Genomic DNA, 251,593 nt, shown 5'->3' with positions numbered 1-251,593 from the left:
GAAAGAAGGTTCTTCAGATTCTAAAAAGGTAAGAAAGAAATGGTTCTTTAAGAACCTTTGACTGAATAGTTCTTTGTGGAACCAAAAACAGTTCTTCTATGGCACTTCTGTGAAGAACATTTTAAAGCACCTTTATTTTTAGTTATTTTGGTTAAGTTATCAAAACATTGCACACCTCAGAATTTCCCTGCAAGAGTCGTGAGATTGCGACATGTTTGTCTGACCAACGGGAATCATTTTTATAATTCATTAGGGCTGAAATGACACACTTCACCTTAAAATCGTACTCTCACATCATGCTGGCAGATAGCTTTCAAGCCAAGAAAGCTGCAGGAGCAGAGCTTGAAATCTGTTCGGTTCTGGCACACTCTTGTCCTGCTGTCAGAAACTCTGGACTCCTCCAGCTGGTGCGGTTTGCTGCTCATAATGCTCTCCTGATAGAGTCTCCAGAGATAATTGATGGAACTTTTTCAGTACATGAGCTTGTAAATCTCTGAAACAGCTTTAAATTTAATAAAACGCTTCCACATAAAATTAAAGCAGCGCTCCAGTGGGGATTACCAAAGAAACCTGCTCTTTAAAATCAGTGTCTGCTTTCAGAGCGACCCGAAAGAGCAGGGAAGACAGTCTTGTACTCATCTCTTTGAGCTTTTATCATGTTTTTTTTTTAAAGTCACTCCTAATGGAGAAGTATTTAATGACTTCCTTTCAGCCAACCCCATGTTATGCAAAATCCTTGCATGTACCCCCTCACAAGATTATAACAAGTACCCTTAGTAGTGGCAAATGCACACTCAGAAGAAAGATTACTATTTGCACTGTCAGACTAAAATAAAAAGAGCACTCAGTAGAGTTAACAGTAGTGTTAACCTATTCAATCATGCTTGTATAATGAGTACAAGTTTCATTTTCTGTGTCTAATGTGATGGAATAATAGTTCTGCGCAATGTCACGTCAAGACAAATGCCACATGAACAGATCCTGAAGTGTTTCTGATTTTGCATAATAATAGTGTCTGAGGATGAGACAAAAATGAGAACAGCCTGAAATTAAAACTGCCATTTAGACATATCACTCTTATTACAATGTCATAACAATGTAATACACAATTTAATTTTAAGTTATTTTTTGTTGTTGTTCCATCTGGTGAGCAAAGAGTTAAAGTGACTCATTCGCTTTATGACTTATACAATGTCAATCACTCCATTTCCATCCAGCACCTTCTCAATTTAGCTCCATCAAGACGTCTGCGAAAGCCGGAAATCAGCTGTCAGCTCACCCTCAAGACCTCGACAAAAGACTATAAGAAACAGCCTGGTGAAAGCACTCAAGCACCGAGTCATTATGAATATGACATTTCCCAAGAGTGGAATGAAAAGGAGTGAAGCAATATCACATGGCGCGGCCTAAATGGCCATTGTGTTGCGTTACTGCATTATGCTGATAAATTGCACGTTGAAACATCTTTATCTAATAGTTTCGGAAATCTCACGCTGAGCCATTGTATGCAATTGAAAATGGAAATGAAGTGAGAAGGTTCATATTTTTTGCTAGTGTTTTTGCTTGTCACCATACTGCTGGAAGAGCATACATCATCATCAAAACAAATATAATTTGTGCATATGTTTGCTTTTCCATATTGGTGCATGCATGTTCATAAACATACATTTACTGTCTACACTCCTGTAAATGTGACGCTGGACCACAAAACCAGTCGTAAGTAGCACAGGGGATATTTGTAGCAATAGCAACAATACATTGTATGGGTCAAAATTATCAATTTTACTTTTAGGCAAAAAAAAAATCATTAGGATATTAAATAAAGATCATGTTCCATGAAGATATTTTACCAATTTCCTACAATAATATATCAAAACTTCATTTTTGATTAGTAATATGCATTGCTAAGGACTTCATTTAGACAACTTTAAAGACAATTTTCTCAATATTTAGAATTTTTTGCACCCTCAGATTCCAGATTTTTCTACATTGATGATCAATGGAAAGCTTATTTATTCAGCCTTCAGATGATGTATAAATCTCAAAATAATTGACCCTTATGACTGGTTTTGTGGTCCAGGGTCACAAATGTTAAAGCTTCTTTATGCAACTATAGATTCCAATAAAGAACTGCATTTGGCAAATGCTTGCATTGCATTCAAGCTACATATTTTATCAGTTCATGCTTTTCCTGGTAATCGAACTCTTGGCCTTAGTATGCCACGCTCTATTGTTTGAGCTACTGGAAGCAATCCACAGTGAAATGACCAGGCAAACATGCCTGAGACGGCTGACCCAGCAGCTCAGTCCATAAGGAAAACTAACCAATCATGGAGTTACATAAGAGCTAATGATTCATTAGGGCTCATTTAGGAAAAGTGCACCCTAATTATGGGACTAATTTGATCATTTTCTGAGCAGACGCTGAATCAGAGATGTTCAGGACAAGGGAATGAGGCCATATAGAGACCAGAATATTATACAAACTCTCTGACCTTTTTGACCACCCAGACAACCCTAGAAACCGCATAAACCCAAAAACCACCTTCAATTCCTCAGCATCAACAAAAGAAGATATGTTGGAGATTGTTGGTAACGCAACAGTTTTGGTTGGCATTGACTTCTATTGCATGTACAAAGACAACTCTGGCTCTGTTTACAGAGGACCACAACACCAGTCATAAGGGTCAATTAAAAAAAAAGAAAAAGCTTTCCATTGATGTATGGTTTGTTAGGATAGGACAGTATTTGGCTGAGATACAACTTGAAAATCTGGAATCTGAGTGTGCCAAAAAATCTAAATATTGAGAAAACCGCTTTTTGGTTTTGTGGTCCAGGGTCACATACTGTATTAAGATGCCTTTTAGGTCAATCTGTTCACAAGTGGATAATCCTACATACAGGTGTGAACAACCTCTGAAATGTTACACTATCCTAGCTGAGGAATAAGGGTCTTATCTAGTGAAACTAGTCATTTTCTAAAAAAAAAATATATATATATATATATATACACTTGCACTAGCACTAGGCCTGCAACGCATGTCTGCAACTTCATGCATTACATAATCACGATGGTTAGTTCTTCACCTGTGTACGCCGGTTCGAATAGGTAGGGTAAAAAAACATCTTATTTCTCCAACTTCAAAATCAATCCCAATCAGCCTGATGGGGTGTTACAATGGTCAAAAGTAGGAATTGCTTATAACTCCTAAACTGTTCATCGCACACTGAAGTATCTTATGTTGCTGGATTTTTGTATTCGTCCATAACCATGGAAAAATTTTCAGGTATTTTTGCAAACTAGTCCTAGGTTTTTTTGCATGATCAGAACCAAGCCAGTGCAGTAATTATAATTAATAATCAATAATTATCCACAAAAAGTTTTGATGTTTTTTGACTTTTGGCTCTTTGTCACAAAGGGAGTGCCAAAATGTTCGAAAGGGGCACTGGTCCTAGGTTTTTCGCAGACTGCAGTGCAATTTTCTGCATTCTCTAGATCAATAATTACCAAAAAAAGGTCAAATTTATCCTATTTGTAAAGCTATAATGGGGTTGTTTAGAAAAGGGGCCTGTCCAAATATACCCTAAAGGCCTTTCCACACTGTGCATCAAAAGCGAAACAAATATCGCACTCGCTGACACGCTGGAATAAAACAACAGATTCTTTGGATGCTTCCACATAGACCACAAACATTTGTGCGAATGTTTTTTTAACAACCAGTCTGCCAAATCTTTTTAGTTTCACAAAGCGAAAACACGGCCATCCAATAAGATTTGAGCATTACATCACGTGCCCGGAGCAGCTGCTGTTGCACAAAAGGAGGAGAATGGTGATGCTGTTTTCGAAAACCAGTCTGAACGAACACAGAAGAAGAGTATTCCTAGAGAGAAGATGATGCACTCTTGTTATAACTGCATCTGAAAGCAGATGGTTATTCTCACATGTTCTTAATATAATTTCTATTAATTCTCCACTCAATTCATGTGGAGAACACTGTCTGTTTTCTTCCACATGAGTGAGTGTTATATGAGTCAGAGCGCGTTTACTCTCTAGATCTTCCGTGTAAAAAAATGTCTGAAACATTTCCAACTGTTCTACACATGAAATATGAAAGCAAACAGACATATGATTATGTTATTATATTATATATATATATATATATATATATATATATATATATATATATATATATGATACATTTTCTGTACTAAATGTGACCCTTATTTCTTAGCTGGGATCGTGTAGAGCAGTGGTTCTCAATCCTGGTCCTGGGGGACCCCTGCTCTGCACATTTTGCATGTCTCCCTTATTTAACACACCTGACTGAGATCATTAGCTGATTAGTTCAGTTCATGGATCTCTCTCCTCATGAGCTGATGATCTCAATCAGGTGTTAAATAAAGGAAACATGCAAAATGTGCAGAGAAGGGGTCCCCCAGGACCAGGATTGAGAACCACTGGTGTAGAGCCCTTTGAAGCTGCATTAAAATTGCAATTTAGACCTTTAACCCGTTGATCCCCATTGAATTCCACTATATGGAGAAAAATTCTGGAATGTTTTCCTCAAAAACCTTAATTTCTTTCGACTGATAAAACAGACATGGACATCTTGGATAACATGGGGGGTGAATAAATTATCAGGATTTTTTTTTTTATTCTGGAAGTGAACTAATCCTTTAATACTAAGTGTAAACAGAGCCACTGAGACATTTCTCAAAATATCTTCTTTTACATTGCACATAAACGTCAGGTTTGGAACAACATAAGTAAATGATGACATAATTTTTGATAAATTATCCCTTTAATGAAAGCATCATTTATGAGTACACAAGCAAGGAGTTTGAGCAGAAGAGATGTTATTTTGACCTTCCTGATGAATCCAAGGTTAAAGTTGTTCAGATACAAAGCAGACAAGTCTATAACCTTGCAATCTGCATCCCACTCACATGTCTGAAGCTGTATATGTGCTGGATTGATGGTTTTGTACAGGAACTGCACTGTGGCCACTAACTATAAAGGTCGCCTACGTCGCTGGCTCTCCATTTGTCAGTCCTCTTGATGCGAGGCAAAGCAACTGACATTAATTGCAGTACACAAGCATCAGAGTACTTGATAAAGATTCTCAATGTTTGTACCCATTCCTTCAAATAAATCTGAGGTTATTTGAGTGGACTCGTTCCGCTGAAGTAAACATCAAACACAGAGACGCTTAATGTATAAATGCAAATAGAGTGCTGTTATTTGGAAAATAAGACTGTCAGATCTTTCACACAGAGTTCTTCTAAATTAGTGGAGGTCAGTTTGCTCTGTCGGTTCAGACTGTGTTCTGAGGGATGAAGACTACGTCCTGCACACACACACACGCATAGGAACTGGAGATTTTTGTGTTTCAGTGTCGATATTCACTGCAGGTTCTCTGGGGTTGACACACAAATGAGACGATAAGCTCGTTATAGCTGAAGTTCCCTTCACTTCATAATCAGTTCAGCGCTGTGACAGGATTTTGAGAGTTTTGCCTGCATAGAGAGACAGACTGACAATTAAACAGCTAGACATTCACAGTTGGGTTAAACAAAATGACAAGCAAAACATTAAAAACTATATGATTAAAACTGCAAAAATATGCTGTACATTTCTTATTATTATGCATTGATGCTCAGCATAATAATGCTGTATATTGACAAAGGAATTAAATGTAAATGACATAAACATCTACAATAATTGGTCTCATGCAATTAAAAACACAAAGCTGAAATACCACGCAATTTATTCACATCCACTTCTTTTTTATGTGAAACATTTAGTGACAGTGAGGTTATAGTTTCTATTAGTTAATTATGAAATATACTGATAACAACCTTACAGACCATTGACAGTGGTGTGAAAAAGTGTTGGCCCCCTTCCTGGTTTTTAATTTTTTTGCATGTTTGTCACACTTTAATGTTTCAGATCATCAAACTAATTTAAATATTAATCAAAGTAATCAAGTAAACACAACATGCAGTTTTTAAATAAAGTTTTTTTTATTATGAAGGGAAAACAAAATCCAAACCCACATGGCCCTGTGTGAAAACGTGTTCACCCCCTAAACTTAATAACTGGTTGGGCCACCCTTAGCAGCAACAACTGCAATCAAGTGTTTGCTATAACTTGCAATGAGTCTGTTACAGCGCTGTGCAGGAATTTTGGCCCCTCATCTTGGCAGAATTGTTGTAATTCAGCCACATTGGAGGGTTTTCAAGCATGAACCGCCTTTTTAAGGTCATGCCACAGCATCTCAATAGGATTCAGATCAGGGGCCTCATGTACAAAGACTTGCGTTGAATTATTACTAAAACATTGCGTACGGACAAAGCTGTAAATGTGCGTACGCAGTAAAAAATCAGATGTATGAAACACTGCGTACGCGGAATTCCACGCATATCTCTTTGTACATCCGAATTAACGTGAAATTGAGCGCACATGCACGAGCGCAAAACCCCTCCCTGCCTCCTCCCCCGTATTAATATGGTAATGACTCCACTTTGGCAAAACCAAACGAAAAAGCAAGCAAGAGAAACTTAACAGAATGTGATTTGAAGGTGCTCCTCACCGGTAGACCGGAGAAAAACTGTTATTTGCAAGTTTGTAAAAAAAAAAAAAAAATAGAGTGGGAGAGTTTAGCTGACGCGGTTAACGCAGTGGGGTGTGAACATCGCACTATGAACGAATTAAAAAAAGAAATGGTCTACATTTCAGCGCATCAGTCAGAGTCATAGAGCGCAAGCAGATGAACATCGTTGTCTTGTAACGGTAAAATATCTTGTTTGAATAAGTGCAACGTTGTCTTTATGAAATAAACAATAGTAGGCCTATGTCTATAAAGGTTCATATAATGCCTCACCACACGGTGTGATGTTGACATAATGTGATTTAGTTTGACACAAAGCAACCGAGTGATCCTTGTCAGCTAGGTAAAATATTTTATAAGAAATTTCTATTTTGATTTTATGGTTATCTGCTGAATTTGCTGATGCGTGTAAATTACATGATGTAATTTATTAACATTTCATCATATTATATAGCCTATATAGCCATTGAGAGGGACATCCCAGTGGATCGCAGTGTTGTTTGAATTAGTTTACATAAGATATATATATATATATATATATATATATATATATATATATATATATATATATATATATATATACACACATAAGATATTTACATACCCTCTATATGTATATTATCTGTATAAAAGTTATTAATACTAATTAAATATAAAATAAGAATATTATTGTGTGTTTTTTTTTGGTGGTGGAGGGGTTGGGGGGGGGGTGCCCTTTTTTCAGTTTCAGCACATGCCCCTCAAAAGGTCTGTGCACGGCTCTGGTGCCACCGGCATTTCAGTTGCCCAATCGCCCGCTCTACAAGTGCGAGAATGGGCATCATTGTATCTGCGCTCTTGGTCAGTTTGTGGGTTGTTGAGGGGGGTTAACAGCCACGTCTTTAATGGATAACCGCGGTCTCCTGATATGCAGTTAAATAATTACGCTCAATAAAATAAAATAAAGTAAAACTTAGCTGTTTCCGATTCCAAATTGTTCTTCAGATGGCGCCTTTATAGCAATGTCCGTGCAGTCGATCGCTTGCGCTTACATTAGGATAACCGGTGATCGCTGCAATTTGCGCTTTGTTTGGCTGGTCAACTGCATGGTATGGAAATCTTATATACCTGCTAGACATGCGGATGATCCCGTCCCATACAGCTGGCATTGCACGGCTCAAAGACGACTGGCTTAACCCCGAGCGATCTGCCAGTTCCCTTTGGAAAGAACAATTTGCCAGGAAACCAAGCGTTATCAGCACCTGTAAGGGAACGGGTAATGCGTGGCTCCTCGCTGTCTCCAAATTTGGACCCAACTCAGCAAAGAGCTCCAAGAGGATAGCTCTTGGAAATCTGAAACAGCTTATAAGCCAGTCATCATCGTGGGCCAGAAAATCACTGTGATCCCTAAAAACGCGTTCCCTTCGGATTTGGCCATTGACAATGTCCTCCAATAAGGCCAACACTGCCATTGCCATAGACTGAGGGATGTATACATTTGCAAATGCTTTTATATGTTCTAAATCACATAATTGGTAGAAAAATATTGTCTCAATTAACCCATTTTATCAATTATAAATTAATAGCAATGTTTTCCACATGTGTTGGTGCGATACTTTGTAGTGTGCAATTTAAAATAATTGCCTCTAGGAGTCGCCAAGGGAAATAAAACAAACACACGCACAAAAAATACACGTATGCCAGACATGGAGTTGGCGTGGATCAACGCACATTCTCACGTTAATTTCATCGTTAGTAAATCCAAACGTGAGCGTGAAATCTGGCGTACGCAAAGTTTTTGTGCGTACGCAGCGTTGATACATGAGGCCCCAGGACTTTGACTAGGCCACTCCAAAGTCTTCATTTTTTTTTTCTTCAGTTATTCAGAGGTGGATTTGCTTGTGTTTTTTGGATCATTGTCCTGCTGCAGAACCCAAGTTCGCTTCAGTTAGAGGTCACGAACAGATGGCTAGACATTGTCCTTGAGGATTTTTTGGTAGCCAGCAGAATTCATGGCTCCATTTATCACAGCAAGTCTTCCAGGTCCAGAAGCAGCAAAACAGCCCCAGACCATCACACTACCACCACCATAATTTACTGTTGGTATGATTTTCTTTTTCTGAAATGCTGAGTTACTTTTAGGCCAGATGTAATGGGACACACACCTTCCAAAAAGTTTAACTTTTGTCTCATCAGTCCACAGAGTATTTTCCCAAAAGTCTTGGGGATCATCAAGATTTGTTCTGGCAAAACTGAGACGAGCCTTTATGTTCTTTTTACTCAGCAGCGGTTTTCATCTTGGAACTCTGCCATGCAGGCCTTTTTTGCCCAGTCTCTTTCTTATGGTGGAGTCATGAACACTGACCTTAACTGAGGCAAGAGAGGCCTGCAGTTTTTTAGATGTTGTTGTGGGGTCTTTTGTGACCTCTTTGATGAGTTGTCGCTGCGCTCTTGGGGTAATTTCGTTCGGGCGGCCACTCCTGGGAAGGTTCACCACTGTTCCATGTTTTAGCCATTTGTGGATAATGGCTCTCACTGTGGTTCGCTGGAGTCCCAAAGCTTTAGAAATGGCTTGATAGATCTCAATTACTTTCTTTCTCATTTGTTCCTTTCTTTGGATCTCAACATGATGTGTAGCTTTTGAGGATCTTTTGGTCTACTTCACTTTGTCAGGCAGGTCCTATTTAAGTGATTTGTTGATTGCAAACAGGTGTGGCAGTAATCAGGCCTGGGTGTGGTTAGAGAAACTGAACTGTGTGATAAACCACAGTTATGTTTTAACAGGGGAGGGGGAGGGGGGGCAAACATTTTTATAAAAAAAAACCTTCAAAACTGCATGTTGTATTTACTGGTGTTATCTTTGATTAATATTTAAATTTGATGATCTGAAACATTAAAGTGTGACAAACATGCAAAAAAAAAAAAAAAAAAAAAATCAGGAAGGGGGCCAACACATTTTCACACCACTGTAGATAAATGTAATTATGAGATAAACCTATACATAATATATAGCTAAACTTGAACTATTTTGTATCTGTGTGACTCTCCAGTACAAGATCGACGCAAACATTTGCGTGTGTGTTTTTTATTAGGGACAGTCTTGTTGATTCAAAGCGTTCATGTTGCTTCTGTGTGTCCAGTGAAGGATAAAATGGTCTGTGTGGCTCACAGCGAGGGTTCAGACGACACTGCTATGCCACCGCAGAAAAAACATTTGACAAGCTGAGAGCAACTTAACAAGCACAGGCGATGCTGTACTGCACATTAAAACTGCACGACACCCGTAACCAATGGTGGGGCGTTGTGATCAGACCACGAAGCACATGACAGCATTATGACAAAACACACTTCATCAGCTCCTCCGCAGCTTCTCGCCCACTTACAGGACAGCACACTACATTAAACTAACCACAGGCTCATCACAACTTGACTTTTCATTATGTGGATGAAATTTTAATGGCTAAAGAGCAAACTCCAAGAAAGAGAAATTTTTCTCCTAAATAATATCAGTTTGGATGTTCCACTTCAGAGATTCCTATGGAAGCCTGTTTCTGCCACTGAATGAAAAATTAAAAAGGTCATTGCAACATTTTATCTCACAATTATGACCTTTTTTCTCGCAATTGTGAGCTTCTATTTCACAATTATGACTTTTTCACAATTGCAAATTTTTACTCTCTTCCCTGACAAGTTTTACTTTCTTCCCACAATTACAAATTTGTGTCTCACAATTTTGACTTTTTTTCTCACAAGTTTCTATCTCACAAATCTGACATTTTTCTCTTTTTGTCTTGCAATTCTGACTTTTTTTGTTGCAATTTTGAGTTTATATCTCACAATTCAGATTTGTTTAGTTGATGTCTTGCAATTCTGACTTTATTTCGCAATATCTATTCTATCTTTTTTCTATCTTACTATTCAGGCTTTTTTTTCTCAAAATTGCAAGTTTATATCTCCTTTTTCACACAATTGTGAATTTCTCTTGCAATTCTGACTTTTTTGTTGCAGTTTCTGCAATTTCTGTTTAAGTTTATATCTCTCAATTCTGTCTTTATCTCGTAATTGCGAATTTCTATCTCACTATTCAGACTTTTTTTCTTGCAATTTTACATCTCTTTTTTTCTCACAATTGAATTTCTATCTTGCAATTGAGTTTTTTTTCTCACAATAGCGAATTTCCCTGGCAATTCTTACTCTTTTGTTGCAAATGTAAATTTGTTGGCATTTTGAGTTTATATCTCGCAATTATGACTTTTTTTTCTCACAACAGCGGATTTCTCTAACAATTCAGATTTTTTTGACTCACAATTGTGAATTTTTGTCTCGCAATTCTGACTTTTTTGTTGCAATTTTGAGTTTATATCTCACAATTCAGACTTTTCACAATTTCAAGTTTATATCTCGCTATTCAGCCTTTTTTCTTGTAATTGCAAATTTATATCTCGCAATTATGACTTTTTTCTCACAACAGCGGATTTCTCTAACAATTCAGATTTTTTTTACTCACAATTGTGAATTTCTGATTTTTTTTGTTGCAATTTTGAGTTTATATTTCGCAATTCAGACTTTGCAAATATGACTTTTTTCTCACAATAGCGAATTTCTCACATAAGTCTCACAATTATGACTTTTTTGTTGAAACTTTAAGTTTATATTTTACAATTTTGATTTTTCTGACTTTTTTTCACAAATGCCAATTTTTTTATAATTTCTCGCAATTCAGATTTTTTTGTTGCAATTTGAAGTTTTTCCACCATAAATAATAAAAATATTAATAAACATAAATAATAATTGCACTCACAACATTAATAGCAACAATGAGGGGAAAAATCTCAGCGTTGATATTTTTACATTTCTCTTATTTATATATTACAATTCTTACAACTTACTTTTTTCTTTTTTTTTTTTTTGCAATCGTAAGTACATATCTTGAAGTATTAGTAGACTGTCTGCTTAATATCTGTTAACACTTTATTTTAATGGTCACCAACATTCATCACACTCATCTCTATTGTTCATGTGACGTTTTTGCATCATTTAAATGTGTTTTTGTTAAGCATTGTGGTTTTAAACCATTCAAGTACAATAAGTAGAAATGTTGACAGATGTGCACAGCCTGAGAGACAGTTTAAGTTAACATATCTGTCATTCAAGAAGATGTTCATCCAAGATGGTCATGTCTTTCTGTCTTCAGTCACAAAGAAATGAGTGTTTCTGAAGAAAACATTCCAGAATTTTTCTCTATATAGTGGACTTTAATGGTGGCCAAAGGGTTAAAGGTCGATATTGCAGTTTTACTGCAGCTTCAAAGGGCTCTACACGATCCCAGCCGAGGAATAAGGGTCATTTTCTTAAAAAAAAGTTATAAGTGTATGTACTTTTTAACCACAAATGCTTGTCTTGCACTAGCTCTGCGAAGCGCGTCTTTATGCATTACGTAATCATGTAGGAAAGGTCATGCGCGATTAGTTCTTCATCTGTGGATTTTGGTTTAAAAAGATAGGGCATGGCGAAAAACTCCATTTCATTTTCATTTCCAGCTTCAAAATCGTGTGACATTTTACATTGACTTTTTGTGCAAGTTCACTTTGTAAACACTGGGTCTGTTCTTCCGCCTATATCACGTGACCTTTCCAACGTAATTATTTAATGTGTAAGGTCGGGCGGGTGCAAGACAAGCATTTGTGGTTAAAGTAAATACTTTTTTAATGTTTTAGGAAGATTACTTGTTTTGCTAGATAAGACCCTTATTCTGGTATCACTGGGATAGTGTAGAGCCCTTTGAAGCTGCATTGAAACTGCAATTTGGACCTTCAATCCGTTGATACACATTTAAGTCCACTATATGGAGAAAAATCCTGGAATGTTTTCCTCAAAAACCTTATTTTTTTTGACTGGGGGTGAGTAAATTATCATATTATTACTATTAACTAACAAGAAGAATCAGAAAGTAATAGAACTACTGTGAACTATATACAGATTCATAATTAATGAGAAAAATGCAAAATGTAGAATTAATTTTAAAGAGAAGATCATGGTAACCCACTAGTATTGACTGAGGAATTTCCAAATCTGACTGAAGGAATTACTAACTATTTGGATCAGTATTCTAAAGTGGAGATCATGATAACTCCCTAGTAATGACTAAAGTCATCAAAAACTTTTGTGGTTTTTGTAAGGTTCTGGATGGAAATACTTCCGATGGATTTGGTAACATTTGAGTCATTACTAGTGGGTTACCTTGATCTTCTTCACTTTAGAATACAGATCCAAATAATTAATAATCCCTTCTGAAGGATTTGGTAATTCTTTAATCATTACTATGTGGGTTACCATCATCTTTACTTTAGAATTAATTATACATTTTGCATTATTCACATTAATTATGAACCTGTATATAGTAGTTCACGAACATCCAACAACGTCAAACAATATCAGACCGACAGAAACTGAAAACACAGACAAACTTATAAAGGGTGGCTGATTAATCAGCGACAGGTGAAGGGGATTACACTAATGAGGGAAAAACCAAAGCTAACAGATCAACAGGGGGAGACAATGGGAGAAGCCAAAAACACACTGACTGAAAACTGCAGTCTTTTTGACGCCATAAACCCGAGTTCGAATCTGCCTTTTGCTGAACTCGTTTTTCCCCTTTTCACGTCTCATATCACACTGGAAAAGGAATTAATTAAAAGGTTGAAAATAAAGCATTAGTGTAAATAGCATTGACTGCAAATAGCTTCTGCGGAAAAAATAAACCATTGTAACCACAATTGAACTAAACCTAGTTTAACCTAGTTTGTGCTTAAGTAACCACAGTTTAACCATGGTGTTTGTAGTAAAATTGTGGTTATACAAATGGTAGTCAATATGCCAAAAAGCACAGTTACTACACTTTTCCTATAGTAAACCATGGTTAATTTTTGCAGAGCTCTATGTGCATTCATTTTAACTGTTAATGAGGCCTGTTCCACTTATACTATTGTTACCACACCTAAAGACGTTGTTCAGGTGTATTTCAAGCATAGGAGTAATTTACAGGTGGGACATGTCAGAAATTTGTGGCCAAAACATGGAAATATTTATTTCATTTTTGGGTTTTGGGTCTTTTGCCATTGAAGGCCGTAAGGACCTTTGAAATAACTAAATTAAATCGTTTGGCGAAGTGATATGGTCATGCAATAGAGTCAAGACCTGCCTGGAACTACTTTTGCCATGGGTGCGTTTCTCGAAAATAATTGCACACTTTAGAACATACGTCAGCCAATCAGATTTAAGCATTCTGTAGTATCTACCTTATTTTTCCCATAAGGCGCAGCCATTTGTACATTTTATGGTCTGGCTTCCAGTGTCATCCACGTCCAGCTATTTTTAGCTATACAAAACAGCTTGTTTTGCTGCTTGATACTGCAAATTGGTGTGTCTCACTATGTTATTTTCATGTATTATCTTAATTATGAACACATTGTTTTGTAGTGGAAACAGTTTTACCATTTATTGCACTTTGTTATTCTTCTTGTTATTTCCCTATGGCTTATGAACCGTACAGTAAGTCTCACACATTACCAGTAAGCTTACATCCACATAAGATGGATAAACAAATTTATGTGTCAAAATCCCTGTCTTTACAGGTGTCCTCGTAAATTGTTGTGAGCCTATTTTTCTGCCGGAGGTCCTGGACATCTTGGTTAGATAGATGGCATCATGGTTTCTATCAAATACCAGCAGACAAAAAATCAAAACCTGACTGCCTCCGTTAGAAATCTTATAATGGGCCATGGTTGGATCATCCATCAAGACAATGATCCAAAACAAGCACCAAAATCGACAAAAAATGGGTCACTGAGCACAAAATGAAAGTTCTGCAATGGCCATCCCAGTCCTGTGACCTGAACACCCTATTGAAAATGAGTGTGGTGAACTGAAGAACAGAAGCACCAACATGGACCTCGACATTTGAAGGAGTTTCTAGATGAAAGATGGTCTCTGATTTTCCTTATCAAGCATTGCAGAAAAAGCTGATTTCTTGGCAAATGGAGGTTACAAAAAATATAGAATATTCAAGATATTCATGTCTTTCATTCTTCAGTCGAAAAGAAATTAAGATTTTTGAGGAAACCATTCCAGGATTTTTCTTCATATTGTGGACTTCACTGGGAGCCAATGAGTTGAAGGCCCAAATTGCAGTTTTAATACAGCTTTAAAGGGCTCTACATGATTCCAGCCGAGGAATAAGGGTCTTATCTAGCAAAACGATTGGTCATTTTCTTAAAAATGTTTCAAATGTATATACTTTTTAACCACAAATGCTTGTCTTACCAAAACTTGTAGGTGGAAGTATCAGTGTTTACAAAGTGAATGTGCAAATAAAGTCAAACGCCCTTAAAAAAAATAATAAAACAATAATGGCGGGTGTATTGAAATTGGAGGAGGAGATGATATGGAGTGTTTTGAACTGTTGAGTGTTTTAAACTGAAGTGCACAAAGATCTAACTAATTAAAAAAAAAACAATCGTAACACCAGATAAGACCCTTATTTCTCGGCTGTGATCATTTACAGCCCTTTGAAGCTGCATTGAAACTGCAATTTGGACCTTCAACCTGCTGGCCACCATTACAGTCTACTATATGGAGAAAAATCCTGAAATTTTTTCCTCAAAAAACGTAATTTCTTCGACCGCAGAAAGAAAGACATAAACATTTTGGATGACATGGGGGAGAGTAAATGATAGGAAAATGTTTATTCTGGAAGTGAACTAATTCTTTAATTGTGGCCACAACCAAATGCAAATTTAATTTGCCCATATTTCTTTTTGAAGATAAGGTAAAAATATGCAACATTTGGGTAGGCTATAATCTAAATCTTTAGGCAATAATAATCTTTAAGCTGCCAATATGTACAATTTAGGTACTATTATGTTGACTTTCAGTATTGATGAATACTAATTGGTATGCTTTAATTATGTACACTTATGTAATATGCAACCTATATGGGTAAAGGTAGTGCATGTAAACATTTTAATGACAGATTTATTTTAAAATTGTAGCATTAAGTACTGTTAAGCTAAATATATTAAAATGTGAAAATCTACATTGATTTTAAGGGATAGTTCACCCAAAAATGAAAATTGGATGTTTATCTGCTTACTAGGGCATCCCAGATGTAGGTGACTTTGTTTCTTCAGCAGAACACAAACAAAGATTTTTAACTCAAACCATTGCAGTCTTTCAGTCATATAATGGCAGTCAATGGGCACCAAATTTTTAAAGAGTAAAAAAATCATACACAGACAAAACCAAATTAAACCCTGCGGCACGTGACGATACATTGAGGTCTTAAGACACAACAATCGGTCTGTGCAAGAAACTGAACAGTATTTATGTCATTATTTACCTTTTATCCACCGAAATGTTCAGCTGTATGGAGCGCGTTCACAGCCAGCGCATGATGAGTCAACGTGACCTGGCAATGTAGTTGGTGAAAAGTCAACACTCCCAGATGAGTTCTCACAAGAAAATGTAATCTTTTAGTTTTTAATCGGTTGCCAGAATCAGGAAAAGCACAAGTAATTACCATTTTGAGAGGATAAACAATGACAGACTGCTTCTGTGTGTGCATCTACTATGGCGGATCACTTTGACACGTCAAAGACCAGCTGTTGTGAACATCCTCAGGACAGCAGAACGTTGCAGTGGATCAAAGGTAAATAATGATAGAAATACTGCTCAGTTTTTTGCACAGACTGATCGTTTTGTGTCTTAAGACCTCAATGTATCGCCACGAGCCGCAGGGTTTAATTTGGTTTTGTCTGTTTATGATTTTTTTACTCTTAAAGATTTGGTAACCATTAACTGCCATTATATGACTGACAGATTGCAACGGTTTGAGTTAAAAATCTTTTTTTTGTGTTCTACAGAAAAAACAAAGTCACCTACATCTTGGATGCCCTGAGGGTAAGCAAATAAAGATCAAATTTAATTTTTTGTTTGAACTATCTTTATAACTGTGCTTCTAACTTGAGACTTAAATGGGGGTCAGTGCTAACCAGCTAAACCTTCACTACTAGAGTACCTACACAATACCAATGTGCCAAATCCAGGCTTATATAGTCTATGGAAATGTAATGTTTCCGCCATGAAACCTGCAAAGCTGAGGAATGAGAAACGAGTTCTGCTGTGTGGCTTTAAAACCTTTTTCATTCAGCTGCAATACAGAAATGCCACGGTGCTGTGCTTACAGGTAACAGACGCAGAGACACGAAGCTTACACACGAACGCCATTCAGCAGCTAGTGGCGAAGTTGATGATCAAAACGTTCTCTCTGCAGAAGCGTTACTGTGTGTAATCATGTGCATAATCACATTTATTGGAATACACGGCTGTCTAAACATCACATGTGGCACACTGTGTTTATCTGTTTCACAGGCATGACCGTACACCATTATCGTCTCTGCAAGGATCTTTAGACAGCTATACGCCAGCGCGGTATGCCTCCAGTAGTCTCTTGATTGAGGATATATGTTTGGACATAGCACTTGCTTTCTCCGTGTGTCATTAGCTTGTGTATCTGACATGAGTGAAGCCCTCCTACCCACAGCATCGCTCCTCATTATGACACTGTCAGCTGGAACCACCGCCGCCGGGACTTCAGGAGCAACACTCGGGAGAAAATACTGCATTTGCGTCACTTGTGTTTGTGTGGGCAAGTGCAGTACAGCTTCCAAACAACACTTCAGCTGGGCCTCTACTGTACATGTGTTACTGCAAGGCTTACAAGACAGCTTCTACTTAATCCATTTCAATCGTTTTCTGTTGCAAACACCATAAATGCTGTCAGTGTGGATTAAAGGAGTAGTTTGCCTAAAATAAACATTTGCTGGAAATGCACTCACCTTCAGACCATCCCAGATGAGTTGGTTTCTTCATCAGATTTGGAGAAATTTAGCATTTCATCATTTGCTCACCAGTGGATCCTCTGCAGTGAATGGGTGCCGTCAGAATAAGAGTCCAAACAGCTGATAAAAACACAATATTCCACAAGTAAAAAATGCTTTCTTTCTTAGATTTTTTGTTTTGTTTCCAGCCAAAATATCATAAAAAAATTATTTTCCAGTTTTCAGAAAAAAACAAGCAAAATAATCTGCCAATGCAGTAAGAAAAATACTCTTGTTTTTTGTTTTAAATAATTTTTTTTTTTTTTTTTTTTTTTTGCTAACCCCATTGGCATTATTTTGCTTGTTCTAAGCAAAAACTCAATTAATTTTGACTTGATTTTTCTGAAAACAAGAAAGTAATTTTTACTTGTCTAGAAAATCCTCTTGGAGTAAACTGTGTTTGATCTGTGCATATTTCTGACTTTTTCATTGGAGAAAGTAAGATTATGGACATATATTTTAGCCTGGAAGCAGTGGTTTAAAGTCAAAAAGATCTTAATGATGAATTAATTTACTTCACAAGACATTAACTGATGGACTGGAGTGGTTTGGATTACTTGTGGATTCTTGTGATGTTTTTATCAGCTGTTTGGACTCTCATTCTGACGGCACCCATTCACTGCAGGGGATCCATTGCACTGTAAAAAACAACCTATAGAATCTACTCAATAAAATGGGGTAAACTGATGTAACAATTTGCACTCAGTTTGTTTGGGTAGATTCTATCCTATATATCTGAGTAAAGAATACCTGAATTTAAGAATCTACTCAATAAAATGGGGTAAACTGAGGAAACAATTTACACAGTTTGTTTGGGTAGATTCTGTCCTATATATCTGAGTAAAGAATACCTGAATTTATCAGCTAAGAAAAAAAGAAAAGAAAAAAAAAGTAGGTAAAGTCTACACAGCAAAAAGCGCAGTATTAAATGAACTCTCCCGGGAGTTTATTTGAGTCCATACTCAGAGTGTTAAAATCAACACTGAAGCAGTGTCAAAGCTAATCAGGTAATTAAGTGATTCATTGAGTGATGATTGAAAATGATTGAAGACACCAAAATTTTTATGTCACCATTATAGTGGTCAGTGTTAGCATTAGTTGGGCTCTTGACCTATAGCTTTTTAGCATCAAGTTTTGTTTAGCTGTTTAACTAAACCAGCCAGACAAGCTAAAGAGCAAAAGTCATGCAGTGGTGATAATTCTGATTTAAAATAAGCTTAATTTGAGCCACTGAAATCGTTTAGAGTGTAGTATTTCAGTTCTATATCCTTTATTTATTATAACTGCATTGGGGTTTCACAGCAGCAAAAAATAATAAAGTTTTTTTTTTTTATTGGCCTTTTTACAAGCTCCTCTGATCCAAAAATTTTAAAAAGTTGCTCTTTTTAGGCACACACAGACATCAGGAATCAGCATATGAATCTCAACAATGGTGACAAACAGCATATTCAGAAACAGATCAACTCTAAACATCACGGAAATCATCAGCTCATAATTTATTCATGCCGCAATGCATGATGGGAGACACGAATGAGTTTTGATTGGCTACAACATACGTTTTTGATGGTCACCATTGTTGTGATTCTCATGCTGATTGGTGATGTCTGTGTGTCTATATCTAAAAAATGTGTATATTTTTGTCAAAATAAGTTTCAAAAACACCTCTCTCCTTAATCCAGCGTGATTAATAAATAAAATATAACCTCAGTAATTCAGGTCACTACATTGTGACTTTGTCAAAGCATGTTCAACACCACATAATCTAATTTCTTCTGGTTTGTCTGACCGTTGCAACTCAATTATAACACCCAAACAAAACCTAATGTTAAGAAGTTAATGATAAAGAGCTAAACTAATGCTAACACTGACCTCTATAATGGTGACTTACAAAATTAGATTTTCTCCTTTTGGTGATTCTGCTTTTTAACATCAGGTCTTTAATAATGGTCAATCACCACTCAATGAATCACTTAATTACCTCAATAACTCTAACACTGCTTGAGTGTTCATTTTAATACTCTTGAGTATGGACTCAAACTATTGGGAGAGTTCATTTAATACTGGGCTTTTTGCTGTGTAGACTTTACCTACTTTTTTTAGTTTGTCTTAGCTGATCAATTCAGGTATTCTTTACTCAGATATATAGGATAAAATCTACCCAAACAAACTGTGCAAATTGTTACATCAGTTTACCCCATTTTATTGAGTAGATTCTATAGGTTGTTTTTTACAGTGTGGTGAGCAAGTGATGTACTTTGTGATACTTTTCTCCAAACCTGATGAAGAAACAAACTTCATCTTGGATGACCTGAGGTTGAGCAAATTTTAATTTTGCGGTGAATTATTCCTTTAAATTATGCTAGTTTGTCACTGTTTACTCATAAAATGGTTAGATAGTCTGAACAAACAACAGACTTTATTTCTGTACAAAAAAAGTATTAATAGAGTTACTGCTGAGTCACTTTTAAGACTTTAAACTTGCATACAAAACGATGAAATTTTTATAGGCCATCCAAACCTCATCAAAAATTTGTATAGTCACATAACATCCTCTCAAGAAAACACAGAGAACATTCTTCCTCACAAGTCAAACACACAACCAGTTCGCTCTCATTAAACTCTGATGATTTACATAACGTTCAGTGTTTGTTTGGCATGCAGAAAACAATAATGAGCAGTGTGATGCTGAGCATCTGACATGCAGAAGTTTCTCCACACATCAGCTTTCAGCCTTTAATTACAAAGCTCTCTTGATACATAGTTAATTTTGATTTCTCTCAGAGCAAAGCAACATGATTGCAAACAAGAAACAAGCAGTCCATTCAGAGCAGATCATGGGAATCATTATTTCATTTCTTCAATGCATTGCAGAGGCCAAATATGTATTAACCATGCCTAAGTGTCTGTCATCAAGAGTGCTGTTCAACTGCACTTCGAATACAAACTGACAGACATTCTCAGGTGATTTTTAGATAGACTTTTTTTTCTTCGTAAAATTGGGTGTGGCCATTTGTTAATTTTATAGGTCTGGCTTTCAGTCTCATCTCCATCTAGCTATTTTTAGCTGTGCAAAACAGCTTGTTTTGCTGCTTGATATTACAAATTGGCATGTTTTACCATATTATTTTAATGTGTTATAAACGGTGCAACCTGTTTTATCATTTACTGCACCTTGTTATTCTTCTCACTATTTCCCTGGTGTGGCCGGAAGTCTCACCTATAGGCTTGAACTGAATGGACATTACAGTTGAGGTCAAAAGTTTACACCCCCCTTTCAGAATCTCCAAAATGTTAATTATTTTACCAAGATAAGAGGGATCATACAAAATTCATGTTATTGTTTATTTAGTACTGACCTGAGTAAGACATTTCACATAAAAGGTGTTTACATATAGTCCACAAGAGACAATAATAGTTGAATTTATAAAAATGACCCTTTTCAAATGTTTACATACACTTGTTTCTCAATACTGTTTTGTTACCTGAATGATCCACAGCTGTGTTTTTTTGTTTAGTGATAGTGATAGTTTTGTCCACATCAGTAAAACTGCTGTTCTTTAGAAAAATCCTTCAGGTCCCACAAATTCTTTGTTTTGTTTTTTTTTTCTAGCATTTTTGTGTATTTTAACCCTTTCCAACAATGACTGTATAATTTTAAGATCCATCTTTTCACACTGAGGACAACTGCGGGACTCATATTCAACTATTACAGAAGGTTCAAACACTCACTGATGCTTCAAGAAGGACACATTATGTATTAAGAGCCGGGGGTGAAAACTTTTGAACAGAATAGAGATGTGTAAATTTTTCTTATTTTGCCTAAATATCATGTTTTTTTGTTTTTTATTTAGTACTGCTCTTCAGAGGCTATAGAAGGCAGTTACATGTTTTACCAGTAGACAAAATAAGTTAAATTTACTCTGATCTTCAAATTCAAAAAGTTTCCACCCCCCAGCTTAATGCATTGTTTTTCCTTCTGGAGCATCAGTGAGTGTTTGAACCTTCTGTAATAGTTGCATATGAGTCCCTCAGTTGTCCTAAGTGTGAAAAGATGGATCTCAAAATCATACAGTCATGGTTGGAAAGGGTACAAATACACAAAAAAGGTGTAAAACCAAAGAATTTGTGGGAACTAAAGGATTTTTCTGAAGAACAGCGGTCAGTTTAACTGTTCAGGACAAACAAGGGACTCATAAACAACTATCACTAAACAAAAAAACACAGCTGTGGATCATTGAGGTAACAACACAGTGTTAAGAATCAAGTGTCACAACTATTGAATTTGTGGACTATATGTAAAAATCTTTTATGTGAAATATCTTATTCAGGTCAGTACTAAATAAACAATAACATGCATTTTGTACAGTATGAGCCCTATTATTTTAGTAAAATAATGAATCATTTTGCAGATTCCTGACCTCAACTGTACATGCTATTGACACTCACTGTGATAAAAGAGTGGACTTCTCTGTCTCCCCTCAGTGGCCAGACTGTGTCAGATCTGACTCACACAAATATATCAGAGAAACTTGGATTTTGTATGTTATTATATCCATGTTTTATAATATATGCAACTAATTCATTTAATTTTTCACATATATTTTAAAAAACATGTTCCAGTCTAGCTAAACTGCTCAATCAAGTGTTTACAGTATTTACAAACAATATTTCAAAGTATTTCATATTTTATTACTAGCTTATAAGTATGAAATTGTATTATTGCTACGAATATTTTTATTTTTAAATGTTGTTATTATAAAATATAAAATAATTAAGTATAGCTGTTTTATTGTTGAATTATGGATGCCCAAATGCATGCTATATTTACACTAATGACCCTGTTGAAAAAAACAGCATATGCTGATTAGGTAGGTTTTGATGCTGGTTTAAGCTGGTCCTTAACTGGTTTATGCCGGTCCTTAGCTGGTTTATGCCGGTCCTTAGCTGGTTTATGCTGGTCCTTAGCTGGTTTATGCTGGCCCTTTGCTGGTTTATGCTGGTCCTTTGCTGGTTTATGCCGGTCCTTAGCTGGTTTATGCCGTTCCTTAGCTGGTTTATGCTGTTCCTTAGCTGGTTTATGCTGGTCCTTAGCTGGTTTATGCTGGTCCTTTGCTGGTTTATGCTGGTCCTTTTGCTGGTTTATGCTGTTCCTTAGCTGGTTTATGCCGGTCCTTAGCTGGTTTATGCTGTTCCTTAGCTGGTTTATGCCGGTCCTTAACTGGTTTATGCTGTTCCTTAGCTGGTTTATGCTGGTCCTTAGCTGGTTTATGCTGGTCCTTTGCTGGTTTATGCTGGTCCTTAGCTGGTTTATGCCGGTCCTTAGCTGGTTTATGCCGTTCCTTAGCTGGTTTATGCTGTTCCTTAGCTGGTTTATGCTGTTCCTTAGCTGGTTTATGCTGTTCCTTAGCTGGTTTATGCTGTTCCTTAGCTGGTTTATGCTGTTCCTTAGCTGGTTTATGCCGGTCCTTAGCTGGTTTATGCCGGTCCTTAGCTGGTTTATGCCGGTCCTTAGCTGGTTTATGCTGGTCCTTAGCTGGTTTATGCTGGCCCTTTGCTGGTTTATGCTGGTCCTTTGCTGGTTTATGCCGGTCCTTAGCTGGTTTATGCCGTTCCTTAGCTGGTTTATGCTGTTCCTTAGCTGGTTTATGCTGGTCCTTAGCTGGTTTATGCTGGTCCTTTGCTGGTTTATGCTGGTCCTTTTGCTGGTTTATGCTGTTCCTTAGCTGGTTTATGCCGGTCCTTAGCTGGTTTATGCTGTTCCTTAGCTGGTTTATGCCGGTCCTTAACTGGTTTATGCTGTTCCTTAGCTGGTTTATGCTGGTCCTTAGCTGGTTTATGCTGGTCCTTTGCTGGTTTATGCTGGTCCTTAGCTGGTTTATGCCGGTCCTTAGCTGGTTTATGCCGTTCCTTAGCTGGTTTATGCTGTTCCTTAGCTGGTTTATGCTGTTCCTTAGCTGGTTTATGCTGTTCCTTAGCTGGTTTATGCTGTTCCTTAGCTGGTTTATGCTGTTCCTTAGCTGGTTTATGCCGGTCCTTAGCTGGTTTATGCCGTTCCTTAGCTGGTTTATGCTGTTCCTTAGCTGGTTTATACTGGTCCTTAGCTGGTTTATGCCGTTCCTTAGCTGGTTTATGCTGTTCCTTAGCTGGTTTATGCTGTTCCTTAGCTGGTTTATGCTGTTCCTTAGCTGGTTTATGCTGTTCCTTAGCTGGTTTATGCTGTTCCTTAGCTGGTTTATGCCGGTCCTTAGCTGGTTTATGCCGTTCCTTAGCTGGTTTATGCTGTTCCTTAGCTGGTTTATGCCGTTCCTTAGCTGGTTTATGCTGTTCCTTAGCTGGTTTATGCTGGTCGCAGCTGGTCCTTTCCTTAGCTGGTTTATGCTGGTCCTTTGCTGGTTTATGCTGGTCCTTTTGCTGGTTTATGCTGGTCCTTTTGCTGGTTTATGCTGTTCCTTAGCTGGTTTATGCTGGTCGCAGCTGGTCCTTTCCTTAGCTGGTTTATGCTGGTCCTTTGCTGGTTTATGCTGGTCCTTTTGCTGGTTTATGCTGGTCCTTTGCTGGTTTATGCTGGTCCTTTGCTGGTTTATGCTGTTCCTTAACTGGTTTATGCTGGTCCTTAACTGGTTTATGCTGGTCCTTTGCTGGTTTATGCTGGTCCTTTGCTGGTTTATGCTGTTCCTTAACTGGTTTATGCTGGTCCTTTGCTGGTTTATGCTGTTCCTTAGCTGGTTAATGCTGGTCCTTTGCTGGTTTATGCTGTTCCTTAACTGGTTTATGCTGGTCCTTAACTGGTTTATGCTGGTCCTTTGCTGGTTTATGCTGGTCCTTTGCTGGTTTATGCTGGTCCTTAGCTGGTTTATGCTGGTCCTTAGCTGGTTTATGCTGGTCCTTTTGCTGGTTTATGCCGGTCCTTAGCTGGTTTATGCCGTTCCTTAGCTGGTTTATGCTGTTCCTTAGCTGGTTTATGCCGGTCCTTAGCTGGTTTATGCCGTTCCTTAGCTGGTTTATGCTGTTCCTTAGCTGGTTTATGCTGGTCGCAGCTGGTCCTTTCCTTAGCTGGTTTATGCTGGTCCTTTGCTGGTTTATGCTGGTCCTTTTACTGGTTTATGCTGGTCCTTTTGCTGGTTTATGCTGTTCCTTAGCTGGTTTATGCTGGTCGCAGCTGGTCCTTTCCTTAGCTGGTTTATGCTGGTCCTTTGCTGGTTTATGCTGGTCCTTTTGCTGGTTTATGCTGGTCCTTTGCTGGTTTATGCTGGTCCTTTGCTGGTTTATGCTGTTCCTTAACTGGTTTATGCTGGTCCTTAACTGGTTTATGCTGGTCCTTTGCTGGTTTATGCTGGTCCTTTGCTGGTTTATGCTGTTCCTTAGCTGGTTTATGCTGGTCCTTTGCTGGTTTATGCTGGTCCTTTGCTGGTTTATGCTGGTCCTTTGCTGGTTTATGCTGGTCCTTTTGCTGGTTTATGCTGGTCCTTTGCTGGTTTTTGCTGGTCCTTTGCTGGTTTATGCTGTTCCTTAACTGGTTTATGCTGGTCCTTAACTGGTTTATGCTGGTCCTTTGCTGGTTTATGCTGGTCCTTTGCTGGTTTATGCTGTTCCTTAGCTGGTTTATGCTGGTCCTTTGCTGGTTTATGCTGGTCCTTTGCTGGTTTATGCTGTTCCTTAGCTGGTTTATGCTGGTCCTTTGCTGGTTTATGCTGGTCCTTTGATGGTTTATGCTGGTCCTTTTGCTGGTTTATGCTGTTCCTTAGCTGGTTTATGCTGTTCCTTAGCTGGTTTATGCTGGTCGCAGCTGGTCCTTTCCTTAGCTGGTTTATGCTGGTCCTTTGCTGGTTTATGCCGTTCCTTAGCTGGTTTATGCTGGTCCTTAGCTGGTTTATGCTGGTCCTTAGCTGGTTTATGCTGGTCCTTTTGCTGGTTTATGCTGGTCCTTAGCTGGTTTATGCCGGTCCTTAGCTGGTTTATGCCGGTCCTTTTGCTGGTTTATGCTGGTCCTTTTGCTGGTTTATGCTGGTCCTTTTGCTGGTTTATGCTGGTCCTTTGCTGGTTTATGCTGGTCCTTTTGCTGGTTTATGCTGGTCCTTTTGCTGGTTTATGCTGGTCCTTAGCTGGTTTATGCCGGTCCTTAGCTGGTTTATGCCGGTCCTTTTGCTGGTTTATGCTGGTCCTTTTGCTGGTTTATGCTGGTCCTTTTGCTGGTTTATGCTGGTCTTTAGCTGGTTTATGCCGGTCCTTAGCTGGTTTATGCCGGTCCTTTTGCTGGTTTATGCTGGTCCTTTTGCTGGTTTATGCTGGTCCTTTTGCTGGTTTATGCTGGTCCTTTGCTGGTTTATGCTGGTCCTTAGCTGGTTTATGCTGGTCCTTTTGCTGGTTTATGCTGGTCCTTTTGCTGGTTTATGCTGGTCCTTTTGCTGGTTTATGCTGGTCCTTTTGCTGGTTTATGCTGGTCCTTAGCTGGTTTATGCTGGTCCTTAGCTGGTTTATGCTGGTCCTTTTGCTGGTTTATGCTGGTCCTTTGCTGGTTTATGCTGGTCCTTAGCTGGTTTATGCTGGTCCTTTTGCTGGTTTATGCTGGTCCTTTTGCTGGTTTATGCTGGTCCTTTTGCTGGTTTATGCTGGTCCTTAGCTGGTTTATGCTGGTCCTTTTGCTGGTTTATGCTGGTCCTTAGCTGGTTTATGCTGGTCCTTTTGCTGGTTTATGCTGGTCCTACTCTGATCTTCAAATTCAAAAAGTTTTCACCCCCCAGCTTAATGCATTGGAGCATCAGTGAGCATTCGAACCTTCTCTAATAGTTGCATATGAGTCCCTCAGTTGTCCTAAGTGCATGGGCGTCTGAAGCAAAATAAATGAGGGTGGGTAGTTTTGTTTACTTAGTTAAACTGATTGCAAATATTATCAATAGCAGTCCGTTTGCTGAAAAATTAACAAAATGGCATAACTTGTAAAGAGTAGGAACTTAGCAGACAAATATTCACATTGTTTTATAACACGTTTAGAGGGAGCTAAGGCTAACAACAATACAACCCTTACAAAAATGAACCATGTTTTCACTAAAAACCCAAAAACATTGCTACAGTTAACATTACTATAGTTAAACTATGGTAACCACAAATTAACAAAGGTTTTGCTACACTTGTATTTGTAGTAAATGGTTTTTGTAGTAAAACTCTGGTTATACAAATTGTAATCAAAATGCCAAAAAAACAAAAAACAAAAAAACAAAAAAACACGGTTACTACTATACTTTTACCATAGGCCTAATTAAACCATGGTTAATTTTCCAAAGGACAAAACATGACCCTTGATAATGCAAAAAAAAAAAAAAATCAGTATTAGGATTTTACTAAAGATATATTCAAGATGTAGTTATTATTGTAGGCCAACAGTTTTGACATTTAGGCAAGATAAAACAATAGCACATTGTCCTAATGTAATACTTACATTTTTATAATAAAAAGGTAAATGGAAGTTCAAGAGATAAGCTTTAATTATTTTGCGTGGCACCAGCCAGTGGATTATACTTTTTTATTTTTATTATCCAATATCATTGGTCTTCAAAAGTGGGTGGGTCCTGTCCCACCCAAGTACAATGGTTCCGACGCCCATGCCTAAGTGTGAAAAGATGGATCTCAAAATCATAGAGTCATGGTTGGAAAGGGTACAAATACACAAAAAAGGTGTAAAACCAAAGAATTTGTGGGACCTAAAGGATTTTTCTGAAGAACAGCGGTCAGTTTAACTGTTCAGGACAAACAAGGGACTCATGAACAACTATCACTAAACAAAAAAACATAGCTGTGGATCATTGAGGTAACAACACAGTGTTAAGAATCAAGTGTCACAACTATTGTCCTTAGCTGGTTCGTTCTGGAGCATCGGTGAGCGTTTGAACATGACCAGCATAAACCAGCATCAAAACATACCTAACCAGCATATGCAGTTTTTTTCACCAGGGGAAACTCGACGTTTGTAAAACTAGCGACAAAAAAGTTTACAAAATAAACATATTTAATGTTTTGAAACTCGCTCTAAAGAGCTCGTCCACATGTATTCATTCTCTCAAATATAGGCTGTTCAGCAGCATGGTTACACATAATGAGCATAATTTAATTAGCAAAGCCGTGAAATCCGAGAGAGAGAGGTGTTTTAATGTATTTCTGCATGGTAATGCGCTGTTATTACTAAGCAAACGGGCTCGGGGTGAGACGGGGACTCGAGTGTGCGCGGGAGAGCAGCAGTAACACCCATCAACAGATCCGGATCTGACACGATGACTGAGGAACTTCAGCAGTTGTGGAGGAGCTGTGAGCTGGAGTCAGTCTGATGCTGGAATAAAATCACCCGGCAATGCGGAGAAAGGGATTAAAAAAGTAACTGTGCGACCGCATCACAGCACAACTCACATGTGCCCAAGCTGAAAATGAACAGGGAAGCGTAAAACCAGCGCTCTTGAAACGGGTAAGTCGAGTGTTCATTGTAATTTTTTGAGTTTGGGCTTGTTTTGAATGAGTCTGGTTATATCCGCAGCTCTTTTAGCTTTGTTTCTGTGTGGAAAAAATCGCAATAGTAACCGCAGCAGGCAATGGGTGCGAATCCGAACTGAGTTCCAAAACGCGCTGGATTTTAATACAAAGCGTTTGTTTCATAACTACTGCGTTTTATTATTGATACATTCTTCTGTTTCTCCGTAGCTGGAATTATAGATAAGTGTGATTTCTGGCAAATCAAATTGTTAATCGAGATAGAAAACTGTGAAGTTACATAATTAAATATGAATTTTAATTTAAAACCTAAAAACATGGCTTGGTTTTACCACCATACTGAATACACCATAATGAATTCATATCGTGTTAGCCATGAGAAAACAAAATAGTTACGACCTGATCGTTTTTAAAGCATGAGTTGTACGGCCACTTTATAATATTTTAGTATCATTGTGTTATATAATCCCTACCAGATATTTTTATGTACACTCAGGTAGTTAGGATGGACATAATTGTAAATATTTTCATATATATTCATGTTTGCTACATTATAAATTACTGTTAAAAGTTAATATATGTAGATTAGTACAAAAACAAAACCTTATGTGTTGGTTAATTAATTGATCAAAGTGTAGAAAAGGTCAAAAAGTCAAAAGCAAATGTGTGTTTGATACAGAAGAGAGTAAGGTGATATGAAAATCTGCTGAGATATGTGAAAAGACCACTGACCTCCTATTGCAACCTATTAAAGTGACATAATAGCCAATTAACATGTTTATTTTAGTGGATTGGATAGTACCAGTCCCTTGAACATTAGATGACATCTGGGTCTGTTTAAATGGCATGTTTGTCATTAGGATGAGAAAGCACATTTGTAACCCTGAACCACAAAACCTTAAGTGTCTTACGTGGCATGGGTATATTTGTAGCAATAGCCAAAAATACTTTGTATGGGTCAAAATAATCGATTTTTCTTTTATGCCAAAAATCAGTAGGATATTATGTAAAGATCATGTTCCATGAAGATATTTTGTAAATTTCCTACTGTAAATATATTAAAACTTAATTTTTGATTAGTAATATGCATTGCTAAGAACTTCATTTGGACAACTTTAAAGGTGATTTTCTCAATATTTAGATTTTTTTGCATCCGCAGATTTTCAAATATTGTCTTATTAATTACAAAAATTGCCCCTTATGACTGGTTTTGTGGACCAGGGTCACATTTGGTGCAACAGTCTCTCTTAACGATCCAAAACTTCAAACTAATGCTATGTTTGATGTTTAAAAAAAAAAAAAATTCAAAGCCTATTAGAGCTTACTGAATGGTACTTGTTTACTTCTGACTGTTGATCTGTGACTGACATAACATGTTCAAATGAGATTTCTATAGATTTACCACTGTATGTGAATCCCACCTGCTGTGTGTTAATGTGTTAAAAAATAATAACACAAAAGATAAACTTCTCGACACTCCCTTGGTTTTTCTGTCCAACTGCATTTATCAAATCCATTCATAAATAATCCTGAGGAACTGACAGTTTTGTCTGTATTACGGCTGCCGAGAGAAATTACCCCTTAATTAGAAACGAAACAGACCTCAAACCTGTCACACTTACCCAGCAGAGATTTATTTTAAATTAATCAATTTGTAGTGTCTAAATTGACATTTTAATCTGAGAGTGATGTGCAAGTTTCTTCTCTGAATTATGCATATTACATATTCTGGCTCTGTTGCTTGCAACACCTTGGCAATGGGTTCGATTCCAATGCCAGTGAATGCAATGTGAAACGATTTGGATAAAAGCATATGCATATACATTTTAAATAGTAATTTAATTGACACTTATGTGTAACAATAATAAATTTAAGTATATTACATTTTATTTCTACATCAACATTTATATATGGGCTATTCTACAGAATTGGTCCAACATCAGAAAAATTTTCCAAAATTTAAAAAAAAATGTGTATGTATGCAAATTGTATAAAATCCAAGGTACACATTTCTAGTAATTGTGCAGTTAATTCTCATATTGTATTTTCAGAAAGTTTTGGAATATTTGTGCTCTTCCCAAATTTGTCAGTACCGAAGCACAGTAATATATAATTTAATTTTAATTAAGATTTAACTTACATCTACATTGTAAATATATTTTTGTGCTATTTTATAATTTTTTTTCAGAGGTAAATCTATAACAGTTAAATTTTTTAACAATATTTCAAGTGTAATTTATGACATTTGTTGTATTTTGAATCTAATTTTTCTTTGTAAAAGTCAAAAAGTTGATCATACTGATTTCAAACTTAAGTATTTATTAGTTTGAATATAAAACTATCATAACATTTTAGTTGATAATTCAGTATACTATTTTTGACAAAACATCCCATGTTTTGGTAGTGACAGCACTTTTTTAGTAGTGACAGTAATGCTTTGGTAGTGACCACATCACATTACAGAATTTTAAACCACAGACTAAAACACTACAAAAAAATACAAAAAAATGCATAACTGTACTAAAATTGTGTTTATTTCCCCCAAATATAAGGATTATGTATTCCCTTTTTTCACTACCGAAACAATACGTTTCTGTTTTGTGACAACAACAACAACAACAACAAAATAATGTCACCAAATGTTTCGGTAGTGAAAATTTTATATACTTTTGAAGCTAGCTCAAATATGCTACTCAGTACATGGTGCACTAGCACAGTTCTGAACAGTTGTACACATATTACAACTAAATGTTATGGAAAAACTCCCAAAAATGTGCTTAATTGCAGAAAAAAGGTGTTCAGTAGTGACGTTCCTTAAAGTTCCACGCAGATTTTTCATACTTTTAAACACATTTAACTCAAAATGATGGGGCCTATCTACTCACCATGTAGCTATAAGAGAGAGGGACACATGATTATTTTATGATCATAAATGTAGGGCTGTAGTTAAAATCAGTCCCAGCCAATGGACTAAAACATACACTGTTTCGGTAGTGGCATGAAAATGCAGGACACATTTTTTTAACGTAAAGTTTCATAATTTACAAAGAAAATATAAAATAAATATGTTTTTGAACTTCACTTTTTAAAAGAATCAAAAAGATACTTTTAAAAACAACAAAGGGAAAAAAATACACACAAAAAAATTTAGGGGTTAGGGTTCGGGACAGTCAACTCCCAATTGAAAGTACCCACTAAATAATGATTTTTAAATATATTAAAGGAGTAGTTCACTTTCAGAACAAAAATGTACAGATAATGTACTCACCCCCTTGTCATCCAAGATGTTCATGTCTTTCTTTCTTCAGTCGTAAAGAAATGGTGTTTTTGGAGGAAGACGTTTCAGGATTTCTCTCCATATAATGGACTTCTATGGTGCACCCGAACTTCCAAAATGCAGTTTAAATGCAGCTTCAAAGGGCTCTAAATGATCCCAGCCGAGGAAAAAGGCTCTTATCCAGCAAAACGATTGGTTATTTTCTGTAAAACATTTACAACTTATATACTTTTTAATCTCAAGCGCTCGTCTTGCCTAGCTAGACAAGACAAGCATTTTAGGTTAAAAAGTAGGCTACATAATTTTGTATTTTTTTTTGCTAGATAATATTTTTTTCGGCTGTGATCATTTAGAGCCCTTTGAAGCTGCATTTTGGAAGAGAAATTCATTATATAGAGAGAAATCCTGAAATGTTTTCCTCAAAAAACATAATTTCCTTACAACTGAAGAAAGAAAGACATGAACATATTGGATGACAAGGGGGTGAGTACATTATCTGTACATTTTTGTTCTGAAAGTGAACTACTCCTTTAAGGCGAGACACTGCAGGTGAATATGGTAAAAAAAACCTACAGAATAGTTATCACCTTACTTACTCAGTTGATTGATTACTTTGTTAATTGCAAACATTTTTTTGTATTACAAGTTTTCTAGAATGTTCTCATTTGGTCAGTCCATAATTTAGAAAATACTTAGAACAGGCAAAAAACGATAGATTTTTTTAGTTTTTTGGGGGAATAAAATGTATAAAATCAAGCAAATTATATATAAAACAAATCCCTCTGTTAAAACCTTCAGGATATAGACAAGAATGAAAAAGTAAAGTTTTGTGTGTGCAAGTGCTACTGAAGTGGAGATTTATGGCTCAGTGTAGGAGGAAAAACCTCATTTTGAGAAAACGGCCTTTAAAAAAATATGGATTGTAATCGAAATCTATTGACACAAACAGATAAAGTGCTATAAAAGAAACACTTAACAGTGTCTTTTGGATGTTTTCTTTCCACTAGTCTGAAAAAACACTATGAAAAACCAAAAAGCTCAAAATCTCAAATTTGACAGGTGCATGAAAAACAGTTTTTGCCTGCAGTGTTTGCCCCTAAATGCTAAATGCACAGCAGTTTGGACCAATTCTGTACAATGACCTATATATATATATATATATATATATATTTTTTTTTTTTTTTTTTTTTTTTGAGTTTTGTGTGTGCTTTTGTTGTGTTAAAACTTTTTTTGAGGGCAACTCATCACTGTAGACATAAAACAAAAAACTGAGTGACAGAAAAACAATGCACTTGTCTTCCCATCCGTTTTGCAGCGCAGTGGCGTGAATAGCGTCGGCATCTATTAAGAGCAAGCACAAATAGCTCATATTGATTCATGAGTGCCTTTATAAGTCTCTAACTCAAAGTGCCATTGCAGAAATCTCCCCATCAGCACTATTGAATTTCATCTTCCCCGGGAGACGCACAGCACCGCCGCGCTCATCATCAGCACCATCACTCATACGGGCTCCTGTACGACAGCCCAACGTCTACCTTTTCATCTCTCGCCGCTCCACGGGACCTGTCTGTCTCTCTGTGCTGGAGAGTTTGTGTGGCTTGTGCTTTAATATGTATGTACGGAGACCTCCAGCCTCCTGTATACTGTTATGAAGTCAATCTTGGAACTGATCTGTGCTGATTGCTAATAGTGATGACAGTCTCCAGGGTCTTTTGCAATCGCATCTATAGATCTCAATACAGACCCACAGGAGTAAAAGAATAGACCTGATTCTTAGTGATTATGAGCGTAATTAATTGATCAGATAGTTGTGGGAAAGAAAAAGCAAGGAAGAGCTAGCAGACAGATCTGCCCACACTGTCTTTTACAATCTTCGCCTTTAGGGAAATTCATTTAAATGTTTTCACTTCACTTTTGTGTCTTTACGGTATGCATGCAGGTTTTCATTATACATGGCTGTGCAATTAATCGAAATTCAGTTTCGATTTCAAATGATTATGAAAATACAACGAAAAAATAAAAAACGATTATTGCTCCTGATTTCGCCCTGTTTGTGTGCCTTCGTTCCTCTATAAAAGCCCACATGCAAATCAGTAAAATCATGTAACATGACTTGCATAAAATGGGACGTGCTTGATTTATTAATGTTTATTTGGTTTTGTGTTTTCAAAAGCATGAAAGAGAATTTGCGCTGTATGTGTAACAGGTATGTGTTCATAGACGGGACAGAATACGGACAAGTAAAGTGAACGTTTAGCTTAAGATGTGTACCTGAACTGCAAATGTGGCGTTTGGTGATTATTCGTGTAAACCTTCGTCAGTTATGTCTCAAATTAACGTAAACAGTTGAGAATGACAATACGTGTGTAGCAGTATATTGGATCCGTGCAGCTCTTAAAGCGGACACAAATAATATTCCTTCTGCCGTCTCTGTGTTTAATGTTAATCAAATCAAAGATAATTTTTTATTGGATTGCTATCTTTAATTTAATCACTAATATAAAGTTTTGGACCCAGTCATAATCGTATTAAATAATCATGATTATAATATTGACCAAAATAATTGTGATTATGATTTTTGCCTAAATCGAGCAGCCCTAATGAGAATACATCTGTATACTGTTTAAATGTCAGTAAGCTTAATATATATAAAATCAACAGTTAGTGGGTGCTTGCAATTGGGAGGTGGCTGTCCCAAACCCTAAACCCTAAATTTCAACTTATGAAAATGATATTGAAATATTTTTTGCATTTTATCTATTGTTGATTTTTTTTTTAAAAAGTGACATTAAAAAAAAAAAAAAATTCTTTGTAGATTATGAAATTTTATGTAAAATGTGTCCTGCATTTTCATGTCACTACCGAAACAGTGTATGTTTTAGTCTGTTGGCTGAGACTGATTTTAACTACACCTCTACATTTATGATCAGGAGTGAGATATTCATGTGTTCCTTCCTCTCATAGCTATATAGTGAGTAGATAGGTAAATCATTTTGAGGTAAATGTGTTGAAAAGTATGAAAACTTTAATGAATGTCACTACCTTTTTTTCTGCAATTAAGCACACTTTGATAGTTATTCCATAACAGTTACATTTTATATGTGTACCACTGTTCTGTGCTAGCTAACCATGTGCTGATTAGCATCTTTGAGCTAGATAATAAATATCTAAAATTGTAACTACTGAAACAGTCACGGCCGATAAGTGTCATCAGTGACAAAAGGGAACACATAATCTTTTATTTAGAGAAAATAAACAAGTTTTGGTACAGTCATGCAAATGTTTTATATTTTAGTATGTTTTAGTAGTGTTTTAGTTTGTGAGTTAAAATTATGTAATGTGGTGTAGTCACTACCAAAACATTACTGTCACATACCAAAAATACTGAATTATCAACTAAGATGTTATGATTGGTTCAATGTATATTCAAACTAATGAATCTTTAAGTTTGAAATCAGTACTATCAACTTTATAACTTTTACAAAGAAAAAATGTTTAAAATACAAGATATCTGTAAGCCCTCCATGGACTGAGTCGGAGGCAGAGGATCCATGTGCAAACAACTTTATTAGCGTAGTCAAACAAGCAAGGTCTATCACCAGTAAACAGAGCAATGCAGATAATCCAATAGCGTAGTCAAATCCAGGCGGGGGGTCGAGGGAAACAAGCAAGCAATCACAGGGAGAATAAACAGTCCAGTCGGCAACAAGAATCAATGCAATGGAATAACGCTTAGGATTGTAGTGAGACTAGCAAAACTTCGCGAGGAACACCCCGCGAAGCGAGTCTATAAATGGCCGCCAAAAGGAAGTGAACCGGTGAACCGGAAACACAGGCGTGAGTCTCAGGTACGGGGTCATGGGAAATGTAGTTTAATATTCCGGGGAGGGTTCCCGCTGGCGGCGGTCAGAGGGAGCCACAGAGACCGCGTTGGTGACAGAGCCCCCTCCCTGCGAGCTACTCCTGGAGCGAGGAGGCGGCCGACGCCGGGGTCTACCTCTTCTGCGGGGTGCTGGTCGATCTGGGTGGCTGTTGTGGAAGTCGGTGGTAAGTGATGGATCCAGGATATCTCCTGCGGAGACCCAGGATCTCTCCTCGGGACCATAGCCTTCCCAGTCGACCAGATATTGGAGTTGACCCCTCCGGCGTCGGGAGTCCAAGATGGTGTTAACCCGATACACCTCCTCGCCCTCGATGATGGGAGGGGGTCCCTGGTTTGCGGTCTCGTCTAGGTTCTCCACTCCTTCCGGAGCGCCAGCGGGCTTTAACAGAGAGACATGAAAGGTGGGTGAGATACGATATTGAGCAGGTAAGTCTAGACGAAATGAAACTGGTGTGATTTGTCTAATGATTTTGAATGGACCCACGTACCTGGGACTGAGTTTCTTGCTAGGTAGACGGAGTCGTATGTCCCGGGTGGAAAGCCAGACCCACTGGCCTGGCTCATACGGCGGGTTTGGACGACGTCTCCTATTGGCCTGGATCTGTGTACGACGAACAGCCCCCTGAAGATGTACGTGAGCCTGATTCCATGTCTCCTCGCTCTGCTGAAACCAGGAATTGATTGCTGGGAGATCAGAGGGTTCTCCGGTCCAGGGGAACAAGGGAGGTTGGTGTCCTAGGGTGCATTGGAAGGGGGTGAGGTTGGTGGTAGGTTTGCGGAGGGAGTTCTGGGCATATTCGGCCCAGAATAGATAGTTGCTCCAGTTCTCCTGATGGTTGTGACAGTATGAGCGGAGGAAGCGAATCAGTTCCTGATTCAAACGTTCGGCCTGCCCGTTGGATTCTGGGTGGTAGCCTGAGGTGAGACTCACGTTGATGTTGAGGAGACGACAGAAGCTGGCCCAGAGACGTGAGGTGAATTGGGGACCACGATCGGTGACTATGTCCTCTGGAAGACCGTAGATCCTGAATACCCAGTTGCAGAGGAGGTCAGCAGTTTCCATGGCCGAAGGGAGTTTCTGAAGGGGAATAAAGCGACATCCCTTGGAGAAGCGGTCGATGATGGTCAGAATGGTTGTGAAGCCCTTGGAGGGAGGTAAGTCTGTGATGAAGTCCATGGCTATGTGAGACCATGGACGTTGGGGAACGGGCAGAGGTTGAAGCAAACCAGCTGGCAAGCGGCGTGGTACCTTGGTGATATTGCAAGTGGTACATTTCTGGATGAATTGAATGGTGTCCTGACGTATGGTTGACCACCAAAACTTATTGTTGAGAAGGTTTAGAGTACCCTCGATGCCTGGGTGACCTGAGCTGGGAGTGGAGTGGACCTGGGCGAGGACACGAGATCGAAGGGTGAGAGGAACGTACGTAAGGTTGGCTGGGCAGTCAGGGGGTGCAGGGTCCTGGGACTGGGCTTCCGAGATCTCAGTCATGATGTCCCATGATACTGGTGCCACCATAACCATGGTGGGTAGAATGGGTTCAGTGGTAGTATGATGTTGAAATTGTTCGTGAATTCGTGATAGAGCATCTGCCTTTGTGTTCTGGGTGCCTGGGCGATATGAAACTTGGAATTGGAAGCGGGTGAAGAATAAGGCCCATCGAGCCTGACGATGATTTAGAACCTTGGCTGTACGTAGGTATTCTAGGTTCTTGTGGTCCGTGAGCACTGTGAATGGATGTTTAGCGCCCTCCAGCCAGTGGCGCCACTCCTCCAAAGCTAGTTTGATGGCTAACAGTTCACGGTTACCCACGTCGTAGTTCCTCTCGGGGGGTGTGAGTTTGTGTGAGTAGTAGGCGCAGGGGAACATTTTGGGTGGTTCTCCCTGCCGTTGGGATAGCACTGCTCCGACCCCCGAGCTAGAGGCATCCACCTCTACTATGAAGGGCTTGTCAGGATCTGGGTGGTGAAGAATAGGAGCCGTGGTGAATCTCTGACGGAGATCTTCAAAAGCCTGTAGAGCAGAGCTGGACCAGGAGAGACGTGTGGTCCCTTTCTTTACCATGGCAGTGAGGGGACCTGCCACGGTGCTGAAGAGCCGAATGAATCGGCGGTAGAAGTTTGCAAATCCGAGGAAACGTTGGAGTTCCTTCAAAGTGTTGGGGCGTGGCCATTCAAGTACTGCGCTCACCTTCCTCTCATCCATAGCAACTCCCTCCGAGCTGATGATGTACCCAAGGAAGGAGATCTTGCTCACGTGGAATTCACATTTCTCCTCCTTGGCGTACAGCTGATGTGAGATGAGCCGTTGCAGTACTGCCCGAACGTGTTGAACATGTTGAGTGAGGGAATCTGAATAAATGAGTATATCGTCAATGTAGACGATGACCCACCGGTTTAACATATCCCTGAAAACCTCGTTGATGAAGGCTTGGAAACACGAGGGACTGTTGGCCAGGCCGAAGGGCATAACCCGGTATTCATAGTGCCCCGATGTCGTGGAGAAGGCCGTCTTCCACTCGTCACCCGCTCTGATTCTGATGAGGTTGTAGGCCGAACGTAAGTCCAGTTTTGTGAAAACCTTAGCAGAGCGTAGTTGTTCTAGAGCGGATGGGACAAGTGGGAGTGGGTAGCGGAATTTAATGGTCACCTCATTGAGTCCACGATAATCGATACAGGGACGCAAGCCCCCATCCTTCTTTTTGACGAAGAAGAAGCCTGCTGAAGCTGGTGACGTGGATGGTACAATGAAGCCTTTGGCCAACTCCTCCTGGATGTAGATGTTCATGGCCTGAGACTCAGCTTGTGACAGGGGGAAGACTCGACCCCGAGGAGGAGAAGCTCCAGGAATGAGGTCGACAGCACAGTCTCCTGGGCGATGGGGAGGTAACTGGGTAGCCTGGATGTGACTGAAGGCCTTCAGCAGGTCCTGATATTCGGATGGGATGGATGAGAGTCTTGGTTGATTATCCTGGTTGGTAGCTGGCTGGGTTGGGACTTGGAGACAGCGACGCTGGCAGTGAGGTGACCAGCTTGTGATGGTGCGTTCGGCCCAGGCGACGGTAGGCCCGTGTTGGTTCAGCCAGGGATATCCGAGAATGACGGGTGACTGAGGTGATGCAATGAGGAAGAAGCGGATAGTCTCCTGGTGTCCTGGTTCAATGGATAGAGTGATGTCCTTGGTGGTGTGCAGTATCTTTCCAGATCCTAATGGTCGCCCGTCGACGGCGGCCACTGATACATGTGAAGCACAAGAAAGAGTGGGTAGGTGATTGGCGGTAACAAATTCAGAGTCTATGAAGTTACCAGCTGCACCAGAGTCAATCAAAGCAGTAGTTTCAAGGACACAGTTCAAATAACTCAGTCTAACGGGAATGTGACAGCAACTGGTAGAGGTAGCTGAGTTACTCACCGAGGTGAATTGGTGTGGTGGACGAGTGGGACAGTTAGCCCGAATGTGTCCAGACAGTCCACAGTATAGACAAAGATTCCCCCTGAATCGTCTCTCCCTTTCCTCCAAAGTCAGTTTGGTGGCCCCAAGTTGCATGGGTTCGGGGGCGGCCTCAGTGGGGTGCGTCGTAAGAGGTGTGGAGGTGGATGAACGGGCTGGCTTACGTGCTCTCATGATGTTGTCCACCCGGATGGAGAGTTCAATGTACTGTTCCAAGTTGATATTCTCATCCCGACAGGCTAGTTCCACTTGAAGATCAGACTGAAGACCTCGACGGTAGTGGAGTTTAAGCGGTCCTTCATCCCATCCGCTCTGAGCTGCAAGAGTGCGGAAAGTCAAAGCATAATCCGCCGCGGTTCTCTTTCCCTGACGAAGCACCATGATCTGTTCTCCAGCATCGCCACTCTCCTGACTGGGCTGAAACACTTCCTTAAACCTCTGCAAAAAGTTGGTGAAAGAGGGAAAGGTAGGTCGATCCAACCGCCATACCGCCGTGGCCCAGTCCAAGGCCCTTCCTGAGAGTAGTGAACAAACAAATGCGATCCTTCCTTCATCAGTGGGATACAGATGCGGTTGTTGGCTGGTAAACAACGAGCATTGTAGAAGGAAGCCCTTGCATTTAGACGGGTTGCCATCAAACTTCTCAGGAAATGCCAGTCGCGGGCTGGCTGAGACAGGTGGTACAACAGGCGGTGGTTGAACATGAGGAGGTGTGGCGGGCGGCGCCGTCAATTGAAGCCCTTGAAGAGCTCTTACCAGCTGGCTGGTGACCTCCGTTAGGCGATCCAGTTGTTGCTGCTGGTTACGGAGAGCCGTGGCTTGAGCTGATAACTCAGTGGTGAGCTGTTGCCTCGTGGCCGCCTCGGCTGTAGCGCCATCGAGAGCCGAAGTTGTTGCTGGATCCAAAGGCGGCGAAGTTTTCTGTAAGCCCTCCATGGACTGAGTCGGAGGCAGAGGATCCATGTGCAAACAACTTTATTAGCGTAGTCAAACAAGCAAGGTCTATCACCAGTAAACAGAGCAATGCAGATAATCCAATAGCGTAGTCAAATCCAGGCGGGGGGTCGAGGGAAACAAGCAAGCAATCACAGGGAGAATAAACAGTCCAGTCGGCAACAAGAATCAATGCAATGGAATAACGCTTAGGATTGTAGTGAGACTAGCAAAACTTCGCGAGGAACACCCCGCGAAGCGAGTCTATAAATGGCCGCCAAAAGGAAGTGAACCGGTGAACCGGAAACACAGGCGTGAGTCTCAGGTACGGGGTCATGGGAAATGTAGTTTAATATTCCGGGGAGGGTTCCCGCTGGCGGCGGTCAGAGGGAGCCACAGAGACCGCGTTGGTGACAATATCTCATAAATCACATTTGAAATATTGTTAAAATTGTAATAATTATTGATTTACCTCTGAAAACTTTTTGATAAATATCAGTGGGGGTATTTTACCTTCAAAACTAAAGAATGTATACAATTCACTTTGTCATTAAGATTTATTTGTTTTAGGTAAAGCAAGAAATACCAAATATGCTTGCACATTGTTGGATAAAAAAGGGGGAAAAAAGAGAGACATGCATGATTGTAATCAAATTCATAAATTCATATTAAGATTAATGTTTTAAAAATAACATTTTGACAACAGAAATATTACAGATATAAATAACTGAACAGATCTGCCAGCAGATGGCGGCAAGACACTGATTTAATTACTGAATCATTTCATTCATTTGATTCGTTTGAACGGATGGTTCGTTCAGGAATAAAGCAAGTGACTCTCTGTTTGAATGGGAAATTGAATCATTTCACTAGATTCGTTTAAAAACACACGTTCATTCATAAACGAAACACCGCTGTGTTTGAATGGAGATGCGCAGCGGCTCAGTTGTGACTTGTTTCAGACCACTTTTGACGACGAAATAGAGGAAAATCAGGCAATAGTCTTATAGTCAGACAATGCAAGTCATTTAATAATAAATTCTTATTTATTTAACTGCTGTATTAAACAATCGCAAAGTCCTTGTATTCTTTTGCATGATGCTTCTGAAGACGCTTGATTAAATTTGTGGTGTTGTAATTCGAAACACTACTTCCACCTCTGCTACTAGCGGCTGTATCTAGAGTCAAATATTTCCAAATCAGGGACATGTTTACCGCGCTGAGGTAGACTTTGCATGTGAAAGTTCCCTCTGAACTCGCCTCTCACACTCACGTCACATGTGGTTTTGTAAGCAGCGCGACGTATTTTAAATGTATTTTAAATGTATTTTAAATGTATTTTATTTTTAAGGCAATGTTTTAAAATAATTTTGTTCTTGTATGAATTAATATAGTTTTTACAGTAGACTATTATTTCTTGCTATTTATTCAATCAAACTCTGGTAACGGTATTGAATTTGGATCGGTCACTGACTCACGCATCACCGATATCCGATCCATTCAAAAAGCTTGGATCGGCGTGGATACCGATCCAGAGTATCGGATCGATGCAACCCTACTTAAGACCAATACAAAGAAAGGATTTTTAGAAATCTTGGCCAACTGAAAAGTATGAACATGAAAAGTATGAGCATGTACAGCACTCAATACTTAGTTGGGACTCCTTTTGCCTGAATTGCTGCAGTAATGCAGCGTGGCATGGAGTCGATCAGTCTGTGTTTGCGTATTCTACGCTAGAGTGCGTTCACATGTAACAAGCCGGATGCTAAACTCGTGCTCAGGACAGATGGACGTGGCTGTGTATCAAAGGTAAAAAATGATATAAATACTGTTCAGTTTCTCACAAAAAACGATCGTTTCGTGTCTTAGGACATCAATGTATCGTCACGAGCAGCAGAGTGTAATTTGGATTTGTCTGTGCATGTTTTTGTTTACTTTTAAAGGTCTGGTGCCCATCCACCTCTATTATTTGGCTGGCAGACTGCACTGGTTTTCGTTAAAAATCTTGGTTTGTGTTCTGCTGAGGAAACAAAGTCACCTACATCTTGGATGCCCTGGGGGTAAGCAGATAAGCATCAAATTTAAATTTTTGGGTGAACTATCCCTTTAAGAAGCACTGAAATGAATGGGCTTCAATGCTGGAACTATTGGCCGCTTCCGCATTCCTCAGTTCCTATGGAAGCCTATGGGAGTGTCGCAACTTTGTTTCTCAATGGCTCTGGCTTGTCACATGACACAACGCAGACAAAACACTGTATGACAGATTGTTTTTATTTCTTTTTTTTTCTTTTTTATTCAAAATATTCACACACTTGCTTACCATGTCGTGAACTATCTGATATTCAGATTCACAAATATGTGTGAATTAGTGTGTTTCGTCATTTAAAACCCTATATAAATGCTCTGGATTGTGAGATGGGCACCGCCATGTTTGTTCGCGCTGCCGTTCACAGAGTCCTGTCAGCCGGATTTACAACACTGTAAATTATAAGATGACTTACTTACTTATTTGTGAAAACAGTAAATATAACATTATTTTACCATAAAATTACATGAAATGTCCTTGTTCAATTTATTACATTTTTTTTATTACAGAGGAACTTACCATTAACTGATTAAAAGTATATTATTGTAGCATTTTCCAATAATAAAATAATATTTTCTTTCTTTTTTCTTTTTTTTTTTTACTTTGTGTGTTAAAAAGTTAAGGGGTCTGAAAGATTTTTAATGCTTTTGAAAGAAGCCTCAGATGGTCATTAGTACTAAACTCCTGCATGCATGCTAATGAGCAGCTAGTTAATAGTAAAAACTGGTCTCTAAACTAAAGTGTTACCTAATATTTTGATATATAATAACATAACGTGATTTATAATTGTGATGTAAAGCTGAATTTTCAGCATCATTACTACAGTCTTCAGTGTCACATGATCCTTCAGAAGTCATTCTAACAATTGCTGATTAATAGTTTTGTGGAAACTAGGAATTTTTAGGATTGTTTGATAAATGCAAAGTTCATAAGAACAGCATTTATTTGAAATATAACTGTTTTGTATTAATATAAATGTCTTTACTATCAATTTTGATCAGTGCATCCTTACTTTTATTCCAGTAAAATGTACTCATCCCAAACTTTTGAATATAAATACAAAATATTCTATTAATAAGCTGAATACATAATAAAAAGCCAGACTGTCTGGAGACAGAAAGACTTGCTCTAAATTCAGAAGAGCGTGGAGACATAACTGTCTGATCAGACTGATCCTCAAAGGCCACTGCAGTTTGAGCACTTCCCTTGAGCGCTAGCTGGCATAAAGAAGTGAACACTCTTTCAGACATTCTTTCTGTTTTTGACCTCTCAGTTACCCCCCAAAATCCACAGACCTCGCTTTAATAAAGCAGCTGCCTCTGCACTTACATCAGGACCAGAAATAACAGCACTTCTGTGAAGTTACAAAGTTTTTATGGACTTTACAAGTTACTATGAAAAAATACTTTATTTGACATATACAATAATATTTCTATTAGTTTTTAGTGTATAAAATGAACACATAAATGTATCAATAGGGCAGTAAAGACATTCATAATGTTACAAAAGATTTATTTTTCAAATAAGGTTGTGCGATATGACGATTTTTGATCAAAGATGATTATGTCTCCACAATCTGCTTTTCAATAAATATTGTAGTATCATGCCACAGTGTGCCTCTGTCCCCATATACTGTATAACACAACATTCACTCACTGGACACTGCACTTATTTGCAATCACAAAAGTACATTATTTGCACATGCTTCAAAGTCTTGCCAGTGAAATAATGTTGTTTCATCTGCACGCTGTTCTGGCCTGAAACCTGAAGCGCACACACAAAAAGCATGTCAAACATCACCTGATAACACTAAGCTATCTTCTGATAGCTCGTCTGATTCACTAATACTGTCAAAAACACACGAGGATTACATATAAACACAGTTGGTTATGTCTAAAGTTAAAGTGAACAGTTGAGAGAAAAACTAATGCACACCTGTACTGTATATTAGATGCTTGCAGCTCTTAAAGCGATATAGCTGAACATAATGCCGATTTTCATTAATAGGACAGTTCACCCAAAACTTTAGTCACTCACATGTTATCCCAAATCTCTATTAATTTTTTTGTGCTGAACACAAAAGATTATATTTTGAAGAATGTGAAAACAGTAGCTGGTCCCACTGACCTTGATAGTAGGAAAAAAAAAAAATACTATGAAAGTAACTGGGGAACAGCAACTGTTTAGTTAGCCACATTATTTAAAATAAGTTTTATGTTCAACATGTTTTATACTTAAAACCTCACTGCTATTGACAGAAGAACTTAAATACAGTTGCTTTAATTAGAGTGAATGTATAATTTATGTATATAGTGTTTTATATTTGTTAATTCAATTTCTTGAATGCTACTGATAAATACACTTACTGTACCTGAAAATTAAAACACTTTTTTGTATATTATGTCCATTTGTGACATGTAGGCTATATTTGTTCTTATTTTTTAATAACAAAGATAAAATAAAGACAAAGATTTTTGATCTTCGCCCACTTTGGCCTAAATATCTGCCATTCTTTTTGTTTTATATTTTGTTACCTTGTAAGGTTTTGGTTTCAAAATAGAGAAATTAGCTTGGCTGTACTGCTCAGACAACTTGCAAAATAGTAAAACCAACATGACAAAGAATCGTGATAAAATTGTGAATCGTGATATGATAATTTGGTAACACTTTACAATAAGGTTCATTAGTTAAACATTAGTTAATGTATTAACTAACATGAACTAACCATGAGCAATACATTTGTTAATGTATTTACTAATCTTTATTAACGTTAGTTAACGGAAATACAGTTGTTCATTGTTTGTTCATGTTAGTTCACACTGCATTAACTAATGTTAACAAAATTTTAATAATGTATTAGTAAATGTTGAAATTAACATTAACAAAGATTAATAAATGCTGTATAAGTCCAGTTCATTATTAGTTCATGTTAACTAATATGGTTAACTAATGTTAACTAATGAACCTTATTGTAAAGTGTTACCGATAATTTTGCCATATCACCCACCCCTAATTTCAAATAAATTCTGTTCTTTTGAAAATGTATTTATCACAGTTTCCACAAAATATTAAGCGGCATACCATTGATGATAATAATCATATTTCCTGAGCAGCAAATCAGCATATTAGTATGATTTCTGAAGGATCGTGTGACACTGAAGATTAGAGTAATGATGCTGAAAATTTAGCTTTACATCACAAGAATAAATTACATTGTGCAATGCATTCAAATAGAAAACATTTATTTTAAACTGGAGTTTTAATACTGGAAAGAAAGCTCTGTCACGTTGCTATGCTTTACTCAAATGTATTGTGTGTAAATCATTTATCATTGTTAGACGTTGCTTCCTAGTATCATCTTTGGTCAAGAGAAAAGTCTGGCTCATTTGCATTTTCAAAAAGCCTTGGCATCTACTTTAACTGGCACATTATGTGCCGTCTGAGCTCATATGATGGCAGTATGAGCTTCGTGCAGGAAATGCTGGGTCATATATTGACTCATGGATTGAGCGGTAACACATGGCATCTTTTTTTCTGCGCTGTTTCAGTTTGACAGTGATTCATTTGGACTGTCAGAAGCCTTGGGGCTCAAGCATCATGTTAAGAAATAAAATTAAAGACCAGCAATGGAAACTGAACCATATATATTGCTCAGAAGTTACTATAATTGTTGTTTACATCACAACTGTAGAGAAGTCATGCTAAAAGAGATTGCATTTAATATAAATATAAATCAGGGCAGTTTAGGTTGATTTGATTTGATTTGATTTGGGTGAGATTTAAAATTCTGTCTGCTGCTGTTTGAAATTTATTAACATCCACCATGATAGCACCAGTTTTCATTCATCATTTCTGATGTCTTAAATATACATAACAAGGCAAAATCAGAGATGTCTTTCTGCTCCGATATGCTGTTTGAATACATTATGCTTTAATTTCACAAAAGCCTAATGTAAGACCAATGGCGTTTCTCAAATCCTCTGGCGTGAGAAGGTCTGTTTCATAAATCTCCTGTTGCAGTCACACTAATTATACCCATACTCATTTGAGAGCATTGGACCTTACTCTGCCATTGTGTTGAGAACATGGCTCATTTAGGAACTTATCCATGAATAGAAAAGAAAACATCATAATTAATTCCTCCGCTTTGGGATTCAACTTGTGTTGTGACATGAATTTACTGCATCCCATGACTCGTGAGCAATTAAGACTTCCAAAGCCATCGGAGAACCTTTTTTCACTATACTCTTTGAAAATAATATGCAAATATGTCAGGAAAATGTGATGTTGCATTAGGAGACTGAGACGACGAATATATTAGTATGAATTGTGCAGCATTAGTGTTGATGTTTGACAACTTTTATGCATTCATTTCATATTTTGTGATGAGCGTTATTGCCCTTGAGACAGGCAACGTGCTGAAGCTACTTATCATTTTAAATCCGGATCTCATGAAATGATGGATTGGAAAGGCTAAATTCTTCACCTGTGTGAAAGTGCACTCATTTTTATTCAAAATCTTTTGCAGAGCAGAAAAGTCTGGCGTAATTTTTTTTTTGAGAGATGGAATTTAATTGCATTTAGGTTATAATTTACAGTAGATATAATGTAATATGTATAATTATCCGCAATGCAGTTATCTTTTTCAGTGCAACTACAATGAATGGTGTCAAAAATTAAGCAAAAGCACCATAAAAGTAGACCATTTGCTTGTGCATATTGTAAGTCTTTTGAAGCCATGGTTGTTTGCATTTCTTTACTTTAAATAAATATTATGTATCACTGTTTACTTTTTAATTACTTTAAAAGAATATATGTAAGTGTGAACTAAATGTAATGTTTTCAGAGACTAACTGATAACTGCATGTTAATTGCAATTAAATGAAAATGTGTTCGATTAAATGTATATTAAATGCAATTAGCTGACCTTCGGATTGCTTTTTGACCAACTCAAGTAGGACTTAAGTAGGCTACATCTTTATATGTAATTTCATAATGAAAATAATTCAACAAAGACATCAGTGCACTATTAGAGAAAGTTTATTATTACACATTTAAGTAATTCTGAGAACGTAAAAAAAATTTAATTGTTTCTAAATGTCAATGTTCACAAATAGACAAATTTGATGTAGAAGCTATTCTTTGAAACCACCAATAAATGCTGCTTGGAAGTGCTTAGAAGCTTCTATCACCTCTCTACTGCAATCTTGACCCATTCTTCGCCTGAAAAAGCTTTTAGATCACTGATAATCTTTGATTTTCAGTTTGCCACTTCTTTTTTAAAATTCAATCAAATATTTTTCAGTAAGAATTCAGTTTGAAGACTGAACGGACCACTTAAGATTCTATGACTGATCTCTTAACCAATCTTAGGTAAATTTGGATGTATACTTTGGGATGATTGTCCTGCAGGAAAGTCCATGGATCATTAGCTTCAATCTTTGCACCAGAGGCATCACAATTCTTGCCAAAATTGCCTGATAATTTAAAGAATCAATGATGTCCTTCATACAGTCATGATTCCACTCCCTGCAGCAGTAAAACAACCCCATAACAGGGCTGTCCCACCTTAAAGTTTGACCATGGAGATGGTGTTCTTCTGCTTATTAGCTTTGGCATATTTGCACTAGACATATCATTGATCCATAGGTCCAAAAAGTTCCAGTTTGGTCATCACTCCATAAAATATTATTCTAGAGCTCCACAGGTCTATCCAGCATGTTTAAGTCTGCATTTTTGTTCTTATTGGTCACGAGTGGTATTTGGCAAGATGTCTCAGCATAAAGGCCGCACTTGTCTAGTGTTCTTCTTTTATCTCTGCATTTAAATGTTTTTCCTCCTTTCGTCAGGTCATCTTGCAAGTCTTTAGCTGTACATTCCAGATTTTTCCTCAGTTGTTCTGATCAAACATTTTATGATATTGTGCTTTTTTGATTCAACACCCTCAAAAGTTTTCTGGTACAACACATTTTAAACTAAGGATTAAGGCTGCCAGCTGAGCTCTAGGAACTTTTAATGTCTTGGAAATCTTTATATAGCCTTAGACTTTCTAAAGTAATACAATTATTTCTTCTCTATAGCTTTTGTGAGGGCTTTGTTGACTTTGCCATGTTTGCTACTGAAACTTCAGCACATGCATGGGTTAACTGTATGTACTATATGTGTAACAGCTCAAGCTAATTCTGTTTTCTGAGGCTACGTTTACATTAATCCGGATACATTTGAAAACTGAGTTTTCATTTTAAAACGCTCTCCGTCCATACTAGCGTTTCCAAGCATTTTCCAAAAGATTCTCATCCACACTGAAACATAGGAAAACATCAAATTCGCCTTACTGCGCATGCGTAAAGCCTCCAAAATTATACAGACGTAATAAGTTTTCACGCAGTTCTTCTGGCGGCATAATTTACGGAAATATCTCATCATACACTAACGCGTCTATATCTTGCTCACTCATATTTTATCTGAAAAGCAGTTGTCGTCATGTTTTGCAGGACAGCAACTGTGAGTAAATTTTCTGTCATCATTTTAGGACTGTAATTTGAAGAGTGTACAAGGTAAATCTCTTTAGCAGCAGTGTGACACAGGCACAATTGCTGGTGTAAACAGACATCTATTGGTACAATATGTGTCACATGACTACTAATATGCGTCATCGTTTTCAAAAGCCTCCGTTTTCACAGTACACACTACAACGTGAAAACAGCGTTTTCAAATTTATCCACTTTGGCCGGAGTTTTTTTTAGAAATAATCGTTTTCTGTGATAAAAACGGGGTTTTCGTGTAAATGATACGAAGTGATAAAAATAAGTGACCTAAAAACAGCAATGTTGAATAGGGGTTGAATAATTATCACATAGCTGTGTTATTAAATAATCGTAGAACTACTAAGAAATACTACATTATACATTCACATTATCACTTTTAATATGCCAGTAATCTGTTATAGATGCAATTTTTATAAAGTCCTGGATCTTTAGAAAAGCTTGTATTTGTAATGTACTGCAGTCTCTGGGGGGTTGAATAATTTTAATCAACACAAAATGGATAACAAGCTTATCCTTTAAGTATGTGTATGAGGGACCATTTTGTTTGTGTTGTGGAACATTTCCAGTGTGTTTTGGATATATCTAGACTAATTATTCGGTTGTTTTCTGTGCTAATTTTGTTGTATTTTGTCCCTTGGGCTTAGCAACCTTAGCAAAACTATAAAGTAAGTCTTCATTAAAATCTTCCTCTTTTATCTCTCAGAGCGCAGCCATGATGACCACCGTGACCTGGTAGACTGTGAATCTGTGGAGTGTACGGCCCACAAAGTCACGTACAGCAGAGATGTACCAAGAGGTGGCTTTCCTAGCAGGCAGCACCGATCATCAGTTTACATCTTTCCACTTTAACCCTTTGGAGAACCCGCATGAAATCTGCAGCAAAAAGGGTGTGTTTTACAAACGCGCACAACTGCAGTGCAAGCCTGGCATACAAGAGGACGAGGTTCACCGGAATCGAGGAGCTGGAGAGGACGAGGGTCCTTTAGTCGACCGCACCGCTATCATCAACGTGGGCGGCATCCGTTATCGCATACCATGGTCCACTCTTGAGGAGTTCCCACTGACGCGTTTAGGGAAGTTACGTAGCTGCAGCAATGCCGAGGAAATCCTAGACTTGTGCGATGACTATGACGCGCACTGCAACGAGTTCTTCTTTGACCGAAGCCCCAGTGCCTTTCGGTCTATCGTCACGTTCCTGGCGGCCGGAAAGCTTCGTCTCTTGCGGGAGATGTGCGCACTGTCCTTTCAAGAGGAACTGTTGTATTGGGGTGTGGAGGAGGCTAGTCTGGAGTGGTGTTGCTTGAGAAAGCTCCGTCTTCGGCAGGAGGAGCAGCGAGAGAGAATCCGGCTGGAGGAAGAGGAGGCCGAGCTGACTGCACCCCAGTCCTGTGAGGAGGCACCAGGAGTTGGGAGCCCAGAGGAGGGGCGTCTGGCTGGGTGCATGCACAGCCTCAGAGACATGGTGGAGAACCCTCACTCCGGAATCCCTGGGAAGATCTTCGCTTGCCTATCAGTGGTCTTTGTGGCCATTACGGCAGTTACACTGTGTGTCAGCACCATGCCTGACCTGAGGGAGGAGGAGGAGAGGGTAAGTGTACAACCAGACATGCCAGGGCATTGTGTGACTGTTTGAACTAGTTGAACCAGTTGTCCAAAAAAGTAGACAATGGCCCTGTCCCAAATTGTACACTTCCTGTGCACTTGCACTCTTACAGCCATGCATGTATTTGTTAAGTCCATGAGACCGTAGGGTGTCCCATTCGTCATTTTAGCTTTCAGAAGAGTGTAATTTCACGAAAGTGTAGACTCAGAGGAAGAGGTTTTGGCTGCAATTTGGGAGAGGGCCAGTTAGTCACATTACAAAAAACATTTTTAATCTGTATTTTTGTCATGTTTTCCAGTCAACGGTGTCCAGACATCCTTAAAATTGACTTGTGAAGAAGCTAAATTTTTTAAGTATTTTATTCAGGGTATTGAATTGTTGGACTCCTAAACTTAAATTTACCCTTAACCCAAAACCTAAATTTAACACCTATAAACCTAAACCTCTAACCCTAACAGAAACCCTAACACCTAATATTCTAATACTATAATTCTAACCCACTAAAATCCCAATTTAAATATTTTCCTTACTCCCAAGTCTATCTCCTATAATTTCTAACCTTACCCTTACCAAAACCTAACTCTAACCCCTACATACTAATACCTAAACCTTAACCCAAAACCAGACTCTGACGCACTAAAATCCTAAGCCTACGCTTTCCCTAAACCTAATTCAAACCCCTATGATCCTAATGTAAACTTTATATATCTACCCTACCCTACCCTTAACCCAAAACCTAACTCTATCCTGCTAAATTCCTAATCCAAAACCTTTTCTTATCCCCAAACCAAACTCTATCCCCATAACCCTAATCTTACCATTATTCCCAAACCTAAATCTAACCCCATAACCCAAACGCTAACCTTACCTGTAAACTGAACTCTTTCCCCTATAATCCTAATACAAACTTCACCATTATTCCCAAACCTAAATCTAACCTCATAACCCTAACGCTAACCTTACCTGTAAACTGAACTTTATCCCCTATAATCCTAACCCTAACTTTACCATTATTTCCAAGCCTAAATCTAACCTCATAACCCTAACACTAACCTTACCCCTAAACTGAACTCATTCCCCTATAATCTTAATCCTAATTTTACAATTATTTCCAAGGCTAAATCTATCCCCATAACCTTAACGCTAACCTTACCCCCAAACTGAACTCTATCCACTTTAATCCTAATCCTAATTTTACCATTATTCCCAAACCTAAATCTAACTCCATAACCCTAATGCTAAACCTTACCCCTAAACTGAACTCATTCCCCTTTAATCCTAATTTTGCAATTATTACCAAGCCTAAATCTAATGCCATAACCCTAACGCTAACTTTACCCTCAAACTGAATATTCTTCTAATATCCAAATCCTAATTTTAGCATTACTCACAAACCTAACTCTAACCCCTATAAACTGAATCCAAACCTTACTCTTACTCACCAAAATTTAAATATAAAACATATAATCCTAATCCTAACCTTACCCTTACCCCAAACCTAAATCTAACCCCTATAATCCAAACCCAAACCTAACTCTATCCCCTATAATCCTAACATTAACCTCACCCCAAACTGAACTCTATCCCCTATAATCCTAATCCTAACTACCATTATTCCCAAACCTAAATCTAACCCCATAACTCAAATGATAACCTTACTCCCAAACTGATTTCTTTCCCCTATAATCCTAATCCTAATTTTAGCATTATTCACAAATTTCTAACCCCACAACCCTAACGCTAATTTTACCCTCAAACTGAACTCATTCTCCTATAATCCTAATTTTACCATTACTCCCAAGCATAACTCTAAACACCTATAATCTAAATCCAAACCTTACTTTTACCCACCAAAACCTAAATATTAACCATATAATCCTAACCTTACCCTTACCCCCAAACCTAAATCTAACCCCTATAATCTGAATCCAAACTTTACTCTTACCCCAAACCTAAATCTAACTCTTATAATCGTAATCCTAACCTTACTCTAATCCCCAAACCTAACTTTATCCCCTATAATCCTAACATTAACCTTACCCCAAATTTAACTCTATTCCCTATAATCCTAATCTAATTTTACCATTATTCCCAAAACTAAATCTATTCCCGTAATCCTAATGCTAACCTTACCCCCAAACTGAACTATTTCCTCCATAATCCTAATCCTAATTGTATTTCCATTCCATCTAATTCCATTACTCCCAAACCTAACTCTAAACCCTACAATCTCAATCTTAACCTTACTCTTACCCACCAAAACCAAAATTAAACCCCTATAATCCTAACCTTACCCCCAAACCACTATAATCCTAACATTAACCTTACCCCAAACCTAACTCTATCCCCTATAATCCTAACATTAACCTTACCCCAAACCTAACTCTATCCCCTATAATCCTAATCTAATTTTACCATTATTCCCAAAACTAAATCTATTCCCGTAATCCTAATGCTAACCTTACACCTAAACTGAACTCATTCCCCTATAATCCTAATCCTAACATTACCATTATTCCCAAATTTAAATCTAACCCCATAACCCTAACACTAACTTTACCTCTAAACTGAACTCATTCCCCTATAATCCTAATCCTAATATTACTATTATTCCCAAGCATAACTCTAAACACCTATAATCTAAATCCAAACCTTACTTTTACCCACCAAAACCTAAATATTAACCATATAATCCTAACCTTACCCTTACCCCCAAATTTAAATCTAACCCCTATAATCCGAATCCAAACCTTACTCTAAGCCCCAAACCTAACTTTATCCCCTATAATCCTAACATTAACCTTACCCCAAATTTAACTCTATTCCCTATAATCCTAATCTAATTTTACCATTATTCCCAAAACTAAATCTATTCCCGTAATCCTAATGCTAACCTTACCCCCAAACTGAACTATTTCCTCTATAATCCTAATCCTAATTGTATTTCCATTCCATCTAATTCCATTACTCCCAAACCTAACTCTAAACCCTACAATCTCAATCTAAACCTTACTCTTACCCACCAAAACCAAAATTAAACCCCTATAATCCTAACCTTACCCCCAAACCACTATAATCCTAACATTCAAAGACTTTTACAGTAAATGTGTTAGTTTTCCAAAACAACATGTAGTTACATACTAAATCCTTAGTAGGTGTATAATGTTAGTACATGGTAGATAAGGCCATCTATTAGGCTATAAAGTTTTTTGAAGGTGTCCATCAGTGGCAATATTCAGTTTTAATATCTTTTTCCATTTTGTTTCTCCAATAATGTATCTAAATTTAAGAATTGTTAGATTTGTTTTTACTAAGAAAACAGGACGAAAATACTGATTAAGAAATATAAAATTATCTAATATATAATTATTATCTAATGTAATTTTCACACCAGGCTGCATCAGTGGCTTGACAGACAGCTGGAGAGTGTCTTTGTGTGGCTGAGAAATGAAATCTTGCATATCTCCAATGATGCAGGTTGCATTGACATGGTGCAAAACAGACATGTCCCACTCACTTACAGTTTCTGTCAACCTCAGAAAAACACACGGTTAGTTTCAGAGTCTTCAGAGCAGTTTGAATAGATTTTCAACAGTAGGGGTTATTGTTATATGTGACCCTGGACCACAAAATCAGTCATAAGGGTCAATTCTTTGAAACTGAGATTTATACATCATCTGAAGGCTGAATAAATGAGCTTTCCATTGATATATGGTTTGTAACATACCGAGATACAGCTATTTGATTATCTGGAATCTGAGGATGCAAAAAAAGTAATTGAGAAAATCACCTTTAAAGTTGTCAGAATGAAGTTCTTAGCAATGCATATTAGTAATAAAAAATTAAGTTTTGATTTATTTACAGTAGGAAATTTACAAAATATCTTCATGGAACATAATATTTACTTTCCTAATGCTTTTTGGCATAAAAAAATCTATGTATTTATCTATGTATCTATGTACTCACACATTGTATTTTTGGCTATTGCTACAAATATACCCGTGCAACTTACGACTGGTTTTGTGGTCCAGGGTCACATATATAGTAGTAGGACTAATTTTGAACTACTTTTTGGTTCTTTTGCATGTGTTTTGATACTACACTAATTCACTGCTTGGAAAAAGAACAAAAAGTGCATTCTTCAAAATTTCTCATTTTGTGTTCTGTGCTAGAAGCAGAGATTTATACTGGAAGCATATTTGATTCAGACTTCAGTGAACTTTTCTTTTAAGAGTTTATTTTTAGCAAAACTGCAGTAAACTTTTTAAAATTCATAAAATGCAAATATAAAGATATTTGTTTTAGAGTATAGCCACTTACAACACCTCTGGGCAAAACCGGCCCTCAAGTTTGGCCTTTGACGAACACCGAGTACTCCTTCATTTCTCTGCGCTTGATGATGTGAATCATTTTCTCTGTAAACAATTCAGAGACATGAGATGTTTGTGTTAGATGTTTGTGCGTGTTTATGTGTGTGAGATAGAGAGACTGTCTCAGTAGCTAGACTGTGTACTGTAGGGGGATATTGTTCTGACAGAAACAGGCATGACAGCCTGGGGGACAGCATCTCAAGTCCAGAGCCCGATTTCATGAATACCAAATTAGCCATATTCCACAGAACTATTGTAAAAGCCTGGCAGCTGTTCTCTATCACACACACATGTGCCTACTCACTCACTCACACTCAGTCACATACTAACACATACACACCAACACTTGCTCACATGCCTTTGTTTTGCTATGCTCCTCAGGACATCCCAGTGACTATTGTTTAAAGCTAATTATAATTACTGTGGACTATTTCAACCCCTAAAAAAACATTGTAGGCTTCTAAACAACGACAGCCTCTTCATTATTTATCAATCAGTTTAGAGATTGAAGACATCTCTGAAGAGAGATTTTGACACTTTCAGGGACAGTTTTGTCCTCCAAAATACTGCAAAGTACAGACGCACACACTCACACTGGTTTCTATGTTTTATGGGGACGTTGCATAGACATGTAGGGTTATTACATTTTAAATTTAGCTCAAAGGGAATCGAATATGATTCAATAGGGAATTTGAATAGAGTCGCTGTTTTACGGCTGTTTAGAGTCGACTCGCGATTCATGGAACTAGCCATACAACACAACTCTGCAATGGATATTATTATCCAGAATATAGTGAAAACACTATATATTAGCACAGTAGCAAAATCTACAGTTTAAGACAATAACTTGTAAGCACGAAACACAAGATACTTATCTTTTCTAATAACAATACAATTTTATTGGATAAACCTAACACATACAAACTAATCTAACACTTAAACACATGCATTCACACAGGTTGCAGAAGAGAGAAAGTGAGATAAGAATGTTTAGAAGATGAAAATATGAAATCCCAAGTTTATAGCAATATGTGCAATTGCTTAGACCTGAACAACCATCAATCACTTAATTAACCCTCGTATTGAGTCTCTAAAAGAGGTTATTAAACTTTATATCAAATGCACCAGTTCAGCTAGAATCTGGAGGTTGTACTTGCGTTGCCTTTGTGTTGAGCAAATTCCTTTTGTCGCGTCGTTCCAGAAAGGGGTTTCCCGAGGTTGCCGATGTATTGGTCCTCAAAATATTTTTGACCAATCATCTTTCTTAAAGGGGTCATCGGATGCAAAACTCACTTTTACATGTTGTTTGAACATTAATGTGTGTAGGCAGTTTGTGTACACAACCATTCTACAATAATAAAAATCCACCCAGTGGTATTTTTTAATCTTTAAAAGTAATATCCCTTTTTAAAATCAGGTCATTGTCAGCTTCTTGTTAGTGTGACAGCACACAGACAGAGGCCGCTCCCATGATAGTTGATTGACATGAGCACCTTACCTTAGACCCACCCTCACCGAGCTCAAACAGTCCGACTCCGATCGCCATTGTGTGACTCAGGTGCAGAGGTGTTCTGTTGTCAGCTGTAATAATGAACATAGATGTAGTCATTTACTCCCCACATCTGAGCCGCTTAAAACGCAGTGATTGACGATCGGAAAGCGCTGATCCTGATCTACATATGCATCTATGTTCGTGCAAATCGTTCCTGATGCAGCTTCACCCACAGCAGAAGTGAGTGTAAGGTTTTTTTTATGCATCTTTGCAAACGGCCTTTCTTAATAATGTGCTTGTTGGCAATTTTCACCGCTAATGCGACTAAATGTGACCAAAGTAAACTTACCGGCTCATAATCCTACAGCAGAGAGGGGCGGGGTGAGCAGAGCTCATTTGCATTTAAAGGACCATGCAATAAATTGAGTTGTTTTTTTGCAGAGCTGATTTTGACAAGGTAAAAGGGTGTTTTTTACACTACTATTCAGAATTTTTTAACCAAATTATATTACAGACTTTTCATTAAGACCCTAAAGAATCATATGAACTTGTGGAAAATGGGCATCTGATGACTCCTTTAAGATCAGAATCGCTTTTATTGATTGGTGCTTTGTCCTTAACCACTCTCTCCAAAAGTGCAGTGCTCACAAAACATATTTAGTGAGCAGTTAAATGTTTAAAGAGAGTGTAATAACAGGATTAGAAATGATACCAAAGGCCTACAATGTAACGGTATTCAGAAAAATATATAAAGCTAAGAAACCAAAACAAAGCTAACTGACAGTACTAGGTGTTGGGCTCACGTAACCCTGTAATTTGCCACGTAACCCTGTAATTTGCCACAAATTGAAATGTTTTCATATTCGCAATGTATTTGAATGACAAACTGTTATTTATAATTTATACTTGGCTTTGTACTTCACAGACTTTTGCATATCGACGGAAAAAAATCATCCTCCACATGAGCAAAAATGTGCTTGGCATATTAGACTACAGACTATTTAACTTGCACACTCACATTAAAAACAGAACATTTGTGCTTTTGTAAAATAAAGCAATATTTATTTTATTATTTTACTTAAAATAAAGTTATATTTATTTTTTATCATATATATTGTTTTATGTCAGTTATTTAAATAGGAATATATAAACACCTACATTATACTGTACCAAAGTAATGCAGGACTAATGTTCTGTTACATGTTACACCGTACTTTTATTTTGACAGGTTGCCGTGAAGTTTCTGTGTGTACAGTATGATGTGATGCTAGTTTTCTCAAATTAAACGGTAAAAGTGACGCTCACAGCAGCTTTGGAGATTGAGTTTATCTGTTCATGTGAGATGCAAATGTCAAAAATTACCGGGAGCGTCACGTGTGCTTCAGTCTGCATGTAGTAAAGAAATAAAACGCGTCTCCACCATTCATACATACAGAGGCAAACGGAACATGCAGGATTCATATTAAAACGGTCTTTTTGCATTTCAGTTTTCACAGACACTAGTCCATACCGCGATTTGAATTAAGTGACAGACCAACTTTTGATTTATTAATCCAAAAATCGACGTATTACGTGGCATTCCGCGCTATAGTAAATTGGGTTTTTATGAATGGAGTCCGCGATCCAGTCCGTGTTTTCTTGGAGGAGACATTGTAATCACGCGACCATGAAGAGACAGAAATGACATGCCTTCGTGTAAATAAGATAAATAACATAAGGCAATTTAGGATGTTTAATAAAAGAACTATGTAAGTTATAGACCTGTTCTATAGGAAAGATAACCTTAAATGACTTCTATTGTGATCTGGCGCTATATCGAAAATAAAATGAACTTGACGTTCAAGGGGGGCGGGGGTGCCGTTGGGGGGATAGATAAAATCGCAGCCGTGTGCGGTTTAGAAATCGCATGTGCTTAAATCGCGATTTTTTTTGCGATTGCGATTTATTGCACAGCCCTACCACCGACTGTTCACAATAACTTTCTTTTGCAATCACACGTGGAATTTAGTCATAGCAAATACTGTAAGCCAACTGTTCGCCCAAACCTAGTCGTCAGGGGTTGCATTTCACAGGTTAGCCAACAACAATAGCAATTAGGCATGTTACACTTACAGCCGTGGGCGATGCTCCTCGTTGTCCTGTCTGTACTCTGGAGATTGTTGGGATGGCCGTGTCCTTTAGACGCCGTGCTGTAGTACCGGTAAAACTATCCAAATAGTCATCTGGTTCAAAATGCTCAGAGCAAACACGCCATTTCTTGATCGTTTCTAACGGTGTTTTGAGATCTATGTTCAGAGCAGCCACCCATTGATTCATTAGTCGGAATTGCTTTTTTTTCGTGGGAATTCAATGAAACAGGGTAGTAGAGTACGTCTTCGACTTACTATCACAGCCCCTTACAATGCACATAACCATAGCTAATCGCACACAGGTAAATCCAGCCACTAACAGTTTGCCAGCTGCAACTCTGACAGCTGCAACAACCGGAGTTACACAAACTTAGTGCCGGTCATATTGGAAGTTACCTAGCTGGGAACTAATTTCAGGCGCTGTGTGATATTACTGCGCCTGCTTTGGGCATGTTACGGCAGCAAACTTCCTTGACTATTACACCAGAATGGGAGTGTAGTTCCTAATCTTATCGGTCTAGAAAACCGCAGATTGGTGACAACCAATCACCGTCAGGGGTTTGGTGTTGTGGACTTTCGTACTGGTGCAGGGATGTGAGGGAGGCAGAGCGAAAGTCCACAACACCAACCCCCTGACGGTGATTGGTTGGAACACTGTTTGTTTTGCTGTGGAATCGTTGGTAGCACCGATTGTTTTTTTGGCATATCTCGGACCCTAGGCTGACCACAGAGACGCGTTTTTTTTACAGTCAATTTATGGGGCAGGCAGCGAGCGGATCATGAAGAAAGGTCAGCTGAATTTGACACTTTATGTTTCAGGCTTGAAATCGCTGATACAACCTTTAAAGATAAATAACATAAGGCAATTTAGTTTGTTTAATAAAAGAACTATGTATAGACCTATAGGAAAGATAACCTTAAATGACTTCTATTGAGATCTGGCACTATATCGAAAATAAAATGAACTTGACGTTCAAGGGGGGCGGAGCGAAACACTGAATGCAGAGCACAAATTCCAGATATGGGCCTTTCTACCTTTTTTTCGTAGTGGTGTGCCATAGGATTTTATACTTATCAAAACTATGCCATGGCAGAAAAATGGTTGGGAAACACTGATCTAGAGTTTCATGACCAAACCACATATTTATATGACCCTACATCTGAAACCCCTTGCTCACAATAATACTAACATTAGATGTGACTATAGTTTAAGGGAAACTACCACAACAATAGTCCTGTGCCCAGAGCTGGTTATAGCATTTTTCAGCCTTTCAGAGTTCTGAGTGTTTGTGTACCGGAGCACAGCCCTCCATATGACATCAATAAAGACGGCAGAGATTAAAGCGGAGAAAGAGAGAGCAAGGTGTCTTCCACAATCAAAGGGCCACACTGAAGAACAGCAGGAGGAATCCAGGGAGCTCTTTATCTTCAAAGAGACAATCAATCACTGTGAGCAATGCATTCTGCTCTGGAACCCCCTCACACACACGCACACACACACACGCACACACACACACACACACACACACACACACACACACACACACACACACACACACACACACACACACACACACACACACACACACACACACACGTTGGGTTTACATGTTTTATGGGGACATTCCATAGGCGTAATGGTTTTTATACTGTACAAACCGTACTTTCTATGGCCCTACACCTACCCTACACCTAAACCTAGCCCTCACAGGAGATTGTGCACACTTTTACTTCATCAAAAAAACTCATTGTGCATGATTTATAAGCCTGTTTCCTCATGGGGACCTGAGAAATGTCCCCACAAGGTCAAAATCTACTGGTATTCCTATCCTTGTGGGGACATTTGGTCCCCACAACGTGATGAATACCAGGTACACACACACACACACACACACACACACACATACACACACATGCTAAAACAGGGATATGAATATCCATGTGGACACATGCATACAGTCACAAACACTAGGCACTCAAGCATGGGACACACACACACTTCTAATTTGTGACTGGGGTTTTGTTTTGTTCTCTCTTCTGTGTTCATATTAGTTTATAAAATAAAAAATATGAATATTTTTCTTACACAAACACACCGATTATCTTCAGAAGGCCTCATTATTAACCCTCAGGAGCCATGTGGAGTACTTTTTATGATCTATTGATGCACTTTATTGGACTTCAAAATTTCAACAGCCATTCACTGCCATAATAAAGCTTAGAAGAGCCAGGACATTTTTAATATAACTCAGATTGTTTTGTTTTTTTTAAGAAGAAAGTCATGTTCACCTAGAATGTCTTGAGGGTGAGTAAATCATGGGGTAATTTTTAGTTTTGGTTAAACTATCCCTTTAAGCCCTACTTAAAAATGTCAAAAAGCATCAACATGCTATTATGTCAAAAAACATTAAGTTCAGTTCACACTTAAGTATGTTCTTTAAAAGTATATTATTTCTGTAGTAAGTGCTCTTTTTTAAAAGTATGCTAAAATGCACTTCTCTTTTCAACTGGATTCAAAATTCTGAGTATCTTTGATGCCATGAACCTTGCAAACCTTTTGGCAAATGTATTATAATAATATTCTAGCAACCTAGTAACAAATTGGTGGATAGTCCGTTGGCAGGCCGCCTGAGACTATAGCCTCATATGCTACATTACCTACACTAATGCCATAATAAGTGTACAGACCCAACTCAAATGCTGACCTAACTCTCAATTCATTCATTATACAACAGCAAACAATTACATTATCACACTAGACACATTATCGGTGGCCTCTGAGGAAACCTGCTGTTATCTATAATGAGTTTGTGATGCACTAAAATGCCTCAATTAGAGAATTAGTTGAGCGACTCAGAGACAGACTGAAGAGAGAAAACACTAGATGAGTCCTCTAAATAGCTTTTCTCACACAGGAGACAATGATAAATGCCACGTTTTCAGAGCACACTTGATTATTCAACAGATTCAGTGGCACTTAGAAGTGCACTTAATTCTACTAAATGTGCACTTGTAATGTGCTTCAAATCTTAAAAGAGTGTTTTAAAAACGTGCGTGCAAATAATACAATATTAATCAAAATAAAGGGCACTTAAGTGACTAAAAGAGATGCTTTAATTTGTTTTCACTGTACTTTGTACTGTACACTGTACTATTTTGTTTGGTTCCTTGTTGCTTCAAAATGAAGCCCATGTGTGAACCTGGACTACAAAACCAGTCTTAAATAGCACGGGTATATTTGTAGCAATAGCCAAACATACATTATATGGGTCAAAAATAGCGATTTTATGCCAAAAAACATTAGGATATTAAGGAAAGACCATGTTCCATGAAGATATTTTGTAAATTTTCTACCATAAATATATCAAAACTTAATTTTTGATTAGTAAAATGCATTGCTAAGATTTTCATTTGGACAACTTTAAAGGTGATTTCCTCAATATTTAGATTTTTTTTTTTTGCATCCTCAGATTCCAGATTTTCAAATATCTCAGTCAAATATTGTCCATCTGTGGAAAATTGACCTTTATGACACAATCTTATATATACACAATTTACACCACAGGTCAGGATTGTCATAAACATTTATTATGCAATTTGTAGTGATCTCTAAGTGCAACCTAGTGTTATGAGTGTTAACACTGAACCAGTTATTGACAAGAATAACGATTTTGCACTCACATACAGTACACACACACCTTTGCATCACGGATGACTGAACCCATCCATCAGAGCTTAAATGCCCCTCTGAGATCCCGAACAGGCTTCGACAAAGAGAAGAGAGCAATATCATAGTTGTCAGTCTATTTAGCTTCTAACAGAGCACTTGACCCTGAGTTATGATGTCTAGCAGCCGCTGGGACTGAGCGAGAGAAAGGAGGACAAAAAGTTGCACAAAACATTTTGTTCTCGTGTGATTCCTAATGATTCTTGACAGAAGGACGCAAGCGAAGCAGTCATGCATGATGAATATTAAAAATATTGATAATAGGATTAAAGCTAGAAGACATAATTATTCCTGTCAGTCTTCAGTGTAGGGCTTTACAGTTAATATATCAAAGGCATCAGCAAGTACAGGACAGTTTAGTTGTACTGATGGGCTCTGGAGCAGCGAAATCCAGCTGAGGCACTCAGACGTGCCCACACACTCAGACAGGAGAGCTTTATAACCATTTGACCCTGACTGAGAGAATAAGAGAAAGCAGGAGACATATGAGAGGCCTGTCAAAGATGATTTCCAAATTGGTGCCCAGTTTAAGGAGATAAAAAGGTGATGATGGGCGGAAGGCATTTCATACTGAGAACAGTTACACAACCACAACAAAACCACCTCTACCTGGGCAGATCAGGACAGTTTACTCTGGGGACTGTGAGAATGCAATACAGCATTGAAATTATAGGGCCAGACACTCTGCACACTGTAAGGGTGAACAGATTTGTTTGGTTTTAGCAAAAGTTTACACCCCCCTTTCAGAATCTGCAAAATGTGAACTTTCTGTAATAGTTGCATATGAGTCTGAAAAGTGAAAAGATGGATCTCAAAATCATACAGTCATTGTTGTAAAGGGTTCAAATACACAAAAATGCTGAAAAGCCAAAGAATTTGTGAGGCCTGAAGGATTTTTTTTTTTTTTGAAGAACAGCAGGCGGTTCAGGACAAACAAGGGACTCATGGACAACTATCACTAAACAAAAACAAAACAGATCATTTAGGTAACAACACAGTATTAAGAATCAAGGGGATGTAGAATGTAGTTTGACATTTCTTTAGGTGAGAACCTACTTGTCTAGACTTCAGATATGCAGTTTGTTAATAAAGATAACGTCTATTCGAAAATTTGCTTTGATGTTTTCGGAGATGTGAGCTCCAGGGCGTCAGTGGGCGTTTAGCGCTTATGCACCCACTAAGAGCAGCCTCACCTCAGCCAGATCTTCTGGAATTTGCCGCTGGCTCTGATGTCTCCATAGTGGTTAAACATGAGATAAAATTTGTCCTTAACAGAATCGCCCTAAACATATGAAAGGATAGTACGACAAAGATATCGCTTTACACAGTGGATATTCAAACTAATGTTTTATTGTGAATATGAGATTGAGCTGAAGAATGAATGCTGTATCAGATGCAGGAAATCACACTTGCTCAGTCCATCTCTCTCATAATACTCCACATAATACAGTAAGCTTTTAATGCTGTAATACATTAAGCTTTTAATGAAGCAACTCAACGTTCCTTCATTACTAGTTTTAAAGTGACGTTTTGGAATTAGTAACAGAGGCTTGGGCTCAGCTGTTCAACTATAAAACTTGGATTTGTAGCAGAAGGAAGTAGTTCTGCACTAAAGAGGATTTATAAAGACACTCCATTGTTGTTTACACACTCTTGCCATTAAACTGTTGTATAAAGACAATATCACACTCATAGCCAAACGATATGGCAGAATATCAGCACGCTGTGATTACCTACGTACCTTCATAGGCATATTATTTTTGCTTTACACTACAGTAGGGAAATAACAATACTTTTTTCCTAATTTCTACACTTGAAAGAGATATCTTGAATTTAGACTGCAGTAATTTTACCCATTTAAACCGCTAGCTGTCAGCAATTCATACTGCACTTTAAGCTTTTATTTTGACGGAAACGGCAGTAGAGCTTTTATTTTGATGGAAAACTCCAGCTTCAGTGAAAACAGGCTTACAAAAATGCGTCTCACTACAAATCTAGTGAAATGCTGTAATCATCTGTTGCGAAAATAAAGCATAACTGGTGGCCGTTGCTCACAGAACATGCAATAAACGAGTTCATTGTGAATAGAGCTGTTCTGAGGCATGGAAAATATCGAATCACAAACTGATCACCTGAACGAAGAACGCACTTCTCTTTGAAACACGCAGCAAAAACAGACTTGATGAAGAGATTAAGCCACATTGTGCTTTCAGTTTTAGTTCATTTGACAGATACTGTGCCAAAGCATAATGGCCCAAAACACAACTTTTTAAGACTTTTTATGTTATAATAATACGTTTAAATATATTTTAAAACCTACACTTTTCGCCCAGAAAAATATTGTTTCATATCGTCATGTGACCACAATAATATCGAGTTTTGCTATTGTGCTATAAACGATATTAATAATACCGTTACATTCCTAATTTCATATATTACATTTCTGTATGGGATGCTATGCCATTCCTTTCAAAATGGTGAGAATCTTGGAAAGTTGATTACTATTGTATTGCACAAGCATTTTAGAACATGCTTTAGTTTGGGCCAAATTATTTTAAAAAGATAAATTTGACGAGTTTATATATTCACACATTTGGGATGAGGTACTTTTTGAATGCAGAGCAGTGGTTTTTGCTAAATGTAAATGTCTTGTTTAAACCAGTAAGTTGTGTTTTAGACTCATCTGTGCACAGAGCATTTTTCCAACAGTCTTCTGGTTCATTTATGGTCTTTGGCAAACTTTAGATGGCAGCCGTGTTGTTCTTGGAGAGCAGTGGCTCCTTGCTGTCCTGCCATACATTCTATTCATATTCAGTGTTTGTCTGATGGTGAACTCATGAACATTCTTGGAATATTTGATTTTGATTTTGTTTAGATGACCAAACAAGGTAGAGTAACATCAAGCATCCCTTGTGAAAAAGAAGTGTGCATAATTATGTTGAATGTGAACTTGTAGTGGACATGAATGCAGACTTTCAGCAACACGCTGACAATCTAGCTGACAGAGTTTAATTTATGCCAGAAGTCTTTATTCATAACAAATTAAAAGCAAAGGCTGTGCATATATTCACTTGAAATTTGGAAATGAAATTCAAAGAAGCTGTTAGCAGGCATCGCTTTGAATTTTGAAGCTGACAGGCTTCAGACAGCGTGGGGAACACGAGAGGCTTGTGTGATTGTTTCCGCTGCATCTCACGGCGAATAACAGTAATTAAAACACTGCGGGGCCAGGCTCTTACATCCACTAAAAAATAATAACCTCCTCTCACCAAAACTATATTTGATTCAATGTTACTACCGTTTTTGCCACACATGTAGGTGGGCCTGGGGCAAGTTGTCACACTTTAACTCCATTGAACATTTCTCAGTTTTTGGACAGACACATACCTTAAAAACTGACAAAAAAAAGCCTAGGAAAACATTATGGTCTATTTAAAACATGGTCCCCCAGTTTCACAGACAAGGCTTAAGCCTAGTCCTAGACTAAAATGTAAGTCTGAGCTGTTTCAACTGAAACAAAATTGCACTGATTGATCTTAAAATATATCAGTGCCTTTGTTTTGTCTCAAGATGCAAACCAGTGATGTTTTTTTTCTAAGCATGTTTATAAAAATTACTTAAATGTCCTAATTGAACTATGGCCTAATCCTGGCTTAGTTTAAGCCCTGTCTGTGAAACTGGGCCGGTATGTTTTGCATTACAGTATATATGGGGCATAATGGAATGGAAACCAGTTTGAATGTGAAAAGTAAAGTATAAAGAAAGGGGGAGGAGAGTAAAAAGAGGTAGAGAGATTCAAATAAATGTAAAATAAAATAAAACAAAGCACATATGCATACTCGCATGTATGTAGTGATGTTTCTCAGTAGGTTGGTTTTGTTATAATCCTATTCATGAACATTAAATGTAGAGTTAATGCTGATGCCTATTTTTGACTGTAATTATGATGCAGTTAATGCTATAATGTTTTATACTGCATAGATGAGAGTGACAGGTAAGGTAAAGTGAATCTCATGCTCAGTGAAGTGAATTAACTGAACATATGCGAAGTAATATTGATGAAATGCATTACAGGTCTTTTTGCGTGTGTTTGCTGAGGAAAGTGCTGGCTCAGCGTATGTGATCAGTCATGTTAAAGGATGCACAGCTCATCCTGCAGCATGATGAAGACATCAGATCAGGGCTCTGTAATTGTCTGCTTTTAATTTTATTAGTGTGTTACTGAGAAAATGAGGAAAAACAAGCCCATGTCCAGAAAGCTTCCCATCAAAGCAAAATGATAAAACCTCAACGTAAGAGCATTTCAGAGAATAGACCTAATGGACTGCAAATGCATTTCCTGTGTCTCACACACACGCACACATGTATGCATGCATTAGCCAGTACCAAGGTAATTATCATTATATTATATTATATAATGAAAACTAAATGTATTTTTGCTAACTGAAATAAAAAGAAAAAGTAAAACAACTAGAAAAACTAGAATTAAACATTACATTTTATTATGAACTAAAAATGATCATGAACAAAAACTAAAACCATAAAAAAGCTGTGGATAGACAGATTGATGAATGGATATATGAATGGATGGATGGATGGACAGATTGATGGATGGATTTATGGATGGATGGACTGACAGATGGGTAGATGGATGATGGACGGACAGATGGGTAGATGGATGGACGGACAGAAGGATGAACAGATGGATGGACAGGTGGATGGATGGATGGACAGTTAGATGGACATATGGGTGGATGAATAGACTGATGGATGGATAGACGGACGGATGAACAGATGGATGGCTGGACGGATGGATAGATGGACAGGTGGATGAACGTATGGGTGGATAGATGGACGGATGGATAGATGGGTGGACAGATGGACAGGTGGATGGATGCATGAACAAATGGATGGATGGGTGGATAGATAGATGAATAGATAAATGGATGGACGGACAGACGGGTGGGTGGATTGATGGACAGGTGGATGGATGGATGGACAGATGTATGTATGGGTTGATGGATAGACTGATGTGTCAATAGATGGATGGACAGATAGATGTATGTATGGGTTAATGGATAGACTGATGTGTGGGTGGATGGATGGACGTATGGGTGGATAGATGGATGGACAGATGTATGTATGGGTTAATGGATAGACTGATGTGTGGATGGATGGATGGACAGATGTATGTATGGGTTAATGGATAGACTGATGTGTGGATGGATGGATGGATGGACAGATGTATGTATGGGTTAATGGATAGACTGATGTGTGGATGGATGGATGGACAGATGTATGTATGGGTTGATGGATAGACTGATGTGTCAATAGATGGATGGACAGATAGATGTATGTATGGGTTAATGGATAGACTGATGTGTGGGTGGATGGATGGACAGATGGATGGACGTATGGGTGGATAGATGGATGGACAGATGTATGTATGGGTTAATGGATAGACTGATGTGTGGATGGATGGATGGACAGATGTATGTATGGGTTAATGGATAGACTGATGTGTGGATGGATGGATGGATGGACAGATGTATGTATGGGTTAATGGATAGACTGATGTGTGGATGGATGGATGGACAGGTGGATGGATGGACAGATGGGTGGACGTATGGGTGGATAGATGGATGGATGAATGGATGGGTTGACAGATGGACAGGTGGATGGATGGGTGGACAGGTGGATGGATGCATGAATGAATGCATGGATAGGTGGACAAATGTATAGATGGACGGGTGGATAGATGAACGAATGGATGGGTGGCCGGGTAGATGAATGGATGGAAGGATGGATAGATGGATGAATAGATAAATGGATGGATGGACAGATTGATTGGATGGACAGGTGGATGGACGGATGGACAGATAGATGGACGGACGTATGGGTGGATGAATAGACTGATGGATGATAGATGGACGGACGGACGGACGGACGGACGGACGGACGGACGGACGTATGAACAGATGGATGGATGAACTGATGGATGGATGGACGGGTGGATGGATGGACAGATGGATGGATGTAAGGGTAGATAGATGGATGGATGGGTGGACAGATGGACAGGACGGGTGGGTGGATGAATAGATGGATGGATGGACAGATAGATGGATGTATGGGTGGATGGATATGGATAAATGAATAGATGAATGGATGGATGGATGGATGGATGGATGGATGGATGGATAGATGGACAGGTGGACGGGTGGATGGATGGATAGATGGATGAGAAAAAACAAAGTGCTACAAAAATCATGAAACCATCACTATGTTGGAAACTGATTGCCTGAGGCAACTGACAGTTATACAATTTAACATCATTACACTAATAATATTTGATAATTGACCACTCAGAGTTTAATATCTATACAAACAAAATAGACATCTATTATACTAAATCACAAAAAGAAAGAAAATATAAATAAAAAGAAAATTTAAAATTCACAACTATTACATCTTTGAACAGCACACGCTGTAAAACTCATTTGACAGCTTGTGAAAACAAATGGAAAATAACATAAACACACACACACACACACACACACACACACACACACACACACACACACACACACACTGGTTTACATGTTTTATGGGGACATTCCATAGGCGTAATGGTTTTTATACTGTACAAACCGTACTTTCTATCGCCCTACACCTACCCTACACCTAAACCTAGCCCTCACAGGAGATTGTGCAAACTTTTACTTCATCAAAAAAACTCATTGTGCATGATTTATAAGCCTGTTTCCTCATGGGGACCTGAGAAATGTCCCCACAAGGTCAAAATCTACTGGTATTCCTATCCTTGTGGGGACATTTGGTCCCCACAATGTGATGAATACCAGGCACACTAATCCATGCATTGCAAAGTAGCTTATACTTATTATCCACAAAAGGAAAAATATTTAATCACCCCTCCAAACTTTTATGACTTTATTTTGTGGAATGTAAAAGATGCTATATTGCTGCTATTTTCCACACAATGAAAGTGAATGGTGACCACTGCTGTCAAGCTCTATTTTCAAGGCCAGTTTTTTGACTTAAATTGTATGTGCATGTACTGCATGACCACTTTAATGGTGCTTTTACATCCATTTTAGAACTCGAAAGATATTAGCCCCTTTTCCACTATCGGGCCGAACCGGTCTCAATGCTTAACCGTTCTGTTCCGTGCCTATCCGAGCCAGTCAGCACGGATACGGTTTGATTTTCCACTGCGGTGCAGATAACGGAACTCTTTGGAATGTAAATACAAATGCGTCAGTCATTGCCTTGGTAACGCAAGAGTAGGCAGCCCCGCTTCTACTGTTATTGTCCTTTTGGATGCGATATGTATGTTTGAGGTTTTTTTTTTTTTTCGGCACTGTTTTGAACTTTTCTTAATGCCCTTCTCTACAAGACACTGCGCTATAATTAAAAAACTTTTTCGTTTCTCTTTGCACCCTCCAACTGTTGTTGAATTATTCTTTCTGCCCAAATATCAATATTAGAGCAAATGTTTCATCCACAGACCAAAGTGTCTCAGCCATTTGTATTTGTATTTACCGTATCTGTTTACTGCGTACCCGCTTAGCCATAGAGAAACTGGTAGCCAGGCAACAGAGTTGTCTAACCGTGCCGAGAATTCCGGGCCGAGAACGGTTTGTAATCGTGCCGTGCCGTACCAGGCTCAGGTGGAAACACAACTGGAACTGTACCCGAGCAGTCTGGTTTGGCACAATAGTGGAAAAGCGGCTATAGTCATTTACTTTAAATTTATGGAAACCAACAACATGAACGTTCTTTTAAGTATGTCGTATGCACTTGAACTGTTATCCACAAATAACAACTAAAACATTCTCCTCATCAACTCATTCTCCTCATCAACTGTTCAGTATTAGGAAATAATCACATTTAATTATACCTTTAAATATTAATGTAGTTCATTAACTGCATGCAAAAAGCTGATTATTTCAGGGGAAGCTTGGAATCATGCAGTGCTTGTAAGCAAAATTAAACCTTTTATAAATTAGACACAGTTTTCTAACTGCCTGTCTGATCCATGACGGGAAAAAACAGATTTGTCTGGATGAAACTCATTAATACATTACAATCCTTTTTTTTTAGAGTGGATTGATTATTTTTCCCCAGAGTAATGTGTAATTAAACATGGCCTGCAGGATTGTACAAGTCTGTCCCCTCAGAAACAGCGTTATGCGTCAGACAGCTCAAGTATGACGTAAATGTCCGCTGAGGAATTCTTGACATGGCCATTAAGCAGAAATGCCTGTCTGAACCACTAATCAGTTCGCAGTATCTATGTCAGCAATAACGTCTTAATAAGTTATTAAATAGCAAAGGATAGATTGCACAAGTGTTACATGACATATGCATCTGTTAATTAGCATTATAAATGAAGGCATCAAATGATGATGCTCTGTAAATTGAGAAAAGTATTAATGATAAATTACATAAAAATGATATATGTCGTGGCCAAAAGTTTTGAGAATTACATAAATATTGGAAATTGGAAAAGTTGCTGCTTAAGTTTTTATAATAGCAATTTGAATATACTCCAGAATGTTATGAAGAGTGATCAGATGAATTGCATAGTCCTTCTTTGCCATAAAAATTAACTTAATCCCGAAAAAAACTTTCCACTGCATTGTTAAGAAGGCTTCAGGGTGTCCAAGAAAGTCCAGCAAGCGCCAGGATGGTCTCCTAAAGAGGATTCAGCTGCGGGATCGGAGTGCCACCAGTGCAGATCTTGCTCAGGAATGGCAGCAGGCAGGTGTGAGCGCATCTGCACGCACAGTGAGGCCAAGACTTTTGGAAGATGGCCTGGTGTCAAGAAGGGCAGCAAAGAAGCCACTTCTCTCCAAAAAAAACATCAGGGACTGATTGATCTTCTGCAAAAAGTATGGCGAATGGACTGCTGAGGACTGGGGCAAAGTCATATTCTCCGATGAAGCCTCTTTCCGATTGTTTGGGGCATCTGGAAAAAGGCTTGTCCGGAGAAGAAAAGGTGAGCGCTACCATCAGTCCTGTGTCATGCCAACAGTAAAGCATCCTGAGACCATTCATGTGTGGGGTTGCTTCTCATCCAAGGGAGTGGGCTCACTCACAATTTTGCCCAAAAACACAGCCATGAATAAAGAATGGTACCAAAACACCCTCCAACAGCAACTTCTTCCAACAATCCAACAACAGTTTGGTGAAGAACAATGCATTTTCCAGCACGATGGAGCACCGTGCCATAAGGCAAAAGTGATAACTAAGTCTTCGGGGACCAAAACGTTGAAATTTTGGGTCCATGGCCTGGAAACTCCCCAGATCTTAATCCCATTGAGAACTTGTGGTCAATCCTCAAGAGGCGGGTGGACAAACAAAAACCCACTAATTCTGACAAACTCCAAGAGGTGATTATGAAAGAATGGGTTGCTATCAGTCAGGATTTGGCCCAGAAGTTGATTGAGAGCATGCCCAGTCCAATTGCAGAGGTCCTGAAAAAGAAGGGCCAACACTGCAAATACTGACTCTTTGCATAAATGTCATGTAATTGTCGATAAAAGCCTTTGAAACGTATGAAGTGCTTGTAATTATATTTCAGTACATCACAGAAACAACTGAAACAAAGATCTAAAAGCAGTTGAGCAGCAAACTTTGTGTAAACTAATATTTGTGTCATTCTCAAAACTTTTGGCCACGACTGTACAGAGGTGTGAAAAAAGTGTTGGCCCCCTTCCTGATTTTTTATATTTTTGCATGTTTGTCACACTTTAATGTTTCAGATCATCAAACTAATTTAAATATTAATCAAAGATAACACAAGTAAACACAACATGCAGTTTTTAAATAAAGTTTTTTTTATGAAGGGAAAACAAAATCCAAACCCACATGGCCCTGTGTGAAAAAGTGTTTGATGATCCCCAAGACTTTTGGAAAATACTCTGTGGACTGACGAGACAAAAGTTGAACTTTTTGGAAGGTGTGTGTCCCATTACATCTGGCGTAAAAGTAACACAGCATTTCAGAAAAAGAACATCATACCAACAGTAAAATATGGTGGTGGTAGTGTGATGGTCTGGGGCTGTTTTGCTGCTTCTGGACCTGGAAGACTTGCTGTGATAAATGGAGCCATGAATTCTGCTGTCTACCAAAAAATCCTGAAGGACAATGTCTAGCCATCTGTTCCTGACCTCAAGCTGAAGCAGACTTGGGTTTAGAACAGGACAATGATCCAAAAAACACCAGCAAATCCACCTCTGAATAACTGAAGAAAAACAAAATGAAGACTTTGGAGTGGCCTAGTCAAAGTCCTGATCTGAATCCTATTGAGATGCTGTGGCATGACCTTAAAAAGGCGGTTCATGCTTGAAAACCCTCCAGTGTGGCTGAATTACAACAATTCTGCTAAGAAGAGTGGGCCAAAATTCCTGCACAGCGCTGTACTGTAACAGACTCATTGCAAGTTATCGCAAACGCTTGATTGCAGTTGTTGCTGCTAAGGGTGGCCCAACCAGTTATTAAGTTTAGGGGGCAAACACTTTTTCACACAGGGCCATGTGGGTTTGGATTTTGTTTTCCCTTAATAATAAAAAACCTCACTCAAAAACTGCATGTTGCGTTTACCTGTGTTATCTTTGATTAATATTTAAATTTGTTTGATGATCTGAAACATTAAAGTGTGACAAACATGCACAAAAAAAAAAAAGAAAAGAAATCAGGAAGAGGGCCAACACTTTTTCACACCACTGTATATCTTAAATCACTTTATATTAGTACTTAAGAGCCGTTGGGAATAACTGTAGCTGAACTTCTTTGGGTGAGTTTTTAAGTTGCAAAAGTTAATTGCATCATTGTATTGTACCAGATTGTTAAGGTTTATGCTTATAAGCCTCTCTCTACTGCTGCTCTTCACTGAGGGGGTGTTCAGTGTATTGTGTTGTGTGCTTTACATGTAGCACTGAAGCCAGACTAAATTGTGGAGTGCAAACTTCAGCTGTAAAGGCTTTCCTTTCCAAGGCCTTCTATTCAGGCTGGATTTCTGTGTGTAGATATTGTTGCCTTATGCACAGTTGGAGAATTATAAGTCGTTTAGATTTGCCTTAAGTTTCTTTTTGTCCTGACACTGGTGGGTGGCCAGTTCTGGGCACATTTGCTGTTGTTCAATTCTCTCTCACACATTTAGTGATGACCTTCACTTCTCTTCAGAGTATAGTCTGTGTGTTAAAAATGTTATTAAATCTGTCTCCGAGAACCTTGTCTTTAGCATTCATGGAACATTTTTTGTCTTTATGATTATAAATTGCTCACAGTTTCCCAGACACAAGTGTATTTGTCTGAAATCAAGCTGCAGCCTTCAAGTGGACGCCTGTGAAGTAATTACAGTACAAGTCACTCGTTATACAATAGCTTTTGAATTCTGTACATTTTTGAAATTAATGTGTTTGTCTTATAATTAAAGAAATTGTATAAAGAGCAGACTTTTAGAAATATGCATTGGTCAAGCTCAAGCATTTACATTTTATTACCTACCTTGATTAGTTATATAAGTGCTTGCTTTTGTTCGGGAAGTTCACCCTTAACATGAAAATTCTGTCATCATTTACTCACCCTCATTTCATTCCATTACCTTCCAAGCCCATATGACGTTTTAGTTTTTTCACAAATGAAAACGAAACAAAAAGTCATTTTGAATGACAAAAAAAATCAATGAAATGACGAAAATCTATTGACATTTTCGTCAACGAATGAAAACGTTTGGGAGGGACAATTTAGGAAGAGATTCATTCAGAAATAATCTGCTTGCGTGGTAAGGGTTAAATGCGGACATTTGAACTGTATCATAGCCTATTGATCTATCCTGTGGGACATAAGCTAGCATACATTTGCTTCACATCTCATAATCGTTCAAAAATGTCAATATCTGGGAGTAAGAGAAGAGCAGACATATGGATAAATTTGATGACGCAAAAGAGAACTCTTACACAGCACACGAGTAAGTTACTCTTTCGCATCTCATAAAGGGATAGTTCACCCAAAAAATTAAAATTTGATGTTTATTTGCTTACCCCCAGGGCATCCAAGATGTAGATGATTTTGTTTCTTCAGTAGAACACAAACTAAAATGTTTAACTCAAACCGGTGCAGTCTGTCAGTCATATAATGGCAGTGGATGGGCACCAAACCTTTTAAAGTAAAAAAATAAAATAAAATGCACCATACATTGATGTCCTAAGACACAAAACGTTCAGTTTAAATACTGTTCAGTTTAAATACTTAGGACATCAATGTATCGTCACGAGCAGCAGGGTGTAATTTGTATTTGTCGGTGCATGTTTTTTTTTTTTTTACTTTAAAAGGTTTGGTGCCCATCCACTGCCATTATATGGCTGACAGACTGCAACGGTTTGAGTTAAAAATCTTCATTTGTGTTCTACTGAAGAAACAAAGTCACCTACATCTTGGATGCCCTGGGGGTAAGCAGATAAACATCAAATTTTAATTTTTTGGGTAAACTATCCCTTTAAATACACAAAAAATAATGTGGATTTGTCCGTTTTGATGAGTATTCACGTTAACACACTTGGTTACATCTTAGGTGAACATAAACAATTAGGAAACTATCAGACATTTAGCAGTACATTGCATCCGTGCGTTCGGTTTTAAAGGGACAGCAGCCTAATTTAGTTGCTATTGTCTGTCATTGATGTTAAACAAGCAACAAAAGAAAGACAGAAAATCACTCACTGCTCTTGACTGAGTCAATTTAGTAGCCCTAATAAAGATTAATCTATGTTTATTTATGTAAATAAATGTCTGCTTGAAAGAATAATAGATTTAGTAAATAAAATATAAAAAATGTAGATTTAGTCGACTAAAATCATATGATATTTAGTAAAACTAAGTTAATTTAGTCAAAATTAACCTGCCCTGGAGTCACATGGATTACTTTCACAGTGCCTTTATGACCATTTTGGATTTTCTAGACCAGGGGTGTCTAAACCTGTTACTGGAGGGCCACTGTCTGAGTTTATGCTGGGTTCCATTTGTACTCGGAAGTTGAAAATTCTGCATTCCCAGTAGGAACTTTTTACTGGAACTCCCTTTAAGTCAGAGTTCTGACTCAGAATCTTGGGGTAATTGAAACAACTCCAACTTCAGAATCCAATATGGCTGCTCAGTGCATCAACAGAAGAGAAACAGTAGCAATATATTGTTTATTAGCACTAGTGTTTGTCTTTGTCTCAATAAACTGCACACAGCTATCAAACAGTATTATTACACAGTACTACCAAAACTCTATTTGTGACAATGATACTATGTCGTTATATGCAAAATACCACTTTTAATGTGCTTTTAATCGACTGGTATCATTAACAATGGACACCACCATCTTGTTTTTTTTTTTTTTTTTTTTTTTACTTATCTACTGTGACATCATTCCCAGCTCCAACATCCAACTTCTGAATGCAGCATTAACTCCAATCCTAATGAAATGAAAATGAACCAGCTTATCAAGGTCTTCAGACTCACTAGAAACTTCTAGGCAACACGGTTTTCTGACTTATCTACAGTAGCTGCGTTTCCATTACAACTTTGGCACTGTTTTATAAATGTTGATTAAAAAGTATTGCAAAATGTTGGCGTTTCCATTAACCGATTAAAACATGATTTTGTCCTCTTGCAATAAGGCACAGCAATGGATTTTATTTAATCGAATGTGACCTGTAAATGCGAAAAAATTAACTCCAATCCTAATTAAACGCACATGAACCAGCTAATCAAGGACTCAGACTCACTAGAAACTTCTAGGCATGTGTTGGAGCTAGTTAGAGATAAAAATCTGCAGAACGTTGCAGGATTGGACACCCTTGATTTAGACTTTCAACAGAGGGACAGAAATCTCTCAGGTTTTATTAAAATATGTTATTGAATTAAAATATGCTTAATGAATTGGCAGTTTTTCCACATTAGAAGTGAGTACAGCACCCAGAGAAATGAAAAAAATTAAAACATTGTAAAATTATTTAAAATGCACTCCTGTCACACTTAATTGACATTGTGACGAAGAAAAACTAAATGCAAAGTTCTGTCATAAAACTTTAGATGGCCCAAGCTGATAGGTTCTAACGCAGTCTAATACAATCACATCATTATTCACATGGTGCAGATGATTGGTTCATTTTCTGTCAGCAGCCAATGAGTTTGCTGCTCAACATTCAAATACTCGTCTAGTGCTTCAGAATTCAGAAACCTTCAGAAGCACTTCAGAAACCCTCCACCTCCCCAGCTCCACCTGTATAGATCTGCTATGGGGTGATTTCATGTATGTTAGATTATGGGGTTATTTTATATATGTTATTTCCAGGGCTTGACATTAACTTTTTTGCTCACCAGTCACTGTGGCTAGTGGTTTTCCAAAATGTTCACTTTTTCACAAAGCATTTTCACTGGCCACAATTTTGTTTTTGTTTTCATTTTGTTGTTGGGAAATTATGTTTTACATGAAAGTTACTAAAGTTACTGCGTACTAAAATTTATTTAAATTGATTTCCAGGTCTTTTTTTTTTTAAAGGGCATTTTCCCTAACCGTATTAAATGCATGCGTCATCTTTCATTTCAAATTCTTATAATTTTATATATATAAAATTAATAATTTTTTACTTAATTTAATAAGACACTTTAGGGCTGTTACCAATCAAATGAAATCAGTATTAACAAAACCAATCTTTCCACTGCAGAAGAAAAAGAAGCAGCTAAAGTGGCATTTAGATGCATTTACACATTTAATGAAGCTAGAATGTAGAACAAAAGCATTTGCATTGTAAAATTGCAACAGTGTAAATAATGTTATGAGCTTGGTGTTTAATATAAAAAAAATTTAATCAAGTGCCTGTCTTTATAAATGGACCACTCATTCAGAAACACTGAATCATTCAGTGACGAAACACTGGTATATGTTACTCAGAGATGCGTCACTGTTCTGCTGTGATCTTTGTTTGTTGAACTATTTTCGTGTCAGCACTGACAATATTGTACTAAAATGTATATTAACGACTCGTTTGAACTCTTGTATAAAATCAGTGTCAAATTTGCAATCATGGTTTTCAGGGAAAACTGCACTCTCTTGGTCGTGTCATGTTGCTTAACTAGGCTGTATGTTATAAATATAAAAACTCAAATTTTATGCATTTTATGTTTCTTCTGTGTGCAGTTGTGTTTATTTGTGTTGATTTTTCCATGAGATTCTAACACACAAACAGGCTTTGCAATCCTCAACTGGCATGACCTTGTTACTGTCAATACATTATCCATTATCAATTGCCGTTTACACCAAATATAATAAAGTCAGAATCATTCTCACCAAAATTTTGGTGCTTCCTTAATTAGATGTTTTAATCAGATTAGTTGTCTGGTCGGGCAAGTAAAATTCTCTTTTACTTGTCCCTTCAAAAAATCGACTTGTCCCAGACAAGCATTAATGTCGAGCTGTTATAAAATTCAACCTTCCAAAGTGGCTAGTAGGAGTGACCGTGTTACCCACCACTGCTGAAATCCACCCGCATTTGGCAGGTTGGTGGGTGTTAATGTCAAGCCCTGGTTATTTCATAAATGCTCACAGCAGCATGTCTGTGGATGTATTGGCAGTAGCAAGTCTCTGTACTTGCTCTGCTGCAGCAGCAACAGCATAGCAGATCTATGACCAAGACCAAACACATTAACATTGCCATGTACAGTATATTACCATGTTAAACTCTCAAAGAGTTGTCGTTGACAGAACCAATATGATTTCCTTCTTTTAGCACAGTGGGTTCAATATTGTATCCAATATATCAAGATGAACTGCACAATGATCCTCTTAAGATTGTGAATGAAGACCATGAACTCAACTAACATGTGTTTTCTCTCTCAGGGCGAATGCTCCCAGAGGTGCTACAACATCTTTGTGCTGGAAACAGTGTGTGTGGGCTGGTTCTCCCTGGAGTTCCTCCTCCGTTTCATCCAGACGCAGAGCAAGTGCACGTTCTTGCGCACACCCCTCAACATCATCGACGTGGTGGCCATCCTGCCCTATTACATCACTTTGATAGTTGACTCACTGTCCATGAACGACCGCCCCACCGGCTCAGGAAACAACTACCTGGAGAAGGTGGGATTGGTCCTGCGAGTTCTTCGAGCATTGCGGATCTTCTATGTGATGCGTTTAGCACGTCACTCTTTGGGGCTGCAAACGCTTGGGTTGACCGTACGTCGATGCACTCGAGAGTTCGGACTGCTCTTGCTGTTCCTGTGTGTGGCCATGGCACTGTTTTCTCCGCTGGTTTTTCTGGCAGAGAGCGAGATGGGCGCCAAGCAGGAGTTCACCAGCATTCCCGGGAGCTACTGGTGGGCTGTCATTTCGATGACGACGGTTGGATATGGTGACATGGTTCCACGCAGCATTCCAGGCCAGGTGGTGGCACTCAGCAGCATCCTGAGTGGAATCCTGCTCATGGCATTCCCAGTCACATCCATATTTCACACTTTTTCACGGTCCTACCTGGAGCTTAAAGAGGAACAGTGTCGGGCCACAAGACACAAGCCTGATTCACAAGACAGTACCAAGTCACAAAACAGTGAGGATTCACAGGACACTGATTCAATACATGGAATCACAGAGGCCACTGTCAGTGCACATCACCGCAGATCTGTGGCAATGGCAAGTCAAGGAGCCCCACAGGTCAGGAAATCACTAAAGTCATAATGCAAACAGCTGACTGTATTACTAAAATGATGTACAAAGACTTGCTACAGGTGAGCGGCCATAAATAGTACCTGTATAATCAGGTGACTTGACAATAATAGACACTGGGAAAGGGACATTAAAATAGACAAATTTGTATGTCCAAAGCACAATTACTGAAAGAGTTCACCCTAAAATGAATGTTCTGTCAATATTTACTAACCCTCATGTTATTCCAAATGCATCTGACTTTCTTCCATGGAACACAAATGTAAATGTTTAGCAGAATGACAATTATTTTCAAATTAAGAAAGTGAACGAATATTTTCACGAGTTCGCCTACCCATCCATTCCTGATGGTAAAGGGTAAACGAACTTGGCGTGCTGTCCTTGATGGAGGCTCAAACCAGAGACTCAGCTTGAGCGCCAAGTTCAACCCCCAATTGCGGTACTACCTAAAGGGATAATAAGAATAATAGAATTGACTAAGGGATGGTGCAATGAGTACTGCTTATATAGGCTTGTAATGATGATTGACAGGACTGACAGATTAGGCTCCTCCCAAAACTACATTTGGAACTTGCACTACTACTCGCACACAGGACTCGAACCTGGGTCTCTGGCATGTGAGGTGGGCACACTAACAAGGAGGCTGATGAGCATCAGTCGCTAGTGCACCTCTTGAGATCGGGGGAGTGAGGTTTACCTGCATAGCTCTTACAAGCTGGGCTCTGTTACATTTACTCCCATTTGGGTCATAGCACCAATGTCTCAGTATGGTAGGCACTTTAACAAGGACACTATGAAAATGTTGCCTTTTGTGTCTCTTCAGGCCAGGGGAGTAAAGTTTACCTGTGCTGCACTTATTAGCTGGACACTGTTATACTAACCCCTCTAAATTTTACTCCCCTCCGGGTCACGGCACCTATTTCACTGTTTCTACTCACACTGCTCTGAGAAGGATTTGAACCAGTGTCCACCAGCATGGGAGGAGGGCACACTAACAAGAACGCTACAACCAATGGCCCTTAAGGCAATTCTTAAGGCCAGGGGAGTGAAGTTTACCTGTTCAACTCTTACTAGCTTGTCTGTTATACTCACCCCCTAAATGTCACTCCCATCTGGGTCATGGCACCAATGTAACTTCTACTCACACCACTCTGAGAAGGGTTTGAACCAGTGTCAACCAGTATAGGAGAGGGCATGCTAAAAAAATGTTATAACCAATGGCCTGTAATATGTCTCTTGAGGCCAGGGGAGTGAATTTTTCTGTGGAGCTCTTACTAACTGGCCTTCATTGTACTCTAAATTTCACTCCCCTCTGGGTCATGGCACCAATTTCACTCTATCTACTCGCACCACTCTGAGAGGGATTTGAAACAGCATCAGTCAGCATGGGAGAGGGCATGCTAACAAGAATGTTAAAACCAGTGGCCCTTAATGTGTCTTCTTAAGTCAGGGGAGTGAGGTTGACCTGTGCAACTCTTTCTAGCTGGCCTCCGTTATACTCACCCCCCTACATTTCACTCCCATCCGGGTCATGGCACCACTCTAAAAAGGATTTGGACCAGTGTCAATCTGCATGGGCGGGCAAACTAACAAGTGCAGTACAAGCAATGGCTCTTAATACATCGCTTGAGGCCAGGGGACTGAAGTTTACCGGTGCAACTCTTATTAGCTAGCCTCCGTTATACTCACCCCCCTACATTTCACTCCCATTCAGGTCATGGCACCAATGTAACTGGTCCTACTCGCACCACTCCAAAAGGGATTTGAACCAGTGTCAACCTGCATGGGAGGGCAAACTAACAAGTACAGTACAACCAATGGCCCTTAATGCATCTCTTGAAGCCAGGGGACTGACGTTTACCGGTGCAGCTCTTACTAGCTTGCCTCCATTATACTAACTTCTCTAAACTGCACTCCCATTTGGGTCACTGCACCAATGTAACTGGTTCTACTTGCACCATTCTGAAAGGAATTCAAACAAGTGCCAATTGACATGGCAGTAGATCATGCCAACAAGGGGTCGCTGTGATTTTGTCAAGTAAGATATGTTCCTGAATCAACATTAGTGTCCAAAAATATAGACTTAACCCAATCCCAATCCCTACCCCTAAACCGAAACCTAATTTATTCCTAAAATCAGAGGTGATTAACAAGGGTGTAGAAGCATCTATCTCTGATCGTAAGCCTAAAACTGACATGTCCTGAAAAGTTATTCCTCAATTCCGTTTGATTGATTGAAATGTTGTTCCAGGATCAACAAAGATTTTGTTCCAGGAACATGTTGCACTTCGTGAAATCACGTTCACCGCTTACAAGGACACTAAAAACAGCGGCCATCAATGCACCCCTTGAGTAAGATTTACCTGCACAGCTCTTAATAGCTGGCCTCATTTTTTTCCTTAAATTTTACTCCCACCTGGGTCACGGCACCAATAAAACTGGTTCTACTTGCACCGCTCTGTGTGGGATTGGAACCAGTGGCAACTGGCATAGGTGGTAGGTGCACTAACAAGGACACTAAAAACTAGGGAAGAGGGATTTACCTGCATAGTTCTTACTAGCTGGCCTATTTTACATACTCTATGCAGCAGCTCTAATGAGATTTGAGAGCACAACTGCCCCCATTCACTTTCATTGTATGGAAATGAGCAGCAAGAACATTCGACTAAACATTTCCTTTCTGTGTTCCACTGAAGAAAGACAATCATATGGGTTTAAAGTGGCATGAGGGTGAGTGATGACTGAATTTTCTTTAAGCTGGTGATCATGGTGGATGGATGCTCCTACCTGTGAAAACTGTATGACTGTGAAGATTGCCATTTTATTTTGCATCCACCTTTAAGGTAAAATAAGCTTTTCTCTGGTGTCAGAGAATACAGTGTTACACTGTTCAAAACAGACTATTACACTTTCATTTAAGCTCCTATATAGCTGATTTGCAATAACTATGTTTATGAAAAAAAAAACATTTACACACTCTGTATAGCTCTGCTTTTAGATGCCATAGTCTCAGGATCTGCCAGTTGTGAAAAACAGTAAAATACCCTTTAAAAGAATAAAGGTTTCTTATTTTCAAATCTTGAGTGTTTAATATATTGAGTCTTGCACATTTTTTCCTATAAGTGATTAAATATGTGACAGAGGGTCAGATTGTTGTGGACCACATTGACCAGTGGTAGATACATCCTTATTGATTCTGAGAGACCATGTGTGCTGCCAGTACAAACACAGCTATAATGACCCCAGCCATAATGAATGCACTCTCAGGTTTCCATTTTAATAAAACTGGTCCAAGGCTTTAAGATAGACTACAGAGCAATAATGCTCAAATGTCACAACCCCATTTTTTTTTTTTCATTTGATTTGTGAGATTTACCGTATTGGGGATAAAAATATATATAGATGTATTATTATTCATAAAAGTGAACATTTGTACGGTCTCAATATTAATTTATATATCAAATGACAGCAATCCATACAGAATTTTTAAAAATGTTTATTACCAAAATTTGCTATAAAAAGTAGCACTGAAAATATGCGACCAAAAGTACCCAACTAAACATGAACAGAGCATTTGGCTAAACAGATAGTAAACAAAACCAGCACTCAATAACTGCGAGTATCAATACGGTATGGAGTGCAGTGACAAGAGTTAACCTATATATCGCCAGTTACTTTCAATTCAATGGCACCCTTAAACAGCATTCAATGGCACCCTTAAACAGAAGACATTTTAAAATAATGGCAAGATAGATAAAAGCAGTTTTTTTTTATCAAATACAGCACAAAGAAAAACAATATATATTTCAATGAATCTCAAGTCAAATACATGATTTCTGAAAATAGCAGGTAAAAAAAGATAGAATAAGAAAACAGAAATAAATAGCAGTGATAGTAATAAAAAGTTGACCTTGAAAATATAACCCTTGTGTCTTTCTAATCTAAATAGGGAGAGTTTTATCAGATACAGTCCTTTATAAGATCTAGAAAAAAAGTCATATCTCGTCATCTTGTCAAAAGCCATCAACCGTGTTAAAATGTTCCCCATGAAACAATTCGACACAATTACATATCTAACATATTGATAAGCAGCACCTCACTCCTAACATTTACTGGCAAACATACCTGACTTTAACTACTAGACCAGTATTAATCAGCAAATAATCATTTTCTTAAAAAGTATTTGTCATATTTTCCAAAAAAGGGTAATAAAGATAATTAAGCATAAGCCAAAACATGACAGAGTGTTAAAAATATAAATGATAAATATTCAGGATATATTTAAAAAATAAAAATAAAATAATAACGTCTGTATGTAAACGGATCCTGTTTTAAGGATCTTTAGGTATTTTTACTGGAAACAAATAAATAAATAAAAATTCTTAAAACTAAAAATTATTTTTTCATTATTGGAAAATGTTTACTGGTATGTAACATGACTATTATTATTGGAACAGAACTTTTCTGCAAAAAAACCAAAAAAAACCAAAACATTTCTTATCATTAAATTAACATTTATATCAACTGCTCTGTGTACCCATAAATACACATGAACTAGACAAAATGACTAGTAACATGGGCACCATCTTCTCTAATACATTAGAAGCTGTTGCCCCCATCAAGCTAAAAAAGGTTAGAGAAAAACGTACTGCGCCATGGTACAACAGTAATACCCATTCTCTAAAAAAAGAAACTCGTAATCTTGAGCGTAAATGGAGAAAAACTAACTTGGAAGTTTTTAGAATTGCGTGGAAAAACAGTATGTCCAGCTATAGACAGGCTTTAAAAGCTGCTAGAGCCGAGTATATCCACCAACTCATAGAAAAAAAACAAAACAATCCAAGGTTTTTATTTAGCACAGTGGCTAGATTAACAAATAACCAAACACCACCCAACCTAAATATTCCTGCACAGTTCAATAGTAAAAACTTTATGAATTTCTTTACTGATAAAATAGACAACATTAGAAATATAATAACAAATATAGATACTACCGCTTCTTAATATTGTTAACTCATCGTTATCTTTAGGTCATGTCCCAAAACCATTCAAACTAGCGGTTATTAAGCCTCTTATTAAGAAGCCACAGCTAGACCCTAGTGAACTGGCAAATTACAGACCCATTTCTAATCTTCCATTTATGTCTAAAATTTTAGAAAAAGTTGTGTCTGCTCAATTGTGCTCCTTCTTGCAAAATAATAATCTCTTTGAAGAATTTCAGTCAGGTTTCAGGCCCCATCATAGCACAGAAACTGCACTTGTAAAAATCACAAATGACTTGCTACTTGCGTCAGATCAAGGCTGCGTCTTATCAAGTTTTACTTGATCTTAGTGCTGCGTTCGACACTATAGATCATGACATACTCATAGATAGATTACAAAACTATACAGGTATTCAAGGGCAGGCTTTAAGATGGTTCAGATCATACCTGTCCGATCGCTATCACTTTGTTTATTTAAATGGGGAGTCATTGCAGTTATCACCAGTAAAGTATGGAGTGCCACAAGGATCTGTCCTAGGTCCACTACTATTTTCAATTTACATGTTACCCCTTGGTAATATTATTAGGAAATATGGGATTAGTTTCCATTGTTATGCTGATGATACTCAACTATATATTTCAACAAGACCAGATGAAACTTCTAACTTAGCAAAGTTAACAGTGTGTGTTAAAATGTGAAAGACTGGATGACCAATAGTTTTCTACTATTAAATTCAGATAACTTTAAGGATCTTTAGGTATTTTTACTGAAAAATGAGAGAATTTAAGAGTTTAAGAATTTTTATTTATTTATTTGTTTGTAGAAAATGTTTACTGGCATGTAACATGACTATTATTACTGGAACATTTTATGCAAAAAAAAAAAAAATCTTATAAAAGTAATTGTCTTATTATCAAGTAAAAAACCCCCGAAATTAATTAAATAAAAAATTAAACCATACATCAATCTTTTAGCATATGCCAAAACATGATAAAGTGTTAAAAACATAAATGATAAATATTTAGGATATATTTTCTAAAAAAATAAAAAAAATAAAATAATAATAATGTCTGTTTGTAAACGGATCCCGTCTTTAGGTATTTTTACTGGAAAATGACAAAAATAAGAACTTTTAGTTTAAGAATTTTTATTTGTAGAAAATGTTTACTGGCATGTAACATGACTATTATTACTGGAACAGAACTTTTCTGCAAAAAAAATAAAATAAAATAAAATAAAATAAATAAATCTTATAAAAATGTAATTGTATTATTGTCAAGTAAAAAAAAATAAAACTAAATCAATAAAATTAAAAAGTTAAACAATGCATCAATCTTTTAGCATAAGCCAAAACATGATGAAGTGTTAAAATATAAATGAAAAATATTCAGGATATATTTTCTAAAAAAAAAAAAAAAAATGTTTATTCGTTAACTGTTGTAGAAAATGTTTACTGGCATGTTACATGAACAAGAACAGAACTTTTCTGCAAAAAAATAAAAACTTTCTTAAAAAGTAATTGTCTAATTGTCAAGTAAAAAAACAACAACTATACATCAATCTTTTAGCATTTGACAAAACATGATAATGTGTTAAAAATACAAATAAAAAAATAATAATAAAGTTTTATAAACTTTTCTAAGATTTTAAGAACTTACCTACTCGAAAATGACAAACACTGTTTAAGAAAATGATTTTTTTGCAGTGTATTATTATATTCACAACTGATGGTTGACCTTGAAGTCATAAGTATTTTAATTAACCCCCAATGTGTCGCAAATACTGTACTTAAAGTCAAACTTTCTTCAAGAGGTCAAAGTCAGTATATGAATCCAGTGATCTCCTATTTTCTCATGCTAACTGAAACGATTACATGTATACACGTCTCCAAAAATAACATTCGGGGAAGACACTTCCATCAAGTCATGTGGATTTGTGAACTGTCTGAGGATTGTCTCCTACTATCAAAATGAGATAGAGTGATATTTTTTTCTCTTTTTTGGTTTAAAAAGACACAGGGCTCTTCCTGTGTTCTTCACTTGGCCTTCACTGTGTGAAACTGAGGTAAAACCAGTCTTCTCCAAATAAAACAACATTAACTGTACTCATCTTTTCTAACAAAAGCTTTGTACATTCATCCAACTGATGTCAGATACATTTCAGGTCACTCTGAGAGTCTGTAAGGCAAAAGTTTTCATAAGCATGGTGATTAACTTGGGCTGGCTTGTATATGTATGTAAAAATAACTGCATATCTTTATGATATTGCATGTAAAGGTTGGATCAATATATATATATATTTATACAGTGGCATCACAATCAGTAATAGTTCTTTTAAGCAACACTTAATGTATGAATATCATTTCATTACTTAAAACAAACAAATGTGGCATTAATAACATAACAGACGCACAAAATAGTACATTTGTGAGAAAAGATCTAGCATCTAGTTTGATGCTGTGTATCTAATAAAATGACATTCAGACATATTTAAGTGTGGCTCAAGTATCAAGTATATGTGTTTTGGGAACACTGTATGCATTGTAATATAGATTTGGGCACATTCTGTAAAGCGAGGGTGTCTTATAGGGCCTTGGCGCTGGTGGTGTGTGTGGTGTGCGAGATGGGTTTCTGTGGGTAGCGGCTGTAGTAGTACACTTGGAAGAGAATGGCGAAGTCCACGCACACCTGAAGGAGGCCGCAGATCCAGAACTGCATGGGAGCCTGAGTCAGCAGGAAGTAGCCTGTCTTGAAAGTGTCTCCACTTGTCCACATCAACACCATCTTAATACTGGAGGGACAAGAAGTGAGAGAGAGAGAGTCAGAGAGAGTGTTATTGAAGTCTGGAGATGTGAGAAGAAGAGAGAGGCAGATCAAAATCACTGAAATTGAGAAAAGGAAAGGTAAGGAAAAGGAAAGGAGGTGAAGTGAGGCCAAGTATGGTGACCCATACTAGGAATTTGTGCTCTGCGTTTAACCCATCCAAGTGCACACACACAGTAGTGAACACACACCCGGAGCAGTGGGCAGCCATTGCTGCGGCGCCCGGGAAGCAGTTGGGGGTACGGGGCCTTGCTCAAGGGACTCTCCTCAGTCGTGGTATTGAGGGTGGAGAGAGTGCTGGTTATTCACAATCCCTGCCGGACCTGAGACTCAAACCCGCAACCTTTGGGTTACAAGTCCGACTCTCTAACCATTAGGCCACGGCTGCCCCATGGTTAGAAAATGCGTGGATGAGTGACATTTGAGATTTAAAACTAACATTTACTGGCGTGTAATATCCCTGAGTATAACTATTGCAGTAAAATAAATAAATAAATAATCCATGCCCAAAACAACATCATTTACAAAAAAAAAAAAGTGCATCTCAATGAATTAGAATGCCGTGGGAAAAGTTCATTTATTTCAGTAATTCAACTCAAATTGTGAAACTTGTGTGTTAAATAAATTCAATGCACACAGACTGAAGTAGTTTAACTCTTTGGTTCTTTTAATTGTGATGATTTGGCTCACATTTAACAAAAACCCACCAATTCACTATCCCTACAAATTAGAATGTAGTGTCATGCCAACCAGCTAATCAACTTCAAAATGGTCTCTCAGTTTGGTTCACTAGGCTTCACAATCATGGGGAAAACTGCTGATCTGACAGTTGTCCAGAAGACAATCATTGACACCCTTCACAAGGAGGATAAGCCACAAACTTTCATTGCCAAAGAAGCTGGCTGTTCACAGAGTGCTGTATCTAAACATGTTAACAGAAAGTTGAGTGGAAGGAAAAAGTGTGGAAGAAAAAGATGCACAACCAACTGAGAGAACCGCAGCCTTGAGAGTCAAGCAAAATCAGTTCAAGAATTTGTGTGAACTTCACAAGGAATGGACTGAGGCTGGGGTCAAGGCATCAAGAGCCACCACAGACAAACCAAATTTCATTTGGAAACCAAGGTCCTAGAGTCTGGGGGAAGGGTGGAGAAGCTCATAGCCCAAGTTGCTTGAAGTCCAGTGTTAAGTTTCCACAGTCTGTGATGATTTAGGGTGCAATGTCATCTGCTGGTGTTTGTCCACTGTGTTTTTTGAAAACCAAAGTCACTGCACCTGTTTGCCAAGAATTTCTGCTGACCAGCTTTGTAAAGATGCTGATTTAATTTTCCAGCAGGGTTTGGCACCTGCCCACACTGCCAAAATCACCAAACGTTGGTTAAATGACCATGGTGTTGGTGTGCTTGACTGGCCAGCAAACTCACCAGACTTGAACCCCATAGATAATCTATGGGCTATTGTCAAGAGGAAAATGAGAAACAAGAGACCAAAAAATGCAGATGAGCTGAAGGCACTGTCAAAGAAACCTGGGCTTCCATACCACCTCAACAATTCACTAAAAATGTTTTTTTATTGGTCTTATGAAGTATTCTAATTTGTAGGGATAGTGAATTGGTGGGTTTTTGTTAAATGTGAGCCAAATCATCACAATTAAAAGAACCAAAGACTTAAACTTCTTCAGTCTGTGTGCATTGAATTTATTTATTACACAAGTTTAACAATTTGAGTTGAATTACTGAAATAAATGAGCTTTTCCAGGACCTTCTAATTTATTGAGGTGCACCTGTATATATAGTTAAAACTATTGGTGACAATTTACCACAAAACCAGTCATAAGTGTCAATTAATTTAAACATCAATTTAAACCTCATCTGAAAGCTGAAATAAGCATCAATTTTCCGAAACTGAGATTTATACATCATCTGAAAGCTAAAATAAGCTTTCCATTGATGTATGGTTTGTTAGGATTGGACAATATTTGGCCGAGGAACAACTATTTGAGAATCTGGGATCTGAGGGTGCAAAAAAATCAAAATATTGAGAAAATTACCTTTAAAGTTGTTAGCCATGCATATTACTAATCAAAAATTACGTTTTGATATATTTACAGTAGGAAATGTACAAAATATCTTCATGGAACATGATATTTACTTAATATCCTAATGATTTTTGGCATTAAAAAAATCTGGCATTTTGACCCATACAAGGAATTTTGGCTATTGCTACAAATATACCCGCACTATTTAAGACTGGTTTTGTGGTCCAAAGCAACAATGCAAAATGCATCTTATTTTAAGTATTTTTTTACTGGACAATCACAAAATGCAGTTTAAAGGGAAAGTTCACACCAAAATTAAAATTTTCTCATTATTTACTCACTCTCAAGCCATCCTAGGTGTGTCTGACTTTCTTCTTTCCGACAAATACAATCAGAGTTATATTACAAAATCTCCTGGCTTTTCTAAGCTTTATAATGGCAGTGAATGGCTGTTGAGATTTTGAAGCAAAATCTCCATCATAAGCATCCATCCATCATAAAAAGTGCTCCACATGGCTCTGGGGGGTTAATAAAGGCCTTCTGAAGTGAATTGATGTGTTTGTGTAAGAAAAATATTCATATTTATAACTTTATAAACCATATAAGGCTAGAGATTACAGTTTATAAACATAAAAATATGGATATTTTTGCACCAGTTTACTTCAGAAGGCCTTAATTAACCCTCTAGATCCGTGTGTACTTTTTATGATGGTTAGATGCACTTTATTAGACTTCAAAATCTCAACAGCCATTCACTGCCATTATAAAGCTTGGAAGAGCCAGAACATTTTTAATATAACTCTTGATTGTATTCGTCTGAAAGATAAAAAAAGTCATATACATTAGGATAACTTGAGGATGAGTAAATCATAATTTTCATTTTTGGGTAAACTGTCCCTTTAAGAAAGTGATTTTTCTTTTAAGGATTCTGTTTAGGTTGCCAAAACAAATAACACTTTCTAATTTCTACATAATTTCTCAACAAAAGTGAGAGAACATGAGGGAGGCTGGAGTGATATGGGTTTGGTCTTCATAACCACCTCTATAAACAGAGGATGAGGCTTTTCATAATATCAGTCATAAGTTGGGAAAGGACAGGCGTAAGATTGAGGCCTGACAGTTACAGTGTTCCCACAGGCCGGCTCCATCTGCTCCGCCTGTGGGCCTCATGCTCTCCTCCACGCTTTGTTTCTCACACTTGTGTAAGAGGAAAAAGTACATGATCACACGTCCAAGGATCATACTGTCATCATTTACTCACAGTCTTCATTCCATAGAACACAAAGGAAGAAATTTTACATTTAATTGGCAAGAATGAAGACTGAAGATTTCACGCTTGAAAGAAACAGTGTTGGGGGTAATGCATTACAAGTAACGCAAGTTATGTAATAATATTACTTTTTCCAAGTAACTAGTACAGTAATGCATTACTTTTTAAATTGACAAGAAAATATCTGAGTTACTTTTTCAAATAAGTAATGTGTTACTTTTCCCCCTCATTTATTGATTAAAAGCTCTCCTGTCCCCATGTTGAGAGAAATTGTGAGTAAGATGTTACTTTAGTTCTAGAATAAATGTGAACATGCACACACAGTATTCCTCAAAATGAATAAAAACTGTGAAATTCAACGCAAATCTGCAATAATTAAATGTTAAATAATACAAATATCCTTTATGTATTTAATCCCATTTTATTAACCGATGTCTTGGCTGCAGACTTTCGATGATCCAATTAATCCATACTAATAAGCAAAAATTACTTAAAATAATCTAAAATTTGTTTTCCTTTTTTTTTATTGCTGAAGTGTTGACATTTTTTCTGTGCTCTACTATACAGACGTGAATTTACTTTTCTCTAAGCCTGAGGCTTTTAGTGTGAAAAGGCTTTTACGTTTGCCAAAAATAGAACTTTTTATGGTAAAAACAAACAAGCAAGCCCTGCCCAGATTTAAAAAGTAATGCAAAAGTAACGTAACATTACTTTCAATAAAAAGTAACTAAGTAACATAATTAGTTACTTTTTTAGGGAGTAACTCAATGTTGTAATGCATTACTTTTAAAAGTAACTTTCCCCAACACTGAAAAGAAAGAATTATAAAACAACTCCATACACCTTATATGCTATATTCCAACTCTGCTGAAGAAAAGTGATAGATTTGTGTGAAAAACAGACAGAAATCTGGTCATTATTAATTGATAACCCTAAATGTGTTAAATGGTATTTATCTTGCAACAGGCCCAGTCCTCACTCACTTTAAACAAAGCAAAAAGAGTGACCAGGATGTTCTTCAAAACTTTACCTTTTGTGTTCAATTGGACAAAGAAAGTCTTACGGGTGAGTAAATAATTTTTAGTATTGGGTAAACGGTAGCTTTAGGATGTCTCCTCAAGGGCAGAAACCTTTGTTTAACAAATATTCAAACACTGAGAATGCCTCACATTATTTTTAGGCAGGAGAATAAACAAACTTCCTTTGTTCGGCCATACACTCTTTAAATAAAGGTACTTCACGATGCCATAGAAGAACCTTTGTCTAAATGGTTCCATAAAGAACCTTTGACATCTGAAGAAGCTTTCTATTTCACAAAAAGGTTCTTTGTGGTGAAAGAAGGTTCTTCAGATTATAAAAAGGTAAGAAAGAGATGGTTCTTTAAAGAACCTTTGACTGAATGGTTCTTTGTGGAACCAAAAATGGTTCTTCTATGGCATCGCTGTGAAGAACCTTTTAAAGCACCTTTATTTTTAAGAGTGTAGGGCAGGGGTCCCCAAACTTTTTTCTGAGAGGCCCACATAAATTTTCTTTTCTTTAATGGGGGGCCGGGTCGGTTTATAAAAGAAAATTCCATGGGCTGGACTGACTACTATTATTATTATTATTTTAGTGTATTTGGTGCATCAGCAACTTCATGCAGAACTGCACAGGAGTTTTTCATTTCCAGCCACAGAATGAAAGTGGGATTTCAGTGTGTGTACACACACACACACACACACACACACACACACACACACACACACACACGTGTCCGGGGTAAAACTAATTTCACCTGCATAAAGCTGTTCCACCATTGCTGTTTCGTAATAAACAAATAAATTATTCAAGCTGTGGATTTTACTTTTAGATTTCCCAGAATACAGCGTTCCGCACCACACCAATTATTCATTTCAGATTTGTCTTTTTTTGGGGGTGTACTAAAGGACTTTTTGCTGTGAATCTTTGGCTTTGGGATGGTGTTGAGTTAGGGAGTAAAGTTACGATGAGATTTTTTTAGAAAGAAATGTTTTTCTGCAGTCAACAACAGATGTTGATGCAGGAAGTCACCCTACACCAGGGGTCCCCAAACTAAGGCCCGGGGGCCGAATGCAGCCCGCCCCCACATTTGGACCGGCCCTCTGAACAATGCCAGTAAAAATGTAATTTTTAATACATGTTTTACTTATATCATGTCGGTATTTGATAATAGAGGTTGGCTTTCAAACTAAAATTTCCCTTAGTTATTAACATAGCCTATTTATTTGTTAAATTCACCAACTGAATGGTACATTCAACATAATGCGTCATCGTGACTGAACAGGTGCAAAATCAAGACTTCACTCATCTCCAAGTTACCCAAAATTTTTCAGCTGAGAAACTAGTTGCCCCATTCCCAGTTGAAAAGCCTGTGGAAGCGCTGAAAATGCTGAAGGCGGAGTTTGACGTTTGTTAAAAAACACAGTGGACCAACACCAGCAGATGACATTGCACCCCAAATCATCAAGGAACTTGAGCTACGAGCTTCTCCACCCTTCCTCCAGACTCCAGGACCTTGGTTTCCAAATGAAATACAAAACTTGCTCTCATCTGAAAAGAGGACCACTTGGCAATAGTCCATTTCTTCTTCTCCTTAGCCCAGGTATGATGCCTCCGATGTTGTCTGTGGTTCAGGAGTGGCTTAACAAGAGGAATATGACAACTGTAGCCAAATTCCTTGATATGTCTGTGTGTGGTGGCTCTTGATGCCTTGACCCCAGCCTCAGTCCATTCCTTGTGAAGTTCACCCAAATTCTTGAATCGATTTTGCTTGACAAGCCTCTCAAGGCTGCGGTTCTCTCAGTTGGTTGTGCATCTTTTTCTTCCACACTTTTTCCTTCCATTTAGCTTTTTGTTAACATGCTTGGATACAGCACTTTGTGAACAGCCAGCTTCTTTGGCAATGAATGTTTGTGGCTTACCTTCCTTGTAAAGGGTGTCGATGCTTATTTTCCGGACAACTGTCAGATCAGCAGTCTTCCCCATGATTGTGTAGCCTAGTGAATTAAACTGAGAGACCATTTTGACGGCTCAGGAAACCTTTGCAGGTGTTTTGAGTTGATTAGCTGATTGGCGTGCCACCATATTCTAATTTGTTGAGATTGCGAATTGGTGGGATTCTGTTAAATGTGAGCCAAATCATCACAATTAAAGAAACCAAAGTCTTAAACTACTTCAGTCTGTGTGCATTAAATTTATTCAATACACAAGTTTCACAATTTGCATTGAATTACTGAAATAAATGAACTTTTCCATGACATTCTAATTTATTGAGATGCTCCTGTATATCTTTTAAAAAGAAATGATAATTTTTCTGTGTGGTGCATAACAAAATAATAAACTATTCTAGCATTAAAAGGTATAATAAATACAGGTAAAATCATAATAAAATAATAATAATAATAGTAGTCAGTCCGGCCCATGGAATTTTCTTTTATAAACCGACCCGGCCCCCCATTAAAGAAAAGAAAATTATGTGGGCCTCTCAGAAAAAAGTTTGGGGACCCCTGCCCTACACTCTTAAAAATAAAGGTACTTTAAAAGATTTTTCACAGCGATGCCATAGAAGAACCATTTTTGGTTCCACAAAGAAACATTCAATCAAAGGTTCTTTAAAGAATCATGCCTTTCTTACCTTTTTATAATCTGAAGAACCTTCTTTTGCCACAAAGAACCTTTTGTAAAATAGAAAGGCTCTTCAAAAGTTAACGTTCTGAAAATTCAGCTTTGCATCAAAGGAATAAAATTAAATTAAATTTCTAATTAAACAGATAATAGTTACTTTAAATTGTAATAATATTTAACAATTTTACCATGTATTTGATCAAATATATACAGCCTTGGTGAGCATAAGACACTTACATAACATAAAAAAAAAAAAATCCGTAACAACCCCTGAACTTAAATGATAGTGTATATACACACAGAAATCTAGTAGACTTTAAAAATCGAATGCAAGACCTATTGTGGTGTGTCTTTCAAGCGGTAGTCTCAAAAGGATGAGTAGACTAAACAGCTGGGTTTGAAGAACAAACCAAAGCTGGAGAAAAGAAAACAGAGAGTACAAAAGATCGAACAAATCTTTTCTTGCCTAAAAGAAATGGAGTCAGGAGGGGGTGTGGGCAGAGAGCCGAGGTAAACACAGTTTTCTCTTCTTTGTTTGGCTCTATGTTACACTCAAAGCAGAGCTGAGAGCCGGCCAGATCCACGGCATCAGATAAAAGGCCGCTCTGAGAGCTTATTACAGCAGCACGTCCTAAAGAGATGAAAGAGCGCTCTCAGTGCCGCTGGGCCACAGCGATCAGCCCCTGCGATCGAGTAATAAACCACTCCACACTCCACACAACAGCACAGTTTAATGAGTGTGAGCGATGATCTGGACAGGGTCACGATCGCTTACATCATTAAAGGTGAAATATGTACGTTTCCCCTCACAAACGGCACACAAACCACTGGAAAAAATAAAGATTGTTTCCCAACATGTTTCCTAGTGCCTGTGAGCTGCTGGACAGCTTGTTTTGCACTACTGACGAAAAGCATGTCTTAAATGATAGACAACATAAAACTGCTTACATAAACTTTCCAAACACTGTAATTTTGAGTGATTAGATTTACATTTGAAGCACTGAATCCACCCTCTTCAAAAACATTTTTGTCTTTACAGTCTTTCAAACTAAACTAAACAAAAACAAACAAAAAAACCCCAACAAATCAAACGAAAAACAAGAAAAAACAAAACCAAAAATTACAAAATACGACAAAAAAAAAAAAAAAACAATACAATAAAAAACACACAAAACATGACAAAACAAGACAACAACATGAAAAACTAAATCATAAAACAAAACAAAAGTGAATCAGTGGAGAGTATGTATAAAAATTTAAAATATAACTCAGGGTTTCCTACAGATACTGTAAAATAAAATTCCAGGACTTTCAAGGACTTTTCAAGCACTACTTTTTGATATTCAAGGACTTATTGAGTGGTTATTGATGTTTTCCACTGTTTAAGAAAAAAAAAAGATTTGTGAAACCGTTTTAAAATTCTGATCTGAAATAAACAATTCACGATATGCGCTCCAAAGTGATCTGCTCTCTTAGGTTTCCGATATAAAGCAAAAGATTTGCAAACCAAATAATTCTAAATCAAATAATTCGCGATACGTGCCTTGAAGTGCCGATCTAAGTCAAACGATTCACGATACGCAATTTTAAGTCCTGATCTGAATTAAATGATTTGCGAAACACGATTTTAAGTCCCGATCTGAAACAAATAATTTGCGATACATGACTTGAGGTGACGAAAAAGTCAAATGATTTGTGATACGCCATTTTAAGTCCCGATCTGAATCAAATGATTCGCAATCGGCGCTCCTAAGTTTCCAATCTAAAGCAAAACATTTGCAAACTTGCTCCGAAGTCCCAATCTAAGTAATGATTCATTAACCATCATTTCAGATCAGGACTCGGAACGTGGAGCGCGAATCATTCAATTTGCGGAATGATCCAAGAACCCGCTCTGAAGTGCCGATTTAAATCAAATAATTCACGATACATGACTTGAAGTGCCGATCTAAGTCAAACGAATCGCGATACACGATTTTAAGTCCCGATCTGAATCAAATAATTCACAATACACAACTTTAAGTGCTGATCTGAATCAAATGATTCAGAATCGGTGAATTTCCAATCTAAAGCAAAAGATTTGCAAACTTGCTCCGAAGTCCAGATCCAAATACGATTCACGAACCATCATTTCAGATCAGGACTCGGAGCGCGGAGCACGAATCATTCAATTTTCAAAATGATCCAAGAACCTGCTATGAAGTGCAGATCTAAATAAAATAATTCACAATACACGACTTGCTGATCTAAGTCAAATGATTCGTGATACGTGATTTTTATCAATCAAATGATTCGCAATATGCAATTTGACTGGAGTGCTTTAGAACAGTGAATCATTTTGCGATGCAATGGTTTAACTGATTCTGAGTTTCGAAAAGCTCTGTTTTCACCCATCACTATTTGTGTTTTTTTAAATCTTCACAAGCGATATGGAAATGGCTCTTTTAATTTGATCTGCTTTTTTGGTAGTGAATCGCTTGAAATGAAAGATCGAAGTCAAAAGTTTGAATCAATCGGAGCAGTTCCAGTTACTAACTCAATTGATTTGGTTGGTCTGTTCCTCTTTTCGCATCTTCAGTCATGTTTACATGACACTGTCAGTACTACAACTGATTTAGCTTGATAGTTTTATGACACTAACTGAAAAAGTATGTTTTTAATCGTGTGAATTTTGCGTGAAAAGATATGTGGTTTTATATATACATTGTTTTTCAATAATTCAAGCACCTCTTCAGGAACACTGCTATTTTCAAGGGTTTTCCAGGCCTTAAATTTCAAAAAGTCAAATTGAAGTACTTCAAACACTGTAAGCACTTTTGTACGAACCCTGATAACTAAATATATATATTTTAGGGATGCACCGAATATTCGGCCACCGAAAATTTTCGGCCGAAAATGGCCCAAAAGTGCATTTTCGGTTTTCGGCCGAAAGATTTTTATCACCGAAACAACACGGCCCGAAACAGTATGTTGACGCAAACAGAAACCGCGGCCTGCACGTGCTTGTCTGAAGCAACACGTCTGCGGTGTGGACGTATTTCAGTATATATGAGAAAGACCAATGGATAGCGATTTGCAAAACTTGTAATGCAGAAATTTCGTGCGTGCAGTGATGAGACGGAGATCGGCTCATTGTGCTCATACAGATGTACGTCTACGTTAAAAAAAGGTATTTTGTGTAAGGTTTGTTTTTGAAAGTCGGTTACTGAAATAAAACTCTTCATTTTTACTGATGACTGCAGTGTTATTAGGGGTTAAGAAAGTCTTATTTATAATTTCAGGTGGTCTTAAATGTGGGGACTGAAAGACAAGAATTGCGATGAAACTTCAAAAGGCTATCCGTTGAATAAATATGAGCGCTGCACGTTTCAAAGTCATTTGCTGCGCTGCTTTGTGTACTAGCATTCTGAAAGCGCCTCCTGCTGGAAGAGAAACACGTGGAGTTGTAAATGTGTACTGATGGATCCACAAGATAATGTGTTATAAAAATGTAAACAATTTAAACAAAGGCAGTAAAATATATGTATATGTTATTTAAGTAATATAATACTTGATTGATAATAATTGTTTAAATTAATATAATTGATTTATTCTTTGAAACTTTAATATTAATTTATGCAATTGCAATGCCTTGATTTTAGTAAGATTAGTACACAGTCATAGCCATAAATGCAATGGTACTAATAATTGGCATAATTCTTTCGGCAATGCTTTGGACAAGGTATGAAAACATTAGATATTTCACGAAAACGTAAGCGTGATCATTGTACTGTGAAGAGATTTGAGGCTGATTCAGAGCACAGACAGGTTCGTGCAGGTAAAGGCAGAATGAGGAAGGTTTCTGCCAGACAAATTCATCAGATTAAGAGAGCAGCTACTAAAATGCCATTACAAAGTAGCAAACAGGTTTTTGAAGCTGCTGGTGCCTCTGGAGTCCCGCGAACATCAAGGTGTAGGATCCTCCAGAGGCTTGCAGTTGTCTATTCGGCCACTCCTAACCAATGCTCACAAGCAGAAATGGTTGCAGTGGGCCCAGACATACATGAAGACTCATTTTCAAACAGTCTTGTTTACTGATGAGTGTTGTGCATCTTTGGATGGTCCAGATAGATGGAGTAGTGGATGGAACATGTCCCAACAAGGCTGCGACCACAACAAGGAGGTGGCGTTTTTGGCCGGAATCATAGGGAGAGAGCTGGTTGGCCCCTTTAGGGTCCCTAAAGGTATTAAAATGACCTCGGCAAAGTATGTAGAGTTTTTGACTGACCACTTTCTTTCATGGTACAAAAAGAAGAACTGTGCCTTCCGTAGCAAAATCATCTTCATGCATGACAATGCACCATCTCATGCTGCAAATAATACCTCTGTGTCATTGGCTGCTATCTGCATAAAAGATGAGAAACTCATGGTGTGGCCACCATCCTCCCCTGACCTCAACCAGATTGAGAACCTTTGGAGCATCCTCAAGCAAAAGATCTATGAGGGTGGGAGGCAGTTCACATCAAAACAGCAGCTCTGGGAGGCTATTCTGGCATCCTGCAAACAAATTCAATCAGAAACTCTCCAAAAACTCACAAATTCAATGGATGCAAGAATTGTGATAGCGATATCAAAGAAGGGGTCCTATGGTAAGATGTAACTTGCCCAGTTAGGATGTTTTTGATTGAAATAGATTTAGATTTCAGTAAATATGACCACCTAATGCTGCAAATTCAGCAAATGCCCATTTTCAGTTCTTTACAACCTATACAATGTTTTAACTCTGTTGTGCATAATAATGTGGAACGGTGCATTTTCAGTTTTTTATTTTTGAAATAAATACTGTTATCATTAGGAGGTTTGTTCAATAAAATTTGAATAATACCCTAATGGTTGATGACTTAAAAATTATACTGACTGTCATTTGCATTGACTAATTATGAAAACCAGAGAAAGATATCATTTGCATAATATTTTGGAACGCGGTGTATATATATATATATATATATATATATATTATTTAATGTTTCACATAAAACAAAATATCTATATATCTATATATCTATAATATCTATATCTTATACATCTATAATATTCAGAATTCGAGACCAGAAGTCGAAACTAAAAAAAAAAAAAAACGACACAAAAAAGCAATATGTGTGATAACGCACAATCAGCTGATTAGTGTAAAATAAAACCATTGTAAAATAAAGGTTTACTATAAATAACCTATAAAGCACACTTGGAAAGTTTGGGATGTGGCCAGTTGTTGGTGCGTGCCATCAAACCCACTGTGGTAAAATGAAATAAAAAACAGCAGTGATTAATCTCAATAGCTGCCATGGAAACCATCAGCAGTCGAGGAGGCTGACGGTTGCCATGGTTTCCATGATAGAGTATAAACAAATCCGTCTTTACATCCTGACTTTGCAGCCAGACCCCAGCAACAGTTACCAGAGAATCACAACAAATACTGTAAGTACAGCAACGACTGGTTGACTAACTCTAGAGAAACATGAGGCTGGTAAAGCCACACTAACACCCACACATTAACATCTGAGATGAGGACATGAAAGATAAATATTATAAATATTCTGTAAAATGGACAAGATGGTGCTTTATTATTTATTTCTGTTAACCATAAATATATATTTTGAGAAATACAGTTTTGTGGTTGTTATTTTTTTTATTTTTTTTATGAGTAATGCATTGGGTTCCAGGAAAGAAGGAAAATGAAATGTGTGTAATTACTAGGTTTGGCATTTTGTGTGAATGACACAAAGAGCAGAATGTGTTCACGTCTATATGAAGACACTCACTCTCTCTCTCTCTCTCTCTCTCTCTCTCTCTCTCTCTCTCACACACACACTCACACACACACACACACACACACACACACACACACACACACACACACACACATACAGATTCTATATATTTCTCAAAATGCATCAAAAAGCACAAGAAACAAATGATTTCTGAATTCTGCAATACTTCTATAATAAAACACATTTCCCCATATTTTATGGATGTTTGGGTAAGACTAATGTTTTTGCTGCTAGCCTTCAGTCTTCTGCTAATGTTCTTTTTGTGGGCGATATTTCATTTTTCACGCATCTGTGATGATTAAATATCACCATATCTGGGTGCAAAATTACTTTACTTTTGTTAAAAGTACCATCCAATGATTCATTTTTTATACAGATTTCAGTCTGACCCAAATTCATACTCTCTTTCCAATATCACAGAGCCTGACTTTTGACTTCTTTGTTTTTTTTTTTTTTGAGGGGAAAAAGAATCATAATAAAAAACAAACAAAAAAACAATAAACCTAACAAATAACCAAATAAAGCAGAACAAAAAAATGATGAAAAAAAACAAACAAAACAAAATAAAAATAAATGAACAACAGTCACAAAACCAAACAAAACAAAAAATAAACAATAAACCAAACAAAACAAAAAACATAGCCAAGTACAAAAACAAGCAAAACAAACAATAAAATCCAAAACCAAACCAAAATAAACCACAAAACAAAAACAAACCAGAAAAGAACAAAACTAAACTTAATAAAAAATAAAAACTACAAACAAAAAAACAAACAAAATTACAAAACCAAAAAAAAAAAAAAAAAATCACCAAACCAAACTAAATTAAAAACAAAACCAAACACAATATACAATAAAATCCAAAAACCAAACCACAATAAATCACAAAACAAAACAAAAAACAAAGTCACAAAACCAAATCAAACCAAACAAATAACCAAACAAAACAAACAATAAAATCCAAAACCAAACCAAACTAAATCACAAAAAAAGACAAAACCAAATCAAACAAAAAAATAATAATAAATCAAACAAATAGCCAAACAAAACAAAACTAAACAAAACAAAACAATAAAAATAAAAATCACCTAACCAAAGTAAAAAAACAAACAAAAACAAAACAAACAATAAATAAATAAAATCCAAACAAGAAGAGAACAAAACCAAACCAAATAAAAAACTAAATCACAAAACAAAACAAACAAAATCACAAAACCAAACAAAATAAAAAAACACTAAATCACAAAACAAAAACAACCCAGAAGAGAACAAAAACAAACCAAATAAAAAAAATCTAAAAATCACAAAACAAACAAAAACTGAAACCAAATAAAAAAACAAACAAAAAACAATAAACAAAAAGCAAACAATAAAATCCAAAAACCAAAACAAACTAAAATCACAAAACAAAACAAAAAACAAACAAAAAGTCACAAAGCAAATCAAACAAAACAAACAATAAAATAAAAAAACTAATAAAAAAACTAAATCACAAACACAATCACAAAACCAAACAAAAAATCACCAAAACAAACAAACGACAACAAAAAACCAAACTAAAAGAAATTACCAAAAAAAAAAAAAAAAAATCCAAAAACCAAATCAAACAAAATCACAGAAAACAACCAAACTAAACCAAATAAAAAACTAAATCACAAAACAACAAACAAACAAAACAAATAAAACGTGAAGCTTAGTAAAATAAAGGGATGTGTTATGTACTGTAAAGGCCTCAGACTGTGGACAATCAAAGGCAGTAGCAGGGCGAACAACAGAAGGCGATCAAAAGTCCTGCCTGAGCGTGTCTAGCTGAGAGGATGTGTTAGATGTCAACGGCATGAACTAAAACACAAACACTGCTGTGAAATACTGTTGTCCTGCACAGCTTCTCCTGACAGAAGGACAGAGGGCAGCCTCCCTTTTGTGGAAGTGTTCAATTCACCAGGCACCTGACGCCAGCCCCAAATCTACAGGAAAGCGCAACTTAATGAATGGTTTGTTTGCAGCCTGTGGATACAAACCAGCCCGCTGCTCAGTAAACACATACAATGAAACGAGAGCTGGGTGCAATTGCACGGCGTCCGCGAGATAATTCACACGACTAAATAAGGCACTGAGGGTTCTCCAACTCAAACTAACAGGACTCTCACAGTGAACCTTATAAGGCCGGCTGTGGGGGTCACCGCTTTCCCTCCCATTGTGATTCATTAACGCTCAACTGATGGACAACAAAATAGAGTAACATGAGGCCAGAGGTTCACTCACAGCAACAGTTACCTGGTAAACAACTCACTCTGAAACAGCTAACAATGGCTGAATAACTACAAAACAAGGAGAAAAAAAAAAATAAATGAATGGGGAAAAACAAGACTGGGAATAAGATGGAACGTTTTACCATTTGTTTTGATCAGTGCAGCGACAAAAAGAAGAAAAAAAAAATGTAATTCAATTTAGTCTTGTAATACAAGGCTGTCTCCAGGAGATAAATGGTGTGGGATTGTGGAGGGTCTACACTGAACGCTGTGTGGATCTGAATCTGATACGACCGTTTCCCCATGCAGTGGAAGTGAACATAAATTACTTTAGGTCCAATGTGACATTCAGAGAACATAAACAAGATAAAGCAGCGCAAGAGTGCAATAAAAGTTGTCCTTAAGTCAGATGGAAGTTTTTGAAGGTCTCTCGCCTCAACGATGCAAAGTTAAAACTGTTCACTGCTGTAGCTCACCACTACTTCTACCAACTACTCCACTGCCTCATTGTAAAATTCACTTTTTCACTATGGAAATATGTTCTTACACTTTTTTGCTAAGTCTAATTAGTACAGTGCCTGGCGAAAGTATTCTTACCCCTTCATTTTTTTCATGTTTTATGTTGCTGCCTTATGTTAAACAGCTTAAATCACTTTTTTTCCACTCCATACACTATAATGGCAAAGCAAAAAACATATTTTTGACATCTTTGCAAATTTATTAAAAATAAAAAACCTAAATGATTCCATTGCATAAGTATTCATACTCGTATTTGGGACAGTTGACATTTAGCTCAGGAGCATTCATATTGCTTGTAGACGTTACTACACTTCAAATAAGGTTAACCTGTGGCAAATTCAATTAAATGGGTATGATTTGGAAAGGCGCCAATGCCACGTGACTCTTATGTGTGACTGTCAGTGCGATAGCACTCTGAGAGCAGGCAGGTTACTCAGACGGTGGCAAAAAAGTGATGGGGACAATATCAACCATGGGGTGGAGGCCTGTCCCATCCTCAAATTATGCCTATGATTTAAATAGTATACGTATACGTTGAACTTTATTATTGAACAAATGGCAAATATTGAATATAATTCACGTCATCTGTGATAGAGCATGCAAACACTGTGACGACTTGGCGGCTATGTTTTTTAACTCCACCCCCAACTGCTCTCGATAATCTTGATGACCACCATCTGTAGCCGTGGTTCAAGTCGCATTTACCTAAAAACAGATATTCCAATACGAAACACACATTTCAAAGCAGATTAACTGGCTGTAGCATTGTTTTTCAGAGGAAAAAGTATGTGAACTTAGCATGTTTACTAAATATCTGCAAACATATTAAAAATAATAAGTTTGCAGTATGTGCCAAACGGTCATTATCACAAAATAAACACTCACAAGATAATACAACAGGTAAAGCCCAATAACCTCCAGCATGAAAAGTTAAAGCGGTTTTATTGTAGGTGAGCTTAAATTGTTTTATTATTTTATTAGGTTTTGTTTTATCATGTTTGAAATTACTATGTGAGAAGACAGTGTGGAGTGATACAAGAGACGTAAAACTACTTTAATGCAAGATGTAACGATTGAACAATCAGAATCAAGCTGTTTAATATGGCACTTAATAGTTTGAAGTCAGTAAGAATTTATTATGAATCTACCAAAGACAAATTAAATTTATCAAAAGTGACAGTAAAGACATTTAAAATGATCTGGTGATAAAATCATCATTCCTCTCCATTCCCTCTTTTAAATTTTTATTTTTAAAGTAAGACTTGTATGGCTTATTATAACGTAAATTATGTCTCTTACTAAAATATGTAGAAGAAAACCTACAAAAGATTTAAAAATAAAAATACAATGTTGTATACATATTTTAGACTATGTTCACTCTGTGAGCTAGCTGTTGCATAACTTATTCCATAACTTGGAATAAGCAACTTGGAAAATAAAATACTGAGAAAATGCCACATTGTGCAGCTTTGCTCGTAATTTTCAGTTAAAAGGCAGCAAGAAAAGAGATGCAAGTCTTCACAGCTTTCCTAGCGATAAGAAATGAGAGAAAAAAATGGGAAGATGCCTGTGGATGAATAAAACTCCCTAAAGACCAGCGTCTTTGTTCTCTCCACTTTAGCCCTGATGCCTTTGAGGCTTTTAGTAGACCACAGCTGCTGAAAGAGCTTACAAAGGATGTAAACAATGTTTGTCATGATGCTCCAGCCAGTGAAGGAGCTTTTCAGCACGAATATAACATGATATCAGGGGTTTTTAGACTCCTTGTAAGGAAAACTGATAGTATTGCATTTGCTTTAAGCCCAAACATCCTTTGCCACCTATAAGCTATTTCAGTAGCTGTGGTCATCGAATCAGTATTTTATTTTCAGAGTTGTGTCATGGGAAAGATAGCAACAGATAGAGCCAGTAGCTCACAAAGTGCATCCGTTTGACGTAATCAAAATAATGGCGGCCTCAAAGTCCAATATATTTATATAAAAATTAGGGCTGCACGATATTGGGAAAATATGCGATAAGCGATATTGTTGTTGAATATTGCGATAACGATATTTCTTGCGATATTTATTTTTAATTTTTTTTTTTATTATTATTGTCTATTTTTAATCATTTATATATGTAATGATCATACTAAAATAAACAGGTAAAAGATATTCTTCTGTCATCTGATTTACCGGTAAATCTAACTTAATAGAAAATATGAGTACATCAACAAGATGTTTATTTTCTCTATTATAGGTAGAACCACTGCATTTTTAAAGAATCTACAGTATAAATAACAAAAAATAAACGACCCAGTTCTTTCTTAGTCATTTAGACAATAAATGCAGCCATAATCAAAGTAGGCTACTGTTTCAAGGTAAGGTAAGGTAAACGTTATTGTCCCTCGCAGGGAAATTTGTCTTGGGCCCATCACCCATGCTGCAATCAATTGACAGACAAACAAAGCACACCAATAACAATACAAATAACACAACAATAAATAGATAAATACATAACCCCAATAAAAATAAATAAATAAAAATAAAATTTTACAGCTCCATACTACAATTATTTAACCACTTTATAGACACAGTGATGAATGAATTTTTAAATCTATTCATTCTACAATAAGGAACTCTAAACCTCCTACCAGAAGGCAACAACTCATATTCTGTGTACAAAATGTGTGTTGAATCACAAACAATCTTATTAGCTTGTCTTAGAGTAGCCTTTTCATAGTCTGCAGTGATGTCTGTTCTTTAACAATATTCAAAGTGCAAATAGAGACCGAATTTTTAAAGTATGATACAGTTGTAGACAACTACAAAACTTAATATATAGCCCACATATTAATAACAGCCTAAATATTTTATATAGCCTAATTTGCAGGCATTGTGGGTTCGCTCTCTAAACACGGGGTATTAAAATTGTATTTGAATGCGCGTGCGCGTGTTAGTTTTGGTTTCGTTTTAACGACCGCGCGAAACTCTCAGCAGTGCATAGCGTCCATTCTACAATACAATAGATTACTTTAACAAAACCTTGTTTTGAAAGTGGCAGGACACAAACGGGATTTTGAAAAAAGCGTGTCCCCACAGTGGAAATTATGCCTATGCGTGAGCGGTCCTCTGCAGCTGAGTTATCATTTGATTTGAATGTGTGCCGCGTTGTACAGTAGCCTATATTAAGACTGAGGCGGCAGAATTGTATTTGACAGAATGTGCGCGCTCTAACACGAAATATAGATTGTGGGGACCTTTTAACTGTCCACAGTAAAACATCGTCATATCACACACACCTAATTGCAATGCAGTTTGTGCAGATCCGGAACAGAGGATAGTTGAGAGAAAAAAACAGCCGGTTCCTAGTTCAGCTGAGCGCAGTGTCAGTGACAGAGTGATTGACGGCTAATATCTCAAAAGTTATTTAAAGGGAATAATATAAAGATTAAGTTTAAATGGTTATGTAATGTTGGAGAGAAAGGCGAACCTGTCACACTGCAGCTCACAGCAGTCTGTGCAGTCTAGCGAAAGTTTTGTAAAGAAATGAAACCAATTAAATGCCATTTATCGCAACTCTCTGCGATACCAATATCGCGTAGACTGTTATCGCGATAACGATAATTCTTCGATATATCGTGCAGCCCTAATAAAAATGTGGATTTTTTAAATAACGTAAATCTTTCATGGATTCGATGATTTACTACATTTCAGTAAGAGACATCATTTTTGTTATATAAAGCCATGCAAGTCTTAATACTCTTAATACTCTTAATACAAGTCTTAAAAACCCAACAACTAAACCCACACACACACACACACACACACACACACACACACACACACACACACACACACACACACACACACACACAACACAGCAAACTTCAATTTAAAATGACATCAGCATAAGCATATACAAATAGCCCTGTTTGCATACACACAGATACACACATGGACAGCAATAGACAGGTTCTATCAGCAGGTTTGCACAGATGTTAAAATATACACACTCTCTCTCACACACATACACAAGGCTGCAACCCTTATCTTGTCAGACTGGCATAATGCTAGTGGCGGCTCCCCGCCTATGCCATCAAATCAGTCCGGGTGAACGGAGACACACACACACACAAAAAAACTCAAATGCTGGAAAACAGAGCACAGGACGGCATCTCACAGTGTGAGATGCTACCAAACACACTTAAGTCACACTGACAGGACGTGTCTTTACAGCACACACACTGTAGCTCTCAAAAGGTTATGCAAGATAATACGCCTCTCTCGCACACACAATGCGTCTTATACAATCTAACAGCCACTGTGAAACATTAGCTGATTACTATTTTTGTCTAATTCATTCATTTTGAGTTTTTTCTCTGCCACTGTGACCTGTTTTATTACCTAACTTGTGCTTTGATTGATGTGTGGTCATACAATCACACATACAGGAAAATAAAACATTACTAAACAAAAAAGTCCACTTAATCAGCTAACATATATACCTATGGTATCTATATTTGATTCCCGTAGCTTAGCAACAGTATTTCATAAACCAGTTGAGCAGGAAGTCTGACTAGCAGACATCAAGGAGTGACTGAGCTGCCACATATCACTTCCCATGTTCCTCTGTTGAAGCACTAGAGGAGTAGAGGTTTCTGGACCCACTAGAGCGAGACAGAGCAAGACAGAGTAAAGGCAGAAATGTCAAGGTGGTCATATCATAATTATTTTACGTAACTTACTTTTCTCCCCCTAAGGTTCACTAATAATGATAATCAAGGTTGTGACAATTTTTTTCATTTCCCTCTCTGAGCCTTAGATTTAAAGTCACAATAAAATGGACATAGCAGATTTTTAAATATGAGGTGACACAATCAGTTTGTACAACTAATGTTGTGAGTTCGGAGTGACCCAATCACTTGAGGTGAGGTCCAAACAATGAGGTGAGTTTGGGGCGACCCTATTAGTTTGTCCAATCAATGGCATGAATTTGGGATGCATGAATCAGTTTGTCCAACCAATGGCTTGAGTTTGGGATGACCCTATCTGTTTGCCCATCCAACTTTGTAAGTTTGGGGTGACCCTAACATTTTGTCCAACCAACAGTGTGAGTTTGTGGTGACCCTATCAGTTTGTCCATCCAACTTTGTGAGTTAGGGGTGACCCAATCACTTTGTCCAACCAATGGTGTGAGTTTGTGGTGACCCTATCAGTTTGTCCATCCAACTTTGTAAGTTTGGGGTGACCCTAACATTTTGTCCAACCAACAGTGTGAGTTTGTGGTGACCCTATCAGTTTGTCCATCCAACTTTGTGAGTTTGGGGTGACCCAATTGCTTTGTTCAGTGAATAGTGTGAGTTTGAGGCAACGCTATCAGTTTGTCCAACCAATGGCTTGAGTTTGGGATAACCCTATCAGTTTTTTAAGCAATAGTGTGAGTATGGGGCGACCCTATCGTTTGTCTAACAAATTACATCAGTTCGGGGAAACCCAATCATTTTGTCCAACAAATGGTGTGGGTATAAGGCAACAGTATCAGTTTGTCCAACCAATGGCAGGAGTTTTGGCCAACACAATCACTTTGTCCAACCAATTAAATAAATATGATGTGACCCAATCACTTTGCCCAACAAATGATGAGAGTTTAAGGCAACACTATCAGTTTGTCCAACTAATGTTGTGAGTTTGGGGTGACCCAATCACTTTGTCCAAACAATGATGTGAGTTTGGGGTGACCTTATTAGTTTGTCAAATCAATGGCATGAATTTGGAATGACTAAATTAGTTTGTCCAACCAAAGGCTTGAGTTTGGGGTGACCCTATCAGTTTGTCCATCCAACTTTGTGAGTTTGAGGCAACGCTATCAGTTTGTCCAACCAATGGCTTAAGTTTGGGACAATCAGTTTTTCCAAGCAATAATGCGAGTATGGGGTGGCCCTATCAGTTTGTCTAACAAATTACATCAGTTCAGGGCAACCAAATCATTTTGTCCAACAAATGGTGTGGGTATGATGCAAAGACATCAGTTTGTTCAACCAATGGCATGAGTTTTGGCCAACACAATCACTTTGTCCAACCAATTAAATGGTGTGAGTTTTGGGGCGACCCTATTAGTTTGTCCAACTAATGTTGTGAGTTTGGGATGACAGAATTAAGGCTGTTCAACCAATGGCTTGATTTTGGGGTGAGCCTATCAGTTTGTCCATCCATTTGTCCTATCAGTTTGTCCAAATAACGAGGTGAGTTTGGGTGATCTAATCACTTTGTGCAACCAACAGTGTGAGTTTTGGGTGTCCCTATCAGTTTGTCCAATCAATGGTGTGAATTTGACTGAATTAGTTTGTCTAACCATTGGCTTGAGTTTGTGGCGACCCTATCAGTTTTTACTTTCAACTTTGTAAGTTCAGGGCAACCCAATTACTTTGTGCAACCATTGGTGTGAGTTTGGGGTGACCCAGTTGCTTCGTCCAATGAATGATGTGAGGGGTGACCGAATAATTTTGTCCAACCAATGGCTTGAGTTTGGGACAACCCTATCAGTTTTTCCAAGCAATAGTGTGAGTATGGGGTGAACCTATCAGTTTGTCTAACAAATTACATCAGTTCGGCAGGCAAATTACATCAGTTCAGGGCAACCGAGTCATTTTGTAAGTGACGATATCAGTTTGTCCAACCAATGGCGTGAGTTTTGGCAAACCAATCATTTTGTCCAAACAGTTAAACAAATATGAGGTGACCCAATCACTTTGTCCAGCCAATAATGTGAGTCCGGAGCAACCAAATTATTTTGTCCAACAAATGGTGAAAGTTTGTCCAACTAATGTTTTGAGTTTAGGGTGACTCAATCACTTTGTCCAACCAATGGCTTCAGTTTGGGGCGACCCTATCAGTTTGTCCATCTAACTTTGTAAGTTTGGGGTGACCCTAACATTTTGTCCAACCAACAGTGTGAATTTGGCATGACCCTATCAGTTTGTCCAATCAATGGTGTGAATTTGAGGTGACTGAATTAGTTTGTCCAACCACTGGCTTGAGTTTGTGGTGACCCTATCAGTTTGTCCATCCAACTTTGTAAGTTTGGGGCAACCCTAACATTTTGTCCAACCAATGGTGTGATTTTGGGGTGACCCTATCAGTTTGTCCAATCACTGGCTTGAGATCATTGTGGTGAGCCTATTAGTTTGTCCAGCCAACTTTGTGAGTTTGGGGCAACCCAATCACTTTGTCCAACCAATGGTGTGGGTTTGGGGTGACTGAAATGCTTTGTCCAATGAATGGCGTAAATTTGAGGCAACGCTATTAGTTTGTCCAACCAATGACTTAAGTTTGGGGTGACTAAATCATTTTGTCCAACCAATGGCTTGAGTTTGGGACAACCCTATCAGTTTTTTCCAAGCAATAGTGTGAGTATGGGGCGACCCTATCATTTGTCTAACAAATTACATCAGTTCGGGGCAACCCAATATCAACAATATCAGTATGTCCAACCAGTGACATGAGTTTTAGCTAACCCAATCACTTTGTCCAAACAATTAAATAAATATGAGGTGACCCAATCACTTTGCCCAGAAAAAAATGGTGAGAGTTTGAGGCAAAACTATCAGTTTGTCCAACTAATGTTGTGAGTTTGGGGTGACCCAATCACTTTGACCAACCACTGGCTTGAGTTTGGGGCAACCCAATAAATTTGTCCAAACAATGATGTGAGTTTGGGGTAACCCTGTCAGTTTCCTCAACCAATGCCACGAGTTTGGAGCAGAGTGTTTTGGAAAACCACTGTATTAGTTTATTTACTATTGTTCTTCATTAGTTTCCATGTTAAAGAACATAAAGAATGTTAAACTCCAACACCACTTTAACATCAAGGTGATCTTCAGGAAGATAAACATCTAGGTTAAAATATTAACACCACTGAAAATGATTTGATGAACCCTTCTTTTCAGAGCTAAAACATTAGCAGTACAAACCTCATGCCTTCAGTAGATTTGTTCTGATAGTTGCAGTAGAGCTGTGGAGTTCCCAGCATGGCCTCCGCGAATACGGCCAGGAAACCCAGGCTCTCTACGAACAGAACCGAGTCCAGCAGCAGATACGTCACATAGGTGGCCAGCACCGTGAACGCCAGCACACACTGCAGGTAATCCACGAAACGACTCCAAGACCAGAAGTAGCTCCACTCAAAGTCTAGAATTCAGAAAGAAAGTATTAAAAATATGCTCATAAAATACTACAACTCAGACTAGTTGAAAGGAGTCAACTTGACAACCAGGGGGAGTTTTGTATATCAATGATAGTAGAGGGTAATGAAAATTTCCGAAAGACATTTAGGGGAACATTGAGTTCTGAAAGGCAGGCAAAATTTTGATTTTTTAAGTTTATGAAGAAATTATTTCATATATTTAGATAGAACATAATCGTTTTAACTTCCAGTCTTTATCAAGTTCTTCCTTTCAACAACAACGTTGGACACATATACAATATGCATGAATGCTTATGCTTGGGAATGTATTAGTAGGGATGAAGGGTTGAATCAATGTCAGATCACCAAGTTCAGACCAAAAAAAAAAAATTTAAATAGCAGAATAAACAAACAAATTAAATAATTAAACAATTTAAAAGTTTTTCATGACCACAATTGGTTTTTGCAGTGAATTTTTGGCTGTTTTTTGCAGTGAATTACTGTAGTGTATATATACATAGTTCATATACTGTTTTGGGTGACCCAATCATTTTGTTCAACCAATTGAATGAATATGAGACGACCCATTCACTTTGCCCAACAGTTTGAGCTTGAGGTGACCCAATTGCTTTGTCCAACCAATAGTGTGAGTTTTGGATGACCCAATCATTTTGTCCAACCAATGGCTTGAGTTTGATTATGCTTTTTTTATGATGTGTGAAGTAAAATCTGGGTCCTAAAGTAAAACCAGTTAGAAGACTGTAAGACCACCTCAAAAAACTCCTTTCTCATGATCATCCAGTTCCCAGCACACAAGGCTCTCAAGCAGGGATGAGTCTGACTGGATTCTGACCTAAAATAATCCACTTTCGCCAATTATTTTGGCCTCGTGTCGATGGCGGCTGAACTCAGAGAACTCATAAGCCTGCAAGTCAGCTCTCAGCCCATCCATCGGTGGACGAGAAAAGCATATCTAATCAAAGCACACTGGGAGTTTCAACAACGGTTAGTCTCATAAAGCGGCACTAGAAATGTCGAAGCAACAAAGTACAAGCAGAGGCCAAAACCGAAGCACGAGGACCACAGTGACATCCAGAGGGTCATGGAAATGTCAGGGCATGTGGGACAAAGCTGAAAGAGAAGAGAATGACACAAAAGAATAGAGTCCAAAGCACTGCGATGATAGGTCTAGATGGACTGAAACAGGGAAAAACACACATATTCAGTGAATAAATGTATGGCTGGATTAGGAAAACACGATTCCAGCAATTCATTGCTTGCTACGCCTCTCTTCGGATGCCAGCTGTGCGCACAAACCCCATGAAGAGGGGGCGGCACGGCTTAGATACAAGTGTGTTTGGGTAATCTGTTTGCTTGGGTAGAGAGTTTTATATCCACCAACTCTGCTTCAGTATCTGCTATCTTTGTTTGCTCTATTACTTGTGCTGTTTGCTAAAGTCCTTTTCGAACAAAGTTTGAACAATCCTTCAACCCTAGTGTTGCAATGTATGAAGCACCACCCACACAGCGGACCGGACGCTGCCAAAACAAACTGCGTCCTATTGATCAACACAACAAATTCATGTGCCAAATATCATTAAAATAGAAGCCAATGGGAAATCCGGATGGGGAAATTCTTTGCCATCAAATCCATTGAGAAGATTGCATTCTGCCTTGCAGAATCATAAATAGATGGCATGATAAACAGCAATTTAACCCTGTGAGACCTGACTCATGTAATAATAATAGTCAGAAAAATCTAATTGTTTGAAATGGAACAGCTTAATCAAGCCTTCAGACAAAAAAGTTTATGTTTTTGTGTTCAATTTGTTGCAGTTGCAGATAAAAGTAAGATAAAATTCTGATTTTAATGCAAATCAATGAGATCTTCATAACATAAAACACATATTAATATGAGTTGTCACTCTATATCTCATAATAAAATTAATACAAAGATATTAATGATTAATTTAATAAAAAAAAATCGGGGGGGGGGGGTGCAAACATTTATTGTATTTTATTTTACTTTATTTTATTAGGGCAAAACATAAATGCTTAAATGACATTTAATGCTTTTTAATTTTATTTAATTTTATTGAGGAAAAACAAATGCTTAATGATATTTAAATGCTTTTTTATTTTATTTTATTGGGGCAAAACAAATGCTTAATGATATTTAAATGCTTTATTTTATTTTATTGAGGCAAAACATAAATGCTTAATGATATTCAATGCTTTTTAATTGGGCAAAACAAATGTTTAATGATACTTAAATGCTTTTTTATTTTATTTTATTTTATTGTGGCAAAACATAATATAATGCAATACAACAATTACTGAGAGATTAACACATAAACGTTTATCAAAAGACGTACAATCATATTTCAAACTTGATTTTTCTAAAAAATAATGTCTGGATAATCATATGACCCTAAGTAACATCTGTTCAGTAAAATGCATATAAATATGATCTGTCACTCTATATCTTCCGATAATAATGGTAATAAAATGATAAAATAAAAAGTAAATGATATTTAAATGCTTAATGGTATTTCAATTAAACTAAATTAAATTAAATTACATTTTTTATTTTGTTTTTATTTCTATTGGAGCGAAACATACAATGCAATACAATGGTGATTGAGAGATTAAATGATATTTAAATGCTTTATTTTATTCTCTTATTTTATTTTTTTCATTGAGGCAAAACATAAGGGCTTAATGATATTTAATGCTTTTTATTATTTTATTTTATTTTATTTCATTTCATTTCATTTCAGTAGTTTATTGGGGTAAAACATAAATACATAATTACATTTAAATGTTTTTTATTTTATTTATTATTATTATTATTATTACTATTATTATTATTTTGGGGCCAAATGTAAAAGCTTATTGATATTTAAATCCTTTTTTCCCCTTACTTTATTTTATTGGGGCAAAACAAATACTTAATGATATTTAAATGCTTTATTTTATTCTCTTATTTAATTTTATTAGGGCAAAACATAAAGGCTTAATGATATTTAATGTTTTTTTATTTTATTTTATTTTATTTGGGCAAAATATAAATGCTTAATGATATTTAAATGCTTTTTTATTTTATTTCATTTCATTTCAGTAGTTTATTGGGGCAAAACATAAATACATAATTACATTTAAATGTTTTATTTTATTTTATTATATTTGTATTAATAGTATTATTATTATTATTATTATTATTATTATTATTATTATTATTTTGGGGCCAAAGTAAATGCTTATTGATATTTAAATGCTTTTTTCCCTTTACTTTATTTTATTGGGGCAAAACAAATACTTAATGATATTTAAATGCTTTTTTATTTTTTATTATTATTATTATTATTATTATTTTATTTTTTTATTTTTTTTGGGGCCAAACGTAAATGCTTATTGATATTTAAACGCTTTTTTCCCCTTACTTTATTTTATTGGGGCAAAACAAATACTTAATGATATTTAAATGCTTTTTTTAAATTCTCTTATTTTATTTTATTAGGGCAAAACATAAAGGCTTAATGATATTTAAATTCTTTTTTATTTTTTATTTTATTTCATTTCATTTCAGTAGTTTATTAGGGCAAAACATAAATACATAATTACATTTAAATGTTTTTTATTTTATTTTATTTTATATTATTATTATTATTATTATTATTATTATTTTGGGGCCAAACGTAAATGCTTATTGATATTTAAATGCTTTTTCCCCCTTACTTTATTTTATTGGGGCAAAACAAATACTTAATGATATTTAAATGCTTTATTTTATTTTATTATTTTATTTTATTAGGGCAAAACATAAAGGCTTAATGATATTTAATGTTTTTTTATTTTAATTTATTTTATTTTATTTGGGCAAAACATAAATGCTTAATGATATTTAATGCTTTTTAATTTTATTTAATTTTCTTTTATTTTTATTTTATTGGGGCAAAACATAAATGCTTAATATTTAACGGCTTTATTTTATTGTAATTTTATTGTATTGTATTGTATTTTATTTTATTTGGGCAAAATATAAATGCTTAATGACATTTACATGCTTTTTTATTTTTTATTTTATTTCATTTCATTTCAGTATAGTTTATTGGGGCAAAACATAAATACTTAATGACATTTAAATGCTTTTTTTTAATTTTATTTATTTATTTTTGGGCCCAAAAGTAAATGCTTATTGATATTTAAATGCTTTTTCCCCTTTATTTTATTGGGGCAAAACAAATACTTAATGATATTTAAATGCTTTATTTTATTTTATTCTCTTATTTTATTTTATTAGGGCAAAACATAAAGGCTTAATGATATTTAATGCTTTTTTATTTTATTTTATTTATTTATTTATTTATTTTTATTTTATTTGGGCAAAACATAAATGTTTAATGATATTTAAATGCTTTATTTTATTTTACTGAGGCAACACATAAATGCTTTATTTTACATTTGAATTTATGCTTTTCTTTTATTATTTTTATTTCATTTTAAACCCAAGTAGCTTCAGTGCAGTAAGTGTTTCATCTTAAAATATTACTAACAATATAAAAGTTATTCTTTTGATTAGTTTATAAAATCAGTAAAGATTTCACATCATAAAGACACTTTTTTCCCTGGTTTTTTTACTTTTTACTTAGCAAAAGTCTAAACTATCAATCAGACGAAAGAAGGCATGTAGTAGACCATGTGCAAGGTTTGCAAGTAAAGTTTGATAGAAAATCATTTTAATAATTTAGAGGCCTTTGAAAATGTCAGTATTACATATAACAGGGTTTAACGGCTTAGAAACTGAATGGGAATGCCTGGCAACCACCCAAAAAACACACAAAAATCTAGTTTTCTAATGAAACCAGCCGCTCGAAGCAAAAGGGCAGGATGGCAATGGTGAAGAATAAGAAGTGACACACCTGTAGGAAGCACTGAGAGAAGGCATGAATGACTAATTGTGTTTGGCATCAAATATGAGGTCAGCCGTATTACAGTAACACGCAGGGCCGGTGTGGGACTCTCATGGAGCCGCTGGTGTCATCACAGCCCACACGCAGCCAACAGCGGGACATGACTAACTTTACCACTCTCTGTCATGACCACTTATCTTAACCGCTCCTCACAAGCAATCCTGGAAAATCAACTCGGCATTAACGCCCATCATGCACCACTGGAAAATGTTTTTAATATTTGATGCACAGACAATGATAAATGGATAATGAGAGAGAAAGCAAGGTCAGCGCTTTCTCCGTCTAAATGTGCATCGTGCCAAATGGAAGAAGCAAATCTGATCTGCGTAAAAAGTGAAAGGAGTGACACATTCAATATTGAAAAGGATTTATAAAGCATCTCATGATTATGAATTTATTCAGTCTACGCTTGAGAAAGTTTACGCTTGTCTGGAGAGAGAAATAATAACTGTATGAAGAGACTTACACATTCTTTAACGTTTTAGTTTTCTTATGAACATGTCATGTTTCACCCCAAAACCTAAAAATTTTTCTAATATTTTTTAAGAATTAAGTAGATTTTTGCATTTACAAATCAAGTTCTCATAATGAATAATTAACTGTAGTTTGTCAATGTAAAAATCAAAAATTTAAAAACAAAACATAAATGCTTAATGCTATTTAATGCTTTTTTATTTAATTTAAATTGTATTTTAAGTTATGCTTTTTATTTTATTTTATTGGGGCAAAACATAATTGCTTAATGATATTTAAATGCTTTATTTTATTTTATTTTATTTTATTGAGGCAAAATAAATGATATTTAAATGCTTTTGTTTATTTTAATTTATGATATTTATTGCTTTTATTTAAATACATTTTATTTTATTTTATTGGGGCAAAACATAATTGCTTTATGATATTTAAATGATTTATTTTATTTTATTTTACTAAGGCAAAACATAAAACTTAATGCTATTTAAATGCTTTATTTTATTTTAATTTATGATATTTAATGCTTTTTATTTTATTTGAATTTTATTAGGGCAAAACATAATGCTTAATGCTATTTAAATGCTTTCTTTTATTTTATTAAGGCAAAACATAACACTTAATTACATTAAATGCTTTATTTCATTTTAATTTATGATATTTATTGCTTTTTATTTAATTACATTTTATTTTATTTTATTGGGGCAAAACATAATTGCTTAATGATATTTAAATGTTTTTTTTATTTTATTCTATTTTGTTTTATTTATTATTTAGATTTTTGCATTGACAACTACAGTTAATTATTCATTATGCGAACTTTAGCTGTCAATGCAGAAATCTAAATAAATAAATAAAATTGAATAAAATTAAAATTGTATATTTCATTTAATTTTTAATTTAATTAAATTGTATAATTTAGAATTGATTTTTTATTTAAGTTGCTTAATTTATAATTATAGTTACCCCTTCAGTCGAATCACTTCGACGTTACATTGGGATCTCGCTTGAGAGACCGATCACCTCTGAGCCTTATTAAAAAGGCCAATTGAAAATTGGCGAGTGGACGTGCGCGCCGGCCACGCCCCCGTACATACGGGTATATAAGATGGCTGCGCGCACCACTCAGTCAGACTTTTGCTTTCAGAGCCGATGTGTCGAGCCTCTAAACAGCCGAGAAGAGTTCTTCAGAGTTCATGCTCCCTCCTGCTGCTGCGCTGCCATAACTAAAAGAGTGTTTCACAGAAAGAGCATTGTTTGGCAGCCGTCAGCGCGGTCCCGCGGGCGGCCGTTTTCACGGCCATATAAAGCCTTTTTGCATTCCAGCGAGCAGCCCCGGCGAGTGCATTGCCCCGCGGCGCCTCCCTGGGCAAACCGGGATCACAAAAGAGCAATTTCTAGCGGCCGTTTTAGACGTTCTTTTCAGGATGTCTTTTCGGCCGTGCGTTTCTGGATGTGGTAGTTTCCTCTCCTCAGCGAACGGACATGAGCGCTGCCTCACGTGTTTAGGCTTTGAGCACGCTGGGGTGGTGCTCATGAATGGTTCATGCGGTGAAAGCATGACCATGACCACGCTGAAGTCCTGCCGCTCGTTCGCGAGCTGGCTCCCCCCGCCTCCCTCCCGTGGTCAGCCGTTGAGCCGCCTATGCTCTTCGGCCACCGCGGTGGGGCGCGGGGGGGGACATTCAATTTACGATAGACAGCGTTCCGCCGGCTCAAAAAGCCCTGTGGACCTCTCTATCTCAGCGCGGTCCCGTTGAGTTTCCGCAGCAGACGCTTCCCCGCCTGGCGGGCTGAGCGTCTCCTTCGGTGCTCCTGCAGAGGATGAGATGTCTGTCACAGCATCAGAGGGAGAGTCAGACGGTGACACATCTCTTCCCGCGGCGCGGCGCCCACCCGTGGTCGCTGCCCCCCCGGAGGTTGATGTCGAACTGTCGGCTATGCTTCTCCGGGCAGCCGGGGGGGATCGGTTTGAGGGTTCCTCAGGGGCCTCCGGCCGATCCTTCTAGGCTGGACGACTGGTTCCTGGGGGGGGCACCGGCGGCAGCGCCGCGCTCCCCCCCGGTCCCGTTCTGACCGGATGTGCATGAGGAGCTGACAAAATCGATGGCGCCCTATTCATTTGAAGCGCACTCCAGCTCCTCTCCCCTCGCCACTCTCCATGGCGGGGCAGCCAAGGGGTACGTGGCGGTCCCCCAGGTCGGGCGCGCCATCGCGGTGCACCTTTGCCCGCGGGCGCGGCCGCCTGGTGGGGCCCTCCGCGTCTCCCTTTTAGGGCATGTGAAACTTCTTCCGCCCTCATCGGCTGGGCCTTTTCTGCGCCCCCCGACACGCTGCCCCGCCCTGCAGGCCATTGCAACACTGCAAAAGTGCCAGGTGCAGGCACCTTAAGGCCTGCACGAGAGTGGTCCTGACCAGGGGGTACTTGAAGAACTCCGCGCCGCCACTGACTTCGCCCTTCGGGCCACTAGGTCGCGGCGTGTCCCCTTGGTCAGGTGATGTCCACCTGCATGGTCCAGGAACGCCACCTATGGCTGACTCTGGCCCGGATGGCAGAGGCCGACAAAGTTCGCTTTCTCGACTCTCCCATTCCCCAGAGCGGCCTATTCGGCGACACCGTGAAGGGTTTTTGCTCAGCGGCGTCGAACGTATCGCCGGCCCCCAAAAGCCTGCCATCCTCCGCCCATCAGCATACCCCGTCGAGATGCCAGAGCAGTACGCCTCCCCGTCGTTCGGGCTGGGCGTCTCCTCTGGCGCTCCAACGGTCCAGAGGCAGACGGAGGCCGTCCAACATATCCTGCCCCGCCGCGAAGTTACCATTCCGCCGCCTGGGCCCCCGCCTCCGCCTGCCCGCCGCCGAGGGCGTCCCCCCGCAGCTCCGTCCCCTGCTGAGCCACACGATCCAGGCTCGCAGCCGACGTCGAGCCGCCCGTGGGAGAGGGACGCCGCTCGCCTCTCAGGGTCCTGCGACGGAAGACCCTCGCAGGCGAGCTTCGAAGCGTCCCTGATGCGAGCACCCCCGGAGGTGGAGAGAGCTACTCTGTCGGCACTCCCGCTGGAAGCGGGACTTAGCCGGTCATTTGAAATCACAGAAAGACCCACCTTTCTCACCTCTGGGGCCCCGGCCCCGAGTTTCCTTCCTGAGCAGCACTTCCACTCCTCGGAACCAGACTCGGGACCGGATGTCGCCAGCGCGGGAACCAGGGAAGTAGGTAAGCACTGCTTAGTGCAGTTAGACACTTCTCCAGGACGTTTATCCTTCTGGGTTTTGTCTCCTTCCCTGTCTTTCCCCAGGCTGCCCCACCACGGTCACGCCGGTCAACGTTCCCTTGATACCACTACACTGGTTGATACGGACGGTACGGCCCGGCTCCAGGCGTCCGCCCAGACTCACAGGTACCCCTTACATTCTTTATTCGGAAACAGGCGTGCCTCTGTTCTGCCTGCGGAGGTCGCGTTCCTACTGGCGAAGGACGCGATCCAGCCTGTCTCTCCGGCCGGGACGAGGTCAGGGTTTGATAAGAGTCCTGACTTCACGTGTCCAGTTAGAGTGGTGGGTTAACATCCGCCCTGGATGGAGCTCTGTTCCGATCCCTTCTTAGGCTGTCGGCACACATGCTCACGACGACGCACATACAAGTATGTTTCCGTCTCCAGGGCTGGGTTGCAGCCATCTGCCTGAAGGGCACCCGCTGTCGCGTCTCGATCTTTCCCCGGCGCACACCCCTCCGGCGGTCTGCCCCGGGGGTCGAGTGCTCAGCGCGAGGTGCTTCCACTTGGCTAGTCCCTCTCCTTCCTGCCTTCTTTAGGCCATGGGAGCTCCCCTGTCCCCTCTTCGGCAGACAGGTACTCGCGTCTTCAACCGTCTCTTCGACTGGTGCTTACCAGCCCACTCGTGAGTTCCGTTGTGCGAATACAGGGACCTGGTGCCTCGGCACCCCCGCCATCTGGTCCTTCAGGCCAACCGAGGGAATCCCTTTCCTCGGTCGGGAGCCCGACTCGGTCCACAAGACGGCCCGCCTTGCTACCAAGAGCGCGCAGTTGGTGCTGTAGTCCCTGAGCTAATCAGGTACTATTCAGCGGCCCTCTCAAATCAGAGGCTCCTGGGGCACATGTCAGCTCTAGCCGCTTGCCGTTAAGCTGTTTCATGTGAGACCGCTGCAGCACGATCGAGTCCTATGATGGGCATGGCATCTCGGCTCTCTCCGGACTGGCGTTTTCCCGCAGTATTGCCGACAAGTCAGCCCGTGGCTTACCACGGGTTGGGTTGCCATGTACAACAGAGGCTTACAGCTCCTCCCATCTGCTCCCATGGAGTCCAACGTGGCAGATTTTGCTACTTGCCATTCATTTGAAGCAGGGAAACTCAACCGTGCAGCCGCCCGGTTCCCACGGCAGTCCACCCACCTGCAGAATGGCGACTCCACCCCGTGACGCAGCTAGTTGGAGATATATCGGCAGGCCCAGCCACATCCGCTCGCCCTCCCGATTCCTCCCATTGCCAGAGTAACTCTGGCACATAGCTGACCTCCGGGGCCCAAGTACGCCCTTCCCCAGTGAGCCTCCTTGCGCAGACTCTGTGCGAGTCCAGGGAGGACGAGGAGTAAGTCTGGAGGTTGCGCTGCAAGGACGGCCCACCCGGACTTAGGTCTTAGTAACCTTCCCCTCGCGGCAGTCCCTCCCTGTAAGGGCACGGCTTGACACCGTAGATCTCTCCGGCCTTCCACAGGCCGTGATACAAACTATCACTCGGTACTGGGCTCCCTTGGCAAAGGCTGGCTCACGCACTGAGATGAGGTCTATTGCTGGCATTCCTCTCGCTGAGAGGCACAGAGATACACGATTGCAGTAGTGCTTCCTTTCCTGCAGGAGAGTTGGAGCGCAGGCTGTCCCCTCGACTCTCGGAATATATGCCGCCGCTTAGCCGCATATCACATGCAGTAGATGAAGCAAAATAGGTAAGCACCCACTGGTCGTGAGGTCCCTCAGAGGTGCCAGACCACGCCTCATACCCTCTTGGGACCCCCCCGTCGCCCTTCGGGGCCGCGGGGCGCTCCATTTGAGCCCCTGGCCTCAGTCGAGCTAGAATTCCTGTCATTTAGACAGCGCTCCTGATTGCCCTGGCCTCCATCAAGAGGGTAAGGAGACCTACAAACTTTCTCTGTAGGGAAGCTTCCCCGTCGCCTTCTCAGGCCGCGGGGCGCTCCCTTGGAGCCTCGGGCCTCAGTCGAGCGAGAAAAACGCTCCTGACTGCCCTGGCTCCCATTGAACGAGCAAAGGTTCCCCAGAGGTGCTCAGTGGGCCTCAGTCGAGTCCTGTCATTAAGACAGCGCTCCTGACCACCCTGGCTCCTATTAAGAGGGTTGGAGACCTACAAGCTTTCCTTGCCAGCAAAGTGTGTCAAGAAGTTCGGGCCCGGCGACTCTCACGTTACTACCTGAGACCCCGGCCCGGCTATTGTGCCCAAGGTTCCCCACCACGCTTTTCCGCGGTCAGGTGGTGAACCTGCAAGCTCTGCCCTGGAGGAGGCAGACCCAGCCTTGCGATGTTGTGTCTATGTGAAAATGAAATCGCTCGGCACTTCAGACGCACCTAGCAGCTTATCTGCTTGGGGTTCAGCAGAAAGGGAATGCTGTCCCCAAACTGAGGTGGCTCATTGGGTGGGAGATGCCTCTCCCTCTCTTATCTATATCTGGGAGAGCCATGCCCCTTAGGTGTTAATGCCCACTCCATTAAGAGTGCTGCTTCATCCTATGCGTTGGCTCATGGCGCCTCACTAGCAGATATCTGTAGAGCTGCGGGCTGGGCGACACCTAATACCTTCGCTAGGTTCTTCAACCTCCCCGCAGAGGCCGTTCCTCCCGTGTCTTAACATAAGACTTCAGGCGAGCGGGGGGACGGCTGGTGTCGGCTTGCTGCGCCATTCCCACGTGGATCCGTGCGCTATCTCCCAGAATGTTCCCTCCGGCGAACCTGGGTCCTCCATGCCCCGCAGTCAGGGCTAGATGCGGAGTAGTCCTTGGCTGTGATCCTGCCTGGGTCTCCTTCGCCCCGCAGGTTGTGGCTATACTTTTCAATATTTTCCAGCGGAGGAGACCGCTGTTTCCCTCGTGTATCCCTAAGAAATCTTATGGATATATTGAATTATTTTCATTTCCACATGCACAAATTGCATGTGCTCCGCCCCCCCAACCCATGCTTCAGTACATCTGGCATCCCTGCAGGCCCCCTTATAAAAAGGGGGCCTCGGGGCGTTGGGAAGGTTACGTTCAATGACCGCCTGCGGACACGTCTGGGAAGACCTGCCGGCACGTGGCGTTGTGCGTAACGCGGCGTCAGGGTCGTGGCCTTTTCCATGGGTCTAGTTTCCAATGTAACGTCGAAGTGATTCGACTGAAGGGGTAACGTCTAGGTTACGAAGGTAACCCTCGTTCCCCGAAGGAGGGAACGGAGACGTTACATTCCCCTGCCACGCCCCTGGCGTCGCGCTGACGCTGGGCTCTCCCGGCTCTTCAGCAAAAGCCTGACTGAGTGGTGCGCGCAGCCATCTTATATACCCGTATGTACGGGGGCGTGGCCGGCGCGCACGTCCACTCGCCAATTTTCAATTGGCCTTTTTAATAAGGCTCAGAGGTGATCGGTCTCTCAAGCGAGATCCCAATGTAACGTCTCCGTTCCCTCCTTCGGGGAACGAGGGTTACCTTCGTAACCTAGACATTTTTAAACGTTAATTAAATAAAATGATTAAATATAAGATTAATAATTTAATTTATACAGTCTGTAAGTTCAAATTATATATTACATTTAGTCTAATTATTAAATGTAATTAACTATTAAAATAAAATTCCTACTTACATTTTTTTAATTCTAATGACATTTAAGTTTTTTAATTAAATTAAATTAATTAATTGCATTTATAATTATTCATTTGTATTTTTAATGAAATGATTAAGTTCAATAAATGAATAGTGATTAAAAATTTAATTTCTTTCATATAGTTATTAATTGCATTTAGTTAAAATTTGTATTTATTTTTATTTTATTTGAAATTAAATAAAACATTATAATTAAATTTCATATACATATATATTCAATATTCTCAATGATGACACTTATTGTTATTAATTTCCAAAAGCAAAATTATTTTCAATTAAATTTAATTTATTACTATTTTTATTTTTGGTGCTCACTTGTCAAAATACCAGTGGTACTAAAAAAAAAAGCCTTTATTTTTGAACACTTGAAGTTGTTCTTGACAGGTTTCATGAGATTCACCTGTAACAGTCTGAGATGAAACCAGCTTTTATCTGAGTGGTAAAATGTTATCGCACTGGTGAAATCAGTTTGACAACATGAGAGCCAGCGATTTGAGACTGGCAGACCGTTATCTAACGCAGCATCGGAGGAGAACCAGGGCCAGTTTATGACATTTCAAAAGGATTTATTGAAGTATTGATAATTAACGGCAGTGGCATTTCACATGACATTTTACAATCAGATCAATTACTGTGCTTTTGTCTGCAGCGTGACGGAGAGGACAGGTGCAGGGGGAGTTTGTGTCTGACACAAAATATTCTAGTTTGACAGAAAGATTATGACACAGCAGAACACATTTCCCAGCAGAAAACACAGATCATGGTATTTTAATTAAAGACTGCCAGAGACTTCAGTCAGTGTTTTAAATATAGTATGTGACTGAAGTTATCAGAAACTATAGTATCAACATAAGTGTCCACTCAATGCATCTTTGATTTTAAAATAACTCCTTCTGTATCAGTACTTCCTCCTTACTTTAGTTTAATATTCAGGGAACTATGAGGAATTCACCAATAGACTAAAGAGAAAAATACAGCTAAAAATAAAAAACAAAACAAAATAAAATAGTAAATAACTTCAAATCGATTTAGAATAAAATAAAATAAATGAAATGCAATAAAATAACATTAAATTATTCGTTTTTAATTTAATAAACTATTATTAAAATCTTATTTTATTTCAAATTAAAATTAAATTAAACTATTCCATTTTATTTTAAAAAATGAATTATGAATACAAAAATAAACTATGAAAAAAATGTAATTATTAAATCTGAAATGTAATAATTTCATTAGATAATTTAATTTAACTAAAAATTATGAATGAGAATGTATGAAATATATAAAGAAAATTAAAATATTAATTATAAACTTAATCCCATGAAATTAGTACTTTTTTTAAATAAATATTTTAATAAAATAAAAATATAACAAAATATAAAATATAAAAATTAGACATAAAAACTAAAATATCAAATAAAATAAAAATAAAATACAAAAAGGTAAAATAAAATAAATATAGTAAAATAAATAAAATAATAAAATACAAAAAGTGAAATGAAATAAAAAAATTCAAATGGAACAAAATTAACAAAAAAGGAACAAAAAAAACTAAATTAAAAGTAATTTTAAATTAAACATAAACTATATAAACTAAATTAAATACTTAATTGTTAGATCTAATAATTTCCCTTCAGTATTTAAATTATTAATGTAATTACATTTATAAACTTTAATTTGTAAATTTTAATTAATTTTAATTATAAATTTTAATTATAAATTGAACAACTTTCATTTTAAATTAATTTAATAACTACATTTAAAAAATGTATACGATAGGAAAAATAAAAATATAAAATAAAATCTCAAATGAATGAATTAAAATAATTAAATTAAACTAAATAAAATAAAATTGTATTTAATTAAAAAAATAATTTAATAAAATATTAAAATGTTATTTTATTTAATTTTAAATGAAACAAAATGGTTGTATCTTCAATTAAATTAATAATTTAATTTAAAAACAAATTATGAATTAAATTAAAGAAGCTATATAAAATAAATTCAATTTTACAATTGGAAATGTAATCATTTTATAGTTTAATTTAATTAAAAAAAACTAATAATTACGAATGAAATTAAACTATACAAATAAATTAAAATTATTACTTTTAAATGAAATCATTTAATTACATTTAAAAAACGAATATTATAAATTCATACAGTATACTACATTTTTATTAAATTTAAATTAATTACATTTAAGAATTAATTTTAAAACTGAATAATTATAAAATGTAAATTATTATCTATACAAACTAAATTAAATTACTAAATGTTACATTTAATATTTTCACTTCATTATTTAATTTATGTAACTAAATTTACAAATAATTATAAATTTAACTTGCATTTTCAATTCATTTAATAAAAAAATATATATGAATAAATAAATAAAATAATTTAGTTTGCATTATTTTTTCTGCAAAGTAAAGGTGACGTCAGTTGAAAAAAGAAAGAGGTTTCTATGTCTTAAGTCATTACTTTTTTAAAGACAAACATAATTTGTCTTTGGAATAATGTGCACTGATAAATTGTTCACAATAAGATCAAGACAGCTTATTTAGAAAACAAATGAGGTCAATTTGGACATCTAAGTTTTCTAATTTCAGTTATGCATGATGTAAAAACTTCACGCTTTCTCAATTCCTAGTCTTTGCAATGCTTTGCATCAACATGATTATTTATTGATATCCTACATGCGATCTCTGTAAAGAGCATTCACACCCTGGAGGAAAACCTGCCGAAAGAAAACCGCACACAGTCTCACGCTGACCGCTTCACACAGTCCTTTCACAGGAAGCCGCTCGTCTTTTCAAAGAGAAGCCTCTGGCAGGATATTTATAGACTTCCTTCAAAATGTGCCAAGTTCTCTGTATCATGTCTGTCATGCTATACCTTCTCCAGTCCCATGCCTTAATATAAAGAGAACATCACTGTCTCTCAGCCATCGCAGACTATACAGTACTTGTGTGTGTAAGGAATTATGGGCCTGTAAATAGCTTTCCGCATGGCAGGCATCAGCGAAGGAAACAGGATCGTCTGGAACACACTGATAACAGCAGCAACCTGGAAGAAACCAACAACACCTACAGCTGGGCTCAGACGCAACGGGACGGCCATGATCCTAGAGACACCAGCACACGCCAGACGCCAATCAGACACTCAACTCATACAAACTACTGTGACATGACGCACTTTCCAGTCAAGGCTGATGTTGAATGGAAACTTGATTTTATCCATGAGGAACTGACTGGATTAAAGCAGTGTGATATATGAGCATACAGGTGCATCTCAATAAATTAGAACGTCGTGGAAAAGTTCATTTACTTCAGTAATTCAACTCGTGTATTAAATAAATTCAATGCACACAGACTGAAGTAGTTTATGTCTTTGGTTCTTTTAATTGTGATGATTTGGCTCACATTCAACAAAAACCCACCAATTCACTCTCATTCACTCATATGTAGTGGACCGCGCATTCCAGGGCCCAGTTTATGGCAAGGGCCCCTCCCTGGCCACAATAGTGGACAAAGGTTTGCTACATTTTGATTGGATCTTGGTGGACTAACATAAGCAAACTGTCCAACGCCATCAGATAAGGATGCCAGGACAACTGCCAGACACCTCTTTGAGGGCAAGAAGAGACCTTTGGGACAAAAACCTGGGAAGGACAGAACTTCCTATTGGTCAAGACGCAGTTTCTGCCCTTCACCCACCTTGAGACTGCTTCCTAAGGTTTGGTCCTGTGACAGCCATAAAAATTCCTTAGGATCTCCAGACGCAGCAGCAATGGGTGAAACAAAGAGAGATCACAAAGATCCATCCAAATCCATTCATAACTATGTTTTCAAACCTTGAACTGATGCGAAACCATAGCACACACATCTTATACTTATTCAGAGAAATAAGTATTCTCACTGACAGCGATGTGTAGTGCAACATCTTACACAAACTCAGCTGTTAATGGACAAATGAATGCATGCATGACAGTTCAATCTTTTCCCATCATGTTTGGACTTAATGTGTTCATTACATGACCAAATGTTTTCTGATTGTGTTTTGGAAAGTGAGAAATGCACCAGTAAAACATTATTGACACTTTTCTAACTTTGTGTTTGGACTATGCAAATGACTTCCACAAGAGGAAAGAAGGGTGGGCTACCCCATGTCCCCCCCGCTCTGATGGAACCAGTCAATCACAGCATAGAAATGGAGAAGCACCAAATTGCAATCTCCTCCTCATCGGAAAGGTATAAAGGTACCTCTCCAAAGGACACTCCTTGTACTGAGTCTGACCTGCAAGGGTGAGACAATAACAGCTACACCTCCGTTCTGAGTCTCCGGCATGTCCAGGGGACGTTAACAGATCAAACTTCTTTCTGAGTCTGCTGCCCATTACAGGGAAGGCAGCAACAGATAATCGTTCTGAGTCTGCAGCCCATTACAGGGAAGGCAGCTACAGATACCTCCATTCTGAGTCTCTAGCTCCACAAGAGAGAGACACTAACAGACACAACCATTCTGAGCCTACTGTCCAGAGAGACAGAAACAGACGCTCCACGCTTCGAGTCTCCAGCTTTGAGGCAGCAGAAGATACGACCACGTTCTGTCTGTGAAGAAAGAGATATTTTCCACGTTCAGAATCTTCGTCCAGCGAGGCAACCACAGATGCAGCACGTCCTGAGTCTCCATCCGAGAGAGACAAAGCGGATTGAACAAGTTCTGAGTCTCTAGCCGAGAGAGGCAGAAGACCAACAGACATTTGCTCGTGTTCCAAGCTAAGGGCCTTCAGCACCTACACCAGGGCCACATCTGCGTGTTCCAGATCTTAGGACCCCTTGGTGCTCCAGGAGATCAGCATCCTACAGCGCTTCATGCTCAAGGCTGTCGAAACGGATTCCTGCTCCTTTTCCCACTGACTGCTCCCAGCACAACCAGTGGAAGAATTCACCGCCACCAGACTGCTCAATCAACCACAGAGAACGTAAATATCACTTCCAAACCTCTTCCAGAGACCTTGGCATTGTTGTGTATTATCAGTATATGATCTTTCTAATTTACATTAGATATTGTATAGCTGATTGCAGTTGATAACAAATAATAGCTCATTTATTTGTTTGATGCATACTAAGGTTCTTTACCTTATTTGTCTCAGAGTAGCAACAGTTTATCTTTCCATAAGATAACAAAGCTATGACATAGCAACACCCAACTGAATCACATTTTATGCATCTTATGCACTTTATTCCTTTTGCATTTATTGTATTCATTTAATAGTTGATTACTCTTGTCTATCATTTGTTAATAAATTTATTTTATTACACTTGTGTCTTCCTTGTGTTGATAATACAGTGAGAGGTTCTACAAGTTAGATATCCCACCAATCTTTCTTATGTGATGTACTCATTACCACACATTAAGTGACATGTGATCCAAGAATCATTACGTCATCTGTGATGCGAGTACCCATCACTACACTATTTCGCCTTCCTAGTGGGCGAAAGCAGAACTCACTACATAACTGGCATCCCTAGGTGGGCCAAGTTAAAATGAGATGAGTCTCCTGTAAAATTCACTACACATATTAGAATAAGGTGACATGCTAATCAGCTAATCAACTCAAAACATCTGCAAAGGTTTCCTGAGCCTTCAAAATGGTCTCTCAGTTTGGTTCACTAGGCTTCACAATCATGGGGAAAACTGCTGATCTGACAGTTGTCCAGAAGACAATCATTGACACCCTTCACAAGGAGGGTAAGCCACAAACTTTCATTGCCAAAGAAGCTGGCTGTTCACAGAGTGCTGTATCCAAGCATGTTAACAGAAAGTTGAGTGGAAGGAAAAAGTGTGGAAGAAGTGTTGAGAGGCTTGTCAAGCAAAATCGATTCAAGAACTTGGGTGAACTTCACAAGGAATGGACTGAGGCTGGGGTCGAGGCATCAAGAGCCGCCACAGACAAACGTGTCCAGGAGTTTGGCTAGAGTTATCGCATTCCTCTTGTTAAGCCACATAGATTCTTTATGGGGTTCAGGTCTGGTGAGTTTGCTGGCCAGTCAAGCACACCAACACCATGGTCATTTAACCAACGTTTGGTGATTTTGGCAGTGTGGACAGGTGCCAAATCCTGCTGGAAAATGAAATCAGCATCTTTAAAAAGCTGATCAGCAGAAGGAAGCATGAAGTGGCAGTGGACAGTGGACCAACACCAGCAGATGACATTGCACCCTAAATCATCACAGACTGTGAAAACTAAACACTGGACTTTAAGCAACTTGGGCTATGAGCTTCTCCACCCTTCCTCCAGACTCTAGGACCTTGGTTTACAAATGAAATACAACTTGCTCTCATCTGAAAAGAGGACTTTGGACCACTGGGCAACAGTCCATTTCTTCTTCTCCTTAGCCCAGGTAAGACGCCTCTGACGTTGTCTGTAGTTCAGGAGTGGCTTAACAAGAGAAATGCTACAACTGTAGCCAAATTCCTGGACACGTTTGTCTGTGGTGGCTCTTGATGCCTTGACCCCAGCCTCAGTCCATTCCTTGTGAAGTTCACTCAAATTCTTGAATCAATTTTGCTTGATAAGCCTCTCAAGGCTGTGGTTCTCTCAGTTGGTTGTGCATCTTTTTCTTCCACCTTTTATCCTTCCACTCAACTTTCTGTTAACATGTTTGGATACAGCACTCTGTGAACAGCCAGCTTCTTTGGCAATGAAAGTTTGTGGCTTACCCTCCTTGTGAAGGGTGTCAATGATTGTCTTCTGGACAACTGTCAGATCAGCAGTCTTGCCCATGATTCTGTAGCCTAGTGAACCAAACTGAGAGACCATTTAAAAGGCTCAGGAAACTGTTGCAGGTGTTTTGAGTTGATTAGCTGATTGGCATGTCACCCTATTCTAATTTGTTTAGATAGTAAATTGATAGGTTTTTGTTAAATGTGAACCAAAATCATCAGAATTAAAAGAACCAAAAACTTAAACAACTTCAGTCTGTGTGCATTGAATTTATATAATACAAGAGTTTTACAATTTGAGTTGAATTACTGAAATAAATGAACTTTTCCAAGACATTCTAATTTATTGAGATGCACCTGTATATTAGCAGTTTATTAGTATTTATAAAGCACATATTAATGCCGTATTCATGATTATATTTTAGCACTATAGCGTTGCTCATTTGTAAATTTTGATTAATTCCATTGTCTTCATTTGTAAGTCACTTTGGATAAAAGAGTTTGCTAAATGACTAGATGTAAATGTAAATGTAAATGTATATCCCTTAATCCTACCCCATGCCTAAACTTAATTGATTTACTAACTATTAAAAAGCAGCAAATAAGGAGTGTGTTTCGGAAAAATTATTTTTTAATAGTTAATACGTGTTGCCTATTCTAAAGTGCTACATTTCTTTCTCTTTCTTTTTTCTAATATCATGTATTCATCAAGTATTATAATAATGTATAATCATGTATTCTTATTTCAAAAATGCTACATTTTTTGGAGAACTGAAATACATGATATTTTAGTAACTTTCCCTAAACTAACATCAACATTTAATTTTTACAAATGCCATGAATTGACATTTTACGTGAACTAACTTTGCCCTGCCATAAAAAGGTCAAATTATCTGATACTTTAAGAGATTTATTGACCTTTCATCTTTCGTTATCATAAAAGGGATGTATTCAAATTAATGAATGTATTAATTGCATTTTAATGCATAAAAAAGATCAAGGGGATTATATTTTTTTGCCTGTTGTAGGTGTTATCCTGTAAATAATCAAATTCTCTGAATGCAGATGAAGTAAAGCCACACACATGCAGATCCTGTAGGGGGCTGAGGTAAAGGGCTGTGTATCGCTGGAGGCTGTGCGTGTGGAAAGGGCCGGATCAAAGCAGCAGTAGTGCGTGTGTCACACTCTCTGGTGTGTATTGAGCATGGTGGCACTGCTTTACCCTGCTGTGCAAGTGTGTATCGCTGCTGCCAGCGGGGCAGTGTGTGGGAACAGACTGCCACAGCTTTTAAACAGCAACCCCACCAAGCTCGTCCTCTTTTTCAGCTCACACCCACAATCCTACACGCACAAGCACAACTGCAAAACACAGATACTACACCACAAACACAGAAAGTATACTATGCTACTGTTAAAGCAGGATTTTAGTGTGTTCTTGGACAAGCTGACCAAATATACAAAGCTTTAGAGCAACTAAACATCCATATTGTTACAGTGTAGAATGATTTCTAAAGGATCATGTGACACTGAAGACTGGAGTAATGTGCTGAACATTCAGCTTTGCATCACAAGAATTCATTATATTTTACAATATACTAAGACAGAAAACAGTTATATTAAATTATAATAATATTTCACATTATTAGTGTTTTTTTTAATAGAAGCCCGTTTCTGACTTTTTTTTTTCAGAATTGTGAGATATAAACTTGCAATTGCAAGTTATAAAGTCCAGTTCTGAGGAGAAAAAAAGACTGATAAGACAGAATTGTGAGTTTATATCATGCAATTTTGACTTTATTTCTCATAATTGCAAGTTTATATCATACAATTCTGACCTCATTTCTTAGAATTGTAAGTTTATATCATGTTATTGTGACTTTATTTCTTTAAATTGCGAGTTTATATCTCACAATTTTGACTCCATTTCTCAGAATTGTGAGTTTATATCACACAATTCTGACTTCATTTCTTAGAATTGTGAGTTTATATCATGTTATTCTGACTTTATTTCTTCAAATTGTGAGTTTATATCATGTTATTCTGACTTTATTTCTTCAAATTGTGAGTTTATATCTCACAATTTTGACTTCATTTCTCAGAATTGTGAGTTTATATCATGTTATTCTGACTTTATTTCTTCAAATTGCGAGTTTATATCTCACAATTTTGACTTAATTTCTCAGAATCGTGAGTTTATCATGCAATTCTGACTTTATTTCTCACAATTGTGAGTTTATATCACGGATCTCTGACTTTATTTCTCACAATTACGAGTTTATATCATGCAATTCTGATTTCATTTCTCAGAATTGCAATTTTATATTACACTCTGACTTTATCTCTCAGAATTTATATCACACAACTGCAACTTTATTTTTCAGAATTGCAAGTTTATATCACGCAATTCTGACTTTATTTCTTTATAACTCGCAATTGTGAATTTAAATCTTACAATTCTGAGAAAAAAATCACGCAATTCATAATTGTGAGATAAGTTGCAATAACCTTTTTTTATTTAGTGGCAGAAACAGGCATCCATAGTTTTTAGTTTATTTTTAATTAAATAAGTGAGACTTTTGAACAGTACTGTACATTGTTTAATCACTACAGGAACGATGGCACAGGAATATTCATCTTCATAAACCATACACACACATACACAAAAATACCCATAAAGATTTCTGAATGGAACGAATAACCTCTTTTCCTCTAAAAGCTCTATTTTCTTCAGGGTCTGTCCCTCTTTTTCATTCTGTCCTCCCTCAGGACCACTTTGTGAAGTTTTACTCTGTCCATTTATAAATAGACTTTCAGGCCCGGGGCCGGCAATGACTGACGTGAAACCGAGTGGCACTATTAGCCCACATGCCAAGATATATCCGTCAGTCCCTTACTCTAATTACAGCTAAGCGAAATGGAAAGACGTGTCGAAGAGGCCTTTGGATGCCTAAATGAATGACAGTTCGGATCTAAAGCTGGTTTACATCCAGAGCCACACAATCTGTTCGATCGCAGCTCTCTCCAGTACGGACTGCCGCTCAATCTGCAGAGTTGTCGGACAACTGTAGCGAACGGCAGTCGCCATCAAACACTGGATTAAGATGCTACCGGCCTCTAAATGCCGGACTGAATTCACACGACTAATCAAAAACAAGCACTTTGTCTTGATGAAACAGTGTTTGAAGTTTGATACAGCGATTTTCTCATGCTTTGCCTTGTGAATATGTTTTGATAATTTGTCAGCATTAGTAGTACTTCTAATAGTTTTCTCTATTTGTAACCCTGTACACCAAAACCAGTAAGTAGAATGGGAATATTTGTAGCAATAGCCAACAATACAGGGGGGGAAATAAGTATTTAACACATCAGCATGTTTATCAGTAAGGCTATTTCTAAGTCGGCTATTGACACAAAATGTACACCAGATGTAGCCATCAAGCCAAATATTGAATTCATACAAAGAACTCAGAACATTTAAGTATACAAGTTGAGTCATAATAAATAAAGTGAAATGACACAGGGAATAAGTATTGAACACACTTTATTTAATACTTTGTAGAAAAGCCCTTGTTGGTGATTACAGCTTCTAGACGCCTCTTGTATGGAGAGACCAGTGGTCTGCATTGCTCAGGAGTGATTCTGGCCCATTCTTCCACACAAACGTTCTTTAAATCTTGAAGGTTCCTTGGGGCTCTTTTATGAACTTTGATCTTCAGTTCTCTCCATAGATTTTCTATGGGATTTAGGTCAGGTGATTGACTGGGCCATTCAAGCAACTTGATTTTTTTCTTTGAAACCACTTCAATGTTTCCTTGGCCTTGTGTTTAGGATCATTGTCTTGCTGAAATGTAGCCTTGAAAAAATTCAGACCCTAATCTATTAAGATTGAGGGTCTGGCATCGAGCAATGAAAAGGGCCTAACTCGAGGGGCGGCACCAAGCAGGCATTTGAAACTCTCACTGCACGCAATTGGATAACGCCACGACCAATCACAACAATACACCCCATACACTTAGCTACCAGCGGAGCTAACTGATAGATTAAACTCTTGCCGTATCCAGTCGGCAAAACAGCAAAAAAGTCCTTCGTGCAAACGAACAATTCGAGCGTGGTTTTCTGTTCCTCTTTTATATGAAAAGCCAAGTCTAACTCGTTCATTGTAGCGGCTAAAGCCATTTCAAACAACTGGTGTTCATCTGTAGCCATCTTTCAATAATGCAGTAACGTGCATCATTGCTCGATGCCAGTGTCTTGCAGAGACAATTCAAATTGTGCTCTCGCGAGACCTCTGGATTTCCAGGGTAGCTGAAATGTCCATCCTCTTTTCATTTTCAGCTTTCTGGTAGATGGCAGCAGATTTTTATCCAGAATGTCTCGGTACATTTCTCCATTCATCCTTCCTTCAATAATATGAAGTCTGCCAGTACCCCTTGCTAAAAAAAAGGGGCCCCAAACCATGATGCTTCCACCCCAAACTTAACTGTTGGTATGGTGTTCTTGGGGTGGGGAGCAGTGCCATTTCTTCTCCAAAGATGGTGTGTAGAATGACTACCAAAAAGTTTAATTTTGCTTTCATCTGACCATACTATAGTCTCCCAATAATCCACAGGCTTCTCCAAATGCTGTTTTGCAAATTTTAACCGAGCCTCAACATGCTTTTTGTTCAGCAATGGAGTCTTGCGTGGTGAGTGTGCATGGATGCCATGGCGGTTCAGTGCATTGCTTATAGTTTTCTTTGAAACAACAGTACCTGCTGATGCAAGGTCTTCCTGAAGTGGTTCTTGGCTCTTGGAGAACTCTCCTGATTATTCTTTGGACTCCTCAGACAGGGATCTTACGTGAAGCACCTGATCGTGGCCGGTTTATGGTGAACAGAAGCTCTTTCCATTTCCGGATAATGGCCCCCACAGTGCTCACAGGAACATTCAGCATTCTGGAAATGCACCTATAACCATTCTCATCAAAATGCTTGTCAACGATAAGATTACGAATCTTGAGAGAGTTCTTTGCTTTGCACTGCCTTCTGGGTAATGAGAAGCCTTTATAGGCCATCAATTAGGACTAAAGCAGCTGATATCAATTAGTACTGATAGGGGGCAGGGTTTTTCTCTCAATACTGACAGATTTCAGATCTCCTGGCTTTCTATGTAATTTTGCACCTTCATGTGTTCAAAACTTATTCCCTGTGTCATTTCACTTTATTTATTATGACTCAACTTGTATACTTAAATGTTCTGAGTTCTTTGTATGAATTCAATATTTAGTAAGGGTAAGGGTATACTTAGAAATACCCTTACTGATAAAAAATGCTCATGTGTCAAATACTTATTTTCCCTGCTGTACATTGTATGGGTCAAAATGACTGATTTTTCTTTTATGCCAAAAATCATTAGGATTTTAAGTAAAGATCATGTTCCATGAAGACATTTTGTAAATTTTCTACCATAAATATATCAAAGCCTAATTTTTTATTAGTAATATGATTTACTAAGAACTTCATTTGGACAACTTTAAAGGCAATATTCTCGATATTTAGATTTTTTTTGCACCCTCAGATTCCAGATTTTCAAATAGTTGCATCTCAACTGGTTTTGTGATCCTGGGTAACATTTATTAAATGAGTGTACAATATTGGTTAAAATATGTTAATAAGTTCATTATTTAATTATATATGTTATGCAGAAATTATGATGAAATGCATTTATGACTTGTGTGAATATTTTTATAAAAAATTAGTCAGTATTATTACCAACAAAACAGGAATAATAATAATAATAATAATAAGAGTAAATTAGGCACTGTTAGAGTAAAACAAATTAAATGGATATGTTATTACATTAATAAGGTAACAACATATTTTACAGTGCCCTTTGAATTTTAAATTTTATAACTTAATTGAGTTGTGTTTTAAAGTTGGAAAAATGGAAATATCTCTAAATGATTTAGCATTTAATTAGCTGTACAATTATTGTTTTTTTAATTAATTGTCACGTTAATTCATTTTTATTGTTATTTTTATTTATTCATTTCTAAATTTATTTTAGTACTTGGCAACAATTATTCATGATTAATCGCATCCAAAATAAAAGTATTTGTTTATATAATATATGTGTATCTATATATAAAGACACACACACACACACACACACACATTTACATGTATATATTTATATAATTTAGATTACAAGTAAATTTATTTAATTTATAAACATACATTTTTTCTTAAATATATAAATGCACGTGTGTGTGTGTTTAAATGTACATAACAAATGCACACATAACACACACATATATTATGCACACAAAAATGTTTATATTGGAAGCAATTAATCGCAATTAATGTACTAACTGTGGAGAAAATAATTAGTCATATTTATATCTTAATGTTTCCATGACATTATCTCAATTTCATCCTAAATTATATTTATACCATTATATATAGTTTGTTTCAGTCATTGTAGAACTTTTTATTTCAGTTAGTTGCAACATTTCCATTTAAGTGTTTTATTTATTGTGTTTTATTTCAACGTATGATAATGATGATTTTAATCAATTTTAATCTCAGTCTCTCTCTCTCTCTACAAATTGTGGATCATATACTGTTTATAGTCAGGGAGGCAGAGCAGTAGTTTTTGGGAAGTTTAAGGGAAAATACATATTTATTTGAAACCCCCTGTTCTCCGATAGCAATGATTGGATGCTAATTGAAGCGGTTGCGGTGTCCTGTAGGGATAATGTAGTGGAGCGAGACAGCGAGTGGGAGTGCCGCCCATTTACGTCCATTACTGCACAACCACGAGGACCCCAGCAGTCTGCCCGACATCAAACACATTTATAAATGTCTGCCAGTGCTTGGACTGAATTACAGGCAATCAGCAGCGAAAAACTGCCACCTGCTTCAAGCCTGAATGACGGACATCACTGGGATGACAAATACGGACAAAAAACTCTGACTTATCATATTAGTCCCACCCTCAACAAGCGAACAGCCCATTCCAGCTTGACCTTTGACCTCTGGATGGATCAGAGCTCACCTCCATTATTCAGTTCCACTGGATCAATGAGCTCATGAGCAAAGCAGCAATTAGCAAACACTTCTCAACCCGAGTGCCGAACACACTTCTAATGAGGTGTGTGAGGGGCCGCGGGGCATATGTGATCAATACAGCCAGCCATGTGAGCGAGAGAGAGAAAACAACAAATCTGCTTTTACATCAACAGCTAATTACAGCAAGATGAAAAAAAGTCCAAAAGGATCAGACTTCTTGCTGATTTAAACTCACTATGCATAAATATTATTGCACCAAAATCTAGGTAAACTGAACCCTGCAGTGCTGTTATTGCTTAAAGTAAAATGATTAGAAGTCAATTTGGTGAGCCGAAGTCATTAATTACTCATCCTCATGTCGTCCCAAACCCGTAAGATCTTAGTTCATCTACGGAACACAAATTAAGATATTTTTGATGAAATCCAAAAGCTTTCTGCCTTTGCAGAGGGCAACGCAACTGACATGTTCAAGGCCCAGAAAGGTAGTAAGAACATTGTTAAAATAGTCCATGTGAATCAGTGGTTCAACTGTAATGTTATGAAGTTACGAGAATACTTTTGTCTCCAAAGAAAACAAAAATTACCAATTTATTTTCTTCCGTGTCACTTAGGGGTTGGCGATATGACACCCCTTAGGTGCCTCATGAGCGCGTAAACCTGAAGCGCACGCTAAATGCCTGTTAAACAGCACCCGATTACTAAACCAAGCTATCTTTGGCGTCTGATTTGCTAATACTGTCAAAAAGATTACATATAAACACAGTTGGTTATGTCTAAAGTGAAAGTAAACAGTTGAGAGAAAAACGAATGTGCGTCTGTATATTAGATGCATGCAGCTCTTAAAGCAACAACTAAACAAGCTGCTGACTGTCATTAAAGGGACAGTTCATTCAAAAACGTAATCATTCACATGTTGTCCCAAACCTCTATTAATTTTTTTCTTGTGCTGAACACAAAAGATGATATTTTGAAGAATGTGGTTAAAAATAAAAAAAAATAAAACACTATGGAAGTAACTGGGGACTCAGCAACTGTTTGGTTATCTACATTATTCAAACTAATTTTTATGTTCAACATCTTTTATGCTTAAAAAAAACACTTGAGAGTGAATAAATCAAGACAGAATTGTCATTTCTGGGTGATGGTGTGCTAATAAAACAAAACACAAAATAAAGTCACTCACTGCTCTTGACAGAAGAACTTTACTACAGCTGCTTTAATAAGAGTCAATGCATAATTTATGTATTTAGTGTATATAGTGTTTTATTTTTATATTTGTTAATTCAATTTCTTGAATGCTACTGATAAATGCACTGACTGTACCTGAAAATTAAAGCACTGTTTGTTTTGTTTGTATATTATGTGTATTTGTAACATGTAGCCTATCTTTGTTCTTATTTTTTTAATTAAGATAAATAATGACAAAGTTTTTTTTTTTTTTTTTTTTTTATCTTTGCCCACTTTGGCCTAAACATCTCACATTCTTTTTGTTTCATATTTTGTTAACTTGTAAGGTTTTGGTTTTAAAATAGGGAGATTTGTTTGGTTGTGCTGCACAGACAACTTGCAAAACAGTGAAACCACATGACAAAGAATCGTGATAAAATTGTGATTATGATATTTTTGCCATATCGCCCCCCCATGCACCCTGTATATAAAAAAGTCTTCGTAAACTTCTGAAGTTTTCGACAGAGATGATGGCTTGAAAAATTGTCCAGCCTTACTTTTTTGAACCAGTATATACAGACTACGAGAGATACTAAGAGAGATGTTTCACGTCAGAACGCCGGCTCCTGCGTTGGGATATTCTTGTGAATGTTGACTGGCACGGAACAGAAGAAATTATTGAATAAAGTCATTATTTTTGTTTTCTTTGTGTACATAAAATTATTCTCGTAGCTTCATAACATTATGGTTGAACCACTGATGGCACATGGACTATTTAAACAATGTCCTTACTACCTTTCGGGGCCTTGAATGTGTCAGTTGTGTTGCTGTCTGTGCAGGGTCAAAAAGCTCTCAGATTTCATCAAAAATATCTTAGTTTGTGCTCTGAAGATGAACAAAGGTCTTACGGGTTTCGAACGACATGGGGATGAGTAATTAATGACAGAATTTTCATTTTTGGGTGAACTAGCCTTTTAAACTTGAATGGAAAGGTTGCAACTAACTGAAATAAAGCTGAAGCTCTAAAATGACTAAAACTAAGTAAAATTGTAAAAAAAACTAATGAAACTAAAACTAAAGCTTAGAGCTGAAAATATGAAAATGAATGTGAAATCAAAAGATAAATACAATAACAGCATGTAAATATTTCTAATGAAACGTATAGCAATATGTACAAAATGCGGACTTGCTTTGTAAACTGCACTGTAAGTTAACACACTGCATTAATTAGTACATGCTTAGTACAATGCGTACAGAAGGCATTCTGATTACTTCTTTTTATTGTTACATTTTATGAAGCCTTATGTTAAAATGCTTGAAATGACTAAATCCTAAAAAATATAACATAAAACATTTAAAATATATATTTTTAATGATTTTAAAATCACAAAAGATTATTTCGATTTATTTTTAAATAAAATAAGCTAAATTATCACAAATCTGGTATTCGCTTTGCCTGATGTGAAATTTTAGCAGAAGACTGTAACATAAAATGTGAAACAAAAAAATGCAAAAGTCTGAATACTGAATGCACTGTATATTTCAGGGCACACCTTGTACAGTCTAATTCAGTAATTGGATTTAGTATTGATTTGCAGTGCACTTATTACAGGGAAAATCCCTCCTGGAGTAACCTCAGGTTCAGTGTCTTGAACAAATGGTGAGTTAATCGGCCCATCTTTAAGGATTCAAACCTACAGTATTTTTGTATCAGTCTCCAGTAACTAAACTAGTCTTGAAGGACTAGTTCACTTTCATAACAACAATGCACAGATAACGTACTCACCCCCTTGTCATCCAAGATCTTCATGTCTTTCTTTCCTCAGTCGTAAAGAAATTGTTTTTTTTGAGGAAAACATTTCAGGATTTCTCTCTTTATAATGGATATGGATGGCGCCCCGAAGTTTGAACTTCCGAAATGCACTTTAAATGCAGCTTCAAAATACTCTAAACTATCCCAGTCGAGGAGGAAGGGTCTTATCTAGCGAAACGATCGGTTATTTTCTAAACAAATTGACAATTTATATACATTTTAACCTCAAATGCTGGTCTTGTCTCATCTCTGCGCAGTGAATGCAAAGTGTGTGTGATTCAGGTAAATACAGTTAGGGTACGTCTAAAAACTCCCAACTCGTTTATGTCTTCAATGTCAAAATCGTCCTATAATGCTGTTTTTACCTTTTTTTGTAAAAGGAGTTTGAGTTTCTTTGTATGTTCACTTTGTAAACACTATGTTGGTACTTTTGCAGCGATCTAAGGTGATTTTGAAGTTAGGGAAGAAAACGAGATTGAGTTTTTAGACGTACCCTAACTGTATTTACCTGAATCACACAGAGTTCGCATTGCGCTGAGCAGAGATGAGACAAGACGAGCATTTGAGGTTTAAAAGTATATAAATTGTCAATTTGTTTCGAAAATAACCGATCGTTTCGCTAGATAAGGCCCTTCCTCCTCGACTGGGATCGTTTAGAGCCTTTTGAAGCTGCAGTTAAAGTGCATTTAAACTGCATTTCAGAAGTTCAAACTTCGGGGCGCCATCTATATCCATTATAAAGAGAGAAATCCTGAAATGTTTTCCTCAAAAAAGAAAAGAAAGAAAGACATGAACATCTTGGATGACAAGGGGGCGAGTACATTATCTATGCATTGTTGTTATGAAAGTGAACTAATCCTTTAAGTCTACAATGACCTCTTAATAAGTACTGTTTTATTAAAGAAATTTAGAATCACAAACCAAATCATGCTTAATTTTCTTCAATATTTCAGGTTTCTGTCAATAAAAAAATGTAAAAACAAAAAAACTATTAATTTCAATATTGTCATTTTTCAGAAGTAATGTATTTCAATTGGTCACAGCTGACTTAGAGGGATAGCTCACCCAAAAATAGAAATTCTGTAATTCTGTCAAGAATTTATTGAATAAAGTTGATATTTTGATGAACAAGTCTTACAGGTTTGGAACGACATGACGGTGAGTAATTAATCACTGAATGTAATTCTTGGGTAAACTACCCCTTTAAGGGGAGACACTGCAGGCAAAAAAGCTGATTTTTCATGCACCTCTAAAATTTGAGATTCTTTTTGATTTTGCTTTTTTAGACTAGTGGAAAGGAAACATCCAAAAGACACTGTTAAGTGTTTCTTTTATAGCACTTTATCTATTTGTGTCAATAGATTTCAATTACAGTACATATTTTTAAAGGCCGTTTTCTCAAAATTATTTTTTCCTCCTACACTGAGCCATAAATCTCCACTTCAGTAGCACTTACACACACCAAACTATAGGGATGCACCGATCCGAATCGGCCGATCATGCTTGCGCGTTTTGTCAGTAAAGCCGGTTCTGTAATCAGCGGTAAATGCCATCAGGTGCGTGATTTCACGTTGAGCCGTATATACGACGAGCTGCGCAAATCCATGTTCATTATCAGTGTGAATGTGCGCAGCTCGTCAGTGAACAACGGCTGTGTGTAGTATATACAGCTCAACGTGAAATCACGCACCTGATGGCATTTACCGCTGATTACAGAACCGGCTTTACTGACAAAACGCGCAAGTGATCGGCCGATTCGGATCGGTACATCCCTACACCAAACTTTACGTTTTTATTCTCGTCTATATCCTGAAGGTTTTTACAGAGGGATTTGGTCATATATAATTTGTTTGTATGATTTTATACATTTTATTCCTCAAAAATTTGTAAAAAATATAGCGTTTCCTGTCGAAGTTTTTCAGAATTATGTTGTGACAAAATGAGACACCCAAAAACTCTATGTCAAAAAAATTAAACAAGAATTAAAACGTATATTATCATTTGCATAATTAAACGTAAAATTTTAGAAAACTTGTAATACAAAAAATGTTTGCAATTATCAATGTAATCAATCAACTGGGTAAGTAAGGTCATAACTATTAGTTAATTTTTTTACCCTATTCACCTGCAGTGTCTCGCCTTAACCTGAAACTGAAAAACAGACATTAGCCCAAAAAGAATACCGCTCAGGCTGCAGCATGTTTGTACAAAAAAGAGAAACGTAAAAAGAAGCAATTATTTTCATTTTCGATTCTTAAACTCTTAAAAATAAAGGTGCTTTAACAGTTAAAGGTTCTTTATGGAACCATTTAGAGAAAAAGGGTTCTTCTAAAGAATCATGAAGCACCTTTATTTTTAAAAGTGTAGATGGACAAACTCTATTCAAGTATAAGAGTTCAAGGTTAAATACTGATCTTAAAACTGGACTCAAGAATTTCACATTTGCTTCTGTGAGACGAGACGTCATTCACAACAGCTGTCCGATAACAGGACCTCGACCAAAGACAAGCGCATCTTAAATATCAACTCCAGCACATGTGCTGCTAACAGCTGATGTCTGGCACCGTCTGCAGTCAATTCTTTTGAATCTTCTCCAAAAACACCAAAACCAGCTAATACTGTCAGATGGAGGGCAGCAGAGATAAACACAGTGCACATATGTGCAGAAAGTCAGCAGATGTTGGAGGTAGAGCAAAAAAGTGCATCAGTCATAAACCTTTAACGCCACCTGCTGTTCATATAGCATAACAAAATCAAAGGTCTAGAGATGCTTTCAGTGAAACATGCCTGTCATGTGACATTAGAATAGTTATCAGCGCAATAGACAAACCCATGCAACACTCTTTAGATGGTTACAGGGTTAAATCACAATGCAACCAAGAAGAATACAGAACCATAAAATAATACAGTATGCAGCGGTATCAAATATGAATCAATTACTGATTTGGTAACCAGTTAAAAGAGATGTTAGAACCTTGAAAACTGAATTGTTTCAAAATGTCTTTGTTTATATAGTCAATGTGAGCCATACGCAATCTGACATCAGTTAAAAAGCAACTCATGCTCATCTATTTGCATGCAACACAGCAATTTCATCATCCAAAACAACTGAATACATGCAAAACTGCATCTATCACTAATGAAACGCATGCTCTTTTAGATACATGCAAGTGAAAGTCTAGGGTTAATAGACAGCTGTGAATTAATGACAGGGTTAGAGGATTATGTGGTTCTGTCCAGGTCATATTGGGAGGAGATGAGCGGGGTGGATGATGGAAAAAACAAAAAAAACAAATCTATAATATCAGGCTGGTGTTTTGTGGGCAACACATCAGTACATACCCAGAAAGAGTCTCTTAGGAACTTTGATTTCTTCATCCTTACTGTCTGTTGCTTCAGACAAATAAGACAAATAAACAAAAAATAAGAGCAGGAAGAGAAAGAGAGAGAAAATATATTGCATCGCTCTGTCTTCTCGAGGACACAAAAAAAGCCCTGAAGGGATGAAACTCATGAAAACACGACCAAGTCATATTTCACCTTAAAAATCAACTGTTAGAGATCTAATTTTTATAAAGAAAAACATATTTTTAAACCACTATGACACACATTTGATATTATGTATAGAATAATTAAGTTTAATTTATAATAAGCAAATAGTATGACATTTTTCATCTGATTTTGGGTTGAAGTTGAACTAAGATTCAGAAGATGCACTACCAGTCACAAGCTTAGAAAAATAAAGTTTTTGAAAGAAGTATCTTATGTTCAGAAAGGCTGCTTTTATTTGACCAAAACTTAATCAAACACTGTAATATTGTGAAATATTTAACCCTGGACCACAAAACCAGTCATAAGGGTCAATTTTTGAAATTGAGATTTATTGTTCATCTCAAAACTGAATAAATAAGCTTTCCGTTGAAGTATGGTTTGTTAGGATAGGACAATATTTGGCTGAGATACCACTATTTGAAAATCTGGAATCAGATGATGCAAAAAATATATAAATATTGAGAAAATGACCTTTAGAGTTGTTCAAATGAAGTTTATGTCTTGATATATTTACAGTAGGGAATTTACTTTTTATGAAGCCCCTATTTATAATACATTATAAGGGTTTGTCTAAGGCATTATAATGAATGCATAATGCATTATAAAAAAGTTATAATATGTTATATCATCTCATGAATAATCATAATTATAATACATTATAATACTTACATATTTGAGGATATTACTTTAAAGATTATGATTATTTATAACACACAATGGACACCACATGAAATGAACTTCATCATCATAATACATTTTTTTTTACATTATATATATATATATATATATATATATTTTTTTTTTTTTTTTTTTTTTTTTTGATGGTCCCCTTAGTCTATTGACTAGGGCTGCAACGATTCGTCGACGTTGTCGACAAAAATCGATAATAGAAATAGTCGACAATGAATTTCATTGTCGATGTTGTCGCCAGACATGTTTTTTTCCGACCGAGTGAGGCATCTCTCTGCCGAGAGTCGCACATAGGCATTAGCTTCTATGCTGAGCGATAACATACAGAAATGGCGGCGTCCAATGCACTGAATGCAGCAGCTGCGCGTACCAAAACACGCCCGTTTCACACATACTCCGTCTGCAGTGCGTATTTTTTTTCCACACCCATGTTAACGGATTACAACGTTCACAATGTACGGACTGTAAACGCGTTCTGTGTGAGCGCAAAACGAGTCCGTGCTGATTCTGCACCGCATACGTAACGCACACGGACTGTAGACGCAATGCAGACTGAGTATGTGTGAAACAGGCATAAAGTTTGGGAGCATTTTAGCCTGCTACGGCGAATAAAAAGATTACCTGCATGGTTTGTAAGGGGCCGTTCACATGTCGCGCCTAAAAACGCGTGGAAAACGCTAGGCGCGCTGCTTTCTTCCTTGTCAACAAAGCGCTCGGGCGCTTGCGCTCCGGAAGCGTCTGCCGTTTCTAAGCAACCATCAGCTGCGCTCTAGCTCCAAGCTGCGGTGCGCTTGCTGCATTCTGAAAAGTTGAGATGTTTTTATCTCGATGCGGCGCGGACGCGCCTGGAAAAAACGAGCGCGTCGCACCGCGTGCGCGTCGCGACCGCGTCGCTTCCAATATGCGCGCGCAAGCCGCGCGTCTCCATTTGAAATAACGAACTTGCGCGCGCAAAAGACGCTTCATGTGAACGGCCCCTAAAGCAGTCCTTGCGCATCACGGCAGCACCTCTGTGATGCACGAACATTTAAAGAGAAAGCACGTCGGACAGTTGAATGAAACGGAGTTTGGCTGGCCTCGGTAAGATTTAAATAACATGGAAGCCAGTACGTTGTGTTTTGGATATACATTTTTGTTTACGGTATTATTGCTGCTGATGTGCCTGCCCCTGGTTTACAGGAAGAAAATGTTTACTTGATTTTAATTTATTTTTTCTTATAAAACAAATGTGCCTGTCCTTTAAAAAGATTATAGAGTTTCTTAATTTATGCATTTATGTCTGTACTGACCAAGCACTGTGCCTAAATGGTTTTAGACAGGGCATTTTTATTTACTTTTAGTATGAATGAATCAGCAGCAAAGTTCAATAAAATATGCATTTTTCATTGAAGTACCCCCTTCTTTCTTGTGTTTACTATCATTTTCCACATAATTAAAGCAATCTCATGCTAAATTTGAGAAAAATTGAATAATTATCCGATTAGTCGACTAATCGTTTCAATAGTCGGTGACTAGTCGACTATTAAAATAGTCGTTAGTTGCAGCCCTACTATTGACTATAAACAACTTTGCAACGGCATGTCAACTAACACTCCTTATGTTCATGTACTTGCAAAGTTACTTATAATCAGTTTGTCTTTTGGGGAACCATCAAAATAACATATATTTAGCACAATACTAAGAATAATTATTGCTAGTTGATATGCAGTTGCAGAGTTACTTATCAAAAGCTGTTTAACGGGTACCATCAAAATAATCAAACTGATCTTATTACACTTTCATCATTTTATGTCTCTTTGAGAAAAAAAAATATTATTACTTATAAGAGGTCTTTGTATGCTTTAAGTACAGTGACATTAGTAAGATGGCAAGATATGATACTCTTAATACATTATAACTATGAGGAGTATAATCCATGGTAACTGAAGTGAATGCAAAGTGTTCATTGTGTTATAAATAATCATAATCTTAAAAGCTATAACACATTAAAACTGTTCTTATGAATACTCATGAGATAATACAACATACAGTACTATACGGTCTTTTATAATGCATTACGCATTCATTATAAGGCCTTAAGAATTCCCTTATAATATATGTGACCCTGGACCACAAAACCAGTCATAAGGTTAAATTTGACAAAACTGAGATATATACATCATATGAAAGCTCAATAAATAAGCTTTCAATTGATGTATGGTTTGTTAGGATAGGACAATATTTGGCCGAGATACATTTATTTGAAAATCTGAAATCTAAGGGTGCAAAAAAATCAAAATACTGAGAAAAACACCTTTAAAGTTGTCCAAATTAAGTTCTTAGCAATGCATATTACTAATCAAAAATTACATTTTGATAGGTTTACAGTAGGAATTTTACAAAAAATCTTCATGGAACATGATCTTTACTTAATTTCCTAATGATTTTTGACATAAAAGAAAAATCAATAATTTTGACCCATACTATGTATTTTTGGCTATTGCTACAAATATACCCCAGCGACTTAAGACTGGTTTTGTGGTCCAGGGTCACATATTATAAATATGGGCTTCATAGAAAGTGTTAATATCTTCATGAAACAGGATCTTTACTTAATATCCTAATGATAAGTTTGAATAATTTTGACCCATGCAATGCATTTTTGGCTATTGCTACAAATTTACCCATGCAACTTAAGACATATTACTATAATTTAAAATAACTGTTTTCCATTTCAAATGTAATTTTACATTTTAAAACGTATCCAAACAGAAAACAGTTATGTTTAATCAAAATAATATTTCACAATATTACTGTTTTTTACTGTATTTCTGATCAAATAAATGCATCCTTGGGAAGTATAAAAGACTTCAGCCAAAAACACTGGTACTGTGAATAGTAGCATATGTTCAGATTTTGGACAGATTTTGTGAGCTTCACCTAAAAAGTGTTGTCACCGTCAAAGTACTTAAGTTACATATATGACGGTAATTAATTTGTATGTGTACCAAATGGATTTGTTCAAAATTAGATCATGAGAACCTTAAAGGAGAAGTTCACTTCCAGAACAAAAACGTACAGATAATTTACTGACTCCCTTGTCATCCAAGACTTCATTTCTTCAGTCGTTTTAAGGAAAACATTTCAGGGTTTCTCTCCATATAGTGGACTTCTATGGTGCCCCCGAGTTTGAACTTCCAAAATGCAGTTTAAATGCAGCTTCGAAGAGCTTTAAATGATCCCAGCCGAGAAAGAAGGGTGTATTCTAGTGAAAGATTGGTCATTTTTAACAAAAAATTACAACTTTTTAACCTCAAATGCTCATCTTGTCTAGCTCTTCGTCAACTGTGTGTATTCCAGTTCATGACAGTTAGGGTATGTCGAAAAGCTCCCATCTCATTTTCTCCTTCAACTTCAAAACCATCCTACTTCACTGTTTTACCTTTTTAATAAAGGCCGTTTACAAAACAATTCGAGCATTTGAGATTTAAAAGTATATAAATTGTCCCTTTTTTAATTTTTTTTAGAAAATAAACAATCGTTTCACTAGATAAGACCCTTCTTCCTCGGCTGTGATCATTTAGAGCCCTTTGAAGCTGCATTTTGGAAGTTCAAACTCGGGGGCACCATAGAAGTCGACTATATGGAGAGAAATACTGTAATGTTTTCCTCAAAAAAAAAAACAACAACCAATTTCTTTATGAATGAAAAAAGAAAGACATGAACATCTTGATTATTTTGCTTGTTCTAAGGAAAAACTCACTTAATTTTGACTTTTTTTTCTGAAAACAAGACAATATATTTTTATTTGTCTAGAAAATCCTTCTCGATTTCAGAATTTTTAGATATTTCGATTGGAAACAAGACACGAAATCGAAGTGAGAAAAGCATTTGCTGTAGTGTATTTAAAAACAATAATAATAATTTTTTATTAATTTAAATAATCCTACTACTAATAATAATATTAAAAATCATGCATCTAAATGGAAGAACACCTCTAAGTGCCCAATGAAGTAATATATTACACAAACATACTTATGTTGTGTTATATTATATTATAAGTGGATGAGGATTTTCAAAAATCACCATAGAAGTCCACTATACGGAGACAAATCCTGAAATGTTTTCCTCAAAAAAAAAAAAAAAAAAAACCTATTTTTTTATGAACGAAAAAAGAAAGACATGAACATCTTGGATGACAAGGGGGTGAGTAAATGATCTGTAAATTTTTGTTCTGACTTGTATTTCAAAGTTGGGTTGTATCTTGGTTCAGTTAATTTTACAGCTGTTTCTTTGATTCATCTGGTAATTTTGAACATCTGTTGGAGAATTTGCAAGCGGCACAATTTGAAGTCAGCTGTTTAGCTGGCTTGAATGTCACGACTGAAACAGCTCAGGCTGACATATTTGCGTATCGCCACATTGTTGTCTTTAGATTCACACCAGAAGATAAAAAAACATTAAACAGGATGTCCTGTGCAAACAGAAGAGTTGGCTCAAACAAAACTGTCTAAATAAGCGTATAAATTGAGCAGTATGTATATTTAGTAACAACAGTTTGAAACATTTTAAAGCATTACATACTGCATACTCACATATTATTTTAAAAAGTTAGTACACAGTAAACAAAAAACTTTCACAGTTCAGTACTCTGGCTCAGTTTGACAGAACAAAGTCATCTTTTGTTAACTTTGTAACACACCCCAAGTACACACAAAGCGGAGACTGATGTTCACCAAGCAGCCAGCCGATCAAAGTTCATTCACTTCAGAGGCCCTTCTTGTATGATAACCTCAAGAGACACGCTCAAAGAAAGACGCTGATCATGAGACTGCATTTTTTGTAATTCAACAGCCTGTAAACTAAAGAAGCAAACTCAAGAAACCAAGAAAGATCTGAGAATGAAAAAGCCGCGAGAGCTGCAGCTCGACACACTTAGTTGGACAGTGAGGCTGTAAAAAGATATCAAATTTGGCACCTGTGAAGGAGCGGCGTTTGGTGTTGAGTTCAGTGGCCATGCGGACGTTGGTGCACAGGTTCAGCATGATTAACATTGTGATGATCATGATTATACTCTGCCAAAGCAGCGGAGTCTCAAAGTAACGTCCAAACCTGTAAAATAATAACAACACACTTATATACTGGTCAGAGAACAGCACCAAATACGGATATAATCTTCCCACATCTTCCGAGCAGTGAATTTTTTGTCACACACTGCACATTTCTGTTTTCTTTGTCCTGTAAAGTCTTCAACCAGCATGTATGAGTTCCTTCTTCTTGTCTCGTTTAATTTCACCACTTCACTTGCTTAGATTTTTTGTCTCGCTTCCAGTCAAAATATCTTAAATCAACAAGGATTTCGTTAAATTAAGTTATTTAAATTGAGTTACTGAGCAATATAATCTGCCAATAGGGTAAGTTAATGTTTTCTACTTGAAATAAGATTATTTTGCTTGTTCTAAACAACTCACTTAATTTTGACTTCTTTTTTTTTTTTTTTGTCTAGAAAATCCTTGTTGATTTAAGATTTTTTTTAATATTTCGGCTGGACACAAGACACAAAATCTAAGTAAGAACAGCATTTGCTGCAGTGTATTTAAAAAAAAAAAAAATTCTGAAAATACTACTACTACTACTACTTATAATAATAAAAATCATGCATCTAAATGGAAAAACAGCTCTAAGTGCTTAATAAAAAATAATAATATTTTATTTATTTATCTTATATTATTTTATTCAATTTTCCCAGCCTGGAAATGTCCATTTAAACCACTATTTTATATTCTTTTATGCATATCAGTAACTTGTGAGTAAGACTTGTATAAATGTTTGTTAAAAATGGATAAGGATTAAAAAAAAAACATTTTATAGAGATTTCCATGTCTCACCTGCTCTTAAAATTTATTTACTTACAAATAAGACAACAGAAAAAATGTAGGTATCATTCAATATTTAATTTTTATTTTAATAAATATCTTGCAGGTATATTTTACATTTTAAAAAAATTTCAGATATTAAAAAATAATAATAAAAACGTAGCTAAATGGGAGAACTGCCCAATTAAATATTATTATATTTTCCCAGCCTGGAAATATCAGTTGAAACCAGTATTTATATTCTTTTATGCCAGTAAGTTTGTACCTAAAACTAGAGTAACTGGTAAGACTTCTGTATATAAATGTTTGTTATAAACAGATGAGGATTTAAAAAAAAAAATCATTTTACAGAGATTTCCATTTGTGTCACCAGCCCTTGAAATATATACTTAATACAAATAAGACAACAGAAAAAAAAATCCTTCAATATTTAAGGTTTATTTGATTAAATATCTTGCAAATATATTTGACATTTATAAGTTTCAGATATTAAAAAAATGATCATAAAAACATAGCTAGACTGGAGAACAGCTCAAAGTACCCAATAAATTTTTACATTATATTATATTATATTACATTACATTACATTTTCTCAGCCTGGAAACGTAAATTTAAACCAGTATTTTTATTCTTTTTTATCAGTAAGTTTGTATCTAAAACTAGTGCAATTGGTAACTTCAATTGCAATTGGGACTTTTTGCATAAATATTCGTTATAAATGGATGAGGATTTTTTTTTTTATTATTATAATTTTATAGAGATTTCCATTTGTCACTGGCCCTTGAAATAAATTTACTTTAATATAATATAGTGTAATAATAATATAATATAATATAATATAATATAAATTCAATTTTCCCAGCCTGAAAATGTTTGTACATAAAACTGGTGTAATCTGTATAAATGTTTGTTATAAATGAGGATTTTTTAAAAGTAATTGTACAGAATAATACAATGTATATTTGTATACATTGTATATTTGTCAATGTATATTTAAAATGTGTATATTAATACACATAAGACAACAGAATAAATATTTAAGTATCCTTCAACATTTAATCTTTAAATTATTAACATATTATAATTATAATTATTAAAATATAATATCCTGCAGATATATTTTACATTTAAATTTATATTTTTTATTTAAAAAATGTTTCAGATATTAAAAAAACTAAATGGGAGAACAGTTCCCATTATATTACATTATATTATATTATATTATATTGTATTGTATTGTATTGTATTGTATTGTATTGTATTGTATTGTATTGTTATTACATTTTCCTAGCCTGGAAATGTCCATTTAAACCAGTATTATTATTTTATGCATATCAGGAAGTATAAAAATATCTTCCAGACATATTTCACATATTTCACACACAAGCTGCATTTTGGAAGTTCAAACTCAAGGGCACCATAGAAGTCCATTATATGGAGAGAAATCCTGAAATGTTTTCCTCAAAAAAACATAATTTCTTTATTACCGAAGAAAGAAAGACATGAACATCTTGGATGACAAGGGGGTGAGTACTTTATCTGTAAATTTTTGTTCTGAAAGTGAACTACTCCTTTAACAAAAGCAACTTAAACATTTAAAAATATCAGTTAATGTTTAATTAATACACATTCTACAGCTTATCAATCTTAGTCAGTGCTACAAATGGACTCTTATTGTGAAGTGTTACCATTTCATATCAACAGTCAAGCTAGAGATCTTTAAACATCCAACAACAAGCGCAATCTATATTATAGCCCTCTGTTTGAAACATACAAACTTCACTAGAGCCATAGAAAGAAAAAACGTTTTGCTAAAACGTTTTGATAAAGACTTCAGGGTGAAGTCTTTAAGTACATTTACATCAATTTGGGACAGATATTATGTATTTAAATGTAAAACTCTGTGATGGCACTCTGTAAACTATCTGCATTGATTTTTGCCAATAACCGATATTTCTGCCAATCAACTATCTGTGCTGATTAATCGGCAAAACCGATACATTGGTCGACCTCTAGTCTTTATGTACATCTACATCGATTTGGGACAGATATTATGTATTTAATGTAAAACTCTGTGATGGCGCTCTGTAAACTATCGCCATGGATTTTTGCCGATAACCGCTATTTCTGCCAATCAACTATCTGTGCCGATTAATCGGCAAAACCGATACATTGGTCGACCTCTAGTCTTTATGTACATTTACATTGATTTGAAACCGATATTATGTATTTAATGTAAAACACTGTGATGGCGCTCTGTAAACTATCGCCATGGATTTTTGCCGATAACCGCTATTTCTGCCAATCAACTATCTGTGCCGATTAATCGGCAAAACCGATACATTGGTCGACCTCTAGTCTTTATGTACATTTACATTGATTTGAAACCGATATTATGTATTTAATGTAAAACTCTGTGATGGCGCTCTGTAAACTATCTGCATTGATTTTTGCCAATAACCGATATTTCTGCCAATCAACTATCTGTGCCGATTAATCGGCAAAACCGATACATTGGTCGACCTCTAGTCTTTATGTACATCTACATTGATTTGAAACCGATATTATGTATTTAATGTAAAACTCTGTGATGGCGCTCTGTAAACTATCGCCATGGATTTTTGCCGATAACCGCTATTTCTGCCAATCAACTATCTGTGCCGATTAATCGGCAAAACCGATACATTGGTCGACCTCTAGTCTTTATGTACATTTACATTGATTTGAAACCGATATTATGTATTTAATGTAAAACTCTGTGATGGCGCTCTGTAAACTATCTGCATTGATTTTTGCCGATAACCGCTATTTCTGCCAATCAACTATCTGTGCCGATTAATCGGCAAAACCGATACATTGGTCGACCTCTAGTCTTTATGTACATTTACATTGATTTGGGACAGATATTATGTATTTAATGTAAAACACTGTGATGGCGCTCTGTAAACTATCGCCATGGATTTTTGCCGATAACCGCTATTTCTGCCAATCAACTATCTGTGCCGATTAATCGGCAAAACCGATACATTGGTCGACCTCTAGTCTTTATGTACATTTACATTGATTTGAAACCGATATTATGTATTTAATGTAAAACTCTGTGATGGCGCTCTGTAAACTATCTGCATTGATTTTTGCCGATAACCGCTATTTCTGCCAATCAACTATCTGTGCCGATTAATCGGCAAAACCGATACATTGGTCGACCTCTAGTCTTTATGTACATTTACATTGATTTGAAACCGATATTATGTATTTAATGTAAAACACTGTGATGGCGCTCTGTAAACTATCGCCATGGATTTTTGCCGATAACCGCTATTTCTGCCAATCAACTATCTGTGCCGATTAATCGGCAAAACCGATACATTGGTCGACCTCTAGTCTTTATGTACATTTACATTGATTTGAAACCGATATTATGTATTTAATGTAAAACTCTGTGATGGCGCTCTGTAAACTATCTGCATTGATTTTTGCCAATAACCGATATTTCTGCCAATCAACTATCTGTGCTGATTAATCGGCAAAACCGATACATTGGTCGACCTCTAGTCTTTATGTACATCTACATCGATTTGGGACAGATATTATGTATTTAATGTAAAACTCTGTGATGGCGCTCTGTAAACTATCGCCATGGATTTTTGCCGATAACCGCTATTTCTGCCAATCAACTATCTGTGCCGATTAATCGGCAAAACCGATACATTGGTCGACCTCTAGTCTTTGTGTACATTTACATTGATTTGAAACCGATATTATGTATTTAATGTAAAACACTGTGATGGCGCTCTGTAAACTATCGCCATGGATTTTTGCCGATAACCGCTATTTCTGCCAATCAACTATCTGTGCCGATTAATCGGCAAAACCGATACATTGGTCGACCTCTAGTCTTTATGTACATCTACATCGATTTGGGACAGATATTATGTATTTAATGTAAAACTCTGTGACGGCGCTCTGTAAACTATCGCCATGGATTTTTGCCGATAACCGCTATTTCTGCCAATCAACTATCTGTGCCGAATAATCGGCAAAACCGATACATCGGTCGACCTCTAGTCTTTATATACATTTACATCGATTTGGGACAGATATTATGTATTTAATGTAAAACTCTGTGATGGCGCTCTGTAAACTATCGCCATGGATTTTTGCCGATAACCGATATTTCTGCCAATCAACTATCTGTGCTGATTAATCGGCAAAACCGATACATTGGTCGACCTCTAGTCTTTATGTACATCTACATCGATTTGGGACAGATATTATGTATTTAATGTAAAACTCTGTGATGGCGCTCTGTAAACTATCGCCATGGATTTTTGCCGATAACCGCTATTTCTGCCAATCAACTATCTGTGCCGATTAATCGGCAAAAACGATACATCGGTTGACCTCTAGTCTTTATGTACATTTACATTGATTTGAAACCGATATTATGTATTTAATGTAAAACTCTGTGATGGCACTCTGTAAACTATCGCCATGGATTTTTGCTGGTAACTGATATTTCCGCCAATCAACTATCTGTGCTGATTAATCGGCAAAACCGATACATTGGTCGACCTCTAGTCTTTATGTACATCTACATCGATTTGGGACAGATATTATGTATTTAATGTAAAACTCTGTGATGGCGCTCTGTAAACTATCGCCATGGATTTTTGCCGATAACCGCTATTTCTGCCAATCAACTATCTGTGCCGATTAATCGGCAAAAACGATACATCGGTCGACCTCTAGTCTTTATGTACATTTACATTGATTTGAAACCGATATTATGTATTTAATGTAAAACTCTGTGATGGCACTCTGTAAACTATCGCCATGGATTTTTGCTGGTAACTGATATTTCCGCCAATCAACTATCTGTGCTGATTAATCTGCAAAACCGATACATCGGTCGACCTCTAATATAAACACCTCTTTATAAATACACATTAAACTGGATTATTACAGATAAGTGGATTATTGTTCCTTCATATAGCTGTCTTGCAGTCAGATATTGTGTCTCCAGATATTATTAAGATATAATAACTCACCTAAACAGTATTCTCAGTATGTTGGCTACCAGCAGAACCAGGCAAACATATGTGGAGAATCCCTCAGCATTCTGGGTCCTGCGGATGTCCCTGTACTGAGGGATGTATGGCACAACTCCTCCAAATATAATGGCAAAAGATGCGATCCAAGACACCACTTGGTGCACAACATACATGATCTGATCCATAATCACTTCATCCATCTTTGAGTGATGCAGCTGTCCTTTATACTTAAAATCAACTGAATGTAATTACTACTCCACTAATGTAACGAAATATAAATCATTACTATTTTGCTAATTTGTTCACATTTTAAAAGGCGATTACTAGATCTATATTCTAAACAAAGGCAGTAAATCTACTTGCATTGTCCCAGTCACCATCCACAGATTCATTAGATTTAATTCATTAAAGTGATTCCCCTTTCCTGCTAAGAAATACTTGATAAATCGATGGGAACCGGAACCTCAGCGTGGGTCCATATCAGATGACGTGTATCTTCTCTCTTGCGGTTCGTACAAAGAAAAACAGAGAGCTGTAAAACATTTTAAAGCCACTGTGGTCCTCTCTGCTGCTGGCTAAAGCTCAACACAGTACTTCCGTGTTGCGCTACGTCACAACACGCTCATTACATATTCATGAGACGCGCGGTCCTATCGCCAGTCGAGCTTCCTGACTCACGTTTGATAAACAAAACATACCATTTATTATCGATTAACGCCAGTGTTTTAAGAAATGCAAGCATTTCTGAATGTTAAGATTATATTTTTTCAGCACATATCAGACGCAGACATGACCTGACTTGATCTCAGATTAGTTTTATAGTTGTGAGGGAACATTTGTGTCGTTTAATCCCCTCGAAATCCAGATGAAGTGACCCTGCCAACTTAATATTGCATAATTCATGAAATCAAAATTAAATACTATCAGCACTGTGTAGGCTAATTCTAAAGATTTATCAAGCAGTGCATTAGAAATGACAAAATAGCTTTTCTGATAGGCTACTAAAAGGGTTAAATGTAGACACGGATGCCTTCTACATACGAAAGAGGAAGTTTTCACAGCATATGCAAACAATGAATCAGACTGAAAAATTGAAAAGTTATAGAATCACTTTATTTTGAGATATATGTATCTTCAAAAGCACACATATATTATTTTCACACTCTTGTGGTTCAGCAGCCTATAGGCTACAGATAACGTTGCTTAGAGCTGAAACTAACAACTAACCCAAAGCAAACCAACTCAAACAAACAAACCTCATGGCAGGATCCGAGTCAAAAGCCGCCAAAGAGTTAACTGCAGTGGTAAGGGATTATTTATTTTATGTTTTAATTTGACAGTGATTATAGATGTGTGATTGCATTTATAAAGTTTGACATATCTGCTCAATTCATTTCTTCAAACAGCTGGAGACGACTATGCAACAACTCCAGAACAGGTTTCAAAATTTATCTGACCAAATCATGTCCAAAAATATCCTTTCAGATACAGAAACTCCTTTATAGAAGCAGGATATGTTTAGATTGAAGCTTGTTTAGTGTCATAGCACTAGCATAAAAGGTATTTGAATTGCTACCATGGTAATATCCTGTTTCAGACACAATACAATGCCAATATCGCACACTTTTAAGCTAACACCATGGTATTCTTTTAAGTAGCCTGCTTTGGAGTACCATGTAAATACTCCATGAACATCATTAAGTACTGTCTGTTACCATTTGCATTGCAAAAATGTTTTTTTTTTTTTACTTAGATTTTTTTGTCTTGTTTCCAGCCAAAATATCTAAAAATTCTTAAATCAAGAAGGATTTTCTAGACGAGTATAAATGAAAAAACAGGTCAAAATTAAGTGCATTTTTGCTTGAAACAAGCAAAATAATCTGCCAATGGGGTAAGAAAAATAATCTTGTTTTCTGTTTGAAATATGATTTTTTTTATTGCATACCCCATTGGCAGATTATTTTGCTTGTTCTAAGCCAAAACTCACTTAATTTTGACAGTTTTTTTTTTTTTTTTGAAAACAAGAAAATACTTTTCTAAAAAAAAAGTCCTTCTTGATTTAAGGATTTTTAGATATTTTGGCTGGAAACAGGATAAAATCTAAGTAAGAAAAGCATTTTTTGAAGTGTAAAATGTATTTGAATTGCTACCATAGTAATATCATGTTATACAATGCCAATATCGCACACTTTTGAGCAAATACCATGGTATTCTTTTAAGTAGCCTGCTTTGGAGTACCATGTAAATACTCCATGAACATCATTAAGTACTGCCTGTTACCATTTGCACTGCAAAAAATGCTTTTCTTAGATTTTTTTGTATTGTTTCCAGCCAAAATATCAAAAAATTCTTAAATCAAGAAGGATTTTCTAGACGAGTAAAAATTATTGCCTTGTTTTCTGAAAAAACAAGGCAAAATTAAGTGCATTTTTGCTTGAAACAAGCAAAATAATCTGCCAATTGGGGTAAGAAAAATAATCTTGTTTTCTGTTTGAAATAAGATTTTTTTCTATTGCTTACCCCATTGGCAGATTATTTTGCTTGTTCTAAGCAAAACTCACTCAATTTTGACTTGTTTTTTTCTGAAAACAAAAAAATAATTTGTACTTTTCTAAAAAATTCCTCTTGATTTAAGAATTTTTAGATATTTTGTCTGGAAACAAGAACAAATCTAAGTAAGAAAAACATTTTTGCAGTGTGCTCTTGTATCATGGAGTCACCACAGCACATATTAGAAATATATACTTTTATTTAGCATCAATGTGACGTTATTCAGCGACAGTACAACAATTTAAAATATATCAGCAGCACAACCGTTTTAATAAGAAGAAATAATAATAATCATAAATGTTTCTTGAGCAGCAAATCAACACATTAGAATGATTTCTCAAGGATCATGTGACACTGAAGATTAATTAGGGTTGAAGAGTTCAGCTTCAACCCTAATCAAATAAAACCTGATCCAGTTAATCAAGTCCTTCAGGATTATTGGAAAATTATACAGGTATGTTTGTTGGAACAGAGTTGGATCTAAATCCTGAATATCTCGATTAGCTGGTTCAGGTGTGTTTAATTGGGGTTGAAGCTGAAACTGCAGGACGGGGAGTGAGATTTGAGACCCCTGTGCTACACAGAACACACAGAAGGGTTTTCCTTAATGCCTGAACTGGATGAGATGGGAACACGAATCGATGACCTGGAGAAGAATGTCACTGATCTCATGACACAAGCAGGAGCTGAGGATCACTATAAATCAAAGCAAGTGCATTGGATTTATTTTATTCAAACACCAAATTAAAGTTTGGTTAATAACTGGGGACGTTTTAAACAATAACTAATTATACAATTGAATGTTTCTGTTTTTTACACAGTGGCTTTGAAGAGAGACCAAGCTGGCCAAAGCATTGAGCAGAAATGTCGGAGAAGCTTGAAATCAATGCAATACTTGCATATTAATCTATATGTGTATTATTCACCGGTGCCTTATTATTATTATTTTTTTTTTTTTTTGTATGATTTAGGTTTGTATATATGATTTGTATCTTGTACTTAAAGCAATAAACCAACTTGTTTAGCTTTTTGTATTAAATCTTTTCCAGAATACAATATAAATAAACAAAAATGGAAACATCTTAAATATTAATAATATAAAGTGCCTCTAGCTGACATTCGCATTGGTGCATTAGACCAAAAATACAACACTGGTCCCTTTTAATGAGAAATACTTGCAAGGGACTTTGTAGCAACGCAACTGAATGTAAAAGAATACTAATTGATTTTTGCTTTCATTTTGTTATATTTCGCACTAAGCACTTATCCAGCATCCTAGTATTTATGTAGGAAGGGGCTTAAGCATTATGCAACAATACACCATGGTGCAATATTAACTGACTGGCAGGCATTAAATGTACATTTGTATGGATATATCTATACAGTATTATAGTTTTTTACATTTTACATTAACAAACAGTGCTGCTTAGTTATTGATGACATGTAAACTGGATTACATAATCAGATTACAAAAATTAAGTACATGTAATTCGATTCTATTACGTTTCAAAATGCTCGTAATTAGACTACAGTTATTTTTTATGGATTACATGATTACATAATGTTCACATAATGGCAGTAAATTATTCATAATTTGTTGATTCACCCTAGTTCTTGTTTTCGTGCTAATAATTATGCAAATTAGTAAACTCTGTCCATGCATAGCAGTGAATACAGTTGAAGTCAAAAGTTTACATAGACCTTGCAGAATCTGCAAAATGTTATTATTTTAGCAAAATGCATGTTGTTTTTTTATTTAGTACTGACCTGAGTGAGATAATTCACATCAAAGACAGTTGAATTTATAAAAATGATCAAGTTCAAAAGTTTACACACACTTGATTCTTAATACTGTGTTGTGATCCACAGCTTTGTTTTGTTGTTGTTGTTGTTGTTGTTGTTGTTTAGTGATAGTTGTTCATGAGTCCCTTGTTTGTCCTGAACAGTTAAACTGCCCGCTGTTCTTCAGAAAAATCTTTCAGGTCCCACAGATTCTTTGGTTTTTCAGCATTTTTGTGTATTTGAACCCTTTTCAATGACTGTATAATTTTGAAGGTTCAAACGTTCACTGATGCTCCAGAAGGAAAAACAATGCATTAAGAGCTGGGGGTGAAAACTTCTGAACAGAATTAATATGTGTACATTTTGCCTAAATATCATATTTTTTCCGAAGGTACAGAAGAGTCATCATTTACCCTGAGCTTCAAATTCAAAATGTTTTCACCCCCTGGCTCTTAATGCATAGTTTTTTTTTTTTTTTTCGTTCTGGAGCATCAGTGAGTGTTTGAACCTCTAATAGTTACATATCAGTTGTCCTTAGTGTGAAAAGATGGATCTCAGAATCATACAGTCATTGTTAGGTTCAAACACACAAAAATAATGAAAAGACAAAACATTTGTGGGATCTGAAGGATTTTTCTGAAGAACAGCGTGCAGTTTAACTGTTCAGGACAAACAAGGGACTCGTGAACAACAATCACTAAACAACTATTCAGCTATTGTTTTCTATTGTGGACTATATGCAGATTCTGCAAGGTGTATGTAAACTTTTGAGCTCAACTGTATTTCTTCTTCTATCCAGAGACCTTAACTAATAATTAATATTTAAAGTCTGAAAAAAATCTTTAAATCCTGGAAGATTTTATCCATCTAATGTCATGTTTTTATGTTTAATAATGTTTGTTCATGTAATAAAAGAATTCCCAAGCTTTTTTTGTGAGCTGAACCCCTTTGACCTAATGATGGTGGGCACATTTTTTTTCCAAATTTTAATTTATTACAATGTGACATGTTTATATTATATTATATTTATATTATATTCATTTTTATATCAGCTTTTCACCATAACTCTACAGTTTTTATTCTTGAACCACAGTTTGGGTAAGTCTGCTAATGTATTGTGTAGTGTTTAAAGCATTTCATGATATTGATAACAAAGATTGTTTTGTGTTTATTTTGTTTTTTGGTACAAAATAATCCCATTCAGGTTTATTTGATGAACGAGTTAGGTCAAAGGTTGCTATATTTTTTAGCCTGCAGGTGGCACCATTGTTTTTCTCTTCTCACTGCTTCTTCCATTGCAGTAAATAATCAAGGTAATTAAATTAACAGAACCGTAGTCAGTGGCTCTTCGGCTAGAACATCATAAAGAACGGAATTTAGTATTTATTTATGCATTTTATTATTAGATATAAAAGTAAAAGGCCCTTCAAGTACCGAACAGCCTCCTAAAGACATCATATCTTTTAAGTTTACATTATTTTTAATGTATATTCTTGTATTTACTATTTAATATTTTGTTTATCTTTGATGTATGTTTTGTTAGGATAGGACAATATTTGGCTGAGATGCAACTATTTGAAAATCTGAAATCTGAGGGTGCAAAAGAAAATCAAAATACTGTGAAAATCGTCTTTAAAGTTGTCCAAGTTAAGTTCTTAGTAATGCATATTACTAATCAAAAAATATTTTTTATATATTTACGGTAGGAAATTTACAAAATATCTTATTGGAACACGATCTTTACTTAATATCCAAGTTTTTTTTGGCATAAAAGAAAAATAGATCCTTTTTACCCATCCACTGTATTTTTGGCTATTGCTACAAATATACCCGTGCTACTTAAGTCTGGTTTTGTAGTCCAGGGTGACATATATGGTTTGTTTTTATTCATTTTACTTTGGTTCCCATTTGTTTTTCTAAATATTTATGGAACTTAAAAATAAAGCTTTCCAAACCTTCCAAAACGTGTTTACAAACAGCTACACACAGATGTATATTCGGTAAAATGTAAAAAAAAAAACTTACATCCAACCTGTATTTGAATACAAATGTAGTCGCTTGCACGAATTCTCGCGAGATTTGTGCGGGACGCTATTCACCAAAGATACGCCACGGCCGTCGCCCCCGTGGTAGTCAAGGGAGACTACGCAAGAAATGTGACGTACGGCTGTGGGCTGGACCGTGAGTTGGAGAAAGGGAATGTCGATCGGTGAGAGATCGGTTACAGAGGCGGCCGGGAGCGTCAACAGAATGGGTGAGTATTTAACGTTAGTCTCTGTCGCTTTGTTAAACTCGCGGTTTGTCAAACTATTCTGTAAACAGATTTATAGCTTTGTTTGTGCAGTGCGTTTTCAATACGCTTGCCTTGGTTTTCGGGGCAGATGCGTTTCCTGAGCGTGTTAAAAGACAAATAGATCTGTTCGAGTCGCTGTTTCAGTTTTATCTTGACTCTGTGTGCCATTATGATGACAATTGCTGTCTCGTTCCTAATTTAACTTAAGTGTTTTATTTTAATGGTTACGTTTACAAAAATATACTGTGGGTGTTACAATGATAGTATGAGATAGTAGTAGTCAATCATAGTGCTATGGTATTTTCATTGTACTTTCAGAATGCCATAATAAACAAAATATGGCATTCCCAAAATATTTAGTCCATGAAGCTATGGAAATACCGGTAGGATGGTTTCAAGTTGTGAATGCAGTGCTATGGCCAGGCATTTGCAGCTGTAGTCTGTCCTTTTGGTGAAACACCTCCTGTCTGTCACTCTCAGCTTTGTAGAAATATTCAAATATGTGTGTTGCAGTAGGTCAGGGGTGTCAGATCCTGCTCCTGGAGGCCGCCTTCCAGCAGAGCTTTGCTTCAGCACTAATTAAACACATGATATTATATATTTTACTCAGGAGCCATCGAATCAAGCTGTTTTAGAGTACTAGAAACGTTCAAACAGGTGTGTTGGAGCTAAACACCTGAAAGCATCCCTCCAAGAGCAGGTTTTTAACACCCCTGCTGTACAAGCTGATGTTTTTATCATTGGACGTGTTGAACGTCCCGGTTTGGTCAGTTAACCAGATACACGGCCATATTGGAGATACTCGGATGTAAACAACCGCATGTATTGCACGGTTAATGTACTACTGAATACGTTGTTCTGCTAATTTGTGCTGGTTAAACGCGTGGAAGCTTTTCAATCATATAGAGTAGGACTTAGTAGGAAGGAAAGGGTGAATATTTTGACAGACTATAGTTAATATGTGGTAAAGATACTTACAAGCTGTATTAATTAAAATATTAGCCTAATATTTCAGCTACCTGACTGGAAATGATAAGAACAAACATGAATGTTGTTAAGATTCTTGCTCTGGAAATCCTGGTTCAGTTTGGTCAACCGGAAACGCCTTTTGTTCCCCAGACAGTTTTCTCCACTCTTCTCCTTGAGTTTGTTAAAACGTTTGGCAGTCTATAGTACTCCAAATGTTTTTCCGGGTCTGACCGATTGTACAGCCCAAAACTTGACAATGATTGAGCATTTTCAGCAGAAAATTTTTAAACATAAATTGCATAACCAGCTTGTGTTTTTTCTTTTGCCAAGTTGTTTGGTGACAATTAAGGCTGTCACTAACAAATATTTTGGTAATTGAGTAATAGCCATAGCAATAGCCTTTAAAAAATTACAGTAGCAATTAAGCAATAATGATTAGTTCAGATGAAGTATCAAAAGCAAATAATCATATGGTTTTATTTAAATACATAGGCCTGGTTTCATAGACAGGTCTTAGCCTAAGCCAGGATTAGGCCATAGTTCAATAAAGACGTTTAAGTAATTTTAATAAACGTTACCATGCCTTAGAAAGAAACAATACTGGGTGTGCATCTTGAGACAAAACAAAGGCACTGATATATTTTAAGATCAGTCAGTGCAAGATTGTTTCTGTTGAAACAGTTCAGACTTACATTTTAGTCTAGGACTAGGCTTAAGCCTTGTTTGTGAAACTGGGGGGGGTATTGTATTATAAACAATGGAGTTAATGTACATTATGCATTATTAGGGCTGGACAATATATCGAACGATATTGTGAGGCGCGTTTAGTCAATGAAGCCGGTGCTTTGATTAGTAGTAAATCTCCATCACGTGCGTTCCGCTCAGGTTCCGCTGGAGCGGCAATTAATACACAGAGACGTAAATCTCTGACAAGCTACGCCATATCGAGCTCAATATCACATTCGACAACAACATGCAGAGATGAAGTTTGAGACGCTCCACACTTGTAAATGATAACAGTTTGTGTGGATTCTCGTCCGCGGAAATCACAGTTTCCGGTATTTTGCACGGACAAAATGCAATCAAGGATTTTTTTTTTAAATCGAGTACTCAAATTGTATCGAGGAATCATGACAGTCTTAGTAACGTTTAAAGTCTGTGTAAACCGGTAGGCACAACCAATATTTTGTGATGTTGGCTAGAAGGCTGGGCTTGATTTGATCTCCACACTGACTGTTGGAGGGTTGAGGATGTTCTGCCTAAACTGTCAGATTTACATGATCAAACAAAGATGAAGCACATCTTCAGAACACTAAATCTCTCTGGATTAACTTGCATGGATTATTCATTCATCACATGCAGGCATCATCTTAAAGTTGATGTTTAAGATGTTGCATGTAGATGACCTGATTTGCCTTTACTTTTAAGCAGCATAACATCTTGTATAAAGCCTTGGCATTTCTGAAGAGTTGTACAAAAAGAACAAAAAGTCCTATAGCAACACACAGCATGATCATCTATGAGTAAGATCTCATGAGATCTCTGCTGTGGCTGAGGACTTTGTCAGACTCTTGTTCGGTGAGAAGAATTCCTCCTTTATTTATTCCCATCATGTTTGGATCACATGGCTACTGGTTGAATCGGTTCACATGTGACTGTGTGTTTTTCCATGGGTAGTCCTGAGGCTTCGTTTATAAAACACAAATACAGCCAGATTTGATCCTGAATTCCATGGATTTCATTCTACATCAAAACAGAAGAAATCAAGATTGTAAGGCAGAGCTTGACATGAAAACCGCTGGGATTTGCCTCTTGTGGATGTGAATCTATTTTGGTCCTGGATGCAGATTGTGATTGTGACTTTCCAGCCCTTGAGTAGGATGTTAAGTGAATAGTTTACAGCTAAAATCTTGAGAGAGAGAGAGAGAGAGAGAGAATGTGCGTCTGAACTGTGGGTGGTCAGAATAGCCTTTATGGGCCGTATTGTCTGACTGCTTTCGTTGAGTGTGTGATGAGAAAACCAGACCGAGACGGCTTGCTTTGCTTGATACGGAAAATCTACCAAATTGGCATCAGACGATGTCTACAGTGGAACATCACAACAGACGATGACATCGGGGGGACTCTTGTAAAATGTGTCGTAAGTACTGCCGCTAGTATAGTATACATAGAGTACAGGTGATCAGGGGCGTCGTAGTTGGGGGGAAAAGGGGGACTAAATTACCAGGGCCCCAAGTGTGGGGAGGGCCCCCGAGGATCAACCCCCCCCCGGAACGTAGTACAGCGGGGGCCCCTTAGCTGAGTCAGTGCACAGGGCCCAGAACGACGCAGCGACGCCCCTGCAGGTGATTACAAAGCTCGAAAGTGAAAGTAAAAAGCGAGTGCGCATTCAAAATCGATTTCAGTGCCCTTCATATTAATAGTAGCTTGTATAACTAACTACCCAAATACTTGTAATATATATTGTAATAATAATTGCAAGAGAAAATATTGAAATATTCAATACTGTATTCGGGTTTGGCAGGTTGCGGGATGTGGGTGCTGAGAGTCAGCCATCAGCGATGGACGATGGCATTGTCCATCAACCTAACCTTAATCCATAATATCATGGAATTTGTAGAGTTTTGGATGAATAAATCAAAAGAGTAATATGGCCTGAATGTGTAAATCTCTAGTGCTTCTCTGAGAGTCGCTTCACCAGCATTTTACCATTACATTTGTGAAAACTATTGTCAGATACACGTAGAAACTCAAAGTTCTTCACTACAAAGTTAGGTTTAGTTGAAGAAATTATGACAGAAATATATTACTATTGTACTGTAGTATGTACAGTACACTACCAGTCAAAAGTTTTTGAACAGTGAGCTTTTTATTGTTTTTAAAAAAAGTTTCTTCTGCTCACCAAGCCTGCATTTATTTAATCCAAAGTACAGCAAAAAAGAAACTTTTTATTATTATTATTATTATTATCAATATTTAAAACAGCTGAGTACATTTTTCAGAAGTCTTTGATAAATAGAAAGGTCTAAATATTAGCATTTGTCTGAAATAAAACGCTTTTGTAACATTATACCATTTGAAAACTTGGAGCCAGTTTTTTTATGGAAAGAAATTATAGAAATTAATACTTTTATTTAGCAAGGATGCTTTAAATTGATGATAAATACATTTATAATGTTACAAAAGATTTCTATTTCAGATAAACGCTGTTCTTTTGAACTTTCTATTCATCAAAGAAAAAATTCTACTTGGCAGTTTTCAACATAATAATAATAAATATTTCTTGAGCAGCAAATCAGAATATTAGAATGATTTCTGAAGGATCATGTGACTGGAGTAATGATGCTAAAATTCACAGGACTAAATTATATTTTGAGATATATTCAAATAGAAAACAGTTATGTTAAATAGAGAAAATATTTCCAAATTTTACTATTTTTGCTGTACTTTGGATCAAATAAATGCAGTCAAAAAATTTTGACTGCTAGTGTATTTGTTAAAATAGTAATAGAATAAAATAAAAAATAATAAAAATAATTCATGTGGACCTTTTTTTTTTTTTTTTGAAGAAATGCTACCATTTTTGTCTCTGTTTTAATTTAAATGGTAAACTTCTGTTGTGCAACACTTTGCCAAATAAGGAATATTTTAATGTTCATTTAATTTCGTTTTGAAAGATTTTAAGAATGCAGTTTATTAGACATGATTTTTGATTTTTGAAATATAATTAAACCATTAACATCGAACACAGTAAGGGCTCTACTCTGGTAATCAGGAGGGAAACTGTGTTTTTCTTTTTCTTTTTTTTTTAACATCAATACATAGTGGTTTAGTGCCATTATCCCTTTTGCATCACTTTTTTACACGTCTGTATGAATTGTGTGGTTTGCAGTTAGTTTTTGGGCCCTTTTGACACTGTGAGTCTGTTATATCCTGTGAAGTACTAGTCGAAAATGTTTAAAAAATGGATATCGCTGTCTCATCTCATCTACTCTACTCCTTTCCGTTGCTTTGCCTTTCTGTCTGTCTATCTTACTGCTTTAGGTTTAGGCTACCACATGTCTTCCGGCAGTTAAGCCACATACAAAAACATACCATTGTTTCAGGACAGCAGTCACTCTCTCGCTCTCATCTTCCCTTTAGATCTCTGCAAGGTAATAAGTGTCATCTGAAAAATCCCTTAAAGGGATAGATGACCTGAAAATGAAAGTTCTGTCATCATATACTCACCCTCATGATTGTTCAAAACGAACAAGAAGGATTTTGCAGTGTGTCTAAGATGTATGACACGCAGAGAAACTTGGCACGTCTTCGTTAAGCTTTTATTCATGGTCATATACTGAATGAAGGCATCTGTCTATCCCATAATAACCCACATTAGTGACCCAGAGTGTGACCTTGAGGTGCAGTCGTCATCTATATCATATGTGTGTAACTCCTGGCATGTTTTTATTTTTGCACGTGTGAATCCTATTTCTGTCAATGCTTCGCCACAGTCAAATCCATTCGTCCTTTTCTGAATCTTCAGCTCATTCCTTATCTTGATCAGCGGTAGTTTTTGCTGGGTTGTTATTGAGACCGTTTAAATTCGCATTAGAGCCTTTACGGTATGGATTATTGATAAGTTCCCCTTTAAATATGCTGAATATCTTTAAATATCTCATCTTTGACAGGTCTTTAGCCTGGAAGAAGGAACATTTAGGCTACGTCCTCTGTTCTCCCCGTGAGACCAGACTTCCTCTTTGTGTACTAGTGTGTTCACACCTCACACCTGCCCTCTAAAAGAACACCCAACGATAACATCAGCAGGAAGCGGTGCAGGATATTCGTAACAGACTTTCATTTGTAGTTTCAAGAGAGAGCATTGCTTATTCATTGTGTGGGGGGTGAAAATAAAGTAAGAGAGGACAAAATCTCTGAGACACAGAGGCATATGCAGTAATAATTCATCTTGAAGGGATCATTCACCTGAAAAGAATACTTTTGTTTGATTTGCCAGAAATCAGACTGGTAAAATCATACTAGTAGCAGTTGGACTTAAATGATTAGTTCACTTCTGCAGAACAAAGATTTACAAATAATGTACTCACCCACTTGTCATCCAAGATGGTCATGTCTTATTTTCTTCAGTCGCAAAGAAATTATGTTTTTTGAGGAAAACATTTCAGGATTTCTCTTCATATAGTGGATATGTATGGTGCGACCAAATTTGAACTTCCAAATGTAGTTTAAATGCAGCTTTAAAGGGCTCTAAATGATCCTAGCCGAGGAAGAAGGGTCTTATCTAGCAAACAATCGGTTATTTTCCAAACAAATTGACAATTTATATACTTTTTAAGGCCTTTCCACACTGATCAAAACAACAGATTCCTGTGGATGCTTCCACATAGACCGCCAATATTCAGGCACCGAAAAAGCAAATGTTTTTTTTAACAACCAGTCCGACAAATCTTTTCAGTTTTGCAAAGCGAAAACAAGGTCGTCCAATAAGATTTGAGCATTACATCACGTGCCCGAAGCAGCTGCTGTTGCACAAAAGGACGAGAGTTGTGGCGCTGTTTCGAAAACCAGTGTAAACAAACACAGAAGAAGAGTATTACGAGAGAGAAGAGGATGCGCTCTTGTTATCATTGCATCTGAGAACAGATGGTTATTGTCACATGTTTTTAAAGGGGTCATCGGATGCCCATTTTCCACAAGTTCATATGATTCTTTAGTGTCTTAATGAAAAGTCTCTAATATACTTTGGTTAAAAAGTCTCATTAGTAGCATAAAAAAACACCCTTTTACCTTGTCAAACTCAGCTCTGCAGAATTTCAGCTCATTTTAAGACATGGCCCCTTTAAATGCCACCGAGCTCTGCTCACCCCGTCCCTCTCTGGGATTATGTTTACTTTAGCCGCGTTTATCAGCGAAACTTGCTAACAAGCACATTATTAAGAAAGGCCATTTGCAAAGATGCATAAAAAAACCCTTATACTCACTCCTGCTGTGGGTGAAGCTGCATCACGAATGATTCACACGAAGATAGACGCATATGTAGATCGGGATTGGCGCTTTCCATTTAAAAATGAAATAACGTTAAATCTTTGCATCTTCAGCAACTCAGATGTTGGGAGTAAATGACTACTGCTATGTTCATTATTACATCCAACAACAGAACACCTCAATCGCTCAATTAGAGTCTTCCTGCACCTGAGTCACACAATGGCAATTGTATTCGGACTGTTTCAGCTCGGTGAGGGCGGGTCTAATGTAAGACGCTCATGTCAATCAAAATAACTGATTCTTTCACTATATAAGACCCTTCTTCCTCGTCTAGGATAGTTAAGAGCCCTTTGACGCAGTGTTTAAATTGCATTTTGGATAGGGCTGGGCGATTTGGCCTAAAATCAAAATCTCGATTAATTGAACATTTTAACCCGATTACGATTAATGAATGATTATTTTATTCATTAATAAAATTATATTTAATTATATTTAAATATATATTTTTTTTGCCCTCATAGTTCACTGACAAGTTTTGTACAGTAAATATGCTCACATATTACAAGTGAGAGATTTTTGAATGAAGGGTGCACACACTATCTACTATCTATGATTATTTATTGAACATCAGTGTTGAACAACTGAAATTAAAGCACACATTACTTAAAACGAAAAGTCACATTTTTCTTAAATTAGTGAAAATAAATAACTTGCACTTTTGTAAACAAAATAATTTTATAAAATAATAATAAATATTAAAAGTAGAAAATAAGCAGTATCTCTTCTAAATAAAATTACTCTTGTATATCCTGTAAATACTTTTTAAGCTCTCCATCGACATGTCGGAGGAATAACGTAACGTAACGGAGCAGGGTCACGTGACTCCACACGCAGTAGTGTTTTTAAAGGGAAAGTAGTTGAAATAATTGACCTGGAAAAATTTGATCGATTATAGGTTCTGAATGTCGATTTCGATTACTTTTCGATTAATCGCCCAGCCCTAATTTTGGAAGTTCGAACTTGGGGGCACCATACATATCCGTTACATGGAAAAAAAGTCTTCAAATGTTTTCTTCAAAAAACATAATTTCTTTATGACTGAAGAAAGAAAGACATTAACATCTTGGATGACAAGGGGGTGAGTACATTATCTGTAAAATTTTGTTCTGGAAGTGAACTAATCCTTTAACTTAATCATTTTTTTTGCTTTATTTCTGCTGAAAAGGATAATTTAAAGTGCATTTAATACACTTGATGACATTAAATGACATTGGTTCCCATAAGTTGTAAAATTGATCATGATGTTGTTGTATTTTTTAATTGTGTGAACGTGATTATCACTGAATGACTTGAAGTATATGACTAGTATAAATTTGGTCTGTTCCATGCACAAAGCTTGTATTTGGGTCAAAGACGAGACGTCCCATTTTGGATGCTTGTAACAAATTAAACTGACACAATTTTGTTTATACATAAACCTCATTAAATGTTTGGTTTTTTTTAAATACAGTACGTAGAGCAGTGACGTCATACGGAATCATATTACATTCAGATAAAATGTCTACTTCATTGTTTCAAATGCCTTTTGTAAAAATAAAATGTCAAAATATGGGTAAAATAAATATTCATCATCATTCAGCTTAAGCTATATTTAAGTAATGAAGCTGAGTAACTGATAATAACTGACACTGATTTTTACATGGTTGTATTGTTGAATTGTGTGGATGTGATTCTCACTGAATAATTTAAGATTTTAGTATAATTTTGGTCCGTTCCATGCATAAAGCTTGTGTTTGGGTCAAAGTCGAGACATTCCATTTTGGTGTCTGTAACAAATTAAATTTATAAAATTGTTCATACATAACATTATTTATACATAAACCACATTGAATGTTTTTTTTTTTTTTTAAATACAGTACATACAAACCATATTACATTCAGATAAAGTGTCTACTTCAATGTTTGCCAAAATATGGGTAAAATAAATATACATTGTCATTCAGCTTAAGATTTATTTAGTTTAGATTTATTTATTTTTGTTGGTCTGTACCTCACACAAAGCTTGTGACTCCAGAAGGCCTTGAATAAAATTCACGAGTCAGCTGAGCTGATTTGATGCCTTTTTACTGTACATTGGCGCACACTTTCTGAATCATCATAGGCTTGCATTTATCAAGCTGCACATGTTCCTCTGGGACGTTTCCTTTTGTGGTGTTACCAGAATAACATGAAGGTTTTGATAGTCAAATGAATTGGGGTTTTTAATGTGCTGCAATCACAGATGAGTGCATTTGATGATTTGCTGTTTCAGCAGAATAGAAATACTAGGGAAGGTCTGGTTCATTCAGTGAGGTGATTTTTCAATTAAGTCAGTTTTACTGGCAGCCTGAGCACTGTGGAAGTCTAGCGCTAAAGCCCCATTTCTGGCCTTCCTGTAATTCTGCATGTTTAGAGAAGTGGTTTGGTTGAGCAGCATTAGGAAAACACTACATGCTTGAAATTTTTGTGTTATTAGGACTAAAATAGACTGATATTTACATAAATGTCCTCAGATGTGTTTCTTTCTTTAACTAGTGTCCATAGCTTGTTGCGCTATTTACACATGGTAGTAATATGACCATATGTGACCCTGGACCACAAAACCAGTCATAAGGATCTTTTTTTTATTCTGAAATTCTTAATAAATAAGCTTTCCATTGATGCATGGTTTGTTAGGATTGGACAATACTTTGCCTAAATACAACTCAAAATCTGGAATCTGAGAGTGCAAACAAATCTAAATATTGAGAAAATTGTCCAAATGAAGATCTAAGCAATGCATATTAATAATCAAAAGTTACATTTTGATATATTTACAATAGGAAATTTACAAAATATCTTTATGGATCATGATCTTTACTTAATATCCCAATGATTTTTGGCATAAACTTAAAATTGATCATTTTAACCCATATAATGTATTGTTGGTTATTGCTACAAATATGTCCGTGTGAATTTTGATCGGTTTTGTGGTCCAGGGTCACAAATGAATGTGGTTTGGTTGATCACGTGTGATGAGTTCACCTGAGATGGATGTTAATACCAGGTGTAAACAAGGCCTTTGTGCTCATTGGATTGATTGACAGCCAAAGTCAATGGTTTTGTTGAAGCTCTTAGTAAGTCGCAGACCAGCAGCCAGTCACAGATGAAAACCTATTAATGTACCTCACCTGTTATCTTTCGTTGTCTCATTCTGTCTCTTTTTGTGTTTTATTTTGTCTATGTGGATGCCTCTCTCGCTGCCTGGTGGAACTTTATCATCTCTTCTTCATCTGTGGAACAACATGATCTGAATGCTCTCCAAAGTAGCAGTAAGTATGCAAACAGTCTTTTCAAACACCTTGACAACTGGATATGTTGTTCAGCTCCCCAGGAGATATCTTAAATCTGCAGCTGGTACTGCAAATTATCTTAAAATCTAGTATTAGATGCTAAAATTTCTGTTTTAAGCTTCAAAAGGGCTCTAAACGATCCCAGAAGTTTTTTTTAAAAAGTGACCGATCGTACAGATGTATAAGAGAAAATTCTAAATTCTTCCTATTCACAGTGCGATAGAAAAGAGTTTCGATTTGAATGTTTGTGTCAGTCTGAACATATATATTAATAGCTGTACAATTACAAGAATAGTTCATTCAAAAATGAAAATTACCCTATGATTTACTCACCCTCAAGACCTTCTAGGTGTATATGACTTTCTTCTTTCAGATAGATACAATTGGAGTTATATTAAAAATGTCCTGACTCTTCCGAGCTTTATAATGGCAGTGAATGACTGTTAAGATTTTAAAGTCCAATAAAGTGTATCCATTTATCATAAAAGTACTCCACACGGGTTCAGGGGAAAAATAAAGGCCTTCTAAAGTAAATTGATGCGTTTGTGTAAGAAAAATATCCATAAGTTAAACTTTATTGACCATAATCTCTCATAATCACTGTTGTGTGAGAATACATGAGAAAGTGGTATTTTTCTTCAGAAAATGTAAAAATATATTGCTTGAAAAGCCAATGCATGCTTATAGCCAAGTTTCTGTGCTATTGTTTGAGTGTCAAACCCAGTGTTTCTGTTCGTAAAGATTCATGAAGATGTTAACAGTAACCATGTGTAGTCATGACGGATGGCCGCCTATGTGTTTCTCATTTGTAGTGTTTTGTCAGTCATGCCTGCTAAAGCCATTGCCTGTGTTTGGTTTTGGTCTACAGCAACAGAAGAACCTTGAGGGGTACGTGGGATTCGCAAATCTCCCCAACCAAGTGTACAGAAAGTCTGTGAAGAGGGGCTTCGAGTTCACTCTCATGGTCGTCGGTAAGTAACTTCTGTCCTGTTTATCTCACTGCTGGACATTGATTTTGCCCCGTTTATTTTCTTCATTGAAAGCCCCTTTTTTCACTTGAGGGCACTGACGAGGGCCTGCAACAGCTTTTTGCAATATCTACTAGACCTTTTCTTTATTTTTAAGTTTTTTAGCTTTATATAGAACTTCTTAAAAAGGAATAGTTCACCCAAAAAAACAAACTCGTCATCATTTTACTCACCCAAACCAGTATGACTTCTTCTGTGGATCACATAATAAAATGTAGTAGCTGGACAGTCCTCATTCCCTTTCATTGCACAGAAAGGAGCAGCATGAACAATCTGCTTTCTTTCTTCTTTGATGTTCCACAAAAGCAGGAAAAGCAGGGAAACTTGTTTCCGCTACTGAATAAAAAATAAAAACAGAATTGCATGACATACACTCAAAATTGTAAAAAAAATTTTTTTTTTTTCCTCAGAATTTGACTTTATAACTCACAAATGTGAGTTAATATCTCACAATTCTCAGAAATGCATGGAAAAGTCAGAATTGTCAGATATATCCACAGAATTATGTGTTTATATCTTGCAATTCTGACTTTATTTCATGCAGAAAAGAATTGTGAGATATTGTATAAACAAGCAATTGCAGGAAAAGTCAGAATTACGAGTTTATATCTTGCAGTTCTGACATTTGTTCACGCAATTGCGTGTTTATATCACACAATTCTGAGAAAGTCAGAATTGTGAGATATAAACCAGCAGAAAAAGTCAGAATCACTAGTTTATATGCTGCAATTCTGACTTTATTGCACGCAGAAAAGTCAAAATTGTGAGATATAAACCCGTAATTGCAAAAAAAGTCAGAATTACGACTTTCTATCTTTTTCGGCAATTCTGCAATTCTGACTTTATTTCACGCAATTGCAAGTTTATGTCACGCAATTCTGAGAAAGTCAGAATTGTGAGATATAAACCAGCAGAAAAAGTCAGAATCACTAGTTTATATGCTGCAATTCTGACTTTATTGCACGCAGAAAAGTCAAAATTGTGAGATATAAACCCGTAATTGCAAAAAAAGTCAGAATTACGACTTTCTATCTTTTTCGGCAATTCTGCAATTCTGACTTTATTTCACGCAATTGCAAGTTTATGTCACGCAATTCTGAGAAAGTCAGAATTGTGAGATATAAACCAGCAGAAAAAGTCAGAATCACTAGTTTATATGCTGCAATTCTGACTTTATTGCACGCAGAAAAGTCAAAATTGTGAGATATAAACCCGTAATTGCAAAAAAAGTCAGAATTACGACTTTCTATCTTTTTCGACAATTCTGCAATTCTGACTTTATTTCACGCAATTGCAAGTTTATGTCACGCAATTCTGAGAAAAGTCAGAATTGTGAGATTTAAACCCGCAATTGTTATAAAGCCAGAATTGCGAGTTTATCCCCCGATTTCACAGGCAAGGCTTAAGGCTAGTCCCAGACTAAAATACATGTTTGAGCTGTTTGAACTGAAAATATCTTGCTCTGACATTTCTTAAAACTGTCAGTGCCATTGTTTTGTCTCACGACGCACACCTGTATCATTTTCTTCTAAGACATTTTTATAAAAGCTGCTTAAATATCTTAATTTAACTTAGGCCTAGTCCTGGTTTAAGCTAAGCTCCATCTGTGAAACGGGGCCTATATCTTGCAATTCTGACTTTATTTGATGCAATTGGGAGTTTAGATCACACAATTCTGATAAAAGTCAGAATTGTGAGAAATAAACCTGCAGTTGCGATAAAAGTCCGAATTATGAGTTATTATATCTTGCAATTCTGACTTTATTTCACACATTTGCGAGTTTATATCACAACTCAGAATTGCATGATGTAAACTTTGAAGAGAAAAAAGTCAGAAGTGTGAGATGAAAAGTCAGAAATGTTGGAATGAGCCAAATAAATGATGCCCTAAGTGTCATTTTTGAGTAAACTATCCCTTTACAAAACAGATCGCATGTCTTTTTGTGGTTTGGGACATATGGAAAAAAGCTTCAATGTAACGTTAATGAAAACTGGGTCAAAAATAGAGGGCTGTTGACCCAGCATGCAGCGCTGTGTGGATTATATGCACTCATGTGTCTAGCGGTATACGGTTTCACGCGGGCCACTTCATGCCAGGCGCTGGCAGCTGTGCGCTGAAATGCATCAGTGATGGATTTCACATGGCAGAACAGACTGAGAGAGCAGGGCTTGAAGAAATGAGCATTCAAAACAAATGTGCTTCCCATTCTCCAATGGATCTGGGGGTTTTCCCCTCCTTTGGAATGTGTGTGTGTGTGTGTGTATGTGTGAGCATGGCCTAGTGGGTGGGAAGTTTCCTGTAATCCCATTCATTCAGCCTGGCCTGAGGACTCGTGTCTACCTCCACCTTCAGCTCTTCAGACTCCAAACACAACACAACCTAAAACTGGCCCTGACGCCCACCTGGGGTCTCCTCGCATCCTGCTTACAATCCGCGTTTCTGACGTGTCAGTATTCAAGAATTCCATCTCCATGGGATTTTGGGATGAGTGTTGGAGCAGCTACACCCTGGAGTTTCCCCCTCTGCTCCACGCTGGGCAGGAAACAAGCTTTTAGATGGCAATTTGGTGTACAGCATGTAATTAGAATCGCATAGTAATTGAAGAAGTGCAGTGCTGTCAAACACTTCCAGCTCTCTTTTTCTCGCTCTTTGAATGACCCAGATGTTGTTGTTTAAGACTGTGCGTCTGTTCTCAGCGGGATGTATGCTGGGGTTGTCTATGGTTTCAGACCTGTCTGTTGACTGACAGTAGGATAGAGTCATGAGGCTGGTTAAAGTCAATATTTACCAGTGATTAACCAGCTGCTTGTAAGGATTGGCCTTGATCTGGGCTGATGTGGAGGCAGTTAAGTCTGTTTTTCTTTCTTGTTCCTTTTTTGGATTTCTTTATTATCAGTGTTAAAGGATTGGTTCACTTTTAGGATAATAAAAGTTTCCAGATAATTTGCTCACCCCCATGCCATCCAAAATGTCTTTTTTGGTTTAGTCAAAATGAAATTAAAGGAGTAGTTCACTTCCAGACTAAAAATGTACAGATAAAGTACTCACCCCCTTGTAATCCAAGATGTCCACGCCTTTCTTTCTTCAGTCGTAAAGAAATTGTGTCCCTCCCTCCATATAGTGGACTTCTATGGTGTCCCCGAGGTTGAATTTCCAAAATGCAGTTTAAATGCAGCTTCAAAGGGCTCTAAACGATCCCAGCCGAGGAAGACGGGTCTTATATAGCGATAAAATTACGGTTTATATACTTTTTAACTTCAAACGCTTGTCTAGCTCAGTTAGGGTATGTCAAAAAACTCCCGTCTCATTTTCTACTCCAGCTTTGAAATTGTCCTACATTGCCGTTTTACTTTTAGTTGTAAAGGGCATTTGATCTTCTTTGCATGTTCATTTTGTAAACAATGGGTCGGTACTTCTGCAGTAATGTAGGACGATTTTCAAGTTGGAGGAGAAAATTAAATGGGAGTTTTTCGACATACCCTAACTGCATTGAACTGGAATACACAGAGTTCATGCAGAGCTAGACAAGAAGAGCATTTGAGGTTAAAATGTATATAAATTGTAAATTTGTTTAGAAAATAACCGATCGCTTCTCTAGAAAAGACTGGGATTGTTTAGAGCCCTTTGAAGCTGCATTTAAACTGCATTTTGGAAGTTCAAATTCGGGGGCACCATAGAAGTCCACCATATGGAGAGAAATCCTGACAAGTTTTCCTCAAAAAACTATTTCTCTACGACTGAAGAAAGAAAGACATGAACAATTTGGATGACAAGGGGGTGAGTACATTTGCTGTACAATTTTGCTCTGGAAGGGAACTACTTCTTTAAGGTTTTTGAGGAAAACATTCCAAGACTTTTCATTGGGAGCCAATGTGTTGAAGGTCTAAATTGCAGTTTCACTGCAGCTTCAGAGGACTCCACATGATCCCAGCCAAGGAATAAGGGTCTTATCTAGCGAAACAATTGGCCATTTTCTAATAATAAAAAAATACAGAGTTATTTACTTTTTAACCACAAATGCTCATGCACTAGCTCGACTTCACGCATTACGTAGTCACATTGGAAAGTGATGTAGGCCGAAGTACCGACCCACTTTTTGCAAAGCAAACGTGCAAAGAAAGTCAAACACCCTTTACAAAAAGGGTAAAACAATGATCCCCCTACCCTACCTTTTTTGAGTATGCACATGAAGAACTAACCAAGCATGACCTTAAAACGAGCTAGTGCAAGGCGAGCATTTGTGGTTTAAAAAGTATACAAATTTGTATTTTTTTTTATTTTTTCAGAAAATTAACAATCGTTTTGCTAGGTAAGACCTTTATTCCTTAGCTGGGATCGTGTAGAGCTCTTTGAAGCTTCATTGAAACTGCAATTTGGACATGCAACCCATTGGTCCACTATATGGAGAAAAATCCTGGAATGTTTTTCTCAAAAACCTTAATTTCATTTTGACTGAAGAAAGAAAAACACGAACATCTTGGAAGACATGGGGGTGAGTAAATTATCAGAAAATTTTTATTCTGGGGAAGTGATTAGTTCACTTACAGAACAAAAATGTACAGATAATGTACTCACCCTGTTGTCATCCTAGATGTTCCTCTCTTTCTTTCTTTAGTCGTAAAGAAATTATGTAAAAAATAAATAAAAATGCTAGTTTTGTCTAGCTCTGCGTGAACTCTGTGTACTCAGGTTCAATACAGTTTGGGTATCTCATTTTCTCCTCCAACTTCAAAATTGTCCTACATCACTGTTTACCCTTTTTTGTAAATGGTGTTTGACCTTTTTTGCATGTTCACTTTGTAAACACTGGGTACCTTCTGCAGCGATATAGGATTTTAATGTTGGAGGAGAAAATGAGAGTTTCTTAAACTGGAGTACACAGTACGCATGTGCATCACAGAGCTAGACAAGACGAGCATTTGAGGTTAAATATTATATACATTTTTATTTTTTTAGAAAATGACAGATTGTTTCGCTAGATATGACCCTTCTTCCTCAGCTGGGATCGTTTAGAGCCCTTTGAAGCTGCATTTAAACTGCATTTTAGACGTTAAAACTTGGGGGCACCATTGAAGTCCACTAAATGGAGAACATTCCTGAAATGTTTTCCCTCCAAAAATTTTTTCTTATGACTGAAGAAAGACAGACATGAACATCTTGAATCAGTGTAAGTACACATTTTTGTTCTGGAAGTGATAAATAGGCTATTAAAGGCATCATAAAAGAAAACCATGTGACACCAGTGGTTTAATCCAGATTTTAAGTAGCCATGTAAGTGTTTATTCACAAAATATCTTAATTTCTGCATACTCTAGCTGTCTGAACTTTCCCTTTAAATTGTTCTTTCTGCCAGCGCGCACACACAAACAGGTCATCTTTCCTGCGTTCTAGTTTTATCCGGGCCAGTGAAAGTTCTTTGGTAGTTCGTAGTAAACTCTGTCCCGCCCAGCGCAGTCCCGAGCTTTTCCTGCTTCCAGCTCCCCCGCCCCTGTCATGCGATGGGGAGTTCCTCTGGAATAAGCCCCCCTGGTTTACACAGCTGTGGGATATTTCCTTTAAAGGAAGCGAGACGGACCCTCACCGGTCCGCCTGGTGGGCTTGGACTGAACTACTCCAGTGGCAGGACTCTCACCTCGCTCTGCTCCAGCTTTCCATAACACTCAACGCCTGTTGTTTAGATTTCCCCAATTGCAGTAGTTTGGACTTGGTGTAGTGTATTGGTTGATGTTGTGAAATACAGGCGGTTAGATGAATGTGTTGTTTTTCATCTGCTCAGGACAGGCCTGTAAGGATTTGACACAGCACAAACAGCCAGTTTCGTAATGCACAGAGAGACAGGGCGGGTTACAGATACCGCAGTTTTGCATTTTTGGGCGGCTGACAGGAAAGCCCTGATCTGTCATCATTCTTGACACAGAGTTCAATGAAGGACTCTGTAATTAGCTCTTGTGTTAAAATGGCAAGCCTTCTGCCCATAGTCACGTTTCTGCTCATCTATCAGAGTCTTTCTTTTCTTAATGCACACACACTCAGAGCTCTTGCATGGAAAAGGTAAAGTTCACCCGAAAACCTGTCATCGTTTACTCATCCTCATGTTGTTCCAAACCTGTATAGCTTTCTTTCTACATAAAACTAGTTTCCATAATTTACCTTTTTGCCAAACCGGTCAATGGCAAGTAAACAGGGTAAACTGACCAACCGTAAACAGTATTTTTTTATTACATAATTGTAGACAACATAGGTCTAATTTTTAGGGCGCTATGATTTTAGTGATGTGGAAAACGCAGATGGAATTAAGGAATCTAGTCATAAAGTTTTAATTTATTGTATAATGCAGAATGTCACAGAATTTGTCAAATTTTGGATGAATAAATTAAAAGTAGGTCAGTTCACTTACAGTAAATCAAAATGCGATATGGACTAGTGTCTGTGAATACTGCTTTGAGAGTCACTTCATAAGCATTTTACTATTTGTTTTGAGAAAAACTATCATCATATCATGTACAAACAAAAACGTGAAGGTCTTCACAGCAACTCGTCAAAATAAAAGTTTGGTTTAACTTGAAGAAAATGTGACATAAATATACACTACCAGTCAAAAGTTTTTGAACAGTAACATTTTTAATGTTTTTCTAAAGAATTCTCTTCTGCTCACCAAGCCTGCATTTATTTGCTTTAGAATACAGCAAGAGCTGTAATATTGTGAAATATTTTTTCTATTTAAAATAGTAAATATATATTTTAAAATGTAATTTATTCCTGTGATCAAAGGTAAATTTTCAGCATCATTACTCCAGTCTTCAGTCGCATGATCCTTCAGAAATCATTCTAATATGCTGATTTGCTGTTCAAGAAACATTTTATTAATTATCATTATTATTATTAAAAGCATTTGCAACATTATAAACTGCACCATTCAAAAGTCTGGAGTCAGTATAATTTATTTTTTCTTTCATTTAGCAAGAATGCTTTAAATTTGAATTTCAAAAGTGATGATAAAGACATTTATTATAATATAAAAGATTTCAGATGAATGCTGTTCTTCTAAGCTTTCTGTTCATCAAAGAAACCTAAAAAAATTTTCAATTCTATTATTTCAACATAATACTAATAACAAATGTTTTTTAAGCTGCAAATCAGAATGTTAGAATGGTTTCTGAAGGATTGTGTGACTGGAGTAATGATGCTAAAATTCTGCATTGTAATCACAGAAATAAATTACAGTTTAAAATATATTCAAATTGAAATCAGTTATTTTGAATAGTAAAAATATTTCAAAATTTTACTGTTTTTGCTGTCCAATAAATGCCAGCCTGGTCAGCAGAAGAGGCTTCTTTAAAAAAAAAAAAAAAACATTCAAAATCTATAAATTACTTGATGTAGGCCCTAATGATAGTTATTAAATTAATATTAAAACATAATTTGTAAAGGAATATTGACCAGAACTAGAATTTATTTACCAGAAAAATCTACAACACAGTATTTATGGAGAAAAAACAAAACAAAAAAAAACGAAGTATTAATCAGAGAAAAAATTAATTAAACCATTAAAATGGAATCCAAAAAATATTTACCAGAATTATTTATTTATTTATTATTAATTAATTAATCAGAGAAAAATAAATTAAACAATTAAAATGGAATCCAGAAAAGAACAGAATTTGGTCAAAATAAAACAAAAGTAAATAAATAAAACATATTTCATAGGGCCTTGAAAATGTCATATGTTTTTGTTTAACTAAATAAAGTTGTGTAAGTTCCATGATTTAAGTTATTTAAACATACTTTTTGATTGTTTCAAATGTAACCATTACAACAGAGTCTAGAAATATTAAAATATAAAAAAAATAAAAATAAATGTAATCCATAAAAATTTAAAATGGGGGGGGGGGGGGGGGTGCATTTGGGGGAAAAAATAGGATAAAATAAGGATTTTATAGGGCCCTAATTATTTTAGTCCCACACCTTTCATTATTGCATTGTCATGTTGTCTCATATTTTCATTTTAATGGCTTAATATTTTTTTTTTTTTTTGAAGATTGGCAGCACTTGTTCCCATCCGCTGTCACTGTTTGGAAATCTACTTTGTGTTCCACTGTAGAAACAAATTCATACATGTTTGGAGTGACATTTATCCCTTCAAAGCGTTTGCACTAAATGAGTTTCCTCAAACAGCTGCAAGTTACGATATCATAAAAACTCCTGCAAGCTACGATTCCTCAAGATCTTCAGCTTTTTATGTGAATTTCTTCCAGCAGGGAAATTCTTGACTCTGGCAGGCCTGTATTCAGTATCATATGTCTCCCAGCAGTAACTCCACCATGATGGCTGTTTTTCTGCTCTCTCCGTTGTGCTGGTTTCACTCCAAAGAACGGCAGAAGTGCGTCCCGGTGCAGTTTCGCTCCTTCACTCATCGCCTGCTTTTATTGTTTCCCTAATTCATAATGACATTTTAAAGAAGACCGTATTTCACTCGCTGTTTTCACAAGACCACGGGCCTGCTTCAAAAACCACATTCAACAAGAAAAATAAATCCTGTAGGGCTTTTCTTCGTTTCTGCTCAAAGATAGCAATTGCATCTCTCCAGGCAAGACGTATCAGTTGCGATGGTGAGGTCACTGTTGTTCTGGCCTTCTGGAAAACATTTAAGCTTTAAAAGAAGCTTTTCTTTGTTTGAAGGTTGTCCCGGTGTTTTACGTGCTGTGGAAGTGGCGCAGGGTTGGGCACTTGTTAAAGGTCAGGAGAAAAGCCCAGCGTTGCTCTGTGCCAACATGCACCCAGTTTCCTTCACACTGTCCTCTTTGTTTCCAAGTCTTACAGGAACCACGTTGCCACGCATCCAGCTGATGGATTGCTCTCAGATGCTTGGAGGAATTGTTCTGTGGAAAAGTCACTTGTTGTTGGAGACCTATTGAACTAGAAATGGTGTGGAAATCAAATGTCAGCGATTATATTTGTTTAACAGTGGGACCTTTTTTAGCACATTAGAAACTGGATTTATATGTTTTCAGGAGAAAATATTGCATAGGTGAATGCTAAGGTGTTCTATGTGACTGCTTGCTGACATATACTAGTATTTGCATAGTATTGTATACTAGCTGTGCAATTAATCAAAATTCAGTTTCGATTTTGATTTTGGCTTTGAATGATCATGAAAGTAAAGTAATCGAGATGAAACGATTATTGCACCCCATTCCGCCCCTATTTCCAGCGGTGCGCTTTCGCTCCTACATAAAAGCCTAATTTCACATGTAAATCAGCAAAATCATGTAACATGACTTTCATAAAATGAGGCATGCTTGATTTATTAATGTTATTTTTGATGTGTTTTTAATAGCGTGTAAGAACTTGCGCTGTTCTGTGTATGCGCTCAGAGACGGAGCAGAACACGGACATGTAAAGTTATCTTTTAGCTCAAGGTGCGCGTCTAAATGGTCAAATACACGCAAAAATATTTCAAAACGAGGCGCTTGGTGATTGTTCATGTAAACCCTTGTCAGTCTTAAATGATCATAAACAGTTGAGAATGAAAATACGTGTGTAATGGTATAGTGGATCATGTGGCACTTAAAGCGGCAACAAATAATATTCCAACTTCTGTCTGTGTGCTTATTAATAAAACGTAAAAATACAAAGAGAAAAATCACCCACTGCTCTTGAATGAAGGACTTTTGTAGTTTTAAAAAGAAACATAGCATCAGTTTCTGTAGTAGGATTTTTTTTCCCAAAAAAGCAGTTTTTTTCCCATTTGTATCTTTTTTTTTTCTGTTGTATTGTATCTTTAAATTAATCACTAATATAAAGTTTTGGACCCAGCCATAATCGTGTTAAATAATCGTGATTACAATATTGACCAAAACGATCCATAATGATACCATAATGTAGCAGCCCTAGTTGGGATGAGTATTTTTTCTAAAAGGAAGTTAGTACTTTTTCAACAAGAATGCAATAAATTGATCAAAAGTGACCGTGAAGACACTTTTTAGTTTTGTATTCAAAGATTCACCAAAAAATTGCATCATGTTTTCCACAAAAATATAAAATGGCACAACTATACCTGCAAGCAGCGATTACTGAGGTTCAAGAGCTTAAAGGCAATTAAGCACATATGAAAAAAGACATTATTTAGCAAGCCTATGAACGCCTAAATCAATTATTTAAAAAAGCATTTTTGTGAAGTTTTGAGTTTTCCTTTAGGCTTTATAGGGTTTTGGGTAAATTTGGACAGGCCCCTTTTGTTAAAGACTGCGTTATAGCTTCCCAAAGGGTAAATTTCCAATGTTTTTTTTTTTTTTTTTTTTAATAATTATCGACATTGAATTGTACCGCAGTATTTTTTTCAAGATTGAGGGAAAAACCTAGGACTAGTTCACAAAACTAGATTTTTTTTTTACGTCTTCTTGATCATTAAACAAACGATTTGATTAACAGCAGTGGTTCTAGAGGCAAAGTTGTCCGAAATGATCATATGATACGAATACCGTGTGTATGTGGAAACACCATGCAATGTACAATCGTTTACACCTTGGAAAAAGTGGCCGATTTCTTTCAAATTTCTCCCAAACCTTTGGGGCCATGAGTCAAACTGGCACACCAAATTTAGTTCCGATCGGAACCATGTCTAATGGGTGCTCAAACCTTATCACCCAGTGGTGGCCATGTTTTTTTTAGATAGCGAATGTCCTTATAGACTCTTGTGGCGCTTTGGACCTAGACCGCGCACATCGAATTTCATGTCGATAGGACAAATGGTTGCGTAGGTATACCCATTTATAAGTTTTTTGTTTTTTTTTTTGAATTTGGCAAAGATATCTCATTCTGTTCAGGAAGTATAGGCATTTTACTAAAAGTGGCCCCTCCCCTTCAGAACAATTTGACGTCTCTTTGCAACGGTGAGTTAAAAATTCAGCTTTTTTTGGATAATTATTGATACTCGCTTTCCAGAGAAATTTTCTGCACTGGTTTGGTTCAGACTGAGCAGAAAACCAAGGGTTCCAATGACTTAAGACACTGGAGCCTGCAACTGACGGTTTAGGAGTTATGAGCGGTTTCATACTTTTGATCGCTGTATCGCCCCCGTCAGGCCGATTGGGGTGAGCATTGGTGATTTTGTTGGAGGTTTGAGTACTACCATCCCTCTAAGTTTCAAGTCTCTACGACTTACGGTTTGGCCTGCACAATCAGTTTTACGTGGAGATTGCTGATCCTTGGCCATTCTAACAATTGCAATAGGGTTTCAGCGCTACAAGCTTGAACCCCTAATAAAAAGTGTTTCTTGGGTAAATCAGCATATTAGCATGATTTCTGAAGAATCATGTGGCACTGAAGACTGGAGTAATGATGCTGAAAATTCAGCTTTGCATCACAGAAATAAATAACATGGTAACATATTAACATATGGTTTTTTTAAATTCTTTCAAACCATTAAAAAAAAAAAACTAATGACCCCAAACTTTTGAACAGCAGTGTAAGTCCTAAGAGATAAGAGATCATCCTAAGTTTCTGATAGGTGAAAAATACTAATTGGTTGGAAAAGTAAGTAACTATATCTTTTCGAAACAAGCAGGCAATTTGAAGTATGAAGTACTGTATTTGAAGCACAAACTGTGCTGGATGAGTTACATACTAAAGTTTAACACTTTGAGTAAAGGGTTAAAAGTTAAGTATGAGCAGTGGTGATACTGATGCTTGTCTTGGCAAACACCGCTAATAAAGTTTGTAATGTCTTGTGAACATCCTCTTTGCTTATCGTTTCTCAGCACACCCTCTGCTTCTTCTTCTGGTTTGTACTTTATCATATAGTCTGAGTTTCAGACTGTTTAGATTTCCCTCCATCTATCCAGATAAATAGTTGTATTCTCTTGTGACTCATGGAATTCCACAAATTTCTGATGCCGTCTGCATTTTCCCAGACTCGCAGCGAGGGAACGACCCCATATAAGTTCATGTCAGGGTTGATGGCATTATGCCTTATGCCACTCCTCCAGACTGGTTTCCTGTTTTCAGAGTTAAGTTAAAAAACTGCAGCATCTCAGGCAATGTGCTGAGTTTGGTTGATTTGTAATGTTGGCCTTTCTAGGAGTCTATGATTTCTATTGAATCCAGTTATTGAAATTGTTGTATAATGCATAATTCATCAAATTGGATTAACAAATGAAATGCAACGGTTTATTAAAAGGATTTTATTTTTTATTTGTATTTATTTATTTATTTTTGCATTTTGAAAGATATTTAATTGTTCTATGAATTCATTCATTAAAAAAAATCCAAAGGCATTAAAGCAGATTTTGGAGAAGAAAAAAGGGCCTATTACAGTTAAAATTTTATGAAATGCTTTTTGATGATTACAATTTGGGTCAAAGAAGAAAAAGGGTTTAAGTATAAAAACAATAAGTGTAAAACTGCATTAAATTGTTGATGTTTTTACAAAAAAAAAATATATATATATATAAAAAGTTTTCTGTTTAATTTAATTGCATTTTTGTTTTTGTTTTTCTGAGCAAAAAAAAGTCATACATTTTTCCCTAATTTACAGTCAGAGTAACAGTCTTATCAAGCGTATTTACAACAAATGTCAATTTATGACATTTTAAAAGATTAATTACTTTCACCCCAAATACTAATTAGTTGTAACTCTACATTTTTAAAATGTGCCACTATCCTAGGTTTTGCCCATTTGTCAGTAAGAATTTTTTACTCATTTAAAACACAATAAAATTTAATATGCTCCCTTATTCTTTTCTATAATTTAATATGTATAAGTCAGAATAAGCATATTGGTTGAATTAGTACATGAATATTGTCTTAAACTGAATGGCAATGTAACATTATCTCAACCAAATTTTGACATTTTATTCTCCAAAAACGTATTTGAAACCTTAAAAGTAGACACTTTACTTGCATTTAACATGCTTTCTATGGACATCAAATCACTTTTGTACATTTCCTTTGATGTGGACATCTTAACGTTTTTGATCCACTTACCCTTAAAACAGAGTTCAGAACAATTAAAATGCAAAACACAAAACTACAACAGTATTTTCTGTGTAAATCTGTAGACTCAAATTCCACTCAGTCATTGTTCACCAGCCAACAGAAGTAATGAGTGAGTCACATCCTGAAATCTCTGACGTAATCTCTCGTTCTCTGTCCTGCAGGAGAATCAGGTTTGGGGAAGTCTACGCTCATCAACTCCCTGTTCCTGACAGACTTGTATTCTCCAGAGTATCCCGGACCCTCTCACAGAATCAAGAAAACCGTTCAAGTAAGATCTGCTCGTCATACGAATGTATCTTTCCTGCCTTTACCATTAGATCACTACCCTGACATCACTCGGATTCCCTCAACAAAAACCCAATAGGATTTTTCCATTGGTTTTAGGATTATTGTAGAAAATAAGCTCTGTGACCAACAGAAGTTGAACAAATGAACACACTACACTACACTATGGTCACATGACTTAAAGGAATAGTTTAAAGGGAACTCACTCCCTTGTCATCCAAGATGTTCTTGTCTTTATTTCTTCAGTTGTAAAGAAATTATGTTTTTTGAGGAAAACATTTCAGGATTTTTTTCCATATATTGGACGTCTATGGTGCCCCAAGTTTGAACTTCCAAAATGCAGTTTAAATGCAGTTTCAAAAAATCCTAAATGTGGCTGTAAATGATCCCAGACAAGGAAGAATGGTCTAATCTAGCTAAATGATTGTTTTTTTAAGTACAATTTATATACTTTTTAACCTCAAATGCTCGTCTTGTCTTGTTCTGCATGAACTCAGTTTTTTTTCGATTCAAGACAGTATTTTAAAAAACTCCCATCTCATTTTCCCTGTGGAATCCAGTTATTAAATAATTGTATAATGCAGAATTTGTCAAATTGGATTAACCAATCAAATGCAATGGTTTCTTAAAAGGATCTTTAATTTATTTAATATTTTTGTATTTTTTTACATTTTGAAAGACGCTCAGTTGTTCTATCAATTCATTCGATTACTAGTTTTTGGATAAATGTGTAAAAAATCCGGAGGCATTAAAGCGGATTTTGGAAAAGAAAAAGGGCCTATTACTGTTCAAATATGATTAAAATGCTTTTTCGTTGAATTAAACTTCATAAGCATTTATAAAATGATTTTCGATGAATTAAACTGCATTATTACTGTTTAAAATTAAACACTTATAATCTTATCTAGCTAAACGATTGTTTTTTTTTATTTATTACAATTTATATACTTTTTAACCTCAAACGCTCATCTTGTCTTGTTCTGCCTGAACTCTGTTTCCGGTTCAAGACAATTAGGGAATGTCAAAAAACTCCTTCAACTTCAAAATCATCCTACATCGCTGTTTTACCTTTTTTGTTAAGGTTGTTTGATGATCTTTGCATTTTCACTTTGCAAGCACTGGGTCGGTACTTCTGCAGCGATGTAGGATGATTTTGAAATTATTTTTGAAGTTGAGGGAGAAAATAAGATTTTTTTCGACATACCCTAACTGTCTTGATCTGGAAAAACAGACTTCAGGCAGAGCAAGATAAGATAAGCTTTTGAGGTTAAAAAGTATATAAATTGTTTTTTTGTTTTTTTTCAATCCAATCATTTTGCTAGATATGACCCTTCTTTCTTGGCTGGGATTGTTTAAAACCGCATTTGGGATCGTTTGAAGCTGCATTTTGGAAGTTCAAACTCGGGGCACCATAGAAGTCCACTATATGAAGAAAAATCCTGAAATGTTTTCCTCAAAAAACAATTCTTTTCGTCTGAAGAAAGAAAGACAGGAACATATTGGATGACAAGGGGGTGAGTACATTATCTGTCATTTTTTGTTCTGGAAGTGAACTTCTCCTTTAAGTATCACCAGCATTAATCTCTTCTGGTCTTTCTGGACAACTCTTCTGGTCTATAAAAAGATTTTCCCTGATAATGAAATTCTGAAGCAAAGTGTGTAGATCAGGCAATTAACTAAAAACACATTCAAAAACCCATTGACCTCGGGACTGGAACTGAAAGTGCTAAAATGCAATGTTTATGGGTTTCGACCCACAAAAGCACATCATTCCTGCAGCACTCTATAGAGGAGCTGTGTTTCTCACAGCTGGATCACATATGGCTCAGTCTTCCTTATGTAGGGTTGAGTCTCTTGCCAAATCAGCAGTATTCTGGCATCGGCCTAATATCAGACTTTTACCAGAGATGGTCTTCCTATAAGGAGATGAGAGGGTCTGTATTACTTACTATTGGAGAAACCATAATGGCTAACTTGGATCACTTGTGCCTTGACGTCATTGTATTTCAGTCGAGTTGTGCGACACTCAATTGCTGTTTATTGATACCATAGAAATGAATGAGAAGTGCTGTAAGCTGAATTCCACCTGTCACAAAATGTCAGTGACTTCTCTTATGAAACATCATTTTTTTTTTTGTGGTAAACTGTGTAAAACGTGTTGAAGATTAGCAGATAGGCTGTCAATTAATTAAATGATAAGCCGTTTTCTTTAAAAAGCTGTTTATTCAGCATAGTGAAGCCTCTACTCCATTGACATCCATTAAAAAAAACGGCCTTTGGTCTCCATTCCCATGTACTGCCAGACAGGAAGGGTTAGCTTTAGACATTATGCTTTTTCAGCTAATGGTTGCAGGCTTGCCTTCTAGTTGCTTAGCATCTTGTGGTAAAGATGGCTTCTCTAAAGGAAGGAGCTTGTGACGTGGCCTGCATCTGTCAATCAAGTGAGCATTGGAACTGATGGCAGGTGTTGTCAATTACTGTCAAACACAGGTGTGGCCTATCATCCCTCACTGGCTTTTGTGGCATGCGGTTTGTCAGCTATTTTAAAGAATGCAGTGGTTACAATGCTGCACTGTTCTTCTGAAACACATATTTCAGGAATTTTTGCAGTCTGTAAGATATGATCCAGGTCTTAGGGGTTGTGTGGACCACTTTCGTATTTTGGACTCTGTAGATTGGTATAGCTGTGTGAAACGCTATACAAAAGTTATCTTGATTGAGATGAGTGTGATACATTATGTAACTGTGCAATCATATGACTGTCATGGACAGAGAAGTGTTTGCACATGATGTACTGAAATCCTTTGCAATCTCACAGAAATCAGTTCATTTCGTTTTGTTTTTGATGTTTAGGCAGTTAACGGTCCCAAATGCCATGGGGAATAGACTAGAGCTGCACGATTTGAGGAAAAAGCCTAGTTGTTTTTTTTTTTTTTTTTTTTTTCCTGATTAAGAATTGCAATTTAATGTTTGTTTTGTAAATTCTACACAATTTGGGTGTATTTTTTTTATTTTTTTTTATTTTTTTTTATTTTAGGCTATATCAATGGAAATAAAATATTTAAAAATAAATATTTATGGAAATAAAAAATAATTAATGTTAAATTAACTTAATAAATAAAATTAAAAAGTAAACATTTTAAGAAACAAATTTAGAAATTACTATTGTAATATTTCACTTTTTTTGTAAGACTTATTATATATCAATATGGCTGTAAGTAAATAAATAAATACATAAGATATCTGACCCTGTATCACAAAACCATTTTATTTTTTAAATTAAGATTTGCATTCTCTAACAGCTGAATAAATAAGTTTTCCATTGTTTTATGATTTGGACAATAATTTAGGATAAGACAATATTTAGCCAAAATGCAACTATTTGAAAATCTGGATTCTGGGGTGTTAAAAAAAAAATCTAAATATTGAGAAAATCGCCCCTTAAAGTTGTCCAAATGAGTTCTTAGCAATGCATATTACTAATCAAAAATGATCAAAAATATATTTACAGTAGAAATATCTTCATGAAACATGATCTTTACTTTAATTTTCTAATGATTTTTGGCATAAAAGTAAAATCAATAATTTTTTAATCAATAATTAATATATTTTTGGCTATTGCTATATACCCATGCTACTTGAGACTGGTTTTTTTGGTTCCGTGTCACACATTTCTATTGTAATATTTTACTTTAAAATGAAAAGTCTTTGTATTTGAGAGATTTGAGAGTATTTGAGAAAAAAATGTTTATAGTAACAATTATTAATATGCAATAATATATAATAATTGAATAAAATAATAGTAATTTTGTATTACATTAAAACTAAAATTACAATTACTACTTTATTTTAAAATATTAAACAATCAAACTTTTATTCTAATGGAAAACCTGAGCTTCTCGCATTTAAATGAACACAATCCTTCACTGAAACACATAGCACATATATTTCACAATACTGTGGTTTTGGTTTTAATTCAATTAATCATGCAGCCTTTGGCTAAACACAGTCATTTCTAATCATAATGTTTCTGTTGAGCTTGATAATGTCTATGTTGATAGATCTGATGAATCTTTCGGTGATAGTTTAGTAGAAGCAGGTCAGTTTTGATGATATATTACTCTTGGCTCATATCTGGTGAAGGATTAGGTCTATATGTGGATTAATCTCAGAGAAACATGGTTTCCAGTGATGAGATGCCCTCTAGAGCGATGGTCACTGCAGCCGCAAATCTGATGAGCTAAATGCACTGACTGAATAACATGACATGCTGTTATACAGTAGATGTGAACAGCGAGATGCTGCATTAGGAACTGTTGTTAATTACTGTCACACATCAGTGCGTCTGCCATATTGATAAGGTCAAAATTGGCCTATGAACGCATACAAGTGAGTTGACAGATGCAGGGTGTTATTAACACACATTATCTGAATTCTCTAACTAACACCCACTTATAAAAGTAGTAACCATGGCAACCATCTTACGGACTGATTGCTGAATGTGCAGACTGATGGAGAATAATATATCTTTATTTTAACACACCACTCTGAAGAAAGGAGCAGTCACCAGGGCTGTAACTGTTAATTTTTTTTTTTGCACATAGCCCTGGTGCTACATAGGTTGAAAGTTTTTGTAGCACAAGTATATGGCAAAAATATCATATCACAATTTTTTTCAGAAATATATCACGATTCATGATTTTATCATGATTCTTTGTCATGTTGGCTTTACTATTTAGGGGCCTAAATAGTAGACGTTCCTTTTCTTCTGCTCTGGAAGCCCATAGAACTGCTTGCAGGAAAGTTATAAAATTTGGCACACTGATAGAGGATAGTCTCCACATTAACCGTAGCAAGTTTGGAGTCTCTAACTCAAACTCTCTAGCGCCACCACATGTCCAAAATTTCACTCATGTTTATGCTAATAACTTTTGAACTGTAAGGCACAGAATCTAAATTTTTAATTGTTGGTAAACCCTACTTTTTCTAACTCGTCCAAGACGGTTTGTCTGATCTTCACCAAAATTGGCTCAAATCATCTTCAGACCATGCTGGCAAAAAGTTATGGAATTCAAGTTGATAACTCAAACCGTTCTTGAATAACGCACAAATGAATTCTGTGAAAAGTGCGCAAAAAAGGATGTGAGGCTATATCTCCACAAAGGTTTGGCGTATTGAGACTAAACTTGGTTGTGTTATAACAAGCATGACCTGAGGCTACCTGCAGTGTTTCGGCGCAGTGCCATCTAGTGGTCAGAGGATATGAAAAATGACTATTTTTGCTTTATAACTTCTCAGTGGTTTCGCCAATCACAAAACTGTCTCATTAGATTTGGTGGAGCATGCCGAGACGAACAATACCCAATTTTTCCTAGTCAGCCATATTTTACGAACGCATTGACGTATCATTACAAAACTTGGTATGGGTCATCAGCACGATGCCCTGAAGGAGCCTGAGAAGTTTCGAGCCAGCGCCACCTAGTGGTAAAATCAAATATTCACATGCTTATAACTTTGGGTGTGGTCGGCTTATTTTTACGGGAGTCACTTTTTTAGACACCTGAACCATTACAGAGTCCAACGATACCAAACATGCCAGGTTTTACCTTATGGTTTGTGCAACGTTACATTTTAGCACTTAAAAAACATTTGTCAATATCTCAGAAACCGTTACTCCGATCGACATGAACTCACTTTAGGAAATTCGAAAACATAGCATGCTGGCTATATACTAATGCCCAATTGCCAAAATTTTGATAGTGGCAAAAAATGCAAACAAAGTGTCTATAACTCCAAAACAAAATGAGATATTTTCACCAAATTTGACATGCATATGTATGAGCACACTCTAAGGATTGTGTCTCTTGGTGGCGCTATAATTAAACAAAACATTAAATTGCCATTGACTTCAATACATTATTATGATAGAAAATGCTACATTTCACGAATGCATTGGTGTACCATTACGAAACTTTGTATATACCATCGGGACCATGACCTGAAAGTATTCAAAACGTTTTGAGATAGTGCCACCATGTTATCAATATTGATACCCGATTATATTGTATTACTAGTGGTTGTTATTAAGATTTTTTACCCATTTTGACTAAAATCACCATAAAATGGCTTCCGGATTTATGTGACCTATATTAACTGCAAAAAAAAAAAAAAAAAAAAAAAACTATATAACCTTCAAACCTTGACTGTTCCAAGATGGTGGCACTTTTGACTAGGGATGAGCAATTTTCATTTTCATCTGATGTGACACTGTAGCTGCATGGTAATAATTTGATCTCTTAAAGGGTCACAAAACCCTAAAACACATTTTTTGAGTTGTTTACAGATATATACATGTTGCATTGCTTAAAGCAGTAATATATGTCACTTAAAATGTTACAAAGTGGAAATTGGTCATTTTTGCGCTTTTTGTGACCATTTCGTGCATCCGGTTTTAAAAGTTATGTTTGAGCCCGTGACGTAGATGCAGGTTTTTTTTAGCGCTCATTGGCTGTGTGCCTTGTACAGTACCTATTTACGTCATCGGCTTGACGGCCCCGTTTAAGCAATATTAATGAGCAGTGTAACATTGTACATGACAAAGGACTCGTCTAATCCAATCTCTGCACCGTGCTTTGCATGAGCTATTGCGCGCGCTGCTGGGTTGCGCAGTCCTACGAAAACACACAGCAAATTTGTCTGTAAGGAACTTTTCGTACCGTTTTTTTGAATTGGGGACTTGTGGAATCCGGATTCGCGGATCGTCTTCTTTTGAACAAAGATGCCAGCCCAGTTTCTTTCGATTCTGCTATCTGCACAAATATGGTACATGTTTGATTTGCACATCTTATTTGAATGTATATTATATGATGTTATCTTGAACAACATCCCTTAAGTTTAATGATCGGGCATGATCAAAGTTTTTCGTTAAAGTATTTTAAATAATGTGCGTGTAGTACCGTGTTGTTGCTAAATGTTTGTAAAACAATTGCAGTTGTCTTCTGGACGTATGTTGGGTCGCGATGTGGGGACTCAGACAGAAGTGCTCACAAAAGATGCGTCATGCCAAACACTTGATTATTCACCGGTCAAGCAGCATGTATCAACACAGCACGCTAGAAGCCAGAACGAAGAGCTAGCTGATGTTCACAAAAATGCAGAATCCTTGCTATTTAAGTAAAGTTTGTTTTTATTTATTTGTAGATTATTTTATTTATTTAGTTATAAACACTATTTAAAATAAACATTTGTAATGGCTATTAAAATTGAAGACTGCTGAATGTTTCACCATTTGGATACTTTTAACAATGTGACCTTTAACATGTCCATTTACATGTCTATTATACTAGCCATTTAGCAAATGTGTCCTCTGCTTTGTTTCTTTGAGTGCTATTATCAAATGATAGTCTACCAGTCTACTACTTGCAAAGTACCGCATAATTTGTTCAGTTTACACATTTCATCAGGACTGTAAATGCTAATGTTATGTTATATTTTACTTATCATCCAAATGTCATTAAATCAATAAAGGTGAAATATTTTGTATCATGTGTGTCTTCATGAAACCCCAATATGTCTGTTTTAAGTTTATCGTGATTATATGACAGCAAATTAATGTATTTAGGTTTATGTACAAGTTTAGGAAGCAGAGAAACTTCCATTCGTTGCAAATACATAATTTTATTTATTGTGGGGATTCTGGTGGGGAGAAGTCCTCCACTTCCACACTGCTCTCAGAACCGTTGTAGCTGCTGCTCTTGGCATTGCTGTCCATCTTGCCAACGTGTGTGTGTTTACATTGTCGGTGTGCAAATTAGCAGAATGTATTCACTTATTGTCACTCCTCCTTTAATGCAGTCTCCGCCTCCTCTCCACATTCTACCCCCACCCCTTACCCCCAGTGAACAACGCCCCTTTTCAGAAAAAGAGGTGTGAAAAAGCACCTCTGAAACAGGGGGGTGTTGTGACACTTTAATAGTATCGATTTTAGAAACAAAAAAGTTTTATGTGATTACTGTTTAGGGTTGTGACGATGAGGAAATTTCCCCACCGGTTAATCGACATGTGACAACCAGTGTTGTTTTCGTCAACGATGACGATGACGAAATCATTTCGTTGACGCCACTTTTTTTCATGACGATAACGAGACGATGACGAGATAAAAATGGCTCGTTGATGACTAAAACATGACGAGACGTGTTTGAGTTTTCGTTGACGAGACGAGAATAGACAAATGTAAGTGGGTGGTCCGTCAGACGTTTAAAATGCATGACATTTCTGCTTATTGTGCATGCCAATTAAAACTTAAAAAGTATCTGACGCTATGGCAAGCCGTTTTAGCATTAAATACTCTTTGCTATAGTATGGCAAGCCGTTTTAGCATTCCATCCTTGTTTGTCTTTTATGTTCTAAAACATTCCTTCATTATTGTAATTATTGGTGAAAATAGTCGATCCGGAAGCTCACATTGTGTTGAACTATAGATCTGCTATTTTCAGAACTTATAAGTGACACTACCCAACAGCAAAATACTTACTGACCTACATTAATTTGTTAAAAGACTACTTTTTTCCCCTTTTTTTGACTAAAACTAGACTAAAACCTTTTTGACTTTTCGTCGACTAAAATTGGACTAAAACTATCACATATAGAAGTGACTAAAATTTGACTAAAACTAAGAAGCATTTTAGTCCAAAAGACTAAGACTAAGACTAAATCTAAGATGGTTGTCAAAAACAACACTGGTGACAACACCGGTAATACCGGTATCACCGTGGGGGTTGGGGGTTTCCTTTTCTCTTTTTTTCTGCTTTTAAATACATGTAATCTTGCCTCAACTGACGCTGATGTTTGGGCCGGTGTGAACGCACCAAAATAAATGCGTGCGTATTATACTTTCACTTTCAGTTTTGCGGGAATTGGCAATTCGGCGTCAATTGTTTGAATGGACGACAAAGTTTGCAGATTGCCTCATTAATGTTTTCAGGTTCCCTTTTTGCATTTGGTGTAGTGGTGCCCGGAAAAGTGGGTATACGCTTAATTCATAAATTCCACCAACCCCCCTAGACGTGACTCTCGGCAATCTCTGAAATCTGTCGGGTTTTCTATAAGAGACGTTTTGAACTTATTTGAACACATTTGTTTACTGGATCCCTGGACTGATACGTTTACAGGGGTTCACTGGTTGAAGAAATTTCTGATCGTAAAAAACGGCTTCTTTTTATTTGTTAGGTATTATTTTCGTTATTATGTAGTTATTTAAATTACTGGGGTGCAGGAGATGGAGTGGCGCAGCCAGACACATCAAATATATTTCAAAGCAAGCCGGTGCCACGGTCCTGACTGCGTCTTTTTTGGGTGTTTTTAAACGAATATTTACATGATTTTGGCTAATTCAGGACACTACTGAATGATGCGCATCAGAGGGGATTTAGAAGTGGGTACACAAAGCCGCCTGATAAAGAAGTGGGTATACGCCGTATACCTGCATATACCCTCCACTACACCCAAAATATTGCCAAACAGGCGCTTTTGCATTGCGTTCGATGTCACTAAATCGTCCGCCATTCTCTTTCTGTAAATTCGACTCCTCTCGATCCACATTGCTTAGTAAATTTAGTGGTTAAATGGTTATAAGTGTTTTAAATTATCCTTATGTATTATATATTTATTTTGATGTTGCTTAATATTTGATTAAAATTGTTTATAGAAAAATATAAATGTGAATTTTAGTAAATGAGTCAGTATTCATATATCTGTTGCTAATCGTATATCAAAGCGTGTGAAATGAGTTTACGTGTTGACGAAATACCAGTGTAAGAATTTGAAGCCTCTGCTGTCAGATCAATCTGATCGTATCTCGGGTCTCTGTTCTGTCCTGCACACTAACAATGAACTTGTGTGTGGTTGTTGCCTCAGAGAATTCTGGGAAATGAGTCAGAGAGTCACTATGTTACAATGTGATCTGTGCATGAGGAGGAGGAAGAGAAGCTTCAGCGCTGACTTTTCTCACTGTGTTGCGTCACTCTTGTCAAACCGAGGATCTCAAGATCTATTTGTGTGTTTGTGTGTGGCTGAGTGTGTGTAATAGCTGTGATTATGATACGGGGCACGGCACACGCTAACCACCCACTCTGTGGTCTGGCACCAGTGTCCTGACTATTTTAGGCCTGTGTTTGTGTGTGTGTGTTGGGAAGTGCTCATTGAGAGTAGTTATGTTGTTTATGTAAAGAGTTGGCAGCGCTGTAACTGGATATGTATGCCATTGAAACATGAATCCGTTGTGACAGGTTGAAAGAGGAGTGAGTGTGTCTGTTCAATCCCTCAATACAACAATTTGTCTGTTTGTAATAAACTCAAGTAGTCTGTCAATACTGCTAATCGTCAGTGAGCGAACATGTCTTCGGTAACGTTTGGAATGAAACACTAGTATTAAATAAAGTACTGCAGACCGGTGGGGTCAGATATATGAGTGTGTTGAAAGCTAAGCTTTGGTGGAGCAGTGATCTGTCCAGACCTGTGGACATCTGAATCGACAGCTGATATCAGACTCTGAGGAGAGATGCTTGAAGGAGCAGTGAAGCTCATTATAACATGTCTTTATCATTCGTTCTGCTCCAGTTTTTCTGAGCTTTTCAGTGGAGGATCCATAGATAACCATTGACTCTGTCTGGTTTAGTTTGTTTACTGAGACCTACATTATGGTCTTGTCATTGTCCACTGGTCAGTTGTCTGATATCTCTGAGGTTTGTCTTCATGCCAAGCACTTGATCACATTTAATTTCTTAATATATGTCTTTGGTCTTAATGTGAATTCACCAGTGCACCTTATGCTAAAGTTTTTTTTTTTATTTAAACTTAGCTGTTGATATAACCTATACTTGTATTTTTAAAAATAAATTCTTCTTCTTCTTGTGAAATTTGGCACAGTGATAAAGGACAGTCTCAACATTAACCATAGCAAATTTGGAGTCTCTAACTCAAACTCTCTAGCACCACCCACTTTTTAAAATTAAAAAAACACTTTTTACAAAATTAAAAAATTTGTAAGGTTTATTTTTTTTCTGTTCAATATTTCGTAAAACCTACGGTTTGTCTGATTTTCACCAACATTGGCTCAGATCATCTTCAGACCATGCTGGCAAAAAGTTATGGAATTCAAGTTAATTAGTCAAACCGTTCTTGAATAACGCACAAATTAATTCTACGAAAAGCACGCGAAAATGGATGTGAGGCTACATCTCCGCAGCGGTTTGGCGTATTGAGACCAAACTTGGTGTGTGTTATAACAAGCATGACCTGAGGCTACCTGCAGTGTTTCGGCGCAGTGCCATCTAATGGTCAGGGGATATGAAAAATGGCTATTTTCGCTTATAACTTCACAATGGCTTTACCAAAAACCACAAAACTGTCTCTTTAGATTCGGTGCATCATGCCGAGTCGAATGATACCCATCCCATTTTGATGTCTAGAATCCCATGTCAGCCATTTTGGGCGTCAGTCATTTTAAATTTTGTTGCAAAATGCTATATTTTACAAACGCATTAATGTATCGTTACAAAACTTGGTATGGGTCATCAGCGCGATGCCCTGAAGGAGCTTGAGAAGTTTGGAGTTACCTAGTTCCCCTTTTGTTAAATTTAAATATTTACATCCTTATAACTTTGAGTGTGGTCAAGTTATTTTCAAGGGAGTCACTTTATTTGACTCCTGAATCCTTGTTTAGTCCAGTGATACCAAACATGCCAATTTTTTTATGGTTTGTTTCAGTTTAGTGCGTAAAAAACATTTGCCAATATCTTAGAAACCATTACTTCTATATATACAACCAGTTTTAATGGTTTCCTGTAGGAGGAAATACTTTCTCCCCATGCAATACCTCCAAGCATTTTTTTATTTAATACTCTTTTTTTTTTTTTTTTTTTTTTTGGCAAATGCACTTCAAACTTCAAACTGATAAAAAAAGTGTCTGTAGTGTGTCTTACACTGCCGATCAGAAGTTTGGAGTCAGTACGAATTTTAATGGTTTTTAAAGACGTTTCTTATGCTCATTATTTGATCAAAAATGCAGAAAAAACTAATATTGTGAAATATTATTTCTATTTAAAAAACTGTTTTCTATGTGAATATATTTTAAAATGTAATCTCTTCCTGGGATACAAAGCAAAATTTTCAGCATCATTACTCCAGTCTTCAGGGTTACATGATCCTTCAAAAATCAGTCTAATATGCTGATTTATTATCAATATTGAAAACCTTTGTGTTGCTTAAGATTTTTTTGGAACCTGTGATAAATTTTTTTCAGGATTCTTTCATCAATAAAAGGTTAAAAAGAACAGCATTTATTTAGAATTGAAAGGTTTTCTAACAATATACACTACTGTTCAAAAGTTTGGGGTCAGCAAATTTTTATTCTTTCTTTTTTTGAAAGAAATTAATAGAAAATAATACTTTTATTCGTCAAGGATATGTTAAATTAATAAAAAAGTGATAGAATATATTTTGAATAAATGCTGTTCTTTTTAACTTATTATTAATCAAAGAATCCTTAAAAAAAAGAATCACAGGTTCCAAAAAATATTTGGCTGCTCAACTGTTTCCAACATTGATAATTCTAATAATAAATCAGAATATTGGAATAATTCCTGAAGGATCATGTGACACTTAAGACTGGAGTAACAGCTGATGAAAAATCAGCTTTGCGTCACAGGAATAAATTTGAAGTATATTCAAATAAAAACTATTATTTTATAATGTAATATTTTTTTTTCTGTATTTGTGATCAAATAAATGCAGCCTTGATGAGCTTAACAAAGCTTGTAAAAATCATACAGATCCCAAACTTTTGAGTGGCTTTCAAAAAAGTGTCATTGTTTCGCTAAAAATATATATTTTTTTATCCAAGCTCACGTTAATTAACCTCAAATACAGTATTTGCCATTGGCCAATCAGCTGCCCTTTCTGACAACCAGATCGCTTAAGAAGACCATCTCATCTGCTCAGCTGCCTGCATCAGGTCAGGTGAGAAAAGGACAGCCCACGCCAGCTGTTAACTGTTTGTGGCTGGCGATTACTGTCACTTTTTCCATCAACACAGGAGGGACAAAGACCAATCAAAAGCGGCGGTTTGTTTTTTCTGCTCCACCTGCTCAGTGTAATCCGAAGGACAGAAGACATTTTAACGGTTACAAAGCCAGTCAAGAAGTTCTCATGTTTTGTAGACATTTGCTGAGTGATTACTCTGGCGTGGTGTAATTATCAGGGTGATGTCATTGATGTGGAATTGTTTGGTAAGACAGTAGATACGGGATGGGTGCTCACACCCCCCACATTACCTCAGATCATTCTTTCTGCATTTGTTGTTCCAACACTGTTGTAGTGACTGCCTGAAACAACAGCCTGAAACGATGATAAAATAACAGGTTATCATCGGACAAAATCACAACGCGTGTGTCCAACATAAACACTGACGTGTCATAAATATACCAAAAAATATGACAAACTAGTTCAAACTGACATACCTGTATTGTTTGTTACTACAGTAAACTTACAGTAGCTTATCAATAGTGTTTTTTTTTTTTACACTTTTCTTAACGTTTGGACATGGTAGTTTTAAGAAAATTCACAGTTCTGATTCAAGTTTCACTTAGTTTCATTTAGTAATTTTAAATGGGTCCAAATGAATCATTTTGCACAAATCTTAAGTTCTGATTTTAACAGTAACTAGAAATTAAAAATTAAACAGATTTATCTGTTTACATGTAACTGGTTTTGTCTTTAGCCACACTTTTGATTTAAGCCGCTTTTCCACTATCGGGCCGAACCGGTCTCAATGCGTAACCGTTCTGTTCCGTGCCGATTCGGGCCAGTCGGCACGGATACGGTTTGATTTTCCACTGCGGTGCAGATAACGGAACTATTTGGAATGTAAATACAAATGCGTCAGTCGTTGCCTTGGTAATGCAAGCCCCGCTTCTACTGTTATTGTCCTTTTGGACGCGATATGTATGTTTGAGTTTTTTTTTTTTTTTTTCCCGACACTGTTTTGAAACTTTTCTTAATGCCCTTCTCTGAAAGACACTGCACTATAATAATAAAAAAAAAAAACTTTTTCGTTTCTCTTTGCACCCTCCAGCTGTTGTTGAATTTTTCTTTCTTCCCAAATATCAATATTAGAGCAAATGTTTCATCCACAGACCAAAGTGTCTCAGCCATTTGTATTTATATTTACCATATCTGTTTACTGCGCTCCCGCTTTGCCATAGAGAAACTGGTAGCCAAGCAACAGAGTGGCGACGCCATGCAAACGCATTTTATCAGCCCGGTTCAGCACGGTTGTCTAACCGTGCCGTGAATTCCGGGCCGAGAACGGTTTGTAATCGTTCCGTGCCGTACCAGGCTCAGGTGGAAACACAACTGGAACTGTACCCGACCGTTCTAAGAACGGTTCGGCCCGATAGTGGAAAAGCGGCTTTAGTTTTTTTTCCTATATGTGAAACTGCATATACACATGAAAAGTTGTGTTTGCACAGACTTCTCAAGACTAATCTCAAGAAACAATCACAACATGCTAATTGTTTGTTGAGTCATGTGCACAGTCACTGAAATTCTGCTGAATTATTATTTCTGGTATGTATGTTTTCAATTATCAGGTAGCATTTTGATTTCTAGGCCTTAAAGTCATGAAAAAATCTGTTAACTCATTTTAATTCATATAATTATTTTTTTATTATTATTTTTTTTATTTTATTTTTTTGCGTTATTAGTTCATCAGCTAGTGTGTCATCATATTATATATATGCCTGGGCATTTATTTATTTATTTTTTTTAGCTTTGCTTTTAGTATTTTACGTCTAAAAGTCAAGCCATGACATTGAATTTTACCTACTGTGTTTTCCAAATTTATTTAGACAGACTTTTTTAAATCAGATGCGAGAAATTAAGAATTTTCACAGTTCTGATTCATATTTCACCAATTCTGGTTCCTTTTAGTACTTTTAAGAAAGAGAAAATTGATCATTTTGGAATTCTTCATTTCAAATGTCAAAAGTAACAAATTAGAAAAAAATTCTGTCAACTTGTTAAAGATAAAAAAAGCACAAGTGTGTGTATATATATATATATATATATATATATGTATTTTATATATATTTTTTTAAGACTTTTAATCTGAAGAATCATTCACTTGCTCACTACAGGAGTTGTTTGTTGAGTCATCTGCACAGTCACAGTTGAATAATTGACATTTTGAATTATTATTTCTGGTATTTCAGTTTGGAAGTGTCATTATGTAATGTTGTTATTTTTCAGATCTTTTGACCCTTTAAAGGGGTCATCGGATGCAAAACTCACTTGAACATTGATGTGTGTTGGCAGTTTGTGTACACAACCACCTTACAATGAGAAAAATCCACCCAGTGGTATTTTTTTAATCTTTAAAAGTAATATCCCCTTTTTAAAATCAGCTCATTCTCAGCTTCTTGTCAGTGTGACTGAAACAGCTGAAACAGTCCGACTCCGATTGCCATTGTGTCGACTCAGGTGCAGGGGAAGACAAGAATTGAGTCTCCGATTGAGTGATTGAGGTGTTCTGTTGTTGGATGTAATAATGAACATAGCAGTCCTCATTCACTCCCGACATCTGAGCCGCTGAAGATGTGGAGGATTAATGTTACTTTCGTTTTTGAAAGGAAAGCATCAGTCCTGATCTACATATGCATCTATGTTCATGCAAATCATTTGTGATGCAGCTTCACCCACAGCAGAAGTTTGCAGATTCGTCATCCCACAGCAGAGAAGGGCAGGAAGAGCAGAGCTCATTAGCATTTAAAGGAACGTGCAACAGAATAGCTGGCTCTAAAAAGGGCTGATTTTGACAAGGTAAAAAGTGTTTTTTACACTAGCATTGAGAAATTTTAACCAAAGTATGTAATAGACCAGCGGTTCCCAATTCCAGTCCTCGCGCCCCACCGCTCTGCACATTTTGCATGTCTCTCTTAGTTAACACACCTGATTCAGATAACCAGCTCATTAGAAGTGAGGTCCGTGCAGGAACTGCGATCCGATTGACATGGTCCCTGCAAAGTGTTCATTGCTCCCTGCTCCCTAAGCGGGGGAAATCTGTTTACTACACTTTGAAACATTCATTCACATATTTGCGCTACGCCACCGCATGTAGCGTCTTCACTCAGATGAAACTTACTAGAGAAGTGTGACATAAATAAATGCATTTTAAATTTACGTCTCGCACGCTTTAATGACCTTCAAATGGAACACATACGCTCGCTTCGAACTAATGAATAATGGAGGAATATCCTGTGATGTCCACTTCGAAGGGCAGTAACGTTGGAATTGAACAAACGTCGGAAGCGATGCGTGAAACACACAAAATGTGCAGAGCGGTGGGTCGCGAGGACTGGAATTGGGAACCGCTGTTATAGACTTCTCATTAAGACCCTAAAGAATCATATCAAATTGTGGAAAATGGGCATCCGATGACCCCTATAAGAACATTCACAGTTCTGGTTTCAGTTCCACTTAACAATTCTTGATCCTTTAGTCATTTTAAAGAGGAGAAAATGTATAATTTTGGACAATTCTTAAGTTCAGGTTTCAACAGTAACTACAAATTAGATTTATCTGTTTACATGTAACTGGTTTTGTCTTTACCCACACTTTTGATTTAGTTTTCTGCATGTACACATGAAAAAAGTTGTTTGCACCGACTTGTCAAGACTAATCTCAAGAAACAATCACAACACGTTAATTGTTTGTCGAGTCATGTGCGCAGTCACTCTCTTGCTAATTAACTGAAATTCTGCTGAATTATTATTTCTGGTATGTATGTTTTGAATCAGGTAGCATTTTGATTTCTAGGCCTTAAAGTCATGAAAAAAAATCAGTAAAAAAAACTCTATATATAATCAATAATGTTTTTTTTAAATTATAATTTGATTTAGTCATTTATTTTTTTCTTTGATAGTTCATCAGCTAGTGCAATCTGTATACAGTAGAAAAAAAGTTACTAAAACTACTAAAAAAGTTGATCAAAGTTGTCCTAAGACAAGAACGGGTATTGTTTTGGTTTTAGGACAACTTTGATGAAAGGTTTTGATCCACTTCAAATGTTTACTACTGTGAATCTGTTTCGTCAAAATGTTTTCATCTAAACGCCTAGACATTGTAGTTTTTATTTTAGCTTTGGTTTTGGTATTTTATGGCCAAAAGTCAAGCCAGAGCCTAAATTTGCCATGACATTGAATTTCGTCCACTCTGTTTTCCAAATTTATGTTGTTGGCCTTATTGTGTATGATTCATCCAATAGTCCATAACTTCATTGTTTTTAGTACAGTAAACTGGTGTAGCTTAACAACACGGTGCTTGAGTTTACTGGGCATGTTTGCAAAGGCAAATTTAGACACTTTTTTTTTTGAAATTTTAAGAATTTTCGCAGTTCTGATTCAAATCTCTTAATTCTTAAATTTTTAAAATTCTTAATTTCAAATGTCAAAAGTAACAAATTAGAAATAAATTCTGTCAACTTCTTAAAGATATATATATATTTTGGGTGGATTTTTTATTCTCTCATGTCAAGTGCCACATCAATAATATACACATGCAGAGGTGTGTTTGTAAAGACTTTTAGTCTGAAGAAACAGTCACTTGCTCACTACAGGAGTTGTTTGTTGAGTCATCTGCACAGTCACAGTCTTAACAATTGACTGACATTTTACTGAATTATTATTTCTGGTATTTAAGTTTGGAAGTATCATGTAACGTGATTTTCCTGCCTTTTAAAAGTCATGAAAATGAGTCAACTATGCATTGTAGTGCCTTTTTTTTTTTTTTTATCTAGTAATCTAAACAACTGGAAAAGCAGTGTGAAACTCATGGAAATCGGTCAAAGAGGTTGGGTTTTTTCAGGTATATTTGAAGTGCTGTTTCGGGCTGGCTCTCAGAGGGGTGATAAAAATCACACAGGAAGTGTTGTGAGGAAGTACCATTGACTGTGTTAGTCTTGCGGTTTCTTGGCAAAGGCAGGTTATGACAAGGTGAACATCAAGCCTGTGTAGGAATTTGTTCTTTTTCCCTTTCCAAACATTGTCATGGTCACGTGAATGAACGGTTGAAGTGTTCACAAATGGATCATTGAAAGAGCAGTTCATGCTTGAATACACGTCACAGCGGGCAGAGTTTCTGTCAGACGTTCCTCAGCGTCAAACCCAGCCAAATGTTTTTCAGTTGTTGCCTGCAGCATGTGTCTTCACTCATCTGTATGCAGAGGAAACAGAGGGCCGGAGAGGAAACGCTGTCATTCTGGTTTCTCAGCATAGCTGGATAACAGCGCTGCTCCATCACCTACATGTCACTGCATGCTTCTGTATCATATAGGACCCGTTTCACTCCATGATTTCAAACTCATCAGAAGCTATTCCACATATTACCGAAATGTTATGTCTACAGTGTCAGACTGAGCACCGGAATGTGTGCGATCCTTTTTAAAGGGTGTGGAAGGAAAATGAGAATAGAGCAAATTGGATTTCCAAAAGCACAACTGGACCCGCCTGTCTGACAGTCTCGATGGTCAACAAATGCCAAACTGCATTGCAGCTGAGCTTTTGGCCACTCTTTTGTTTGTGAAGCCTTGCAAACTAGTTTGAGTCCTTGGAAATTAGGCTGAGGTCACACTAAAAGCCTTAGTGCTCTATATTGCTAAAATAAAAAATGCTGTGTTTGGCTGTTCACATTATTTTTTTTTAAAGCTGATCAATATCAGATTCAAGTGTGAATTTATCATGGCCATCGTGTGCAGAAGAGCAATAATAAATACGGCAGACAGCACGCTGTCATATGGCAGTAAACATGTAGGCCACGCAGCGTTTATCGATTCAGTTTGGTTTGTACTGTTCACACTGTTTAAAAAAACTGAATTGGGACTACTTTTGACTGCAGCCTGAAGTCTTAAATTTCTTTCAAAATTGCAATGCTATGAACTAGAGCTGGAAGATTAATCGAAAAGTAATGGAAATGGAAATTCAGAATCTCTAACTGATGCAATTTTCCCTTGTTGGTTATTCAGTTTTTTAAAGTCCTGTTAATATGTTCCCATTAAAAAACAAATTGCGTATGTAGTCAGCCCTTATAGACCTTTTTCCTGAGTAAATGATGAGTGCTGCCATTACAAATTCTAACGTCAGATTGGATGCCCTTCTGTTCCAGTCTCCATAGGAACCCGTTCAAATAACGCCCTTTTTTATGTAGCTAGGGCCGGGGTGGCAGCTTCGTGTACACACTGGAACGGCTTCCGTGTACAAGAGTTGGTGCAAGCTAGAGAAGAGTGATTATTATGTTTTAAATATGGGTATTTTTCTTACATTTTCTTTATTTACTCCCCAAATCTGTGTGAGGCACTTTTTATTATGGATGGATGAACTTGAATTGTTTTGGACTGATAAAGAGAAACACCTGCCCATGCAATTCTAAAGCATGGAAATGCCAGGATAATTTTTAAAACAATTGGGCTAATTTTCATTTTTGGGTGAACTAACCCTTTAATTGTAATAGAGGTAAAATGTTCAGTCAATTGAAATTTTGATGTTAGGTCATATCGTCTAGTCCTACTATACACTTTGCACACTTGCTAAAGTCCCCCTGTAGTCATAAATTGTAGCCCTTTAAACGAATCTTCAATCATCAAAATTACATATTTAAATGTTTTTCTTGTAAAAAATAGTTTTCTCATGCCTTAAAGGGGTCATAGGATGCAGTTCATATGATTTTTTAGGGTGTTAAAGGGATAGTTCGAGCATTTAAGACATAAAGTTGTATGCAATCCTTATCAGCACTATAGTGTATACACACTGACCCACACTGCGTTCACCTCCCTGGTCAGAGTTCTGGCCGCTGGAAGTTTTTCAAGAAAGTAGTCACGGTTAGTTTCCGGGGCCTCAAAACTGTGCGTTTTTACGTGAAAAAAAGATATGCGTTTCAAAGCTTGATTAATTTACATCACAAAAAACACTCCTAACAAAAATCATACCTCAGTTTTAATCGGCACTATATTCTTTCCGTTTCCATCAATCCGCGCTGCTGTCAGTTCGCACGTTCCTATCAGCTGTTGATAGCGCGACTCACTGACAACATGTCTGACTACGAAACTTCTGATGATGAAACCAATTTTAGCACAATGTCAGACGGAACAGACGATATATATATATATTTACATTAGACCTCGTTTCACGTGATTTCCACAGGAGTCTAAACATCAGATTGTTTACTGTACAGTTTAGACATGGGATCTCCAGTCCTCGTGAGCTACTGTCTTGCTGGTTTTAGTTTTTCTCTGATGCAACACACCTGACTCAAATCAACGGGTTATTAGCAGGCTTGTACAGGAGAGGTGCGTTCCGATCGACAGGGTCCCTACGCAGTGTTCACTGCTCCCTACTCCCTTAGCGCGGTACATCCGTTGAAGTGGACTTCGCTGACAATAATCGCTCATTTGGAATGCCCTGGAACGTCATCAAAGCAAATCAACGGCAGGGTCACGCATTTTATGATATAACATAAATAAATATTGTAATTTATTTTACTTTCAAATTTAAATACATATAAAATACATATAAACTTATGTATATAATAAATATAGTCAAAATGTATATGTTAGACGGTTAATAGATTGTAGTGGTCTTATCTGCGCACTTTCTTTCCAACACTGTTAAATTAAAAAAATAAATAAAACATGACAGAGCCTCGGTTTTACTTTCATTCATACAATACAATATGCAAATGTAACATGAATCGCCATAACCATTCATAAACACTCTAATTTGTATAATAATAGCAACATTTATTGCAACCGCTCCATTGCAGAGCCTTTAAAAAAACTTTAACGGCTCTGCTCCATCCTAATTGGTGACGCGGTGCGCAATGACAGTTGGGTAATTTTCCCCGTCCACTTCCTGTGAAGTGATGTACCGATGTTCCTTTATTCCCTATGCCGTTCGCAGTGCCCTTCGAACTGAACATGTTCGCTCCCTTCGGTTTGGAATCTCACTTAAGATGGCGGAATACCCTGTGAAGTCCACTTCACAGTCCACTTACGGTCGAATGGAACGCACCTATAGTCTCATTTGAGAAAGGTGTCCTGTCATAGGAAAACATCGCGCTGCAGGAATGTAGCTCACGATGACCGGAGTTGGAGATACCTGGTTTAGACCTACCTGTATGTGACTTCAAGCACACTTATAAACACGATGATACCGACACACGTTCCGCATAGTTACAGACAATAACAAATATAGCAAAGCATCATATTTTGTTGTGTTATATAGATTCAATTAAATTCATTAGTTATGACATTTGCCGATTTTCTCACCACATAGACAGTCGATTATTGTCGATGCTATCACTGCCCCGGTTAGAATATTCTCAATGTGACGTTAGCCTAAAAACCGACGTTAGCTTCAAAATAAACCTGTCGTATGCGACATAAAGTTAGTAAATAGAGCTTACCCGTGGTACTGGTACAGCAGAACTCTTTAAAATCCATTTTTTGATTTTTCCTCCTTAGTTGGGGATGTAATCGTCTTCCCTGAAGTGAGCACTGCACACACGAAAATCCTTGATACTGGATATTTTAGCTCCCACAGAGTAGCCGATGGCAACCAGCCAAAGCTGTCTCATAACTATATCAGAAACAGGAAAACGATGGAATCTGAACGGCGATCCCTGCACATTCTTGTGGTCACAACCTGGGAATTTACAAGTTCGCACCATTGTTAATTTTCTACTTTTTACGTCGTTGTCATTCGAGTGTGTAATGGAACAGCTGATCGGAACGTGCGAACTGACAGCAGCGCGGATTGATGGAAACGGAAAGAAAATAGTGCCGATTAAAACTGAGGTATGATTTTTGTCAGGAGTGTTTTTTGTGATGTAAATTAATCAAGCTTTGAAACGCATATATTTTTTTCACGTAAAAACGCACAGTTTTGAGGCCCCGGAAACTAACCGTGACTACTTTCTTGAAAAACTTCCAGCGGCCAGAACTCTGACCAGGGAGGTGAACGCAGTGTGGGTCAGTGTGTATACACTATAGTGCTGATAAGGATTGCATACAACTTTATGTCTTAAATGCTCGAACTATCCCTTTAATGAAAAGTCTATAATATACTTTGGTTAAAAATTCTCAACAGTAGTGTAAAAAACACCTTTTTACCTTGTCAAAATCAGCTCTGCAAAAAATCTACTCATTTTATCGCATGGTCCTTTAAATGCAAATGAGCTCTGCTCGTCCCGCCCCTCTCTGCTGTGGGATTATGAGCCATAATGTTTACTTTAGCCGTGTTTATCTGCGAAACTTGCCAACAAGCACATTATTAAGAAAGGTCGTTTGCAAAGATGCATTAAAAAAACTTTTACTCACTTCTGCTGTGGGTGAAGCTGCATCAGGAACGATTCGCACGAACATAGATGCATATGTAGATCGGGATCGGTTTAAAAACGAAAGTAATGTTATCCTCTGCATCTTCATCAGCTCAATCGGAGACATTCTTGTCTTCCCCTACACCTGAGTCGACACAATGGCGATCGGAGTCGGACTGTTTGAGCTCGGTGAGGGCGGGTCTAAGGTAAGGCTCTCATGTCAATCAACTATCGTGGGAGCGGCCTCTGTCAGTGTGTCGTCACACCGACAAGAAGCAGAGAATGACCTGATTTTAAAAAGGGGATATTACTTTTAAAGTTTAAAAAATACCACTGGGTGTATTTTTATCATTGTAGAGTGGTTGTGTACACAAACTGCCAACACCCATTAATGTTCAAACAACATGTAAAAGTGAGTTTTGCATCCGATGACCCCTTTAAAACAGCTTGAATGTAACTCTACCCCCCTTGCCTCATTTACTATACACGGACCTATGAATATGCAAATGAGCCCCGCCTCCACTCACTCACACCAGCCAGAGTCTCCTAATCCGTCCACTAACTGAACTTAACTTTAGTAAACGCAATATAATGGCGATACACGGACAATGAAAATGCATATGACGATTTCGGACACAGTGTGCAATGACCTTTAGCGGTTAGTGGTTTTGCTCTATTTAAGTTTAGGTTTTGTGCTGGTAATCCTATTGGTATATTTTGCATGCTAATGATATGAATCTATCCATTTATGCATTATTTTATTGGTTATTGAATTTTTTTTTTTGGAAAAAAAAAACGCATTTCTGGGACGGCCTTTAGGAAACCACATGTTTAAAGGAAAAAATACTAAGCAGTGGTGTTGATTAATGGATTGGCACGTGGTTTGTCTAAAAGCATATTAAAAACCACATAGACAAATAAACAACATAAAAAACTTGCTTTTCACTACTGGGGGACTTTAATTTTAATGGGCAGTTAGCCCTGTTTACAGAACTTATGAATGTCATTGTTTTTCATAAACATGCACTAGACATACATCTTTGACCATTGCACTTGTGTTTCATCTTGCGCAATACACTCCACTATAATAACACGGCACTCGGCAAGTTAAAGGTTTAACATGTGCATCTTGAAACCTTGCGTCTTTTTTTTTTTTTTTTCCTACAGTAGAAAATGAAACCGAAGAGATGGAACAAAAACAGTGTAAGAGGGTTATTAGAGAGCAGCGACTTTAGTTTAAAGGTGTACAACGTCATTTTTATTGGTTATAACTTCTGAAGAAAAATAGCGCAGACACTGGACAAGGATAAAGCTCAAGTGCATGTGTCGACCTTAAATGTACTTTGAAAGCCTGTGCGTACAACTGCATGTAAAAGAACAAAGTATACAAAGTATTGTGAGCACTTTACTTCACCAGAACGCACCATTTGTTGAGATGAGTCATGTAGGCACACTTTATTGGGAGGAATTAGATCATGCTTGGGGAAGTGAACCCTTTTTGAAATGATGTGCTTGAACCAAATTCAGGACCACAGCTTCTGCTTTGAAATTAGCTTCAATGCCCAGGGAAATTCACACCAATCTTCAATAAGCTCTCTTAAATGCCTTTCAAATTCAAGTTCATTCAAGGCTATGAACTTTGCAAGCTTTGGCAAGTTCAAGGACTAGTTTTTACCTCTTCTAATGGTCAGTACTAACCAGATTTCTGTTAATATGCATCAGTTGGTAAAATGCAAGTTAAAAAAAAGTTTTTTCATACACAATTATGGTAGAGTTTGGTTGTAGATCATATTTTGAAGACTTTTGCAATTATTTTATTTAAAGCAAGTGCAAAGTGGTCAAATCAGTTGTTAAAATGCAAGTAAAAAAAGGTCTTACATGCAAAATTATGGTAGAGTTTGGTTGTAGATCATAGTTTGAAGACTTTTGCATTTATTTTCTTTAAAGCAAGTGCAAAGTGGTCAAATCAGTTGGTAAAATGCAAGTAAAAATGTTTTGCACACAAAATGATGGTAGAGTTTGGTTGTAGATCATATTTTGAAGACTTTTGCAATTATTTTATTTAAAGCAATTGCAAACTGGTCAAATCAGTTGGTAAAATGCAAGTAAAAAAGGTCTTGCATACAAAATGATGGTAGCGTTTGGTTGTAGATCATAGTTTGAAGACTTTTGCATTTATTTTCTTTAAAGCGAGTGCAAAGTGGTCAAATCAGTTGGTAAAATGCAAGTAAAAATGTTTTGCACACAAAATGATGGTAGAGTTTGGTTGTAGATCATATTTTGAAGACTTTTGCAATTATTTTATTTAAAGCAATTGCAAACTGGTCAAATCAGTTGGTAAAATGCAAGTAAAAAAGGTCTTGCATACAAAATGATGGTAGCGTTTGGTTGTAGATCATAGTTTGAAGACTTTTGCATTTATTTTCTTTAAAGCGAGTGCAAAGTGGTCAAATCAGTTGGTAAAATGCAAGTAAAAATGTTTTGCACACAAAATGATGGTAGAGTTTGGTTGTAGATCATATTTTGAAGACTTTTGCAATTATTTTATTTAAAGCAATTGCAAACTGGTCAAATCAGTTGGTAAAATGCAAGTAAAAAAGGTCTTGCATACAAAATGATGGTAGAGTTTGGTTGTAGATCATAGTTTGAAGACTTTTGCATTTATTTTCTTTAAAGCGAGTGCAAAGTGGTCAAATTAGTTGGTAAAATGCAAGTAAAAATGTTTTGCACACAAAATTATGGTAGAGTTTGGTTGTCGATCATATTTTGAAGACTTCTGTTTTTTTTAAAGATTTTTTGCCCATTTCTCAAACATTTAGCTGCTTTTTGTGGTTTGTTTTGGTATTTTCTTACATTGGGGACAAACGTTGTGATGAAATGAGTATGCATCTGATGGAAACCAATGTGGTCTGGTGTACAGACAGAGGAAGTTTGATGAGACTTTTTGGGTTTGTAACTGGGGCAAGGTGTATCATGTGGACCGTTTTACAGGCAGGTGGTGAGCAAGGTGTCTTGCTAGGTGATAAATCACACTTAAAGTGCTTTCTGTCTTTGGACTTGTCATTTTAAGCTCCAGCGTTTGACGTGCCAACCCAAACTTCACCCCAAATGTGCTGCGGTACACCTTTGCAGGTGCCTGTTATAGAAAAAAAATATTCCTTGAAACACAGTGGAATCAGATTATGACTTTACAATGTTCAAGCCAAATAAATATCTTCTTTTAAAGGGATGGTTGGGAGTAGAATTGACTTCATTGCTATGCTCTCCGAAGCCCATGTAAATACCCCATCCGAAGTTTTTTTTTACCTTAGTCGAACATTTATGGAGATATTAGAGTTTTTCGAATTGCTTGTTACAGGAGTGAATGGTACATGTGATGTATCTCGTAAATTGCACCACTAAACGTGCAAGTAATCTTACCAAACTTGTACAGTAGTGTAAATAGGTTATGTACTCACAAAACGCTGCATCAGAACATTTGTAAGTCCACCATGAGTGTTTTAAAAACACGTTTTACCCGAGAACTACTAGTCTCAGAAACTACAAGTCGACGTCACTTCCCTGGTTTGAAAAAAGCACGTAAAAACCAAGGAAATGTCGTCGACGTGTCGCCATTTGTAGTTTTTGAGACTAGTAGTTCTCGGGTAAAACGTGTTTTTAAAACAGTCAAGGTGGACTTACAAATGTTCTGATGCAGCGTTTTGTGAGTACATAACCTATTTACACTACTGGTTGTTGTTCAGGTGACTTGTCTAGTGGTTTTGAACATTTGTCTAGTTAGCGGTTTGTTAGATATCCTAAAGTTAAGTATGAGCAACAGTAATAGTGATACTTGAACTCTTGAACTCTCTTTCGAACTCTTAGCAAGGTGCTTGCGTTAGCGGTGATCTCAGCATGACCAAAAATCAGCTGATTAATGATCAGCCTGGCCGTTATCAGTCCTTAAAGTCACGACTACGTAATTTTGAAATGCCTTGTTGATTTTTTCAAGTAAGTAGGGACTAGATTTATTTCTTAAGATCAATTCCAAGAAGTTTATAAAGAATGTTCCTGAGTGCAATTCTTTGAAAAATTCTAAAGTGCTCAGATATTTTAAGAACATCTTGGGTTTTTTTAAGAGGAAAATGATAGGTTTCATAATCATGACCAATCACTGTTTACATTATTAGTCATTGAGATCACTTCAGAGAACTTGTGCACATCCCTAATACTAGTAATGTATTATTTGTATTACATGTAGTCAGACCAAAAATTATTCAGACACCAGATATCGTTTTTGATATTTTTTTTTACCGGTCAAAAGTTTGGGGTCAGTAAATTTTTCTTCTTCTTTCTTTTTTTTTTTTTGAAAGAAATGAACACTTATTCACCAAGGGTGTGTTAAATTGATAAAAAGTGATAGCAAATACTTATATTGTTAGAAAATATTTATATTTTGATGTTCTTCTGAGCTTTTTTTTTTTCATCAAAGAATCCTGAAAAAATATCACAATTTCTAAATAAATACTTTGCAGGGCAACTGTTGCAATATATAATCCAATATAGATCATTCTAATAATAAAATCAGTATATTAGAACGATTTCTGAAGGATCATCTGACACTTAAGACTGAAGTGATGGCTGATAAAAATTCAGCTTTGCATCACAGGAATAAATTAAAATTTAAAGTATATTACAGTAGAAACCATTATTTTATATTGTAATAACATTTCACAATATTACAGTTTTTTTTTCTATATGTTTGATTAGATAAATGCAGCACTGATGAGCATAAGTTACTTTCTTTAAAAACATTACAACTCTTACTGACCCCAAACTTTTTACCAGTAGTGTACATAAAACGTAATCGTACTTACAGGTTGTGGTTTGGAAACGCATGTTAGTCCAAACAAAGATTAGAAGCCTAAAAAGATAAAAGTCAGGATTATGACGAACACACAACAAAAGGTTCGACTTGTATTGCTGTGGTATCGTGGAAAAAAAATATTTTAACCACAAATTCTTCAAATCAACATCTTTTGGCAATTAAAACAAAACAAACTTGGCAGGCAGAAGATTCAAAAATATGACGACTTGTTAAAGTGATTCTGAGTCGACTCTTTCTTTTGAGAGACAGTATCTGCATGTATAATGCATTTTTTGATTAACAATTTTGCAAAGTGTTTATATTGAAGGAGAGCCACTTTAGATATTTTTCAAAAACCCATATGACCTGCTCTTTAATATAACTCCTATTGTATTCATCTCAAAAAAGAAAGTCATAAACACCTAGCATGGCTTGAGTGTGAGTAAATCATGGGGTAATTATCATTTTTGGGTGAACTATCCCTCTAATGCATGTTTGGTGAATCCGGCCCCAGGTCTCTGCACCTTTGCACCGGTAGTCAGCATTAAAGGTCAGAGGTCAGCAGTATGATATATGTTGGTGATTGCTCACAAGAGGTCTCAGTCAGACATGAGTGGAATGCTCAGCAGAGCGGTGGAGTGTGATGAATCTGAGGTCACCTGCTCGCCGCAGACAGTAAAGCGCGCAGGAATCCTCCACACGCCCCGCAGCAGGTGTGAGACAGCAGACATCGTCACGCTCGCCTGCAGAACGACTGTTTGCATTCCACAGCCCACCACCTCCTGATGGAGCCATTTCTCCTGCATTCTTGGCCTCATTTCTGCCTGTGTTTTTTTTCTTTCCCTGGTTCTGAGGAGTTGGTAATTTACAGAATGACAGATCTGCTGTGGCCGCACGTACGCCTTAGCACATCGTCTCGCTCATGTTTCCAAAACATCCCTGTGGCCTCTCAGCTAGTGCTAATGGTTTTGAAAACAACACTTCCACTGAGAAGAAAGAAATGTAGCAGGATTTGCCAATGTGCTCTCAAGTTACGTGTTTTTCTTTTCTTAGTAGGCTACTATTATGATGCTTGAGGGGGAGAGACTGTATTTATTTTAACCATGTTCTTTTACCTTTCTGGGCCTTGAATGTGGTAGTTGTGTTGCTGTCTATTCAGAGTCAGAAAGCTCTCGGATTTCATTAAAAATATCTTAATTTGTGTTGAAGATGGACGAAGGTCTTGAGGGTTCGTACAAGGTGCCTAAATTGCTTAAAATACTTGAATTTGACTTGAAATTTAAGGCCTGGAAAATCCTTGAAAATAGCAATACTCCTGAACAGGCACTTGAAAAGTGCTTGAATTTATTAAAAGACAATGTATTTGTGAAATAAGTGTTAAATTATTTATTTATTTAATTTTCAAAAAGTACATGTCTTTTCATGTAGATAAATTACATTTTTTCAGTTAATTTTAAAAAACTATCCGGTTAAACCAGAGGTCTTTAACCCTGCTCCTGGGGACCCACTGTCCTGCAAACTTCAGCAGCACACCTGCATGTGTATCTTCAAGCAATCTTAAAGAACTTGATTAACTTCTTCAGGTGTGTTTGATTAGGGTTGGAGCTAAACTTTATAGTGGATAGTGGGTCCCCAGGAGCAGGGTTAAAGACCTCTGAGTTAAACCTTTGTCACAAAATGATTCACAAAGCGATCCAGTTGGATTGTATATGGGGAACCATTTGATTCAGATCGGGACTTCAGATCGTGTATTGTGAATCATTTGATTTAGATTGGGACTTCTGGAGTGGTTCACAAATCGTTTGACTTGGATCTGAAATTTGCATATTGTGAATCATTTGATTCAGATCGGGACTTCAAATTGTGTATCGCAAATCATTTGATTCTGTTTGGGACTTCAAATCATGTATCGTAAATTGTTTGATTCAGATCGGTACTTCAAATCATGTATCACAAATCATTTGATTCAGATCGTGACTTCAAATTGTGTATTGTGAATCATTTGATTCAGATCGGAACATCAAATCGTGTATCGTGAATCATTTGATTCATTTCGAGACTTCAAATCATGTATCGTGAATGATTTTATTTAGCTCAGGGCTTCAAATTGTGTATCGTGAATCATTTGATTCAGTTCGAGACTTCAAATCATGTATCAGGAATCATTTGATTCAGATCGGGACATCAAATCGTGTATAATGAATCATTTGATTCAGTTCAGGACTTCAAATCTGCGTATTGTGAATCATATGATTCAGGGAAAGAAAAAAAAACACAGGCAGAAATGAGGCCAAGAAAAAACAGTGGAGAACATCAAACCATACATGAGATCTCTAATTGAAGTCCTTGAAAATAAAAAAAGCAGTGCTTAAAAAGTCCTTGAAAGTTCTGGAATTTAATTTTACAGTATCTGTACGAACCCTGGGTCTAATGGTTTTGGAACGACATGAGGATGAATAATTAATGACAGAATTAAAATTTTTGGGTGAACTATCCCTTTAACATGCAGCATGCTGGACAACCACCATGAATGTCCCACAAAATTGAGAAGTCATCAGACTGAACTTGCACGCTCTCTAAAAACAGCCTTATTTCTTGATGTGTGTAGATCCTTCATCCCAGCTGTTTGGTAGATGTCGCTGGCTAAGTTTCTTTTTTGGGGAGGTGCTTCATGCAATGAATGTCCTGCACTGGGCTCAGTGGTGTCCGTCTGAGCTGTGGAACGCTGAGGGCTGTTTAGGAGGAAATCATAAAATGCAGCCCTGAACAACCCAAACCCAGAAGCCACAGTCTCAGACCACAGCCGCTTTATGCTGCACATGGAAAGGTGTGGGCTTGAGCTCGTTTTAGCTGAGGTTGCACACATGTGGGCTGAATCTGTTGAGCGCCGACTCCTTCACAATATGTTTAAAGGCTTAGAAAATATGATCCGTCAATTTAAAGCTCCTGGCATTGATATAAGAGTTTCTCAACGTGACTTGAGGGATCGTTTAGTAACTTTAGATTCGATCATTGGGTTTAAAACACTAATCAGCTGTTCTCTAATGTAGGTAAAGTGCTCCTGGCTCAAATCAGAAGCAGAAAATCTTTGCTTTCCCTTTTGTGCTGCTCTTAAATGTGCATAGAAAACCTCTGAGTGGTTGTTTTGAGCCCTGCAGGCCCTAATATCGACTTCTTGATTGAATGGAAACCTAAGCGTATGTGCCGATCACGAGTGTTGGCACATGCTGTTTGCATATCTGCTTCAAAAGGGCCCCACACTTCCCTGAAAACAGCTCATTCGTGTAGATCTAATGGGGATTTTCTGCATTTTCTTATTTTGTGTCATATGATTGTGGGCTAAAGTTCTATTTACATCAAGTCTGAATTTTCTTTGTAAGTTTTTAAAAAATACTCTCTTGGTACAAAATTGTGAACCAGTAAGATGCTAACTTTCAGATCATGTGTTTAAAACTGGTATTTAAGAAAGACAATGTTGGTTTTTTAGTGAATACAGTCGTGGCCAAAAGTTTTGAGAATGACACAAAAATTAGTTTTATTAAACTGCTTCTAGATCTTTGTTTCAGTTGTTTCTGTGATGTACTGAAATAAAATTACAAGCACTTCATATGTTTCAAAGGCTTTTATCGACAATTACATGACATTTATGCAAAGAGTCAGTATTTGCAGTGTTGGCCCTTCTTTTTCAGGACCTCTGCAATTGGACTGGGCATGCTCTCAATCAACTTCTGGGCCAAATCCTGAATGATAGCAACCCATTCTTTCATAATCACTTCTTGGAGTTTGTCAGAATTAGTGGGTTTTTGTTTGTCCACCCGCCTCTTGAGGATTGACCACAAGTTCTCAATGGGATTAAGATCTGGGGAGTTTCCAGGCCATGGACCCAAAATTTCAATGTTTTGGTCCCCGAGCCACTTAGTTATCACTTTTGTCTTATGGCACAGTGCTCCATCGTGCTGGAAAATGCATTGTTCTTCACCAAACTGTTGTTGGATTGTTGGAAGAAGTTGTTGTTGGAGGGTGTTTTGGTACCATTCTTTATTCATGGCTGTGTTTTTGGGCAAAATTGTGAGTGAGCCCACTCCCTTGGATGAGAAGCAACCCCACACATGAATGGTCTCAGGATGCTTTACTGTTGGCATGACACAGGACTGATGGTAGCGCTCACCTTTTCTTCTCCGGACAAGCCTTTTTCCAGATGCCCCAAACAATCGGAAAGAGGCTTCATCGGAGAATATGACTTTGCCCCAGTCCTCAGCAGTCCATTCGCCATACTTTTTGCAGAAGATCAATCTGTCCCTGATGGTTTTTTTGGAGAGAAGTGGCTTCTTTGCTGCCCTTCTTGACACCAGGCCATCTTCCAAAAGTCTTGTCCTCACTGTGCGTGCAGATGCGCTCACACCTGCCTGCTGCCATTCCTGAGCAAGCTCTGCACTGGTGGCACTCCGATCCCGCAGCTGAATCCTCTTTAGGAGACCATCCTGGCGCTTGCTGGACTTTCTTGGACGCCCTGAAGCCTTCTTAACAAGAATTGAACCTCTTTCCTTGAAGTTCTTGATGATCCTATAAATTGTTGATTTAGGTGCAATCTTAGTAGCCACAATATCCTTGCCCGTGAAGCCATTTTTATGCAACGCAATGATGGCTGCACACGTTTCTTTGCAGGGCACCATGGTTAACAATGGAAGAACAATGATTTCAAGCATCACCCTCCTTTTAACATGTCAAGTCTGCCATTCTAACCCAATCAGCCTGACATAATGAACTCCAGCCTTGTGCTCGTCAACGTTCTCACCTGAGTTAACAAGACGATTACTGAAATGATCTCAGCAGGTTAATTTTCATGGCAAAGAAGGACTATGCAATTCATCTGATTACTCTTCATAACATTCTGGAGTATATGCAAATTGCTATTATAAAAACTTAAGCAGCAACTTTTCCAATTTCCAATATTTATGTAATTCTCAACTTTTGGCCACGAATGTACAGTTGAAGTCAAAAGTTTACATACACCTTGCGGAATCTGAAAAATGTTAATTATTTTGCAAAAATAAGAGGCATCATATAAAATGCATGTTATTTTTTATATGGTACTGACCTAATAAGATATTTCACATAAAATGTTTACATATAGCCAACAAGAGAAAATAATAGTTGAATTTATAAAAAATTACTCGGTTCAAAAGTTTACATACACATTTTGATTCTTAATACTGTGTTGTTACCTCAAGGATCCACAGCTGTGTTTTTTTCTTCTTCTTGGTTTATTGATATGAGTCCCTTGTTTGGGGGTGAAAACTTTTGGAATTTGAAGATCAGGGTAAATTTAACTTATTTTGTTTTCCAGGAAACATGTAAGTACCATCTATAGCTTCTGAAGGGCAGTACTAAATGAAAAAAATATATATTATTGAGGCAAAGTAAGAAAAATGTACACATTTTCATTCTGTTCAAAAGTTTACACCCCCAGCTCTTAATACATTATTTTTTATGCAATAGTTGCCTATGAGTCCCTCAGTTGTCCTCAGTGTGAAAAGATGGATCTCAAAATCATACAGTCATTGTTGTAAAGGGTTTAAATACACAAAAATTCTGAAAAACCAAAGAATTTGTGGGAACAGCTGTGGATCATTCAGGTAACAACACAGTATTAAGAATCAAGTGTGTGTAAACTTTTGAACAGGGTCATTTTTATAAATGTGAATCTTATTCAGGTCAGTACTAAATAAAAACTAACATGCATTTTATATGATCCCTCTTATTTTGATAAAACAATCAACATTTTGCAGATTCTGCAAGGTGTTTTGACTACAAATGTAAAGACTAAATACATATGCAGTGAAAATAAGTGATATAACAATAACAATAAATTGCTAAATATATTTAATTGAAAATAGTATGTAAGTGAACTCAGTATTATGACAAGATTTGTATTTGTAAGTATGGATGCAATCTTTTTGCAGAAAAGAATGAGTGTGTTTTGGTCACATTTGATGTGAATTTGGTGTGATTTAATGTGAACAGAGTGTTTATTTTATTTTATTAATAATTTAATTCATAATGATTGTTTATTATTTTTAGATTTTATGTTAGTCCTGAATGAACTTTTTAAAATCAACATTCATGATTGTTTTTGTGTTTGGCTAGTCGTATTTATATATTTTTGTTTTATGCCCTTTTTTAGGTGGAGCAGTCTAAGGTGCTGATTAAAGAGGGTGGAGTTCAACTGCTGCTCACCATCGTTGACACGCCAGGATTCGGAGATGCCGTGGATAATAGTAATTGGTAAGCCTAATTTTCTTTATTTTCTACATGCCACATGTAGACAGCTGATGTCTCCTCATATTCGTGTTTAATACTGTCGCTTGTTGTGTCCTGTAGCTGGCAACCCGTCATCGATCACATCGACAGCAAGTTTGAGGATTACCTCAACGCAGAGTCACGCGTCAATCGACGCCAGATGCCCGACAGCCGAGTGCACAGCTGTCTGTACTTCATCGCCCCCTCTGGTCATGGGTAAGCGCTCCTTTTCAAGCATTAAACGCACACAAACCCTTTGTATTTTTGGCTTGTATTTCTGCTGTGGAGGTGCTTTTAGAGGTGAGCTCTAAAGTGATGCCAAGTACATCAGGATTTAATGCACTGTCAGCAGTTTTGGTCTAAGTTGTTGTCAGATGACTTGTATTGTTGCAAGGTAAATCTCACACACATCTAACTAAATCAAAGTTCTTTGCCATGTGTGTAAATTGGTCAGGAACCCCTTTTTCTTTTTCTCTGATTTGTTTCTGTGGCTCAGTCATGCACTGCCTGTTTTTATCTGCACATCCAGGAACTCAGGGAACATGAATTTAGGAAAACACAAGTATATTTAGCAGAGTTTGCACATACTGTTAGGAGAGGTTTATTTGTTTTGGTAGTGTTTTGATTGGTTTGGGTGGATTTATCTGGTGGTTTGTTTGGTGGTGTTTATTTTGATTTTGGTTCGTCTTCGTTTGGGTTAGTTTGATGGTTTTGTGTGTTTTGGTTTGTATGTTTGATTTTTTTGTTTTGTTTTTTGTTTGGTGGCTTTGAAAAGTTTGTATTGTTTGTTTTGCTTTGGTGTTTTTTTAGTTTTGTTTTGTTGGTTTGATTTGTTTGGTGTTTTTTTATTTGGTTGATTTGTTTGGTTGGTTTTTTTTTTTTTCTGGTGGTTTGTTTGGCTTTTAAAAGTGTTTTGTTTTATTGTTTGGTGGGTTTTTTTTTGGTGTTTTTGGTTTGGTTGATTTGTTTGGTGGTATGTCTGGTGTTTTGTTTGGTGGATATTAAAAGTGTTTTATGTTTTATATCGTTTGGTTTAGGGTAGTTTGATGGTTTGTGTTTAGTTTTGTTTTCGTTTGGTTGGTATGATTTGTTTGGTGCTTTTTGTTTGGTTTGGTTGATTTATTTTAGTGGCTTTTGAAAGTATCATGTTTTGTATTGTTTAGTGTGTTTTTGTGTTTTGGTTTAGTTGTTTAATTAGTTTGGTGCTTGTTTTGTTTGGTTTGGTTGATTTGTTTGGTGGCTTTAAAATGTTTTGTGTTTTGTATTGTTTGGTTTGGGGTAGTTTGGTTTGTGTTTAGTTTTGGTGGCTTTTAAAAAAAAAGTATTATGTTTTGTATTGTTTGGTGTGTTTTGGTTTGGCTGTTTTAATGTGTTAGGTGCTTGTTTTGTTTGGTTTAGTGTTTTGTTTAGTGGCTTTTAAAAGTGTCTGGTGTAATTTGATGGTTTGCGTTTAGTTTTGATTTCGTTGGGTTGGTATGATTTGTTTGGTGCTTTGTTTGTTTGGTTTGGTCAATTTGTTTGGTAGCTTGTCTGGTGTTTTATTTAGTGGCTTTTGAAAGTGTTTCATGTTTTGTATTGTTTGGTGTTTTGGTGGATTTTTGTTTAGTTTAGTTGATTTGTTTTGTACTTTTTGTTTGGTTTAGTCAATGTGTTTAGTGCTTTTTTGTTTGGTTTGGTTGATTTGAAAGTGTTTCATGTTTTGAATAGTTTGGTGTTTTGGTTTGTTTGGTGCTTTTTTGTTTGGTTTAGTTGATTTGTTTTGCCGTTTATTTGTTTGGTGTTTTTTGTTTGGTTTAGTTGATTTGTTTGGTGGTTTTTGGTTTGGTTTAGTTGATTTGTTTTGGTGTTTGTTTTGTTTGGTTAAGTTGATTTGTTTGGTGCTTTTTTGTTTGGTTTAGGCCGTGTTCACACTTGGCGTCTTTTTTGACAAGAAAAAGTTGACTAGGGCGTTTTTTTAGTAAAAAAAAAAAAAAGCTGGCAGCGTTCTGTTACAAAAAGCAGCCGAGTGCGTCTTTTGTTGCTATAACAACAGCTGCAACAGTAGCGTAGTGCTGTGTGGTGAAGAAATGTCGAGAAAGAGCCTCTTTGTGATGTATATTATGATAGAGTTGTTTACTCATATCATACAACTCCTTGTGCTCCGAAACTAGTACGATAAGTTTATCTACCGGCAACTTCTCCATTTTTTTTCTTGTTGTTTTTGTTGTTATGGAAACGATAGGTCCCGCTACTCGCTTGTCATTGGTCAGCTGTCAAAAAAGCGCTTGACGTAGGGCGTTTTCTTCAAAAAAGTTCAACTTTTTTCAACTTAAAAAGACGCTCTGAGCTGCCAAAAAAAGACGCCGGCGGTGGCGTTTAAAAAAAAAAAGCGCTAGGGCTTTTTTGAAAAGACGGTTAACTCCATAGGATTAGAATGTAAAACAGACGCTGACAGTTTGGAAAAGGACGGCAAGTGTGAACACGGCCTTAGTTGATTTGTTTTGGTTGTTTTTGAAAGTGTTATGTTTTGTATTGTTTGGTATGTGTTTTGCTTTGGTTTGGATGTTTTGATTTGTTTGGTGCTTTTTAGTTTGGTTTGGTGATTTGTCTGGTATTTTGTTTAGTGACTTTTGAAAGTGTTTTATTTTGCTGTGTTTGTAGTTTTGGTTTCGCTTTATTTTGATGGCGCCCTTAACACATTCTATTGACTATAAATAATGTTGCACTTACACTCATTAGAGTGTTAGTAGAGTATTAGTAGACTGGTAGGGTTAGGGTTAGATTAAGTTGACATGTACTTGCAAAGTTACTTATAGTCAGTAGAATGTCTGTTGGGAGTCACAATAAAGAGTTACAAAGAGCAATAAAGAGCAGGTATTGAAAGAAGGGCTTAAGCCAAATATAAAGACAGGAATTTTAAAGAGACTTGCAGGTGGACTTTTTTGACTCAAGCCTTTGCATAACCACATACAGTAGCAATGAGCCGAAAGCCACCACTCTTAACACTTTAGAAACCACCTGGCAACTCCTTTGTCATCACTCAAAACATTTTAGCAACACCATAGCAAAGACTTGGCCACCAATCAGAGACCCCCAGCACATTGGCGTGGCCCCAGCACAATACGTTTTACATAGGAAAACACCAGTTACAGCACCAGTTTAGTGGCTTTTAAAAGTGCTTCATGTTTTGTATTGTTTGGTTTTATTTGGAGTAGTTTGATGTGTTTACTTCTTTTGTTTTTGTTTGGTTGGTGTGATTTGGTGGTTTGTCTGGTGTTTTATTTAGTGGCTTTTAAAAGTGTTTCATATTTTGTCTTGTTTGTTGTTTTGGATTGTTTGGTGGATTTTTGTCTAGTTGATTTGTTTTGTGCTTTTTTGTTTGGTGGTTTGTCTGGTGTTTTATTTAATGGCTTTTAAAAGTGTTTCATATTTTGTCTTGTTTGTTGTTTGGTGGATTTTTGTTTAGTTGATTTGTTTGGTGCTTTTTTAGTTTGGTGGTTTGTCTGGTGTTTTATTTAGTGGCTTTTAAAAGTGTTTCATATTTTGTCTTGTTTGGTAGTGGTTTGTTTGGTCTTTTTTGTTTGGTTTAGTTGATTTGTTTTGGTGGCTTTTGAAAGTGTTTTATGTTTTGTATAGTTTGGTGTGTTTTTTTTTGTTTGTGTTTTGCTTTGCTTTGGATGTTTTGTTTTGTTTTGTTTTGTTTTGTTTTGTTTGTCGTTTTGTTTTCACTTTGTTTTTATGGTCCCTTTAACACATTCTGTTGACAACAAGTAACGTTACACTTACACTCATTAGAGTGTTAGTAGAGTATTAGTAGACTGGTAGGGTTAGATCAAGTTAGTCAGTAGAATGTCTGTTGGGCGACCATCACAATAAAGAGTTAGCAGGTATTGAAAGAAGGGCTTAAGCCAAACCTAGAGACAGGAATTTTAAAGAGACTTGCAGGTGAACCTTTTTTACTCGTACCATTGCATAACCACATACAGTAGCAATGAGCTGAAAACCACCACTCTTAACACTTTAGAAACCACCTGGAATGACTCAAAACACTATAGCAACACCATAGCAAAATCTTGGCAACCAATCAGAGACCCCCAGCACATTGGCGTGGCCCCAGCACAATACATTTTACATTGAAAAAAAACTCTTATATTTTCAGAAAAAAAGTGTTTCTCAAGAGTATACGCCAAAAATCACTAATCCTTCCTGTGAAATCCTCCTCCCAGTTCCTTAGAATGTCTATTTAAAACAAATAATTTAAATTTCATTTAATCCAGAAATACACTTTTCAGCTGCCATTGGGAATTTAGTGTGTGTGCACAATGGCTAAAAAGTGAACGTCACAATGGCCTGAGTGGACACGTACAAATGTTTCTCCTGCGGTTTATTTATTGCTCTTCTTGCAGCACATGTGGCTTTACTACGAGCCGAGCTACAAGTTCAGCCAGGCTGTCAAACAGCGGTGTGAATGTGCTCCTCACTACCGCAATACAGAAGAGACCTGTGCGCCTGCTTTTCGACTTACGCTCAGTGTTTAGTTTGAAACATTAAACCCTCACATTCTCTCTCTCTCTCTCTCTCTCTCTCTCTCTCTCTCTCTCTCTCTCTCTCTCTCTCTCTCTCTCTCTCTCTCTCTCTCTTTCTTCCTGTCTGACAGACTGAAACCACTGGATATTGAGTTCATGAAACGGTTACATGAAAAAGTGAACATCATCCCACTCATCGCCAAAGCAGACACACTGACTCCAGAGGAGTGCCAACAGTTCAAGAAGCAGGTGAGAGTTTTAAACACACTAACGCCAAACTCTGCATTGGTTAAAACAACAAATTTTATATAGATGAAATGGATGAAATTATTTTTAATAACTTTTGTTGCGCCATCAAATTCATCAGCCTATGTGTACGCAGTCCATTGCACTTTATTTCATAATGTTAAGAAGACCTTGTTTTCCATTTTATAATCCCTAAGGTAAACCTGCTGCTGTTTTATGGCATGAGCAAACATTCAGCCTCCATTCAGTTTCATATTAAACTGCCCTCAGTGATGAACAGCCATTTATAAAGACACAGGAGTTATGACGCATCTCAGCATCATGAAAGCATTCCCAGTGTTTCAAATGATGCATGTGGGACAATTTAACATCTGCAAACCAGCTGAAGTGACTGATGGGTGCGTGTCACAGTGTTAGGGTGTTGCAAACGCCGGCTGCAGTGAGAACTCATCATAACGCTAAAGATAAATCTGTCTACACATGGTTTTAATGCTGACTCCTTAGAGAGTAAAAGCAATCCCAAACCAGTGACACTGAGAGCCCGCTGAGCCTGCAGGGAGATTGCAGGTCTTTTTACTTGTCTGCACCAATTTAATGCTTTATTTTTCACTTTGTCCTTGTGTTTTTCTCTTTTTCCAGATAATGAGAGAGATCCAGGAGCATAAGATCAAAATCTATGAATTTCCAGAGACTGATGACGAGGAGGAGAGCAAGATAGTTAAGAAGATTAAGGTTTGTGCTTTCACGATAGTTAATTATTTTCTTTTTTGTGCTGACACTAGGGTACATTTAGCATACATAGGCTGAATGACTAGATGGCTTTAAGGCACTGCAGGCAAGAACACCTTTTTTTCATGCACCTGTCAAGTTTGAGATTTTGGGCTTTTTGGTGTTTCATGAAAGGTTTTTTTTTTTTCAGACTAGTGGAAAGAAAACACCCTGCTAGGCAACCCTCAAAAAAAGTTTGATAAATCTACAAGCCGTCTTAATTTAACACAACAAAAGCACTCACAAAAAATAAGTTGCATTGTTTCACAATCAAAAAAACATTTTTATATGTGGGTCATTGTACAGAATTGGTCCAAACTGTTGTGCCACGACCAGAAAACACATTTAAAAGCATTTAGAGGGAAACACTGCTTTTTCATGCACCTGTCAAGTTTGAGATTTTGGGATTTTTGGTGTTTCACTAAAGGATTAGTTCACTTTCATAACAACAATTTACAGATAAAGTACTCACCCCCTTGTCATCCAAGATGTTCATGTCTTTCGTCGTTTAGAAATTGTTTTTTTTTTTTTGAGGAAAACATTTCAGGATTTCTCTCCTATATAATGGGTATGCATGACGCCTCAGAGTTTGAACTTCCAAAATGCAGTTTAAATGCAGTTTCAAAGGGCTCTAAATGATCCCAGCCAAGGAAGAAGCGTCTTATCTGGTGAAACGATCAGTTGTTTTCAAAACAAATTGACAATTTATATACTTTTTAACCTCAAATGCTCATCTTGTCTCGCTGCATTTAAACTGCATTTTGGAAGTTCAAACTTCAGGGCGTCATGCATATCCATTATAAAGAGAGAAATCCTGAAATGTTTTCCTCAAAAAACAAACAAACCATTATTTCTTTACGATTGAGGAAAGAAAGACGTGAACATCTTGGATGACAAGGGGGTGAGTACATTATCTGTAAATTGTTGTTATGAAAGTGAACTAATCCTTTAAGTGTTTTTTCAGACTAGTGGAAAGAAAACACCTGAACGTCACTGTTAAGTGTTTCTTTTATAGCACTTTATCTATTTGTGTCAATAGATTTCAATTACAATACATATTTTTAAAGCCTGTTTTCTCAAAATGAGTTTTTTCTCCTACACGTGAGCTATAAACCTCCACTTCAGTAACACTTACACACACCAAACTTTACAGTTTTATTCCTGTCTATATTCTGAAGGTTTTTACAAAGGGATTTGTTCATATATAGTTTGCTTGATTTTATACATTTTATTCCCCCAAAAATGGTAAAAGATACATTGTTTTCTGTTCGTTCTAAGTTTTTTCTGAATTATGGTGTGACAAAATGAGATACCCAAAATTCCCTCAGTAAAACTCTATTTGACTCTAATATGTCAAAAAATAGAACAAGAATTTTGAAACTGACTTCATCCTGTATTTAGATATTTGTACTAGAAATGTATGCAAATTGGCGCGTGTTTCATTAAATATATATAAAAAATATAGAAAATATATAAAAATGATAATTCAAAATAAAGCTAAAATATGTGAAAATGATAATTAATTCAAAATTAAGCTTGAAATGGGTATGAATATTAGATGGAAAACTTAAAAATAAAAATGAGAAATGTTGAATTGGCCAACTAGCTAAAATATGTTGTTTGATTTATTGCAATTACTAACTAAAAACTAAAACTGAAATATATTTAAAAAAAGAAAAATAAATAAAAACTATTAAAAAGGGAAAAAAGCCATTTTTAAAAATTAAAATTAAAATGGAAAATATGTAAAAATGATAATTAATTCAAAATTAAGCTTGAAATGGATATGAATATTAGATGGAAAAACTTTAAAATAAAAATGAGAAATGTTGAATTGGCCAACTAGCTGAAGTATGTTTGTTGATTTATTAAAATTACTAACTTAAAACTAAAACTGAAATATATATATATATATATATATATATATATATATATATATATATATATATATATAAACTATTAAAAAGGGAAAAAACAGACATTTTTAAAAATTAAAATGGAAAATATATAAAAATGATAATTAATTCAAAATAAAGCTGAAATGGGTATGAATATTAGATTGAAAAAATGTAAAATAAAAATGAGAAATGTTGAATTGGCCAACTAGCTGAAGTATGTTTGTTGATTTATTAAAATTACTAACTAAAAAAAACTAAAACTGAAATATATATAAAAACTATTAAAAAGGGAAAAACATATTTTTTAATAAAATAAAAATAAAAATGGAAAATATATAAAAAAATAACAATTAATTCAAAATATTAATAAACTATATAATCTTTTATTCTAATCATATTTAAATAATACTAAACTTGAAGTTACACCTGGTTAGGATGCAGTGATAGACCTGTTCATTTTTTTAAGAAACTGGTACTGGACTAAATGATAAAGCACCACTGATAAAAAAAATAATAATAATAATAAAAAATAAAATTTAGATATACTCACTACTGAAGCTCACTAATCAACTGACCTATCCATATGACTTATGGACTGATTTTGTGTAAAGAGTCAATGTTATTTTATTATCACTGATATATTATTATAGTTCTTGTTAATATTTTGAATCAGTTTTATTTTCTGTTTTCATTTCAGTTTAGTTTAGGGCTGGGCGATTCTTACGATTTTTTAGATTAATTCGAATTTCCGTTTTAAGACGATTAAATTTTTTATTAAATCGAGGTATCGCGATTTTTTTAATAAAAAAATATATATGTATTCAGAACGGAAAACAACGCGTTCTAGTAAAATAAGGCAAGTCACTGGGACATGATTAGCTGCTTGCTAGCGAGTTAGCCTGTTACATTACAGTAACGTACATACAATTTCACTTACCACATACACAGAGTAGAGAGATGATTGAAGACAATGGCGAATTATTTGCATATCAGGGCTCTAGAGTGCGACCTAATTTCTCAATGGTGCGACCCGCCGTTCAAGGGCAAAAAGAAACTACTAACGTTACGTGCGACTATGAAAAAATATTTAGGAGCACCATGTGCGACTGACCCGACCAGCATATTTGTGTTTGCGCTGAGTGGAGCTTCAAAGATTTCTATGTGTTTTGCACGTTGACAAATGTATCTCAAGTGTAGAGAGAGTGTAAATAAGAGACTGAATGGCAGTAGCTTCGTTTATTATAATAGAGCTTTGTGATATTGCGAACTAAGATGAGTGACATTGTCTGACTATAACACTATTGCCTGATTTTGCTGTTTCGTCGTCAAAAGTAGTCTGAAACAAGTCACATTTGAGCCGCTGCGCATCTCCACTCAAACACAGCGGTGTTTCGTTTATGAATGAACGTGCGTTTTTAAACGAATCTAGTGAAATGATTCAATTTCCCATTCATAAAGAGTCACTTGCTTTATTCTTGAATGAACCATCCGTTGGAACGAATCAAATGAATATGGTTCAGTAATTAAATCAGTGTCTTACCACCACCTGCTGGCAGATCGTTTCAGTTTTTTAAATCATTTAATATTTCTGTGTTCAAAATTGTATATTTTTGTATAGGACATAAGTGCAGGAGAAAAGCATGGCAATATATATTTTCCTCCCATCTCATATTTATTTGTCTTACAAACTAGAGGTTGACCGATATTGGTTTTTACCGATACCGATAGCTAGGTTAGACCACAGTTGCCGATACCGATTAATTAACCGATAGTTTTTGAAAATGGGTAATGAAAGGCAACTAAAATATTGCTCTACTATTTTTTAAAAAGTACTAAACCATACTTTGTAAATTAATAAAAATATTAATATTAATTATATGTTGATCATTAAAGTTATTTCATAGTTCATTAATGTTAACAAAATAAACTTCAAAATTTAACAATATATCAGTAAATGTTGAAATTAACACTCTAACAAGGAACAACACTTCTATTCTACAGCTTTCATCAATCTTAGTTGTTGTTACAAATGGGCTCATTGTAAAGGAATTGCAGTTTCTATGCTTTTTGTTTATATTTGGAATCTCTGTATGTCAGTCCTGCCATCTTAAAATTAAGATTCAATTTAATTACATTTTATATCAAATTTATTTCGTGCAAAATTTACTTTATTATTATTTTTTTTTTATTATAAGCAGGCTACTTTTTAAAACAATAGACAGTGACATAGACAGTGGCTGCTTTAACAGGCTTCAATGAATGCACAAATCTATTTCGATATATCAGATGTTTTGTCCTGCTCTGAAAACATAACTGACTGTGTGTACTGTACATCAGTTTCATATAAAAGTATTCGAAAATGCAAGTGCATTTAACCACATCCGCAATCAAGCTTTTTCGGACGACCAAACACAAAGCACAAGTGAAAGTCTGTCAGTGCGCGAGTTTTGTTCATCTACATCAGTACTGCATTACACACGGCAGAAATGAAGGCATATCTAAAGTAAAACACTGCGGGTGGAAACACACACTGTCAAGCAATGCGCACTTGTTTCATAGTGCAAATTCTGTGCAATGAAGCCCGCCGCGTCTCTAGAGCGCACACGTGCCATATGCGGGGAAAATCACAAGCTCATTGAAGAGAGGATTGCGATGCATCGGAGAATCCATTTTTCACACACCCTTAATGAAACCGAAAGTGCAGCGCTGCGTTACGCGGACAACTCGCAGGTATCACACACACAGGACGCGTCGTGTAGTTCAAGGCAAGCAGAAATCTAAAACAGTTTATTTAATCACCAAACGGGCAAATGTTTACTTAAAGAATGATCAAAAAAGCGGCAAAGATTAGTTTAAAGAACAGATCAAACGAAAAGAGAAAGAGCGATATCTATTGTAGCCATTTAAGTTGTTTTTTCTGTTTTACGTAGTTTAAATATTATTTGTTTGTGTTTTGTTTCAGTTCCATCTGTTTATTACGAAAGAAGTTTGTGTAATTTGTAAATGTCATAAAGGACGTGGTATGAATTGGACGGCAATACGTCGGGAGAATTGGTGAGGGGACACAATTTGACCACTTCGTACGTTTTTATTTGTGGAAAATCCCTCCTTAAACGAATTTCGTTTTGTGTAATTTTTATGTTTATTTTAAATATATATTTTTGTTGATCAGTTATTAAAAACAAGGAAAACTGGCATTGTGAATTAAAGTGCGTAACTACCATGCTTCTGCAGCCTGAAGAAAAGGCTAAAACATAAATTATAGCTCTATATGAAGCATACAGACTTTATTAGAGCAAAAAAATACAAGCGTTTCGCTTAAATGCACAATGCTCAATCTTCCAGCCCAGGGTCAAGTCTTTATGAACATTAACAAAGATTTGGGACAGATATCATGTGATGAAAAACTGTCGGCTGAATGAACACAGTTTGCTTTCTCACCTCACGTCTTTAAATCTGCAACTTTGCTGGCTAACAATATGACCAGCTTGATATAAACCAATGCAAATATATGGTAACAATCCTGACATTAAGCATTGGTGTCGGACTTAACCTCTCATACTCTCATATGACAGCGGAGCAGAGCGTGAGCTGCTTCAGCAAAAAACGCAACCCGGAAAAACTATCGGCAAGGATTTTTGCCGATAACCGATAGTTCCGCCAATCAACTATCGGTGCCGATTAATCGGCAAAACCGATACATCGGTCGACCTCTATTACAAACATTTACTGTGTCTGGTATGATAAGAATGGGGCCTGGTGGAAAGCACTGATGCAGTTGCTATGTATATTGCAAAATATATGGTGCCCATATATATATATTGTGGAAAAGCTGGGGTTTCTTTACATGCTAAAAGAAGTAGGGGGAAAAAATCGATTTAAATCGTAAATCGGATTTTTTGTGAAAAAATCAGGGATTTTATTTTTAGGCCATATCGCCCAGCCCTAGTTTAGTTGAACTTGTAGTAGTTTTGTTGTCATTTTTCTTGTTTCGTGTTTATTTTCTTTCAAGTAATTAACATTTTTGTGTGTGGGGGGGGGGGGGGGGGGTTGTTAACGATGATAACCCTACTCAGAGTGCACTAACTACTCAAATATTGGCTTCCTAATTCGGCCCACCAGGGAAATGAGTCAAACAGAGACACATTCACAGAAAGAGTGCATTATCGTCATTTACACAACACTGACACACACACACACACACACACACACACACACACACACACACACACAAATTGAGAGTCGATATCAGTTCCCAGCCCCTCTCACTTTCTAAACATGTCTCCATGTTACATGTCTATGTGTTTGTGTCCCTCAGGACCGTCTCCCGCTGGCTGTGGTGGGCAGTAACACCATCATCGAGGTCAATGGGAAGCGTGTAAGGGGCAGGCAGTACCCTTGGGGTGTGGCAGAAGGTAAGGGGTGAAAGGTCATAAATATATATATATAAATATATCTGTGTGTGTGTGTGTGTGTGTGTGTGTGTGTGTGTGTGTGTGTGTGTGTGTGGACGGACAGGACGGACCCTGAGGCTGTTGATCTACTCCAATACACAGCAGATCAGAGTATGATTAGAGTGCTCCAGACAGTAATTGACTTCTTCGTAATTAATGATAACAACACTGGTGCTACACCTGCAAAAAATGCTTTTCTTAGATTTTTTGTCTTGTTTCCAGCCCAAATATCTAAAAATTCTTAAATCAAGAAGGATTTTCTAGACAAGTAAAATGTTTTTTTCAACAAGTAGGTTGTTTTTGTTTTAGTTTTCGTTGAGCTTAGATGATTAGTTGATTTTGTTTTCAACAAGTTGGTTGATTTTGTTCAGTATTTTTTAATGCAACTGATTTTTGTTTTGTTTTTCGAGTACAATGTTTTTTGTTTTTATTTTATTTTAGTTTGCTTTGTGTTTTTGCTTGTGGGCTTTTTTGTGTGATTTTTGTTTTGTTTTCAAGGAGTAGGTTTTTAGTTTAGTTTAGCTTAGTTTGGTTTGTTTTTGTTCTATAATTTAGGTTTTATTTTTTATTTGTTGTTTTTGGTGGTGTTTTTGTGTTAGTTTTTATTTTATAAATTAGTTTTTATTTTGTATTTGTTTTGTTTTTTTTATTTGTGTTTTGTTTTTTGGTGATGTTTTTGTGTTTTTGTTTGTTTTAGTTTTGGTTCTACAATACATTAAAAAGAAAGTAAAAGCAATAAAATTATAATTTTATTAGTGTCAGAAAGAACTTTTCAAGGCCATGTTGTTGGTGTAATAAAGAAATTTAACATTTTCAGTTATTTTTAATATGATTTATTTATTATTGTAGTTTTTTAAATAATGTTCTGAATTAGTTTTTATTTTATCATTTTAGTTTTTTGTTTGCTTAAAAATATTTCATTTTCTAGTAAGTTTGTTTTGAAATGATTATACTTTTTTTAGTTTCTAATATTTTTGTTTTTAGTCATATTTAAGTTTTTAATAATTTAGTTTTGAGGCATTTTTATGTTTTTGAATATTTCTAAATATTTCTAAATCATTTATGCCAGTCAATAATTTAAGTACTTCAGCTTAAACATACTTTAACTAGTGTGTATATATATATATATATATATATATATATATATATGTATATATATATATCAAACAATTCTTAAATCAAGAAGGATTAAAATGTTTATGTTTTCAGAAAAAAACAAGTCAAAATCAAGTGAATTTTTGCCTAGAACAAGCAAAACAATCTGCCAATGGGGTAAGCAAAAAAATCGTATTTCAAACAGAAAACAAGATTATTTTTCTTACCCTATCGGCAGATTATTTTGCTTGTTTCAAACAAAAACTCACTTAATTTTGACTTGTTTTTTTCTGAAATCAAGACAAGTCTAGAAAATCCTTCTTGATTTAAGAATTCTTTTTTGGCAGTGTAGTTAATTAAATAAAGGCCTTTTACAGAAATGGAAGAATAAACAAGTGTCAAGTGACATTTTATAAATGAAAGGCATAAGTGATTGTCCTCATAGTGTTTTTAGGGTCATGTGATCAACACTTTAGGGTGTGCAGTGGGTTGGGCGGTAAGTGAAAGCCTGCAGATCTGCAAACAGGAAGTGTATGTGTTTTGATGTTTGATTGAAAGCTCTTGTAGAGCCAGTCATATGATACAGCATGAACATACATTATCAAGTATGAGCTCAGCTGGAATTGTGAATAAAGCTTTGAAGATGAAGGTCCAGTGATATTTCGGAGCTCATGCGATTCAAGCAGAAGACGAGGATGCTGATTTGATTAGTCACATCTGCTCAGTGCTCACTCACCGGAGCTGATGCTTATGTGAACAACCACTTCATCTTTTCTAGACCTTTGACCTCTGATAACACCTAAGCCAAATCCTGAGAGCAGGGTTATTGTGTCTGAGCTCTAGACAGACAGAAACATGAAGTGGGATCAGGGAGGGCTGTGGGTTTGATGGCTGTGTTTGGATCCAGTGCTTATCTGTGTTTTAAGAGAGTGAGCTTTGAATGCCTGAGATGCTTTCAGCTGTATGTAAGCACACAGATGGCATGTGGTTGGGAAGGAGGGAGAGGTCTGCTTCATTCATTCGATAAGTGACGCACACGCAGCAGGAGACACAAGCTAATACCGGTTTAGGTGCCCCCCGCTGGTCAATTTATACATTACAGTGGCAGAGTAATGATCAATGCCAGTTTGTCCCTATGGACCCTTTCACATTTTCTGGTTTACTTTATTTTTTGTTTTGTTTTCAACAAGTAGGTTATTTTTGTTTCAATGTTTGTTTTTTTAGCTTGGCTTAGCTTTTTTTTTTTTTTTTCATTTTGTTTTCAACATGCAGGTTATTTTTGTTTAGCTTACTTTAATTTGTGTTTTGCTTTTTGTTTGTGCTTTTTTTAGCGCAACTGATTTTGTTTTCAATGAGTAGGTTATTTTTGATTATATTTTTTTTGTTTAGCTTACTTTTTTCGGCTATTGGTTTTGTTTTTAATTAATAGTTTATTTTTATTTTTATTAGCTTAGTTTGGTTTGTGCCTTGTTATTTGGTTGTGTTTTTTGGCACAATTGATTTTTGTTTTCACCAAGTAGGTTATTTTTGTGTGTGTGTGTGTGTGTATATATATATGTATGTATGTATGTATGTATGTATATATAATATTTTGTTTGGGTTTGGGCTGTTTTTCATGCAGTTGATTTTGTTTTTTAATGAGTAGTTTATTTTTCTTTTATTATCTTAGTTTGGTTTGTGCTTTGTGACTTAGTTGTGTTTTTTTGGCACAATTGATTTTTGTTTTCAACAAGTAGGTTATTTTTGTTTATATTTTCTTTTTGTTTAGCTTGGCTTAATTTGGGCTGTTTTTTGTGCAATTGATTTTGTTTTTAATGAGTAGTTTATTTTTCTGTTTTATTAGCTTAGTTTGTGTGTTTTGTTATTTGGTTGTTTTTTTGGCACAATTGATTTTGTTTTCAACAAGTAGGTTAATTTTGTTTCATTTTTTTGTTTAGCTTAGCTTAGTTTGGGTTGTTTTTGTGCAATTGATTTCAACATGTAGGTTTTTTTTGTTTATCTTAGCTTGATTTGTGTTTTATTTATGCTTTTTGGTGCAATTGATTGTTCAAGTTATTTTTGTTTACATTTTGTGTTCAACTTAGCTTAAATGGGTTGTATTTTTGCACGATGTATTTTGTGTTCAACAAGTAGGTTGTTCTTGTTTTAGCTTAGTTTGGTTGTGTTTTTTTTTGTTTTGTTTTTCTGGCCCAGTTGATATTTGTTTTTAAACGACTAGGTTATTTTTGTTTGTAGCTTCATTTTTTTTTTTTTTTTGCTCAAATTGATATTTCGTTCTAGTTTAGTTTAACTTTTTTTTTGTTAGTTTTTTTTTAAAGCACAATTGATTTTGTTGTTTTTTTACTAGCAGACGATTTACGTTTAGTTTAGCTTACTTTGGTTTGTGTGGTGTTGTTTTTTGCCAAATTGATATTTCTTTCCAACGAGTAGTTTGTTTTTGTTTAGTTAAATTTAATTGTTTTTATATTTTTTTTTTGGCACAATTGACTAGTTTTAGTTGTTGTTCTATGGTTTAGTTTCTTTTTATCTAGGTATATATTCTTTTTCTTTCTTTTTTTTTCAAAGAATGATATTTTGCATTCACTTGAGTGTGAATTCTTCTTTCTGCAAATTGTTGCGTATATTTGCATTAGAATGTATAGGCTTTCAATCCAGCTTAATTCGGATCCAGATTGTCTGTGTATAATCCCGATTGGACATGTGTATATATAATTATGAAGCCCATATTATTACCAATTTGTGTACTTCTATGAGAATAACAAGTATGAAAGGCATATACTGTGCTTACAATGAAGAAATAGTACAAAGTATGAAGTAACCCACTGTCTGTAATATCATAAAATGATATGTGATTATATATGATTAATAGTATGCAGATTACAATTCAGCCCGAATCTTATTGTCTTAAAACAACTTCTCTCAATGTACCTTTTTAATCATAGTCGTTTTTAACTGCAGAATGGAAAGAGGGGGGTGTTAGAGTGTAATGTTGTTGCTGTTTTTTCGATTCACTTCTAATACATTGATTTCATTGTTGTTTTCAGTGGAAAATGGGGAGCACTGTGACTTCACAATCCTTCGAAACATGCTCATCAGGTACATAACCCTATTTTTGCAGCAGCACTAATACCTAATGATAGAGCTGAAATGCTCATAATTCCTCCAAACTGACCCCTGATCAGTCAGATGACCTTTCAGAAACATCCATAGTAAAACAATACATCTGTGGCCCACTGTAATTAACTATTGTTCAGAAGTTTGGGATCTGTAAGATTTTTAATGTTTGCTCACCAAGTAATCAGTAATATTGTAAAATAATTTTACAATTTTAAATTAGGGCTGCACAATGAATCAAATTTCAAGCTTTTTTACATTTTAATCTGAATTACAACATGCCCTAGATATTGTTTGAAAGTGTTTTGATTCTTTATTGTTCAGTCAAACTTTACATTAGAGCTTCATTAGTTAACATTAGTTAATTCATTAGTTAACATAAACTGCCATTGAAACGTTCTTCTAAACATTCATTAATCTTAGGTAATTCCAACAAATAGTTAAAATCAAAAGTTGTAACTGTGTTATTTAATGAGCTAACGTGAACTAAGAGTATTTTTTAACAAAGATTAATAACTTATGTAGCATTCATTGTGAATATTAATGCATTAACTAAGAGATCTTACTGTAAAGTGATACCTATTGGTCTTTATAATACTTTTGCACTTTAATCTGTGAAATTTTGTAACTTTATACATTTGTGTATTGCTTTATTGTGTTTAAATGTTCAGTTATTTTTGTTATAAGAAAAAGATCATCTTAAACCAAAATGATTTTTGTCATAATCGTGCAGCCCTATTTTCAATAAATGTTTTCAATGTGAATATATAAATTATATTAAATATTATCTCAGTATATTTCACAATACACTGGAGGGTTGTAACATCAAAAACATGAACTCTGAGGTTAAACTAAGCCGTTAAAAGGAAAAAAAGATGGTTAAATAGAGATCATATGGTCCTAATGCCTTATTTATATACACTACCTGTCAAAAGTTTTTGAACAGTAAGATTGTTTAAGATGTTTTCCGAAGTACAGCAAAGGCAGTAATATTATGAAATATTTTTACTATTTAAAACAACTGCTTTCTGTTTGAATATATTTTAAAAAGTAATTTATTCCTGTGATCAAAGCTGAATTTTCAGCATAATTTCTCCAGTTTTCAGTATCACACGATCCTTCAGAAATCATTCTAATATGCTGGTTTGATGCTCAAAAAACATTTTTATCAATATTAAAAACAGTTGTGCTACTTCATATGTTAATGAAAGCCATGATGAATGAGACGAACAGCATTTATTTGAAATATAAACCAATTTTAAAATGTCTTTACTTTCACTTTTGATCAATTTAATGCATCATCAATGAATCAAAGTATGAATTTCTTTTAAAACTAATAATAATCTAACTAGAAACTATTGAACAGTTGTGTATATGACTGAGATGGACATGCTGTGATATAAATCTGTCGTTTATTTGTTTTCCTCAATCACAGAACTCACATGCAGGACCTGAAGGATGTGACCAACAACGTTCATTATGAGAACTATCGCAGTAGGAAACTAGCCGCTGTCACTTACAATGGCGTCGACAACAACAAGACCAAAGGCCAACTCACAAAGTGGGTGTTTCTCACTAAAGCTCAAGAGCCTATTTTAAGCCTTACTTCATTAAGCGTACACAAACATGACCCGGTTTTCTAATGTCAGTTTAGTATACATGAACAGATCAGCAAAGTGTGTAAAGACGCCTAAACCTGGACCCCAGAGCTAGACTGACACATGCTAATAATGCTAATAATAAAGTCAAACACATCCAGGCTTCCTAACAGCCACAGCGGTTCACCCTCAGCACAGATCTGTCACTAACCCCCAAATACAGTGCCTTGCAAAAGTATTCATTTTTTGCACATTTTGTTTTGTTGCAGCATTATCTTAAACTGCTTTAAATGAGTTTTTCCCCACATCAGTTTACACTCCATACACCATAATAATGACAAAGCAAAAACCAGATTTGCAAATTTTACAAAATTATTAAAAATAAAACACTGAAATAAGTACATTGCATAAGTATTCATACCCTTAACTCAGTACATAGTTGAAGCACCTTTACAGCCTCAAGTCTTTTTGGGTATGATGTGACCAGCTTTGCACATCTGCATTTGGCAATTATCTGCCATTCTTTGCCTCATCTTTTCACCTCTCAAGCTCTGTCAGCTTGGATGGGGGCTGGCAGACATTTTCTAGAGTCCTAGTTGTTCCAATCGTCTTACATTCTGGATAATGCTTCTGTGAACCTTCAATGCAGCAGATTTTTTTCTAAACTCTTCCCTAGATCATTGCCTTAACGCAAGTCTGTCACTGAGCTCTACAGGCAGTTATCTTGACCTCAGGACTTGTTTTTTGCTCTGATATGCATTTTCAACTGTTAAACCTTTTCTGAGAGGTGTGTGCCTTTTTCTAAATCATACTCATTCAAATGAATTTGCCACAGTTTAACTCCACTCGAAGTGTAGTAACATCAAGAAGCAATATGAATGCTCCTGAGCTAAATTTCGAGTGTCCCAGAAAAGGGTATGAATACTTATGCAACGGGATCTTTTCAGTTTTTTATTTTTAATAAATTTGCACAATGTTAAAAACCTATTTTTTGCTTTGCCATTATGGAGTAGGGAGTGTAGATTGATGTGGGAAAAAGTAATTTAAAGTAGTTTAACATAAGGCAGCAACAAAACAAAATGTGAAGAAATGAAGGGGTATGAATAATTTTGCAAGGCACTGTATAGTCCAAATGCTCGCTAACGGTCATCATATCCACCCTCACGCGTGTTTGGCTCCCTCTAAAGAGCCCTCATCTTAACCAAAGCACATAAGCGGCCAAAAAAATACATGATTCAGCTCCTAACATTGTTTTTTCTAACTCATGATGCAGTGTGAGCATGCTAAGTGTGTGTTTTTTGATTTTTTAGATCTGACACAGTTGAAGGCATGTAAGTGTCGTGCACAAGTTCACATTTGTCTCGTCTTCTGTCTTCTGCTCTCTCTCTCTCTCTCTCTCTCTCTCTCTCTGTTTTCCCTTTTTTTCCTCGTCTGTTCACATTCGGAGTCGGGCGTCCTGCTCAGTGTCCTTAATGTGTGTAACTGCACTTCCAGCTTTGTGTTAGGATCATTGTCAGAATGCTGTTTTGTAGCACGTATGTCCTCCTTTAGCCAGTTAAAGGACGTTTATCCTGCTTTGTGGTAGCTGGAAGTCTTGAAACAGTTGAAAGTGTTTCTTAAGAAGCTGGGCAACTCTGGACATGTTCTTGGTAAACTATTTTGGATGCGGCTTGAAAGGAGTAAAGGCCTGTACATACCAATATTTTGTGAACACTCACACAGCAACTCTGAACTTCAGTTATTTTATTTATTTATTTATTTATTTTTTCAAATAAGTATGTTGATTGTTTTGTTTTCAAAGCAGGTCATTTGAGTTTTTGTTTTGTGTTTTTTATTCTTTGTTTTTGTTTTTCATTCTTTGGTTTTTTTACCAAATGAGTATGTTGTTTGTTTGGTTGCTTGTTTGGTTGTTGTTTTTTTTGTTTTTTGAGATTTAGTTTTGTACGATTGCAGTTTAGTGCCACATAAAATAAAACAATCTAAGATTATTAGAATAAAGTCGAAATATTATGAGAATAAAATCGAAATATTATGAGAATAACAATGAAATATTACGAGAATCCCACAAATGTTTGCAGTGTATTATAAAGGGTTAAATAAGAGAGCTGGATATAGAGAGCGCAATATAGGCTCTACTCTCAAAATATTGTAACTTCAGTTTCTCCAATATATGTACAATTCAATTCAATCTATCATAATTTCAACTTCATTCTCAAAACATTTAGACTTTATTATCAGAATTTCTACTTTATTTTCGAAACATTTAGAATATATTATCAGAATTTTTACTGTATTATCGAAACATTTTGACTTTATTGTCATCATTTTGACTTTCTTCTTGAAACATTTATTATCGTAATTTTGACTTTATTCTGGAAAAAAAATTGACTTTATTATCATATTTGCAGCTTTATTATTGAAACATTTAGAGTTTATTATCATAATTCGTGACTTGTGACATTTTGACTTTATTATTGCAATTTCGACTTTATTCTTGAAACATTTAGACTTTATTATCATAATTTTTAATTTCTTGGAACATTTCGACTTTATTATCGTCATTTCGACTTTATTCTCGAAACATTTAGACTTTATTATCAGAATTTTGACTTTCTTCTTGGAACATTTTGACTTTATTCTCGCAATTGCGACTTTATTTTTGAAACATTTCCACTTTATTCTGGAAAAAATGTGACTTTATTATCATAATTGCGACTTTATTCTTGAAACATATTGGCCCGGTTTCGCAGACAAGGCTTAAGCCTAGTCCTAGACTAAAATGTAAGTCTGAGCAGTTTCAACTGAAATAAAATTGCACTGATTGATTTTAAAATATATCAGTGCCTTTGTTTTGTCTCAAGATGCACACCAGTAATGTTTTTTTCTGAGCATGTTTATAAAAATTACTTAAATGTCCTAATTGAACTATGGTCTAATCCTGGCTTAGTCTAAGCCCTGTCTGGGAAACCGGGCCTTAAAGTTTATTATTTTAATTTAGTCTTTTAAAAAAAAAATTACTTTATCGCAATTTCTACTTTATTTTGGAAACATTTAGCCTTTATTATCATAATTTCAACTTTATTCTTGAAATTTGTGACTTAAGTCTCAAAATATCATGACTATAACCTCATAAAGTTCGTTTTTTTTTTTTTTTTTTTCTTCAATGTGGCACTGAAAAAAAGTTTTGGGAGAGCAGATAATTTTCGTTTTTGTTTTGTCTATTTCTTTGTTTTACATTTTATTGTTTTTTATTTCAATGTAAATCAAATGAGTATTTTGTTTTGTTTTTGAGTTTTTTTTGTAGTTGAACTAGAGTTTTATGGTTCAAACAATTTCAAGCTGGGAAATTATGGGCAATTGAAAACTTTGTAAAAACCAATCCATCTTAAAACAAACAATCTGTTTGCTTGAAACAAACTCAGACTTAACTGGTTAGCCTCCATTGTCAAAATCAGTTTCATGAAATAAAAAACAGTTGTTTTGTTTGTTTGTTTGTTTTCATTAAGTAGGTTAGGTCATTTTCATTTTGGTTTTTTGTTCTCTGTGATTTGGCTAAAGTTTCGTTTGTTTTATTTGTTCCACTTTGTCTGTATAGTTTGCAGTGAAGCATGTAAAACTGTATTTTTACTTTTATCCATGCGTATAACTGTTTTTTTAGAGAGTAATGATAATGTGTAGGGCTGTCACTAAACATTATTTTGGTAATTGAGTAGTCTGCCGATTATTTTGACGATTAATCGAGTAATTTGATGATAATTATTATACATTTTTGTAGTTATAAAAACAGACCTAAGTGAACAATAGCCTTTGAAATCACTTTAAATACACATAATATCAATGAGGCAATAATAAAAAAAACTCAGATTGAAGGATTGAGCTTTTATTTTGAAATTGCGATTAGCAGTTAGCATATTGAGAAAGATATTGATGTATTTGTAGGTTTATAAATGTTTTACCCTACAAATCTGATGAAATGGCGCACACTGCGTGTGAAGAGGAACAATATAATAAACCCAAACTCACAACAACATGCAGAGACGCTCCACACAACAAGATCACTGTGAACAGAGCCGTTCTGAGACGCACATACTTAACCTACACACATGTAAATAATTAAAGCTCATATATTAAACCTGCATTGCATATATTTATTAATTGAATCATAGTATTTGTGAATGTACAATAGAATTATGCTTAATTAAAACTCTTAAATGGGTTTAATATATCATGCATTCTGAAAAAACATTCTAAAATGTGCATTAAACTTTTGCTCCGTACCGTATTCTCATTGAACTTGGTGTGTACAGGCTTTCAGTCCTCCATAATCCAGCTCCAAATGATCTGTAATCTTGACTAGTTCTGTGTATGTGATTTTAGCAGCACATGTTAAATTGCCTGGTTAATTTGCTGTGAGTGTTTGATAAGTGAGGTTGTCTTTGTGCTGTGTGAGCGATGTTGATCTTGCGGCTGCACACTAACACAGCTGCGGTTCAGCTTACTAACTCAACCTCACCGCACTGGGTCCTAAAGTCTTCTCGTCAGGGTCCTCTCTTCCCTACTGCTCCTTCATCACAGGTCTATTTGTCTCTAAAGCTCAGTCAGGCTCTTTGAGTAAACAGTCTAACGAATGTGTGTTTGTGCATCCGCCTGTGCGATGCATTTGCGTGTGTGTGGATGTGAACAGGAGCCCCTTGGCACAGATGGAGGAGGAGAGGAGAGATCATGTGGCGAAGATGAAGAAGATGGAAATGGAGATGGAGCAGGTGTTTGAGATGAAGGTCAAGGAGAAGATCCAGAAACTCAGAGACTCTGAGGGAGAGGTAACAATTAATTGAAGATTACTTTCTGCTTTATCCACCTTATTCTTAAACGTGGAAGTAAGCCTATGGGTGAGACTTCTGGTCCATTAGTGCCAGGGCTTGACATTAACACCCGTCCAATGCAGGTGGATTTCAGCTGTGGTGGGTAACACGGTCACTCCCACTAGACACTTTGGCGGGTTGAATTTTATAACAGAGCTTGAAACTAATGTTCGTCTGTGAATTTTTTGAAGGGGCAAGTGAAAGAGAATTTTACTTGCTGGACCAGTCAACTAATCTGATTAAAACATCTAATTAGGGAAGCAGCAAAATTTCGGCGAGAATGATTCTGATTTTATTACATTTGGTGTAAACGGCAATTGATAATGGAGAATGTATTGACAGTAACAAGGTCACGCCAGTTGAGGATCGCACAACCTGTCTGTTTGTGAGACAGTCTTGTGGAGAAATCAAATGAACACAACTGCACACAGAAGAAACATACAAAAAAATTTTTTTTTATATTTTTTATATTTATAACATATAGCCTAGTTAAGCAACATGACACGACCAAGAGAGTGCAGATTACCCTGAAAACCATGCTTGTAAATTTGACATTTATTTTATACAAGAGTTTAAACAAGTCGGTAATATGTATTTGAGTACAATATTGTCAGTGTTAATATATATATTTTTTTTAAATAGTTCAAAACAAGCAGCAATTACAGGCCAAGCACAAAAAAGGAGAGATAAGTCATGCCAGCATGGCTGGCAGCATCAGACCAGCTGCGTCAATGTTCAATTAAAGATGTATTTAAGATTTTAAGCAAAAAGGCTGAAAAACCAAATACAGTCACCATTAATATGATTGAAAGATTTATCACTGTCGACTAGTAGGTGTTGCTGTTATGAGATTATTGTGGTGTGCTTAGGGTGAGGTTACAAAAGCACACACAAAGTGTGGATGTCATTATGTCAAAGCTTTGCAGAGATAAAGTCTCAGTCATTTTGTCATCAAGCCTAAAATTTGTAGCGAGTTGTACGAAAACAGTTTTATCTATCAACATGAAATCCATAACTTTTTGTCTAGGGTTGTTCCGATTCCGATACTAGTATCGGAAATGCCGCCGATACCACAAAAAAATCTAGCATCGGAATCGGCGAGTACTTGAACCCACGTACCGATCCGATACCATTTTTTTCTTTGTCGCTAGCAAATCGGAAGCCAGTTCTTCTTCGCGGCTCAGAATGCAAACACAGGGAGTGGTGCTGTGTTGCCACAAGCAACCACTGCTTAGAGCAGCGAAGAAGAAATACAAACGTGCTAGCAGTTTGTCCGCTGTTTGGCAGTATCTCAGACTGGACCAACCAGCCAGTAAAACGGCGGCATGTCTCATAGGGCTTTATTATTTCGGCGATGCGGAATACACGGACGGAATCGCGGAATACAGTCAAAATGGAACTTACAGTTTAACGCGGAATGTCAAGGAATTTGTCAAAGTTTGATGCATTAATCAAAGGTAGTTCATTACACTTAAATCAAATCGTGATATGGACTAATATTAAGCCGAAAACCGACTATTTAAATATGAATTATGCGTGGCTCTGTGTTAATGAATGGTACAGGCGCGTGGTTTGTTTACTCCTTGTACTGAAGCGCGCGGGACACTTGAGGTAATATTAAAGGGCTCCAGACTGTGACCATTTTTTCTGCCAGTGTGACTAATTTTCGTGAGCGGTCACACTGGCATGACCACCGCATTGTTCAACTCAGAAGCACTGCCATTTCTGTCTCAGATAAGAAACATAAAACGGCATGCGAAACGAAAGTGAAACTAACACGATACGTTTATCAGCTTGGACTGCAACGCAAACAAACTTTCACAAACTCCGAACAGCTTTATTCGGGAGCCAATGTTGATTTTGCAACACTGTTACTGCTGCGAGATCCAGTGAGGAGCGTTTGAAAATGCCGCACAATAAATAAGGTTGCTGCGAGATCTAGTGTAAATCAGATTTCAAAATCTGCCCAAAATTCTGTTATAAACAGGGCTGATGTACGTCAGAAAACCAGATTACTAATGCTAACTATATAAAAAAAAATTACTGTCAAATGTATGTCATATAATAAAAATACTCTAGTTCACTGTATATATCACTGTATGTTTGTTTTATTAAGGGATAAGTCTGAAGCACACCATAAAACAATTTATTAGTATTATCTACAGCTGTATATACAATTACACACCCAGGTAACGGATTAGTGCTCGGTATCGGCCGATACCCCGAGCCCAGGTATCGGAATTGGTATCGGGAAGGAAAAAAGGGTATCAGAACATCTCTATTTTTGTCAGCACAGTCTGAAGATGATCTGAGTCGATTTTGGTGAAAAACATACGAACGGTCTAGGGCGAGTTTGAAAAAGTAGGTTTTCAACATAAATCAATATGGGGGACAGGAAGTTCAGCCAGCTATGGTATAGTTGGTATCTATGTTGTTGACATGGAATATTTTGAGACCACTTTCATTACAATAGGCTAATGCAATCAATAGTTATAAGCATTTTTGGAAATTTCATAATTAATGGTTAATGAATGGCTTATTACTCTTGACCAATAGGTGGCGCTGTTACCAAATTGATGTGGTCAGTGTGACAATGGCACATACAAAATTTGGTGCAAATATGTCGCAGCTTTGCAGAGATACAGTCTCAGATGCACGTGGCATCTTTCCAGCAAATTCGTTGATGCGTTAAATGAAAACCATTTCATAATTTTGATACAAAATCCATAAGCAAAAAGTTATAAGCAAAAATGGCCATTTTTCATATCTCCTGACCACTAGGTGGCACAGCACCAAAACATTGCAGGTAGCCTCAGGTCATGCTTGTTATAACACACACCAAATTTAGTCTCAGTACGCCTAACCGTTGCTGAGATAGATCCTTACATCCATTTTTGCATGCTTTCCGCTGAATTCGTTTGCGTGTTATTCGAGAACGGTTTGACTAATCAACTTGAATTCTATAACTTTTTGCCAGCTTAATCTGAAGATGATCTGAGCCAATTTTGGTGAAAATCAGACAAACCGTTTAGGACTAGTTCGAAAAAGTAGGCTTTATGAACTATTAAAAATAGCTTGCTTGGCCCCTAAAAAAGATCACAGCAGAACAGTGACGCATCTCTGATCAACATACAATGGTGTTTCGTTACTAAATGATTCTGTGCCTCTGAATGAATCATTTGAGTCAATGATTCAGTGGTCCATTCATAAAGACTTCATTCTTGAATGAATCATTTACTAAGACAGTCACTTGCTGCCACCTATTGGCGGTTTACTTTCATATTTAAAAGTAGCTCATCTTTGCATTTTTTCCAACATTTCATATTTTTATATTAAAAAAACTGATTTTAAACACCAAACTCATAACATAATTTATAATGTTGCAATTTTGCAATGTAAATGCTTTTAATGCTACATTTTCGCTTCATTAAATGTGTAAATGCATCTAAATGCAACTTCAGCTGCTTCTGTTTTGTTAATACCGAGATCATTTGATTGGTAAGACCCTATTGTGTCTTATTAAATTAAGTGAAATTATTAATAAAATATAAGAATTTGAAATGAAAGATGATGCATGCATTTAATAGGGTTAGGGAAAAATTGCCCTTTAAATAGGCAAAAAAGACCTGAAAATTAATTTAAGTAATTTTAGTAACTTTAGTCAGATAAAACATAATTTTCCAACAACAAAATTGTAGCCAATGAAAATGCTGAGTGACTAGTAATTATGGAAAACCACTAGTCACAGTGGCTGCTGAGCAAAAAAGTTCATGTCAAGTCCTGATTAGCGCTATTGGAAAATAACGTGAAGAATAACAGCGTGCAGTAAACTTAAACTGTTTGCACTACAAACCAGTGTGCTCATAATTAAAATAAAACATTAACATAATATGGTAAGACACACCAATTTACAATATATAAAATAGCTGGGCGTGGATGAGACCCGAAGCCACACCCATACCCATAAAATTTACAAATAGATAGTCCTCATAAATGATTGTTATAGAGTCTGAATTGACCCCATGTGGTGTGGTTTTGTCTGTTCAGCTGCAGCGGCGTCATGAACAGATGAAGAAGAACCTGGAGGCCCAGCATAAGGAGCTGGAGGAGAAGAGACGTCAGTTTGAGGAGGAGAAGGTCAGCTGGGAGGCCCAACAACGCATGCTGGAGCAGCAGAAACTGGACGCTTCCAGGTACACAAATATTCACAAAGATGCACCAGAGCTCTGCTGCTAAACCAAGTGAGCTGCCTGAAGCCCAAAGTATACGTATTTAATGTTAAAGGGAAACAAAATTGTGTGCTCTAAGAAAGCGAAATTTGCATCACGCGCACTGTACGCTGACCCTCACATATGCGTAAAAAGTGAAGTAAACTTTGGGCTTAAAGGAACACTCCACTTTTTTTGGAAATAGGCTCATTCTCCAACTCCCCCCGAGTTAAATAAGTTGATTTTTACCGTTTTGAAATCCATTCAGCCGTTCTCCTGTTCTGGCGATATCACTTTTAGCATAGCTTAGCATAGATCATTGAATCCTATTAGACCAATAGCATCGCGTTCAAAAATGACCAACGAGTTTCCATATTTGTCCTATTTAAAACTTGACTCTTCTGCAGTTATATTGTGTACTAAGACCGGTGGAAATGCAAAACTGCGAGTTTCTAGGCTGATAAGATTAGGAACTACACTTCCATTCCGGCGTAATAGTCAAGGAAGTTTGCTGCCGTAATATGGCCGAAGCAGGCGGAGTATTATCAGAAATGAGTTCCCAGCTAGTTTAGCATTTGCACATGTGCTGCGTGGTATTACTGCTCCTGCTTCAGCCTTATTACGGCAGCAAACTTCCTTGACTATTACGCCGGAATGGAAGTGTAGTTCCTAATCTTATCAGCCTAGAAAAACACCGCTTTACATTTTCCACCGGTCTTAGTACACGATATAACTACAGAAGAGTCAAGTTTTAAATAGGACAAATATGGAAACTCGTTGGTCATTTTTGTACGTGATGCTATTGGTCTAATAGGATTCAATGATCTATGCTAAGCTATGCTAAAAGTGATATCGCCAGAACAGGAGAACGGCTGAATGGATTTCAAAACGGTAAAACTCAACTTATTAACTCGGGGGGAGTTGGAGAATGAGCCTATTTCCAGAAAAAGTGGAGTGTTCCTTTAAGGCAGATCCCAGAATTAAAGAGCATTTTTAAATACCTCTTCGGGAATATTGCTATTTTCAAGGGTTTTCCAGGCCTTAAATTTCCAAAAGTTAAATTCAAGTACTTTAAGCACCTTGTACAAACCCTACAGCACTCTGTCAAGCTTACTAGTAATAGTAGTTGTGTTTTATTTAGGTGTAAAAAGGATAATTCCATCAATATACTATGTCAAAAGTTTGGAATAATTACGTATATAATCATTTTTCTTATCTCTTCTGCTCAGTAAGATTGCATTTATTTGATCAGAAATACAGTAAAAACAGTAATGCTGTGAAATTACAATTGAAAATCAATTTTAGATGTCATTAATGTGATCAAAGCTGAATTTTCAGCATCATTACTCCAGTCTTCAGTGTCACATGAACATAAAGATTAAAAGAACAGCGTTCTTTTGCAGTCTTTTGCAACATTATAATGTTGTTATTACATCAGAATTTTGGAGAATAATTTAATTTGATCAAATGTGACAGTACTGTCACTTTTGATCAAATTTAAGCATTCTTGCTAAATAAAAGTATTTTTTTAATCTTGTTTGACAGTTAAACTCTTTGACAGTTTCCGCAAAAAATATTTTTTAATGTTTTTTAAATTAGTTTCTTTTGCTCATCAAGGCTGAATTTATTAAATAGTAGTATTGTGAAATATTATTTCAATGTAAAATAACTGTTTTCTGTGTGAAAATATTTTAAATGTAATTTATTCCTGTGATTTCCTTCAGAAATCATTCTTATATGCTGATTTATTATCAATATTAGCAACAAACTTTTTTTTCGAAGATTCTTTAATAAATAAAATGTAAAAAGAACAGCATTTATTTAAAATAGAAATCTTTTGTAACGATATAAACTACGATATAAACTTGTAACGATTTAAGCTACCATTTAAAAGTTTGGGGTTTGAAAAATTTATACTTTTATTCAGTAAGGATGTGCTAAATTGATAAAGTCATAGCAAAGACTTACATTAGAAAAGATTTCTATTTTCAATAAATGCTGTTCATCAAAGAATCCTGAAAAAAGTATAATATGTTCCAGCTAAATATTAAGCAGCACAACTGTTTCCAACATTGATAATAAAAGTAAGAAATCAGTATATTAGAATGATTTCTGAAGGATCATGTGACACTGAAGACTGGAGTAATGATGCTGAAAATACAGCTTTGATCACAGGAATAAATTACATTTTAAAACATATTCACATAGAAAACCATTATTTAAAACTGTAATAATGTTTCACAATATTACTGTTTTTACAGGATTTTTAATCAAATAATTGCAGCCTTGATGAGCATGTTTAACATGTTTCTAGCATAATTAACATTACTTGCATTAGCAGCATGTCATTAGCAAGTTGCTACCACGTTTCTAGCTTAATTAGCAAGGTATTAGCATGTTTCTATCAAGATTAACAATTTACTAGCATGTCATTAGCATGTTTCTGACATAATTAGTGAGTTCCTAGCATGTTTCTAACATTATTAGCAAGTTGCTACCATGTTTTTACCATGTTTCTGTCATGATTAACAAGTTTGCTAGCATGTTTACAGCATGATTAGCAAGCTGTTATGTTGTTAACATGTTATTAGCATGATTAGCAAGTTGCTAGCATGTTTCCATCATGATTAGCTAGTTGCTAACATGTTTCCAGCATGATTAGCAAGTTGCTAACATGTTTCTAGCATGATCAGTAAGCTGTTAATATGTTGCTAACATGTTCTTAGCATGATTGGCAAGTTGCTAGCATGTTTCCAGCATGATTAGCATGTTTCTAGCATGTTTAACATGTTTCTAGCATAATTAACGTTACTTGCATTACTAGCATATCATTAGCAAGTTGCTACCACGTTTCTAGTTTAATTAGCAAGTTATTAGCATGTTTCTATCAAGATTAACAATTTACTAGCATGTCATTAGCATGTTTCTGACATAATTAGTGAGTTCCTAGCATGTTTCTAACATTATTAGCAAGTTGCTACCATGTTTTTACCGTGTTTCTGTCATGATTAACAAGTTTGCTAGCATGTTTACAGCATGATTAGCAAGTTGCTAGCATGTTTCCATCATGATTAGCTAGTTGCTAACATGTTTACAGCATGATTAGCAAGCTGTTATGTTGTTAACATGTTATTAGCATGATTAGCAAGTTGCTAGCATGTTTCCATCATGATTAGCTAGTTGCTAACATGTTTCCAGCATGATTAGCAAGTTGCTAACATGTTTCTAGCATGATCAGTAAGCTGTTAATATGTTGCTAACATGTTCTTAGCATGATTGGCAAGTTGCTAGCATGTTTCTAGCATGTTTAACATGTTTCTAGCATAATTAACGTTACTTGCATTACTAGCATATCATTAGCAAGTTGCTACCACGTTTCTAGTTTAATTAGCAAGTTATTAGCATGTTTCTATCAAGATTAACAATTTACTAGCATGTCATTAGCATGTTTCTGACATAATTAGTGAGTTCCTAGCATGTTTCTAACATTATTAGCAAGTTACTACCATGTTTTTACCATGTTTCTGTCATGATTAACAAATTTGCTAGCATGTTTACAGCATGATTAGCAAGCTGTTATGTTGTTAACATGTTTCCAGCATGATTAGCAAGTTGCTAGCATGTTTCCAACATGATTAGCAAGCTGTTAATATGTTGCTAACATGTTCTTAGCATGATTGGCAAGTTGCTAGCATGTTTCCAGCATGATTAGCAAGTTATTAACACGTTTTTAGCATGATTAGCCAGTTGTTAACATGTTTCCAGCATGATTAGCAAGTTGCTAACATGTTTTTTTTTTCATGATCATGTTGCTAACATGTTGTTAAGCACATTATTAACATGCCATTAGCATGACTGACAAGCTACTAGCATGTTTCTAGCATGATTAACATGTTACTAGCATGATTAGCAAGTTACTAGCCTGATTCTAGTTGCTAGGCTTGGCTAGATAGTTAAATAGATTATAAATATTAGATAGAATGGCAGTTTGAATGCAATAGAAATAGTAGATAGAATGGACTCTGGGAGTTTAAATTTGAATTTTGACAGTTGGAGTTTGAATCATGTTGGTTCAGTTGAACATTCTATCAATGTAAGTCTATGGGATTTTTAATCTTCAATTTGGTGAAAACTATAAGTGGGATCAGTCTGAAGAGCTGGGCTGAGTTTGTTGGTTCTAGCTTGAAGGCTCTAGGAGGGGTAGCGTTCAGAAATTTAGTAAAAAGCTTAAGTAGCCGATCAGTAGGTTGGCTTTCTCAAGACTATAATTATTTTCAATCGTATTTTATATGTTAATCTGTTATAAAGCATGCCTGTCAATATTTATTTCCTCTGATTTCCATTTTTCTTCTTTTGCGATCCTAAAGGACCTTGGAAAAGAACAAAAAGAAGAAAATCTTTTAAACCACTCGGACCATCACCACATCCTAGTTGCCAACTGAACCAGCCGGGACCCTCAGTCTGTCGACCAAAATCATACATTCATACAACCCCCCATGTTTTTTTTCTTTAGTTTATCTAGTTTTTTTATCGCGAGGACGCTGTGTCTCTGTGCGATCTCTCAGCTCTGTTTCCACATCTAACGCATCGCTTCATCCGCCAGACAATAAAACATACAAACTTCTCAGAGATATGCAATATTGTTTGATAACCTCTTAGAATTTTCAATTTGTAATGCGTCAAATCCCCTCTCGCACCGCGTGTTTGTTTCGTGTTTTTAGATCCGAGGTCACTTATTATTGGATATTGATTGGCCACATCAATAATAAAGGCTGAATCTTACCTCAGGCATTTCTAGCCTTTAAACAACCCTTTTGTGGCTTCTTTTTCTTTCCCCTTCCTCAAATGTTAAGCTCTTCCAATATTTGTGTAATTTAAATTATTTAGCCATGGACCTTAGCCATTCATCACATGTGTTTTGTTTTTTTTTCCCAATGTTTCTTATATTCCAGTTCACTGTTTGTTTTTTAAATGCTAGCACGTCTACAGATCCTTTATGAACGTCACACGATTTCTCTGTGGATTCGTGACTCATTATGAGGCGTTTGTATTTGATTTGTTGATGCTGCTGTTGTTGATCCTCATGTAAACTGATTCAGGAACAGTGAGCTGGCTTTCTCGGCCAGTGTTTTTCTCTCTATAGGCACGAGTTCCCATCATACCACACTTAGCTCTCGGTCATGTACTTTTTTTTTATAATTTTGTTTCTCTTTGTTTTGCTTTTTCATTTTTATTGTACAAAGTCACATAATAAACTTGTGATGATGCCATTTGAATAGTACGAGTTGTTTTGTTTTGATGTCTTCTGTGCTGTTTGTCATTAATGGAAAACTAACAAAAGCTGTGTTGAATTTGTACTAATGCAAAGCTGGGCCATTGATGTTCATTGCATGTTTGTTCAATTTCATAGTGAGGTATTTTGGTCATCAGTGTTGGGGAAAGTTACTTTTAAAAGTAATGCATTACAATATTGAGTTCCCTAAAAAAGTAACTAATTAAGTTACTTATTTACTTTTTATGGAAAGTAATGCGTTACGTTACTTTTGCGTTACTTTTTAAATCTGGGAAGGGCTTGCTTGCTTGTTTTTAATATAAAAAGCTCTATTTTTGGCAAATGTAAAAGCCTTTTCACACCAAAAGCCTCAGGCTTAGAGAAAAGTACAGATGTGAATGTCAACTCTTCAGCAATAAAACAAATGTAAGATTATCTTGAGTAATTTTTGCATATTAGTATGGATGAATTGGATCATCGAAGGTCAGCAGCAAAGACATCGGTTAATAAAATGGGATTAAATACATAAAGGATATTTGTATTATTTAACATATTTAATTATTGCCGGTTTGCGTTGAATTTCACTGTTTTTATTCATTTTGAGGAATACTGTGTGTGCACGTTCACATTTATTCTAGAACTCAAGTAACATCTTACTCACAGTTTGTCTCAACATGGGGACAGGAGAGCTTTTAATCAAAAAAATGGGGGAAAAAGTAACTCAGATATTTTCTTGTCAATTAAAAAGTAATGTGTTTTTTTTTTTGAAGGCCTGAATGTGATTG

General features: G+C 36.6%; 5 protein-coding genes across 6 annotated transcripts; 3 read left to right on the top strand and 2 right to left on the bottom strand.

Moving 5' to 3' along the window:
* The first annotated feature begins 27,172 nt into the window (after nt 1–27,172).
* On the top strand, nt 27,173–81,304 carry kcng2 (potassium voltage-gated channel, subfamily G, member 2). Its single transcript, XM_073822234.1, has 3 exons — nt 27,173–27,980; nt 48,885–49,769; nt 77,416–81,304. Exons 2-3 carry the CDS (start codon nt 48,966–48,968, stop codon nt 78,244–78,246), a joined length of 1,635 nt encoding a protein of 544 aa, XP_073678335.1. The 5' UTR covers nt 27,173–27,980; nt 48,885–48,965; the 3' UTR covers nt 78,247–81,304.
* A 3,419-nt stretch (nt 81,305–84,723) lies between these two features.
* On the bottom strand, nt 84,724–133,830 carry LOC141290257 (solute carrier family 66 member 2-like). The gene is made up of 3 exons (XM_073822449.1): nt 133,617–133,830; nt 109,516–109,732; nt 84,724–86,007 (listed from the first exon to the last, which is right to left on the bottom strand). Exons 1-3 carry the CDS (start codon nt 133,828–133,830, stop codon nt 85,800–85,802), a joined length of 639 nt encoding a protein of 212 aa, XP_073678550.1. The 3' UTR covers nt 84,724–85,799.
* Nucleotides 133,831–147,889: 14,059 nt separating this feature from the next.
* Nucleotides 147,890–154,509, bottom strand: LOC141290254 (solute carrier family 66 member 2-like). Its single transcript, XM_073822448.1, has 2 exons — nt 153,955–154,509; nt 147,890–148,139 (listed from the first exon to the last, which is right to left on the bottom strand). The coding sequence occupies exons 1-2, from the start codon at nt 154,155–154,157 to the stop codon at nt 147,890–147,892; spliced, it is 453 nt and encodes a 150-aa protein (XP_073678549.1). The 5' UTR covers nt 154,158–154,509.
* Nucleotides 154,510–155,014: 505 nt separating this feature from the next.
* Nucleotides 155,015–159,205, top strand: LOC141290109 (heat shock factor-binding protein 1-like protein 1). Its single transcript, XM_073822303.1, has 4 exons — nt 155,015–155,261; nt 155,364–155,430; nt 157,125–157,215; nt 157,329–159,205. Exons 1-4 carry the CDS (start codon nt 155,217–155,219, stop codon nt 157,363–157,365), a joined length of 240 nt encoding a protein of 79 aa, XP_073678404.1. The 5' UTR covers nt 155,015–155,216; the 3' UTR covers nt 157,366–159,205.
* Nucleotides 159,206–171,784: 12,579 nt separating this feature from the next.
* On the top strand, nt 171,785–251,243 carry septin7a (septin 7a). 2 transcript variants are annotated; one of them, XM_073821253.1, is made up of 13 exons: nt 171,785–171,881; nt 185,097–185,203; nt 218,673–218,773; nt 218,870–219,004; nt 223,425–223,542; nt 224,179–224,271; nt 230,524–230,620; nt 234,799–234,850; nt 236,304–236,429; nt 237,777–237,797; nt 241,151–241,286; nt 245,376–245,521; nt 249,904–251,243. In XM_073821253.1, exons 1-13 carry the CDS (start codon nt 171,872–171,874, stop codon nt 249,938–249,940), a joined length of 1,179 nt encoding a protein of 392 aa, XP_073677354.1. In that variant the 5' UTR covers nt 171,785–171,871; the 3' UTR covers nt 249,941–251,243. The 2 variants fall into 2 exon arrangements, with proteins under 2 accessions (XP_073677354.1, XP_073677355.1); XM_073821254.1 differs by lacking the exon at nt 237,777–237,797.
* The last annotated feature ends 350 nt before the right edge of the window (nt 251,244–251,593 follow it).

The sequence above is a fragment of the Garra rufa genome, chromosome 17 (genome assembly GCF_049309525.1).
Source record: "Garra rufa chromosome 17, GarRuf1.0, whole genome shotgun sequence".
NCBI classification, from domain to species: domain Eukaryota; kingdom Metazoa; phylum Chordata; class Actinopteri; order Cypriniformes; family Cyprinidae; genus Garra; species Garra rufa.
The sequence above is the reverse complement of the archived record's forward strand: the minus strand, read 5'-3'. Positions and strand labels throughout refer to the sequence as shown.

Excerpts from the sequence above, each read along its gene's own strand:
- kcng2 (XM_073822234.1), top strand. The coding sequence starts at position 48,966 with ATGTACCAAGAGGTGGCTTTCCTAGCAGGCAGCACCGATCATCAGTTT. Across the intron at positions 49,770-77,415 it reads TGAGGGAGGAGGAGGAGAGG|GGCGAATGCTCCCAGAGGTG; the intron begins GTAAGTGTACAA and ends TTTCTCTCTCAG.
- LOC141290257 (XM_073822449.1), bottom strand. The coding sequence starts at position 133,830 with ATGGCCTATAAAGGCTTCTCATTACCCAGAAGGCAGTGCAAAGCAAAG. Across the intron at positions 109,733-133,616 it reads GCCACGATCAGGTGCTTCAC|ACTTTGAGTGGAGCTACTTC; the intron begins GTAAGATCCCTG and ends TCTGAATTCTAG. Across the intron at positions 86,008-109,515 it reads AAATCTACTGAAGGCATGAG|TATTAAGATGGTGTTGATGT; the intron begins GTTTGTACTGCT and ends TTGTCCCTCCAG.
- LOC141290254 (XM_073822448.1), bottom strand. The coding sequence starts at position 154,157 with ATGGATGAAGTGATTATGGATCAGATCATGTATGTTGTGCACCAAGTG. Across the intron at positions 148,140-153,954 it reads ATACTGAGAATACTGTTTAG|GTTTGGACGTTACTTTGAGA; the intron begins GTGAGTTATTAT and ends ATTATTTTACAG.
- LOC141290109 (XM_073822303.1), top strand. The coding sequence starts at position 155,217 with ATGGCAGGATCCGAGTCAAAAGCCGCCAAAGAGTTAACTGCAGTG. Across the intron at positions 155,431-157,124 it reads TGACCAAATCATGTCCAAAA|TGGATGAGATGGGAACACGA; the intron begins ATATCCTTTCAG and ends TAATGCCTGAAC. Across the intron at positions 157,216-157,328 it reads GAGGATCACTATAAATCAAA|TGGCTTTGAAGAGAGACCAA; the intron begins GCAAGTGCATTG and ends TTTTTTACACAG.
- septin7a (XM_073821253.1), top strand. Across the intron at positions 224,272-230,523 it reads AGATAGTTAAGAAGATTAAG|GACCGTCTCCCGCTGGCTGT; the intron begins GTTTGTGCTTTC and ends TGTGTCCCTCAG. Across the intron at positions 241,287-245,375 it reads TCAGAGACTCTGAGGGAGAG|CTGCAGCGGCGTCATGAACA; the intron begins GTAACAATTAAT and ends TTGTCTGTTCAG.